Genomic DNA, 288,358 nt, shown 5'->3' on the forward strand with positions numbered 1-288,358 from the left:
ACAGAGGCATAATGATCTTGCTCCATGGGGTCTACAGAAGCGTCAGCATTATTCTGCTGTGGCCTGTGGAGTCCAGGGCAGAGAAACAGTTGATGTTGCGCAGCTGGGTGAGAGTATCACGTGGCGGCACCATCGAACAGGACCTACGAGTCACTGAAGGAGAAGACCATTTGCCTTTGTTTGACTTCTTCGAGCCTTCCCAGTGGGCAGAGGAAGACTCAGGTGTTGGTTGGTTGCAGGGATGTAGGAAATCTTCGCGGTAGTATTCCTTCTGTCCTTTCCGGCCTGTCAGTTGTGTAGCTGGTGACTGCATTCTGTGAGACAAGTTTGGTGGCATGTTGCGCAGCTGGATGGAGGAGACAGAGATGCTGTCATGACGCTGGGTGATTTCTCAAACGCGGTGCTAAATTTGAAGTCACATGTCTGCGTGGCCATGTCTTCCGTCGAGCAAGATGTTACAAGTACATTGTCCGCAGCTCGTGGTCGTGTGGTAGCATTCTTGCTTCCTGCGCCCGGGTTCCCGGGTTCGATTCCCAGCGGGGTCAGGGATTTTCTCTGCCTCATGATGACTGGGTGTTGTGTGATGTCCTTATGTTAGTTAGGTTTAAGTAGTTCTAAGTTCTAGGGGACTGATGACCATAGATGTTAAGTCCCATAGTGCTCAGAGCCATTTTACATTACTGTAGGTGCCAGATGGTAGACTGCAGGGTTTCCAACTTTCCAAAAACTTGCAAGCGACTAGGTAAGGCATTTTTTTTAACCCAGATCTCCTGGACAGCCTGCTCATGGAGATGCATGAGAAAATCGTGCAGCTGATGCAGCAGGAAGAAGGAGACAGACAATCACGCTCATGAGCATCCGTAAAACAGGTTACATAGCTGGTAGGGTGGCAACAGGACTCTCTAGTGTGGTTGTAATGATGTCACTGGTAGCAGTGCATCGGGTTCGGAATATATGGTCTGACTGTGGTAACTTCATAACTTACTTTGATCTTTGATGGAAGAACCAGTCTATCAAAAGTGAGACAGAGAGTGTGTGTGGACATTAAGGAGGCATCTACTTTTTTCATTACCAAATGGACGGCAATGACACCCTGATCAGAAAGGTACGTTTGGATTTCCGCCTCGGTCAGACCATCGAGTAGCCTAGTGTAAATAAGACCATGGGAAGAATTAAGTGTTTGATGGGCCTCAGCATGAACAGGATAGCCATGGAGGAGAGAAGCTGCAAGCAGCTGTTGTGCTTGAGAATCTGAAGTAGTCCCCCAAAGCAAAGTGCCATTGAATAAACGAGAGCAGGATATTAAATGTATTTAACGTATTGAAGGACTGACAATCTTCAGAACATGAAACCATGAGGAACCTTGGTGCAGCTGGGAGGGTCTTTGAATTGTCAGTCTCATTCCATTTACATTTTGTAGCTGTCGACCATGAAGATGATTGGCTCATTGTGAGAAAATCCCCCACGATTGCCCGTGTCTCCGATGATCCGATGATGCGCTCCTTCCAACTGGGGGTCCCCTTCAGAATGAGGCACATCCAGCTTAGGTGACTGTTCACACCTCATGTCACACCTCCCAAACACCTGACAGAGGGACCAAATGGCAATTTGGGAGGTAGCAGCTCATGCAATCACCCTCCCTGGGCCTGGCAGTCCCAGGGGGTACATGTCAACCCTACCTGTCGACCCAGGGCTGGGAATTACGTGTTGCCCAGTCACCTTTTATGCATCAGACGCATGGTCTGGTCTTCAGGAGTGCACAGGGAGGAAGAAAAAGAGCAACCTCAAATGCTGAAGCAGAGGAAGGATAGGAGAAGGTGAATCAAGAAATAAAAAAAGGAATAGTGGAGAGTATTCTGATATTGACTACTAAAAATGCAGAATACATTTCCAAAAACAGCCCAGACATGCTCCCCAAGGGAGGGGAAAAAGAACAGCAAGCGAATACACATGTAGCATGGAAGGAAAAAGAGGCTGCGAAGCTGTGGCCCCATGGTAAGAAGCACGAACCTGCCAAAGAGCGGCAAGCCCTGTGAGGGTGGGTCCACACTCGTGACTATCATCTCATTTTTAGCTCTATAGAATGAAAACTAAATCTAATCTAATCTAATTAGTATGTCCCTAGCACAAGCTTAGTCTGTCATCATCAATAACTCTAACATCATTGTGTTATACATAAAAACTATTGTCTCAATATTCTCTGTAGGTATCATCATCATAGTGTCACATCCATTTATATCATAGCAACATTGAATATCTCCATAAAGCGTCAGTCATCATCCTTATAACATACTAACAGCTAACTGAATAAACATGTAATTTAGTTATTCTACTCATGGCAACACCAGTCCTTTTTACTGGAGAAATACATTACCTTGCAGTTCTCAAATACCACATAATATTCCCTTGGATCTGACAATACTTCTATAAACCCCCCCCCCCCCCCCCCCCCCGCAACAACAAACACAGCTAGACTACTAACAAGGATCATAAAAGTCAACTTTATGTTTTTATTTCATACTATTATTTTTCTGTGCACTGAAAAAAATTATTGCTGACTGTTTCACATTGGCAATTAAGTTTATTTACAATTTGACTCCTATATTTAATTGTACTAGGTATTTTGATTGTAACATTTAGCATAATGAAAAACTTAGTGATCTTCACTTCAAATGTGGTTGTGAGTACATAGTCACTGGATAAAGCAGTTACTATATTCTTCCAGTATCATCAAGATGGCAAATTTCTCTGTGGTCAGTCAGATTACTACATATTACTTCTGACAAGATCCATGGGCTTTCTCAATTTGCTAATTTTTGTACCATAATAAAATTAATATCACCTAAGCAAGGTCAACATATTAGCCTATGACACTAATTCACTTACAGTACTACACAACTATTTACACAACATAGAACAGTAGAAGATATTTCATTATGAAAAGGAAAGTAGCTACTCATCATATAGGAGAGATGCTCACATATAGGCACAACAAAAAGACTGTCACAAATAAAGCTTCTGGCCATTAAGGCGTTCATCAACAATAGATGTACACACACACACACACACACACACACACACACACACACACAAATGCAACTGCAGTCTCAAGCAACTGAAATCACACTGCGGGCAGCAGCAACAGTGCATGATGAGTGGCAATTTAGGGGGCAGGGGGGGGGGGGGAGTGATAGTGTGGTGGGGATGGCAGACAGTGAAATGCTCTGCAGGTTATGGAGGGCAGGGGAGAGGTGGGGAGGGGGGGGGGAAGTATTGGAAAAGGAGAGAAGTAAAAAGACTGTGTGTGGTGGTGGAATGACAGCTGTGTAATGCTGGAACGGGAACAGGGAAGAAGCTGGATGAGTGAGGACAGTGACTAATGAAGGTCCTTAGCCCCACCCAGTCACCACTCCCACCATGCACTAGTGCTGCTGCTTACATTGTGATTTCAGTTGCCTGAGACTGCAGTTGTGTGTGTGAGTTGCATTTGCATGTGCACACTGTGTGTGTGTGTGTGTGTGTGTGTGTGTGTGTGTGTGTGTGTGTGTGTGTGAGCGCCTATTGTTGATGAAGGCCTTAATGGCTGAAAGCTTTATTTGTGACAATCTTTTTGTTGTGGCTATCTGCGACTCAGCATCTCTGTTATATGGCAAGTAGCAGCTTTCCTTTTCATAATATTGTTACATTCAGTCACAGGTTTTCCATTCATAGAAGATATTTTGGAACAGATAAATAGATGAATCAGAGAAAAACATGCAGTATAGGAACCAAAATGACTTTAGTAATACTGCAAGAGCATTGGGGTTCTGGGTTAGTCAATCCTAGGTATTGGGTTTGCCAATCCCATGTCACACAAAGTTTGTTACCCCTTGATGGAGCTATTGTTACATTTTCTAATGCAGATTCCTAGTTTTCACTTAGTTTAAGTTTTGTCACTGATTCATTAATTAGCCCTAGCTGTAACACATCACATTTCAGTACTTTTGTCATACAGTGCCTAAAATATCATCAAACTTTATTGTGTTTGTAATTTTTTTAACTTTGTACTAAAAAATATTACTAGCAACACTCTGCAAAATCCAACTTTTAAGTTTGTCAAAACATTCCTATAACCAAAATCTTCACAGTAACATGATACATGTATCATAGCGGCTTATCATAATATTTCAGATGTTAATAACCATACTGATATTTTTTATGTGTCATTCTGCCTTTAATTCAACTCTGCTTCTGATGATTTTCTTTCCTCTACTAAACTTGTAAACATACTTTGAGGATTTGTGGATAGTTCATATATGGTGAAATGTTTGCACAGGTTTCCTGTACAAGGTTGCTCCAGATGGACACAACTGTATTGTCTGAAATTTCACTAAGTTCTGTTACAGGTGAACTTGTTGAAGGTGAAGTTGTTTCATCTACAACAAATGTGCTGTTTTTTTTTTTTTTTTTAGTTGTATGTTCATCTTTGACAACAAGTTTGCTCTTGGAATAAGTTTCTTTAAAATATTACTTAATGCAGTTTTTGTTTCTTTCAGTTGGTTTCTAACTTCTTCATAACTGGAAGTGCTTGTTTTAGTGAGCTTTTCAGATCCAGCTTTAAAGAGTTGTAACTCAAATTAACTGTATTTCTCAAAGAGTTGTAAATGGAATTTATTTTATTTTATAACTTTGTCATACTAGTTTTCTTATGGTCATGATTGGTTTTGAATGCACTTCATAAAATGCCAGTATTAGTTTTAATTTCCCTTTGTAAAATGTCACTGCTGGTTTTCATTAATCATTGTATCTCTCCCATTTTAGCCAAAAGTATTCTGAGTATGTCCTCCTGTTCTGGTTTCTTGTCTGTTTTTGAATCGTCTAAATTTTCACTTGCATTGAATTTGATTGTGCCTGACAACCACCCCCTCCCCCCCTCTCTTCCCTCCCCCCCCCCCCCCCCCATACACACACACATGGTTTCTTTCCATTTCTTCTGTTATTGTCATTATTACTGATGATGTAATTATACAATAGTTGAAACCAAAAGATGTGAAGTTAAATCTTGTATTTATCATCATTGTTGCAGGGCCATACCCATTAAAAAGTCTTCTGCCCTTTTTATTTGTCCTTTTATTGGTTTAATAATTCTTTTTAGATATTATTATTAATGACTTTCACACTGAGCTCAAACAATTTCATTGTGTTTTTACTGCAGAATATGTGTACTACAGTTTTATTCCTGGAAATCATAAAGAAGATTAACACTTTGTCTGAGACGAAGGATACCAGACCAAGCCCACCAGTCTAAGGAAACCCTGTTCTGTCTGCAATCCACTTATTGTTAACTAATTGATGAACTGAAGTTCAGCTACAATTCTGTTGGAGACAGCTTTCCTGACATAGAATTGTTTCAATTTAGTTGTGGGACAAGGAGCCTAGAACAATTTTTGTTAACACTATTTGTTACCCAGTGTCCATAATTAAAATGAATATTAATTTTTTGTTCTACATTGCATGTTTTGTTGCACCAACAGCTGGTTCTTCTGTAAATTAATGAAGGTATGAGTTCGCCATCAGGCTCCCTGGGTGTTGTAAGTGTTTAGCAACAATAGTTAATCTTCTACACTAAACAAAATCATCAGTAATGCAGATCAGCTGTACTCTCAAAATAAATAGAAATAAAATGTAAATTTTACAAAATGAAACACCAGATTAAAATAATTTCCGTATGCATGCTTCACTTTTAAGCATTCCCAGAAACATTTTTCACATTCTGATACATTAACAATAAATCTATCTTAGGTGCAGAGGAGACAGGCTACATTTGACTACTCTCTTCCACAGCACAACACTGACTTTCCGCTACTGCTTGCAGCAGCATAAATGTAAACCAATGGTACATTTATATTGATAGTTCACAGACTATGGTTCAGTCAATAAATCCAGCCCTTTTCCTTCATTCCTCGTCCTTCCCCTTCAACCCTTCTGCTGAAGAAGGACCCATTGGCTCTGAAAGCTTGCCAGTTAAAACTGTCTTTTATGTGTGTGTTCTGCCACTGCTTGGTGAGTAGATTTTTTATCTGTTTAATTAAATAATTTTTCAGTAAATATATTGAGATATAATTACATTTTCTTAAGTTTGAATGATTAATTAGATTTTGAAAATTTTTCCAAATTCAAACTGCAACAGATATTTTAATGATTCAAATGGAAGGTGGTATTGTTACTCATTCTTGAAACAAAGTATATTTGATATTGCTTAATATAATTTGCACTAATTAGCAATTAAAAGTTTCCCTGTTTACACCACAGTTTGGGTCAATAGCAACAGTCATAAATATAAACACAGAACCCTATTGCAACAGACATTGGGGTCGATAGGGACACAAACATGTTTTTTTAAAAATACAAATTAACCTTTAGAATATAAAAATGTCATTTAAACAAGTGTCTGCCTCAGCTTACTAATGGTTCTTTCATGATTTGAATGAAATCTGAAATACAGATATATCTTCTACATTTGGGAAAACATGAATCGTATCATCTGTGGAGGTGTCTCTCAAAAATGATGCCACACATGTTTTTCCTTCACACACAACTTTGGGACCTCTCCCAATAAAATATTTTGGATCTCCCTTAAGGCTCTCAGATTTCCCTTTTACCCATTCCCCAATGTGTAACACATGATCAATAGACTGTTCTTCTCCATTCTGATTAGATGTGGAGTCTTCTCTTTCTTCAAACCTGAGATCATTGTCTTTGTTACCATCACTACCTTCATCTTCATCTACTGGTTCATCCACTGAATTCACCATGTTATGTGCATGGAAACACTTGCCAGGTGGTACATTCAGTTTCCTTTTTCTACCTGGCTTGGGTAAATCATCATCATGCACCTCAGATTCCTTAAGAAATTAACCAAGTTGTCGTTAACAGAGGTGGCTTCCACGTTTTGTTCAGATGGCAACATTTCACAAACTTGGTCCTCATTGAAAGATACATACCAGTCTTTTTGAAACCTGAACAAATGTTTTTCTCCATGGTTGCTGATAACATGTCAAGGGCTTGTTTAAAAAGTTGAGAAAGTACTTCTTATGATTTTGAGAACATTTTTTGTTAGTTCTGCTCTTTCAGTTCTCCAGGACCTTTGGCCAAACCTGTTTCAATGGCTAAACATTCCAACATCTAGAGGTTGTGTAACATGTATTGAGATTGGTGATAAGAAAACACACTCAACATCTTGGTTTTCTTTTTTTCTTTCTTTGTTTCTTTTTTTTCCCCACACACAAATCGATGACAACTGGAGGCAGATGACAGCTTGAGATGCCACCAATAATGATTTTTCTTACCTGAAAGCAACCACAATAAGGTATCACTTTAGAATTAAACCAGTCTATGTAATAGCTGTCATCCATCCAACCTGATTTACTTCTGCTAATGCCCCACCTTCAAGCCATAGATTGTATAGGTGTTTAGCTTTATATATTACACAAGGTGTCAATAGTGTACCATCACCAGTAGCAGCAAACATCATGTTTACATTTGATTTTGTTTGATTCATAACTCTGTCAGGGTACGTACAGACTCTTTTGCACAGAAGTTTTCTGCTTCCAGGATCATCTCAACGTAATTTAATATTTGCTCCTGGGAAACAACATCAAGAGTTATTTTCAATTCCTCAAAATAACAAACAATATGCTGTGAGTTAACTTTAACACTGTTATGGAATATATTTTGAGTTATTCATGGAGCATTATGTCTATTGGTGAAACATTGCGGCCAGTCTGGCCCTGGAAGAATTTTTTGGAATTGTTTTATTGTACTTCCATTCCTGTCAAAATGGTATCACAAGACACTGTAAGTCAAAGATGCTTAGTGGATACCCCATCTTGCACAAGTAACAACACTTTTTACAATCTTCACTTCAGTACATACACGTTTGCCCTCCTTTCTTTTTTCCCATTTTCAATTTCATCATTAGACATTTTGCTGTACCTTTCCAACGTATATTATGAAATTTTAAATTCTATTTCAAGCATTTTGGAGTGACATCCCTTTTTAATGGCTTGTATAGCCCTTTCCAGGTACTCTTGTGCATCATTTTTATGGTGACAACCTGTAGTATCAGACTGATAGTTCCTAACCATGCTATCCCTATTCACCCCTGAAAGTAAAACAAAATTACAGCATAAGATATCATATTTTATACTTTCTACAAAAAATACAAACACAATTGTAGCATAAATCTGGAAACTTTTGAAATGATTCCATAAAAGTATGTCATATGTACAGCAAAAGTTTTATGCCAAAACAAATATTACAAAAACAGTTGAGTTTGAACATGGCTGCCAACTTTTGATATGACTCAGAAGTGATAGTAAGCAACTATTCCAGAGAAACAAACTCATAAGGTGCTCCAGACACAAGATGTAACTACAGTCACATAATTTCACCTTTGGGTTAGCGAGAAATAAAACTTTTTTTGAACTGTCCCTATTCGCCCATGTCCCTGTATACCCCAGTTTCTGGGAAACAACATTACATATAAAATATAGGTTCCAGATATGGATTTTAGCCAATTATCTCACTTCAAAACAATATCATTACCAAAGTTACAAATGTAACAGAGATGATGTATCATAATATATAACAAATTTTTGCCTGTATTACCAACTACAGTACTCCAGGATTGCATAGGTGTAGTCTCATTACAGTATCTAGTGTTACTGAAGATCATATACATATGCAGACTGTGTAAAATGTATTTTTCTAGCTACACTAATAAGAAAAAAAGAGGGATATATACTGAAGAACCAAAGAAACTACTATAGACATCTGTACTCAAATAGAGAAATATGTAAACAGGCAGAATATGGTGCTGCAATTGGCAACACTTATATAAGACAACAAGTATCTCACGAATTTGTCTGAATGGTTACTGCTGCTACAATGACAAGTTATCAAAATTTAAGTGAGTTTGATTGTGGTGTTACAGTCAGTGCACAAGCGATGGGGTACAGCATCTCTGAGGTAGCGATGAAGTGGGGATTTTCCCATACGACCATTTCATGAGTGTACTGTGAACATCAGTAATCTGGTGAAACATCGAATCTCTGACATTGCTGTGACCAGAAAAAGATCCTGCATGTACGGGACTATGATGACTGAAGAGAATTGTTCAACATGACAGAAGTGCAACCCTTCCACAAATTGCTGCAGCTTTCAGTGCTTGGCAATCAACAAGTGTCAGCGTGTGAACCATTCAATGGAATATCATCGAAATGGGCCTTTGAAGCCAAACGCCCACTTGTGTACCTTTGATGACAGCATGATACAAAGCTTTATGCTTCACCTGGGCCTGTCAACACCGACGTTGGACTGTTGATGACTGGAAACTTGTTGCCTAGTTGGATGAGTCTCATTTAAAATTGTGTCAAGTGGATGGACGTGTACAGGTTCAGATACATCCTCATGAATCCATGGACCCTGAACGTCAGCAGGGGACTGTTCCATCTGGTGGAGGCTCTGTAATGGTGCAGGGTGTGTGTAGTTGTACAGGACCCCTGCTACTTCTAAATATGGCTCTGATGGACGACAAACTCGTAAGCATCCTGTCTGATCATCTGCATCTATTCATGTCCAATGTGCATTCCGACAGACCTGGGAAATTCCAGGAGGACAATGCAAAACACCACGTGTCCAGAATTGCTACAGAGTGGCTCCAGGAACACTCTTCTGAGTTAAACACATCTGCTGCCCACCAAACTCCTGAGACATGAACATTGTTGAGCATATCTTGGATGCCTTGCAATGTACTGTTCAGAAGAGAACTCCATCTGCTCATACTCATGGATTTACAGACAGCCCTGCAGGATCCATGCTGCCAGTTCCCTCCAGCACTAATTCAGGGATTATTTGAGTCCATGCCACATCATATTGTGGCACTTCTGTGTGCTTGCAGATGCCCTACATAACATCAGGCAGGAGTACCAGTTTCTTTGGCTCTTCAGTGTACTTTAGTTAATGAGAGCAGTCACCAAGGCTCCTATATACATTACGTGATGTAAATCTAAAAGTTCATCTTCAGTAGATGGGTATCAAAATACACCAACCTGGTAACAAAATCAATCTGAAGGGCTAAGAAGTGACTGGTTGTTACGTAACAACTTTCTCAGTAATATGTATTACAGCTATTTTGGTGTTCAACTGCATATGGAGAAAATCATGATACTTTGAATGCTTCAACATGAAACACATCTTGCTGTGCTGTGTTTTTGATTACTATCATAATGGCCTCTTCAACATGCTGAACATGTCCATGTAAGGGTGTACTGAAAAGAATCACGCAATTTTAAAAAATCATAATTATTATGTTATTTGAGATATGTGCACGAACAATGTACTGTTGGGAAGAGCAAACTCAAGTTTTACATGGTTCCTGCTAGGTAGCAGCAGTGTGTGCCCACTTCAGTTCTAGTAAAAATGGTGTCGGGACAACAGAAAGCATTTTGTGATCTACATTTTGCGCAATGTGGGCCAGTAATAACCATTCAGCATGACTTTTGTACTAGATGTTGTGTGGATCCTCCTACAGCACAGAGCATTAGGTGATGGCATGAACAATTCTGAAAAACAGGTTGTTTGTGTAAAGGCAAATCGCAGGGCCATCCCCGAATGCCACAGATGTCAAATGCACCCACCATTGTTTCACAAGAAGTCCACAGAAATACATTCACCATGCAGCTCAGCAGCTCAACATGTCCCCGATGTCCATCTGGCATGTGTTGCATCGACATTTGCACATGAAACCATACAAAATTTAGTTACTGCAAGCTCTTCATGAAGGTGATAAACAACAATGTGTGGAGTTCTGTAATTTCATTCATGGCGATATGCAGGATGAAAGTTTTCTTCCACGCTTAGTGTTTAGTGACGGGGCAACATTCCATTTAAATGGAAAGGTGAACCATCATAATGTGAGAATATGGCATATGAAACAACCACATGAAATTGTGCAACATGAGAGGGTCTTTCCAAAATTTAATGTGCAGTTTCATGGGAAAAGGTGTATGGTCCATTTTTCTTTGCCGAGAACACTGTTACAGGAAGCACATGCCTCAGTATGCTTGAGAACTTTCTTTTCCCACAGTTGGAGACTGATTCAAATGGCTTCATTTGCCAACAGGATGGGCATCTGGAAGTGCGAGAATTTTTAAATCAATGGATTACTGACCAATGGATCAGTCATACAGAACCAAATGATTCAGTCTTTCATTACTGGTCTCCAAGGTCACCAGACCTGACTTTTTGTGGTCATTTCTTGGGGGGGTTTATAAAAGATTCTGTTTATGTGCCTCCATTAGTGACAACAATGAATGAACTGAGACATCAAATAACAGCAGCTGTGGAAGCTTTAACTCAAGACATGCTCGCTGCCATGTGGAGACAATTTGAATACCACATTGACGTATGCCGTGCATCTCAAGGGGGCATGTAGACCACCTACAAAAAGGTACGAAGAAATAAATTTTTGAGTTTCTTGTTTATCAAAAAACAAAATTCACTGTATATGTTTATTAGTTTCAGAAATATAGACATGTCAAATCAGATTATTCTTCTTGATACACCCTGTATATACTGAATGCACGTGGTTCTTGCTCCAATCTGTTCCTGCCATTTTCCTAAGTGATGCTGTTATTCACTCTCTTTATGAATCACTGATTATTATTATTATTATTATTATTATTATTATTATTATTAGACATCAGCCCTTATGGTCTTATTATAACTAGATGCAATACATGCATGATGCTTTGCAGAAGAAGTGTCCGACACTGGCTTGGAGGGTTCACTGTGAGTTTCAAACAGGACTTCATACTTGATATGGTTTTCCATTGAGACATCACTTAGAGCATTTTGTCCTAGAACTGACACACCAGTGGTTGAGCAAGTTGTCTGGAAACAACATCTTTGATGGAGTGTGTTCTAGTTAAAATAAATCAATTTATATCCTGAATTTGTAATAAATAAGGAAAAAGTAGGACAGAAAAAAACAAAAGTCCACATAAACAGAAGATAAATGTGAATGTTAACTGCATCAGATATAGGAATATGACCTCAACAAAGATAGATATTTGTACTGAATTAGGTATGTGTAGTAAATTTGCTTCAGTTATGACATGTGAAATACAAGTCATGAATCTGATTTCTGAAAATTTAACACACTTCAGATTCATGCCTACAGGAAGAACGGTAAAGAGTTAAAATATGTCCTCAATTCTACAAATATATGTTCCAGCTTACAATAAATATGTATTTGGGAAAAAATACAACTATGAGAACACACAAATATTGCTTACAGCTCTCAGTTATAAACAGTGCTCTTAAAACTTCTCAAAACTAACCATTATATAACAGCACATACGAATTTGTATGCAGTGTATGAATGAAAAAAGAACACAAAGTGAAATTTCATGCTGTTTGCATGTTAAACATTAAAACATATACTTGCTAAATAATTTCCTGAGAACTACAGTTTCACATTACATGTGGAGAGACGAGTGAGAAACTGTAAATTCTGAGCAGAATGATATGAGAAATGACAACCGTTCATGATGTATAAAAATTATTGAATGTCAGATAGGACACACAAATGAGGCATTAAATGGTCATGTCACCTGTTGAAATTGAGTTCTAAATTAGAACATATATACAGCACAAACACAGTCATATTCTCAATGCTGAAGCCTGGATGGGCACAGGGACAGAGATGTGATGTGGGGCAGTTTACATGTCACATTCATGGACTGTTGTGTCTATTTTTGTCTTTTTAATTTTTTAATTAAAATATTTTGTGATATTTTAGTGTGGACCACAACAACCAAATTGCAGCACACCCAAAAATATATCCTCATTATATGTTGTTTGTTTTATGTGAAAAGAAACCTTAAAGTGTAAACTGAACAATGTTTTCTGACTACTGTCCTTATGATCTTGTATGTGAAGTCAAAAAACTCTTTCTCATTGTCTTATTGTGAACTAGGAAGAAAACCAAAAACCAGACAGTCACTTCATTATCCTAGCAGTAGAAACGAGAGATCACCAGCAGGTATCTGGAAAGTTCAGTCTTGCATTTGCAATTTTATTGGAACTGTTTTTAATTTGTTAAACTGTGCAGGAAAATTGCCTCAGTTGTATCAAAATGGCAATTGTTTTAATTTCACTTATATTTGCTTCCTGAACATGTAGATTGCACTCTACTGCAGATTGTGTTAAGGCAGAGAAATGTTAATTTAATTTGTTTGCTGCCTCAGTACAAAAACATTTCATCTCAGTTAAGGCTTCTTACAAATTCTGTCAGCTATTCATGTAATTCAGTATGTATATGTATGCAATTAAAACCTTTAAATTCTATATACCCTTCCCAACTTCTACATATTTACCTTACTGTGGCTCTGTTTATTTTTCTTCCCAGCTGATGGAAAATCCACTTGTGTCTGTCTTCAGTTTGGCCACAAATGCCAAGAGCAGTGGTTCAGTGCTTGATTTACTTGGTTTGTACTCAGTAAGTGTGGCATTCTAATCCCTGTGCAGCAATTCAGCCTTAGGTTTTTCATGATTTCCATAAAAAGCAAATGCAGGGATGAAACTTCCTGGAAGATTAAAACTGTGTGCCAGACCGAGACTCAAACTCAGGACCTTTGCCTATCACAGGCAAGGGCTCTACAATATAAGCTACCCAAGCATGATTCATGCCCCATTCTCACAACTTTACTTCTGCCAGTACCTCGTCTCTTATCTTCCAAACTTCACAGGAGCTCTCCTGTGAAACTTGCAGAGCCAGCACTCCTGGAAGGAAGGGTATTGTGGAGACATGGTTTTGGCACAGCCTGGAGGATGTTTCCAGAATGATATTTTCACTCTGCAGTGGAGTGTGTGCTGATATGAAACTTCCTGGCAGATTAAAACTGTGTTTTCTTTTCTTTTTTCTTTTTCACGATGTAAGCCTCAGAAAACATATACTTATCCATGTTGAGTGCATAGAAAATGGAACTGAAACTTAGATGAAAGACATAACTTTTATGGATTTGCCAGTTGCTTATGTTACTTGAAACCCAAAGTCAAGAGTATAGAATGTCATTTATAATTTATGTTGAATAAAATGCCAGTTTTTTTCTGTACAATCATATATCTGTGGACATCTGAGACAATAAAATTATTGAAAAATGCAAGGGATACTGTAAGCCTACCTCTAGCAATACACTGATCCAAAACTTTTTGGACCATGTAAGGCTTGAAAAATTCTTGAACCAGTGTATTATTTGAAGAAAGAACAGATAAAAAATCAGAAACACATGACATGTTTTTTACTTGATCAATATCATCATGAAACCATAAAAAAGCTACTGCATGGAAATTTCTCTTTATTGACAACATGTGTTTGCTAGTTGTCAATAAAGAGTGTGAAAATGAAAAATCATTTTAGAATATAAATAACAGGATGAATAATGATGACAACTCACTAAGTTGAGGAGGCACATAAACATGACTGTATATATCTAATGATATGGTTATAATAGAAGGAAACATTCCACGAAGGAAAAATATACCTAAAAACAAAGATGATGTGACTTACCAAATGAAAGTGCTGGCAGATCGACAGACATACAAACGAACACAAACATACACACAAAATTCAAGCTTTCGCAACAAACTGTTGCCTCATCAGGAAAGAGGGAAGGAGAGGGAAAGACGAAAGGATGTGGGTTTTAAGGGAGAGGGTAAGGAGTCATTCCAGTCCCGGGAGCGGAAAGACTTACCTTAGGAGGAAAAAAGGACGGGTATACACTCGCACACACACACATATCCATCCACACATACACAGACACAAGCAGACATATTTAAAGACCTTTAAATATGTCTGCTTGTGTCTGTGTATGTGTATGTGTGGATGGATATGTGTGTGTGTGTGCGAGTGTATACCCGTCCTTTTTTCCCCCTAAGGTAAGTCTTTCCGCTCCCGGGACTGGAATGACTCCTTACCCTCTCCCTTAAAACCCACATCCTTTCGTCTTTCCCTCTCCTTCCCTCTTTCCTGATGAGGCAACAGTTTGTTGCGAAAGCTTGAATTTTGTGTGTATGTTTGTGTTCGTTTGTGTGTCTGTCGACCTGCCAGCACTTTCATTTGGTAAGTCACATCATCTTTGTTTTTAGGTATATGACTGTATATATCAATACACACTCAGCTGCAAAGTGAAAATTCACTCTGGAAAAGTCTCTTAGGCTGAGGCTATGCAACATCTCCACAATATCTTTTCTTCTACAAGTACCAGTCTTGCAAATTTTGCAGAAGCACTTCTGTGAAGCTTGGGAGCTAGGAGATCAGTCACTGCCTCAAGTAAAGTTATAAAGGCAGGTCTTGAGTCAAGATTGGATAGCTTCATTGATAGAGCACTTGCCTGCAAAGGTCCCAGGTTTGACTCCCAGTCTAGCACACAGTTTTAACCTACCAGGAAGTTTTGAGACTGTAAATATTGCTAGTGCTGACATTCTTCAGGGCTAACTGCAGAAAAAAAACATTAGCACACCAGACATTGCCGTATACTGTGTAAGACTGGGCCTTGAAAATGGCCTCAGTTTGTCAAGGAATAGAACTGACAAATTTCTTCAGATATCTCATATCCATTTGAAATAGCACATTCATAATTAGCTTCCAAGGACCTACAAAGTTGCATGCACATTGATTACTATGTTTCACCTACAATGTCAAACAGTTCCAGACATTTTCTGTGGGATTAAGACTGAAGGACTTTGCAGGCCAGTAAAAGTTTGATAGGGTGTGTAGTGTCCCTTAGAGCAGGAACATATGTGTGCAGCAGCCCTGTGAATACAGCTGTCATCATCTCAGAAAATGTGAGTGTTCATAGCATACTAGGACAACACCTGGACACCAAAAATGTTGAAATAAACATTCTAGTACAAATTCACGTTTAGCTGACTGAGTGGACTAAACTCAGGGTATGAAAAAAAATCCTGATAGAATCTCAGAATCACTTCTGGCCCGAATTACTACATCAACACACCAGATCCAATGCCTTGTCGAGCGGTTGGTGCACGCGACACCGCACATCATTTGAAAATAGTCATAACTGTGACTGTTTGGACCACATTACAGGATTCCCATCAACTACTGTCAGATTTATATGTTGCTTTGCCCACTGAAGCCATTTGAGGAGCTACTTGGCTGAAAAGTAGTGGAACTGGTCACAAAAACGGACAATGGCCAGGAGAACAGTGTGCTGACTAAATGCCCCTCTGTATCTGCATCCGATGATGCTGAGGGGCTGAGGATGAAATTGTGGGCAGTCGGTACTGTTGGGCCTTCATGACCTATTTGGATGGTGTTTGTCTGCCCACTGAAGATGTGCACCTTTGTGTGTTGCTGTGAGCAATTGCCTTTTTTGATGTACACTATAGGGTCCATTGCCTTTAGTTACCTTTGCAATCTTCACTTGGAAACTGGTTGAGAAGGACCTGAATTCATTTTATTGTGGTGTTTGTTTGACCAGTTTTCTTGCACTGTGTTACATGGCTGTGAGTGGTTAATCTTTCTTCATAGACACATGGGACATTCTGCATTGATACACCAACATACTGGGCAGCTTCATTCGCAAAGTGGTCACAGACATCTCCAACCAAAATAGATCCTTTCTGCCATTCTGTCACACCTTCCTGTGGATCCATCTTACTGTGCTGATACCATACCAATAACTGTCACATGCACAACAGTTCACTTCCATAACCACCAGCTACCAGTTCTACACCAGCTACAATGCTCCAAAGACCAGAGGCCGTGTTGTAAAAAAATTCCCATGTATGAATTTCAGAAAGTCTGTTATGCAGGAGGAATGAGGCTCCAGACAACACAGGTTGCGAAGCAGCCAATGATATTGAGTGTGTTGTGCAGAGCTGTGTGTTCTGCCACTAGGTGGCCATGTCTGCTTTTGGCCCCAGTTTGGTGATGGCCATTCTTTTGGATGGGCAATTGATTTCTGGTCATATCCACATAAAGAGCTGTGCGGTACTTACAGGGGAGCTGGTTTATGGTATGAAAGCTTTTGCAGGATCTCCGTTTGAATACTCGCTTAAAGACTGAAGGAAATCCACAAAAGAATCAGCTTAAAAAAGCACACTGACTAACTTTGGAGTAATGCTCATCAGTTTAGGGGTTTCATCAAGTTTGATTAACAGAAAGGTCCAACAAAGAATGGTGTGTTTTGTCATGGAATAATTTAGTAAACTCAAGTGTGTTATGGAAATGCTCAAATATCTCCAGTGGGAGAAAGCAAGAGAGGCAGTGTGCATCATGGTGAAGTTCTAAAATTCTGAGAGCATGCATTTAAAAATATCACTTATTTCCACATTTGGACCATTAAATGACCATAATGAGAAAATCAGGGAAATTAGATCTCACGTGTACCCTTGATAACTGTTGTTCTTCAAACTCACCATATACAAATGGAATATGAAGACAGGAGGACGGGAGGTGATAATGCTACAAAGAGTGCACCCATGCAGACACCATAAGGCGTTTATGGAGCACTTGTACATGTAGAATGGGATACAGTGAAAAGTTGTATCAGACAGTGGTTCCACCCGTGTTTTCTACAAGCCTGTGACACTTGCAGCAAGAGTTTGGAATAGGTGTAGGATGAGGATGGACCATAATATTTTGTAGATTGAGTGTAATAGCAAATACCACATTTGAAGGGGTGGGAGGGATTGTGGGTGGCATGTTCTTCTTTGCCAAGCACAATGGTAAGTAGTTGATGGTGTGGAAAAGGATGTGACCATCAGAAATCTAATCTTAGAGCAACAAACTAAGTGGGACATGCTTCACTGAATCACCTCTGCCCCTTCAAAAGATACTGCCACCATGAAATCCCAATTATGTACACACTATCTGCCAGTGATACCTTGCCTTCTGACAACAGTCACACCACTGCAGAAACCATCTCCAAAAGTTTTCCAATTTACTGACATACTTCTCATAGCATCACTGTCCAAAAGAAATTCTCCTACACCCAGTGGAATCCTCCCTCCCTCCCCAATTCCCTCCCATCAACCCCCATAGAACCCTCTCCCTGCCTTGCTGAGCTTCTCCATCTTCCTCATCCAGTGAGGCATTTCACAAAACCAACAACTGAAACAAATCTAAAACATTGTTGTCAATAAATCTACCAAAACCCTCAGCCCCAGAGAAGTTTGTACAATCTTGATGCCATACCTTCAGCCCCATACCCAAATTCAATCAGTATGGACTTTTGAAAGATCTACTCTCCTCCTCCTCATCCCTACAGTGGGGACATCTTTTTGTCACCAACCAGAAGCCGAAGCTGATGTTCCATCCAAACATAACCCCTTGTCCACTCCCACCAAACCAATCCCTCATTAGTTCCAGGAATTCGTTACCTTCTACCTAGCCTCACACCTCTTTCCTATGCCCTTCTCAATAACATAAAGCTCTCAGTAGAGGAAGGGACAGCCACCCACAACCTTATGGCAGGCACTGATTAGATGACTCTTACTGCAGATGAAGGCTCTACCACTGTTATGATAAACTGCAATGATAGATAATCCATTTAGGTATCCACCAACTGCCAGATTTTTCTACCTAAAAGTCCTGCCACAGGGATCCCATCCTAGATAACCAACATAACCTTCAGTCCCTACTCAAACATTAGGCCCATATCAGAACCTTTCCACTAAACCCACCCCCTCCCCACCCCAACTGGTCCTCCACACACCTGTCTTCTATATACTTCCCAAAACCTAACTATCTAACCATCCTGGATGCCAAATTTTAGCTGGTTACTGTGATCTTACACAAAAGATCTCAGTTATTATTGACATTTACAATCAATCGCCCACACAGTCTAGTTTTCCATATCAAAGACACAAACCACATCCTTCATCACTTCTCTATCATTCCCAACCCATTATTACCTGAATTCCTACTCATTACTTCTGATGATAGTCCCATACACCACTACTACTCCCCAAAATCCCATGGATTGCCACTGTTGAACACTATCTCTGTCAACATGACTGACTCTTGCATATTTCAAGTTTATATCTTCATGATATGAAGCCAGGACCAAGACACTATTACTATTTCTGTGCAGCCTTCATGAAGTTGCGCCTGTCTCCTTTATCTGGTACTTGTCAACCCAGTGCCCCAACTTTGTGGATGCAGTAGTCCACCTCTCCTATAGCTCCATAAAAACCTACATTCATATCAAGCACACTATCAATAGCACCTCCTCACTAAAGTCTCTCCAATCCAACTTGACTACCCCGATGGCACATCTTCAGATGAGCAGTTTCTTGCATAGTGTGCTCAATGTCATACTAAGATCTTCACAGATAGGGGTCACCCTCCAAACCTAGTCTACAAACAGATCTCCCGTGCCACATGCAAACATGCCCCTAGTCCTCTGACTATTTCCGTGAAGGAGCCAGCTGCAAATGAGCACCTTGCTCACTACCTGGTATCACCTTGGTCTCTAACAGTTTAGCTACATTTGTACAGTGAAAACATCAGGATACAAGAAGAAAGACACATGTAAAATTATCCTAGCTTCCCATCAGCTATATGCCCAGTGTTTCTTTCATATGAGATCCCAGTGCCAGTGTTCAAAGAATTACCCTCATTGGAAATCTGGTGAGGATCGACATGATCCCAGTGATGAAAATTTTGTTTCTGAAGATAAGTCTGTTTGTAAGGGATTTGAACAGCATGAGCTGAATGATGTGAAATGAGATTTGATTCTATGTAAAAGCACTTCAGAAATATTACTATCATGAGTGCATCAGAAAAACTTACTTGTAAAAGAAGTTAAGTTATCCTACTTTTGATCAAGAGAAAATGCATTTCTGCAATACTTTTGAGGTGATGATGGATTTGTTCATTGCCACAACATACAAGCTTTAATGTAAGAGTTGGGAATTTCAGTCTATAACAAAATTGAACAGCAGTTGTTCACCGACAGCTCGAAAGGGTGGAAATTTATTTGGTGCAGTCCCAACATGCAACAGGCCATTCATTTTGTTTGCATGAATAATATGAAGACATAAAGAGTGTCACTGATTCATTGCAATATCACGTGCATAAATGGATCATGTGTATTGATGTTAATATGATCTGCTTCCTCATTGGCCAGTAACATGGATATTTCCAAACTGGGCCTCATGAAACAATTTGTTAAAGCTTTTTCAGTTACAGAAGATCATTTCAAGTGTCTCTTTACACCATTTCATAACTTATCATACGAATAGATAAAGACCAATGTGTTTGATGGTCCACAGATTCAGCAGATCATTAAAATATGAACATTTCATTAGAACAAAGACAGTACCTGAAAAGAAAGTTTGATTGTCGTTCAGAAACATTGTCAAATACTTTCTTGGAAATACACAATCACAGAATTACACTAAAACTGTCCTGCAACTCTTGGACAGATTCAAATGCTTGGTTGCAAAATGAGCATGAAATTGCGTTTTTACATATCCACTTTGCTGTCTTCCTGGAAGATCTTCGTGCAGTCAGTGATGACAAGGCTAAGTGATTCCAACATGATTCGGTCATGGAGGCACAATATCAAGGTAGATGAGATGTATATATGATGGCTGACTACTTCTGGAACATCAAGCGAGAATGTCCACATATTAAACACTCCAGAAGAAGCTATAAGCAAGAATTTTAACCTTGACAATGTTATGAAATGGATAGAGTGCTACTCACCATATAGCGGAGATGTTGAGTCACAGATAGGTGCAACACACAGACAAGTAAGCTTTCAACCAAAAGGGCTTTCTTCCTCTGGTAACTTCTCAGTATTCCAAATGTCAGTAAGATGTTTGTGTAAGTTCAAAGTGATTTGTACATTTGCATATTTCCAAAGTTCTGCCAACTAGTTGGTTCTCACCTGCTGCTTTATAACTCCGAAGTGAGTTAATCGCTGCTTGTACTTCACCTGGCTGTGGTGGTATAACTTTTTCTAAATGCGTTTTGTTTCTTGGATAAGGGTCAAATTCCAAATGATGTCCAGCTATTTAATAATTGTTTGAAATATTTAGCCAGTATCATTGAATTGTCATAATTGTTATGTGCTACCTTTCTGTTTGTATCTTTCATCATAAGAGTAGGTGGAGTGTATTTCGACTGGTACTGTTTGAATGTCTGATAGTAATCTATTGTCTTGTGGTGATTGAAGGCATCCTCGATAGATTTCAGTGAGTCCTTATGAAATTGCCTTTTGACCCTTGTAATTTCTTTAGCAGTTGATTAATTCCTCCCTGGAGCTTTCAGTTCTCTTTTGTTGGTCATTTAACCAGGCCTCATGTCTACGTTGAATTGCTACATCGCGTTCCTCATTCCACCAAGCATGTTTCTTGCATTTCCTTACTGCAGCTACTTCTTCAGCCAAGGCTGTTAATTGATTGACAGTGGCTTCTAGATTGTCACTTAAAGGTATTCTTGATCTCTCATAATATATCTGATTATTAATAATATAACTAGGGTCATATGTTCTCTTTCTATCTAACTTTTGAGGTTTGTTTTTTCTGTTAGGTGTCAGTTTGATTTTAATTTTTGAATTTTAGTGGTCTGAATCAACACCGGCACCATGAAGCACTTTAACATTATAGATTTCCTTATGGAATTTCTGATCCATGGCCATATGATCTATCTGGAACTCTCCTAGCTTGACGTTAGGACATTTCCATGTCATTAACTTATGTGGTCTTCTCTTAAACCTGGTTGTCTTCAAAAGCAATCCATTTGTAGTATAAAATTCAATTAACTGTTCCACATTCTTGTTTGTAAGTTTATGCACTGGCCATCACCCCACCACATCTCGAAATTAATTCTCTCATCCTATCTTCGCATTACAGTCTCCAAGCAGAATTTTAATGTTAGTTTCCGGTATGGTCCTTACTAGTTGATCAAGTTCATTCCAGAATTTTTCTGTTCTATCCTTGTCAGTTCTATTTTTAACATTAGTAGGAGCATGAATATATATCAGTGTGTATCTTTTGTTTTCCACCTTAATTGTTAACAATGTCATTCGTGAGGAATTGGATGAAAAATCCTCAATGGAATCCAATATTCTATTGTGTACCAACAAACCCACACTGAATTAGGGAAGCTTTTCTATTACCCTTTCTCCTGGTGGTCCCTTATAAAGTCAATATCCTCCTGATTTGATGGTGTCCTGCTCAGTATTGCGTAACTCTTGAAGGGCTGTGATAACTACATTCTGTTGATCTAAGACATCTGTTAAATGTTTCAATTTACCAATTTTCCTTAGAGAATTAATATTTACTGTTGAAAAATATGAATTCTTCCTGGTTTGTTAAATTTTAGCACCTTCTTATGTGGAATATGTTGCATGTTTGTTTGTTCATTCAATGCATCACTAGGTGCTCTGACTCGCCTTTGTCCTTAAATAATGAAACTTTTCAATTTGTATGAATGCAACTTAACATGGAGTATGAAAACAACTGTTCTTTGCAATCAGTATATCTGGTTAGTTTTCCCTTTATTTTTCTTTACATGCTCATTCTGTATGACTTTTGAGACAACTTAAACTGCAACTTAAAAAAGTTGCTGTGACAGGCAAAAACTGTGGTTATTTTTATATTCAGAGGTCAAAAGTTAGTCAAACAAGTGACAGATCTAAGGCAACCAAACTACTGTTCTTCAGCATAATTATACAATATAATCTAGAAGTAATCCCCATATTTGTAAGTAGAAGTAGGCTGGCACTAATCATACTTTTTAGTACATTTTACAGAAGTAGCCAGCAGTTGTTTCCGCCTGTTAATACCTCCACTCATTCTGCATCCCTAAATGCTCTCGTCTATGATGGGACCTATGGAGCACAACATAAGAGTGCATGAATGAGTGAATCAACAAATGTAAAATCACACACTATCATGACACATGCCTTCCCCTACATATTGCCAAAGCAGTATGATGGCTACAAAAGAAGGTGAGAACTTCTCAACCTGGCAGCGAAGGGCAGTTGTTTTCATGTGAATGCAGTCCCCTTTTAGGATATTTCACTTTGCCTAATATTTCTCAGTGGTGATATCCATCCCTTAAGAATAATTATGGAACATATGTCATCACAAATGTGTATTTTTTTTTTTTTTCACAGTGCCACTTTCAATGTACTTTTTTATCCACTGCAGTATGGCTGTTTTAGCCTTAGCAAGATATTCAACAAGAATAATTCATTTTGTATTCATCAAACACTGGCCATACCATTTTCAGAGCATCTAAGGAGCTTTCATCAGTTGATTTGGTTTCTGTTTCATTTCTGACAAAGTAGTGGGTCCATGTCCCCGCCACAATATGAAATCAACATAAAAATGTCAATCAGATTTATCCTTAACATAATTGAAACATTGCTGAGAAATTTATCCATGTATTTGCTTTTGGTACTGCCCATCTCCATAATTGAGTAATTGGCACTTCTGTGGAGGAGCTAGGTTCGGTCCCCATTACTGGCCGCAGTTTCACCTCAGTGGGAGAACAGTGCACACTCAGCTTTGTAAGGCCAACTAAGATGCTACTTTAATAAGAAGTAGCAGCTCCAAGTGGTGTGCTGAACCTCCCCTCCCCACACATACATGCACCTCTATACCACACTACTATTACATTGTTAGTTGCCCAAGCAGGTACCTTTTTAGTAGTGCTTCATGATTTTCACTATTCTGAGATTGATAAACTGCCAATGCAGAGTTCATTTTTGGTACAATAGTTTAGAAGGATGTTACAAATTTGGATAAGTAAAACATCTGTGCATTTCACACACTTATACACATATATGGACCAACTTTTAACGTTTCCTCAATGTGAGACTACATGTGCCAGGTAGGCACAACTTGAAATTCTAACTCTAGTATACTACTGTCAGTGTCAGTTTACAATAATTTCTCACTGGCTGTGTCAATGCTTGTGTGTCAAATAGACAGTTTCTAATTTCTGTTTTTATTGTCATCACACCAAGAAGTTATGTTTTTATTTCTCTTCAACAGAGTACAGGAAAGTGACCAGAATAAAATAGGAGAAAATTAAGCTGACTACGGCATATATTAAGAAAATTAGATTGCGCTATGTGGGAGCGAATAGGTAGGTGAACATATTAAAAACACAACACACATTTGAAAACGCACCACAAGGGAGTGGTGGTGGGGGTGGGATGGGGTGGGGGGGGGGGGGGGGCAGGGGTGAGGGAAGCAGAGATGAAGGGGAAAGACTGGACAGAGATTCGAGATGGCCAAAAATGGGAACAGATGAAGATTCTTCAGTTAACACTTCCAGGCTGCAAGGCCATGGTCAATACTTCATGACATTTCATTTCCAACTGTGGGACACATCTTCCAAGGTAAAATGGCTACATCTGAAAGCTGTTTTATACATCAACTATGGCCACTTACCTTGGAAGTTTTAACTGAAGAAGACAGTGGCTGTGAAAGTCTACATTGTATGATTAGATGGAGATTTCTTTTGAATACTCTAATCTTCCTCTAATCTTCATCATAAGCAGTAGGAATGGACTGATTTATTAGTTTCCTCATTCACACATACATACACACACACACACACACACACACACACACACACACACACACACACACACACACACACACACACACACAAAACTACTAACTGTACAAAGATAGTGCCTTTTGAAACTAATCATGCCTACTGTTGGGTGAGTTGTTATACTTTTACTGCTTCAGTTACTTACATTCCACCAGGACCTTTTTTTACCATAAGATACACAGAAGACAGGCTAGAGATAGAGACAATAAACTGATAAATGATGGCATTAAATACATCTGGAATAGGATGTTAGAGGACTGAAAGAACGAAATTAAGACAAAATTTAACTGGTTTCTAGGTGAGGCTATTATTGTTGAAAATTCTGTTACAAGGCAGTCTGTGAATGTGAAAATCATTATCCACTACAAATTTGCTAATGGAGGAAAGTGAGTGGAATTTGTTATAATAATAATACAAACAATCTAAAACATAACAATTTCACAGGCATTATTTACTCTCGAAGATAACTGAAGAAATGACTTTTAGTAATGTTTCTCTCAAATAAATAATAATTTTTATACTGATTCTATCTCTGACATACAGTCTGTGGAAACTACATCTGAAAGGTATTCATTACATATTTTTGCTTTTTTCACAATACTGTAAGTGCATTGCTTTGTACACACTCATCTACTGCATTTTAACAATGACAAAAATCAGATTTCACTTATGTTGTTTAGAAAGCAAATGCAGATTATTAACAGTAATTAGAGGGAAATCACAGAAATGTACACAAAATAAATATCTTTCCTGAGATGAGAATATGGCACAACACTAGAAACACTTCAGGACCATCATAAGGATAAAAACAATAAATATATTACAGAAAACTTTACAAATCATCTTATCACTGATACTGATGAGGGGGAAGACATATCAACTTCCACCTTAACACTACATTAACATTTTGGAAATGGGAAAACTTTTCACTTTCAGTCTACATGAGGACCATACCAACATGTCTACATTAAGCAAATAATGCTTTTTTTTTGTTTCGTGAGATGATTATCATGGCTGATACAGCCACTAATAAAAATATTTGATGGATTCAATTTTCTTCTTATTCAGAAGTGTCTGCTTCAGCTCAGTTTACTGGCACAAGTGCTCATAGCAATAAGAGAGGCAATGCAGTATTAAGACACAGAACAAAGGTCTCTGTGGGCACTATCAGACTAATGTCCATTGCCAATGACATCGCGTATCCACTCCACATAATTGGAGAGGCGTGTATAAATACCAAAACGTCGTTTCTTGCCACAACCTTCACCAAAACTTGTTATTCCAAATATTGTCCATCTCCCTCGAGAGCGACACAGAAGGGGACCTCCTGAATCTCCAGCACAGCTATCACGTCGGCCGTTGAGGTAACCAGCACAAAACATGTTGTCTGTAATCCGATATTCACGATATACTCGACGACATAACTCCAAGCGAGCTATAGGAACCTAGAGAGTGAGAGAGAACATTTTTTAATCTGATTTCATAGTTTTACATCATCACGTGTAGTCCCAACTACCCTCCCATTCAGCATGTGGAAATCAGGATTCTCTTAAGTAAAGTTTGCACTGTGCAAAGTTTTGTAAGTTGTATTTCATTTAATTCACTGTTTTTTCTCCTCTCAGCACAGCACATAATCAAAATTTGTTTGAGCAAAATTCCACTCAAGTATTCTCATACCTTATTTGTAAACCTTCCAAGTTTTATCACTTTTGGTTTTATAATTTCAGGTATGTGTGGTGAAGCTAACAAAAAAAATCTGCAAAAATATTTGGCTTTTAAGCTCTTTTTATCTCAAAACATTTTTGCAGAGTTTGAAATTTTGCCAAGAAACTGGATTTTGGTGAAGACAAATTAAAGACTTTTGCAAGAATAATTAAACAGTGGTTCTCTTTGTCTTCAACATTTCGTAGCCTTTTGTTAGAATTATAGGTCAGCATATGGCAAAGTGCACAATGTAAAGTTATTTCACTTGCTGTATCCATAAGATCCTCAAAGCATTAGCAAGACCAGCCACTAGCAAAAATAAAATTTAGTTATGTTTTTTAAACTATCAATAGCTTTTTCTTAACAATAAAGTTAAAAAAGTTCAAAAATTGTGGAATAACTGCCATGCTTCACTTCTTACTGTAGAGAGACTTAATATCTGCATCCATTTACAATTGCTTCCCAACAAATTGTGTGATCACTATAAGTTTGTCTTTATCACAATAGAAAGAAGCAATTACATAACTGGTTTCAGTTACTGAACAATTTTTAATTTGTTACACTTTGAGTTTTCTCCAGTGTGATCTTCCTGACATAACCATTTCCCTTCAGTTTTTGCACATCTGAAGATGGCTGTTCAACAACTTATACCAGCTTCTTTGTATCACAACAAAGATGAATAAAAATATAATGAACCATTAAAAGTTTTTTGTCTCTTTGACTGACAATTTGAAATCTTACAAAGTGTGCAATAATGGCATATTCTTCCCTGAAACAGTGATTTGAAAATATGTGTACATCTTCAGAGAGAAAAAATTAGCTTGGAACTTTGATATTTTATAGAGAAAAGAATGCTCTTTGTGGCTAATAAAAGTATGGATCAGGCAATCCTTAGAGATGCAAATGCTTAAAACTTTCACCTTCATAGCAAATTTTTTTATCCTCTCCAACCCATATGTATGAAAAACTATAAACCAAAAGTGGTAAAAGTTGCATGTTTGCTAAATCAACTATGTGAACAGATCAAGCTTTAAACGTGTGTGAATATTTTGTCGCAACACAATTTATTGATAGATTTGAGTTCCATTTGGAGCTAAAATTGTTAATTAAATGGAATAAATCTTTATAATGAGTACAATGTAAACTTTCAAACCATATGGCCTAGTTTTGCAGCTTTACCAAAATTATTCACTGAAATATAATGTTTCAAACTTGGCCAAAAGTTTTGAAATGTTGCTGTAACATTTTGTCACCCTTCACATACATGGCCCCAACTATCAAATTATTAAAACCTGAGAGCTAGAAATCTGTATAGTGTAGTGTTTTGAGAATTTCCATGTAAATTCTAGAACCACACGGCCTTCTACCATCTCAAACACATGATATTTTAAAAGTAAGTGAGAGAGAGCCTATTTACTGCACATCACCTGTCTGTCTATGCAGGTTTGAAGTTTATTGTGAGACGACTATAGACATGGCGGTCAAAGAGCACCGAAATGTGTTTGTGGTTGTGCTGTGGAAGCTGTAGTGAAAGAACAAGGAGTGTTTATGACTTATTTGCTGTTTTATGACTTTTACCATTGTAGTGTAAAAAAAAAGAAACAGAAGGATAGTGGAAGTATTGTTAATTAATGCTCGTTTTGGACTCTGAAAGGATAAAACATGTATTCAGATTCAGAATGAGAATGGACTTGAGTTTTTAAGCCAACCTTTTCTTATGTGTAAATGAACTCTGTTTTTAACCTTTGGACATGCGAAGAGACTTACTTGATAGTGTTTTTTATGTGGAGAAGGAGTTTTGTAAAAGTTTGATGTTCAAATGTATATTGTGAAGTGAAGCAAAAGAAACTGCATATGTCTTCTTATTTTTATAAATAGAAATAGTTTTGAGAAATTCCTGTTCTGAGCAGATATACTTTGGAGAAGAAGAGAAAAGGCAACAAGCTAACAATCAAGGAAAGTTGGCTGACCATCTCAAGTAAGTCATACCATTAAAGAAGTGAGATTTTACACACATACTTCACCACTTCAAGTCATCCATAGCATTAGAATGTGGCGACCTGTGTGAAAGGACAGAAGAAAACAGGACTTTTGAGATGAAAACTAGATAAGAAGATATTATGTGTTGCCACAGCAACCAAGGATAACAAGACAAAAGAACCAGTTCACAGAATTGGATTCTGCCTAAAAATTCAAATGGTGGAAATTGGTAAACGCAAAAAAGGAAAGACATAAGAAAGTAATGATGATAAAATAACAGAGAAAAGATCTCAACATATTAGGCTAAGAAGAGATACGCTGAGAACAACTGACTGAGAAGATCTGGTGTAGGGAGTATACACCTCTCCCACATAGTGGGTAAGCAGATGCAGAAACCAGCATCTGATGCCGCCGGCACCAGTTGCTATCCACCAATTCTGACCTGTTTCCACATCTGCTCACCAATGCCTATGTAGAAACCAACAACAAATGCCACTGGCACCAGCTGCTGTTCACCAGTGTGGTTACACATCTGCCCACCGATGCGTGAAACAGAACTTTATTGTTTTTGTACAAACTAGTAAGAACTGTTAAGTGAACAATATTACTGTAGTTATTATACTCAGTCGATTTTTTTAAAATGATTACTAGGTCTAAAGCTAATAAGAATATGGATAACTTAGGACAAATGGAAAACACTCAAGAACCAGCTATGGCTATGAGAGTCAGTAGAGAAATGCAAGACTGGTCTGATTTAGTAAACCTAATCAAAGCTCAAAATGCTAAATTAGATTCACAGTGTGCAGATTCAGTGGCTTTAAGAAAGGAACTAAATGATAAACTAGAAGCCCAGAGTTTACAATTAAATGAAACTTTAAATTCTAGATTAAATGCTCAGAATGAAACTCTAAGGAAAGAAATAGGTTTGGTACATTCTAGTTTAAATGCTCAAAGTGAAGTTCTAAATGACCAGAGTGAAACTAGAATAGTCAAGCAACAAATATAGGTTTACTAAAGACTGAATCTGACACACTAAACAGTAAAGTTGAAAATTTGAAATTAGATTTAAAGAAAGAATTAATGAGTTCTTTAAATATTCATGTAAATAAACTATTCACTGACTTTAGTCAGAAATAGAATGATCAAATCCAAGATTTGGCAAAATGGTTAGAATTTGATTTTGAGGAAAAATGTAATACGATAGAAACTGAAATCTATGAAAGATTAGGATCATTTGAAAATATATGTAATGTTAAGTTCGATGCTGTAACGCAGAGATTACACACTGTAAGAGAGAGCGTTGATAAGCAAGAGAAGTTGATGCCAATTATCCAATCACAAATTACAGGCATGAATACATGAGAAGATACTGTGGAAAGAAATTTCAGAGAGAAACAATAGAGAGAAACTCCGACATTATAAATGTAAATAGTTTGGCAGAACCATTTGAATAAATTATAGATTGAAAAGCTACCAAGAGTATTACCTCTGGAAGCATTTTGACTACTGCTTCTTCCAACCTTAATGATACTAGCAAGGTTATAGCTGACTTGTGGAAAGGATTCAAACTTATCCAGGATAGAGTAGAACATAGAATAACTTCACCTAATGTGGTGCTACCTAGTGGAGTGGTGATTGTTTTGTGTTTTGCAATGGAAGAAATGTCCAAAGAAATGCACTTGCTCCAGTGAAGTTAATATGAGATCCATGGGATCTAGGCAGTCATCTATCCCCAGGGACATTAACATTCTTAGTTAACAGGTGGAGTGACAACCGTCGGGTGCCGAGTTGTTTTCAGTGTTTCTTCAGTAATAATTTTCTTGCACTGAATTCCCCCAAACTCTTAAACTATTCTATCATCCCACACTTAGAGGTACTGGAAAAAACCATACCAATGAGAATTTGTGATTACATCATCCAAAATTTCTCCTGGTAAGAGATTTTCTTGTTCCAGTCAGTTAGATGTCCTGACTTTGCTCGGCTGCAGCATGAGGCATAAATTTGTACACATGTTGTCTCTGATCTCAGTCATTTGGCACAACCTTGGGACAGGGTCTATTAGGTGCCTGGTCAGTTCTTATCTCCCTTGGTCAAAGGAATACTATTCTCAGGCTGAGTGTAATACAGTCAAGCCAGCTTTTGCCTTTTTTATTCTACACGAGGTTTCCATCCTCGCTGAGCTCGCCTTAGGACAACTGCGTTATTCTTTGTCAGATGTACTGCCATAGTTGGGCCAGAGTTCAAATTTATATTTCCTAATGCATATTTGTCTTAACGAACGGAAGTGAATATTATGTTAGCAGAGTGTATAATATTGGATGACTAATTAAATAATGATGATACTGTAGCATATAATTTTCTACTTTGTACAAAATATTGTATACGTTTTATGAGATGTGATGTAGGTGGGAGGGTTTGTATCAGTTTGAAAGGGGTGGGTATTGTGGATAACAGCATTACGAGAACACATAAATCATGACTAACACAAAACACACAGCACACCTTTCAAATAACCCTCACGAACAAGTGTGATTGATTGTTCATCACTTGCCATTTCCATAGGGTTGCTAAGATTTCCTTTGGGGACCTCAAGGGTGAATGTGGGAATGTCCATTCTGTAAGAGACAATTGAACACCTAACCTCCTCTGGCTTTTCACTCAAGTACCTGTGAGGTAGGGATCCTGGGGAAAGGGGTGTGGGAAAGGTTTCCTGTCTTTGGGGCTATCTTCTTTCTCTTCTTTGATCTTGGCAACCATTTCTATTTATTTCTTTTCTTACTTCTCATTTGAGGACCTATCTATTTTTTTACCTCTTTCCATATTCACATATTTCTATCATAGACATCCTTCCTACTTCCCATGGTTTCTATTAACCTACATTTTATCTTTTGATAAGAAGGCCGAAGAATCAGACTACACGAACACACGTCTGCATACATACAAAAAGAGATGGATACACAAACAATGAGGTAACAGATTAGAAAGATGTGAGAAATGCCAAGTGTTGTAGGGTGATAGATATATAAGAACTATGATAGATATATAACTATGATAGATATATAACTATAGATATATAACTATGATAGATATATAGATATATAAGAACTATTATATATATATATATAAGAACTATGATAAGAACTATGATAAGAACTATGATAAGAACTATGATAATTTTATATCAAGCATACATAAGAAGGAGATATGAGTAATGATAGAGAACATAAGCCAAATAAGTGTATGATAGTGGAACTCATATATCCTAAGTAAACATGTTATCTACTGAATAGTATATAGACATGAAATCTATTTAGAGTACAGAAGCTGAAAAGCAGACAAGGACTGCAGGGATTAGATACTTTGCACAAAATCTGTCTTAGTGAAGGAAATTAAATGTACAATACAAAGTGTATACAGTAATTTATGGCAATGAATTTCATAAGTTCTTAAAAAATCACAAACGTGTAACAGCAAGTAAAAACTGGGTACAAGGTAATTAAGCTGTTTTGTGACATGATACGACTGCAAATTATACATTCAAAACAGGAGTATTTGTGAGATGATCCTCTCTGCTCATTCACAAAAAAAGCTAAAATTGATGAGCATGTTGAGTTAAACCAACGAACATCATGGCAGCTAAGTGGTTAACCCATAAGCATAAATTCAGACATCTGCTTAATGACAAATTTTGTCATCATTGCTGTTATTGTTTAATGCTTTTCTTACAAGCTACATTTCATATGCTCACCACCATTTAAGTGCTATTTTAGGCTTGATGAGAGAAATGGAGACGTGAAAAAATAAGTTTACTTCCCCAGTTGACATTACACTTTGCGTCAGCAGCCTTGTTTTTCCATTACCGCTGCAAACTAGCAGTAGTTGTATAATAATTGTGTGGTGAAGCTAAATGCTGCAATTTGTGTTGACAATGCCGATCATAAATTTCATCAGTGTTTCCTCTCTCACATCTCTCCTCACCATAATGACTAAAAATATTCCCTTAATTTCACCACCATTTCTTGTATGAAACATCTGTCGTTTACTCACTTATAACTTGTTCAGTCACATCAAATGTCAATAAGAAGAAATTGGGTTGAAGTCAAGTGAGATGTCAAGTAAAAACTTGGAATCAAGGTAAACCTTACCAGGAAGAAATGTAAAATCAGGGAATTCTCAGCATTGGTTTCAAGGGGTTTTCACAGGGGCAATGAATTTATGGTGTAGGATCATGAAAAAAGTAAAATTGGATAACTTAAAATCACTGTAGATCACTAACATGGAAAATATTTGGGCTCAAGCAAATGCTTTTATGCCACAATATTGTGAGGACTCATTCAAAGTTTCCTTATTGCACCGGTGATATTCATTTATCTGTAAACATCTGCAGTCATCCATTAGAGGCCGCAGATTATGTTGTGCTGAATTCAGCCATTGAGTGCTGCCAAGCCATTCGATACCAGTAGAGATGGTGCTGAGTTTGTGTGTGTGTGTGGGGTGGGGGGGTCAGCGATTGGTAATCAACGCTGCTAATGGATTGCAATTGTTGAGATAAATTATGACAAATTTTTCTTCGTGAAGATGGTATTAATGAAGAACATAAGACATTCACCAATTTTCTGGTATCTATTATAGTGTAAAAATATTATCACCACTTAGAAATGGATACTGTTGTAACACTAACACATAATTATGATGTTATTGTAGATAATGATAAACACCTCATTACAAGTCGAAGAAGCCTGCAGATACTGACAGGTTTCAGATAGATTATATAATGGTAAGACAGAGATTTAGAAACCAGGTTTAAATTGTAAGACATTTCCAGGGGCAGATGTGGACTCTGACCACAATCTATTGGTTATGAACTGTAGATTAAAACTGAAGAAACTGCAAAAAGGTGGGAATTTAAGGAGATGGGATCTGGATAAACTGACTAAACCAGAGGTTGTACAGAGTTTCAGTGAGAGCATAAGGGAACAATTGACAGGAATGGGGGAAAGAAATACAGTAGAAGAACAATGGTTAGCTTTGAGGGATGAAGCAGTGAAGGCAGCAGAGTATCGAGTAGGTAAAAAGACGAGGGCTAGTAGAAATCCTTGGGTAACAGAAGAAATATTGAACTTAATTGATGAAAGGAGAAAATATAAAAATGCAGTAAATGAAGCAGGCAAAAAGGAATACAAACGTCTCAAAAATGAGATTGACAGGAAGTGCAAAATGGCTAAGCAGGGATGGCTAGAGGACAAATGTAAGGATGTAGAGGCATATCTCACTAGGGGTAAGATAGATACTGCCTACAGGAAAATTAAAGAGACCTTTGAAGAAAAGAGAACCACTTATATGAATATCAAGAACTCAGGTGGAAACCCAGTTCTAAGCAAAGAAGAGAAAGCAGAAAGGTGGAAGGCGTATATAGAGGGTCTATACTAGGGCGATGTACTTGAGGACAATATTATGGAAATGGAAGAGGATGTAGATGAAAATGAAATGGGAGATATGACACTTCGTGAAGAGTTTGACAGAGCACTGAAAGACCTGAGTCGAAACAAGGCCCCGGGAGTAGACAACATTCCATTAGAACTACTGACAGCCTTGGGAGAGCCAGTACTGACAAAACTATACCATCCGGTGAGCAAGATGAATGAGACAGGCGAAATACCCTCAGACTTCAAGAAGAATATGATAATTCCAATCCCAAAGAAACCAGGTGTTGACAGATGTGAAAATTACCGAACTATCAGTTTAATAAGTCATGGCTGCAAAATACTAATGCGAATTCTTTACAGATGAATGTAAAAACTAGTAGAAGCCGACCTTGTGGAAGATCAGTTTGGATTCCGTAGAAATATTGGAACATGTGAGGCAATACTGACCCTACGACTTATCTTAGAAGCTAGATTAAGGAAAGGCAAACCTACATTTCTAGCATTTGTAGACTTAGAGAAAGCTTTTGACAATGTTGACTGAAATACTCTCTTTCAAATTCTAAAGGTGGCAGGGGTAAAATACAGGGAGCGAAAGGCTATTTACAATTTGTACAGAAACCAGATGGCAGTTATGAGAGTCGAGGGACATGAAAGGGAAGTAGTGGTTGGGAAGGGAGTGAGACACAGTTGTAGCCTCTCCCCAATGTTATTCAATCTGTATATTGAGCAAGCCGTGAAGGAAACAAAAGAAACATTCAGAGTAGGTATTAAAATCCATGGAGAAGAAATAAAAACTTTGAGATTTGCCAATGACATTGTAATTCTGTCAGAGACAGCAAAGGACTTGGAAGAGCAGTTGAACGGAATGGACAGTGTCTTGAAAGGAGGATATAAGATGAACATCAACAAAAGAAAATGAGGATAATGGAATGTAGTCAAATTAAGTCAGGTGATGCTGAGGGAATTAGATTAGGAAATGAGACACTTAAAGTAGTAAAGGAGTTTAGCTATTTCGGGAGCAAAATAACTGATGATGGTTGAAGTAGAGAGGATATAAAATGTAGACTGGCAATGGCAAGGAAAGCATTTCTGAAGAAGAGAAATTTGTTAACATCGAGTATAGTTTTAAGTGTCAGGAAGTCGTTTCTGAAAGTATTTGTATGGAGTGTAGCCATGTATGGAAGTGAAACGTGGACAATAACTAGTTTGGACAAGAAGAGAATAGAAGCTTTCGAAATGTGGTGCTACAAAAGAATGCTGAAGATTAGATGGGTAGATCACATAACTAATGAGGAGGTATTGAACAGGATTGGTGAGAAGAGAAGTTTGTGGCACAACTTGACTACAAGAAGGGAGCGGTTGGTAGGACATGTTCTGAAGCATCAAGGGATGACCAATTTAGTATTGGAGGGCAGCGTGGAGGGTAAAAATCATAGAGGGAGACCAAGAGATGAATACACTAAGCAGATTCAGAAGAATGTAGGTTGCAGGAGATACTGGGAGATGAAGAAGCTTGCTCAGGATAGAGTAGCATGGAGAGCTGCATCAAACCAGTCTCAGGACTGAAGACCACAACAACAACACAAGTGCTAGTAATACGCAAGTTTGAGAAGACAGCAGGTAGATGATGATGATCATGATCATGATCATGATCATCATGATCATGATCATGATGCTGGTGGTTGTGATGAAGAGATTACAACAATCAGATGTCAGTGTATACCAGTAAATCTGCTTGCTGTGATGGTATTACAATGAAAGTACTCAATAATTGTGCTCACTTGATAGTGTCTCCTCAAGGTACCTCTGTAATCAGTCACTGATTCTAACTGTATTTTTAAAAAAAAAAGACTGCAGTCAGTGATTCTCCTAAAAGTCTGTGAAGGTTTTTCAACCAATGTACTAAAATCTTGTGGTGATCTGATAGCATCCCCCTCAACTTACCTCTGTGATCAGTCAATGGTTCTAAGTGTACTTCCTAAAAGAATGAAATGTGCATCAGTAATACCAATTTATTAAAGTGGAGAATAATATAGCATCATGCTGGCCCATAGAGGACAGCACTCTGTTCATTTAGCATTCATGGAGGTCAGCCTCATTTAATTTACTGCTCTCATTAATATCTACAGTTTGTAAGCAAAAGATTCTATTACAGATGTTGCTGAACCCTTGTGTTCAATCAATCACTATTTGCAGTGCCCATCTGAAGGAGAATTGCAAAATGCTTTCTGGGCAGTGGGTGCAAACTGCCACGATGTATAATTTTTTTAGCAGCTATACTGATCAGCATAAGAGAACAATAAACTGTGCTATTACAAACCAAAATATTGGGTGACTGACAGTAACGAAAATTCCTTGGTGAAGTAAATAAGTGAAAAAAGAGAAAGCAACACTCACATATAGCTGATCGATGCATGGAGCACAGAAACATGTAGCAGAAAACTGTATTCACACTAGCTTTTCAGTAATAGCTCTTTTTCTAGCAAAATTACACAGATTCATACAAACAACTGCACAGACAGCCAAATGTATATTCCCATGGCCAAAGCAAGAATCATCAGTCTTTCTGTGGCCATGGAGTGTACATTTGGGTATATTTGTGGTTTTGTGTGTGAATGTGTGTACTGTTACTAGAAAAAAGCTATTGCTCAAAAGCTAGTGTGAATGCTGATTTCCATTACATGTTTCTGTGCTCAATGCATTGATCTGCTATAAGTGAGTGGTTTCCTTTCCCTTATTTTATATATTTGAATGAGTTATTTGAATAATGGTATGAGCTAAACACAAAAGTCAATCTTCCTGGCTTATCTTTCATGTTTTAACTGTCATATTGTGAGCATTGTTCTGTTGGAAGCCTGTTTATGGTTAGTACTTACTACAAGAAACCAACTTCTAATCATACATTCATTTCTTTCCTTCATGTGGTCTCAAAACTGCTTAAAGAGGTAACTCATAACCAAATATTGAACTGGTTTACCACCAATAGTCTCTTAAATATTGCTCAGTATGGCTTCCATAAAGGAGTCCCTCAAGTGGAAACAATATACAATGTCAAAAGCTCTATTCTCATGAGACTAAGCAGAAAAAATTATCCATTGTCATTTTCTATGATCTTGGCAAAGTTTTTAGTTGTGAAGATCATAATGTTTTACTAGAGAAACAAAAATGTTATGGTGCTAAAGATATTCCCCTTCCGTGGATGCAGCCATATCTCAATAACAGAAAGTAGGTCACATTAACAAATTATACCATGGGAGGGGGGGGGGGGGATGAAATTAAATGTGGAATGTGGAAACCAGCTTACAATGGGTTCACAGCAAAAAGTGTAACCTTTAATATCACTAAAAACTCAATATTCAATTCCAAACCAACAAATATGACTCACAGGTAGCAGAAGTAGAGATCAAAGAGAGCACAGTAAATGTAACTAAGTGTGTGACATTCTTAGCTACCAAGATGAATAACATACTGTGTTGCGATAATCGCAGGAGCAAACGATGTTTATTGCAACGAGGCCAGCACTTTCATTAAAAAGATACTCATATTGCTACAGTTATTACAGCATACAAACATAATACTAACAACTGTGCCCATGAGATATGACCTGGCAGACCAGTCTTGTGTGAACAGAGAAATTCGCCTAACGAATAGTAAACTGAAGCACTTTTGCACTAAGTTTACGAATGTGACACTACTGGATACAGACAGGTATGAGAGACACTGCTTCACAAAGCATGGACTACATCTAAATCAGTTTGGCAAAAATAAACTAGCAGCAGACATTGGAAAAGCTTTTCATGAAATAATAGGCCAAAACAATAATGATCATGAAAGCAGACCAGTCATAGCCCTAACTAACGAGGGAAACTAGTGAGCTGGGCCAACTCTAGCAGGATTTGGTCCAGTAACAAAAATCTGCAACAAGTAATTAATACACAAACGAAAGTTCACTCAAACAGCAATACAATTAAAGACAAACGAAAGTTAACAGTGTTTCATCAGAACATAAGAGGCCTATACTGCACGCTGAATCAGTTCACAGCAAATATAGAAGACACAAAAGGTATAAACAGTGCCCACATTCTGTGTCTAACAGAACACCACATCACTGCTGGTATTGAAGTGGTCCCTATTCCCAACTATGTTTTGGCAACGTCTTATTGCAGGAACTATATGGACAAAGGAGGAGTAGCTGTATATGTCTTGTTCAAGGCAATAGATGTACAAAGATTCTGCTTTGAGCTACATTTTGAAGTATGTGCTCTAGAGGTGCCAGATACTGTCTCCAGATTAACAGTTGTGGCAGTTTACAGGGCACCATCTGGTAATTTTAAAGTGTTTGTTAAACAATTAGATACTCTTTTGTTGTACTTAAGTAGAAAAAATAGGGGCATGGTAGTTGTTGGGGATTTTAACATAGATTTCTTGGTTAATTCTCCCTGCAAGGTGGAGTTTGAAAATCTCATGTGCACATACAACCTTGTTCCCGTGGTTAGCTCACCCACCCGAACCACAACCTCTTCCAGTACTCTCATTGATAACGTTTTTGTTGATCAGAGTAAAGTCAACCATATTAATATTGAAATGGTTATAAATGGTCTGTCTGACCATGACGGACAACAAGTTACTTTCAACAGCTTGGGAATTCCTCTGAGTGACACCTCACTTAGCTGGAAAACAGTAAGGAAAATAAGTGAGGAAGCTATTCAAACGTTCAGATCATGTCTTCAGCATACTGACGGGACACCTGTTTATCTAGCAGAAACTGCTAATTCAAAATACAATTTATTCACAAATGAGATAGCAGGTACCTTTGAAAGTGTATTTCCAAAAAAGTCATACAGAGTCCAACCTGCTAGGTCTGCAAAAAAAACCATGGCTCACTAAGGGCATCATAGCTTCCTGTCAGAGAAAAAGACAACTCTACATAACATCAAAGACTTCTAACAACCCTGCTCAGCTAAAACATTATAAACTCTACTGTAAAATTCTTGCCAAAGTAATTAAAAACTCTAAAAGTATGTGTATAGCATCTGAAATTACTAATTCTGAAAATAAAATTAAAACAATCTGGAATGTGATAAAGAGAGAAACAGGGACTGTAAACTACACCAAAGACAAAAATATTGTTTTAACTGTTGACAACTCAGAGATAACTAATAGTGAGGAAATTGCTGAAATCTTTAACCAACATTTTTTAACTGTCCCAACACAGATAGGTTGCCATGGTTCTGTAGATAAAGCTGCCTGTATAATGAAAAATAATTTTCCAGAACCTTTCAGTCAAATAAGTGTGCTTCCCATTACTGCCAATGAAATCAAAAAAATCATACAGTCTTTGAAAAATAAACATTCTGCTGGTATTGACGATATTTCAAGCAAGCTGTTGAAGGATTGCTGTAGTGAAGTGACCAAAGTTTTGTCTCACATCTGCAACATATCCATGCAACAAGGAGTGTTTCCAGACATAGTGAAATACTCTGTTGTCAGGCCCCTGTACAAAGCAGGGGATGCTACAAATGTGTCAAACTATCGCCCTATCTCTCTATTAACAACATTTTCAAAAGTCCTAGAAAAAGCTCTGTACAACAGGATTGTGGCACACCTTGGTGATCTGAACATCATTAACAGTCAGCAGTTTGGTTTTCAAAAGGGAGTTTCAATAGATAACGCAATTTTCTCATTCACAAATGATGTTCTAGAGTCTATAAACAGCAAGAGGCTGCCAATTGGTGTCTTATGCGACCTATCAAAGGTGTTCGACTGTGTAGATCACCAGATATTCTTCAAGAAGGCCTGTCATTATGGAATTATATGACCTGTAGGGAACTGGTTAAAATCGTACCTCGAAAATAGGAAGCAGAAGATTATTCTAGATGTTTCAGATAGTGTATCACAATATATAGTGGACTCTGAGTGGGGAATTGTGCAGCATGGAGTGCCACAGGGATCAGTGCTTGGGCCCTTGCTGTTCCTCATATATGTTAATGACCTGCCTTTATCCATCAATAAGCAGTGTAAATTTACAATGTTCGCTGATGATACGAGCATTGTGGTGGATAATGTGTAAACTACTGACTTGGAATCCGAGGTCAATGATATCCTTAAAGAAGTTCTGGGTTGGTTTAGTATTAACTCCTTTTCAATAAACCTGAAAAAAAAAAAAACAATTTTATCCAGTTCCAGACAACCCACAAAAACCCAAAAGAAATAGTTATCACACAGAATGATCAGATGATAAAGCAAGTGTACTTATCAAAATTCCTAGGCGTATACGTGGACAGTAGGCTGAACTGGGAACATCACGTTCTACAAACACTAAAACGGCTGACGTCGGCAACATTTGCTTTACGAATTTTGTCACGCTTCAATGACATTACCATCTCAAAGTCAGCTTACTTTGGCTATTTTCATTCAGTCATGTGTTATGGCATCATCTTCTGGGACAAAACACCTGCCGCAAAGAAAATCCTCACAGCACAAAAAAGAGCAATAAGAATCATTTGTGGTGTACCCCCATGAACCTCATGTTGAAATCTTTTTAAACGACTTGAAATACTGACAGCAACATCTCAGTACATATATTCACTGATGTGTTTCATAATAAATAACACCACTCTGTATGAAACAAATTGCCTACATCATGAACATAACACCAGAAGAAAAGATTTCCACTGTGAGTTAAAGAACTTGACACTTATTCAGAAAGGGGTAAAGTATGCTGGAAGGAAAATTTTCAATTCCCTACCCAACAGCATCAAAAGTATAAGGAGTAGTACATCAGTATTTAAACATAGCTTGAAAAATTATTTACTTGAGACCTCACTTTATTCACTAGAGGAATTCTTTCAGAGAAATAAGTAAAACCCAGATTGGAAAGATGTTTTTAAATTTTTTGACACTGTTTACTGTTAAACTACTGTAATAATGCCCTAATGTAAAAATTCCTGTTTTTCTCATTTCCATTTTTGGGTCACTTTTAAACCCAAAGTGGGAAGTTTTGATTACTGTTCAAGATTAAAATAGATGCAATAATGCCCTAAATATGAAACTGCTATCTTCACATTTATGTTGCCTAGTTTTTAAGCTAATAAGTATGACTTTTGTGCACTGTTATTAATACTATAACAATGTCTTTATTCTATGTATTTTATTATGTACATTGACACGTTCCACATCTGAGTGACTTGCTCACACATACAGATCTATGGAACAAGTATATAAATAAATAAAAATAAATAAATAAAAACTGAAGTGTCACTATCAGTTTGTAGATGAGTCAATCAAAAATATCAGTTCCACCTGCTTTGCACTTAAAAATCTCTCTCAAATCCTGAAGACACAATTATTTTCGATACCCTCATTCAACACTATCCTATAGCATAATCTTCTGGACGAATGAAGCAGGACAAAAAAAATTACCAAATTGCAAAATAAGAATACCATTTAAAGTTGGTAAGTGAAAACCTTGCAGAAGATTCTTCAGGGACCTCAGGATTCTTAGACTAACACACCAACAGATTTTGTCCCAAATGGTACTTTTGTGGTTAGTAATAACAGTGAATTTAGGATAAATGTTGAGATGTAAAATGTAACTTCCATATACAGGATAGTCAGAAACAGTCTGAAAAGCCTATAAGGGCATTGGAGGATAGGCTGAGCTAGGGAGTAGTTGTTAAGATAAAAATTCAATAGTTGCATGATTTCCTAGTTAATTAGCACTGAAGTTAGTCAAGCAGCCCGCCAGATATAATTAGTGTCACTTGTTCTCATAGCATAGATGATAGTGCACAAGACCACTCAGCCACTCAATCCTCAATACCATCCCATGTACAACTTTTGTGTCACTCTCTTGTTCAGTTTTAGGAAACCAAACAAAAATAATGTTTGGCAACAACATCTCTGGCAGTCCACTTTAATTTGTGCATGCAACAGACTGATTGGCTAACTTCAATGCTAATTAACTTGAAAACTGTGCAACATATTAAATTTTTTTCTCAACCATCATTTATCAGCACAACCAACCTGCAAAACTCTTACAAACTTTTCAGACTGTTTCTGACCACCATGCGTAGAGGCCAGGCATACTGTCTTAGGCAAACACAACTCAAAAAGTGAAAAGAGATGCTGAGAAATATTGGATTAGGTTGGAAATTACAGATGCTTACAGAGAAAAAGAACCAGTGAACAGTGTGCTATATCCATGCCAGCAAACAAACAGTAAACTTTTGCACGAATTGCCGATACCAGGAGAGTTTCCTAATTTTTATGATCCTGTGGTGAACTTAAATGATATTCAACTGTCAGTCAACAACTAGATTTTCTAAATGAAGTATTGCAGCATAACATTATGACTCATTTCAGTTTCAACAATGTTAAGAGTACTGTAGCTGAATTTACGGCAGCATTTAATTTAGTTAAGCTTACAAAATCTACAGAAATTGTAATAACAGTTGAAACTAAATGAATTTTAGACAAGGAAATGCATATACAGTACCATAATTCACAGGAGGAAAGAACTGTAAAATGCCTTAATGATAAAACTAAAGTGTAGCAATCTATAGTTGTAAAAGCAAAACTACCACTGTCAGTTGTGAACAACAATATGTGCAAAAGAAGACTGAGATTATTAATAACAATAATCATGAAGAACGTAAGAGAGATGATCTGCAAAGACAGTGACTTAGGAAACACACAAGATGTGTCATTCTTCTTGTTCAAGCCAGCAGAAAGCTGGATACTTAAAGTAATGCAGCCCTGAATACTGACAGAGCAAGCATAAATAAAGCTGCATAAAGAAAACAAACCAGTGCATCTTATTAGTAATAATGAAGAAGCACCAAAGTTTCATACATTACTCAAAAGTAAAAAAAAAGTATTTGTTTCCATAGAATCATACACTTTTAGAAACAGTACAGTTTTCACTCAGAAGATAAAGATGCCCTGTACCTTGGGTGCTTTAGCATTTCTCAATTTGGTCAATTTATTTACAAATTTTCCTACAGGTAGAACTCTCTGTATTATAAAAATAAGATAGTAGCACTAAATTTCCACAAACCCAGGGAAATAGTGAAAAGAACATTCAGATATCAAAAACAGAAACTGTTAAGTGTCACCAGTACAAAATTCCATGGTACCCATCTTATGACTCAGTACCACCCAGAACTGGAGCAACTGAATCACATTCTCTGCCAGCATTTGGACTACCTCTTGGCAGGAACTGAAATGAGCACTGTCTTTCCCAAGCCTCTCACAGTGGTATTCCACTGCCCACCAAACCTACACAACATCCTCATCATTCCCTACTCAACCCCTGCTCCCAATCTTCACCTCAGGGATCATATCCCCATAACAGACCTAGATGCAAGACCCATCCGATACATCCTCCCACCATCATCTACTCCAGTCTGGTCACAGGCACACAAGCATTACCTATTCAGGTCTACCTGCAAAACCAGTCATGTGATCTACAAGCTTAGATGCAACCACTGTGCTGCGTTATATGTGGTCATGACAACCAACTAGCTGTCTATGAATGACCACTGACAAACTGGGACCAAGAAACAGCTGGACCACCCAGTTGCTGAGTGTGCTGCTCAGCATGATGTTTTTCATTTCAATGACTGCTTCACAGCCTGTGTCATCTTGATCCTTCCTACCAACACTGGCTTTTCTGAATTGTACAGGAGGGAACTCTCCCTCCAATATATCTTATGCTCTCGTAACCCCCCTGGCCTCAATCTTCATTGGTCACCGACCTTCACCCACTTATTATCCCCTTCCATGTTCCCACTCCAGTACAACACAGCCTTCTATTCCACCAAAACACCCACAGTCTTTTTAATTCTCTTCTTTTATGTCCCCCCCCCCCTCCCCCCTCGCTCTCCATTTACCTTCCCAACTGCACCTAACTGTACTACTGTCTCCCTACCTTATCCCTGTATGCTCCCATTTCTTTCCAAGCACACACTTTACCACTACACCAATAGGACCAACAATCATTTATAGGTTTTGATCACTGAGTTTGTAAGTATGAAAATATGTGACGTATATGGCCCTATCTTTTGACTGTATTTACCTGGAACGTTTACACCACCAAGGGACTGCACTCCTTAGTACTCAACATAAATTTCAACTTGATACCTCTACCATTTGTTTTTGTTGCAGTCTTCTATGTGCAAGTTGTATCCTTCTCAACAGCATCTTTCTAAAGTATGTTACAAACAACTGAAGTATAACCTTGTTCAAAATGGTAGGGCCTTCTCTGTACCAGGCTTCAAAGCTTTCTTTTCTTTTCTTTTTAAAAAAAAAGCCACACACTATTCTTAAAAAACAGCAGAACTTAAATAAATAAATAAACGTCTACACAAACAGATATATATCAGTGTTTATAAACACTCCTTCAAGCATTACACTACAAGAGAATGTGCTCTGGGTATTTCTATAGATTTGTCAAATGTATTCACATAAAAACTAGCTCAAAAAGGTATTTGGAGGTCTTCTATGGGTCACTGTAATATTAAAGAATGATGACATCAAAGAAAGAATCAGTAGAATGCCCCTTGTAATTTATCATCATACAGCTGATATGACATCCCACAGTGAATTTCTGGAATTACTAAGCGTAACTTTGCGCACACTTTTCCGAAAATAAGAACTAAATTAGGAATGTAACTAAGAATATATTTAACATAAACAGCTCTTGCAGAATGTGATGACTGATACAATAAAATGTATTGTAAAAATCACAGTATCACAATTCGTGATATTTTCCAATTTCCAAATGTTATACGAAGTGTTCCATGAACAGATTCCTGAGAGTCTTAGTAGAATAACCATTTTGTAACAAATTACCATTACATATGAATGAATAAATGTTATTATTCTACTTTTGTACAACAATTCTTTAGTACACATCTTTCTCAAAATTATTTGGAAGTTTTTACCAATTCTGTAATCACCTGATTACAATCAGAGGGGCTCCTCAGTTTGTCTGGCAAACAAATTTTGGGCACTACCTGCACGTGATGAAGTCCCTGAGCTAGATGAAGTTACCTGCCCTGTTCCAGAGGAATCATCTTGGCCTGCAAGGTCTGGGTGTTCACAGTGGGTGGGATTACTGGTAGTTGGGAGCTCCAATGTTAGGCATGTAATGGGGCTCCTTAGGGATATGGCTGCAAAGAAGGGTAAGGAATTCAGTGTGCAATCTGTGTGCATACTGGGAGAAGTTATTTCAGAAGTGTAATAGGAGCTTCCAGATGCCATGAAGAGAACAAGATGCAGGTGGCTGTGGCTGGTGCCTCATGTCAGTGTGTTGCTTTGGATCAGAAGAGATTCTCTCCGGTTTCAGCTGCATAGCTGAAGTAATACCTACTGCCAGCCTTGCTTGCAAGATGAAGGCACAGCTCACTACCTGTAGCACTGTCGCACCTGTGTTGGAAAATAACCAGAGCTCCAAGTGCTAATAGAAAGCACTGAATCATTAAGGTATGGAAAGCTCACTACAGCTGAAAAAAATTCAGCCGAAATTTTTACAAGGACCTAACCCTGTTCTGAGAGGACAGATTAAATACAGTTGGTGGTGGGGTGTTTATTGCTGTCAGAAGTAGTTTACGTTGTAGTGTGTTAGTATGGGTAGGGATTATAACTGGAACAAATTAATAATTGGTTCCTTTTACTGTTGGTTGGTTGTGTGGGGAAGGAGACCAGACAGCGTGGTCATCGGTCTCATCGAATTAGGGAAGGATGGGGAAGGAAGTCAGCCGTGCCCTTTCAGAGGAACCATCCCGGCATTTGCCTGGATTGATTTAGGGAAATCACGGAAACCCTAAATCAGGATGGCCGGACGTGGGATTGAACCGTCGTCCTCCCGAATGCGAGTCCAGTGTCTAACCACTGCGCCACCTCGCTCGGTCTTTTACTGTTCCCCTGACTCAGATGATACAGTTGCTTAACAGTTCAAAGAAAATTTGAGTGTCATTTCAAATTGGTACCCCACACATACAATTACAATTGGTGTGACTTCAATCTACCCTCAATATATTGGCTAAAATACATGTTTAAAGTAGTGGTAGGCAACAAACGTCATTGAAAATCATACTAAATGCTTTCTCAGAAAATTACTTTGAACGAGTAGTTCAGGAGCCCACTTGAAGTATAAATGGTTGCAAAAATATACTTGGCATCTAAGCAACAAATAATCCTAACAAGGATTAGTGGTTGTAACTAGACTGGATACCATCTAACATCCAAACCCACCAAAAATAAACACAAATACATCTATTTAAAAGAGCAGATAAACATTCACTTGACACATTCCTAAGAGACAATCTCCATTTCTTACAATCTATGTGAGCATATGCTAGATGTGGATTAAATTTAAAGAAATAATGTCAGTGGTAATTGAGAGATATATACCAATAAATTTAAAAAAAGATATGGTACTGATTCCCCATGGTGCACAAAAGAGGAGAGAACATTGCTTACTAAAAAAAAAATGGGGGGGTATTGGAAAATCTCCTTAAAAAAAAAAAAAAAAAAGAGAGAGAGAGAGAGAGAGAGAGAATGGAAAATCTCTAGAAACTGGCAAAGTTTTATGAAAGCTCAAAATTTTGTGTGAACTACTATAAAGCAAAATGCTTTTACTATAACGCAAAATGCTTTTAATAGTTTCCATAACAAAACTGTCTCGAAATCTGGCAGACAACCTGAAGAGCTTCTGGTTGCATGTGAAGTACACCAGTGGCAAGACACTATCAATACTGTTGTGACTCACCGATTATTCAAAGTGCCGCCGTGCAATTACGCACGTCCTCTACATGCGGTGCTGTCTGCCAGCCATGCAGCAGCTGCGCCACCTAAGCGGCCGCTAGACTGAGACTCAGTGTTTAATCGAATGCCAACTTGTACACAGGTCAACTTACTCAGTGACTTATTTGTGTTGTTGTGTTGTCTGAAATATGTGTTAAATTTGAAGATTTAACAAATACCTTCACTGCACAATAATAATGGTGATGTTATTGATGACAGTGCCACTAAAGCAGAGTTACAAAACACGGTTTTCTGAAATTCCTTCACAAAAGAAGGTGAAGTAAACATTCCAGGACTCAAATTGAGAGCTACCAGTATGAGTAACTTAGAAGTAGATATCCTCAGTGTAGCAAAGCATCTCAAAACACTTAAGAAAGTCAAGGCCTCCAGTCCAGATTGTATGCCAGTCAGACTCCTTTCAGACCATGCTGAAACAATGGCTCCATTCTTAGCAAACCTACACAGCTGCTCGCTTGTAGAAAGACCCATTCATGAAGTCTGGGAATTTGCACAAGTCACACCGATACCTAAGAAAGGAAATAGGAGTAATCTGCTGAATTACAGACCCATATCACTAATATCAATTTGCAATAAGAATGTGCTTGAACATTACAAATCACTTCAAAGAAAATGATTTATTCACAAATAGCCAACATGGATTCAGAAAATATCTTTCTTGTAAAACACAACTAGCTCTTTATTCTCATGAATTAGTGAATGCTATCAAAAGGGGACATCAAACTGATTCCATAGCTTTAGATTTCCAGAAGGCTTTTAACACCATACCTCACAAGCAGCTTCTAAATAAATTGCGTCCCTATGGAGTGTCATCTCAATTGTGTGACTGGATTCCTAATTTCCTGTCAGAAAAGTCATAGTTCATAATAAATAACAGACAGTCATTGAGTAAAACAAAATAATATTTGGGTTAGATAGAGCAGCAATCAGTCATAGAATTAAGTTGCTTTAATATGAAATTTATAGTCAAAACGCAGATCAGATTTCGACCTGTGTCAGGTCATTATCAATGCAGTGCAGAATTGTAACAGTTGTTCGTGCTCAAGTGAATGCTTACACAGTTCAACCATTACTCAATAATATTTGATGTTCCCCAAGACAGTGTTATGTCATTTGCAATCTTGTAAAGTCATCAGATGATCAAAACAAACAGTAAATTGGTGCAAAAAGTGGCAGTCAACTTAAAGTAATGAAAAGTATGAAGTCGTCTTCATGAGCACTGAAAGAACCCTCAAAATTTCAGTTATCTGATAAATCACATAAATCTAAAAGCTGTAAATCAAGCAAATACTTAGGGATTGCAATTAAGAATAACTCAAATTGGAACAATCACACAAATAATGTTGTGGGGAAAGCAAACCAAAGGCTGTGATTTATTGGCAGAACACTTGGAAAATGTAACAGCTCCACTAAAGAGACTGCTTGCACTATGCTTGTCTGCCGTCATCTGGAGTATTGCTGAGTGGTGTATGATCCATATCAGACAGAACTGATGGAGGACATCAACAAAGTACAAAGAGGGGTAGCTCTTTTTGTATTATTGTGAAATAAGGGAGAGAGTGCCATGGATATGATACACAAATGAGGTGGCCATCAGTAAAACTCCGGTCTGGGGCACAATCCATTTGGCCACATTTTCAAATATATGCACTGCCACTTACACTGCCACATTCCCTACAGCTACCGCTGATTACACTACTACCAATGAGATGCAAGAATCCTTGCTCCGGAGCTCCAGTGGTGGGTGTACTTAAGTGTAGCCTTGGCTGCCAGAGGCTGTAGTCATGGTGTGTGAGTTGTGCTTGTGTGAGAGTGTGTGTGTATGTTGTCTAATTCTGATGAAAACCTGTTTGGCCCAGTCTTTTCATCACATCTATCTGCGACTCAGCATCTCCGCTATATGGTGAGCAGCAACGATCCTTTTCATAATGCAGTCATTAAGTTCGAACATCCATACACTGAGCCCTATTTTGCATGTTTTCCAGTTGAATAACATTTACAGACTTTCATAGTGGCCAGAGCTCAACATCTTCTGAACAGACATTGTATTGAAGAGTGACGTATTTATACATTCAAATCTACTGTTAGCAACTGACACTGCTTACACAGCAACAATGTTATGCATTATTTTTACTATTTTATTTAGATGTACAATAAATTAATATCTGAATTTACTCTTCATGAAAAGCATCTGTTCCTTGCCCATGTTTTCACCAAAGAACCACACAGCACGCAGGGGAGACAACAAAAACAAAGACTTCTTGCTGCAGCAGGACTTTTCATGAAATTTCATCAACTTTCTCCTCAGAGTGTGAAAATATTTTGTTGGTGCACATCCACATAGGGACAAATGAACATGGAAAGATCTGTGTGTTCATTTTTCTTGCACGCTGTTTGAGAGTGGAACTATAGAGAAGTAGCTTAAAGATACTTCGATGAACCCTCTGCCAGGCAATTTGTTGTGAATTGTGGAGTAAAGATGTAGATGTAGATGTAGATGTAGGTGCAGACCAATATTATTGAGAGCCTAGTAGTGGACTGTATTAATTTGTCTGAGAAATTATAAGATTGATGTACTATGCATATAAATAAGAATATTACAGCTTTTTAGTGTGATAGGAAATGCTATTAACCCAATAGGAGTTTTACTTATTTTGTGAGTGAATGTGAGATCAGTTCTAATTGCACTAAGTTTCTACATATTAATAATTCAGTGTTCTGTTTGTTTTCTTATATGAAGTACTTAAAACAATATCCTCATCTGCTTTTAACAGTAACCATTAAAAATGGCAGCAGAAAAATTGTGACACCGTAGGCCTATTTATTAACCACATCACTTGAAGTTCGATATCTTTTCATTATTAACAATGTTATAAAAAACACATGAAAATTCACTATTTTCAGAAGAAAAACTAAAAAATCTAACTGTTTAAAACAATAGAAAATCAAGGTAATGGCTCTTCCACTGTAATACTGCTCACCTGGACCTCATGCAGCAGATCTGTTCCAAATGGATCATGAGCCTGGGCTTTCCCCCAGCCAATCACTGTACACTTTGAGCCAACAGCAGGAAGGATTTGCCCCTGTTCAGGAAGACAGGCTAACCCTTGGTAGCGACTGGGCCTTATAGCAAAGGGCAATCGGAGCAGTGCGAGGTCACTGTCCACTGTTTCATCATCGTAGGATGGGTGTGAGATTGCTGCCTCCACCTGCAACACACGTTTAAATGAGGAAAATTAATACAACAAGTAGCTTAAGACAATGAAGGAAAAACAAGATTAACAATGGTGGAAGAAATTACTAATGAAAATTTAAAAGCTGATAATAAGAAATAAGGATCTGTCCAAGTACTAACTATATGGGAGCAACAAGGAAGTTTCTTTTAATATTATGAAAATGATAGTGGCTACTCACCATACTGTGGAGTTGCTGGGTCACAGACAGGCACAACAAAAAGACTGTCACAAAATGAGCTTTTGGCCAACAAGGCCTTTGTCAAAACTAGACACCACACACACACGCACACACACACACACACACACACACACACACACACACACAAAATCACAGTCCCCGGTAGCTGAAACCAGGTGGATTTTCCATTGTTTCAGAAAGTTTCTTAGTGTAGTACAACGTTAAAGGCTACACCCTTGGGGAAAATAAAAATCAAGTTTCCACAGACTGCATATTTGTGCCTCTTTTGTTTGTATTAATTTGTGCTGGTACTTTCGCATGAGATTGATAAATTCATATACAGCTAGGAATTTGTAGATGGGACAAATAAAGATCATTCATTACAGTTATAAAGGCCCTTCCTTTCATATTTTGTTTTTCTTTCAACTTCTAGGTGAGCTTCTTGGTAATAGATCCATGTTTTTTGTTAGATTCTCCATTTGGATGATGCTGATTCCACAACTGTTGTTCAATTAACGAAAGGCCGCTCCAGCAGATTAATTAAAATGTCCACACAACCAGTTTTGGCCTTTGTATTAGACCATTATCAAGTGTATCTGAAACTGACAAGTGTTAATACATACAAGATCCATGTTTTATATGTGTGCTAAGATTTCTGAAACCTGAGTTGCATATTTATTTCTTGATTTTATGCAAGAATAAAATTTATCTCAATAAAATATAATTTTTGTTGAGTTGGTGCTTGTTACACCGTAACATATACTGATAAGTCAAATCATTACAACCATTGCTCAGGCAAGACTGAATGAAACCTGGCGCAGATGCGGGCATGTGATGCAGTAAAATGGAGCAGAGGTGATTGGAGAAAAAATTTAGCGATGATAAAAACCACAAATGGAGAAATCCACTAATATAACCAACATTAATAATGATCAGGTTATAATAGAAGGAAACATTCCCTGAAGGAAAAATATACCTAAAAACAAAGATGATGTGACTTACCAAATGAAAGTGCTGGCAGGTCGACAGACACACAAACGAACACAAACATACACACAAAATTCAAGCTTTCGCAACAAACTGTTGCCTCATCAGGAAAGAGGGAAGGAGAGGGAAAGACGAAAGGATGTGGGTTTTAAGGGAGAGGGTAAGGAGTCATTCCAGTCCCGGGAGCGGAAAGACTTACCTTATGGGGGAAAAAAGGACGGGTATACACTCGCACACACACACATATCCATCCACACATATATGTGTGGATGGATATGTGTGTGTGTGCGAGTGTATACCCGTCCTTTTTTCCCCATAAGGTAAGTCTTTCCGCTCCCGGGACTGGAATGACTCCTTACCCTCTCCCTTAAAACCCACATCCTTTCGTCTTTCCCTCTCCTTCCCTCTTTCCTGATGAGGCAACAGTTTGTTGCGAAAGCTTGAATTTTGTGTGTATGTTTGTGTTCGTTTGTGTGTCTGTCGACCTGCCAGCACTTTCATTTGGTAAGTCACATCATCTTTGTTTTTAGGTATATTAATAATGATCAGATTGTTATGGCCCACCATCTAGAAATGAGGACCTTTGAAACAGCAAAGTTGGTCAGCTGTTGGTGTGCTACTGTCACAAGCATTTATGAAAAGTGACTGAAGGATGGTAAGGTATCAGTAGGTGCCACATTGTCAAACATCTACACCTCATCACACAACATTCAGTTGGAGGCTCACCTGTTCTGTAAAGCAGGATAAGGGGTGATCTCTGGCAAATATGATAACATAGTACAATGACAGCAGTACAAGTATTTTGGAGAACACCGTTTAGTGCACACTGTCAAATGTGAGGCTCTGCAGCAGACGACCCCTACCTGTTCCCATACAGACCCAACTATGTCCTCAATTACGATTGCAATGGGCTCGACATATTTTAGTATGGAACACAGATCAAGGAAATCGCATTGCCCAGTCAGATGAATCGCACTTCTCATTAAAGAAGGTCAACAGTCATGTCCGAGTAGGTCATCGTCCAGATCAGCGACTGCCCAAAGCATTCACCATACCACAGATGCAGGCCAGTGGGGGCAGTATTGTGTTGCATGACACGTTCACTCAGTTTTCCGTTGGCCGTATAATGGTCACTGAAGACACATTGACAGCTGTGGGCTACACAAATACTACGGATTATTTGGGTGCCTTCATACTCGATGGTTTCCCCAATGGTGATGGTTTTTTCCAGTGGGATAACTTCCTGTGTCACAAGGCCACAATTGTGCTACTGTGATTTGAGAAGCTTGATAGTGAACTCACATCAATGTCTGTGTTGTTGTTGTTGTGGTCTTCAGTCCTGAGACTGGTTTGATGCAGCTCTCCATGCTACTCTATCCTGTGCAAGTTTCTTCATCTCCCAGTACCTACTGCAGCCTATATCCCTCTGAATCTGCTTAGTGTATTCATCTCTTGGTCTACCTCTACGATTTTTACCCTCCACACTGCCCTCCAGTACCAAATTGGTGATCCCTTGATGCCTCAGAACATGTCCTACCAACCGATCCCTTCTTCTAGTCAAGTTGTGCCCACAAATTCCTCTTCTCCCCAATTCTGTTCAATACCTCCTCATTAGTTATGTGATCTACCCATCTAATCTTCTGCATTCTTCTGTAGCACCACATTTCGAAAGTTTCTATTCTCTTCTTGTCTAAACTATTTATCGTCCATGCTTCACTTCCATACATGGCTACACTCCATACAAATACTTTCAGAAAAGACTTCCTGACACTTAAATCAATACTCGATGTTAACAAATTTCTATTCTTCAGAAACACTTTCCTTGCCATTGCCAGTCTACATTTTATATCCTCTCTACTTCGACCATCATTAGTTATTTTGCTCCCCAAATAGCAAACCTCCTTTACTACATTAAGTGTCTCATTTCCTAATCTAATTCCCTCAGCATCACCCGACTTAATTTGACTACATTCCATTATCCCCATTTTGCTTTTGTTGATGTTCATCTTATACCCTCCTTTCAAGATACTGTCCATTCCGTTCAACTGCTCTTCCAAGTCCTTTGCTGTCTCTGACAGAATTACAATCTCATCGGCAAACCTCAAAGTTTTTATTTCTTCTCCATGGATTTTAATACCTACTCTGAACTTTTCTTTTGTTTCCTTTACTGCTTGCTCAATATACAGATTGAATAGCATCAGGGAGAGGCTACAACCCTGTCTCACTCCCTTCCCAACCATTGCTTTCCTTTCATGCCCCTCGACTCTTATAACTGCCATCTGGTTTCTGTACAAATTGAAAATATCCTTTCGCTCCCTGTATTTTACCCCTGCCACCTTCAGAATTTGAAAGAGAGTATTCCAGCAACATTATCAAATGCTTTCTCTAAGTCTACAAATGCTAGGAATGTAGGTTTGCCTTTCCTTAATCTACACTCCTGGAAATTGAAATAAGAACACCGTGAATTCATTGTCCCAGGAAGGGGAAACTTTATTGACACATTCCTGGGGTCAGATACATCACATGATCACACTGACAGAACCACAGGCACATAGACACAGCCAACAGAGCATGCACAATGGCGGCACTAGTACAGTGTATATCCACCTTTCGCAGCAATGCAGGCTGCTATTCTCCCATGGAGACGATCGTAGAGATGCTGGATGTAGTCCTGTGGAACGGCTTGCCATGCCATTTCCACCTGGCGCCTCAGTTGGACCAGCGTTCGTGCTGGACGTGCAGACCGCGTGAGACGACGCTTCATCCAGTCCCAAACATGCTCAATGTGGGACAGATCCGGAGATCTTGCTGGCCAGGGTAGTTGACTTACACCTTCTAGAGCACGTTGGGTGGCACGGGATACATGCGGACGTGCATTGTCCTTTTGGAACAGCAAGTTCCCTTGCCGGTCTAGGAATGGTAGAACGATGGGTTCGATGACGGTTTGGATGTACCGTGCACTATTCAGTGTCCCCTCGATGATCACCAGTGGTGTACGGCCAGTGTAGGAGATCGCTCCCCACACCATGATGCCGGGTGTTGGCCCTGTGTGCCTCGGTCGTATGCAGTCCTGATTGTGGTGCTCACCTGCATGGCACCAAACACAAATACGACCATCATTGGCACCAAGGCAGAAGCGACTCTCATCGCTGAAGACGACTCGTCTCCATTCGTCCCTCCATTCACGCCTGTCGCGACACCACTGGAGGCGGGCTGCACGATGTTGGGGCGTGAGCGGAAGACGGCCTAACGGTGTGCGGGACCTTAGCCCAGCTTCATGGAGACGGTTGCGAATGGTCCTCGCTGATACCCCAGGAGCAACAGTGTCCCTAATTTGCTGGGAAGTGGCGGTGTGGTCCCCTACGGCACTGCGTAGGATCCTACGGTCTTGGCGTGCATCCGTGCGTTGATGCAGTCCGGTCCCAGGTCGACGGGCACGTGCACCTTCCGCCGACCACTGGCGACAACATCGATGTACTGTGGAGACCTCAAGCCCCACGTGTTGAGCAATTCGGCGGTACGTCCACCCGGCCACCCGCATGCCCACTATACGCCCTTACTCAAAGTGCGTCAACTGCACATACGGTTCACGTCCATGCTGTCGCGGCATGCTACCAGTGTTAAAGACTACGATGGAGCTCCATATGCCACGGCAAACTGGCTGACACTGACGGCGGCGGTGCACAAATGCTGCGCAGCTAGCGCCATTTGACGGCCAACACCGCGGTTCCTGGTGTGTCCGCTGTGCCGTGCGTGTGATCATTGCTTGTACAGCCCTCTCGCAGTGTCCGGAGCAAGTATGGTGGGTCTGACACACCGGTGTCAATGTGTTCTTTTTTCCATTTCCAGGAGTGTATTTTCTAAGATAAGTCGTAGGGTCAGTATTGCCGCACGTGTTCCAACATTTCTACGGAATCCAAACTGATCTTCCTCGAGGCCAACTTCTACCAGTTTTTCCATTTGTCTGTAAAGAATTCGTGTTAGTATTTTGCAGCTGTGACTTATTAAACTGATAGTTCGGTAATTTTCACATCTGTCAACACCTTCTTTCTTTGGGATTGGAATTACTACATTCTTCTTGAAGTCTGAGGGAATTTCGCCTCTCTCATACATCTTACTCACCAGATGGTAGAGTTTTGTTAGGCCTGGCTCCCCCAAGGCTGTCAGTAGTTCTAATGGAATGTTGTCTACTCCCTGGGCCTTGTTTCGACGCAGTATCATATCTCCCATTTCATTTTCATCTACCTTCTCTTCCATTTCCATAATATTGTCTTCAAGAACATCGCCCCTGTATAGACCCTCTATATACTCCTTCCACCTTTCTGCTTTCCCTTCTTTGCTTAGAACTGGGTTTCCATCTGAGCTATTGATATTCATGCAAGTGGTCCTCTTTTCTCAAAAGGTCTCTTTAATTTTCCTGTAGGCAGTATCTGTCTTACCCCTAGTGAGATAAGCCTCTACATCCTTACATTTGTCCTCTAGCCATCCCTGCTTAACCATTTTGCACTTCCTGTCGATCTCATTTTTGAGACGTTTGTATTCCTTTTTGCCTGCTTCATTTACTGCATTTTTATATTTTCTCCTTTCATCAATTAAGTTCAATATTTCTTCTGTTACCTCGTCGTTTTACCTACTTGTTCCTCTGCTGCCTTCACTATTTCATTCCTCAAAGCTACCCATTCTTCTTCTACTGTATTTCTTTCCCCATTCCTGTCAATTGTTCCCTTATGCTCTCCCTGAAACTCTGTACAACCTCTGGTTTAGTCAGTTTATCCAGGTCCCATCTCCTTAAATTCCCACCTTTTTGCAGTTTCTTCAGTTATAATCTACAGGTCATAACCAATAGATTGTGGTCAGAGTTCACATCTTCCCCTGGAAATGTCTTACAATTTAAAATCTGGTTCCTAAATCAATGTCTAAGCCACCAAATTCACCTGATATGAACCTGATGGAACACGTTTGGGACATTATGGGATGCCAGCTTTGTGGAGATAAACGGCTGGTCCATAATATATCAGAATTTTGTGACCTGGGCACAGATTTCTAGTGATGCACATTTCTGGAAACTTACAAAAGACTTATCAAATCCCCAATGTGCAGAATCGCTGCTGTACGACATTCCAAAGATGGAGCAATGCATTGGTAAGCAGGTGCTCATGATGTTTTAACTCACCTGTGATTGCATGAGTCAACTGCCAACTTTATCTCTGGAACAGTTTTGTTCACATTGGTTTATAAAGTAGCCATGTGTGACCCATTCAAACAGATAAAATTAAATACTGTGCCTTTATGAATGTTTATTCTTAAAGAAAAATGATCCAACACTGCAGAAAGTTTGTAATGAATCAGTTACTTCATTTTCAACAGAAAAAAAAAAAAAAAAAAAAAAAAACGGTACTGCTGGTGCTGCTGCTGATGGTGGCCCATGTTACAAAACAGCAAGAACAAATAAAAGCAACAAGAATCTGTCAATATTTTATTCAGAAATCAGTGATTAAAGGTACATAGAGTACCCAACAGCTTGGCCATTTCAGAAGACAATGGTTTGTATATTTTGGATGGAGCACTATGAGAAAGCTTTCTGGCAGATAGGTGTCACATTTATTGAAGGATGACCAAAAAACTCACAAAATGGATTTGTTGGCAATATTTCCATATTTAAAAATCAATTTCTCTATTAATTTACAGCTATGGATGAGAGAGACATAACCACTTCACAGTAGAAACAAAGTGGCAGCAAAGCAGCTATAGATGAGACATGCTTGACCACTTCCTGGGAGAAACAAAATGGTATCAAAGCAGCAGAGAGTGTGTGTGAGTTGTCCTACATAAAAAATAGCAGTCAATTTCATCAAGTGGAATGGTTGTGGTTTGTGGCCATTGTTTTCAGAGATGCAAAAGCAATTTTTCGAAATGGGGACATTGCGAAGACAAAATAATAAGTGAGAGAAATCTGAGCCCAGTCATCAAAAGAAGGCATGACAACAAAAGTAGCAAAAATTCAGTATCATTGGGACACACCTGCCGAAGAGTTTCAGAATGTATTCTGAGCTCAAACGTAATAAAGTATCTCTACAGAATAACTTTTTCCAAGGGAACCAGCATAAATTCCAAAAAGTTCAGTCATGTAAAACCAAAAGTGTGCTTTTCTCACAAAATATTCTTATGGCCATACAACATACAAAACACACACACACACACACACACACACACACACACACTGTCACTGTTGTCTCTGGGCACCAAGACCGGAGTGGCTGCATCTGAGGGAATTTTCAGTCTTTGCTGGGGTAGCCAAGACAGTGGGCTATTTGGTGCAGTATCAGGATACCGTGCTTGAGAACCACAGCACTTCACACACCCTCTGTCCAATCAATATGCCTGCGTAGTCCTTCCCCTTCTCTACTTCTCCCCTCTCCCCCTGCCCCATAGTCTGAGTGCAGCTTCCTTACGCTACACCAAGTGGCCCACTATACTTTCACCACCAGGTTCCTGCATCCTCCCACACTCAACACTAGCATCTTCCATTACCCCTACCCTGCATATCTCCCCACCCTCCACTTCTTCTGTCCCCCACCCATTATCCACCCCAGCGGAGATCACTGCTCACCTCCAGCAAAGATCACTGTTCACCTCAGGTACAGTTCTGCAGTCGAGCCTTAATACACAGAGACACTTACAAACCTCAATGGTGCACACAACGTACTAGCGACAGAAAACTTGCTGAAATCAGATGCCAATAGCAATGAAATGCTAAATTCAAACTGGAATGCATATAGGAAAGATAGGTTTAACACTGGTAGTGGAAGCACGTTTACAGCAATAAAAAAAATATGATAATATCTAGTGAGATTAACACTGGTAGTGGAAGCACGTTTACAGCAATAAAAAAAATATGATAATATCTAGTGAGATTAATAAAGATTCAGAATGTGAAATAATCTGTGCAAAGATAAAAAGTGTTAAAACTAGTCGTCAGATGCATTTATATATTTCCTACCTCAGCAGCAGTAGGGGCAAAACTTGCAGAATATTTTGTGTAATTTCCTGATGATGTTACAGTTTCAGGTGCATTTATAGATTTCCTACCTCAGTAGCAGTAGTTGCGAAACTTGCAGAATATTTTGTATAATTTCCTGATGATGGTACAGTTTCAGGTGGAGATTTCAACTTAGCAGCTAAAGATTGGAAGACTCATGTGATTAGGATGGGTAGTAGGGACTGTGAATCCTGTGACAGTGTTCTAAATGCCTTATCCAAAACTTACTTCGAGCAGTTAACTTGAGAACCGTAACACCTTAGACCTGCAGGTGACGAACAGACCTGAACTTTTCAACTCACAAGGAAGACATATAGCAATCAGATATTTGTAATTTTTATGTTCATAGTATATGTAGTTCTGAACTCTAATATCAGATGACCATAGCAGTTCATTGATAACACTAAAAAATTTTTGAGAAAATTGTCTTTGAAGTTTTCCACTTTAATTCACTAAAGCTAGGACTATTCTTTTGGCAGACCATCTGACTCTGTGGTAAGTCTCCTGTGACCTGGGGTAAGGTTTACAAACTTGACTCCTTTTCCTAAGCCTCACCAGTCCTTTTCTTCATCCCTCTTCCTTCCCTTTCAGATTTTCTGCCAGAAGAAGGAGCCAATGGCTCCAAAACCTTGCAAACTGCAATACCTTTTACACATGTGTTCTTCTGCTGCTGCTTGGTGAATAGATTTTTTATTTATCCAATTGGGCAGTCCGATCTTTGCGGAGAAGTCTCGTGTGTGAGGAGTGACACTTGAATCTGAGGCTAGGATTCCATTTATTTTTTTATGCAAATTGTATATGAATGGAAGTGTCTGTGGCCAATCTGTCAGCAAGCAGGACACATAAGGGAACAGAAATAGGAGGAACAGAACTGCACTGACAACGTTTATCATGCCAGCAAATCCTCAAAGTGATGACCATTTCAGTTTAAGCACAACTGTGCCTCTCTTGTGCAGATCTTCTCATGGGTCAAAGCATTTATGTTATTACTGATCTGCAGATTTCTGAGATGAATTGCTTGAGGTGGTTGAGGTTTTCTGGCACTTGAGTGTAAACTATTTGTTTCGAATGACCCCACAGGAAGATATCTAATGGAGTTCCATATGGTATCTGGCAGGCCAAGCAACAGGTCCTCCTCTTCCTATTCATTTTCCCAGAAGTTGCCTATTCAGATAGTTACAAACAGGTAAAGTCAAATCAGTGGAGCTCCACCCTGTTGAAACTACATCGTTAAATAATCTTGCAATGGCGCATCCTCCAGCAGCAGTGACAGCCCCTGACACAGAAAGTGCAGGCAGTGTGTGCCCATCAAATGGCCCCAAAGAAATTTGGGCCAGTGAGGAGATCATCCAAGATTGCACACAAAATATTCACTCCCCATCATGTTCAGCCTGTTGCACCCCATGAGTACTCCAACAGCGCATGTTTTGGCAACTGATGGTTCCACTATTTTGGATTTGTGATTCATCTGAGAATGAGATGTGTGATGCATCGTTTTCCAGATTTTCTAACAGCCACTGACAGAAATTCATTTTAGCTCTGAAACCCTACCCCTGGAGCTATTGGTCCAGCTGTAGGTAGTATGGGCAATATTTATGTGAATACAGTATTTGCTATACGGATGACTGGTCGGTATTCGAATGTTGTGCAACTGCCCTTGTACTTGTGGGTGGACTAGCGTGAGCTGTATCTAGGATGGCCTCTTCATTTTCAGCTGATCTTATAGTCATCTCTCAGACAGGCAGTACTTTTTGAATCTCACCTGTTGTCCTTAAACATATTGCAAGACTGCGGAATGCCTTTGTAGACAGGTGTCACCTGTCTGGATACCATTCCTGAGCATGACAGTATACTCCTGTGAGAAGAATATCACAACAGGGAGCAAAGACTACATTCAGGCAGTATACCAGTGCAGTGTGCACAGGGCACAATATAAGTAACAGTGTCATTTTCCTGTCTGAATGTGGTAAAACATGGCATGTGCTTATGGATTAATGTATCATATTAGTGCAAAAATTTTTGAATGATGATGGATTTGAACCATCGATAACATGTTTTGCCAATTGATCAGCTAATGCCTAAACGTATGTCCCAAGCTACACTGTTGTATTACGGATAGGTCAGAATGCGTACTCCCATCAGTTTGGTGTTTAATGCATTATTTACTTCACTGTTCCCTCATTGTAAACATTAATTTCACTCTTTGTTACACCTGGTCACTAGGCACAACATGTTTGCATAGTTACATGTTAGATCGATAGATGATTTTAATGATACACGATGTGTTCAGAATTATTGGCAAGATGAACTTACTGCTTAGCAAAGCAAGAGTGGCAAGAAACAGATTTCAGATTATTTGATGGGTCAACGTGAAAATTTAATCTCCAGCACTGACACTGCTGAGTATCAATGGACAATGTTGTAGAGTATTGTGCAACAAGCTCCAGACAGGTATGTGCTGAGTAACATTGTCAGGGATGGAAAAAGACACTGTGGTTTGACAACTGTGTTAGCTGCTAAAATAGGAAAGAAAACTTTACTGCAAGTTTAACTTAGCCAAAGCCTCACTGACAAACAAAAAAAATAAATGAAGTCAAAATCAACACAGGAAGCATTGTGCATGAAGTGTTCAATGAATTCCAAAAAACAATTCTGTCTACCAACTTGACATAAATTCCTAAGATGTTTTAGACTTATGTTAAATCAGTAAATGGATAAAAGCCATCTGCTCAGACACTCTGTGACCATCATGGAACTGAAACAGAGAATGACACAGAAAAGGCCAACATACTAAATATCTTTTTCCTAAACTGTTTCACACAGGAAGATCACATTGTAGTACCTCTTTTAAATAATCACACAAATTACAAAATCACAGGTATTGAATTAAGTGGCCACAGGATAGAAAAACAACAGAAGTCTATCAGCAGAGGAAAGGCCACTGGATCTGGCAGGATACAGTTTGACTCTCTGTAGAGTATGCAAAATAACTTCTCCTTTTCTAGCTGCAATATATTGTAGCTCCCTGGAGGAGCAAAGAGTTTCTAATAATTGCAAGAAAGCACAGGTAATTCCTGTAGTCTACTAGGGTTCTCAAACAGATGCATAAAACTATAGGCCTATATCTTTGACATCAATTTGTTGTAGAATTTTGGAATATTTTTATGCTTGTGTATTATGACATTTCTGGAAGCCAAAAATCTCCTCTGTATGGACACACATGGGTTCCAAAAACAATGATCATGCAAATACAGCTCACTCTGTTCAACCTCAAGACCGAGAAAGCAGTAGATAAATGTGCCCAGGTAGATGCTGTGTTACTTAGCTTCACTAAAGTTCCACTCTCCTGCCTGATGAAGAAAATACAGTCTTCAGACATAAAAGAAACTTCAGACACAACTCACAGGGAGTGCTATAGGACTATTACTTTTCACAAAATTGTGGTAAGCTCTGGTGCAGTCACAGTTTGGCACGCTGTGGGTTGCCGATTCAAAATTGACTAGCATTCTGGAACATTTAGTGTTTGTATCAATAACTGTGATCCCCACCCAGGAGATCAGTTCTGTTCTGCCTATATGCTGGTGTTCTTAATAAACATGCTTTTCAGTGCTAAATGTTGTGTTTCACTGATGACCCAGCTTTCAGATTTGGACTTGAGTGGGGTTATACTGATATTGTTTAGTGGAGACACCAGGTGCTTCAAAATATCTGTATCACCATAGCTGCAATTACACAGTGTAAAAGCCCTCTCTTACATGGACAGGAACCAGAATACAAGAAGTTCATGTCTCCCACAGTCCATATATTCAGGAGACCAATGGATTACAAATAAGCATGACTTCAGCAGGCAACCATCAGTGTTCTCCAGACATGCCGGTCAAGGCCCTGATGAAATGGCCAAAAAAGATTCAACTGAGTTACCAAATACAACAGGTGGGTAACATTACATGTTTAGCAAATGTGTATTTCTACTTGGACAATGAAGGGGAGGAAGCTACTCTATTTGAACTATGAACAGGATCTGCATGACCGAGGAATGTCGGTGAGAAACAGCTGTTCTGCATCGGGTTTCAGATGCTTCCAAAACTGGGGTGAAGAAAAGAGGGACCAAGCAGTCCATGATAAAACATTCTATCAACATTGGGGACCATTCAATAACTAGCCAGCACTCACACCAAGAGTGTTGCCAGATGAACTATGGATAATAAGAGGTCTGTTCAAAAAATCAATCTCAGCAAATTTGGTTGTGTAATAGGGATGTAAGAAGCTGGATGTTCCTTCTGCAATCATGCAGAGAGACTCTGCAGAAATGTAGCCGCTGCACATGAGTGCTGTCAGCAGAGGTCACAAGAATGTAGAGTCATAAGGAGACTGGGCTCTGGACAGCCATTTGACACTACCAAGAGGTGAGATCATCTCATTTGGCATATCACTTTGGTGAATCGCACCGCATCTGCAGTATCAATCTGAGCAGCAATTGTCACCATAGTGACACAACAAACTGTTTCAAATCAGTTACTCCAGAAGCAACTCTCAGCCAGATGGCTGATTCCACTGACCCCAAACCTCTGCCATTTGCAATTTCACACATTTGCAAGAGCTCATTGGAGGGCAGGGTACAGGTCTGTTATGTTTTCTGATGAAAGCTGATTCTGTCACGGTGCCAGTGATGGTTGCGTGTTGGTAAGAAGGAGGGCAGTTGAGGGCCTGAAACCAATCTTTCTGCATGGTTGACACATTGGACCTACACCTGGAGTTATGGTCTAGGGTCCGATTTTGTATGACAGCACGGGCACTCGTGGTTGTCAGATTTGTACATCCATCTGGTGATTTGATCTTTCATGCTGCCATTTATGAAGAGCATTCCAGGAGGTGTTTTCCAACAAGCTAATACTTCCCCACATATCACTATTGTAATCCAACATATTCTACAGATTGTCAATACATTGGCTTGGCCTGCTCGATCGCCGGTTCTGTTTTCAGTCAAGCACATATCGGACACCTTCAGGCAGTAACTCAGGTGTAATTCACAAATGGCATGAACTATCCCTGTGTTGACCAACCAAGTGCAACAGGCATGGAACTCCAACCCACAGACTGACATTTGTCACCTGTATGACACAATGTTTGCATGCTTGCATTGAACATTCTGGCAGTTACATTGATTATTAATGTACCAGCATTTCACATTTGCAATGTCTTCTCTTGCACTTACATTAGCCAGTGATCTTGCAATGTTAATCACCTAAATACATTATCCAGACAAATGTAATCCCAGAATTTCATTAATCTATATTAATTTTTTGCTGTTGCAATTTTTGCCGGCCATTGTATAAATGACCTGGAAGATAACAGTGGAAGTCCCATGAGCCTTTTTGTGGATGATTCTGTTGTGTACAGAGAAGTTGCAAAGCTGGAAAATTGTAGCAACATGCTGAGTGTCAACACTTGCTGCATATAGTGGCTAATGACCCTCAACATAAACAAATATGAGTACATAGACAGAAAGACCCTTCATGGTATGGTTACACAATTGAAGAGACACTGAAAGGAGTTACTTCCATAAAATATCTATGAGCATGTATATGAAGCAATTTGAACTGGAACAACCACATAAAATTAATCGCAGGTAAGATGCCACACTGAAATTCACTGGATGAATCCCCAGGAAATGTAGTCCTTCAATGAAGGAAGTAGCTTACAAAACACTCATTTGACAAATACTTGAATACTGGTTTTCAATCTGGGATCTGTACCAGATAGTGTTGAGACAGGAAATAGAGAAGATTCAAGCACATTTTGTTTTAGGTTCATTTATTAACCAAGAAAGAGGCATGAAGATACCAAATCAAGTGGCAAATGCTGCAAGAGAGGCATTCTGCATCACAGTGTGGACTACTGTTTAAAGCTCCATGAGTTTCTGTGCCTACAACAGTCAACCATTATATTACTTCCTGCAGGAACAGGGAATGGGGGAAGTGACACCAATACACAATATATTTTCAACCACACAGAGAGAGGTGTAGATGTAAATGTAGATATTTGCCACATGTGTGTGAATTACACATGTGTGAATGTGTGTGTGTTTTGTATTGTCTGTGACTCATGAAGGACTTAGTATGATAGCTAATACTATCTGCCAGTATTTTTTCAGTTTGCCTATCTGCCATTCAGTACCTTCCGTACATGGTGAGTAGCATGTGTTTCATACCAGTGTTTATTAAGAAATGTATGATTAATTGGAGTTTCAAATGAACGTCCACTTCACAAAATGCAGTAAAGTAGTACCCTACGACTGCAACACTATGAATCACAATTAGATTCAGGCAAAACATACTAGTATGAGAGCATGACAATTTGTGTGGATATTAAATGCAATGATCACATAGGCTTAACAGCAGAAAAATCAGGTGACAGACTTCGCTTCATTGATAGGATGCTGGAAATATGCAGTCAGTCCATGAAGGAGACTGCTTACTAAGGACTAATGTGACCCAGCCCAGAATACTGCTCAAGTAAATGAGATGCATAACAGATAGGTTTAACAGGGAATACAGACATATGCAAAGAGCAGCGTGAACGGTCACAGCTTTGTTTGATATGTAGAAGAGCACCACGGAGCTACTGAAAAAACTACAATGGACCACATGAGACAGAGATGTTTAATTTTGCACATAAAATGCAATATTGCAGGTCTGACTCCCAGTCCAATAGCTCCCAGGGGCTCGGCATTCATTTGCCGGGTATGGGCTTGGAGACCCTGGGGTTCCTGAGCTGTGGACTAATAGAAGCACCACCAGTCCCTGTCACTGTAAGCTCTGGGCATGCTTCAGTGACCACCATGCGGTGTGGCGATGGAACGTTGTGTGTCTCAGGGAATGGGGATCTTGGCTTGACTGCCCGGATCATGAGGATGGAAAAAACCTCTATAAAAAAAACCCTCAATCTGAAGGTGTGCAGCATGCTGATGAGATGCATGGCCATTGAGTTGGAACAGTCATTAGCAGGCAACCTCTGTGGAACCTGCCGCACCTCAATTGTATAAGGTTTACCTAGGCACGCGGGGCTCTGTCTAGGTGGACTTCTAGTTCCCTAGCTGCTCGTGGGACTGAATTGGGTCCTTTGAAATCTTCTCTTCCTCCTCGCAGCGGAAAGAGTCGGCCACTGGTAGGTACCAACAACCAATCCAACAAGAGGGCACATGTAGCCAGTACTCCTGGCTCAGGAGTGAAATCTCAGGGTATCATGACTAGTAACAGAACACACACTAGCGGTCAGAATGTGTTTTCAATCATTAAAAAGAAAGAGGGCAGCTTCAAGAAAGTTTCACCTTTCTATATTCACCAAGGGCTCGAGGGCATTGCTGGTAGTTTGAAATCTGTTAATAGATTGTGTTATGGGATGCTGTTGGTGGAAACTGGTAGTTCCCAACAAGCTAAGAATCTACAGAATGTGCAATCCCTTGGGGTATATGCCATCAAAACTGAGCTGCACACCACCTTGAATTACAGAAAAGGTGTTGTGATGTGCAGGGATCTGGTGAACATTCCCAAAGAGGAACTGAAAGATGAGTGGGCTTCAGCAGGAGTAGCTGACATGCAAAATATCATGAAGAGGGTGGATGGGCTTCTTGTTAAGTCTGACTCCTTTACCCTGACTTTTAATAGCACAAAACTCCCTAAGCACATTAAGGCAGGTTTCCTTCGCTTAAGTGTGTGGCCTTATGTACTGAACCCAATGTAGTGTTTCAAATGCCAGCACTTTGGGCATACTACTCTTGGGTGCCTTGGAGGAGCTACTTGTGGCAAGTGTGGTGAGGCCTCCATTGAAGTGTGTAAATTGCTCTGGACCTCACCCCTCTGGAGTCGGGACTGCAGAATGTATCTGGAAGAACAGAAGATACAGGAGCTTAAAACTATGAAATGCATCCCCTATATGAGGCAAAAAAAGTGTAAATAGCTATGCTGCCCCCATGTTTTGCCACCTCCTTCACTTCAGTTGCTAAACAGCCCATGCGGAAAGCTGATACTGATACACAAATGGAGGCTGCTAGTTTCGGCATTAGTACCTGCATGTGTCCCTGCACTTGCGCTGCTGCAGTCATTTCTCAGCCTGTCCCTTCCCCAAGAACTTCAGAAAAAGGTGTGGTTGCTGACACTGTGGAGCTCCCCGCCCCTCCGAAGGTTCCATCTGGTACACTGTCCAATGTTGCTGTACCCTCAACCGCAGTTGTGCCTGCAAAGTCTACCCAGGGAAAAATAATCCAAAGCAAAACGTCCAACACTAGTGGAATTGTGCAGAAAACAGCCTGATGATGTCGACATCATCCTCTCTGATGTCCCTCTCTCGATTCTTCTTTAGAGGTTATGGAGCTTGATGTCGGACTGGGGCAACCATCTCACTCCAAAACTGAGCCTCTACCAATTGTAGGCTCCCCTCCCCATCAGAAAGTCAGGATGGAAGTACTAATACCCCCCTGATAGTGGAACATGAATGGATTCAGGATGCACGTGGAGGAACTGAAAGTCCTAGCACAGCAATGCCCTCTGCGCTTGTGTTTGCAGGGAACACATTTCAAGGCATCTGATGTCCCTGCACAACAGCGCTATACACTGTGTTGCAAGGATGACCTGACTGGGGAAAGAGCCAAAGGAGGCGGTTGCTGTGTTTGTCAATAATGGGCACCACTCCTCTGCTCTCCCCCTGGATACTGACCTGCAAGCAATTGCAGCTAAAATTCATTCACATTGGTGGCTTAGAGTTTTCTCCCTTTATTTACTTCCTCTGGATGCAGTAGCCTTTGAGGCTCTCACAGATCTTATGGAACAACTCCCCCGACCATTTCTCCTCCTGGGAGACTTTGATGCCCATCATGTCCTATGGGGCTCAACATCTACTTGCCCTCGAGGTTGAGTTTTGGAGAGCCTCCTGACATCTCAAGTGTTGTGCATCCTCAACACTGGTACTCCCATTCATTTCTGTGCTGCTACTGGTTCATTCTCAGCCATAAATCTCTCTGCTCTCCAGCCTTCACCGACTCTGTTCACTGGGAGATCATTGACAACCTTCATTCCAGTGATCACTTCCCCATCCGCATTCACCTCCTGGATGGTGTGTTGCTGGAACAGAAGCTGCCAATATGGATGATTGGCAGGGCTAACTGGCCACTGTTCAGTCGGTTGGCTGTCTTTGAATGCTGTAACAGCATCCAGGAATGGGTGGATCACATCACACGTGTGATCCATCATGCTGCTGACCTGTCTATACCAAAGTCTCTCAGCCCCCTTAAGTGGCAACCTGTACCTTGGTGGACGAAAGAGTCTATCTGGGGCAGGCGTGCAGCTCTTCAGCAGTTTAAATGCCGCCCAACAGTGGACAATCTCACCGCCTTTTGAATCGCTAGAGCCAAGGCTCGTCGTGTCATTAAAGAGAGCAAAAAACTGTCATGGCAGGAGTTCCTGGATTCCATCAACTGTCCCACTTGTTCCACAAAAGTATGGGAAGCCATACAGAGGATTTTCAGTGCATGCAGCCATTTACGTATAGCAACAGTACTGAAACAGGGGTGCCTCCAAACAACAACCAGAGACATTGCTCAGATGCTGGCCGAGCATTTTGCACAAACTACTCCCAATGCAAGCCAGAATCCAGTGTTTTGTCACTATCATACAACTGCGGAGAGGGAAAAGTTGGACTTCAGGTCCAATGGTTCTGAGGCCTACAATTCTCCTTTCTCCATGTGGGAGCTCGAATCAGCACTGGCTGAGACTCATGACACTGCACCCGGTCATGCATGCTTCAACATTTGCCAGCGGCGTCCCAAGAAATCCTCCTCAAATGTTTTAATCTAATATGGCAGACAGGCAACTAACTCAACTCATGGAGGGAGGGAATTCTGATCCCTCTCCTCAAACCAGAAAAGGACCGCACATGTCTGAGTAGTTATCGGAACATTGCCCTAACGAGCTCTATAGGAAAGACCATGGAGTGAATGGTTAACCAGCATCTATTCTGGTTGTTAGAGACCAGACAACTCCTTAGCCATCCTCAATGTGGATTCCACTGATATCAGTCCGCTGTAGGCAACCTGACCCTCCTATAGGCAGCTATTCAGCAGGCTTTCCTCCATCAGCATCACTGTATTGGCATTTTCTTCAATATAAGTAAGGCATATGATAATACCTGGAGACACTATATACTTGCGCAACTGCTTCAGTGGGGCTTTGTGGGCACCTCCCCATTTTCATTTGGTCTTTCCTGTCTCAGCGGTTTTTTTGGACCCGAGTTGGTGCCACACTCTCTGACCGATTTGAGCAGGAGACTGGTGTCCCTCAGGGCAATGTTTAAGTGTTACCTTCTTTGCCATAGCCATCAGCAGTATTACATCTGTGGTAAGGAGTCCTGTACCATGCTCCATATTTGTGGCTGATTTTGCTGTTTTCTGTTCCTCCTCCAGTGTTGCAACGGCAAGCTGTCAGTTGCAACTTACAGTGCAGTGGTTAGAAGAGTGGGCTGCCAAGACAGGTTTTCGGTTTTCTGCTGATGTGTGTATATGTGTTCATTTCAATCATTCTCATCATCTTTTTAATTTGCCTGTATTGAAGGTGGGGGACACCATCCTACATTTCAGAGACACAGTGTGGTTTCTGGGCCTTATTTTTGACTCCAGATTGTCATGGTTGCCACACCTACAAGATCTGAAAGCCAGATTTCTGAAGGTGCTGAACGTCCTCAAGTGCCTTAGCCACAGGTCTTGGGGAGCAGACAGGACCCATCTCCTCCAGTTTTATTGGGCTTTTGTGCATTCACGGCTGGACTACAAGTGCACGGTGTATGGTGTATGGGTCAGCGAGGTCCTCTTATTTGCAGATCATTGACACTGGCCACCATGAGAGGATTCGGCTGGCCACAGGTACTTATCGGACCATTCCCATACCCAGCCTCTGTTCTGAGGTGGGAGAACTGCCACTTACCATCCAGTGCCAGCTCCTCCTGGTGAGCCAAGCATTTAAGTTCCTCACAGCTCCTACTTCACGTGCACACTGCACTGTTTTTCATCCACATCTGGAGCACCTTTTTTCCAACCGTCCAAAAGCCATGATGCCATTTGGGATCTGCATGAAGTGTGTGCTGGAGTCACTTGGTATGGTGCCAGTCCAATGCCAAATTCAGGGTTTTAACCATCTGCCACCATGGTTACTGGAGCAGCCCAGAGTGATTTTAGATTTGGTGTGGTACAGGAGAGATAGCACTCCCACTTCCATTCTTACTGCGATATTTTCTGCCATTTTATCTGAGCATCACAACCATGTAGCTGTTTTTAAGGATGGGTCTAAACAGGGTGATTCCGTTGGTTGCTCTGTCATTTTCCCGGATTGTGTCCTCAAGGTCAAACTGCCTCCAGAATTTACGATCTTTGATGCAGAATTATATGTGATCTTGCAGGCACTGGAGCAGATGAGACATTCTCCCAGTGTTAGATTGTCTGAGTGTCCTTTACTCTATCCAACATTTGTACCCAGCAGATAAAATAACCCAGACAGTTCAGGACACCCTCATCCAACTACAGTCTGGGGAAGGAGGTGTCTTTCTGCTGGGTACCAGGGCAGGTGTGAATTCTGGGGAATGGAAGGGCAGATCGAGCAGCCAAAGAGGCATGTTGTGAGCATCAGGTCTTTCGGTGTGCTATCCCCCTGCATGCTCTCACCTTGTTGTTTAGGTATAAGGTTGCGTGTCGATGGGAAGATGAGTGGCTAGAAGTGACTGACAACAAGCTCCGTGTCATCAAGCCCACAACTCATCTGTGGCATACTTCCTCCCAGCCATGTCAACAGGATGAGGTCCTTCTTACTCATCTTCACATTGGCCACACCCCTACGACACATGGATTTCCACTCTGGCAAGAGGACCCTCTGATGTGTGGTGCTTGTAGTGGGCAGATCACAGTGCACCACATTTTATTGGACTGCATTTTGTTTGCTGACCAGTGGACTGCAGTGGATTTGCCAGCAGATCTGCAGTCTATTTTATGTAATAATCAAACAAATGTGGTTCACGTTTTAAAGTTTCGTGAATTGTCCCGCATTTTTAAACAACATTTTGAGGAGATGTGCTCACCCAAGTTTTTTGTAAGTGGTCAGCCAGTCACATTTCCCTGTGTTGTTCTTTTAGATCTTCTGTGTTTTGTTGTCCCTCTGTTTTACTTTCTTGATTAGCTGTCTTGCCTCCTCATTGGTTTTAGTGCGTGTGAGAGTGCCTGTGTGGTCATTTCGAGTGCATGTGTGTATGACAATTTTAGTTCTTATCTAAATTCATTTGTTTTGTTCTGGAAATGCAATGCCAATATACAAAGTTTTCCCACTGTTAATTCTTTGCGTGAAATGCACGAAACAGGTGATTCCACCCCAAGTGATCACATATTTCAAAAGTTTCCCACTCTTCCATTTTTGACTTGACCCAGTATGTTGGAAATTGTGGTCCTATATTTGAGAAGTTCTCAAATGTGAGCAAACCCCAATGTTTAAATTTTTCTTAATACAAGGTGACAACAACTATCAACTTCTTGTTTTCAGATCCTATTCAGCTTTGGCCCTAAACCAGAAAAACACAATCTGGCACTGTGTGAAACACTTTGTGAGCCATTATAATGCATTAAAGTACCCCAAAAAATCTACAGAGAAAAACATTCAAATTTTTTGGCCTTCTTTGGACTCTGCTATCTCTAGAAGAAAAAGCACAAAAGAATTACAACTTAGCACATATCTGGGGCCAGGACTCTCATCAGTATGTCTTTCTGCCTAAGCACTTATTGTGGATCATACTTGATCAGAAACATGGTGCCAAATTTAAAACCACAGAAAATGAGCCCAGTTCAGATGGAAATATTGAAAAAGGGTCAGTTCAGAAGTTCTTCTTTCCAGCATCACACTTTTCTCCACTAGAAACATCTTGTTGCATTTTAAAGTCAATTCAGCAAAGGAACAAAAAGTAAGGTTGAACTTCAACAAAAATTGTGTACAACATGTTACCATTGCAAGATGGTACAGCTTACTAAATGCACATACCAGGTCAAGCAACAGTGATGATTGCCAAATTGATGCTCGGAGATAAAAGAAGAAAGAAAGCTACCAGAAGAATAATTTGTAAGTGGCCATACTTTAGGTAGAACCCCTGAAAATTACCAATTTTTGCAAATGGATTTGAACCACATACAAGTAGCCACATTTCAAGTAATACAACTTCTTTTATAGCCTCAGTTATCTGACACCATTGTGGCTTTAATGTCAGTTTTAAGCCTTATTCCTGGCTAATACATCATCTGCATCTACAACAATTGCTGGTGAATTGGTAACATACATGAAGTTGATATTGTAGAACATCATGCCCCCAAAAAAATCCGTGCACCCTTTTGGTCCAGCTTGCTCATTCAGTGGGCCTGAAAGAGAAGACAAATGCTGTATTCTTGAAAAACACACCATCATGAATGTTACAGCATCTTCAGTAAGTCAGTAAGTAGAACAGGATGCCAGGACAATTTTCCAGAAGCCGTATTGAGCAGTATTGAAAAAATTTAATTCTATGAAGCACTGGCTTGGGAAGCAACATGAAGAGACCCACATATCAGCTTGGGAACCATTGCAAGAAACCCAACTAAGGCTTTGGAACCTCCATGAAAAAACTAAACAACACAGCTTAGGAACCACAACAAGAAACCCACCTGAGGTTTTGGAACCTCAATGAAGAAACCAGCAGACACAGATGTCTACATGTAACAGGGTATGCAGTGTTTGGATAACATCATCATTCCCATCTTGCCTTTACAACCATACATGGTCACTACCAGGATAGGTACAGAAACTGACCCAACTAATGGTTCTGAATTGGTTGAGTCATTAAATTTCCATGGTTTTCATGGGTAATTAGAAATGAGCATTAATATACCAGTTATGATTCTTGTTTGTCTTGAAGTTATGGATTCAGCAGCCTGTACCGTGTTGTGATTGTAACATATTACATATGACATTTATTGAAGTTCAACCTCTTATTTGAACGCTTTGCTGAACTAAGATCAACTAGGATGTTGATAGTGCAGAAAATTGTGCTCTTTCCAATGGTTCTGGAAAAAAGAATTTCTAAAATGACACTTTTGCAATATTTACATTTGAACTTGGCTCACTTACGGTAAATTTGAAGGTGATGCTGTGTTTAAGATTAAATATAATCGAAAATAATTGGCTAAGCAGGAAGATGTACTAAAAGAATCATGTCCCAGGCATTGTCAACAAATGTGGCAAGTCACAGTTCTTTTGAATTTGTTATTCCTGAGATATGTGACCCCAAAGAAGGTCAAAATATCTGTGCATTTTTCTCTGCAGATTTTTTGAGTCACTTCAAATGCATTAAGCTGGCTCACAAAATACTTTACATTCTGTCACACTGTATTTTCTGATTCACAACCAAAAGTTATCCAAACCTGGACAAGAACTTCCTACTTACTTTTATCCCATAATAAAAGAGCTTCAAACATTGGGTTTTGTTTGTTTTCATGAACACTCATCAAAAATCCATGCAAATATAATGTCTTTGTTTCTCATATAGTTAAGCTCATCATTCAAAATTTTGCACAGATTCATTTCTAGGATAGGTCTGCACCCACAGCAAGTTTCAAGAAAATTGAAGCTAAAGGCGCATGAGGCCCATGATGACACAAGATGGAATGATGCAACACTTTCTTCCCATATGCTATGGAACTAGCTAATTTACATGCCTTTACTTCCTAACTTTGCAATATGACAGTGTGCACTTTCTTAATGTTTTCACATGTGGTTGCATTTCTGAGATGTCCTTAACATGGATTGTCTACATTTTAATTTAGCTTAATGGCTAGAAGTGAATGAACTTACTCCTTACAATCCTTCACCGCCTGTGGTTGAATTTTTGTTACAAGCACATCACAACCCACTCAAAAAAACATTTTTATAGAAGAAGTTCACAACTGACTTGTTTTACTGTAAGATGTGTATTCACTTATGCTGTTCTTATGGTCTTCTCTACAAAGTCTGAGTTGATGCAACTCTACATATTAGTTTTTTCTGTGCAAGCCTCTCCACCTCAGAATAACCATTGCAGCCTACATTCATTTAAACCTGCTTACTGAATTCAAGTCTTTGTCTCACTCATCAATTTTTATCTTCCACACTTCCTTCCATTACTAAACTGACAGCAACTTGACTAAATTGATGATGATCTCTGTTGTGCCTCCCTCTTGTGTGCCTCAGCGATACAGATGCAACGGAGGGGTATATGTTGAGAGGCCAGACAAATGTGTGGTTCCTGAAGAGAGGCAGCAGCCTTTTCAGTAGTTGCAGGGGCAACAGTCTGGATGATTGACTGATCTGGCCTTGCAACACTAACCTAAACGGCCTTGCTGTGCTGGTACTGCGAACGGCTGAAAGCAAGGGGAAACTACAGCCATAATTTTTCCCGAGGGCATGCAGCTTTACTGTATGGTTAAATGATGATGGCGTCCTCTTGGGTAAAATATTCCGGAGGTAAAATAGTCCCCCATTCGGATCTCCAGGCAGGGACTACTCAGGAGGGCATTGTTATCAGGAGAAAGAAAACTGGCGTTCTACGGATCGGAGCGTGGAATGTCAGATCCCTTAATCGGGCAGGTAGGTTAGAAAATTTAAAAAGGGAAATGGATTGGTTGAAGTTAGATATAGTGGGAATTAGTGAAGTTCTGTGGCAGGAAGAACAAGACTTTTGGTCAGGTGAAAACAGGGCTATAAATACAAAATCAAATAGGGGTAATGCAGGAGTAGGTTTAATAATGAATAAAAAAATAGGAGTGCGGGTAAGCTACTACCAACAGCATAGTGAATGCATTATTGTGTCCAAGATAGACATAAAGCCCATGCCTACTACAGTAGTACAAGTTTATATGCCAACTAGCTCTGCAGATGATGAAGAAATTGATGAAATCTATGATGAGATAAAAGAAATTATTCAGGTAGTGAAGGGAGACGAAAATTTAATAGTCATGGGTGACTGGAATTCGAGAGTAGGAAAAGGGAGAGAAGGAAACATAGTGAATATGGATTGGGGGAGAGAAAAGAAGGGGGAAGCCGTCTGGTAGAATTTTGCACAGAGCATAACTTAATCATAGCTAACACTTGGTTCAAGAATTATAAAAGAAGGTTGTATACATGGAAGAATCCTGGAGATACTAGAAGGTATCAGATAGATTATATAATGGTAAGACAGAGATTTAGGAACCAGGGTTTAAATTGTAAGACATTTCCAGGGGCAGATGTGGACTCTGACCACGATCTATTGGTTATGAACTGTAGATTAAAACTGAAGATACTGCAAAAAGATGGGAATTTAAGGAGATTTGACCTGGATAAACTGACTAAACCAGAGGTTGTACAGAGTTTCAGGGAAAGCATAAGGGAAAAATTGACAGGAATGGGGGAAAGAAATACAGTAGAAGAAGAATGGGTAGCTCTGAAGGATGAAGTAGTGAAGGCAGCAGAGGATCGAGTAGGTAAAAAGATGAGGGCTAGTAGAAATCCTTGGGTAACAGAAGAAATATTGAACTTAATTGATGAAAGGAGAAAATATAAAAATGCAGTAAATGAAGCAGGCAAAAGGGATTACAGACGTCTCAAAAATGAGATCAACAGGAAGTGCAAAATGGCTAAGCAGGGATGGCTAGAGGACAAATGTAAGGATGTAGAGGCTTGTCTCACTAAGGGTAAGATAGAGGCTTATCTCACTAAGGGTAAGATAGATACTGCCTACTGGAAAATTAAAGAGATCTTTGGAGAAAAGAGAGCCACTTCTATGAATATCAAGAGCTCAGATGGAAACCCAGTTCTAAGCAAAGAAGGGAAAGCAGGAAGGTGGAAGGAGTATATAGAGGGTCCATACAAGGGTGATGTACTTGAGGACAATATTATGGAATTGGAAGAGGATGTAGATGAAGATGAAATGGGAGATACGATACTGCATGAAGAGTTTGTCAGAGCACTGAAAGACCTGAGTCAAAACAACGCCCCGGGAGTAGACAACATTCCATTGGAACTACTGACGGCCTTGGGAGAGCCAGTCCTGACAAAACTCTACCATCTGGTGAGCAAGATGTATGAGACAGGTGAAATTCCCTCAGACTTCAAGAAGAATATAATAAATCCAATCCCAAAGAAGGCAGGTGTTGACAGGTGTGAAAATTATCGAACTATCAGTTTAATAAGTCACTGCTGCAAAATACTAACGCAAATTCTTTACAGGCGAATGGAAAAACTGGTAGAAGCCGACCTCAGCGAAGATCAGTTTGGATTCCGCAGAAATGTTGGAACACGTGAGGCAATACTGACCTTACGACTTATCTTAGAAGAAAGATTAAGGAAAGGCAAACCTACGTTTCTAGCATTTGTAGACTTAGAGAAAGCTTTTTACAATGTTGACTGGAATACTCTCTTTCAAATTCTAAAGGTGGCAGGGGTAAGATACAGGGAGCCAAAGGCTGTTTTCTGTTTGTACAGAAACCAAATGGCAGTTATAAGAGTCGAGGGGCATGAAAGGGAAGCAGCGGTTGGGAAGGGAGTGAGACAGGGTTGTAGCATGTCCCTGATGTCATTCAATCTGTATCTTGAGCAAGCAGTAAAGGAAACAAAAGAAAAGTTCGGAGCAGGTATTAAAGTCCATGGAGAAGAAATAAAAACATTGAGGTTCACCGATGACATTGTAATTCTGTCAGAGACAGCAAAGGACTTGGAAGAGGAGTTGAATGGAATGGACAGTGTCTTGAAAGGAGGATATAAGATGAACATCAACAAAAGCAAAACAAGGATAATGGAATGTGGTCGAATTAAGTCGGGTGATGCTGAGGGAATTAGATTAGGAAATGAGACACTGAAAGTAGTAAAAGAGTTTTGCTATTTGGGGAGCAAAATAACTGATGATGGTCGAAGTAGAGAGGATATAAAATGTAGACTGGCAATGGCAAGGAAAGCGTTTCTGAAGAAGAGAAATTTATTAACATCGAGTATAGATTTAAGTGTCAGGAAGTCATTTCTGAAAGTATTTGTATGGAGTGTAGCCATGTATGGAAGTGAAACATGGACGATAAATTGTTTGGATAAGAAGAGAATAGAAGCTTTCAAAATGTGGTGCTACAGAAGAATGCTGAAGATTAGATGGGTAGATCACATAACTAATGAGGAGGTATTGAATAGAATTGGGGAGAAGAGGAGTTTGTGGCACAACTTGACTAGAAGAAGGGATCGGTTGGTAGGAAATGTTCTGAGGCATCAAAGGATCACCAATTTAGTACTGGAGGGCAGCGTGGATGGTAAAAATCGTAGAGGGAGACCAAGAGATGAATATACTAAGCGGATTCAGAAGGACGTAGGTTGCAGTAAGTACTGGGAGATGAAGAAGCCTGCACAGGATAGAGTAGCATGGAGAGCTGCATCAAACCAGTCTCAGGACTGAAGACAACAACTCTGTTTAGTTTGATTCTGTAACTCCACTTTAGCTATTTGATCTACCTATCTAATTTCAACAGTCTTCTGTAGCACCACATCTCAAAAGCTTCTGGTATTTTCTTGTCTGAAGTGTTATTATGGATGTTTCACTTTCATAGTAACATAAGAAGACCTACATGTAATTTTTGCCATAATATTTAACATGTTTTGCTAATTCATTGTTGAACTAGAGAGCCCTATGAATCAATGAATGAATTCATATAACAGAACACTTTGCACTGAATGCAATGAAACAATACCAAAGTAATTCTAAAAAAAGTGATACATAATGCTGTTAAATGATAAATTATTTTATAAGTTGTGAAACATTCCTGCTTTCTTTTCTCTACAAGTAACTGATACCTGAAAAATTAATAACAACATATTAATTACAGTAAAAGTCAAGTTTTCAATGTAATGGTAATGATTAATTACAAAAATTTCCTCCCTCCTACAATGAGTAAGTGATGCATATGTTCTAACATGAAAACAACAATGTATCTCACGCCACATCTCTTCTGTATACTGCTTCTTCAATTAATATAATTCTGAAGTCATATAATCATAGCTCCCTGGCCAATTTACATACTTGAGTGTGGTGTTGTTTTATTATCCAGAGAATAAATGATGAATGTTTAATACCTACTTTCATAGTGATTTTATGTATTCTTAAGGTACAAACAGAACATTAAGTAGGAGAAATCAAATAAAAAAAGAAAACACAAAACCTTCAATTCAATTTCTGTGCCTTCATGCTGCGATATGTCGTGTTCACCCAGACGCACGTACATGCGGCGCCTCAGGCAGTGAGCCGCTGTGAGCACCCAGCGGGGAGCGACCAATGTTCCTCCACAGAACACTTCCTGCAACACGAAAGGACAGTGCTGGGTACAAGAGAAACACTCTTGGACAACTTTGCATTATGTTCCCAGTTTCATTCATTCTATAATACTTGAGCAAAGAAGAAATACATTACTTGGCTGGTTAAGCTTTTACAGCATCAATACCAGAATGATAAGACAATTTACATTGTAACATACAATGCATATATGAGGTGTGATCAGAAAGTAACAGGAATTTTTGTTCTTCTTAAAGAATCTTTATTCATCAACATCAGCTTTGTCCCTTTCAAAGCAATCACCTTGAGATATAACACACTTGTGGCAGCGCTTTTTCCAAACTTGAAAACGCTTCTGGAACTCACTTTTCATTATTGTGTTCAGTTTGTCCAGAAATTCAGTTTTTATCTCATCAATGGTGGCAAGCTGACATCCTTTCATGATTCTCTTCAGCCTTGATAACAAAAAGCAGGTGTAGGGGGCCATATCTGATGAATAAAGTGGCTGAGGCAATATAATAGTTTTGTATCTTGCCAAAAAATCACAAACAAGCATTGAAATGCGAGCTGGAGCATTATCGTGATGCTATTTCCACGAGTGGTTTTGCAACAATTCTGATTGTTTTCTTCGGACTGCTTCACCTAAATTGCACATAACTTCCAGGTACTATTCCTTATTGACCGTATGAGCATAAGGCAGAAACTCATGATGCACTATCCCACTGTAGTCAAAGAAACCAGTGAGAAGAAACTTCACATGTGATCTAACTTGCCAATTTCTTTTAGCTTAGCACTTCACTTCAGGCAGTTTCCATTCAGACAATTGGACCTTGGTTTCTATGTCATACCCATGTTTTCTAACCTTTTGTAACCTTCTTTACAAGTTCTGGATCATTGTTGACTTTATTCAGCAATTTCTGAGTGATGACCACGCAATGTAGTTTTTGGTCAAAATTCAACAATTTTGGAATAAATTTTGCTGCTACACATTTCATGCCCAAAAAATCTGAAAAAATTGCTTGGCAAAGCCAAGGGACATTCTGGAATCATCAGAAACATCTCTGATGATGATTCAATGATTTTCCAGAACCATTTTCTTCACTTCTTCCACATTGCTGTCAGTAATTTATATGCTATGGCATCCAGGACGGTCTTCAATGTCTTCTCGGCCCTCATCGAAGTGTTTATTCTACTTGTCTTATTCATAGCACATTTTCCAGAAGCCACAGTCAACAGTTCAAATGCAGTGATACACTTTATTCCATTTTTCAAGCAAAATTTAATGCAAATTCTTTGATCCACCATTTTCAAAAATTAAAATTCTCTGAGCACTCGAAAACATGTATAACCTTTTCAACTGTCAACAATAAACCAAATATTCGAAACAGCTGAAAATGCAAACATACATCAGTAACATGTGTCCCAACAAAATAAAAAAAAGTTAAATTGTATGTATGAAACCCGTGAAATTAAAAAATTCTTAACGTTGTGATCACACCACATACAAGGGCTACCCAGAAAGTAAATTCTATTAATTTTTTTTTTGTGCCAGTACATTAAGATTTTTTTGATTATGTACACCTCGAAGGTACAACAGTCAGCTAATTTCCTTCATAATTGCCTCTTAAATCAAGGCAATCCTCATACCAAACAACAAATTTTTCAATGACCTTACTGTAGTACTCCAACGCCTGTGAGCTAAGCTATGCTTTGACACACTACTATAATTCATCATTGTCCAAGTTACAGTTTGGGTTTCTTAATAGTTCCAATCTAGAGAAAGCTATTTACACTTACAGTTGGAATGTATTTAATTCATTAGACAATAAATTAGAGGTTACTGGCATTTTCTGTGACCTGTCAAAAGCCTTTGACTGTGTGAACCACAGCATTCTTTTAGGTAAATTAGTATATTATGGTGTCACTGGCAATGCTGCTAAATAGTTTGAGTCTTATCTATCAACAGGAAACAAAGGGTGTAATTGCAAAATATCTGTGCAGCAAGCAGTCAGTCTTCATCTGATTGGGAATCAGTTACATGTGGTGTTCCTCAAGGTTACATATTGGGTCAGTAGTTTTTCCTTGTGTACATTAATGACCTCTCATGTGTTACATTGCCAGATGCTAAGTTTGTTTTGTTTGCAGATAATATAAACATTACAATAAGTAGCAAGTTAAGTACAGACTTAGAAATAGCTGCTAATCAAATTTTCGCTGACGCTAATAAATGGTTTAAAGCTAATTCACTGTCATTAAACTTTGAAAATACCCACTATATGTAGTTCAGAAACTGTAAGATATTTCCTTCCAGCATATGTATAGCATATGAAGACATGCAGATTGAACAGGTTGACAGCGTTCTATTTCTGGGATTACTACTCGATAATAAATTCAGTTGGGAAGGACGTACCACATGTGATAGTGTTTGTCTGCTTTGTTTCTTCATTTTTTGTCCTCAGTGTTGACATACTGCATTGCTACAATGGCTGAAAAATTGGTTGTGGAAGTACAACACTGACTACTTTAAATAATGTAGCCGACAGGTGCACATTTGCATTTCACAGTACTTTACTTTCACTGTTCACAGCCCCCCGATAATACACAATTATATGGCCAGTGCACTATTGTTTAACTTTCGATAAGCTTCATTAATAAGTTGCAGGCAAACATCCACATACTGCTACAATAGTCTCCTATTGAACATCTACTACCACATAGTTCACATTTCTTTAAGAATAAAAAGGTATGTATGGAGCAGACACTGTCATTGTCTTAACACACGGCATAATTATGTAACACTTATTTCAAATTTAAGGTGAAGCATTGTTGTTTTTCTAACCAACACAGGTTTCTCATCAAACTCAGCTGTGTACTGACTGTCTCATGACCAAAAATCGGCCCCTTATATATCCTCACAATAATGGGTGCCGAAACTACACATTGTTCAAAGTTAAATTTGCAGAAATTACAATTAAAACTTAACACATTAAATTAACTAAATACATCAAAATATTCTGTCTTTTTAACAGTTTCTTCTACTACAAGGTTTAAGTCAAATTATTTGTTTAAATGATGAAATTAACAGATATAATTATGCAAACAATACTTTTGACAAAACTGTTAATTACTTTGGAATTAATTAATGGCTGACTTTGCTAACATGTTTTCGAATAGAGCCAAATAGATCCTTTAAGAACACAATTAGTTGTACCTCCAAATGTTCATAATTAGTACAGAATTTATATTGGTTTATACATCAACAATAGAACTTAAGTTATGAAACAATTGCTGATTTCACCCTATAACAAAAGATACTAACTAGGAATAGTCTAAATAAATTAGAAAATCAATTACATGCATAAAACTAAGCACAAAATTAGATCTGGTGTTAAATTCTTTAAAACTGTGGGCCAACCTTTCTCTTTTATGGAAATGCAGATTATATTCATGTATGTTAATGGTAATAAGTTAAAACTGAAAAAAACAAATTTAAGTAGGCAGATGGCAAAACAAGAGGGGAACTAATAATATCCCAGCTTGCTTTGTCACACACAGAATTGCTTAAGCACCTTAATGAGTCTGTATCTGCAGTGAGAATGATGTCAGGTGTATGAGATATAAATATAACGAAACTAGCAAACTTTGCTTAATTTCATTCTATTCTGTCATACAGGATCATATTCTGGGAAAACTCATCAAACTGAGAAAAAGTTTTTAGAATGTAAAAAGGTGTTATAAGAATTGTTTCTGGTGTAAATTCAAAAACATCATGTAGAAGTCTGTTCAGGGTAGAAGTCTGTTCAGGGAACTATGTATTCTAACCACTGCTTCTCAGTATATTTATTTCTTAATGAAATTTGTTGCAAGTAATATATCTTTATTTCCTGCCAATAGCTCATAAATAGTTTCAATACTAGGAATAATAACAGTCTACATAAAGACCTAAAATCACTTACATTGGTCCAAAAAGGAGTCCAATATTCAGAAACATACAATTTCAATAAATTGCAAGCAATCATTAAAAATTTGGTTTCAGATAAAGCATGGTTTATGCAGAGTCGGAAAGACTTTTGATAGGCAACCGATTCTACTCTGTAGATGAATATATTCACAGGGACTGTTAGACCATCTTAAGTAAAAATGTTTGTTAGATTTCAGTTTTGACAGCACTTGCTCACAACACTCAAGATTAGGTATTTTTTGTATGACAATTTCATTAAAAGTGCATAACAATGTTTCATTCTGACAGCATATTAATTCTGTAAATATTAGCAGTTCCAGTTTACTGTAATGAAATCACCTATTTTGACAGTCTCCTGACAAATGACCAGGGTAGTAAGTATTAATTCCAATATTTTATGTTATACTTTTTGACATGTTCCACACCCACGAGAATCATCTCAATTTTTGGTCTATGGAAGTAAAACTGGATCTAATCTAATCTAATCTTCCAACCAATGTGACCCCTAGCCATTTTTTCATCTTCAGAAACAGTGAAAATCAATGGGTGACAAATCCCAGTTGTAAGGAGGATGATCGAACAAGTCCTAAACACATATCCAGTAGACTTATTATCTAGAAAAACAATGACAGCATCCCATGTCTTTTGTTCTGTATAGCTCTTCTGAGCTTGTTTGGAGGTTTACTGTAGTACAGTACCTCTTTCCTTAAAATCAGTATGAAATACATCCTTTCTGACCCAAAAAGTAATAAGTTTTCATGTAGAAAATGTGTGGTGGCACTTTAAAGGTTCAAGTGGTGAGTTAATGTGTCCCAAATCACTGAATGGTTTCTGTCTCCAAGTTGACATATGCGACCCATGTTAACACTAGGACCGTCGAGTGGTCAATTTGACCACTTTTTATATTTTAACATGTTATTATTCGGTTAGTTTCTAATCTATGCTGTTGCGAGTTAATGACTTTTCCTAAATGTTTATGTAGGTCATATAAATAGTCCAATATTTATTTTATCTTCATTAGTTTTCTTTGAATGACCACTTATACTTAAAACCGCCGAGTGGTCACTTTGACCACATTACACGTATATTTGAAAACAGGTTATTTAAAGATTGTTGTGCGTCACTCCCCGGGTTTATTCTTAGCACTCGTCAACAATGTACTAAATATGTTGGTTACTGAAGTTATTTGCATTGTTTGAATTTAAAAGCTCAACAATGCAATATGTCATTTATTGTTTGCTATTGGGTTTCGCATAAACAAGACTGATTATTTGAATACTGGTCTCAGAGTAGTAGGCATGGCTGAGATGTCACAGAGATACAAGCCATGGCCACAGCCACTTTCAGATGAAGAAATTGTCACACTAATGTATGAATCAGATGCTGAAAATGACCCTGAAGTTGAGGACCTTGTGGAAGATTCTACAGATGAAGATTACCAACCTGTCAGTAATGTTGGGAGTGACAGCTCCGAGACTGAAGATGAAGGTAATGTACATTCACTTATATTATTATTGTTATTATTATTGTTGTTACTATATGAATAATGATCACTATTATAATAGAGCTGATACTTCTACTCCTACTTCTGTTACTGCTATTTTATTGTGTGGTATGTTATCTTTATAATGAGTTGTAGCTTTCTAATTGTCTCTTTCCTCACACAGTTGCTGAACCAGGACCAAGCAGTAATATAAACAATGCTAGAGAAGGACCTACCATGGGTAAAAAAAGAACTGCACCTCCTGTAAGTGGACCAATACAGAATCGACGTAGAAGAGGAGAATGAAGTGAGGGTTCACTTCCAGAACCTGGCTCAAAACTCCTGGGGAAGGACGGGATCACAGAGTGGGCTGTAGCAGACTTCGGTGTTACTACTCCAGGTAGGATAGGTCAACAGAATATATTGAAAGAAACACGGGGACCTACTCCACACGCAAAGTGGCACGTCTCAAATGATAATGTTTCGAGTGCCTGGCGCCTTTTAGTTGATCAATCAATGTTGAAACACATAAAGAAATGCACAGAAGCAGAGGCACAATGGCTTCTTGGAAATGATTCCTGGCGTTTGCATTTAGAAGAATTAGATGCATTTGAAAAAGTGGGGAGCCCTATTTTTCACTGACATAATGAGCAGAAACAGGTTTCGAGAAATTTTGAAATATCTGCATTTTGATGAAAAAAATACACGGTTGGAACATCTGAAAAGTGACAAATTTGCACTTATATCAACTACTTTGAACCATTTTATAGAAAACTGTCAGTTGAATTACATACCTGGATCAAATGTCACTGTGGACGAACAACTTTTCCCCAGCAGAACCAGGCGTCCGTAATTGCAATATATGCCGAATAAGCCTGATAAATTCAGAATCAAATTCTGGCTTATAACGGATGTAGAAACAAAATATCTTTGTTATGGGTTCCCTTATGTAGTAAAGAATGAACAGAGAGCACCTAATGGGAAACTTCCAGAACAAGTAGTAATGAAGTTGGTAGCTCCATATCGCAATAAGGGGCGAAATGTGACTACTGATAATTTTTTCACTACAGTCACACTTGGGGAGAGACTGGAAAAAGAGAAAACTAGTTTTGTCGGCACTATCAACCATGCAAGAAAAGAAATTCCGAACACTATATAAAAAAAATGAAAACTCCTCTTTATACATCTGTTCTCTTGGAAAGGGAAGGTGGTACTCTGACTGTTTACCAAGGGAAAAAGAACAAAAATGTTCTTCTGTATAGCACCATGCACACAGATGTTGAAATACAAAATAATTCGAAACACCTTCCCAAAACAGTGAGCTTCTACAATAGCACAAAATTTGCTGTAGATGCCTTGGACCAGATGACGAGGAAATATTCTGTCTGCTCTGGTACTCGCCAATGGCCTGTACATGTATTTCACATTATCCTTGATTTAACAGCCATCAACGCATGGATGATTTTCAAGCTAGTGACAGGGATCAAAATAAGTAGGAGGAATTTCATTCTAAATCTAGCAGAAGAATTACGTAGAGCCTATATGGAAACCAGAAATCAAGAAAGGATGCAAGGGATGGAAAAGAAAAGCAAGAAAAGGACAATGGTTATGAAGAAAGAGAAGAAGCAGAAATTCCTGTGAAAGTAAGAAAACTATGCCAAACAAGGAAATGCAGAAACAAGACAAATGAAGCGTCCAGTAAATGCAAGAGATATGATTGTGGGCCATGTACATATAAAGACAGTAGTTTGTAATGCTCGTAAGTAGGATTAGGTACTATACATGGACATATTTTATGATTGGTCTTTCTCTTAACATATTCATGGGTACTTAGTTTCTCCAGTAAGATTAATTTCTATTAATTTTAAAACTACTGCAATACAATTAGTATGGTTGCAGATAAATGTCGTGAACTATGTTGTTTAATATTAGTAATATTATGTTCCCATTGTTGTTGTAAAATACAATGTTACTGTTAATAAATGTAATTAAAGTGATACATTGTTATCAAGGTCATTAATATTTACATTAAACAGCACAGCAAGTACTTACAAAGAAAGTGGTCACTTTGACCACATCGGCGGTTCTAAGTATAGTACTAGTTCTGGCGATTCTAGTGTTAAACTGTAATTGAGGAATTTGTTTCCTTGAGCATTAAACCACCTCAGAAATGTTAATGTGGCTCCCTGCCTCTTGATTTTCTATACATCAGTCACAAGCTCTGGGACCCACGGTGCACAAAACTTGCAGATTTTACAATCAGGCTACTATGCAATAAGTAAATGCTTGAAACCAGGTATGTGAGGAGATCAAAAAACTTAAACAAGGGATAATGACCAAAGCAGAGAAATTCTGACCTGACACAATTGATAGACAACCCTGAGTGCTGCTTGGAGTTAAGATATTGAGTCAAATGACCTAAAGCTTACAAAATGGGCACAATGCAAACTGTTCAGTCATTTTGTATAGTGAAGCAGCCATTGAAATTAAGCCTGTTATGTTCTACTGCATGTTGTGCCACTGGGTATTCTACTCTGTTCTTGGCCACAGTTTGATGGTGGCATTTCATCCTGGTGGACAGCTGGCTGGTAGTCATACCAATATAAAAAGTTGTGAACTGATTCCTGCAGAGCTGGTATATGACATGGCTGCTTTCACAAATGAAGTGGCCTCTGATGGGATAGGATAAGTCTGTGACAGGACTGGAACAGTAAGTGCTGGGTGGATGGATTGGGCAGGTCTTGCACCTCGGTCTTCCACAGGTATATGATCCTTGTGGTAAGGGGTTGGTATTGGGAGTCGCATGGGGATGGATTAGGATGTTGTGGAGGTTGGTTGGACAATGGAGCACCACTTTAGGATGGGTGAGAAGTATCTCAGGTACAATGTCTCTCATTTCAGGACACAGTGATAGGTAATAAAAACCCTGGTGGTTCAGTTGTTCCAGTCCAGGGTGGTACTGGGTGATGAGGGAGACACTCATGTTCTTAGGGGTGGTGGGAGGATTGGGTGTGTGAGGGAAAAAGGCACTGGAAATCTTTAGAGCTGCTTTTGGACTAGGTCTGGGGTATAACGCCTGCCTGTGTGAAGGTCTTCATGAGACCTTCAGCATATTGGGCAAGTACTGGTAGTTCTTGTCACTGCAGATCTGCTGTCCATGGGTGGGCAGGCTGTATGGTTTTCTTTTTCTTTTTTCTTTTATGTAATGGGTGACAACTGTCAAAGTGAAGGTACTTTTGGTGATTGGTAGGTTTAATGTGGGCAGAGGTACAGATGGAGCCACCAGAGAGGAAGATATCAACATCTAGGAAGGTGGTATGCTGGTCTGAGGATCACGTGAAGCAGATGGGACAGAAGGTGTTGAGGTTGTGAAGAAATGAAGATGGGGGTCTTGACCCTGAGTCCAGATCAAGAAGGTATTATCAGTGAACCTTAACTAGAGTTTGGCGTTTTGGGAGGCTAAGAAGGTCTCCTCTAGATGGCCCATAAACAGGTTGGCATAGAAGGGTGCCATGCAGGTATCCATTGCTGAGATGCAGATTTGTTTGTATACACTCCCTTCAAAGGAGAAGTAGCTGTGAATTAGGATAAAGTTAGTAAGGTGTGTGAGGAATGAGGCTGTGGGTTTGGAGTCGAAGGGTGTTGGGAAAGATAGCGTTCAATAGCTGTAAGACCACAGGCAAGAGGGATGTTGGTGTATAGGGAGGTGGTGTCAAAAGTGACAAGTAGGGATCCTGGAGGTTACAAGGTTGGGATTATGGAGAATGGTGAAAGAATAAGTTGGTATCTTTGATGTGTGAGGTTAGATTATGGACAACTGGTTGGTCGTGTTTGTCAATGAGGGCCAAAATTCTTTCAGTGGGACCATAATAACCAGCCACAATGTGGTGTCTACAATTGTTGGGTTTGTGGATTTTGAGGAGTATGCAGAAGGTGGGTGTGCAGGGTGTCATAGGGGTGACGAAGGAAATGGATTCAGGGGAGAGATTCTGGGAATGACCTGATGCTCTAAGCCAGGATTGGAGGTTGTGTTCAGGTTCTAGGATGGGATCTCTCTGACAGAGTTTATAGGTGGAGGAGTCAGATACCTAGCACAGGCCTTCTGCCAGGTAGTTGCTGTGATTCATAACAAAAGTGGTGGAGTCTTTGTCTGCAGGTAGGATGATTAGGTCATAACTTGTTTTGAGGTTATCTGTGGCTATTATTTCTTTTGCTGAAAGGTTGGTGTTCAGGGAAAGGAACATGGGGACAGATGGTGAAACCAAGTTGGAGGTAAGGAATTCCTGGAAGATGACCAGTGGGTGGTTAGGTGTGGTGGTGGTGGGCATCATGGTTGGATGGTGATATGAATTGGGAAAGACAAAAGTTCAATGTTTAAATTAGGTTGGCTTTGGTTGGAGTGATTGATGGCAAAGAAGTGCTTCCATTGGAGGTGCAGGTGGCGATAGGAGTGAAATAAATGTTATTTAGATCTTCAGAATACGTCCTGCACTTTTTTTAATGTAGTCAAACAGTGTATATTTAATTCAAATGGGAAAATTAAATAGAATGTCATCTTAATATAGTCCAGGTGAGAAACAAAAATTCATCCAGTGTTGGTTAACAACATTTAAGAAATGAGTGGCTGTATTCTATTACAGCTGTAATTCCTTTAAACATTATACACATTAAGGACATACCAAAACATTCATGACAGAGGCACTGGCCTGGAGCAATTGTAAAAACAAACATGTCAGAAATCTCTCAATGTGATACTCATGTTTAAATAAAGATTATCACAAAGTGTTTTCTATTTTGTACGAACATCAGCTATGTGTTACTCAATACACTCTACAGAGTGATCACATCAGGTTACCATTATTTTTAGAATAATTCATAGTTTTTGAGCAGTCAAACACCATTTTAGGAAGGGAAGATATTTATTGTGAAAAAAAGAGATAAATACTTCTCATCTGAGCAGCTCCTCAAGTGGCATCAGGAGGATAAGTGGACCCCACCCCAGTCATGTTACCAAGGAAAAATCCCTTTCAGTACTAGGAACTGAACCCATGTCCTCCACAAGGCAATCAAGATGAGCTGACCACTCAGCCACGAGAGGACTTATTTCCCTCTAAAGCCGTGCTAAAACTTTGTTGACAGTTCTCAAATTTACAAGTCTACCAGTCCAAATGAAGTAAAAGTTGATTTTAGTGCCTCAAAATTGTGTTTTCTTACATTTGCATATTTGATTAGTTGAGTCCTATTGACTAAATTTCACACACTATGACCTGTTGGCAGTTGATACTATTTTACTATGTTGATTTGTAGCTACATTAATTTTTTGTTATTCCTAAAATAAATCTGTTTGCTTTAATGATTTAATGAAAACCTGAAACATTTTAAGCACATTTAGAACTTTGGGTACGTAAGTTAAGAAAAGAAAATCCATTTATTATTGCCGATTCTACCTGAATCAATACCGCACAGATTCTGGATGAGACTTTTAATATTAACATTCCTGGTATAGACACTGAAAATGTAGATACTGCAAATGATGTTAAAAGACCACAGTTGACTATGTGTAAAGAAGAAACTGAAGATGTTGCAGACAATGAAAGTTCCAGAATGCCAAAATTACCTCCAGAACCACTTACTTTGCTAAATCATCTAGTGTGCAATGGCACTATAAAACTCAGTACAAAGAAGATACTTGAAAGTTCTTGGTGGAACACACACACACACACACACACACACACACACACACACACACAGAACTGTCCTGCTACATTGTACTAGCACTGCAGCTCGACAAGGCTGAGGGTTCTTGTTCTTATTGAGTGCAATGGATAAGATGAAAAAGATGGTGGAGAGGGGGAGGAAGGGAGGGTTGGAGTGAAGGGTGGCTGGCAGCTGGGAGGGAGATACAGCTGGCACACAGGATAAGAACATGTGGCACAGGTGAGTTCACTCTGATGCAGATCAGTTAAGTTTTGCACAGAACACAGTAATGTGTGGGAGTGAAATGGCAGGGGAAGATAGAGCAGGCTGTTGTTGAAGAATTAGTAAAGTGGGGGACCAGCTTACAGTCGTGGAGTTGGGTGCAAGAAAGAGGTTACTAGAGAATGAAGCTAGGAAGACTGTGGGATGTGCTGTGAAGACAATTCTTATCTTCAGGGTGGGCACAAAGTCCAGTCACCCCTGCCTGAAACACAGACATATATATGGCATGACAAACCCATAATGTGTTGACCTCTGACTGTTGTCTGTTGTATATTATGTACAAAGTGGAGGTTAGGAACTGGTCACTCATTGGAACAAATGTGTATTAACTTCCAGATGTGGTATGGATATGAGCCACTTCTGAACAGAATATGTCTGAAAAAAGGGAGAGGGGGAACAAAAACGCCTTACCAGTGGTATTGTATAGGATAAACTGAGAGGTGGTAGGCCACAATCATGCATTACACTGCTTTTACATGACAAACTTCACTGATGATGATTATATAAAAATAGGAATGGGCAAATCAGCTTAGATGAATGTTTATTACCCTATCAAGAAATAAGCAATTCATGTGGTGGATGTATATATGTATTCTTTCTTTTATTTATATAATAGAGGGAAACATTCCACGTGGGAAAACTATATCTAAAAAGAAAGATGATGAGACTTACCAAACAAAAGCGCTGGCAGGTCAATAGACACACAAACAAACACAAACATACACACAAAATTCAAGCTTTCGCAACAAACGGTTGCTTCATCAGGAAAGAGGGAAGGAGAGGGAAAGACGAAAGGATGTGGGTTTTAAGGGAGAGGGTAAGGAGTCATTCCAATCCCGGGAACGGAAAGACTTACCTTAGGGGGAAAAAAGGGCAGGTATACACTCGCACACACACACATATCCATCCGCATATACACAGACACAAGCAGACATTTGTAAAGGCAAAGAGTTTGGGCAGAGATGTCAGTCGAGGCGGAAGTACAGAGGCAAAGATGTTGCTGAAAGACAGGTGAGGTATGAGCGGCGGCAAATTGAAATTAGCGGAGATTGAGGCCTGGCGGATAGCGAGAAGAGAGGATATGCTGATGGGCAAGTTCCCATCTCTGGAGTTCTGACAGGTTGGTGTTAGTGGGAAGTATCCGGATAACCCGGATGGTGTAACACTGTGCCAAGATGTGCTGGCCGTGCACCAAGGCATGTTTAGCCACAGGGTGATCCTCATTACCAACAAACACTGTCTGCCTGTGTCCATTCATGTGAATGGACAGTTTGTTGCTGGTCATTCCCACATAGAAGGCTTCACAGTGTAGGCAGGTCAGTTGGTAAATCACGTGGGTGCTTTCACACGTGGCTCTGCCTTTGATCGTGTACACCTTCCGGGTTACAGGACTGGAGTAGGTGGTGGTGGGAGGGTGCATGGGACAGGTTTTACACTGGGGGCAGTTACAAGGGTAGGAGCCAGAGGGTAGGGAAGGTGGTTTGGGGATTTCATGGGAATGAACTAAGAGGTTACGAAGGTTAGGTGGATGGCGGAAAGACACTCTAGATGGAGTGGGGAGGATTTCATGAAGGATGGATCTCATTTCAGGGCAGGATTTGAGGAAGTCGTATCCCTGCTGGAGAGCCACATTCAGAATCTGATCCAGTCCCGGAAAGTATCCTGTCACAAGTGGGGCACTTTTGAGGTTCTTCTATGGGAGGTTCCGGGTTTGAGGAGATGAGGAAGTGGCTCTGGTTATTTGCTTCTGTACCAGGTCGGGAGGGTAGTTACAGGATGCAAAAGCTGTTTTCAGGTTGTTGGTGTAATGGTTCAAGGATTCTGGACTGGAGCAGATTCGTTTGCCACAAAGACCTAGGCTGTAGGGAAGGGACGGTTTGATGTGGAATGGGTGGCAGCTTTCATAATGGAGGTACTGTTGCTTGTTGGTGGGTTTGATGTGGACGGATGTGTGAAGCTGGCAATTGGACAGGTGGAGGTCAACGTCAAGGAAAGTGGCATGGGATTTAGAGTAGGACCAGGTGAATCTGATGGAACCAAAGGAGTTGAGGTTGGAGAGGAAATTCTGGAGTTCTTCTTTACTGGTGAAGTAAGTTATTTCCAGCAAACCTACACAAGTTCACCACAGGATCAACATAGCCCAGCTCTAACCAACCCTTTTTCGCCTTTTTTCACACCAGATTTCCATTTGCTTTCTAGTTCACCTTTATCTCTCCCCATATACTTTTATATTTATTTTCATTTTCATTTCAGCCTCATTTTACACTTTCCACCTTCTAGTACCATGTCACCCTCACAACACCTCCACAACGACCCCATTAAGTTTTATTTACATTCCCTCCGCAAACATGCCTTCGCCCTAGCCAGATTACACTCTCATATTTTATTTTCTCAGGCTTGTCTGACATTTGGCATCACCCCCAAAGGCCTCACACCTAAAGTTCCCATCTCTGGCTGCAACCCTTCTTTCCATCAGTCCCTATACAAGTTCCAAACTGAACAATCCATTGCCCTCACCCACCTAATCCTTCACCTACACATCCACTCAGCCAATCAACACACCCGTCAACTCCTATCCTTAATAAAAGTCCTCAATCTTTCCTCTCCCACATCCACACTGGCTGTTCAGAGCACCCTCCTACAGGCCAACCGCAAATTAGAACAGCATGCCACCATCCACCTTAAAAAACTATCCAATCTCCTGGTTTCCCACCTCCGGAAAGGCAACTCACTCACCCTTCACAACCTTTGCAGCAAACCTCAACCTCCTCTCATTGCACACAAACCCAGTCTCTCCCATCTACTCAATCTCCCACTTCCATCTCCACTACCTCCAAAACCTCAAAATTCCAATCAACACAATCTGGAACCACGACACCCCAATTCAGTAGTTAACCTTTCCTCCAATTCTCTCTCCCAATCTGAAACCTCTGTCCTATCCAAAGGCCTCACCTTCAGCCCCACTCCCATATTTAACCAAGCAGCCCTTGTCAAAGATTTACTGTCCTACACCCATACTCTCTGCTGGAAATATCACTTTGCCATGAAGAAAAATGATCCTAATCCTACTCCTAATGATCCAACTCCCCAAGACACTATCCAAATTGAACCCTGCCTGGAACAGTTCCATCCTCCGTCACAGCGGGACCCACCTCCTCTTCCTCAAAATCACCCTCTCCTAACCTTCCAGGAATTTCTGACTTCCAGCCTTGCCTCTCAGTCCTTCTTAAAAAACCTTAATCCTACTCCCAACATCACCACTGCTGAAGCCCAGGCTATCCGTGATCTGAAGGCTGACCAATCCATCGTCATTCTTCCGGCGGACAAGGGTTCCACGACTGTGGTACTTGATCGTCGGGAGTATGTGGCTGAGGGACTGCGTCAGCTTTCGGACAACACTACTTACAAAGTTTTCCAAGGTAATCCCATTCCTGATGTCCAGGCGGAGCTTCAAGGAATCCTCAGAACCTTAGGCCCCCTACAAAACCTTTCACCTGACTCCATCAACCTCCTGACCCCACCAACACCCCGCACCCCTACCTTCTACCTTCTTCCTAAAATTCACAAACCCAATCATCCCGGCCGTCCCATTGTAGCTGGTTACCAAGCCCCCACAGAATGCATCTCTGCTTACGTAGATCAACACCTTCAACCCATTACATGCAGTCTCCCATCCTTCATCAAAGACACCAACCACTTTCTCAAACGCCTGGAATCCCTACCCAGTCTGTTACCCCCAGAAACCATCCTTGTAACCATTGATGCCACTACCTTATACACAAATATTCCACATGTCCAGGGCCTCACTGCGATGGAGCACTTCCTTTCACGCCGATCACCTGCCACCCTACATAAAACCTCTTTCCTCATTACCTTAGCCAGCTTCATCCTGACCCACAACTTCTTCACTTTCGAAGGCCAGACATACCAACAATTAAAGGGAACAGCCATGGGTACCAGGATGGCCCCCTCGTACACCAACCTATTCATGGGTCGCTTAGAGGAAGCCTTCTTGGTTACCCAGGCCTGCCAACCCAAAGTTTGGTACAGATTTATTGATGACATCTTCATGATCTGGACTCACAGTGAAGAAGAACTCCAGAATTTCCTCTCCAATGTCAACTCCTTTGGTTCCATCAGATTCACCTGGTCCTTCTAAATCCCATGCCACTTTCCTTGACGTTGACCTCCACCTGTCCAATGGCCAGCTTCACACGTCCGTCCACATCAAACCCACCAACAAGCAACAGTACCTCCATTATGAAAGCTGCCACCCATTCCACATCAAACGGTCCTTCCCTACAGCCTAGGTCTTCGTGGCAACTGAATTTGCTCCAGTCTGGAATCCTTGAACCATTACACCAACAACCTGAAAACAGCTTTCGCATCCCGTAACTACCCTCCCGACCTGGTACAGAAGCAAATAACCAGAGCCACTTCCTCATCTCCTCAAACCCGGAACCTCCCACAGAAGAACCCCAAAAGTGCCCCACTTGTGACAGGATACTTTCCCAGAATGGATCAGATTCTGAATGTGGCTCTCCAGCAGGGATACGAATTCCTCAAATCCTGCCCTGAAATGAGATCCATCCTTCATGAAATCCTCCCCACTCCACCTAGAGTGTCTTTCCGCCGTCCACCTAACCTTCGTAACCTCTTAGTTCATCCCCATGAAATCCCCAAACCACCTTCCCTACCCTCTGGCTCCTACCCTTGTAACCACCCCCGGTGTAAAACCTGTCCCATGCACCCTCCCACCACCACCTACTCCAGTCCTGTAACCCGGAAGGTGTACACGATCAAAGGCAGAGCCACGTGTGAAAGCACCCACGTGATTTACCAACTGACCTGCCTACACTGTGAAGCCATCTATGTGGGAATGACCAGCAACAAACTGTCCATTCACATGAATGGACACAGGCAGACAGTGTTTGTTGGTAATGAGGATCTCTCCTTTTCTCTTTCCTGACGAAGCAACCGTTTGTTGTGAAAGCTTCAATTTTGTGTGTATGTTTGTGTTTGTTTGTGTGTCTATCGACCTGCCAGCGCTTTTGTTTGGTAAGTCTCATCATCTTTCTTTCTTTTATTTATTCATACAACATCAGAATACAAGGAATATGGACAAACATTTGTTGAATTGTGGGTTCTTTTAAGGAGAAAGAGTGGGGGAGGGGGTGGGGGAGAAGAAGAAGAAGAAGATGAGGAAATTCAAGCACAACAATGTTTGCCAAATCACTGCTAATATCAGTAAGACACAGAAGAAAACAATGCACCAAAAACAAATGTCCTGGCAGAGTACTGATTGTGATGCCGTTAGTAACACACTTCATTGTTCCAGAACACACTGCAATAATGCAAGCTGTGTGCAAGAACAGGCTGTAGATCTTTTACAACTTTTTTATGAAATAATAACTTACCAAAATATTTGTGCCTCTCTTACTCAAAATTTGCAACAACATTTTAATGAACAGACAGACAAGGGCCAAATATTTTACATAACAGCTTTCTCAAATTTATTTTTCTTAGTTTTATAAAGCTACAGTTTTCAAAATATATCCTAAAATAAAGAATTTCAGCTGACCCAGTGAGGGTATTTGAGCTTAGACTCAAATGTGTTTATTGGATCTAACAGTAAAATTTTGGAAGGCTACTTCCAGTGAATACCATTTAAATGTTCCCATCGCCTGACCCTCGGATGGTAGCAATCACAGACTGGTGCTGACCTTGTACCTGTTGAGTATAGCGACTTGCCACGGCCACCTGCCTTTGCTCGCAGGCCTTCCTCCGACAATCCTCGTGAGTGACCAGGCTGGGCTGCCTTTGTTCCCTGCAGGCACTCCACACTGCCAGATGTCATCAGATTCTGCTTCCAGGGAGTTTCCATCATCAAGAGCATTTTCTTCGGACTCTGCTTGACATAAAAGTTACTGGCTTAGAGCAATGATTCTACAAAATAAATAAAATAAATAGAGTAGAGAAGTTATTATTCATTGTCCAAGTGTTAAAATGAAGTGGAAACTATTTGCTAGTGGAAATTATGTAATGTGACTTGTAAATCATTTCACAGTTACTGAAAATGTGTGTTGAAACAACTGATCCTTCTTCTGAGCAAGGGGGAAAAACTAAGACATGAACAGAGTCAACCAAAATAGTTCTTCAACTGGTACTGCATGCAGTGAATGACAGTGAGATTTAAGAAAACAATATGTAAATACCATTCACAAATTGAGACTAACAATGAATCTGCCTCTGACTACTATTGAATGATCAATTTTATTTCAACACAGCATCTAAGCCAGTGCATACATAATACAATCACATTACTTATTGATTTCGTGTTAACAGCTTCCTTGACCTCTTCCAGTGTTGTTCCCTCATAATCGATAAGTAAATAAATTGTATCGTGTATGCACTGGCTCATTGTATTTCTTTAATATGAACAGGTAGACCAGAAGATGGCGCTAGAAGCCCAAAACTGATCATGTTAAATCTAAAGCTCACTTGACTGTAGTCAGAAGAAGAGGCATTCTTACTCTCAGTTTATCAGGCATTCCCACAGTTGCATCAACAATGGAAAGTGCACAGTTTTTGTAGTACAAAATAAGGCTACATATTATCAGAAAAAGGTATGGTATGGATAGCATAAAGAATTTAGTATTCATTTACCTATCATTGCATCACTTTAAAAGGACTGACATATTTAAAGTATGATTAAATTTAGGTGATAATCTGCCAACTATATTCAGCTTTCTTCTTTCATATATTTGCAACACTTCATAACATTTCTATTCTTTTAAAAGTCCTACTCATTACTCCATAATTTTTAGGCATACCTGCAGCAAGTTGCAAGAAGCAAATATAAACAAATTAAGATCTGCTTGAGAAGCCACAAATTCGCAATGACTATTAGTCAGACAGATAATCATTCCAATTGATGGCAGGTGCCAGAATACCAGGCAGCAAAGACTCAAAACAGAAGTCCCTGTGACACTGAAGGTGCAAATCAAGAAGATTCCATGAATTTCTTTGTGGAGGCTCTTGTCCCAGTTGATCAGGTTGTTTGCCAATCATATTTACACTTGGCCTTTGGTGACACAGAGATGGGTAAGGTAGTTGTCAGTATCTGAATGTTGCCGTAATCTATGGTATACCCACTGTAAATAAAATGTTCAACTGCCACAGATTATTTGTTTGGCTGTAGAAAGCAGGTGTACCATTGGTGCATCATTCCTATATGGTACAAGTTGTTTCTCCTATGAAAGTTTAGTTTGTAGAGGTCCCTAATAGATTAAAATATGACATGGTTAGGTCTCTATAAAATATGTGACTCAACAGATATCACTGACTACTGGCCATTTTCACACCTTTCCCAAATTTGCTCATATCTTTTCTCAAATTTCTGAAAAGGTTGTGTACTCAAGGGTTGTCAGCCACCTGTATAGTAATGGGATACCCAATGATTCATAGTTTGGATTTAAAAAGGGCTGCTCTAGTGAGATAGTTATTTGATTTAAAAAGGGCTGCTCTAGTGAGATAGTTATTTATATTTTCATTGACCATCTAATCATATTTTAAAAGGTAAAATACTGGGATCATCTGCTTCACTTCATTACATAAGTCATAATATTTTACTGAGAAATTGAGTTTTTACAGGATAACTAGCATGGTTCAGTACATGCCCAGTTTAGTTTCTGTTTATGAAACAGGATGTAGCAAGTTACACTACAATTTTTGAGTAATATGGAAAGGGACATCACATCATCTGCATAGGAAAAACCCACAATGGGCTTTCTGTAGGGTTCAGTCATGGGATCATCACTGCTTTTGCTCTATGTTAGTGACTTAGAATTTTATTTGTATCAGGTAACAACCTCACAGACTTAGTAATTTCTTAAGATGATACAACATAACTGTAAAGCTGAGGAAAAAAGCATAAACAGGAATTTTTGTTCAATTTGTTTTGTGCAAAAGAACTAGCTTTAAAGTTTGGAAAAAAAAAACCAGCTCATGCACTTTTGTACAGTCAACACTGCCTTCTATTAATACTGTATTTCAACAAAACAGGGCAGAAAATTCTACATTCTTGGATGTGCATACTGATGAAAATTTGAACTGAAAGAACTGCATGGAAGACTTGCTAAACATTTAGATTCAACCATTAATTCTCGAGGAATAATTTCCAACTTTGGGAACATAGAAATCAGTAACATAACACATTATGCACATTCTACTCATTCATTTCATTTACAGGATTTTATACTCAGATAATGCATCACTTATGTAGAATTTGTGCAAAATACACAGAAATTCATCCTCATCTTGACTGATATACAAGTCCATTCCTTTGCTCTTAAGGTGTGGCCACATCAATTGCCTGTTGGCTACTGAGCTGTTCGTTTTGTCTGTTAGTTGGCTGTCAACACTCTGTCACCTGCTGAACTGTTTACTTCATGCTTTCTCACTATCTCTTCTGCACAGCATGGCATCACAGTCTCCATGACCCATAAGTGGAGAGAAAGTTCTTTGTAGTAAGGCTTGGATGCAATTAAGAAGTACAGGGCATTGTTCCTTCAGACATGCATGCAAATCCAAGGTAGCAGGCACTGTAACAACTACAGCCATCAAGAAATACAAGAAATGTTTTATCAATTGCAAATATGAACCACCGTCGGTAATGAAAATTTGTGCCACACTGGGACTCAAGCACAGATTTCCCACTCTTCACGAGTGGTTGCCATAACTACTTTGGCTATCAGTGCACAGATCACAGCCCAATCCAAACTTACATATTTTGTTGTCCACGTGTCACAAACTGCACTTGTGTTTTACATATATTCCTGTCCAGGAATAACATAGTTATTGAGATTCAAGGGCCCTATACTTCTTAGTACAGGAACTGTTATTTAGTATTTAGTTGTCAATACCATATCCTTAACTCTCAATAATATGTCTCTGCTGGATGAAAATATACATAACGTATGAGTGCAGTTTGTGATGCATGGATGATTACATATGGAAGTTTGTGTCTGGCTATTTTTTGTGAACAGGTAGCTGAAATGGATAAGGCGACCACTTGCATAAAGTGGGAAATCTAGGTTTGAGCCCCACTCAGGCAAAAATTTTCACTGTCATTATTCAAATACACAGCCAATTGTTGTTCATGTTCACAGTTTCGAATACATTTCCTGTATAAAATTTATGTTAAAAGAGGAAGATGAGGGAGTAAAGATCCCAGTAAAAAGCTTGATAGAGAGAATGGCAGCAGCCATTGGCATTTCCCTTCACACATGAAACGGAATAAAGAAAGAGGGGACAACATAACTATAGGTACATCGCAAGGTTTCTCTACTCCAGGAAGAACATGTAAGAAGAAGAAGAAGAAGAAGAAGAAGAAGAAGAAGAAGAAAATTTTACATTTACATAAATGATGTAAGAAAAGGCAGGGCTTCCTTTACCAGGACACAGATTAGCTGACTGTTTTTTAAGGAGTTCCTTGCAGAGTGGGGGAGTGGCCATGTACGTAAAAAACATTTGAGTCCATAGACATATCATGGCACTGTACTGAACAGATATTTGAATATTATGCAGGGGTCATTGAATTTAGTGAAACTAAACTTCTAATTTTTGTTGTTTATAGGTCCCCTAACTCTGACTTCAGAGCATTACTGCTCAGGCTAGAGAGAGTTCTTAATTCACTTTATAGGAAGTACCAGAAATTAGTTATATGTGGACTTCAATATTAATTTTTTATATGAAGGCAAAGAGTACGTGGTATGCAAATAGAGTAGTTAATTCTCAGGATAAAAATAAAACAGTATGGTCAGTTGTGAAGCAAGTGTCTGGTCAGCAGCACAAGGTCAACAATATAAAGTCAGTTCATAGTAAAAACATTTCTGTTACTGATAGATCAGATATATGTATAGTATTTAACAATCATTTTCTGAGATCTGCTGGTGAATTAAATAAAAATTAATTTTGACAGGGAATCATATAATTTTCTTGGCAAATGATGTTCTGATGTCTGAAATACTTCTCTGTGATACAGACAAGGGGGAGATTGAGTCAATAATTAAATTACTGAAGACTAAGGACTCTCATGTATATACCAGAGTGCCTAGCAGAATATTAACGTACTGTGCTGCACAGGTTAGCTATGTGCTTAACCATATTTGTAATTTTTCCTTTAGGAATGGTCAGTTTCCTGAATGATTAAAGTACTTAGTAGTAAAATGGCCAGTTTCCTGAACAATTAAAGTACTTAGTACTAAAACTGCTTTATAAAAAGGGAGAAAGGGATAATGTAGATAATTTTAGACTTATTTCTATGTAATCAGATCACAAAATATTGCTCCAGAAGTTGGACCATTACGGAAAACGGGGAGTAGCTCACAGTTGGTTCACCTCTTACTTTAACAACAGACAGGAAAAGGTCATTATTCACAGTGCTGAGAATGGCTGTGATGTGGGGTCCGAGTAGGGTACAGTCAAATGGGGGATGCTCCATGGATCAGTGTTGGGGCCACTCCTGTTCCTTATTTATATAAATGATATGCACTCTAGTATTATGGGTAACACTAAAATATTTCTGTTTGCTGATGACACTAGCTTGGTAGTAAAGGAAGTTGTGTGCAACACTGCCTTGGTTTCAAATAGTGCAGTTCATGACATATGTTCATGGCTTGTAGAAAATAAACTAATGCTAAATCACAGTAAGACTCAGTTTTTACAGTTTCTGACACACAATTGAACAAAACTGACTTTTTAATTTCACAGACTGGGCATATGATTAGTGAAACAGAATAGTTCAAATTTCTAGATAGTAAACTGTTGTGGAAAGCCCACATCCAAGATCTTGCTCAAAGACTTAATGTTGCCATTTTTACTATTCGAACGGTATCTGAAGTAAGTAATCGTTCGACAAGACAATTAGTCTACTTTGCTCATTTTCATTCATTTATGGCATATGTTATTATATTTTGGGGTAACTCTTCCCATTCTAAAAGGATATTTTTGGCTCAGAAATGGATAGTTCGGGCAATAAGTGGTGTAAGTTCGTGAACCTCTTGTTGACCCCTGTTCACTAGTCTGGGTATTTTGACATTGGCCTCTCAATACATATATTCTTTACTGTCATTTCTTGTTAACAATATCAGCTTATTCCCAAGAATAAGCAATTTTCACTCAGTTAGTACTCGACAGTAATCCATCCTACCTTTAGATGGGACTTCCTTAACTCTTGTGCAGAAAGGTGTGCAGTATACGGATGCATCCATTTTCAATAAGCTACCACAAGAATTCAAAAATCTTATCAGTAATCCATGTGTTTTCAAATAAAAACTGAAGAGTTTCCTCATGGGTCATTCCTTCTATTCTGTTGAGAAGTTCCTTGAAAAATTAAGCTATTCTTATGTTTACTTAAACTTACAGCTTGACTTTTTTTGGTTCATAAACATTTTATTTTTATCTATTATTACTTTTATGTTGTAATTTCATCCACTGGAGATTTGCCCCTCAATTTGATCCTATTGAACTTGATGTGTAAATAAATAAATAACAGGTAGCTATTTACCATAAAGAAGATGCATTAAGTTCCAGACAGGCACAATTAAAAGACACTTACATAAAGCTTTCTTCCACAGCCTTCATCAGCAAAAGAGAAACACATGCCATTCGTCCACAAAAGCCAACACACCTCATGCATGTCCAAACTCCAGCATGTCAGGACGGAATGCTGGAGTTGGCAGTCATGTGTACATCAAGTGTGCTTGCTTTTGTGGATGAATGGTGTGTGTTTCTCTTTCACTGATGAAGGCTGTGGCAGAAAGCTTTATGTAAGTGTCTTTTAATTGTGCCTGTCTGCAACTTAACATCTCTCTTTATGGTAAGTAGCACCCTGTCTTTTCCTACATTGTTGATATTCCTACATGGAGTTTACATTGTTTGATTTCACATTTATATAATTTTGATGAAGACACCTGAAGGTGATGAGTAGGAAACTCATCTAAATGTTTCAACAAGACAACATATACTCATAGTTCTCACTCTAGAACCAACAACTGATCACGTGGATCAACTGAAGGAATAAAAACACTTCTTTCAAAATAAAGATGTCTTATTGTAGTACATAGAGGTAACAAACATATATCATGTCAATTTACAGTTGTGCAGAAAGTAATAAATTCATTCATGTCTTGTAAATAATATATGCATGGTGTCTTTCAGACGTGTCCAAAAGAACAGAAGCATTTTAGATCCCACAGCCATTATGAGTCAAGACACAAAGAAAAGAATGACATTAGCTGCCACTGGCTATTAACATAAATCAATGGGGAAAGTTGGAAATTTATGCCAGACCATGATTCAAACCTGGGCCTCCAGCCTACTAGGCAGATGTGCTGACCATTGCACCATCCAGACACAGTGCTCAGTGTAGTTATATGCCTTAATTAAAAGCAACAAGCCTGAAAATGTGTTTACTGTACTCACATTTCAGGCACATTTCAGCGACTCTGTTCCCCAGTTGCCACCTTATCACTCAGAACTAAACACAATAGTTGTGACATGGGCACAAGTAAGGAACTAGGTGTTTACCAAGCAGTTACTTTTAAGCTTGAGGACATCTGGAAGCCAGGTGAAGGAAAAACTTCCTCTCTCACTGAGCTAGAAAAGACAGCAGTTTACAGATACGTAGATCATATTGAAAAGGAATGTAGTGAGCATTAAAAATTAAGGGACAAAAATAGAGGAAGTTGTTATTGCTCATCATGCTAGCAATTCCAGTAACACTCATAATGGCAATAGGTTTCAATCTTTACATTCTGACAGCAAATAAATGGAAGGTCAGTGATTAATACTCTACATATTCTTTATCATAAATCATGCATGTGATTTTTCTCCCTTTTTTTATTTTATGAGATTTTTGGTATACTGGCCACAAATGCCTTCCAAAATGTGAACCACCTTCTGCTAAACAAGGACATCAGCTTTCTCACTAAGAAAAGATTTATGAAGTCCTTTGTATGGAGTGTTCTTACATATGGCTATGAAATCTGGACATTAGCAAAGCAGGAGAAAGCATGCCTTGAAGATGTGGAAATGTGGCTCTGGAAGAGTATTACAAGAACTAGCTGGATTTACAGGAAAACAAATGAGTTGGTTGTAAATGAAACAGGAGAGAAGAAAGTGCTACTGAAAGTTCTAGTCCAATGCAAAGCAAAAATCATTGGACACTTCATTAGACACAATATTCTTCTACAAAACATTTTCAAAGACAATATCCTAGGGAAGAAAATGGGGAGATGGCTAAGAACATTCTGCTTAAAAAAAAATACGATCACTGAGATGGGCTGTCCCTCATACACAGAAATGAAGACTGCCGTTGAAGAGAGGAAACTGTGGCTGCACAGACAAGGCTTAGCCTTTTGAAAGAAGAAGAGATTTTTTCTTGGTGTGAGTCTGGACCCTGCTCCCGCCTTTTTTTGTCTGATCCTTTGGTTATATTATGATTTTTTTTATTTTCATACACTAGTCAAATATTATTTATTTTGAACGTTTGTGTTTTTCAAATTATTGGCCATGCAGACATAACAGCTAAGAACATATGTGAGATATGTGTTTATTCAAAGGGCTAAGCTACAGAAGTACACCACCCCTACACCGAGCGAGGTGGCGCAGTGGTTAGACACTGGACTCGCATTCGGGAGGACGACGGTTCAATCCCGCGTCCGGCCATCCTGATTTAGGTTTTCCGTGATTTCCCTAAATTGCTCCAGGCAAATGCCGGGATGGTTCCTTTCAAAGGGCACGGCCGACTTCCTTCCCCGTCCTTCCCTAGTCCGATGAGACTGATGACCTCGCTGTCTGGTCTCCTTCCCCAAAACCAACCAACCAACCAACCAACACCACCCCTACAGCAAAGTGGCATCTGTGAGGGAACCTCTGCTGCTACGCACTCTAAAAAGTGTTCCTTGCACAAAAGGAAGTAATTAGAATTAGATTTATGTTTCAAACATGTAGAGTTTACAGTCACTTTTTTAATCAGTTGGGACTGATAACAACATCCTTATACTACATTTATTCACTGAAGCCCCCCCACCCCAATACAACCTGGCTTAGAATAGAGGCCAGAAACAATGCTGAAAATGTATTTGGTAAGTTTCCCTCATGTCTCCCCTCTATCCCTTGTGGACATTTATGATAGTGGACTCTGTAGAAGTAGCCTACAATTGCAGCTTCTCCCTGTTAAGATATGACTGGACTTGTTCTAAAGCCATGAAGACTTTTTGTCATAGTGGAATTTATGAAACATGATGCGTGAATGAAAGATTGAAAAGTCAAAAATACTTAATTGTGTCTTCTGAAATTGTTTCACTAATGAGCTTCCTTCTACAGTTCCCCTCCTCAGATGCTGCACATGTGCTGAGTTGATACAGTGTGGCTGGTGTTTGTAGTGTGTTGTGGAGGTATGGCCACTCCTTGGGATCCTGTTATTGCATCTCATGAGTGAAAGGTCTGGCGTTTTACTTCAGACATGAAATTAGGACAGCTACCCACGAAATGTAAACACAGATGGTGGTGCACCATCTGTGATGATGCTACATATGGAATTCCCTTAATAATGGGTTAGGTGACCTCCAGGTTTTCTTTTGTATAGACAGATGACTCAGCACAAATGATGTATGGAAGCTTATTAGATGCAGTCCATTCCAATATGTCCACTGATTTACTGGATGAAATCCTGCTGTTGATCTGTATTTCTTCTCCATACCAACCTGCACTTTAAAAGAACCTAATAAGCTTTTCACACAGTTTCTTGGAATCTTGCTTGTCATTTCCTCTACTGTTTCTCAAAAGTCTCCTACTTTTTTTTAGGATTATCTGGTTATTACCATTAGTGGGAGCATGAGCATTTATTAAGGTATTTGCTTCATTGCATGGTTTGACTGTAAGAACTGTTATTCTTTTACTTTGAGCTGTAAAGTTGATAACTGAATCTGAAATAGTTTTCCTTACTGAAAAGGCAGTCCCAAATATTGATACATTGCGTTTGGTTTTTAATGTTGGTTTACCTTTAAATATCCCAAAGTTTTATGGGGTAAAGTGGTCTTCATCTCGGAAACATGTTTTCTGGATTCCTAGGATTTGAATGGCAAATTCGTCTAGAGCAGGCTTGTCAAAACATGGCTCAGGAGCAATTCCCCTCCAGTGAGTGTGTCCTCCTCCAACTCAATTTGTACAGTGAAGCTACCATTCTGAGCATTTGCACTAAAGTGAGTAACACTTCACATATGGAAAAGTTGTCCATTATTACATGAAAAATTAGGCATTGACTATGTTCTGTTAAATCAGAAGTAATCCGTCGCTGAAGCATTCCAGAGCTTTTGGAACTTCATGACACATGATGCAGTTAAATTCTTTTCTTTAAGTCTTGATGATTCAGGTAATTCTTCTACCTTTTCTTTTAAATTATCGACAAAAGGGTGTCGTTCTTCATGAGGATAACACTTACATGTTGCTTCAGGGAGTGAAGAGATATGTTAAGCAGGATTCCTACAGGTTTTTGACTAATGCATTTTTTTACATATTAAACAATAGGAATTTTTTAATGGAATTGTGCAGAAAAAAGTACTTGATCTCCCACTCCTCACGAAAAATGCATTTTTAATATTTATTTTATTTTTGATACTCTTAAAGGCTGTGAGGTGCTATCCAAAATTTTCAGGACTGGTGCTGCCATCTGTTGAAAACCTTACCTTTGGACTAATGGTCACCATCAAAGAAGTTCCCATCTGTGCATAAACCCCGATCCCAGCACTTCTGCCACTGGTCAAATGTTTTCTGGAAGTCCTGTTCTTTGAGGATGTTTTCACTGCCAGCGATGCTTCTTGAATCCTCTCTAGAGTGTTGAACTGACTGCCTTTCAACTTGAATTTCAGTTCTGGGAATAGTGTGGAGTCGCAAGGTGCCAAATGTGGTGAGTACAATGTTGTTTTCTGCCAAAGTTCGGGCCGTCTTTGATGCACATTTTCACAGAGATGTCACAAAACTTCACAGTAATATGTGGAATTCACTGTTTGGTTGGGTGGAATGAATTCTTTGAGCACAATTCCCTTGGTATCAAAGAAAATGATGATCATGCTCTTCAATTTGCTCTTCACCTGCCTCACTTTTTTGGGTCTTGGAGAGACCAGGCTCTTCCACTGGGACGATTGTTACTTTGTCTCTGGGTCATAAGCATAAATCCAGCTCTCATCACCAGTGATAACCAGTGACAAGAAGATTGGATCATCAGATGCAGTCTGATGAAGGTCTGTGCACACTTCAACACACTGTGCCTTATAATCGGCAGTCAAGATCCTTGGCACAAACTTTGTGGCGACACAATGCATGCCCAATTCATCAGTCAACATTCATTGACATGTCCCATACCAATACCCACTTCATCCACAAGGTCTTGAATGGTTCGACATCGATCTACACGAACCAATTGTTGAAGTTTGGCAACAATGTCTGGCATTGTGCGGCTAACGGGCCTTCCAGTGTGAGAGCATAATCTTCGATGTCTGAACAGAGCATGCCACTTAAACACATGTGTACAGCTCATACTCTGTTCCCCAAACACTTGTTGAATCATTGCGCCGGCCAGGATGGCTGAGCAGTTCTAGGCGCTACAGTCTGGAACCGCATGGCCGCTACGGTCACAGGTCCGAATCCTGCCTTGGGCATGGATGTGTGTGATGTCCTTAGGTTAGTTAGGTTTAAGTAGTTCTAAGTTCTAGGGGACTGACGACCTCAGAAGTTAAGTCCCCTAGTGCTCAGAGCCATTTCAACCATTTGAATCATTGCAAGGGTCTCCGTAGCACTTTTCTTGAGATTCGTACAGAATTTGATACACACACCCAGTTCTGTTTGCGGATCCATTGTAAAATCGCCACACACCAAACACAGAGTATTGTGGAAATCACTGTAGACACGCAACACGTCCTCCCAGCTGAATGCCACTCCGCACGCTGACTCATCAGATATGCAGCTCTTGCCATCTAGTGGTGCAGAGATCTACTAATCCTACTTTCCAGATGGCAGACCAGTCTCAAAAATTTTGGATTCCACCTCGTATAGCAAAAAAATATCCACAATTATATCCAGAATCAAAACCAGAATTATAGCCACAGTAATAAAAAAAAAATCACAACCTGAATGATAGCACAATATTAAGGAGAATAAACTGTACAAAATGTCAAGAAAAAGTGAACTAAAGAAACGGGGAGAGCTTCGAGGTGGAAGAGAGAGTGACCAACTCGACTGCAGATAAACAAATGAACCAAAGGCTCCAGCCAGGCCATGATGACACCGCCCGAGCTGATTTGGAGGTGGAGGCACTCACTGGAGGGGAAGAGGCACTCACTGGAGGGAAATGACTTGCAAGCCACACTTTGCAAGACCTCATCTAGTGTGTTAGACAGCTAGTTAAGTTTCTCTAGTTTTCAGCAGGTTGTTGATATTAATATGTCTAAAAAGTTCTTTTCCTTGGGGCAAAGAGTGTTTACGGAGCTTCAGTTCTTCTCTGCACAATGTTCCCAATCCTTCAGAATCTGATGATCAGGAAAAACTGAACAAGTTTCCAGGGCCTGGAGTAGTTGCATTTATGGCGTTTGTTCCATGAGCCAAATTTACAAGTTGAAGGTATGAGTCAGGGCAGTTGCTGGGATAACATCACAAAATTACGAACCAATTGTTGATACTGAGAAGTGTCTCCAGATGTTCTCTGGCTGAGTTGTGTTATTTCACTCAAGTCCACCAGCAAGCCAGTGAGGACCACCCTATCCACTACTTTGGGAAGTGCCACGTGGGACTGTCACTTCTCCCACTGCTGCGACAGCTTAGTAGGTTCACAGTAAATTATTATTATTATTATTATTATTATTATTATTATTATTGACATGGTGGCAGTTTTTGCTCATCCTACAATGAAGATGGATGCAAACTTATGCAGAACAGTGGGAATATAGCGTTCTCAGACTGTTCTGTTTCACTTTCTCGTACACCAACTTGTCAAGCTGAAGAAATGGAATTGTCCAGCAGCCCAGTAAATGAATCACCACAGTAGTATACCTTTTATCCATTCAGAGCCTACACCAATGCCATCTTGGTGAGAGTTTTATGTATCAGAGTGGTTATAAGAGCCTACAAAGAACACAACCGTGGTACAGTAGATGTGTTGTGAGACGAAATGTATCACCATCTTTCAACCAGAAAAAAATGTAAAACTTTTGTTATATTTGGAAAAGTGTCATGTCATCCTCAATTTTGATGATCTTACAACATTGTTCTTAGTGCAGAAGCAGAATAACAAATTCTGCAGTTCAACGACATCACTATACATAGACATGCCAAACTGGTGATACAAGGAGCATCTTGGATTAATTCCATGGCTGTCAGAGGATGAGTTTACCAGACAAGTGGAGTGTGGCTTCAGGAGGTTTACCAATGGGGTCTGAGCTGTATTTCACACCCACAACCCAAATAAAATACTTTTCAGCTCATATTTGTTCTACTTCAATCATGTTAGTCAATATTAAAAAATAATATTCATATCGAGTCTCCTGCCAGGGCATAACATCACCTTGACACAATATTTCAGTACTCCACCTGGTTGCCATCTTTAGGTGAGCAAGCCATCACACTAACTTGCCATAACTGACATCAAACCAAAGCCGCAGCTCCTTTATACACCGCCAGTATGTCTATCACGCGTGCACGAACGTAACTTCTCTTTAGCGCAAAGCACGACAGTGCACTGGTGGTGAAAACTCATGGAAATAATAAATCAGTATCAAACACTATTGACACCTTTTTATGATTGAAACAAAGACTGTTGTTTTTTATGTCAAACAAAATAGGGTTCCACCTCCTACTTAAAGGAGACCCCTTACCTCTGTTTATAATGTTGTGAGACAGCCAGGTTTAAAAAGCTTCTTTCGCTACATGGTCCCAATAACGCAACACAGGGGCAACCACTTGTGTCTTATCATACAGAATTTTATGTCCTTCAGTAAGACAACTTTCTGCAACTGTAGATTTTTTCTGGCTGAAATAAATATGTGTCACCTGAAGATAGCGGCCAGGTGAACTGCCAAAATATTGCGTCAAGATAACGTTTTGTCCCAGCTGTCTACCTGGTCAATATCTCAGTTCAAATATAAAAAATTTCTTTAAGATGAGATCCCCACCAGGTCAGATTGAAGGAAGATATTAAAGCAATCAGAGGCAGGCTCCTAGATTTGTTACTGGTACTGTCAAACAACACACAAGTATTACAGAAGTGATTCAGGAACTCAAATGGGAATCCTTGAAGGAGAGGCAACACTCTTTTCAAGGAACACTATTGAGAAAACTTAGAGAATCAGCATTTGCAGTTGACAGCAGATGATTCTACTGCTGCCGATGTACATTTTTTGTCAGGACCACGCGAATAAGATAAGAGAAATTACGGCTCATATGGGGGCGTATAGACAGCTGCTTTTCCCCACAGTCTATTTGCAAGTGGAATAGGAAAGGAAATGACTATTAGTAGTACAAGGTACACTCTGCCATGCTCCATATGGTAGCTTGTGGAGTATATACATAGATGCAGACATAGAAGGTAAAAATTAGAGAGTATTGATCTCATACAAACTCTTGGCAATCATCCTCACTGCAAAAAATTTGCAACTGGAACAGAAAAAGAGGCAAAAAGCAATAGTACACAAAGTACCTCCACCACATACCAGTCAAGGAAACCAGTTAATATTGCATTGTCAACCAGTTCTGAGATATGTTGAAAGTTTTAAGCCCCTATCTCACTGGGAAGCTAGCTTGAAGTCAGCTGCAAAATTTGTACTGCACAGACAAACAAGATGAGAAAGTGACCTAATGTGAATTATTAACAAGGACACTTTTTAAGATTCTTAAGTCAGAATTTGATAGCAATTATCCTTATATTCTATGCTTGCCATAATACACATATGCACTTATTGGATCATCGACTGTCTCTCACTCACTCAAACACCCCTGAAGAGAGTATCAAATGGTCTTTCAGACTTCTATGACTCATAGAGGAAGCAACTACTGAATAACTGTTTAGGTGGCCCCCAAGATATTTCTATGACACACAAATTAAGCATCTACTTATAATGATTTAGGTGGTCCTGCAGATAACACTACAAAAAGTGATTCTTGGAAAAATTCAACTGAAACATGCTGTAGTCCCATGAATTGTAAACAATTTGCTTTTATTATTTTTAGCCCTTGTCCTGTAGTAGACATGGAAAAGTGGTCAAAAATGTATTTGTAGATAGCACATGCAAGATGTGCTATGAGATGGTTTGGATCTAGCAGTCAGTCAGCTAAAATTCCAGTCTACACATTAATCTTAAACTAGTACTCATCTCTGCACTGAATTGTACCATGAACATTTATATCTGCTCATGAAAATTTATTGTGAAAATCTGCTATTGCATCTCATCTAAATGTTGCCTCATCTGTGAACAATATGAAGACAGAAACAGCAGATTGACCGTTGAGCAACAAATCACTGGCTGAAGTTCTCCTGTGTTGGTGATTGGCAGGCAAAAGATCCTGCGCAAATTGAAGGTTATATGAATACTTTGATTGTCTATGATCACCATCCATATGATACTATGAGATGTACCATGTGCTACAGTGATGTGTCATGTTCTTCTGTCTGGCTCTTCTTCAACAGCATGCATTCTTTCTAGTAAGGCGTATGAGCAAAGCTTGGTTTACCTAGATCCACTGTGATACTATGGATCATTTATCACTATTTACCTTTTACTTATTGTGCATGGTCTGCTTCAAAATACTCTTCTCCACAATAGATATGCCACTCCCAATGCCATTTTCACTTCTAGAAGCAGTCCTGGTACAGATAATTTTCCACTAAATGTTTGTTACAGATAGGTTATCATCAGATCCCAAATGTATCCAAAGATATACCTTTTATAGTATTAATACAGCCATTTATGTCACTCTTGTGACTCAACTATCGGAAATCATGTTCTTATATCATTAAATGCCACATTTGCACAACAAACTGATCCACAAGTTGGGAAATAAAGTTGCAAAAGCCACAATGAATACTTTTATTTATGTAACAACATGTAACTAATTGAAATAGAAATACATCATAATGGGAGAGAAACTCTGATGATCTTCAATTAAAATAACAAGTTGTAAAAATCCAACGAGTAGTAGCTACTACTAAAAAGTGGATAAGCAGGAAATAAACTTAAAAAATTCTTATTGAATTTTAATGTCATCTGGAAGGTGTTTCAGAAAATGTTTGCTAACTTTGAGGTGAATATTCCTCCCCCTAAAATAAAGAAAAAGGCTATTTAAGTATATGCCAAACAAAGATTCTCATTTTAGCTGTGAGGAAAGCTCAACATTAATGCATTCCAATTTAAATATAACAACTGAAGTTTGTAATTAATACTTAAAATTCAATTTTGTGTCTAATCTAGGGCTCATACCCATGGTCTTGGGACAGCGTCTTTCATTCATAATCAAAACGTCTTTGGTCCCAGGTTTGAATCCTGCTGCTGCTTAAATTTTGATTAATAATCAGCATTGGTGGCTGAAGACTTCCGGCATAAGAAGTCTCCCTCATTCTGCCTACGGCATTGTCAAAGAGAGCGAAGGAGCAGACAGAGGTTCAGGGCACTCTCTTGTCATAGGGGTGGGAAACAACCCCTGAAGGCCCAAGAATTAACAAAGATTAATGCCATGAGGATGCAGAAGGCAATGGAAACCACTGCATTAATGACACATAACGTGTATCCACAGGACATGTGGCCTGTAATTGAAGAAGTGTCATGATGATCCCTACATTGGCTAAGGATTCCAGAATAGTCCCCCATTCGGATCTCTGGGAGGGGACTGCCAAAGGGGAGATTACCATGAGAAAAAAGACTGATTAATCAATGAAATAATAACATTCTATGAATTGGGGTGTGGAATGTCACAAGTGTGAACATGGTAGGGAAACTAGAAAATTGAAAAGGGAAATGCAAAGTCTCAATCTAGATATAGTAGGGGTCAGTGAAGAGAAGTGGAAAGAAGACAAGGATTTCTGGTCAGATGAGGATAGGGTAATATCAACAGCAGCAGAAAATGGTATAACTGGAGTAGGATTCATTATGAATAGGAAGGTAGGAGAGTGTGTTACTGTGAACAGTTCAGTGATAGGGTTGTTCTTATCAGAATCGACAGCAAAGTAACACTGACAACAATAGTTCTGGTATACATGAAGATGTTGCAAGCTGAAGATGAAGAGATAGAGAAAGTGTATGAGAATATTGAAAGGGTAATACAGTATGTAAAGGGAGATGAAAATCTAATAGTCATGAGGGACTGGAATGCAGCTGTAGGCAAAGGAGTAGAAAGAAAAGTTACAGGAGAATATGGGCTTCGGACAAGGAATGAGAGAGGAGAAAGATTAATTGAGTTCTGTAATAAACTGCACCTAGTAATAGTGACTACTCTGCTCAGGAAACACAAGGGGAGGAGGTATACTTTGAAAAGGCCGGGTGATATGGGATTGTAAGATGTACCCAGGAGCAGATATAGACTCAGATCGCAAAATAGTAGTGATGAAGAGTAGGCTGAAGTTTAAGACATTAGTCAGGAGGAACCAATATGCAAAAAAGTGGAATATGGAAGTACTAAGGAATGATGAGATACACTGGAAGTTCTCTAATGCTATATATACAGCAATAAGGAATAGCTCAGTAGGCAGTACAGTTGAAGAGGAATGGACATCCCTAAAAACGGCAATAACAGAAACTGGGAAGAAAAACATAGGTACAAAGAAGGTAACTGTGGAGCAACCTTAGGTAACAGTAGAAATACTTCAATTGATCGATAAAAGGAGGAAGTACAAAAATGTTCTGGGAGACTCAGGAATATAGAAATACAAGTTGCTGAGGAATGAAATAAACAGGAAGTGTAGGGAAGCTAAGACGAAATGGCTGCAGGGAAAATGTGAAGAAATTGAAAAAGAAATAATTGTCAGTAGGACTGAATCAGCATACAGGTAAGTCAAAACAACCTTTGGTGACATTAAAAGCAAGGGTGATAACATTAAGAGTGCAATGGGAATTCCACTGTTAAATGCAGATGAGAGAGTGCATAGGTGGAAAGAATATACTGAAAGCCTCTATAAGGGGGAAGATTTGTCTGATTTGATAGAAAAAGAAGAGATAGGAGACCCGGTACTAGAATCAGAATTTAAAAGAGCTTTGGAGGACTTAAGCTCAAATAAGGCAGAAGGGATATATAACATTCCATCAGAATTTCAAAAATCATTGGAGGAAGTGGGAACAAAATGACTATTCACATTGGTGTGTAGAATGTATGAGTCTGGTGACATACCATCTGACTTTCGGAAAAATATCATCTTCACGGCAAGAGCTGACAAGTGCAAGAATTATCACACAATCTGCTTAACAGCTCATGCATCCATGTTGCTGACAAGAATGATATACAGAAGAATGGAAAAGAAAATTGAGGATGCACTAGATGACAGTTTGGCTTTAGGAAAGGTACAAGCATGAGAGAGGCAATTCTGACATTGCAGTTAATAATGGAAGCAGGACTAAAGAAAAATCAAGACACGTTCACAGGATTTGTCGAGCTGGAAAAAGCATTCAACAATGTAAAATAGTGCAAGGTAGGGGTAAACTATAGGGACAGAAGGGTCATATACAATATTTTCTTGGTCATCCACTCTTACTATTCCCTCTTCACTGTTGTACAAGGTGCTCATATTAAAAATGGTGTAAGATAAGGATGTAGTCTTTTGCCCCTGCTGTTTAATCTGTACATTGAGGAAGCAATGATGGGAATAAAAGAAAGGTTCAGGAGTGGAATTAAAATTCAATGTGAAAGGATATCAATGATACAATTCGCTGATGACATTGCTATCCTGAGTGAAAGTGAAGAAGAATTACAAGATCTGCTGAATGGAATGAACAGTCTCATGAGTACAGAGTATGGATTGAGAGTAAATCAAAGAAAGACAAAGGTAATGAGAAGTAGTAGAAATGAGAACAAAAGAAACTTAATATCAGGATCAATGGTTACAAAGTAGATGAAGTTAAGGAATTCTGCTACCTAGGCAGTAAAATAACGAGTGACAGATGGAGCAAGGAGGACATCAAAAGCAGACTAGCAGTGGTAAAAAGGGCATTCCTGGCCAATAGAAGTCTACTAATATCACATATTGGCCTTAATTTGAGGGAGAAATTTCTGTGAATGTACGTCTGGAGTACAGCTTTGTATGGCAGTGAAACATGAACTGTGGGAAAACGGGAACAGAAGAGAATCGAAGCATTTGAGATGTGGTCTACAGATGAATGTTGAAAATTAGGTGGAGGTTCTGTGACGAATTGGAGGAAAGGAATATGTGGAAAACACTGATAAGGAGAATGGACAGGATGATCGGACATCTGTTACAACATGAGGGAATGACTTCCATGGTACCAGAGGAAGCTGTAGAAGGCAAAAACTGTAGAGGAACACAGAGATTGGAATATATCCAGCAAATAATAGAGGAAATAGGTTGCAAGTACTACTCTGAGATGAAGAGTTTAGCACAGGAGAGGAATTCGTGGCAAGCCGCATCAAACAAGCCAGATGGCTGGGGGGGGGGGGGGGGGGGTGAAACTGCAGCAATGGATTACCCGATAAGTGTTCCAATTAAACATTGCAGAATACTTGTTTCATGAGCAAGTGGATGGGGTTTTTTAGGTCACATAAAAGCTGCATAGCTGTATAAAAATGCGTGTCCAAGATCCGTTCAAAAAATTCTGGAAGATTCATAATTTTATACTAGTGGTGTGTTGAAGCAAAATGTGTTTGTCATCTTCACACATGCCTTGTTTAATGTGTGACTGCCAGAAGTTCCATTGTTGTATGTCTGTTAGTTATTGTTCATTGCTGTATTTAGTAGAACTTTGTATCACATAGTTTGCTAATTTTGAGAGTTAGAGGAGCAACGCGTCTGCCTTGAATTTTGCGTGAAACTCAAGAAAACTTCTACAGACACACACCAAATGAGGCAGGAAGGTTACGGTGATGAGTGCTTAAGCTGGTCATACTCAGTGTTATCAGTGGTTCACATGGTTTAAAAATGGCCATACAGAAATTAAAGATGACCCTCGTTCAGGATGCCCTTCAACATCTACTGATGATACTCGTGTTAGGAATGTCAACGAGATTGTGCATGCTATTCAAAGACTCACTGTCCAAGAGATTGCAAAAGAATGTAACATTTCAGTTGGATCACATCATAAAATCCTGACACAGCATCTTGGAATGCATCCTGTTGCTGCCAAGTTCATCCCACAGCTCATGAGTCAACACCAGAAGGACCTTCGACACGCAGTCTTTGAAGAACTTTGAATCATCCAAATGAGAACAAGATGTTCCTTAAGAGAATCATTACTGGTGATGAGATGTGGGTCTACAGTTATGATGTTGAGACCAAGGTTCAATGTTCACAATGGTTTGGGAAAGGTTCAAAGACCAAAAAAGCCTCATCAGTTTAGGTCAAATATCGAAGCTATGCTGATAGTTTTCTTAGACTTTGGAGGATTAGTTCGTCATGAATTCATGCCACAGGGACAAACTGTTAATTGATGGTATTATTTCAACATGTTGTGATGCCTATGAGAGAAATGTGGCTTTTGCATCACAATTAATGCACCCATGCATTTGTCCCTGTTGACAATGGGGTCATGAGAGACAGAGCACAAGCTTGGATTGTGTCAAGGATGGTCCGTTTCAAAGGAATCATTGAAGCATTTCCCTGGAGCAATTTAGAGATTTTTTAGTGTGAAGGTGCTGACGATACTGGTTTTGATATGAATGTACATTTTTATGGAGCCATAAGAGAATTGGAATACGATGTCCACAAAGGCGGCACACTGGGTTGAGGAGGACCAAATGAAGCAGATAGGCCACACAAGAATGAAAATAGGGTGTCACAGTCCTGGGTCCAGATCATTAACATAAGAGCCTCATTCACACAAGTGTCAGTCAGGTGTTGGGGGAGATAATGCTCAACAACAGCCAGCCATACACCCAGGGTATAGAAATGTATGGGCCTTGCATCAGGAATGATGAGCTGGGATCCAAGTGATAATGAGTTGAGGATGGTGGAGAGATAATAAAGAAAGTGGTTTGTGTCTTTGATATGGGAAGCTAGGCTGTGGACAATGGATTGTAAATGTTTGTCAATAACAGCAAAGATCTTTTCTGAAAGCACACAGAAACGAGCACATGCAGACATCCAAGATGGTTAGGTACACGGATTTTGGGAAGGATACAGAAGACAGATGTGTGGAGGAATAATTGGGGTGAGGAAGGAGATGGATTCATGGGACAGGTTCTGGGATAGGCACACAGATTTGAGTAGGGATTGAAAGTTATATTGAACTTATGGGACAGCATTGCTGTGATAGGACTTGTAGGTGGAAAAAACCATGGCAGTAGGTGGATGCCTTTTGTCAGGCTATCATTGCAGTTTGTCATAACAGCAGTGGAGCCTTTGTCTTCAGGGAGGATGATCTAATCAGCATCTTTCTTAAGGTTGTGAGTAGTTTTTCTTTCATTGGCTGTGAGCTTAATATTATCAGTAAGGAGCCTATGATAGAAGGGTGAGGACAGGTTGGAGGTAAGGAATTCCAGGAAGTAATGAGGGACTGGTTAGTTGGGAGTGAAGCAGGGTTGTCACTGGATGGAAGTATGACCTCGGAGAGCCCAATTCAGTGTTGGCTTTCAATCATATTTAGCTAGAGTGGTGGGGACAAAAAGAAGTTAGATCTTTCATGAGCATGTATGATTGGACTTAGGAATGGAATTGAAGGTGTGGCCTGTGGATAGGACAGACACCTATGGGACTGAGGGTTTGGCAGATAGATTCACAACAGCGTTTTACATTTGTTTCAATTGTTGATTTTGTGATATGTTTTGGAGGATGTGGAAGATGGAGAAGGTCAACAAGGCAGGATGTGGATGCTATGAGGGGTTGGTAGGAGGGAAGGGGGATTTCACTGGGTGTAGGATAGGCACTTTTGGACAGTGGTGCTATGAGAAGTGTGTCGGTAAATTGGAAAACTTTTGGAGGTGATGTCTGGAGGGTTTTTCCTGTTTTTGGAAGGCAACGATTTCAGTGTGGCAGATGGTGTGTACATAATTGCAATTTCACAGTCACAGTATCTGATGGAGGGTCCACAGGTAATTCAGCAATTCATGTGACATGGAAATTTGTTGTTCTGTTATTAGATTTCTGATGCATAGATTCTGACAGAATCACATCCTTTGTCAGTGCTTCGACAAATTGTTATTGTGCTCAGAAATGAAGAACGTCCCACCCCTCCAAAAGTGGTATTCAGAGGTGCACCCAATCTACAAAATATCCTAGCCCATCCTTACTCCACACCTACTCCTAACCACTTGCCTCAAGAGTCACACCTTTGGAGGTGGAAGAGCACCTACTCAGCATTCCCTGTTCTACATATACGTCAATGCTACACAGACCACCCACGGTCTTTGCATGTGGGTCCTTCTTGTAACACTACCATTCTCCCTCCCTTTTCCCTGCTCCATTTGTAAATGGTGAGTTTGAAGAACAACATCAGGAAAGCCCACATGAGCACTTATTTTCCTGATTTTCTCATTGCAGTCATTTCACAAGATTTTTGTGGGGCCAAGTAATACGTTAAAATGTATGCTCTTACAATTTTAGTAGTGTACCTCTATTATGATGCACACTGTCTCTCTTGTAGCATCTGCCAATGGAGATTTTTAAGTATCTTCTATTAATCAAGCTTAATGGGCCCCAATCTCATAAGCAATACTCAAGTACCCAAAAAAGTGTTTTGTTTTTATTTTTGTTTTATTTTATTTATTTATTCATTTATTTTTATTTTGTGGCTTTCCATGAATTTGTCTCAGTGAATTTCAGTCCAACATCTGTTTTTTCTACAAATAATGCCATGTGATTACTCCCCTTTGGGTTGCTATGACTGGTTGGTTGGTTGGTTGGTTTGGGGTTACAGGGACCAAACCACAGGGTCATCAGTTCCTTTTTCCGGAAGCAAGCAAGGCTCCATATATAGAAACACCTAAAAAGAAAATGAATGGAATGAACAAAAAATGGGGGAAATATACACCACAAGGAAAAGTAGAAGAAGGCATTAAAACCATAGAGCACATGGTCTTGGCTGGCTGATCACAGAATAAAAGAGGATGAGCTAGCCACTCTGCAACACATTAAAATGTCCACCCCAAAAAGACAAGGTGAGATGAACACATGCAGAGAAAAGACAACCATCAAGACAAACAAATGCAAAGAATGTGTGACAGAGTTACACAATAAAAAACCCCTCAAGAATAAAATGTAAAACCAAATCTGCTGTTGAGGCATTGTCACCCAACAACAAAGACAGGGTGCTGGTAAGGTTAAAAGTTTGCCACAGAGTTGCTAAAAGTGGGCAGTCAAGCAAGATGTGGACAACAGTCATATGTGAGCCACAGTGACACTAAGGTGAGTCCTCGCGACAGAGGAGGTAGCCATGTGTTAGCCCCGTATGGCCAATGCAGAGCCATCAGAGAACCACAGATTCCCTGCAAGAGGTACACATGGAGGTCTTCCACACATTCGTAGTCTCCTTAAGGGCATGCAGTTTGATGTGCATACTGAAATTATGCCATTCCATCTGCCAAAACTGAAAAACCTTGCGTAATAATGATCACAGGTCAGTTACAGGGATGCTGATTTCCAGAAGCAATTTCCATGTAGCCTGTTTGGCCAGCCTGTCAGCAAGTTCATTTCCTGCGATTCCAACGAAGCCAGGGATCCACGCAAACACCACGGAATGGGAATGACTGGACCATTCCAGAGCATAATTGACTCCTACATGGTTGCTACCAAAGGACGGCGGGGGGGAGGGGGGGGGGTAGAACTGGTCAATAGCTTGTGGGCTGCTCAAGGAGTCAGTACAGAGAAGAAACAATTTGCCAGGGCATGAGCGGATGTGCTCAAGAGCACGAGAAATGGCTGCCAGCTGTGCAATGAAAATTCTCCGGCCATCTGGAAAGGAGTGATGTTCAATGTCCGCCATAAACATACGTAAAGCCAACGTGACCCCATAAGCCATTGAGCCATTGAGCCATCAGTGCAAACCACTTCATGGTCCCAGTACATGTCAAGAATTGAGAGGAAGTGCCAGCAGAGAGCTGCACAGTTAACTGAGTGAACCATGTGAAAGGTCCAGGCGAAGCTTCAGCCTAGGTGTACACTATGGAGGTGTATGTGAATGGACCTCGAGTATAGGTGGTAAAGGTAAGGACTCCACTTGAGACAGATCAGACACAAACCACAGTCTTAAGCCCTGACAGGCCTCTGATGCGGGAGATGAAGTGCTATGGATGGGAAAAGGAGATAGTAATTTGGATGCTCAGGAGAACTATAAATGTGTGCAACATTTGGCCAGCAGTTGTGCACGTCTAGCCTTCAATGGAGGGACTCCAACCTCCACCAGGATGCTGGTCACCACACTCATCCTGAAAGCTCCTGTTGCCAGTCAAATGCCACAGTGGTGCACTGGGTCAAGTAAACGCAATGCTGAAGGCGCTACCGTACCATAAACCAGACTCCCATAGTCAAGGTGGGATTGAACAAGGGCTCTGTAGAGCTGCAGCAGCATAGAGCGATCTACACCCCAATTGGTGTTGCTCAGGCAGTGGAGGGCATTGAGGTGCTGCCAGCACTTCCACTTCAGCTGACGAAGATAAGGAAGCCACGTCAATTGAGCGTTGAAAACCAGTCTTAAGAATCGATGTGTCTTCACTACAGTGAATGGGTCATCATTAAGGTAAAGTTCTGGTTCCAGATGAACAGTGAAATGCTGATGGAAGTGCATGACACATGACTTTGCAGCTGAAAAATGGAAGCTGTGGGCTAAAGCCCATGACTGCGCCTTGTGGATGGCTCACTGTAGGTGCCGCTCGGCAACTCCAGTACTGGAGGAGCAGTACAAAATGCAGAAGTCGTCTGCATACAGAGAAGGTGAGACTAACGGCCCAACAGCTGCTGCTAGACCGTTAATGGCCACTAAAAATAGAGATACAATCAGAGCCCTGTGGGACCCCATTCTCCTGGATATGGGGAGAACTATGGGAGGCACCAACTTGTACACGGAAAGTATGACGCGATAGAAAATTTTGGATAAAAATCGGGAGCAAGCCCCATAGATCCCACTCATACAATGGCAGATGCGAGGGAAACTAGTCTAGTAATGGTAGAGTGACTCTGGCAGAAACCACCCTGGATTGGAGCCAGTAGGCCTCGTGACTCTCAGGACCCAACACGACCGCCGACATACCATACGTTCTAATAGCTTCCAAAGAACGTTGATGAGGCTGATGGGCTGATAGTTATCCACATCAAGAGGGTTTTTACCAGGTTTGAGCACTGAAATGATGGTGCTCTCCTGCCACAGCGATGGAAATATGCCATCGCACCAGATCCGATTGAAGATGATGAGATTTCACTTGTAGTCGAATGAGAGATGTTTGATCATCTGACTGTGGATCCGATCTGGCCCAGGAGCTGTGTCAGGCAATGTGCAAGGCCACTGAGGAGCTCCCACTCTGTAAATGGAGCATTATAGGGTTCACTGTGACGTTCAGTGAACGAGAGGGCTTTCCTTTCCATCCGCCGTTTGAGGGTGCGAAATGCTGGGGGATAATTCTCTGGTGCAGAGGCTCGAGCAAAGTGCTTGGCAATTGCATTTGCGTCGGTAGACAACATGCCTTGATGTTAATGCCAGTAACATCTGTCAGAGTCTGGCACCCACAAAAACGTCTGATCTTCATCCAGACTTGGGAAGGTGACGTATGGTTCCCAATGTACCTCTCCCAACATGCCTGTTTCTGTCTTTTTATAAGCTGGCAAACGTAGGCATGGAGCCATTTAAAAGCTATTAGGTGCTCTAGGGAAGGGTGCCACTTATGTTGCTGTAGAGCTTGTCGACACTCTTTAATGTCCTCAGTGATTTCCGGTGACCATGAAGGTACTGACTTTCGCTGGGGGCACCCTAAAGAACAAGGGATCGTGTTTTCTGTACCAGAAATGATCGTTCTAGTGACCTGCTCAACTACCACATCAATGGTACCATGTGGGGGTGATTCAATGGCCAGTAAGCACAGTGCTGCCACCCAACAAGGGATTATGGGCATTAAAATCTCCCAAAAGTAGGGAAGGTTTTGGGAGAAAGATATTCATTGCAGACAGCTATTTCCTGTGTCGTCCTTATCCTGACAGCGACAGCTTCAAGAGGAGTTTGATGGGGCACAGGTTCACTACATACTGAGTTCAGGACATAGACACAAACTCCACTTGACACTCTTTTATAGTCGCTACGGTTCTTGTAATATCCCCTATAGCCCTAAAGGGCAGTGGTGCACATTGCCAGGAACCAGGTTTCGTGGAGGGCAATGCAGAAAGCAGGTGTAAAGCTTAACAGTTGCCATAGCTCAGCCAGGTGGTGGAAAAAACCGCAGCATTTCCACTAGAGGATGACGTTATCATGAGGGTGGGAAGGCATGAAGCATGCAAGGAGATAGGTTATGCCTCAGAGACACCTGCTGCCACTGCTTGAGTATTTGTATTCATTCATATTGTGGATCAGTCATCAGTGAGATCCAGGTCATCAGGGGATGCTGAGATCTCCACCTCATTCACAGGTGCTGAATTGGTAGCGAGTGGTGGTGTTGGGGCTACCTGAGGGTCCTTTTTCTTAGCATACTTCTTTGTTTGCTTGCCCTCTCCCTTCTCTTTAAGGGCTTGCTGGTAGGACTCCTCTGAAGTAGCTACAGGCACTGAGGAAGACTGAATCTCTTCGTCTAGCAGCTTTTGGCTCCTTTAGCCACTGGCGAGTGTCCACTTTGGTATTACTGGAGACCTTGGGAGAGAGGGTCCCAATGGAATCCTTCCACATGAGAGGAGCCACAGGAAGCTGTTGCTTCTCCAGCTGGGGGGAGGTGGCTGATGTCCCCTGCGTTTGGGTTTGGGGGGCCTTGCTCCCCAAGTAGGCACTTTGGGAGCAACGGAAGGATATTTTCCCCCTTCCACCAAGGGGGCAGCTGTATTCTGGAAGCCCAGAGGGCCCACTGTTCGTGGCACAGAGCTTGATATGACTGGTACTTGTGATGGCGATGATAATGTAGCTGCAGCGTATGCAGACATCAACCGAATGTGGTGTAATCATTCAAATTTACATTTAGCCTGTTGGTAAGTCATCAGGTCCAGTTGTCTTTATGATTTTCTGCTCCTTTTAGAGTACTGTGTAGTCTGGCGAGCAGGGGGACTGCTGCTCTCTGCAGTTGATGCAAGTGGGAGGAGGTGCACAGGGAGTGTCTGGATGCAGTGGATGTCTGGAGTCTCGACATGTGCAGCAGGAAGACATGTGCATGAATTTCCAGCACTTAAAGCACTGCACAGGGGGAGGGACGTATGGTTTAACGCCACAATGGTAAACCATCACCTTCATCTTTTCAGGCAAGGAATCACCCTCAGAAGCCAAGATGAAGGCACCGATAGCAACCCTGTTGTGTTTGGGTCCCCTACAAATGTGCCAGATGAAATGAACACCCCGCCATTCTAGATTGGCACAGAGCTCGTCATCAGACTGCAAGAGGAGGTTGCAATGGAAAATAATCCCCTGGACCATGCTGAGGCTTTTATGGGGAGTGACGGAAACAGGAAAGTCACCCAGCCGGTCACAAGGGAGTAACACCCGGGACTTAAGTGTCTGGCAGAGAATTCTTCGAACCACCTTCAGACTATTTATCTGGTATACCACTCTCTAACAGCAGGTGGGAAAAGTGAAAACTTAAATATTTCTGTTCAAGCTCTGATTTCTCTGGAACCTCCTACCAACAACAAAATGGTTCAAATGGCTCTGAGCACTATGGGACTTAACATCTATGGTCGTCAGTCCCCTAGAACTTAGAACTACTTAAACCTAACTAACCTAAGGACAGCACACAACACCCAGCCATCACGAGGCAGAGAAAATCCCTGACCCCGCCGGGAATCGAACCCGGGAACCCGAGCGTGGGAAGCGAGAACGCTACCGCACGACCACGAGATGCGGGCTACCAACAACAGATTTTCTGAACTGCACAGGTGGGTACACACCCTGAAACACATCATTTTTCTCGTAACCCTGTGGCTTCTCCCTTGGCTACTTCCTGTCTGCCACCTGCCTCTATCCCCCTTCCCTGCTTCCACTACAGCTTCACACACATTTTCTATCTCCCCCTCCTCATTGCAAACTCCTTTATGTTTCTCTGCCTCCCTTCCTCCCCTCCCCTCCCCCCATTGTCCAGCACAGTGTCCTCTCACGTCTCAATGCTGTCCCGCTACAACATTGCACCCACCCACAGGTAGCTCTATATCATCTTGTAACACCCCATCCTGCTACTCCTCCCCCTTCTTGCACCCTACCTTTCCAGTATACACATCACCCAACCCAGACAACACTCTTGCTCATGCCAGTAGAGCCTCAGTGCCGAAAGACAACTCTGTGTGTGTGTGTGTGTGTGTGTGTGTGTGTGTGTAGGGAGATGTGTATACAAAAGAAGGAGAGGGAGAGGGAGAGGGTGTGAAAGTGAGAGAGTGATGGAGAAAGTGAGAGGGAGGACGAGGGAAATCGTGAGGGAGAGGTGGATGGGATGGTGGAGGGAGAGATGGATGAGGAGGGGTGGGGGATGGGAGGGTGGTGCAGGGGAGAGGGAGGGGGAGAGACTTGTGTAAATAGTTAGTGTATTCCAATGTTTTTCACTCAGGAAGTATATTAATTTGTATAGTAAATGACATATTTCTGTGAACACAGTAAGAGTGTATTACACAGGCAGAAAATTTATTGCTTATTAGATTCATTCACATTGTACAGGGTCAAAGATTTTTATGGCAACTAACAGTCAAGCATTTTAATCTTAGGGGAAAGAGCACATAAATAAACACTGCAGAAATAAACCATATGTCAAAAATTGTAAAGACTATTTTTCATGTAACAACTGTCATCGAGTGAGATTTTTTTGTCCAAATATAGTATTAATGACAATATTATGGAAAGGATAGATTGCTATTCAGCATATAGAGGAGACATAGGCCCACCAAAAAAACTGCTAAACATTTGAGCTTTTGACCACAAAGCCTTCTTCTGAGGTAGAAAGCACACATACATTCACACACACACAACATCGCATACATGGCCACTGTCTCTGGCCATTGTGACCTCTCAGTGATGTACAGAATTAGGAAATAAGTTAGCTGACCTTGTGAAGATTCTGCATCGGGCACCTGCCTCCAGATATGCCTCTGGATCCAGCGCTGGCAGCTACTGTTCTCCATGTAGCAGTAGGCCTCCTCCCGGACAATATCGGCACCACACATAGGAGGCCTTTTGCACCACCTTTACAGGGTAAGGCACTTGTATAAGTGTTAAGTTTAAGTGAAAGGCACTAAAAAATCAAAATTATTTGATTTATAAAATGAAAAAAACTGTATTCTTAACAAAATATCAAGTAGCATTATGTGCAACTGCATTCATTTTATTTAAAAATTCCTTTTGATATGAAAGTATATTTGACAATCAAATGTTGTAATACATGCTTGCCAAATTTCAGATTGACAGGAAGATTTTATACGTATTATTTAAATTTTCTTCATTTGTTCATTCTGTTTTGCAGAGACCATGAAAGAGAAACTTCAGGGATGTGGAGTACATCAGTGTATGCATTGAAAGAGAAAACCAGCAAATATAAACTGCATTAATAATTATCTAATAGTCACTAAACAGCTGCAAATTATTTTTGCTAGCTCAATCTCATTTTAACATTATTAGAAACTATCAGGGAAGCTGCCAACCTGAAAGAAGTTGTTGCTTACTCTGTTAATAGTTCCTATTTCTCTCCTGCTGGTACCTTAATATAAATACAATAACACTGGGACTTATTAAAAAAAGTACTGTAAGAATAGTGGCACAAGTACAGTGAACATCACTAATTGTCACATGACTAACAACAGTCGTCAATTGTTGAATCTGAATTATCAAATAATTTTATGAGAAATATTTTTACTTCTATTTGAATTTGCTGAGTTTCTATTTTCTGATTTTTCTTTTTTTTTCCTAATGTGACAATGCAGTACTGCTTTGCATCAGAATACAGAAATAAACTCTGAACACTAGACAAGGAAGCAAAGTGCAAATGAAAATTACTTTTGTTTAATGTATTGTGGGTGCCTAAACCACAGTTCAGCATGACATAATTTTCATCATTAGCAATAAATATACTCTAAGAAAAAAAGGAGAGAAATTATCTGAATGGGACAAAAACTGGCAGATATGATGTGCATGTACAAACAAACAAATGATTAAAACTTCTCTTAATTACTTTCTTGTGATATGGGTACACAGGTTCTATAAATATTTATATTTCCTTCCACCTGTTAGAACATTATTTTACAACTGCAATATTGGCATTAAGCCATATTCAAGCATAAGATTTTGACATACAGGTTTAAATTAGGCAGATATAACAACGTAATATTGCAATTTTGAAATTAAGCCATTTTATAAAGCATAGATTTTGGCATTGTACATTGTTATCTCTACCTAACATAAACCTATAAGTCAAAATCTTGTGCCGAAACTGGCTTAATGCGAAAATTCTGATTGCAAAACAAGATTCTGTCAAATGAAAACAAGACAGTGACATTTAAAAAATTTCAGAAAAATTGGATGATATCTTCAAGAGAAAGAGTTTCACAAATTGAGCAAGTCAGTGACACATTGGTCCACTTGTAGGCTGTATGGAAACATTTATTTGACTTGGCATTGATAGATAGACTTGTTGGATGTCCTCCTGAGAGATATCGTCTCAAATTCCGTCCATCTGGTGCAATAGATCCCAAGCTGGTTGCCCATAATGCTGCAAATATTCTCAGTTGGGGAGAGATTCAGTGAACTTGCTGGCCAAGAATGAAGACAAGCAGTAGAAACTCTCATCGTGTGCAGGCAAGGCATTATCTTGCTGAAATGAAAGCTGGGGCAAATGGCAACAAAATGGAGCACAGAATATGTTTGATGTCCCACTGTGCTGAAAGAGTGCCATGGATGACAACCAAATGGATCCATGCTACAAAAAGAAATGGCACCCCAGACCATTGCTCCTAGATGTCGGGCCATAAGCCAGGCGACAGTAAGGCTGGTATCCCACTGCTGTCCAGGAATATCCAGACAGGTCTTCGGCCTAGAATCTCACTGACTGGAATAGAACTGCCTTCAGTGATGAGTCCCACTTAAAACTGAACTCCAGTGACCATTGAAGATGTGTCTGGAGATACCCCAGACAGTGGTGGGATACCAACTGGACTGTCACCCACTATATGGCTGGAGTCCCATTTCTTTCAATAGGTGGACCACTTGGCTTGTCATCTGTGGCACCCTTACAGCACAGCAGTACATTGACTATATTCTATGCCCTTCGTGGGAAGCTACCCTATACTTATATTTCAGCAATACAATGTCTTGCCCACACAGGGCAGGAGTTTTCACTGCTTGTCTTCAGACTTACCTAACACCAACTTGGCCAGCAAGTTCACCAAATCTTCTCCCAATTGAAAATGTTTGGAGTACTATGGACAACAGGCTCAGGAGTTTGATGATCTAATGCACCAACTGGACACAATTTGGGATGATATCCCTCAGGATCAATGCCAAGTCAAATAATTTCTTGCAGCCCAGAGGTGAACCAATGTGTTATTGACTTATTCAATCTGTGAAGCTCTTCCTTTCAAATAAATCATCCAATTTTTCTGAAACTTAATCACTTGTTTGTATGTACAAATACATCACATCTACCGATTTCCATCCCACATGGATCATTCCTTCATGTGGTCTCTCTCTCTCTCTCTCTCTCTCTCTCTCTCTCTCTCTCTCTCTCTCTCTCTCTATCCCCTCCCCCTTCCCCCCTCCGAGTATATGACTAAGGAGCAAACATACAGAGAAATGAGTGTAAGAAATATAGGAACTACAATGCCAACTCTGCAAGACAGGTTGTTATCCAGTTTACACAATATTCTTCATGCTTGCTTTTGCTGAAAAAATGTTTTATGTACTTTAGCTGCACTGCGCCAGAAGATAATTGTGTAAGACAAAAGGCATTTAAACATATCTGTCCTCAAGGTAACAAAATAATAAACAATTATGAGTGCAGAGCATAGTGAACTGAAGTTCTATATTATTTTAGCTATAACTGATGTGTTGAGTCCATTTTAGCTTGACATCCAGCAGGACACCATACACTATCACACACACAGTGTTTCGTTTAGCAGAACATAATTAATGTTTGTGTCTGCTACCAGCATGTCAGTTTTTTAATTAATAATATAATATGTATTTGAGCCAGCTGACTCTCTCATCATCATCATCATCATCATCATCTAAGACTGATTATGCCTTTCAGCATTCAGTCTGGAGCATAGCTCCCCTTATACAGTTCCTCCATGATCCCCTATTCAGTGCTAACATTGGTGCCTCTTCTGATGTTAAACCTATTACTTCAAAATCATTCTTAACCGAATCCAGGTACCTTCTCCTCGGTCTGCCCCGACTCCTCCTACCCTCTACTGCTGAATCCATGAGTCTCTTGGGTAACCTTGCTTCTCCCATGCGTGTAACATGACCCCACCATCTAAGCCTGTTTGCCCTGACTGCTACATCTATAGAGTTCATTCCCAGTTTTTCTTTGATTTCCTCATTGTGGACACCCTCCTGCCATTGTTCCCATCTACTAGTACCTGCAATCATCCTAGCTACTTTCATATCCGTAACCTCAACCTTGTTGATAAGGTAACCTGAATCCACCCAGCTTTCGCTCCCATACAACAAAGTTGGTCAAAAGATTGAACGGTGCACAGATAACTTAGTCTTGGTACTGACTTCCTTCTTGCAGAAGAGAGTAGATCGTAGCTGAGCACTCACTGCATTAGCTTTGCTACACCTCGCTTCCAGTTCTTTCACTATGTTGCCATCCTGTGAGAATATGCATCCTAAGTACTTGAAACCGTCCACCTGTTCTAACTTTGTTCCTCCTATTTGGCACTCTCTGAAAAGGAAAATTTCATTCATAATTTCACTAATTTCACAGACACAGATGTGTTGTGCAGTACTTACCTCCAAAAGACAGAACTCCTAGTACAGCCAATACACATATGTAAAAATAAATAGTGTTCTACCAGTTTCCAGCAAAATGGAGTTCCTTCTACTGAACAGAAAACGAAGAATAGTCAGAGGAGGTCGGTGAGGTGCAGGTAGGCAATGAAGAACCCAAATCTGGAGACACCTTCCTTGACCATCAAGCAATGAGGGCAAAAAGTGAAAGCAGCAACAGATGACAGGGCAAAGAGTGTTCATCTGTATGTACTGTAACAGTTTCATTTCAGAGTGGATAAACAGGAGTATATTGGTAAATGCAAATGAATGTGGGGAAAAAAGAAAATCAGGAGTGGAGAGTTTAAAACAAATAAAGCATCATAATCAAAGAAAACTGAGGCCCAGTAATGATGGAGAAACATAAATAAAAATGACTGGATGAAGGAAGAAGACTGATTAACTGGACTGTAATATAGGTCGAGTTCAGGAGGGTGGTGGTTCAGGGGATATAAAGGTGAAATGTTACCACCCCAGCAGTTCACATAAAGTGGTGCTGTGTGACAGGACTGAAATGGAATATGTGGCCCTGCAAGTCATGCTGTGGTGCATGTTTCACTACTGGGTGCAGGGTGTCTCAAGGCAGGCAGTATGTCCTTGTCTGATCATATATTCTGCCAGTATGGTAGTAGTCTTTTCTATGTAAAAAGATATTTGATGAAAACCTGTCAGGCAGTAAATGACATGAGCCATTTCTCATGTGGCCTTGTGTTTAATGTTTTTTTGCCATTGTTGAGACCACTGTAGAGGCAGCAGATTGTTTCAAAGGGCAGATTTTACATTGAGAAGAGTTACACAGGACGGAACACTGTGGTAGGAGTTGTTTTGGGGATGTCATAGTGCACGGGAAAAAGGTAGAAAATGTTATAAGGGCATGGGAATGCCACCCTGCTTGGCATAGGGAAATATCACGATAGGAAAGGATGATCTCATTTCAGGGCTTGACATGATAAAATGAAAGTTGTGGTGGAGGAATCTACTCCGGCACTCATGGCATAAAGTCAGTGCCAGCACGTCAGATGGGAACAACAGGGAAGAGAAGGCTATGAGAAGAAGTCAGCCAATCGCACGCTGACTGACCTCCCTCCAGGACGACTGTGTGACAAGCAACATAAGCGCCGCACCCAACAGGTGGCACCCACTTTGATAGCAGCTTCAATGTTAGCCACTCCGTTAGCTATCTCTATGTAGCTCAGACTTGTATTTGTTTATATTGAAGAAGACTGATTATTCTGTATGTTACCCTGTGCTTGCAACACATCTATCAAAGCTAAGTATTGTATCTTGTCTATTTTGAATAAAACTCATTAATATGGATTGTTTGATTGTTTTTCTAGTGAACCAAGTATGCAGGATTCCTAGACAACAACAACAACATTGGTGATGAGGTGAATGAATCACATAGTGACAATCTGTTTATGTTCGAACCCTGAGCTGTCAGATACCACTGACTGTCTCTGTTTTCATTGTGGGATTTTGTGTTTTGCTGGTGCCTTCATTCTACCTTGTATTTTCTTTGCAGAGGTGTGTTTACCTGTTTTAACTGTGTCTCTTATTGTGTTTTTTCTGTTCAGTGTTTTCAGGTGGGCATTGCAGAAATTTCCTTTGCTTGTGTGCTTATTTTTACTGTCTGCATTGTCTGTTTACTGCATTTGCCTAAAGCGGTAGATGTTACACAGCTACCACAGATGTTTTAGTTTCAGATGGAGCAGATTGAAACTCTTCTAAACATGGTACAGCAGTTACTAGAAAACCAAGCAGCAAATGCCGAGCAACATGCAGCAATCATAGTTCTGAGTGCCACACCACCTTTTTGCCAGTTTAATAAAAAAGAAGAGGAATGGCTTGAGTGGTTGCAACAGTATGATGGCCACATCACAGAATGTCAGGTACTGTGCAACTACATTACTTTTTGTCATCGGTAGGAAGTGCAGTCGTTTGCCTCATTCAGAAACTGTTCCCTAAAACCACTCCAAGTGAACTTTCCTATGATCAGGTTGTAGATTCTCTAACTAAATATTATGATCAACAACTGAATGTAGTGCCAGCTTGGTACCAATTCTTTACTGTTCCTGATGTTTCGTCCAGGACTGTGCTGGACATCTTCAGAGGTGCTCCTCTGCTGAGTCTTGCTGACCGGTTGGTTGGCCAGAGTGGCCGAGCAGTTCTAGGCACTACAGTCTGGAACTGCGAGACCGCTGCGGTCGCAGGTTCGAATCCTGCCGCGGGCATGGATGTGTGTGATGTCCCTAGGTTAGTTAGGTTTAAGTAGTTCTAAGTTCCAGGGGACTGATGACCTCAGAAGTTGAGTCCCATAGCGCTCAGAGTCATTTGAACTGACCGGCTGGACGTCTGAGAGCAACATATATTCTACAGTTTATCTGACTGTTTCAAAATCTGTTCTCTAAGTTTGACATCAGTTACATTGTACATGTTTGCATCATCCAAGATAACGTCTGAATATAAAGCACCACAAGCACTTTTGAATTTGTATTTGCTCATCATACCCTGAAAATCTGCTACCCACTCGCGATAAGTTTGTTCTCACTGTTTCTTGCAGTGAAAGAATTCGTCATAGAATGAAGGCTTTCATGACCGCATGACATAGCTGCTGTTAAACCTTTTGGGTTGTGAGGTCATGGTCCAAGAAACTCTTCTGTTCCTGACGTTTCATCCAGGACTGCACTGGACTTCCTCAGAGGCACTGCTCCGCTGAGTCTTGCCAACTGACCTGTTGGATGTCCGGGAGCGACATATATACTGCAGAAAATGTCACTCTCGGGCATCCGACTGGTCAGTTGGCAAGACTCGGCAGAGGAGCGCCTCTGAGGATGTCCAGTGCAGTCCTGGATGAAACGTCAGGAACAGAAGTGTTTCTTGGACCACGACCTCACATCCCAAAAGGTTTAGCAGCAGCTATGTCATGTAGTCATGAAAGCCTTCATTCTATGACCAATTCTTTCTTTGCAAAAAACAGTCAGAACAAACTTATTGTGAGTGGGTAACAGATTTTCAGGGTATGATGAGGAAATGCAATTTCAAATGTGCTTGTGGTGCTTTATATTCAGATGTTATGTGGTGTGATGCGATCATGTACAATGTAACTGATGTCAAACTTACAGAACAGATTTTGAAACAGTCAGATCGATCATTTCATCACGTAGTGCTCTAGACCATTATGATTCAGATGCCGTAGTGGCCAATAAATTTGAGCAGCCACCAATTTTTCGGGTTGAGTCGTCACATGCTCACGACTGGCCCAGTGGGAAGCAACAGCACAAGCAGTCCCAGCCGCTTAAGCATTTCTCTAAACAGGTGGCTACATCAGTGAACAGAATTAAGTCATCCCCTGAGTGCTATTCATGGCAAAAACGCCAAGACTGCCCATCCAGACAAGCACTTGCGATGGACTGAGAATTGCTTCATCAGTCTGTAAGAAAAGGTTGTTCAGAACAAGCAGTAACAATTCTCACATCAGTTCGTTGTTTAATAAAACTACTGCAAAAACTGAATATCATTTATCTTTCGACATTTTAAAAACGAAAATGTTGAAAGTGGGGGGAGGAGGTGGGAGTACTAGTTATTGTTTAACAGCACTCATGGGTAGCTGTCACAGAGAACTGGGAACCACTGGTCTAGAAAGGACACACGTCGTTGGTACGAGTGGTTATTCCAGATTCTCAAAAGTGAACTAAAGTCTGAAATAGCCTCTGGAAACGCACGATCCCGTACTGCCATTAAAAATGTGTGCACATAGTTTCGTAGGTTTCCATGGTGTTCGGTAAGTCATGATTAGAATCAGCTTTCTTTGACACAAACATTACTATTAGACTCGTTCTCAAATATATTATTATTATAAAGATTCATTTTTTCTGATTTTGAGATTGACAACAATAAAAAAATGAAGTGGCTGCCGTTTATTTTGAGATCTTCATTGTAGTAGTGTTGAGATGCTCCCACTAATCATTCCAATATTCACTGATCATTGAATCCATCTTAGGATCTGTGTCCGGCGGTGAAGAAATCCAAAAGGGACACGAGGTAAGCAAACTTCTTAGAGTTGAGCTAGGGAAGAAACTGGGGAAAATAACACGATCTCTTCATTCGAATTGGTGAACGTAGCCCTCCACATGCAGCAATTCGCAAACGACTTGTGCTGCTACCAAGTCCGTCAGAGAAATGTCTCATGGCAGGAAATTCCGAGTCTCGTCCGAATTAGTTAATCGGTTATTTAGGAAGTCGTAGGACACACGGGGTTGGAAGACTAGCTAGGTACCCTGGAGGTGTTGTTCAAGTTTATTAGAAGACAGAAAACCCTGCTCTTTTTCCAAAGGAAAATTGCAGTGAGATATTTCAAAGTGTGTAATCCTGCCTTTTGACTTTAGACTGCTACCACGTTTCACTGACTCTGTGGGGGATGCTACACGGCATAGCGACAAGTACACTGGTGGTAGCTGTTGGTGTTTGTGAGTCACGACGGTGCGGGCCGTCTGGTTGGCTGGTTGATTTGTTTGGGGGAGGGAACCAAACGGCGAGGTCATCGGTCCCATTGGACTGGGGAAGGATGGGGAAGGAAACCGACCGTGCCCTTTCAAAGCAACCATCCAGATATTTGCCAGAAGAGATTTAGGGAAAACGCGGAAAACCTAAATCAGGACGGCAGGCCGCAGGTTTGAATCGTCATCCTTCCGAATGCGAGTCCAGTGTCCTAACCACTGTGCCACCTCCCTCGGTACCACCGATGTTAATGTAGTGTAGTGTAGTGTAGTGTAGTGCAGTGTAGAGTGGAGTAGAGTGGAGTTACCTGGTGCGGTGCGTGGTGCACGAGTCTGAGCAGTCGGACCAGCGGCTCCAGCGGCCGAACAGGCGGCTGTTGTAGCCGCGCAGGCCGCGCGTCACGCGCACCACGAACACCGTCGACGCCGCCCCCGCCGCCCCCGGCCTCGGCCGCCGACGCCCCCCGCGCCCCGCCTGCGGCCGCGTCGAAACCTGCGGACACCGACCACAGGCTCAGCATTCACACTCTCCGCCACTCACCACGTCTGCACAATATTAGAAGAGTCCTGAACAACATTCAGGAGCACCTGCGGGTTTTCGTGCCCGTAGGGGGCGATATATTTACATGTGACATGAAAACATTGTTATCTGCTGATCATATATACGAGGGTAAATTATCCGCATAGCAGTTATAAAATTTTATTGTAATCAAATACGAAACTTACAAGAACATCATTTTTCGACACAGTCTCCTTGTGTTGCAATGCACTTGGTCCATCGTTGTAATAGCTTCCTGATGCCCTCGTAAAAGAAGGTTCTCGGTTGAGCCAGGAATGCACCGCTTCTTTCATTGCTTCGTCGGAGGCAAATCGACGGCCCCTTAATGCCTCTTTGCTTCGAATTGCAGGCTTTAGCCTGGCAGTAAGCATCTCACTGTAACGTACACTGTTTATTGTTATGCCCCTTTCCCCATAATGTTCCAGTACTGGACCTTGTGGGTCCCAAAACACCGTAAGCCTCTGTTTTCCTGCGGACGGTTGTGTCTTGAACTTTTTCTTGCACAGCGAATTTGCATGTTTCCATTCCATAGTCTGCCATTTACTCTCCAGCTCGTAATGATGGATCTATGTTTCGTCATCAGTACTGATCCTGTCTAAAAAGTTGCCCCCTTCGTTACCATAGCGATCCAAGTGTTTTTTGCAGATGTCCATGCACGTTTGTTTATGCAACTGTGTGAGTTGTTTTGGGACCCATCTTGCACAAACTTTGTGAAACCCAAGTCTGTTGTGGATGGTTTCGTAGGCAGAACCGTGACTAATTTGCAGACGATGTGCCACTTCGTCAATAGTTAATCATCTGTGTAAGAGAATCACTTCACGTGAACGCTCAATGGTTTCTTCATTTGTGGCGGTAAACGGTTGTCCGGCTCCTTCACCGTGCGTAACACTTGTACGACCATTTCGGAATTTTTCAATCCATTCGTAGACACTCCGTTGTGGCAGAACACTGTTACTGTACTGTACTGAAAGTCTTCGATGAATTTCGGCCCCTGATACGCCTTCCGACCACAAAAAACGGATCACTGAACGTTTCTCTACTTTGGTGGAAATAGACAGCGGAGCAGCCATGATTAACAGCACGACAGCCATAACGAAACTGGCCGGCCGCGGTGGTCTAGCGGTTCTGGCGCTGCAGTCCGGAACCGCGGGACTGCTACGGTCGCAGGTTCGAATCCTGCCTCGGGCATGGGTGTGTGTGATGTCCTTAGGTTAGTTAGGTTTAAGTAGTTCTAAGTTCTAGGGGACTTATGACCTAAGATGTTGAGTCCCATAGTGCTCAGAGCCATTTGAACCATTTGAACCACTCATGAGGTTGTCTCTATACCCGTACCATCCATCCACTCAACACAATTTCAAACGAAACTAGTCCGACCAGGCAACATGTTTACGGTCATCAACAGCCCAATGTCGGTGTTGACGGGCCCAGGCGAGGTATAAAGCTTGATGTCATGAAGTCATTGAGGGTACACAAGTGGGCCTTCCGCTCCGAAAGTCCATATCGATCATGTTTTGTTGAATGGTTCGTACGCTGATTCTTGTTGATGGCCCAGCATTCAAATCTGCAACAATTTGCGGAATGTTTGCTCTTCTGTCACGTTGAACGATTCTCTTCAGTCGTAGTTGGTCCCGTTGTTGCAGGAGCTTTTTCCGGCCGCGGCGATATCGGAGATTTGATGTTTTACCGGATTCCTGATATTCACGGTACACTCGTGAAATGGTCGTACAGGAAAATCCCCACTTCATCGCCACCGCGGAGATGCTGTGTCCCATCGCTCGTGCGCCGACTATAACACCACCAAACTCACTTAAATCTTGATACCCTGCCATTGTAGCAGCAGTAACCGATCTGCCAACTGCGCCAGACACTTGTCTTACATAGGGGTTGCCGACCACAGCGTCGTATTGTGACTGTTTATATATCACTATATTCGAATACGCATGCCTATACCAGTTTCTTTGGCGCTTCAGCGTATATGTTCATTCCACTTAAGGTCGCTCCGGATATTTTACTGTGGTTTCCAGCATTTTTTCATCAGTATTGTAGCTGTAAAGTAGTGGATTTCTTTTCCTATGTACGCGCAATGTGTTACATTTATTTACGTTCAGGATCCGCTGCCTGTTCGTGTACCATCCAGAAATCCTCTGCAGGTCCTTCTGCAAATAGTTACTGTGTTCTGGTGTTGATACTTTGTTGTAGACAACCGCATCATCTGCGAACTACCTACTAGCTCCTTTATATGCATTGTAAACCGTAGCTGCACCATCATACTTTCTCGGGGTACTCCACAAATTACCTTTACATCTATGGATTTTGTTCCGTTAAGAGCGACGTGTTGAGTTCTATCTGTAGGGAAGTCTTGAATCCAGTCGCATATGTGCTCCGATACTCTTAACCTCGTATTATTTTATTACATGGTACTGCGGGACGGTGACAAATGCCTTCCTGAAGTCAAGGAACACGGCATCAACCTGAGGGCCGATTTCTGCAACGCTGTGGACCTCATGGAAGAACACAGCGAGCTGAGTTCGCAAGATCTCTGTTCGCGGAATCCACGTTCATTTTTATAGAGAAGATGTTCCTTCTCTAAAAACATCGTAAGTATGAGCATAAAACATGTTCCATAATTTTGCCACAGACTGGCGTCAACGATATAGGTCTATAATTACGTGCATGTGTCCTACGACGCTTCTTGAAAACGGAAATGACCTGCGCTTCTTCCCAGTCGCTAGGTACCCTTCTTTGCTCCAGCGACTTACGATAAACTGCTGCTGGAAGGGGAGCAAGTTCTTTCGCATAATCTCTATGGAATCTCGCAGCTATCTCATCTGGTCCTGATGCCTTTCCACTTCAAACTGATTGTAGTTGTTTCTCTGTTCCACGATCAGTTACGTCAACATTTGACATTTCGAAGTTCTTACGATGATTGAAACCAGGGACCGTATCACGATCTTCCGCGGTGAAACAGTTTCTGAAGAACGAATTCAGTATTTCGGAATTCCCTTTGTCATTTTCCGTTTCGGTACCAATATGGTCATTGACTGACAGAACAGATCGTTTCGAATCGCTTTCCGATTTTGTATAATACCAAAACCACTCACGGTTTTTAGTCAGATCTATTGACAAAATTTTACTTTCAGTCACTTAACGCTTCTCTCATTGCTCTCCTCACGACCATTTTCGCTTCGTTTATCATTTGCTTGTCAGTTAGGTTTTGAATCCTCTTAAATCTGTCATGGAGGTCTCTTTGTTTACGTAGCAGTTTTGTGACACGGCTCTTAAGCCACGGTGGGTGTTCGCCATCCTTCACGGCCTCGCTCGGAACGTACTTGCCTAACGCATACTGGGAGATGCATTTGAATTTTTTCCATTTGTGCTCCACATCTTCGTACCTTGCACTAAATATTTGTTGTTAACTGCTCAGATACCCTGGAATTTGTATCCTGCCACTATTCCTTAGAAAAATACACTCCTGGAAATGGAAAAAAGAACACATTGACACCGGTGTGTCAGACCCACCATACTTGCTCCGGACACTGCGAGAGGGCTGTACAAGCAATGATCACACGCACGGCACAGCGGACACACCAGGAACCGCGGTGTTGGCCGTCGAATGGCGCTAGCTGCGCAGCATTTGTGCACCGCCGCCGTCAGTGTCAGCCAGTTTGCCGTGGCATACGGAGCTCCATCGCAGTCTTTAACACTGGTAGCATGCCGCGACAGCGTGGACGTGAACCGTATGTGCAGTTGACGGACTTTGAGCGAGGGCGTATAGTGGGCATGCGGGAGGCCGGGTGGACGTACCGCCGAATTGCTCAACACGTGGGGCGTGGGGTCTCCACAGTACATCGATGTTGTCGCCAGTGGTCGGCGGAAGGTGCACGTGCCCGTCGACCTGGGACCGGACCGCAGCGACGCACGGATGCACGCCAAGACCGTAGGATCCTACGCAGTGCCGTAGGGGACCGCACCGCCACTTCCCAGCAAATTAGAGACACTGTTGCTCCTGGGGTATCGGCGAGGACCATTCGCAACCGTCTCCATGAAGCTGGGCTACGGTCCCGCACACCGTTAGGCCGTCTTCCGCTCACGCCCCAACATCGTGCAGCCCACCTCCAGTGGTGTCGCGACAGGAGTGAATGGAGGGACGAATGGAGACGTGTCGTCTTCAGCGATGAGAGTCGCTTCTGCCTTGGTGCCAATGATGGTCGTATGCGTGTTTGGCGCCGTGCAGGTGAGCGCCACAATCAGGACTGCATACGACCGAGGCACACAGGGCCAACACTCGGCATCATGGTGTGGGGAGCGATCTCCTACACTGGCCGTACACCACTGGTGATCGTCGAGGGGACACTGAATAGTGCACGGTACATCCAAACCGTCATCGAACCCATCGTTCTACCATTCCTAGACCGGCAAGGGAACTTGCTGTTCCAACAGGACAATGCACGTCCGCATGTATCCCGTGCCACCCAACGTGCTCTAGAAGGTGTAAGTCAACTACCCTGGCCAGCAAGATCTCCGGATCTGTCCCCCATTGAGCATGTTTGGGACTGGATGAAGCGTCGTCTCACGCGGTCTGCACGTCCAGCACGAACGCTGGTCCAACTGAGGCGCCAGGTGGAAATGGCATGGCAAGCCGTTCCACAGGACTACATCCAGGATCTCTACGATCGTCTCCATGGGAGAATAGCAGCCTGCATTGCTGCGAAAGGTGGATATACACTGTACTAGTGCCGACATTGTGCATGCTCTGTTGCCTGTGTCTATGTGCCTGTGGTTCTGTCAGTGTGATCATGTGATGTATCTGACCCCAGGAATGTGTCAATAAAGTTTCCCCTTCCTGGGACAATGAATTCACGGTGTTCTTATTTCAATTTCCAGGAGTGTATTTTCCTTTCTTAACACTCCTCGTAATACGCGTAGTCGTAGATGCTACCACAGCCTCTTGATCACTGACGCCCTCCTCTACTTTGCCCTCCTCTCTGGCACAAGTTTTGATCGCGTGACTCTCCAGATCTACAGCCCGCAAGCTGAAGTAACCCCCTATTGCAACGCCATGGTCAGGAAAGTTATTCACGAAATTCTGCAAGTTCTTTGTGAAGCGCAGTACCACTAAAGTTCCGCGCACTCCCCGCCATTACCAAACTGACGACTACTTGATGCCTCGGGATGTGTCCTACGAACCGATCCCTTCTTTTAATCAAGTTATGCCATATATTTATTTCGCCAAATTCGATTCAGAATCTCATCATCAGTTACCCGGCCTAACCATCTACCTAACGTTCATAATTTTTCTGTAGTACCAAATTTCAAAAGCTTCTGTCTTCTTCTTGTCTATCATTTCCATACAAAGCGACGTTCCGCACACATAAAGATATTCCTTACACTGGAATCTATTTTAGACGTTAACAAATTCCTTTTTTTTCAGAAATGTTTTACTTGCTATAGCCAGTCTGGATTTAATATCCTCTTTACATCGGCCATAATCAGTTTATTTGCTGTTCAAATAGCAGAACTCACCTACTGAGTTCAGTGTCTCCTTTGCTAATCTAATTTTCTCAGTATCTTCTTCTTTAATTTGACTACATTCGATTACCTTTGTTTTACTTTTGTTGTTGATGTTCATCTAATAATCTCTTGACAAGACACTATCCATACCATTTACTGCTCTTCCAAGTCACTTGCTATCTCTGAAAGAATTACCGTCGGTAAATCTCAAAGTTTTTATTTCCTCTCCCTGAAATTTAATTCCCTCTCCAAATTTCTGCTTGTTTTCCATTACTGCTTGCCCAATGTACGGATGAAATAACATCAGTTGTAGACTACAAATCTGTCCCGTTACCTTCTCAAATACTGCTTCCCTTAATGTCCTTCGATTGTTATATACTGCTGTCTGGTTTTTGTACAAGCTGTAAATAAACTTCAGTTCCCTGTATTTAATCCCTGCTACCTTCAGAATTTAAAAGAATGTGTTCCAGTCAACGTTTATCAAATGCCTTCTCTATAGCTACGAATGTAATAAACATGGGTTTGACTTTCTTTAATCTGTCTTCTAAGTTAAGTCATAGGATCTGCATTGCCTCACGTGTCCCTAATTTTTCTTAGTATCTAAACTGATCTTCCCCGAGGTCGCCTACTTCTTTTTTCCATTCTTCTGCAAATATATCGTGTCAGTATTTTTCAGCCATAACTTTATGAACTGACGAACCAGTAATAATCACATCCAAATGCCTTTAAAAAATGGTTCAAATGGCTCTGAGCACTATGGGACTTAACATCAGTGGTCATCAGTCCCCTAGAACTTAGAACTAATTAAACCTAACTAACCTAAGGACATTACACACATCCAAGCCCGAGGCAGGACTTGAACCTGCTAGTGTAGCGGTCACGCGGCTCCAGACTTAAGCGCCCAGATCCGCACGGCCTCACCGGCCGGCTCAAATGACTTTTTTTGGAATTTGAGTTACAACACTCTTCTTGAGTTCTGAGAGTATTTCTCCTGCCTCCTGCACGTTGTACACCAAGTGGAATAGTTTTGTCATAGCTGGCTCTCCCAAAGATGCCAATAATACTGAGCGAATGTCATCTACTCCAGGGACCTTGTTCCGAGTTCGGTCTTTCGCTGCTCGGTCAAATTCTTCTTGCACAACCATATCTCCCATCTCATCTTTATTTACTTCCTCTTTCCTTTCAAAAATATTGCCCCCAAATCCACTTCCGTTTTATATTTTCGTTCCAACTTTCAGCTTTCACTTCTTTCCTTAGCACTGACCTGCCATTTGATCTCTTGATGTTCAAACTGCTGCATCTATTTTCTCCAAAGGTCTCTCTAATTTTTTTAATCATGCGTCCTTGTACAGCTTTGCATTTGTCCTCTAGCTATTCCTACTCAGCCATCTGTCAGTCTCATTTGTGGAGTTACAGTTTGTTTTCTAATATTAACGAAACAGATAATTATGTAAATGGGCTGCCATATTTTTCGTGAGAAGGTGTATCACACTCTATAGTACTAAACGGCTAACCCAGTTCGTGGTCCGTGGTGGATGACAGGCTCCCTATCTAACGGCTTCCAGGGGCAACAAAAATTTTTGATTTGCAGTATTATTACTGACCGAATTCAAAAATTTAAATGCTGTCACAATCTACTCATTAAGAGGTGTAACCTTACGTTAGACGTTTAGCACAGTGTGTACGTCTCGAAGCAGTGTAACTCAATGTGTGCATATACTGAGATAATATGTGTGTCCAGACGAGAAGACGACCGACCTTTTCAAGCACGTTCTGACCTCCACGTATTTTCATTTTAATGGAGAATACTATGAACAAACAGGAGTCGCAATGGGGAGCCCACTCTCGCCTGTGGTCGCGAATTTCTACATGGAGTACTTCGAGGAGAAGGCTTTGGCTTCATCCAAATGGAAAACTACTTGTTTCCTACGTTATGTGGATGACACGTTCGTGATCTGGCCCCATGGAAGGGACAAGCTCCTAGACTTCCTTACACACCTGAAATCCATACATCCGAACATCAAATTCACTATGGAGACCGAAGCAGAAGGAATATTATCATTCCTGGACGTCATAGTAAAAGAAGAACGGATGGCACCCTGGGCCACGGAAGAAAACGCACACAGACCAGTATTTGCAAGCGAATAACTGCCACCATCCTGTGCAGAGGAATGGGGTGCTGAAAACACTGTTGCACAGGGCGCGCACCATCTCTGACGCAGAGATTCTGCCCCAAGAGCTGGGACACCTCAAAACTGTATTCCGGAAAAACGGGTACTCGGAATGGCAGATCAGACGCGCTGTCCACTCCATCTCTACATTACAGCGTGTGGAGACGGAAGAAGTCACGAAGAAAGAGATAGCCACTTCCTATGTACCGTATACCGGCGCACTGTCGGGGAAAATAGGACGCATATTGAGGAAACACCGAGTAGGAACTGTCTTTTGCCCACCAAATAAAACACGAGCATTATTGCGAAGTGTCAACGACGATCTCGGTTTGCGGAAGGCCGTAATATACCAGATTCCGTGTCAATGTGGGAAGACTTATATTGGACAGACAGTGCGCACCATCGAAGATCGTTGCCGAGAACATCAGAGGCACACTCAACTTGGGTACCCCAACAAGTCGGCGGTCGCAGAGCACTGTTTGTCCGAAAATCACAAAATTGACTACCGACATACCAGGGTCTTGGCATAGACATGTAAATACTGGGACAGCGTCGTTAGAGAGGCTATCGAAATTCGTACCAGGGACGGACTCACCGACCGAGATTGCGGCTACGTCAGCAGGGCATGGGAACCAGCATTGAGTCTAATTAAAAAGACGCTCAGCAAACGAAAGGAACGGGTGACTAGGGCGGACGAGGCAATTACACCGACGCCACCACAGACGCCGATGCCAGCGCCTCAGCGACCGCTGCTGCAGGGGCGCGGACCGCGGAGAGAAAGCCCCGCGAAGGGAGGGGATTTAATACGGCCGCCCGCCCTCAGGGGCTCACTAGTGCAATGCTGCTCGAGATGTCGATGAGAGAGCTGCCTTACCATGCGAAGGGTGTCGTCCGTCGGGGCCAGCTCAGCCGACTGAGCTGATCTCAGTGGCGGCCCCTTCCGGCCCCCACCTATGACGAACCAGCTACCGACTCCCGACTACGACAAGGATGACTCTTTTACTTCTGACTTGGACTCTCGTGACCGAGCGTTCATTCTTATGAACGAGCTCGCTCGCGGGGCTCCTACCTTGGCGGAGAAGACGATGAAGCGGTCATACTCGCCTTCTGTAATATTCGGAAGGCTGCTGCACTACCGAACACGAGGCGGCAAGAGTCGGGTGTGCCACCGAGAGCCTCGCCGGTCGCATTGCGAGAGTTTGCTGGCCCGGCGGCCTCGGCGGGTGTTGCGCCGCGGGACTCGACCATTCGAGAGGTCGATGTGCCCCCGGTTGCCCCTCTGGCCGCAGAGACACAGGGAGAGCCCGTGCCTGCGCCAGTTGATGCCCCGTCCTGCGCTGGGGGAAACCCCGCGGTATGGACGGGGGCACAGTCATCTACAGAGGCCACTGCAATGGAAGCCATCGAACTGCGGACGCAAATCTTGCTGACAAGGGAACCTCCCCATCGCACCCCCCTCAGATTTAGTTATAAGCTGGCACACAGATCAATCGAGAAAACTGGAAGAAGTTGTATGGAACTATGAAAAGAAATAAGCAAAATATACAAACTGAGTAGTCCATGCGCAAGATAGACAACATCAAGGATAGTGTAAGCTCAGGAACTCCGTGGTCCTGTGGTTAGCGTCAGCAGCTGCGGAACGAGAGGTCCTTCGTTCAATTCTTCCCTCGAGCGAAAAGTTTAATTTTTTATTTTCAGACAATTATTATCTGCACGTCCGTTTGTGCGATGCGATCACATCCACAAGACAACCTAAATCGGGCAAGGTAGAAGAATCTTTTTACCCATTCGCCAAGTGCACAAGTTAGGTGGGTCGACAACATATTCCTGTCATGTGACGCACATGCCGTCACCAGTGTCGTATAGAATATATCAGACGTGTTTTCCTGTGGAGGAATCGGTTGACCTATGACCTTGGGATCAAATGTTCTCGGTTCCCATTGGAGAGGCACGTCCTTTCGTCTACTAATCGCACGGTTTTGCGGTGCGATCGCAAAACACAGACACTAAACTTATTACAGTGAACAGAGACGTGAATGAACGAACGGACAGATAATAATTGTCTGAAAATAAAAAAATAAACTTTTCACTCGAGGGAAGACTTGAACGAAGGACCTCTCGTTCCTCAGCTGCTCACGCTAACCACGGGAGCACGGCGCTCCTGAGCTCGCACTATCCTTGATGTTGTCTATCTTGCGCATGGACTAGTCAGTTTGTATATTTTGCTTATTTTTTCATACTTCCATACAACTTCTTCCTGTTTTCTCGATTGATCTGTGTTCAGTTTTTCAAGGCCTATCCACTGTGCCAACTTATGATTAAACCTGAGGGGGGTGCGGTGGGGAGGTTCCCTTGTGAGGCGATTGCCGAGGCAGAGCGTCGCGACGTCGACCCTGACTATGCCCGCGCGCCCAGAAAGCACCGGGCTGTGACGCACGACGATTCCGACAACTCCTCCGGCGAGGCCGCGGAAGAAGGCATCTGGGCCTCCCGCGCCTCCACCACAGAGGCTGTGACGACGGTCGCGGGCTCCTCCCGGAGCATCGCCAAGCCGAAACCGACAACGAAGAGGCAGCGACCCCACCGTTCGCCTGCTGCCTCCCGGTAGCCTGATGCGGACGGCTGTGTTGCCCCACCCAGGCGGCACACCGCCAGGGCTGCTGCGCTGCAGGAAACGCAACCGCCGCCGACCGCCGACACGTTTGCGGGCGCCAGCGTAGACGCGACGGAGGACGGCAAAGAAGAAGCCGCCGCCCCCACCGCCTATCGTCGTCCAATGGGACGGCGTCTTCAAGGATTTCCAGCCGATACTTGACAGGTTGGCCACGTCCACTACTGTCAAGGTCGCCGGCCGTGACCTCTACAAGTTCACAGTGACGACCAATGCAGAGTACCGCGCGGTGATGGACACCATCTGCACGGATGGTCTCCCTTTTACACGCACCTTTCCGAGCCGCTCAAACTTCTGAAGGTGCTATTCCGCCACCTTCCCCTCACGTTTGGTGCGGACTACCTCCGAGAGAGCTCGAGGACGTGGGCTTTCGCATGCGGTCCACCGGCCTCATGAAGCCCCCTCGAACTCACCGAGACATGTCGCTGTATCAGGTTGTCCCCGTTGACAACCTGGAAAACTGGAAGATTTCCTAGGTGCAGCGGCTCGGCCGTGTGAAGGTCGAGGTGGAACCGCTTCGGACCAAACGCAAGAGGGCCCAGTGCTTCTCATGCCAGAGGCTGCACCATACAGCGCCGCTGCGTAAAGTGCCCGGGACAGCACGAGAACAAATCCTGCGGGCTCACCCGAGAAGAAAAACCGACGTGCTGCAACTGCACCGGGCCGCAAGTTGCCAGTTAGAGAGGCTGTTCGGCCTTCAAACGGGGCCGAAACCAGCAACGGGGCGTGGCTGCTCCTTCTCGTAAAGTGCACCAGTCCACCAGCTTCGCAGCCTCCACCGAGGGCGGACCGTCTGCCTCCTCCACCCAGCGATCGGAGACGGCCGCTGGCGAGAGGCAGCAGCCGACTGCGCCGTCCGCGGCTTCGCCTGGGCGGGTGGCAACCGCCGGCGCCAGGCCTGACGCGCGGGATGCCGCCACACGCAGGCGTCGCAGGCGCGCGGGCCGGGTTACCCCTGCTGCAGGGCAACGGACTGCCGCCGACACACAGCCGCGGCGGCAGCCGGCAACTCGTGCTGCGCCGCCACTGCAACTAAACTACTGGCCATTAATATAATTGCGTAGGCTTCCGCGGCCAGAGTCAGTCGACATAAAAGTTTTCTGGGTTTGGTACCGCGTCATAATGTAAAAAACTACTGCTGCTATAGAAAAGCCAGACCCAGAAGAAGGCCGCTGCAATCGTGGCCGAAACGTTGGCTTTTCTATAGCAGCAGTAGTTTTTTACATTATGACGCGGTACCAAACCCAGAAAACTTTTATGTCTACTGGCCATTAAAATTGCAACACCACGAAGATGACGTGCTACAGAGGCGAAATTTAACCGACAGGAAGACGATGCTGTGATATCCAAATGATTAGCTTTTCAGAGCATTCACACAAGGTTGGCGACACCTACAACTCACTGACATGAGGAATCTTTCCAATCACTTTCTCATACACAAACAGCAGCTGACCGGCGTTGCCCGGTGAAACGTTGTTGTGATGCCTCGTGTAAGGAGGAGAAATGTGTACCATCTCGTTTCCGACTTTGATAAAGGTCGTATTGTAGCCTATCGCGATTGCGGTTTATCGTATCGCGATATTGCTGCTCGCGTTGGTCGAGATCCAATGACTGTAGCAGAATATGGAATCGGTGGGTTCAGGAGGGTAATACGGAACGCCGTGCTGGATCTCAACGGCCTCTTACCACTAGCAGTCGAGATGACAGGCATCTTATCCGCGTGGCCGCAACGGATCTTGCAGCCACGTCTCGATCCCTGAGTCAACACATGGGGACGTTTGCAAGACAACAACCATCTGCACGAATAGTTCGACGACGTTTGCAGCAGCATGGACTCTCAGCTCGGAGACCATGGCTGCGGTTACACTTGACGCATCATCACAGAGCGCCTGCGATGGTGTACTCAACGACGAACCTGGGTGCACGAATGGCAAAACGTCATTTTTTCGGATGAATCCAGGTTCTGTTTACAGCATCATGATTGTCGCATTCTTATTTGGCGACATCGCGGTGAACGTACATTGGAAGCGTGTATTCGTCAGCGCCATACTGGCGTATCACCCGGCGTGATGGTATGGGGTGCCATCGGTTACACGTCTCGGTCACCTCTGCTTCGCATTGACGGCACTTTGAACAGTGGACCCTACATTTCAGATGTGTTACGACCAGTGGCTCTACCCTTCATTCGATCTCTGCGAAACCCTACATTTCAGCAGGAAAATGCGCGACCGCATGCTGCAGGTCCTGTACGGGCATTTCTGGATACAGAAAATGTTCGACTGCTGCCCTGGCCAGCACATTCTCCAGATCTCTCACCAATTGAAAACGTCTGGTCAATGGGGGCCGAGCAACTGGCTCGTCACAATACGGCAGTCACTACTCTTGATGAACTGTGGTATCATGGTGAAGCTGCATGGGCAGCTGTACCTCTCTTTGACTCAATGTCCAGGCGTATACTGGCCGTTATTACGGCTAGTTGTGGTTGTTCTGGGTACTGATTTCTCAGGATCTATGCACCCCAATTGCGTGAAAATGTAATCACATGTCAGTTCCAGTATAATATATTTGTCCAATGAATACCCGTTTATCATCTGGATTTCTTAATGGCTAGTAGCATAGCTGCCGATGTTCCACGGCAGTCGTCTTCTGCGGAGCGGTTGCAACTCTATAGCCAGGGACGCTCACTGAGGACAGCTCGTCAAGGTAGGTCCCACTCCCAACACCCTAGGTCAGCGCAAGAACAGCAGCTCCGTTGCCTCTACACCTGGCATATGTCGCCAGTGTTTTGCAGCGAGCGTGCGTCTTGGACACTGGACCGGCAGTACACCCGTGGATTGTCCGAGCAATATGTGTCCAGTTTTCAAGAATGAGAGCACTTGGCGACTTCCTACAAATTTTGCACGTAGTTTCAAACCATTGTGAAACTATTTCTTGCTGACACCCCTACAAAATGAGGAAAGTACAAAACGCGTTTTACCCACGATGCGACCATCGACCAGTAGGTGACTAATGCACTGATAGAGGCTGCAGACTGCACGGATCTATTCTCTTCCACAAGACACGTGATCGAAAGTAGGCCTGGCTGTAGCCCATCATCGAGTGGTATTTAGGGCAACACTCGGTTCAGACCACACTAGTTCGCTCTGAGTGAGTTTTTCTGGGCCAGACACTTATTTTGCAAGGAATCCATAGTCAGAATTCTCACTCGAGAGGCATTCCGTGTCGTGGCTGCTTTTCGCGTCTGACTTAGCGACCACAGGAGCTACCAGCAGAGGACTTAAAAAGTGTTCGTGGCCTTCTCGTCGAAGACAGGGGTTCCATTGTCGTGGTTAACTTGTGTCCTTTTAAATTTATTCCTGTTGAACTTCCAACTGGCTACTTGCTGAGCTTAGACACTTACTCTCTGCCAGACTTATCCTTTGTTCGTTCAATCTGCACTTTAACTGACTTTGACTTTTATAAAGAGTGCGATTAATGAACATAGACTCAGTGACAACCTAACCAACCTTCAGCTCCCAGAAATATTATTGTTCCATTTCACGAAGCGACTTTTCTTATGTTTTGTTTCAATCCACGTCAGATTAGACGTACTATTAATCGTTGATAAATAAACTTGTCCACTTATTCCTACCTGGACTTTTTTTTGTGCGGTCATTGGTGGACACATCAAAACGTTAACTGTTTACCACATTTTTCCTGTTCTTGTACTAAAACTTTTGTGTTAGACATGATGTTTTAATATATTACTTCTTTGGCCCGCCCGGTTGGCCGTGCAGTCTAACGCACGGCTTTCCGGGCGGGAAGGAGCGCCTGGTCCCCGGCACGAATCCGCCCGGCGGATTTGTGTCGAGGTCCGGTGAACCGGCTAGGCTGTTTTCCATCTGCCTCGGCGAATGCGCGCTGGTTCCCCTTATTCCGCCTCAGTTACACTATGTCGGCGATTGCTGCGCTAACAAGTTCTCCATGTACGCGTACACCACAATTACTCTACCACACAAACATAGGGGCTACACTCGTCTGGTGTGAGACGTTCCCTGGGGGGCCCCCCGGGGGCCAAACCACACAATAACCCTGGGTTCGGTGTGGGTCGGCGGAGGGGTGAAGTGGACTGCGGTAATCGTCGTGGGGTTGTGGACCACTGCGGCTGCAGCGAGGACGGAGCCTCTCCGTCGTTTCTAGGTCCGCGGTTAACATACAATACAATACAATACAATACAACATTACTTCTTTGCTACTGACTCTATTCGCAACACATTTTGCAGACAGTGTGCAAAGGCACCTAAAAAATTATGGCACTGTGCGACACACAGTTTAGGAGATACGACATGATGAACAATTTTGCTTAAAATAGAGTGCAAAATACTGGGACTACACTATCCAGTGTTTGGTAATGACATCACTTCTTAGCGATTTCCAACAAACGTTTAACATAATTTCAAACCTTTTGTGAACTTCTTCTCACTTACACAATTTGACATCAAATATTTAACACTTTAACTCATTGTAAAGCAATTAGAACCTTGAATCTATTTTATGCACCAGAATTCGATGCTTTAAGGAATTGGGTGTTTACTTGTTGTATACTGACTCATTCCACGTGACAGTGAGAAACTGCCACTAACGCAGGTTGTGAGCGAGTAGTGGGACTGCGGGGCTTCCGACTCACCCACCTTGTCCTTGCGCCTGTGGTTGTGGCCGCCGCCGCCAGGTGGCCGGCGGTGCCTGCGGTCGGGCCGCCGCCTCCCCGTCACACCCCGCGCGCGCCACCCTTCTGGCGCCCACAGCTCCCTGCAACACGGCGTCACAGCCCTTCACACACACCGAGCTCGTACCTGCTGTATACCTGGACATAGAACTCTGGTCTCACAGCACACCTGCACATTCCTGTCACCTGTTTTGTTCAAGATCGTTGTTCTCTACAACATTAAGAATTATTTACTTATTTCTGTCTGAAACAACATTACCACAGTATTAGACAATTTCATTAGAAGATGCACACATAAGCAGAATGATTCTTTCCTTTATATAATCTAAGAATGTTATGCCATGTCTAGTGTTGCCAGATCCAATTTGCAGAAAATTGGGACTTAGCGAATTGTGTTTTAAAAAATCTCCAGGAAGAAGACATAACTTAAAAGACAGGACAAAAATAAACGAGAAGAAAAAAATTGTGAGTCATTATACAATTTAGCTAAACCTCCAGTTGCTGGTCCTGTCACAGCATTCATTACTGAATGGCTGCCATGTCATCCTCTCACAGTGGCGTCATTAAGATGCAGTGTGATGGTGTGTTTTGTCGTCACAGCACTCTTGCAGCTGCTGTCAACTTCCCAGTCCTCAGAGCCCCTGCTTCTCACTAGAGTAGCTCTTCAATTGGCGTCATGAGGCTGATTCCAGTCCTCCCACCTGGTAGTACCGGGAATTGGACTCAGGTCAGTCACACTCATCACTTAGCAATGTAGGTGGACTCATTAGGAAAGTATTTCTTTATAATACAGAAATGGCGAAGTTGGTACACTTGTACAACAGTAGCCATAAATATAGTTCTGTCCATCAAAAGTACCAACTATATTTTTGCTATAACAGTTGGTAACACGCTTCAACACAGATCAGTAAAGTACTAATTGGTATGAAAAGAGAAGTTGCAGGCAGCCAGTGACTGAGAGAGGCGAGAGGGGAGAGACGGGAGGGGGGGGGGGGCGACAGAAGCTGGAACACGGTTCAGAAATCAGCAGCATGGTGGTAATAATACAACAATGGAACCCATGCAGCTGAATATTTTCGAAATGTATGGTTCAGACATGTACTGAGGTGTCCTTGCAGTCCATCAGCTGATTGTAACCTCCAAGTGCATCATATTCTACCTTTCTTGGTTGTCACCGTTGATATGCTGAGAGACTCATTTTGGAACTTTCATGTACTTGACTATATTAGAAATGAGTATGAATGACATTTTTATTTCTTGACAGTGCCCAAAATGGAGGTCATTTAGCATTTTCTATAACATTTACGGGATACAAGTCATGATACCCCCAAAAATCTGGACACTCCGCCAAAATTCGGACATCTGGCAACACTGGTCATGTCTCTATCCCTGATATAGTGTGTAAGGAACACCAGAGTCCTGACCTGTCCAACACAGAATAGTGTAGAAAAAAGCTTCAGCAAGGAGTTGGAGAGATAAACAAGGAGGAGCAAGAAGAGGAAGAAGAAGGCGAATAAAGGAAGTATGTTAGTTAATTAAGTTAATTGCACAAGTCTATAATTGCTTATAGTGATAAAAAAAATGAGAAACAAGCCAGGTAGGCCATGCCATCTACAGCAGTGTTTCTCAACCTGATTCAACTCGTCGCCCAGTGCAGTCTTGGAATGGTGAACAACCCCTTCCTCAAATATCCCTCATCCAGTTAAACGTTTTCATTACACAAACTCCATCCCATCCCACTCCCTTCCATTAACTGTTCAAGGTGTGGAAACTCCCACTGGAGGGTGGAAATGGCCATGTTGCATACAGCTGGTCAACACCACTGTGGGCCTTTTGGGCAAGGCTAAGTCTATCAAGCACAAAAGAAACTGAAATAATTTTACAGCACATTATTTTTACAGGCAGACGTTACTCAAATTGAATCTACATCTAAAATTGAAATATAAATTTAATTAACGCTTCAGTGGAACACGCTATGTAATATAGGACAATGATGGTAAAGATATACACTGCTTATCATTAAAATTCCTACACCAAGAAGAAACGCAGATGATAAACGGGTATTCATTGGACAAATACACTCCTGGAAATGGAAAAAAGAACACATTGACACCGGTGTGTCAGACCCACCATACTTGCTCCGGACACTGCGAGAGGGCTGTACAAGCAATGATCACACGCACGGCACAGCGTACACACCAGGAACCGCGGTGTTGACCGTCGAATGGCGCTAGCTGCGCAGCATTTGTGCACCGCCGCCGTCAGTGTCAGTCAGTTTGCCGTGGCATACGGAGCTCAATCGCAGTCTTTAACACTGGTAGCATGCCGCGACAGCGTGGACGTGAACAGAATGTGCAGTTGACGGACTTTGAGCGAGGGTGTATAGTGGGCATGCGGGAGGCCGGGTGGACGTACCGCCGAATTTCTCAACACGTGGGGCGTGAGGTCTCCACATTACATCGATGTTGTCGCCAGTGGTCGGCGGAAGGTGCACGTGCCCGTCGACCTGGGACCGGACCGCAGCGACGCACGGATGCGCGCCAACACCGTAGGATCCTACGCAGTGCCGTAGGGGACCGCACCGCCACTTCCCAGCAAATTAGGGACACTGTTGCTCCTGGGGTATCGGCGAGGACCATTCGCAACCATCTCCATGAAGCTGGGCTACGGTCCCCCACACCGTTAGGCCGTCTTCCGCTCACGCCCCAACATCGTGCAGCCCGCCTCCAGTGGTGTCGCGACAGGCGTGAATGGAGGGACGAATGGAGACGTGTCGTCTTCAGCGATGAGAGTCGCTTCTGCCTTGGTGCCAATGATGGTCGTATGCGTGTTTGGCGCCGTGCAGGTGAGCGCCACAATCAGGACTGCATACGACCGAGGCACACAGGGCCAACACCCGGCATCATGGTGTGGGGAGCGATCTCCTACACTGGCCGTACACCACTGGTGATCGTCGAGGGGACACTGAATAGTGCACGGTACATCCAAACCATCATCGAACCCATCGTTCTACCATTCCTAGACCGGCAAGGGAACTTGCTGTTCCAACAGGACAATGCACGTCCGCACGTATCCCGTGCCACCCAACGTGCTCTAGAAGGTGTAAGTCAACTACCCTGGCCAGCAAGATCTCCGGATCTGTCCCCCATTGAGCATGTTTGGGACTGGATGAAGCGTCGTCTCACGCGGTCTGCACGTCCAGCACGAACGCTGGTCCAACTGAGGCGCCAGGTGGAAATGGCATAGCAAGCCGTTCCACAGGACTACATCCAGCATCTCTACGATCGTCTCCATGAGAGAATAGCAGCCTGCATTGCTGCGAAAGGTGGATATACACTGTACTAGTGCCAACATTGTGCATGCTCTGTTGCCTGTGCCTATGTGCCTGTGGTTCTGTCAGTGTGATCATGTGATGTATCTGACCCCAGGAATGTGTCAATTAAGTTTCCCCTTCCTGGGACAATGAATTCACGGTGTTCTTATTTCAATTTCCAGGAGTGTATATTATAGTAGAACTGACTTGTGATTACATTTTCACGCAATTTGGGTGCATAGAATCTGAGAAATCAGTACCCAGAAAGAACAGCTGCCCATGCAGCTTCAACACGATACCACAGTTCATCAAGAGTAGTGACTGGCGTATTGTGACGACCCAGTTGCTCGGCCACCATTGACCAGACGTTTCCAATTGGTGAGAGGTCTGGAGAATGTGCTGGCCAGGGCAGCAGTCAAACATTTTCTGTATTCAGAAAGGCCGTATAGGACCTGCAACATGCGGTCGTGTATTATCCTGCTGAAATGTAGGGTTTCGCAGGGATCGAATGAAGGGTAGAACCAAGGGTCGTAACACATCTGAAATGCAACGTCCACTGTTCAAAGTGCCGTCAATGCGAACAAGAGGTGACCGAGACGTGTAACCAATGGCACCCCATACCATCACGCCGGGTGATACGCCAGTATGGCGATGACGAATACACGTTTCCAATGTGCGTTCACCGCGATGTCGCCAAACACGGATGCGACCATCATGATGCTGTAAACAGAACCTGGATTCATCCGATAAAATGACGTTTTGCCATTCGTACACCCAGGTTCGTCGTTGATTACAACATCGGAGGCGCTCCTCTCTGTGATGCAGCGTCAAGGGTAACAGCAGCCACGGTCTCTGAGCTGATAGTCCATGCTGCTGCAAACGTCATCGAACTGTTCGCGCTGATGGTTGTTGTCTTTCAAACGTCCCCATGTGTGTGCCGGCCGCGGTGGTCTAGCGGTTCTAGGCGCTCAGTCCGGAACCGCGGGACAGCTACGGTTGCAGGTTCGAATCCTGCCTCGGGCATGGATGTGTGTGATGTCCTTAGGTTAGTTAGGTTTAATTAGTTCTAAATTCTAGGCGACTGATGACCTCAGAAGTTACGTCGCATAGTGCTTAGAGCCATTTGAACCATTTCGTCCCCATTTGTTGACTCAGGGATCGAGACGTGGCTGCACGATCCGTTACAGCCATGCGGATAAGATGCCCGTCATCTCGACCTCTAGTGATACGAGGCCGTTGGGATTCAGCACAGTGTTCCGTATTACCCTCCTGAACCCACCCATTCCATATTCTGCTAACAGTTATTGGATCTCGACCAACGCGAGCAGCAATGTCGCGATACGATAAACCACAATCGAGATAGGCTACAATCCGACCTTTATCAAAGTCGGAAACGTGATGGTACGCACTTCTCCTCCTTACACGTCGCATCACAACAACGCTTCACCAGGCAACGCCGGTCAGCTGCTGTTTGCGTATGAGAAATCGGTTGGAAACTTTCCTCATGTCAGCACGTTGTAGATGTCGCCACCGGCGCCAACCTTGTGTGAATGCTCTGAAAAGCTAATCATTTGCATAGCGCAGCATCTTCTTGCTGTCGGTTAAATTACGCGTCTGTAGCACTTCCTCGTGGTGTAGCAATTTTAATGGGCAGTAGTGTACTTTGGTGACTTCATCGTTGTTGTGTTTGTCATGCTTGTTATGTTGATAATATATACCAGCTTCATGTTCTGGCACTGACAGAACGTTGAGTACCAACTAGCTGCCGTGATCTCCCATGCCAAGAACGTCATCTTTTTGGGAATGGCGCCTCAGGGTGAGAGGATTTCGTGTCAGAATGCTGGTGTGATGGCGCAGCAAGTTTCGGCTATGCAGGGACCAGCGTACACCTCGCAGAAAGTGACTGGCCACCGGGGCGGGAACGCATTCTCGTGCTGAGCACTGGGCGAGTCCAACCACTCGGCTGCCCGACGCAGGCTGACCTGCGCGTTCTGAGTGTTCTCGTTGCTGCCTGTTTGCGAAGTAGCACGGCACCACAGGGGAATGGAAAGTTCTGCACAATCAGCTACTTGTGATTATATACAGTGCCATTATATTTATTTTCAGAAGAAGCAAACGAGGCATTGAAAATCTCATTAATAACTGTGCTCCAGGGTCACTTAATGGTTCACGTGCGCGAAAAATCGATGTGTTCAGCTAAGTGCACCAATGAAGATAATCACAGGTTGCAACAGATCTACTCCTCTTCAGAGGCTGCCACCTCCAAGCCACATTTCGCCACCAGATCTTCGAAGGCAGACTCCTTTCTGAAGGAGTATGAAAAATTAATTACAATTCCTCAGCTCGCAATGCACTCTGATGTGCCTGCACTTAGAACGAGCCAATTAAAATCCAGTCGCCTATCTCACTGGCAAAATCACTGCATGCTGTGGATTCCAACTTGAGGCAAAAGTGGTCAGAAATGTGGAGTAATATTGCCTGTGAGAAACATCAGACCCTTATAAGATCTGACACAAGACCAGCTACGATGTAATTACTGTGACATGTTTGGAAAACAATTATTAGGAAGATATTAAAAAAATCAGCCAACTAGTTGCAAAACAAAGGTTTATTAGCCATTGACCTAGGTTTCGATATTTCTAAAAATATCTTCTTCAGAAGGAGTGGGCCTTGACACATCACATTACGGTACATTACACAAGCTGAAGCCGAGCGGAATTTGTCATATGGTGGGCATTTACAAGTGGGCATTCATTCTGAAGTACGCTACATGGAATCTAGCTGCTATCTAAAGCTGCTTGGCATAACTCTTGTTTTGTCAGTTTTATATATGAGAAGAGCCACTCAGCTTCAGCTAATCAAATGTACCATCATGTAAGAAGGTCCATTCCTTCTGAAGAAGACATTTTTAGAAATATCGCAACTTAGGTTAAGGGGCTTTAATCCTTTGTTTTGCAACTAGTTGGCTGATTTTTTCAACCTCTTCAGATTTACACAGTTGTTGACTCGCAGCCATGTTTAAGATTTTACAATTAGTAGGATTTATATAGTTGCAGAAACCCTCCACTCAAAGTGACTGTGGAAATGGACGTCAGACAGTTTAACACATTGTAACAAGCTGTAGCAGACGAGATTAATCTTGAAATCTGGAAGATTTCTTTGAAGTGAAAGACGCTATTCTAGAATGGACTAATAATTTAGATAATTTATATATTAACCCTCCACCGACGGGGAAAGACTTCACCTTCTCAAAGTGACTGTGGAAATGGACGTCAGACCGTCTAACACATTGTAAAAAGCTGCAGCAGACGAGATTAACCTTGAAATCTGGAAGATTTCTTTGAAGTGATAGAGGAAATTCTAGACTGGATAAAAAATTTAGATAATTTAGATATTAATTTGACGATTTAGATATTAAGTTGTAGCTTTAGCTGATTAATTCTATCTATTTTGTAAAATTATGCAATCCTTGAACCATTACAGGAGGAGATAGAGAAATCAAGGCTGAGATGGTATGGGCATGTTACGCAAATGGATGAGAAGATACCCAGGAGGATACACGAGATGAAACTGGAAGGAAAGAGACCAACAACAAGATCGAGAGACAGATGGGTGAAAGAGTGAAGGGATACGTCCAGAAGAAAGGAGAAGACTGGATCAAGGTGGAGACGGAGAGATGGTGGCAAGACAGAAGACGATGGAGAGGCTTATGTTCCAAACAGACCCGGCCAGAGGCTGGAAACTGTCCAAGATGATGATGACGATAATGCAGTCCTTGAAAGTCCATCCTGCACTGCCGTGCGCCGCTCTACCTGAAGACGACGGCGCCCTCACTGGAGTTGTCGCGGCGCCTGCCGACCGCCCTCTGCGGCCGAAGCGACGGCGGCGGGGGCGGCGGGGGCGGCCGCGTGGCGTTGAGCGGCTGCGCGGGGGCGGAGCCGAGCAGCCAGCCGGGCCGGTCGGGGGCGGCGGGGGCGGCGTCCGCCAGCAGGTGGCGCAGCCGGCGCTGCCAGTGCCGTGAGCGCAGCCCGTCCTGCAACAGCCAGTCGTCAGCCACTCGTCAGCTCGGCTCACCATGTCACCAGACAGCCTGCCCTACACCAGACACGCAACAGACACTGCGGTGGACCTACAACCACGATCCAGCGAGAAAAGCTGAGTGAGGAATCTTTCTAGCGTCGACACAGGCGGTCCACCGATATAAGCGACTTTTTCTTTCGTCGGGACAGGGCGAACGAAATCCCGAATACCAAAAATTATGCGCCCGAGGGACGCGGAATTTTGTTTCTTTTTATTTATTTATTTATGAACTTAACATCGTTACAACAATACATTAAAAGAAAAAATGTAATTGTGAATCGCTGATCAATATTTCACATAATCGAAATCCTTTAAAAACATAAATAAATAAAAACAACTGAAATGTGTGACAAGTTATTCAGAGAGCTTTTTGGTAACAATTCTAAGAAAATCAGTGTGAGTTGTGAAATGTACACAAAAATTGAAATATGATTACGAAGTCTTTCGCGACGGTAGTCCTTGCATAAAAAGTTCTCGGTTTACTTGCCGCGTCATATTTGGTTAACATACGAAGCTTTCGATGACTACCTCCGTCATCTTCGTCCCCTTGAGACCTATTGTTAGTGCTGTTGCGTCTCCTACATATCGGTTGGCAAAATACTTAACCAAATTATTAGCGCCTATAGTCGGCCACTGTAGCCATCATATTAATAACTCAGAAATGTTTGTTGACATCATAAAGCAGATGACGATAGGTCCGAATGACATCATGATCAGCCTAGATGAGGTCTCTTTGTTTACAAAGGTACCGGTGGAAGATACGTTAAAACTGTTGGCTGCTCATTTCTCTCCTGAAATGGCTCTGAGCACTATGGGGCTTAACATCTATGGTCATCAGTCCCCTAGAACTTAGAACTACTTAAACCTAACTAACAACACCCAGTCATCACGAGGCAGAGAAAATCCCTGACCCCGCCGGGAATCGAACCCGGGAACCCGGGCGCGTCTCTCCTGAAATACTGAAGGTATTTCGACACACTTTGACGACCATCTATTTTTTCTATGGTGGAAAATATGAAACGACTGACGGAACTGCCATGGGTTCGGCACTGTCACCAGCCACAGCTAACTTCTTCATGGAGGATTTCGAAGAACAAGCGTTGGACAGTGCTCCCTTACGTCCATCCTGCTTCTTCAGGTACGTTGAAGATACATTTTTAATCTGGCCACATGGCAATGAGGCACTGCAGCAGTTTGTTGATCATTTGAATGGTATACATCAGAACATACGATTTACAGTGGTGGTGGAAAAGGATGGGAAGTTACCCTTCTTAGATGTGCTGGTGGAGCGAAAATCAGATGGACGTCTCGGACATTCTGTGTACAGAAAACCGACGCATACAGATTTATATCTAAACACGCGCAGTTTTCACCACCCGGCTCAGAGGAGAGCTATGTTGAATACCTTGGTACACAGAGCAAGTACTATTTCGGACAAGGATCATCTCGGCTTCGAGATTAACCATTTGACGACGGTATTCAGAAAAAATGGATATTCCGATCGTGATATCAGATCTACTCTGGCGAAGAAACCTAGGAAGGACGCTGTTCGAACAAATGAAGAGGACCAACACATCGCGCGGCTACCATTCTGCGGTGCAACGACCAGCAAGATCGGCAGAGTCCTGAGTCGGCAGGGAATCAGACCAGTTTTCCGGCCACCCAGGAAGATTAAGGAGATGTTGCGACCTGTGAAAGATAATCTTGGTCTGAGAGTGCCGGGAATTTACAGCATTCCTTGCGAGTGTGGCAAAAATTATGTGGGCCAGTCTATAAGAACTGTTGCCGATCGCTGTGTGGAACATCAGCGTCACCTGAAAAACAGGTATCTAGAAAAATCAGCGGTGGCTGAGCACAGTTTGTTAAATAAACATAAGATTTTATTCGATGAAACAATACTACTTGCTCACGCTTCAAACTATTGGGACTCTGTCATCAGGGAAGCAGTTGAAATTAGACTCTGTGAAAATAATTTCAACAGAGACTCCGGTTATGCACTCAGCAATGCATGGAAGCGCGTAATTGATAAAGAGCGCAGAGGGAGACTTCTTACATTCCTCGCAGTTCTCCGCCTGTTGCGATGGACGGCGCTGCAAGCAACGCTGGATAAAGCGCGCAAACAGAATCCATGGATACAGTGGCCGCCACCTCGGTACGCACCGTTTTCACCATGACGTCATCCAGCCAATGAGAAGCCGTCCACTGCTTATAAAAGCGGAATCCTCACCGGTCCACGACAGTCAGTTTTACCCCTGACGAAGATGACGGAGGTAGTCATCGAAAGCTTGGGACGTTATCCAAACTTGACGCGGCAAGTAAAGCGAGTACTTTTTATGAAAAAATTGAAATAAGTCTACCAGGTAAGAAACAAAGAGAAAGTGGGAAACTCAAATGAGAAATGAGAAACAAAAGGGATAGTTCTAGCGATAGTATTCACTGTACGTGAAGAGCCCTCCGATATCCGTACAATAACGCAACCGATAAAATGTTGGCAAAATGTTCGCAGTACTGCGATGAACGTTGCAATCGTTTATGACATTCCCACAGGTAGGCCACGTAATGCACGGCGTCACTTGAGTTGTAACTAAAAAATGGCGTAGGCAGTGTGTCCCAGTAGCCAGGCCACGGCGCTGCATTTCGTTTTTGGGTGCAGTTTGAAGTCAGGAAGGACAATCCACATTGGTATCACACTAGAAGTTGCAGTCTGGTTGATGAGCCCCACCATCAATCGGCATATCTACCATACTCTCCACACGTAGCGGCACGCTATGACAGAGGCCAGATTCTAATGCCGCAGCGCCTCGGAATGAGCATCACGGAAACCTGGTAGGCTTTTTGTCTGCAGCTGTTGTGATCATCTATGGAAAGTGGTTGAACGACAGCGAAACCGAGAGTAGACGAAGAGGTATCGGATGTCCATGCGTCATGGCAAAATGTGCAGGCCTACTTTGTAAACCAGGATGGCCGGCAATCTGGCGGACATGACGACAAAGCACAATGCTAACCCAAGCTCAAGTGTGTTGCAACACACAATTCAGTGCACATTCGTCAACTAAAAATCCTGACTGCTGAGGGATTAGGGTGCGGGTGGAGGTGGAGGTGCGTTTGAAGGTCATTTTTGTACTTCTTTCGTGAATGACTGGAAAACTACCTACTCTAGCGAGAACATATCCCCGTAAAAAATATTCCATCTTCAGGCCACGAGTGGCCTACCGGTACCATCCGACCGCCGTGTCATCCTCAGAGGAAGATGCGGATAGGAGGGGCGTGGGTCAGCACTAGAGATGGGGGATCCGATCTTGAACTAATGCATAGAGTTGCATCTTTCAAAGGAGTGAACAATCAGTGATTCAGAAAAAAAGAACGGTAGCTCCAAACGTTTCCCACGGCAGAGAGAGAGAGAGAGAGAGAGAGAGAGAGAGAGAGAGATGGAGCATATCAGCAGCGCCTCTGCTGGTCAGAGCACAGTGCACGCCACACAACACAGCCAGCGCCGGCCTCTGCCCTGCTTCTACCTTTGCTGCCTGCATTGTGCAGTGCCCCATTGGATTTTGTGTTTCACATATGCCGTGCCGTCTCTGTGCGTCGTCTGCCGCCTGCAGTGTCTGGCGCAGCGTAACTTTGCATCGCACTCTGTCGGCGATCGTTTCAGTCGCACGTCCTGCCCTCTGGGCAGTTGATGCGAGCAACAGGACAGAGAGCCACCTAGCGGATAACATAGGAACTACTTGCAACAACCTGCTCGCAAGGGAACGGACGATTTGTCTCGGAGCGGGTGAGTTCACCGCTCCCCCCCCACCCTCGGAACTCGCCCGCTCAACGCTCGCCCCACCGTCTCGACTCTAGCCAGAGCGTTGAGAAAAGCGACTCAGGTGTCACTCTGGTCTCTGCGGTCTGAGCTCACGCAGTAATACAGCTCGCGGCTCGACCTGCTCGACTCAGCGCCTCTGCATCGGAGTTCGTCTCTACTGGATATTGTTCTTCGTAGTAATACCGCTATGTATATTACATTATTATGTTATGTATACATAAATTGTTTTTATTTTATTTTTCTTTGTTTAAACTGATTAGATTAGGTTCCTGACGACTCCTCTTACTATAGGATTTTTATTATGGACACTCGAATTTACGCTTTAATTACGAGCGAACCGATAAACGTATCGCAAAATGTGATACACCAATATTTTCCTTGTTTTATTCTGCGTAAGGCTATATGCAGCACTTTCGTTTTACAGTCAAATTTATATTTTTTTTTCTTATTCTGGTACGGATTTTGCGATTTTAGGCGTCTTCGGAAGGAAACGTTCACTTTAAAGATATATGGCTTGCAATGTATTTGTATGAGGTTAATGAAATTTTAATACATTATAGCCAAATATATTGTTAATGTAAATCTCAAGTTACAACATTTTCCGATCACCCAAAAAACCACGACAGTGCAAAATAAATCAATAATCCAAAACTTTGTCATATCGTGGAAATTTCAATAAACAATACAAAATTCTTACTCATTATCTGTGTTACTTCAAAATAGGTTCAAATAAGATCAAAATACAGGTATAGTACTGGAATAAACCAAGTTTAAAGGGCAATGTGCCTTCCATTTATTTTATATTGTAAATGAGTGGTGAGTCATGAAAAAGAGCTAATTCATTTCAGGGAGTGAACAGTTCTGATCCAATCTCTGGAAAGAACAGTTTTGCCCATCTCTAGTCAGCACACCGCTCTCCTGGTCATTATGATGGTATTCTTGACCGAAGCCGCTACTATTTGGTCGAGTAGCTCCTCAATTGGCATCACGAGACTGAATGCACCCCGAAAAATGGCAACAGTGCATGGCGCCTGGATGGTCACCCATCCAAGTGCCGGCCACGCCCAACAGCGCTTAACTTCGGTGATCTCACGGGAACCGGTGCATCCACTTCGACAAGGCCAGTAAAAAAATACAACTACATTACCTACTAAAAGGTCGTGTTCATTTTCTCTGTAGGACTAAAAGTTTGCATGCAGCTAGCGAGAGAATATGCACAAAACGATATCGGTAAGGGCAGCTGAATTGCCCTGTGTGTATATACAGGGTAGTCAGAAAATGTCTGAAACGCTGGTAGGGATGTTGCAGGGCAGGTTGTAATGACAAATAAATATTAACGAAAAAATTTGATTAGTTGCGCTGTTTCCGAGTTATTTACCACTGAAGTTACTTAATCAGATCGTCGCGCGCGCAAACTCAAGTTTAAGCCAACCAACCAAAGCATCCGTTGGGCAACAGCTCCACAGCGACGCCCCGACTGGCTGATTTCAATGCTAAATACACTGAAGCGCCAAAGAAACTGGTATAGGCATGCGTATTCAAAGGCAGAGATATGTAAACAGGCAGAACATGGTGCTGCGCTCGGGAACGCCTATGAAAGACAACAAGTGTCTGGCGCATTTGTTAGGTCGGTAACTGTTGCTACAGTTGCAGGTTATCCCGATTTTAAGTGAGTCTCAACGTGGTGTTGGAGTCGGCGCACGAGCGACGGGACACAGCATCTCCGAGACAGCGATGACGTGGGGGTTTTTCCAGTATGACATTTCACGAATGTACTGTGAATATAAGGAATACGGTAAAACATCAAATCTCTGACGTCGCTGCAGGCAGAAAAGATCCGGCAAGAAAGGGGCCAACAACGACTGAAGAGAATCGTTCAAACTGACAGAAGTGCAACCCTTCTACAAATTGCTGCAGATTTCAATGCTGGGCCATCAAGAAAGCGTGCGAAACATTCAATGAAACATCATCAATATGAGCTTTCGGAGCCAGGCCCACTCGTGTACCCTTAATGACTACATGAAACAAAGCTTTACGCCTCTCCTGGGCCCGTCAACACTGCCGCTGGACTGTTGATGACTGGAAACATGTTGCCTGGTCGGATGAGTCTCATTTCAAACTGAATCAAACGGATGGACGTGTACGGGTATGGAGACAACGTCATGAACCCATCGATCGTGCATGTCAGCAGGGGAATGTTCAAGCTGGTGGAGGCTCTGTAATGATGTGGGGCGTGGGCAGCTGGAGTTATATGGGACCCCTCATATGTCTAGATACGACTCTAACATGTGACACGTACATAAGCATCGTCTCTGATCACGTGCATCTATTCATATCCATTGTGCATTGTGACAGATTTGGACAATTCCAGCGGGACACTGCGACGCCCCACACGTTTAGAATTGCTACAGAGTGGCTACCAAACTCTCCAGACATGAACATTGTTGAGCATATCTGGGATACCTTTCAATGTGCTCTTCAGAAGAGATCCCCCCCCCCTCCTACCCCCCTCTTACGGATTTATGGGACAGCCCTGCGATTCATGGTGTCAGTTACCTCAAGCAGTACTTCAGACATTACTCAAGCCCATGCGACGACATGTTGCGGAACTTCTGTGAGTTCGCGGGGACCCTACACAATATTAGGCAGGTGCACCAGTTTCTTTGGCTCTTCAGTGTAACTAGGTGCAACATATCGAATTTTTTTCTTAACATTTATGCCTCAGTACAGCGTGCCCTGCAACATCTGAGAGGATGTTGGTCACGGTCGCAGGAAGATCGAGCTCCAGACGGCCATGTGACACTTGCGAGACTGAATACCATTGTGTACGATGTAAGGCTCTGACGCATCGTACTGCATCTTCTGCGGAAATTTGAGCAGCAATTGCCACCGTAGTGACAACGAACAGTTACAAACCAGTAACTTCAGGAATAGCTCCGAACCATACGTTCTGTAGGGTGCATCCACTGACGTCAAACCACTGCCGTTTGCGACTTCAGTGGTGTCAACTGAAAGCTTACTGGAGAGTAGGGTAGATGTCTGTTGTTTTTGCTGATGAAAGCTGGTTCTGCCTCAGTGCCAGTGACAGCCGCATTTTGGTTAGAAGGAGGGCAGTTTGTTCCGCTATCATATAATTATACAATAAAGGATCCTTCTTTCTATGTATTCGCAATACATTACATTTGTCTATGTTAAGGGTCAGTTGTCACTCTCTGCATCAAGTGCCTATCCACTGCAGATCTTCCTGCATTTCGCTGCAGTTTTCTAATGCTGCAACTTCTCTGTATACTACAGCATCATCCACGAAAAGCCGCATGGAACTTCCGGCACTATCTACTAGGTCATTTATATATATTGTGAAAAGCAATGGACCCATAACACTCCACTGTGGTACGCCAGAGGTCTCTCCATTGCGAACAAGATGCTGTGTTCTGTTTGCTAAAAGCTCTTCAATCCAGCCACACAGCTGGTCTGATATTCCGTAGGCTCTTACCTTGTTTATCAGGCGACAGTGCGGAACTGTATCGAACGCCTTCCGGAAGTCAAGGAAAATGGCATCTACCTGGGAGCCTGTATCTAATATTTTCTGGGTCTCACGAACAAATAAAGCGAGTTGGGTCTCACACGATCGCTGTTTCCGGAATCCATGTACATTTCCTACAAAGTAGATTCTGGGTTTCCAGAAATGACATGATACGCGAGCAAAAAGCATGTACTAAAATTCTACAACAGATCGATGTCAGAGATATGGGCCTATAGTTTTGCGCATCTGCTCGACGACCCTTTTTGAAAACTGGGACTACCTGTACTTTTTTCCAATCATTTGGAACCTTCCGTTCCTCTAGAGACTTGCGGTACACGGCTGTTGGAAGGGGAGCAAGTTCTTTCGCGTACTCTGTGTAGAATCGAATTGGTATCCCATCAGGTCCAGTGGACTTTCCTCTGTTGAGTGATTTCAGTTGCTTTTCTATTCCTCGGACACTTATTTCGATGTCAGCCATTTTTTCGTTTGTGCGCTGATTTAGAGAAGGAACTGCACTGCGGTCTTCCTCTGTGAAACAGCATTGGAAAAAGGTGTTTAGTATTTCAGCTTTACGCTTGTCATCCTCTGTTTCAATGACATCATCATCCCAGAGTGTCTGGATATGCTGTTTCGATCCACTTACTGATTTAACGAAGACCAGAACTTCCTAGGATTTTCTGTCAAGTCGGCACATAGAATTTTACTTTCCAATTCACTGAACGCTTCACGCATAGCCCTTGGCCTGCTCGATCACCATATCTCTCTACAATCGAGGACTATGACACATCATCGGATGACAACACCAGCGGCATCCACAAACAGCATTAATCGTCCTTGTATTGACCGAGTAAGCGCAACAGGCCTGGTGGAACTCCATCCCACAAACTGACGCTGTAACAACAACGCTGCACTATTGTACAAATAAATAAATTTGTTTTTCCATCTGATATTTCGATAAACTAGTGTAATTGACGTTCTGATTTCATTTCTTTTTTCTTTCATGCCATTATGTTAAGGAAACTGTAAATAAGTTTCAATGTGAATATTAATGTTTATGTCAATTGTCAAGCAATATTGTAATAGAACTGAAAAGTAACAAATGTTGAAACTGTTGCAACATGTTTAAAATTGTAACTGTGCGTCTGGTCCATACGTAGGGAATGTGTTAGGATATGTAGAATGCAAAACCTCTGGTGAATACCCTGTCTGTAAGGGAGCGGTGAAAGGTGGATGGCAGGCGAGCGCGGGAAAATGCGCACGGGCGCTGCACGGCATAACGGGCTCAGCAGTTGTAGTTGGAGTTTAGCATTGGTCTGAGCAACACGTTGTGGAGCGAGGAGGCTCTGCTGGAAGACGTAGTTTCATTGAGCCTCGGGTATGCCGTTCCAACGCCTATACAGCATGGCAAAATTCCATAGGCACTAAATGGAAAAGTATTGCGACGCTATGAAGAAATAAAGTGCCGATGCATCAAGAGCCATAGCTGTGGTTGTATGTGTGCTCTGTGCCTCGCCATCTCGCCGCCCGCCAACCGCCGCATCGATACAAACAGGTTGAAACATTTATTACTGTATTCGTATGGACCAGTGTTACTTTTGTTCCATACTGTTCAATAACAACCTAAAATATTACCAGAACTGTCCTATCATTTAATTATCCTCACAACTAACCTAGATAGGGTCCTTTCCAAATGTTGTGCAATCCGAGTGTCCCGAAATGAAAAATTAAATTTTGTGTTAATAATAATTACTTGCAGACCTAATCATGTAAGAATGGTGTTTAAAGAACTGTTATGTTAATGAACCACTAAATGAATAACGAAGGTCTGACAAAGTTGGAGGATAACTTTGATATTGATATAGTAATGAAGTTCAATTATTTCGAGACAGATATAAAGGTATTTAAATAAGCTGTAAATAAGATAAAAAGAGTAGTAACTCGTATACTGGAAATCTTGAACGCATGATAATTTCAGTAATCAATTTTTTAATATAGTGATCATAACAGTTTCAGGCCCCCCCCCCCTTTTTATTCATTTGAATTCTGAAGTGTTCTAAACTGATTTGACCAGCACAGTTAAAATCAATATAAAAGCCAAAATTTATCAGTGTTTTATCTTTATTAAAATTGACATTTTGTTTGTGGCTCGAAATTACTATTTCTAGGGTGACCTATGCCCGATTTTAATCAGATCAATAGACAGTACGAAGTTTGGTAGTATACATTATAGAATGGTGTTGTGTGTTTATGGTTTTTCCATATTAGTACAGAAAGTGAAACTATCAGTTCAATAGATTTTCTGGTTTTAAAATTTACTATATTATGCAGTATTACTACGTATTGGTTTGCAGGAATATACACCAACTTGTACAGGAAAGAAACTCAGTTAATGGCTAATTAGGCTGGCGACCGTATTATTAACAAATTGGTAGCATATTCTGTGTTGTTTCTTGTCCGTCCTGACGTGTAGTTGCATTTCGGACTTGCTTGACGTATCATTGTTATTACAGAGTGGGTGTAAGTCTGATTTGCCTCCTTTCAGGTACACGCGGTCAATATCTATAGAAATATCCTTTCTCATAAGGTGAAGCCCGATAACTTACCATAGTACAGGCTTTAAAGAGTATCGTGTGCCCCACGCCCACGTTTGCGACGTCCAGCACCTGTAAAACACAATGCATGCCGGTTTGCATGCTTACATTCGACATTCTGGTAGTTACACCAATTATTAACGTACCAGCATTTCACATTTGCAATGGCTTATTTCGCGCTTAGCTTAACCTGTCATTCTGCAACGTTAAGCCTTTAAAAACGTTACCGAGACAAATGTATTCCCGAAATTTCATTACTCTACATTAATTCATCTTTGGTGTTGCGATTTTTCGGTCAGTGTATATTAATATATAGAGTTACAAGTGTTGTAACTTGACGACCACCTATACTGGACGATTAGTTATATGAAGTATCTGTTCCGGAAGAAAGTCTATCGGGTTCGAGTCGTAAAATTAGGCCTATGCAGAAACGAAAATGCGAAAATGTTCAACGATCACGTGAAGACTTACCTAGTGTCCTTTTTCTTTTCTGCGGCGCTGTATCTGTAAGAACAGGTAGTGTCCTTGGAAAATGAGGCACGACCCAAATATTCCGACCACCTGAGAAAGATGCTGCGTCCGCCCCATTAAGGGCAGTCTCGATCTCAGGGGCCCGCGAGTGCTGAGGTTCCTTGTGAGTGCGCAAGCAATTAGACTCGTCAGTCTACCAGTACCATCGCCGACCACAGCACAGCGCACCAAACGAACATTAAGAAACGAGAACCCCATCAGTTGCTGAATACAGTCTCACAAATAAACACAGAATAATGAGTGATGCATTTAAAATCTTGAACGACGCTGAGTTTCTCATATTGAGGAAGCAGCAGAAATTACAATGTTCGAGAACCGAGACATCGTCTATAACGTCAGTGGTGAGTGGCAGAGAGCAGAGAAATGCGCCAAGCTGTTTTCGTTCCTTTGACAGCGGTGATGATACCACCAGTGCACGTGTGTGAGGCACCGTCTCTGGCTGCACGCCATACTGACAATGTACGCCGAGCCACCACAAGCCGTCTATGGGCTATAAATGGCAACAAGAACAGCAACCACGACAGTAATGTCTCCATTTCTTCATGCTGGAGACTGTCGAGGGTTTCGTCGCAAGCTCGAAATTGTACCGCAGCCTTATTCCAGCGATCATGGACAGCGACGAAACGTATTAAAGTCTTTCGCGCAAGAAAACACCTATCGTGCTATGCGAAACGCTATCGGTTTTCTCGCTGGTTAAAATTGGGATAAAAATACGTGCTTTCGTCGATAAATTTACCGACTTGGCCAGTGACAGATGACTGTCGAAATGCTGCGCGTCAGAGTCTGTGCTGCTACTGACAAAGATGGTCAAAGACTGGGGAGGTAACTCGAATGGAGCTGACAGTGTCTTCAAGTGATGTTACAAGGCGAACAACAACAGAAGTGAAATGAAGGCAATGGTACTGGGTCGAATGAAAAGTAATGCTCGAACATTCTTCATTACTCAGCAGGTGGCAGCACTGGTGTCTACAAGTACTGCGTTATTCAGTACTCTACAGCTCAAGCTGTCGGGAAACTGTAGCAATTACCGTTTATGTTGTTATAGTGTAAAGAATGAAGCCATGCGCTGACCGTCGGTCAATATGATTTAACCAATGTGTTGCCATCGAACTCTTGTCAGCAGAAGATACCATCGAAAAAGAAATTTATCAGAGTATAACCTGTGTATGGTAATTGTTTTGATGTTAGCGCTAAGCGTACTTGATTCAGTAAGTTTAAAACCGGTGTGGCGAGAACGTCTGACTTGCGTCACAACCTGAAGGATTTGGACGTCCTGTGACAGCAGCTAGTAAGCTGAACAAGCAAAACGCTAATCGACTGATTCAGGACGATCGTCATATCATTCTCAAGCGGACAGATTTCGCCCCAAATTTCTGGTATAGGCAGGTCTTGTCAAGAAATTAAAGAGACAGAAGTAGGAACTCCAGATAGCGAAGCACTTAAAAAAATGAAATTTTTGGCGAAGCGTGAGCCGTCTAAGCATCGTTTGTAGGCACTGGCTGGAGCAGTGAAAAAAGTACAGAACGGTAATACGAGTGTTGTAGGGTCGAGTCACCATGCGGAAATGCCTTTTTTTATTTTCAGTTTTTACGTTACTTACATTGCAAATACACTGCAGTAATGCTCAATATATTGTTTTCATTAATACTTTCATAAAAGGCATACATTGAAAAGGCAAAGCAAAATTCAGAACCACAAATAAATTTCTAGAAAGGAATTGTTAGACAAGAATACAGGGGAGAATGCCCGATTATTACATACTTTTCTTTATGATTATATTTATGTACTTTATTTCACGCTATGTTAAAATAAAATACACTTCCACACGCCACAAGCATCACAGTAAAATATATCTTACTAAGGTTATCATTATTGGTATTATTTTAGTCACATTCTCTGATTTATGAGCATTTCGATGTTTTTAAATTCGGGTTTCATTTATCGCATAGTACACAGGATTAAGTACAATTCGAAATAAGAAGAAATAAACTCTACCTTTTAAGTACTTTTAACAGATAACTTACACAACAGATAACAGATAACTTACACAACATAAAGACGTTATTCATTTGTTTACCATGCATCACTTACTTAATTTGTTACAATGATCACATACAAATGTTTGTGTGTTGTGTATGGTGGTAGATACACGATTATTACACCATGTTTCCGAGATAGTTCAATCAAGTCGATATTCCTCGTGTGGGAAAAATGCCCGCCCAATATCAATATAACTGGGCTGCTGATAGATGGTTTTGTAAATTGTAATAAGTGCTTGAACCATTCAGTAAAAATATGGAGCTGAATCCATGAGCTGAATCCATCCTGAGGTGTGACAGAATGCAATTGTTCCTGGAGGACAACCGTTCAACAATTCCACTTCCGCACTCATGCAAGTTACCAATGTCATCTGGGATCCTCTTTCTTGTGATAACAAACGTCCTACGTGCTTTTTGCCCTTTAAACTAATAACTTTTGTACGTCGATTTTCGACAACGGTTACTCCCGTTTCATCTACGTTAAACACTTTGGCAGGATTGAAACCGATCTTTTCTAGCTCAGGTTCCAGAAGGTCGAAAACGGAATCAACGCTTTTCTTTGTAAAACCTGCAGCTCTAGCCAAAGGAATGGACTCTGGTCTTCTTAAACTAAGGCAGGGATGACACTTTATAAAATTTCTGAGTCATTTTTGTCCCACTGCTCCTTCTGAAAGTGCGAACAGATGTTCGATGTTATTTCTCACTGCTAATTGGAAAGCAAGTTGCCTCACATTACATGACCATAATCCAAAATACATACTTTCCATTACTTTATAAGAATGTACCAATTCTTATTCCAAGTCATTTCTTAGCACACAAGATTTTCCTGGTTTTTTTGTAAACCAAACTTTCAACATTTTCAGTTTTGTTCTTTACATAGTCTTCTATGGTTGATTTGGAAACATGATAGATTTTTGCTGCTTTCAAATACCCACATTTCTTCTCTCTAAAGGCATTTACTGCTTCTAACATTGTTTGCGGGTCCCACTGTTTCCTTCTCTTGATTGGCTTCGACAATGATATCTACAAAAGAAATATACTGTAAGTAAAAACAAGCGAAGCCAACTATCGGATATCTGATAATTAGAACCGTCCCACTATCCGATAAAAGGTACCAACGCTTGAAAGGAAAGACCAGCATATAACAAAGACAGTCTTTAACAAACACATTATTTCGAACTATTGTTCAGAAGTTGAAACTATAAGCTTTCCCACTATATATAACATAAAACCTTATACACTTACATTTAGTCAATGTCTGCGCGCATGGAGAACTCTGCAGAATATTTCCAAACTCCGAATTCACTCAGGCAACAACTTCACCAGAAAGCACGCTTCGTACTGAGGCAAAACTCAAAATGGCTTCTCGGCGGACCAATACTTAACAGTTCCTGCCACCTCCGACAGAGTTCAGTCGTTACTTGATTATAAACCTTATCATCCGATAAATTGGAACTATCCGACAATCGGGCACACTCCCCTAGTATATAAAATTAGAAACTTTTATTATTTTACAGATTTACACGTGCTTGGGAGATATTCGACAAAAAAAAAACAAGGGAATCAGTAATTTTCTCGGCATTTCGCGCACGTTACAAACGCCGGATTTTAACAAATACATGGTTTGCTTTAATCTATACATAAAACAAACTTTGTTTAAATTCGTAAAAGGTTCTCCCACACCGAACAGTTTTCGGCAAAATACGCGTAACGAATCATTTCGCCAAATGTTGGCGAGGATAGCTGGTGATGCACAATGGAATGCATTTTGATGCAATCTTCTAGGAACGTCATCACTTTATCTCCCACGATGAGAAAGGAGAACTTTTGAAGCTTTCTCATAAAATATTTTACCTGATAATAAAAACAGATCTCGCAGGTTGCACTAGCCCCGGTAGCTGAGTGGTCAGCGTGACGGATTGCCGTCCTAATGGGTCCGGGTTTGATTCCCGGCTGGGTCGGAGAATTTCTCCGCTCAGGGACTGGGTGTTGTGTTGTCTTCATCATCATTTCATCCGGCGCGCAGGTCGCCCAATGTTGCGTCGGATGTAACAAGACCTCCACCAAGGCGGCCGGACCTGCCCTGAAAAAGGGCCTCCCGGCCAATGACGCCAAACGCTCACTTCCATTTCCACTAGCTGAGTGTATATGGGGGGGGGGGGGGATCACATTAATACTACTCGATGGCAGTCCACCTCTAGCTCGAAAAGTCTCGCCGAATAACTGTGAACTTGTTTGCCTTCCCCGTGAGTCAGTGAATAGAAGAAATCTGGTCTCCCGCACGTAGGGATCCATCATCACATCAGTCAAAAAAAATTCTTTATAAGGCTGTTGCAAATTTCTCACGGTTTGATGAAGTAATGGCGACATTCATGTAGCTTGCAGCTTACTTATGCGCCGTTTCTTGAATCCTCGGTCCAAAAGAGCCAGTACTCTCTCGCAGATATACCAGCCAGCTTCGTTGACCACAACGGTCGATGGGTCGATTTTACCTGCACCAGGAGTCCTCTGTTCGCCTGCTGCTGGCAAGAGCTACTCAGTGGTCAAAAGGAAACCAAGGGAATGCGAAGTCTTGCATGTTGTAATTACAATAATTTATTGGGAATTTATTTGCAAATCTAAATTTTCTTTTAGCATTTTCTTTTCATCTCGTTTATGTAAATTAATAAATACGATACACTGAACATCATTTCGGCTTATTTGCAATGTGGCTATCGTAAAACTGAAAAAACAGGAAAAGAAATTGCAGAGAGGCTCGACCTCACGACCTGCGGATTACGGTTCTGCACTGTGTCCTCTGCGCCAGACGCTGCCTGGAAACTACGCCAATACAAATGGCTTAACATCTGAGGTCATCAGTCCCCTAGAACTTAGAACTACTTAAACCTAACTAACCTAAGGACATCACACACATCCACGCCCGAGGCAGGATTCGAACCTGCGACCGTAACGGTCGCGCGGTTCCAGACTGAAGCGCCTAGAACCGCTCGGCCACTCCGCAGGCGGTCCGTGAAGAAAAGGGAAATGTTTGGCAATGGCGGACCACACACACTCCGCACGACACTATACGAGAACCTCTAATACCGGTCAATGTCCTACATACGTACCAGACTTGCTGACCCCTGAGCTCCATCTGCTCCCGCAGTCTGCGAAAGAAGACCAGCGGGGACATGCTGCCGAAGACCAAGCTGAGAGAACTGCGGTTGTGGGAATAGACGGCCGACATCTCCCAAGACGGCTTAAGAAAACTTGTATATCGCAGGTGGATGTGCACCTGATTGTCAAGTGATTATGTGGAAAAGTCGGCAGCTTATTAAATAGGCTGCTCTGAAGATTATTTCTGCGTTTTATTTACTCAAATGTTCTCATCGAAACCCAGGTTACAAAGATGGAGGCATTACTTTTCATGTAACCATCGTAGGTTCTAAAAGACTGCGGGCGTGCAATTCTAACGATGCTCAGTCTCTCGGTTATTTTTTAACTCTCCATGCGTGTGTGGCGTGTGTTGTCAAATTTACGGCAATGGCAAAACGCTACGCCTAACCAATAAATCCACGCTTCCACTAAAATTCATCGAACAGGGTGCGGATTATAAAAAAAAAAAAAAAAAAAAAACAAGATTTAGGGTAGCTTATTGAGATAAAAGAAGTTTGCGATCCCTATTATCAGTAACGTTTATTCCGATTTTCTGCTACGAAGTATGTAATTTACGTTTATCGTATAATTACGGAATGGAACTGGAAATAAGCGTTTGCGTTACTGACCGGGAGGCCCCTTACGGTACAGGTCTGGCCGCCTTGGTGCAGGTCTTACTACATTCGACGCCACATTGGGTGACCTGCGCGCCGGATGGGGATGAAATGATAATGAAGACAACACAACCGAGTCCGTGAGCGGAGAAAATCCCCGACCCAGCCGGGAATCGAACCCGGGCCCTTCAGGGCGGCAATCCGTCACGCTGACGTCAGCTATCGGGGCGGATATAATTACGGAATGCACTGATACAATAAAGAAGTTTTGTGTCTATGGAAATTTGTCCATTGCATAATAATACTTTTACAAATTTCTGTATGGTAATGTTGTGCCACGAAAATTACACTCCTGGAAATGGAAAAAAGAACACATTGACACCGGGGTGTCAGACCCACCATACTTGCTCCGGACACTGCGAGAGGGCTGTACAAGCAATGATCACACGCACGGCACAGCGGATACACCAGGAACCGCGGTGTTGGCCGTCGAATGGCGCTAGCTGCGCAGCATTTGTGCACCGCCGCCGTCAGTGTCAGCCAGTTTGCCGTGGCATACGGAGCTCCATCGCAGTCTTTAACACTGGTAGCATGCCGCGACAGCGTGGACGTGAACCGTATGTGCAGTTGACGGACTTTGAGCGAGGGCGTATAGTGGGCATGCGGGAGGCCGGCTGGACGTACCGCCGAATTGCTCAACACGTGGGGCGTGAGGTCTCCGCAGTACATCGATGTTGTCGCCAGTGGTCGGCGGAAGGTGCACGTGCCCGTCGACCTGGGACCGGACCGCAGCGACGCACGGATGCACGCCAAGACCGTAGGATCCTATGCAGTGCCGTAGGGGACCGCACCGCCACTTCCCAGCAAATTAGGGACACTGTTGCTCCTGGGGTATCGGCGAGGACCATTCGCAACCGTCTCCATGAAGCTGGGCTACGGTCCCGCACACCGTTAGGCCGTCTTCCGCTCACGCCCCAACATCGTGCAGCCCGCCTCCGGTGGTGTCGCGACAGGCGTGAATGGAGGGACGAATGGAGACGTGTCGTCTTCAGCGATGAGAGTCGCTTCTGCCTTGGTGCCAATGATGGTCGTATGCGTGTTTGGCGCCGTGCAGGTGAGCGCCACAATCAGGACTGCATGCGACCGAGGCACACAGGGCCAACACCCGGCATCATGGTGTGGGGAGCGATCTCCTACACTGGCCGTACACCACTGGTGATCGTCGAGGGGACACTGAATAGTGCACGGTACATCCAAACCGTCATCGAACCCATCGTTCTACCATTCCTAGACCGGCAAGGGAACTTGCTGTTCCAACAGGACAATGCACGTCCGCATGTATCCCGTGCCACCCAACGTGCTCTAGAAGGTGTAAGTCAACTACCCTGGCCAGCAAGATCTCCGGATCTGTCCCCCATTGAGCATGTTTGGGACTGGATGAAGCGTCGTCTCACGCGGTCTGCACGTCGAGCACGAACGCTGGTCCAACTGAGGCGCCAGGTGGAAATGGCATGGCAAGCCGTTCCACAGGACTACATCCAGCATCTCTACGATCGTCTCCATGGGAGCATAGCAGCCTGCATTGCTGCGAAAGGTGGATATACACTGTACTAGTGCCGACATTGTGCATGCTCTGTTGCCTGTGTCTATGTGCCTGTGGTTCTGTCAGTGTGATCATGTGATGTATCTGACCCCAGGAATGTGTCAATAAAGTTTCCCCTTCCTGGGACAATGAATTCACGGTGTTCTTATTTCAATTTCCAGGAGTGTAGTTATCCTACTAATTCCGCTTTAGATTCACCTAAATTCGCAATATAAAATGTACCTACGCAACAAGTAATCTGGTTGTTATTTATTTTTTTCTTGATATCGTTCATAACAAATGCACGAATAAAATCTTAGTACCATATTACAGGGGGAGGTTACAAGATAATGACGTAAGGCAGTAAAGGCAAACACGGTTTATGATAAAATAGTTCGTGTATTATTCTATAAAATGCATCGGCTTTTACTCGGAACCCACCATAGAGATCTAAATCCTAAGATCCCGTCAATTGAAAACTGAAAAATTGTAAAAGTTCATATGTTTCTTGGTCTTAAAACGACCACAACTGTTCGCAACGTGTTTGTGTCTGCCACGGTTTTTTTCCTTTTTTAAGTACAGAACGAAATCCATAGAACAATGTTCAGAATGGCATGCGTCTAATCAAGATTATTTAATTTCCTGACATAATGTAACAGTTCAAAACCCACATTCCAGGATATACGTGAAACATGAAGTTGACCAGCATAGTTCGCACAACAGAATTACTCTTAACTCTCCACTCGATGTGAAGCTATCGCCTGATGAAGCTTTCAATACCTTCCCGCTACCCAACTTGGGGCATCTACCACATTTCCTGTAATTTTCCCTTTAAAAAGATTACTCGCTTTCCCTTCAGTGCAAAGTGTATGTTCTTATTCGCGAAAGTGTGCATGCTTGAGTTTCCCTTTGACGTAATACTATTTTACGACTTACAGAAGATCCTCCAAAAATTCCTGCTTCCGGCAGTATCTTTCTACACGACCTCAAAATTCGCACAGCTGCCTCATCTGAGCTGCCTTACACAATGCCATTAATTATTCTGAAGCCCGAGCAAAACTGACACTAGATAATCCGCAATGATGCAATCAAAAACCGAAACAAACACGGATAACTCAGAAACTATTACTCCAATCACAATACGGCACTAAACTTGTGAATAAAATGACTACGTAGACCCTCACATTTGTTTTTTCGCAACGTCGAGAAAATGCTAGTAAGTCGCGAACTGTAGCTCGCAGCGGCACGAGACTGCTACTCTCGGGATGTTTAGAGATGCTGAACGCTGCAAAATGACACGTAGTCTTACGACGGAATTTAATCAGAGGGAAATTCGCTGCCCGAGAAAGCAACTGAAGCACCTAGAGCCGGCCGAGGTGGCCGAGCGGTTCTAGACGCTACAGTCCGGAACCGCACGACCGCTACGGTCGCAGGTTCGAATCCTGCCTCGGACATGGATGTGTGTGATGTCCTTAGGTTAGTTAGCTTTACGTAGTTCTAGAGGACTGATGACCTCAGAAGTTAAGTCCCATAGTGCTCAGAGCCATTTGAACCATTTTTTTAAGCACCTAGAAGATAAGTAGGAAATGAAATGAAACTTCACAGGTTTCGAGGGTGCGTAACGTCGTTTCAGTTATTACAAAATAAGAGTCAAATATTACAAAATAAGAGTCAAATATTACAAAATAAGAGTCAAATAGACAAAGAACTTGGAGGCGCGAGCTGGCTTATCAGTAAGACATTGCAACCGCTCTCGCCCGGATGTACACACTGATTCGGTTGGGAAGGCTTTGTACCCTGTCCTGGGGCATGCTGGCTCACAGCTGTTGCAACTGGCGCCTGATAGTCTGGGTGCTGGCGCTAGGACCGAGTAAAACTCAGAGATAGAGCCACAGAAGTTCTACCAGGGGCCGATCTGGGGACCTAGCTGGCCACGAGGTACCTCAGACAGTTCATAGAGACACGTGCCATGTGCGGGCGAGCATTGTCGTGTTGAAAAATGGCAGCGCGACACTCCTGCGCGAGAGGTGACACACCGGGGAGCAGGATGTCCGCGACACAGCGTTGTGCCGTCGGTTTCCTCAGTCACTACCGGCGTGACCTGAAATCATACCCGACGCCTGGAGGGTAACGCAGCTGCGCCTCTCCAGAACATTTGGAGAACGGAACCTTTCCGCAGGTCGTCGCTACACTCCAGGGCAGAGCAGAGCGCTGTAACATTACGACGCCATCCATCATCCGTAGATGTTGCCAGGTCACGGCGCAACTCCAAAAGCAACTGTTCGTGGGACGGTAATGCTGTAAGTTAGGCTCCTGCTAGTCTACCACCAATGGAGTAGAATGACAAAGAATGTTTCCAGGAATCTAATTACTTGTTCCTGCGTGGCGTGCGCAGAAGTGTAGGGGCTGCGATGTACTTGTAGCACAACACGGCTACGTGGTGGTCAGACGTGATCCACCGGAACCTTCCCCCACGCTCCTATGCAGTCCCACATAGGGTCAGTCACATCCGAATGCCTCACAAATCTGGATACTGCACTATTCGACCAGCCGTCCCATATGACCCATAATGAGATACCTTTCAAACTCGGCAATTCGCTGATAACGCTGTGTCACAGGAGTAAGCGGTACCTCGGTATCCTTCACTGTGGTCACTCAACATCTGGCTCCGTTCACGCCTTTTGTATACACTACCAGCCTTGGTGACAACAGTAAACACGAATAACACTAATGCTCTACGGTGGCCGCTCTAGTTGTCCCAGAGAATTACAACTCTAATCAGTTCCATACCCGAAGATAGTGTGTGTGTGTGTGTGTGTGTGTGTGTGTGTGTGTGTACGTGTAAGAAATTATACTGTCATCCGACCACGTCTTGTGGCTGCTTCACATTTGTTGTCAGCAAGTGTATTTCAACAACAACTGTAAGCGTACTGTCATATCGCTGGTTTAGTTGTGCAGTATCTTTGCGGGCAGCCGCGTCTAGAGAGTCGAGCGCGGGACACGGAACTTCAAAATGTTCAAATGTGTGTGAAATCTTATGGGACTTAACTGCTAAGGTCATCAGTCCCTAAGCTTACACACTACTTAACCTAAATTATCCTAAGGACAAACACACACACCCATGCCCGAGGGAGGACTCGAACCTCCGTCGGTACCAGTCGCACAGTCCCTGACTGCAGCGCCTGAGACCGCTCGGCTAATCCCGCGCGGCGACACGGAACTGTTATGTTGTGTAGTGTGTAGCTCTGCATGTGAGAGGCATTGTTAGTATGGAAATTGAAGTGTCGCTACAAGTGTTATTACAGTAAAGTGACAAAAATAAGTAAATGATTCAGAGGAAAGTGCGTCAAGAAGAAATTTAAAAATGAGCAGTGCTGCTGATAACGGATTCGTATATCCTCTCGTTGCGTGTGGTACCGTACGGTATCAGTCATCTGCGCCGTGTTCGGTCTCCCAGAATGAACTAATGCGAATCAGTAATGCTATTTTTTACAAAAGAGAGCATTTAAGTGCCAGTGTCTTCTAGCGAGCGTGAGAACGTGCGTTCGATCATCGCGTTCCGCATCATCAACAATCAGCCGCGCCGTGACGGTTACGCGCACGCTCGTACAACTGAAGAACTGTCAACTGTAAATTTAACCTTGTGAACAGTGATAAAATTTATTACTAGTGTCAAGGAGGACTGGCACCAAATATCTGTGTATACGTGACGAGCGTAAGAACTTCCGTGCGATTATTCGGCTTCCGCATCATCAACAATCATCCGCGCCGTGTTCGGTATGCGTACGCTCTTCCAAATGGACAGGTAATCATCGAGACTGTCAGTTGAGATAAGCATTTACGACTTATAGTGTAAAAAATGTAACCTGTGATTTCCATATCGTCTCAGAATATAGATGTTCAAAAAAATGGTTCAAATGGCTCTGAGCATTATGGGAGTTAACTTCTGAGGTCAATAGACCCCTAGAACTTGGAACTACTTAAACCTAACTAACCTAAGGACAACACAGACATCCATGCCCGAGGCAGGATTCGAACCTGCGACCGTAGCGGTCGCTCGGTTCCGGACTGTAGCGACTAGAACCGCACGGCCACTCCAGCCGGCTATAGATGTTCATACCAGACGTAGGACAGTGTTGTGCTTAACGTTGAGTGGCTCCCCTTATTCGCATATTTCGATAAATAATTTCTGGCAAGCCAGCAGTAGTGTGGAGCAGAACAGTACGACCGCCGCGGGATTGTCAGGTACGTGCTGTGGACAGGGCGCACGGTCAAGAAAGCAGAAACGAGAAGTCAGTTTATGGTACCCCACCCACTCGTACGCCCGGGCGTGTTACACAACGGCCCCGAGACGAACGTCTGCAGCGGCCTGACAGTCCGTGGGAACGTCCAGATAGATCTCGTATCGTGACAAGATGCAGGATATCCACCTTGGCTCCTCCAGAGACCCACACTGATTTTAGATTTGGCAAATTTTAAGAAAGACAGTACATCAGATTTTACTTTCAAATCTTTGTTTTTTAACATTTTAGACAGACATCATGATTTTACAGTAGTCTACAGTGATGGATCCCAACAGGGGGATTTTCTTGGCTGCTCAGTCGTGTTCCCCGACCGTGTCACCAGGATTCGCCTTCCCCAGGAATACACTGTTTTTTCCGCAGAACTTCGTGCGATCCTGAAGGCATTGGAGCAGACACGGTTTACTCAGGGCAAACACTTCCTAATTTGCTCTGTCTCACTGAGCGCATTACAGTCACTGCAGAACCTGTACCCAGCGGAGAAGTTGGAACAGCTGATTTACGACCAACTGTACATCCTCCAATGACGGGGCAAGTGTCCTTTTGCTGGGTGCCAGGGCATGTGGGCATACGGGGAAATGAACAAGCTGACAGAGCTGCCAAGGACGCCTGCCGGTTACCGGAGGTGACACAATGTTCTATTCCTTTGCAAGGTGTCGTTTCTGCGCTGCGGCGGAAGTATATGCAATTGTGGGAGGAGGAATGGCTGGCGGTGAGGGAAAATAAGCTGCGGTTGGTGAAACCCACCATCCAGCCGTGGTGGTCCTCCTGCCGGTCACCTAGGCGTGACGAAGTGACCCTTACACGTCTTCGCATAGGGCACTGTCCTCTTACGCATGCCTTCTTACTACGGCGAGAGGAACCCCCTCTGTGTGATGCCTGTGGCGTACGAATCACTGTACGCCACATTTTAGTTGAGTGTGATTTATATCGTTTTGTCAGGGCGGAAGTTAATATTAGTGGGGATCTGCCCTCGATTATAGCCGATGACGAGGCGAGTGTCAAGAAAGTTTTAAGGTACTGTGATGTTTCTGGGTTTCAGCCAAAAATTTTAGGTTGGAATTTTTAGTGTGTTGCCGAGTGGCTTACCACTCCTTTTTATTCTTGTAATAGGCCAGTTCCAAACGTGTGCTATGTGTTTCATTTTAACCCCTTCCCCTCCGTTCTCTTGCAGTTCTCCTCATTATGTGCTGCTTTCCTTTTGCTACTGTTGACGAGCCAACTGCCTCTGTAGACTTTCACCTATAATTTTACTCCTATTTTTGCACTTGCTGCATTTTAGTGACACTCGTCCGTTGTTGTTTCCGTTCGGGCGCTAAAGACTACACTGTTGAGCGCCCATAACACCATATCCATCCATCCAAGATGCAGGCTGCAGTAGTTGCGGAGATACAAAAACTCTTGCACAGGATAGACTAGCACGGAGGGCTGCATGAAACGACTCTTCGGACTGAAGACCAGCACAACAAAAAGATGTTACGGAATGAGGACATCACGAGGGACAGGAGGCTGTTAGTTGCTACGACTTCCTCTCATCGTCGGGTCTCGAGAACGGCGCCAGGAAGGCGTAACGCGCCGCCCGAATAATGCGCCGAGACAAACGCAGGCGTGGCGGAGCGGCTCCCGAGTCCCGAGCGCTGATGAGAGCTGCGGCCGCGCCCCTCTGTACACTGTACAGTCTGTGCGTCTGGCGGCGAGCGAGGCCTGCCTGCAGGGAGACACCGCTATCTGTCTGTCCACACCTCTAGCTGCCGCCCAACACATCGTACGTGCCGCGTTTCTGTGACCAGCCCTTCGGGGGAGAGAAATGCTTTCTTCTACACGTTTTGCGCCGATCAGCTGATGCTAAGAGAAAAGCAGGTTCGTCGTTAAGCACGAACCGACAGACGCCTGCGCCGTCTCCGTACTCTGCTAACGGTACTGTGCTTTTGACCGTAGGTACACATACAGAGCCCTCGTGCTAGTACACCTCCAATGGCTCTGAGCACTATGGGACTCAACTGCTGTGGTCATCAGTCCCCTAGAACTTAGAACTACTTAAACCTAACTAACCTAAGGACATCACACACATCCATGCCCGAGGCAGGATTCGAACCTGCGACCGTAGCGGTCACGTGGTTCCAAACTGAAGCGCTTAGAACCGCACGGCCACACTGGCCGGCCAGTACACCTCCAATGTTAAGGTTTGAAATCAATATGTAAGTCATGTCACAGGGGGCAAGAAGCCGAGATGTCCGTCATTAGGCACTATCCGAAGCGAAACCGACATCTACAGTTTTTCTCATTTCTACCAGAAATCAAGTATTGATTCGAACAGTTGAAAGGCTTTTCGTTTTAGTATTACATGTGGAGTACTACAGTTAACCAAATTTCTCGAAATTTTCGGTACTAATGCGACGATTATCGTTTATGCGTATCACCAAGTGAAAGGGTAACAACAGAGTAAAGCGTTGCATTTCTTTTTACAAGCGAAAGAATGATCGCTCTTTAGTGAATTCTTGATTTTTGCATGTTATTTAGCAGACCGCTTCTACAGAAGACGACGTATCAATTTGGCATGAAGCATTTACTTTTGAGACGAGTCTTCTACAATACGTATGACACGTCATACTATCCTTATATAAGGAACGACATCCATTTCTGTCTATTACGTCCTATCTTTGACAAAATAACCGTTTATAATTCATGACTTGTACATAATCCAGTTAAGACACCGAATCAATATCGAGGCAAGAACCGCAACAGATCAGAAAGCGTTGGCTAAAGGGAAAACAACTGAAGCAAATTAAATATTAAAGATTCTGCGGTCGCAAAATTCCATCATTAATCGAGTTTTGTATTTGAAAATCAACGTACGTTCTAAACTCCAAAAACTCTCTACGCACAGTGTTTTGTAGTCTTACAACATTTAAAACAGCTTTACTTGCTTCTACGTATCTCTCGGTGCAACCAAAAGCGGCTCAAGATTTCATCACTGTATTACAACTAATCAAACATTCACTGACAATATACAATTCCATGAAGATAAATTCCACAGTAATCCAGAACTCGCCTAAAAATGGATGCTGCGACCGGTCAGGTGATCGTCATGTTGGTTTGAATATAATGACGTCATCCACAGTCTGTCTAAGGTATTGTGGCTCTTCGTAGCAGTAATATTTCAAATGGGATTCGTAGGAATTTTCCAATGAGGTTCGCAAGTTTTCAAACACGTGCGTCTCATGAAATGGATCAACAAAATCAGTGGCTACAACGATAGCATTGTTCATCGAAATTTCCGTGATGCATTTGATTTGAAGCGTCACGTTCCTCCCGAGCACGAGAAGGACAACTCTTGTGAGCGAATTGAATCGTGTCCAGTTTTGGAATGCACCACCACAACATTGTGAGTAACATCGGATTACTATCGAGACAGAAAATTTGAGATTAGACATTGCAATCTTTTAAAAATTGAAGACCGAAATTTAAAAGGAACCTAATTCCAGGTTTGTAAAGGAGGATGCCCCAAAAATTATTAAATATAATGCCTAGAACAGATACTACTTTCAAAACATTCGTGCGTCTCATCTTCGAATACTTCTCAACCACATGGTATCCACAGCAAATACGACTAACAGACGATGCTAACCTAACCATGCAACTGGCTTATTCTGTTTCATGTGAACCCCGTACCACTGTGCAACTTCGTACTCTTGACGTTAACGAATTGTTGCCTGAGGCGAAAAAACCGATAAATGAAAAAAGAACAAAAACATAGCAGCAAAGCGGCATTGAACGCCATATCTTTAAGTTTTATAGTACTGAATTAAATGACAGAAACGGCAAACGGTGTTAAACATGAGGGTAGAGTCGTTTAACAGTGACGGACTTACTACTTTTATAAAATTCATGTGAGTCACTAGAATGAAATTCGCAGGTTCTCGGCTACGAAGTAGCAAAAGACAGCAATACCTTCGAAACTTAGAATGAGCGCCATATGAAGATTCAATTTACTTGTTCTGCCAGAAAGGAAAAAAATGGGAAAACTGCGTGCTCTGATTTCTCTTATTTTATGACGATGGTCAATTCTCCTGATGTAAATGGGAGTCAATAAAATAGTTTCGTATCCGGGGGAGAAAGTTGGTAATTTAAGTTCGGTGAATAGTTCTTGCAGCAACGAGAAACTCTTGTTTTAATGATTTATCATATTCGTGACACAAAACGGGCGTCCTCCGTCAATTATGTCTGGTAAGGACCCCGTAAGTCACAGCAGTACTCCAGAAGAGGACGGAGAACCGCCCTGCCGTAAGTCAATTTTGTGGCATGTTTTAAGTCTTCTGCCAATAAAACAGCCGTTGGTTCGCCTTCCTCACAACATTTACTGTGCGATATTTTCAGTTTAAGTTATTCATAGTTATAACCTCTAGGTACTTAGTTGAATCGAAATTTTTAATTTCATTGCTTTATCGGGTAACCGAAATTTAATGGACATTTTCTTAGACTCACGAGGAGAACGTCATAGTTTTTATTGTTCAGGATCAATTGTCACTTTTCGTACGAGGCAGATGTTACCTGTAGATCATATTGTAATTCACATTGATTTCCTCACGGCTTTAGTAGACGGTAAACGACTTCATCAACTGCTAACAATCTCAGAGGGGTACTCACTTCATATCCTAAATCGTTGATTTGAAGTAGCAAATCAGTGGGCCCATAACACTTCTTTGCAGAGCCATAGGCCGTAGTAATTAATTAATAACGTATTCGCTAAACAAAATACTCAATTTCAGATCAAGTGTCCATGTAATTTTGGCACGCATATATTATAACCTGCAGGCCACAGTCGGAATAAGTTCGCCAGCATTACAGTATAACGCAGCCGGCAGCACAGTAGTGTCATAGGGGAGGCCTAACCGGCAGGCGCCGGCTATGGCGTCCGACGGGAGATGGTTCCCCAACGGCGCCCACAGTCCACAGGTAAGATCCCAACTACACTCCTCTGTGGCCAGAACAGGAAGCTCCCTCCACGTCTACATCTAGATTTATATGGCATCTGGCAGACGGGATTTCTGATACCGCAATATTTTCTCCCCTTTACAGTTCCATTCACGAATGGCGTTTGGGATAAGTGATTGTCGCTAAGTCCCCGTATGGCATCGAGTTTCTCTAATTTGCTAGTCCTGATTACTTCAGAAGACGTTCAAGACGTTATGTGGGAGGAAGTAATATGTTGCCCGACTAATCGATCCTCTGCCGATCTTCCTCAAGTTCGCTACAGTCGTCTGGTTTTGCATCCTTATTACAGACAACCGCATCACTTGCGAACAGCATCATGAAGCTGCCGGTATTACACACTACATGGTTTACATGTGTTGTAAATAGCAAAGGGAGTATTATACTTATTTGCGGTGTTCCTGAAATTGGCTTTACGTGTGTTGATTTTTTTCCGTTAATACTGACGTGTATAGCTGTTTCTGCACGGAAGACCTGGATCCGGACACAAATCTGCTGCAGTATTCGGGAAGTTCGTATTTCGTTCACTACACGACGGTGCGGAACTGTACGGAATGACTTTCTGAAAGCAGAAAACACGGCGCCGAGCCGAGCGCCTTGTCCTTGTCCTTGCCCTCCGTCCCATCGTGAAGACTGCCGAGAAACTTTACGACTCTGTCAGAGGTAACCCACTACAGCTTGTTGACTTACGCAGTACTGGGGAAACATGGTACGGAGAACAGTCTCGGCGCGCTTCTTACCACCAGAAGCCGGCAAAATGCAGTAAAAGGTTGCAAACATAACGACACCAATCAGTAGAAAGCCGAAAACTGGCTGGCGTACACCTCACGTGGACGATCACCAGCGATACGTGAAGTGAACTGGACACTCTGGAGCAAAGAGTTTTGAGTCGAATTGTCGCAAATGTTTGGAGAAGTAAGGAGCTAGTACTTAGCCAGATTAACTGGACCGCGCCGAACCATTTCGATACAACAACGACCAGGGCTGCGCAGTTTGAAACATTCCCTGCCTGCAATTCATCAACCGCCACACGTATAGTTGCCGTTGCCCTACATCAGCCACCTACGACACACCAAGGATTTAAAATTTTAAACTTATTGTTCCGGCGTAAAGTCAAGCGCCGGCACGCCAGTCGGGAACGTCAGAGCAGAGAGGGCTGTGAAGAAGACGTCAGCGAATTGCACGCTGACCTCTCTGTCTCCAGGACGACAACGTGTACACGAAGAGAAGATAAGCACTGCGTCCGACTGGCCGCAGCGCAATTGAAGACTAGCCGAGTTCTACAGTAACGAGTTCAAGAATAGCATGAAGGCTAGTCATTTCGCTTCTACTATATAGCATTGTCTACACTGACGAGATCTCTTATTTTGTCTGTCGTCCTTTGCTTGCGGCACATCTGTTTAACATTAAGTATTTTAATCATTTCCTTTTGTAATAAAATTCATTAATACGATTTGCTTGAATACGAGAAAGCCAGTTGGTCGGCCTTCATCCACAGTTCATTCAATGTATTACATGCATTGAGAGAAAATAATAGTGCATTGGGAAATCTAGATTTGCACAGTAAAATTTTAAAAAAGTACGACTGATATCTGCCATCTATAATTTACAAGACAATATAATCTTGTAATTAACAGGTCCAATGTTGGAAACAGCTAAAGTGTTACAAGCGAAAATGAACAGGTTAGTGAAACAACTAATTATACAAAGTAGTTTTTTTTAACAGGACAAGTGAAACCATAGCAACTAGAATTAAGGAACTGGAGCATGTGAGTAGCAGGTGTGACGTAACTGTGTCGGATCATTCAGTGCTAAGCTTGGGGAAATGGACATATGTTTATTAATTTTCATTATTTCAGTGTAGTTCACCTTCCTCCCTTTGCGGATATTATGTAAGATTTGATGATACACCGTGTAACTGTGGCCTTCTTTGATCAGGTTGTCTGTAAAACTAGACTCTCCTTTCCTAAGTCACCAGTTATTTTGTGGTCCCTCAAACTGGTGGATATTATCTTGCCAGACTGACCTATGAAGCATTTCCCACAGTTACAAGTGATTTTTATCTATACCACTCATGTCGAAAGCTGAAGTACTGTCTTTGCCATTGGGCAAAAAATGACCGATAGTACTGCGCACATAAACTGCTGTTTTAAAATTCCTGAATTTAAGATTTCTGGCAACATTCAGAAAGACTATTCCTAAACGTGGAATCATACACCATCTATTAAGGGCTTAAGGATATGGACCATGCACAGGGGAAAGAAGAGAGAAGATCTTTGCTTTTCCGTCATGGAGTCCACCAAGGCAGGAGTGTATCCATTGCTTGAAGCTTTTGTTCGATTGTATTTAATTCAGTCTGGAAGGTGTCATCATTCACGGGGATAGATATTAGGCGATGTATCATTAAATGAAAGGCACCGTGTTGGTGGGTTACTGGATGTCGACACTTCGCAGGTATTACAATGTCAGTGGTGGGCAGGCTACAACCATGTCTCTCTCCCTTCTCAACTGCTGCTTGCCCTTCAGGTCCAGATTACAGTCTGGTTTTTGCACAAGTTGTTAATAACCTTTAATTCCCTATACTTTATCCGTAATACTTTCTGAATTTAAAAACATGTATTGCAGTCTACTATGTGTGATGACGATGATGATGATTTGTATGTTAGAGCGTTAAACACCGAGGTCATCAGCGCCCTTGCTATAATTAGATAAGAGCCTGGTGAAAATGTAGTAAAAAGTAACAATAAGTTAGAAAATGAAGATGTAAGTTCACACAAAAATTGAAAACACAACCCTGAGAAGACGCGATTCTTAAAAGACCAACAAAGGTCGGACAAAACACCCCAGAATAACTTCATAAAATCAGGGATAAAGTATCAGTACAGGCACACTTAAATCAGCGACTGGTGACTGTCTGTCTGGGTGATTACTTAGAAATAATGGCTGACCGAGCACTATGTGTCACATTAAAATCTCACACCCAGTATTTTGGGAAGAAGTCTTGACTTACAGAACATTTTAAAACCCAAACCACTCTTGTCTCATTACCAGTCAGAATAGAGAACAGGTACTGTGGGAGATCCAGGTCTGAGCTCAAACCATCATATAAAACACACTCAATTAAAATATACCGTATATAAAACACTCTCAAAATATACCGTATCAATCGCTGTGTTCCACACCTGTGATACACTAGGGGCTATATGGGCTATTTCTTCAGCTCGTCGTGGTCGGAAAAAAGATAGACTACGGTCGCACTGATGGTTTGGTTGAACGCAGCTTATTCTTCCTTACTTCCAGCCACTGAGCTTCCCACTGGGCTTTCTCTAAACCGACGAATGCTGTAGACGCAGGTTTCATTTTCTTCTAAGATAAGTTGTTGGGTTAGTACTGCCTCGAGTGGATCTACATTTCTCCGGAACCCAACCTAATCCTTCCCGAGGTCGAGTTCTACCAGTTTTTACATTCTTCTGTAAATAATTGGTATCTTTATTTTGCAAGCATGTCTTATTAAACTGATGGTTCGATAGGACTCACAGTTGTCAGCCCCAAAATTCTTTGAACAGTGGACGTTACATTTCAGTTGTTTTACGACCCGTGGCTCTACCCTTCATTCGATCCCTGCGAAACCCTACATTTCAGCAGGATAATGCACGACCGCATGTTGCAGGTCCCGTACGGGCCTTTCTGGGTACAGAAAATGTTCGACTGCTGCCCTGGCCAGCACATTCTCCAGATCTCTCACCAACTGAAAACGTCTGGTCACTGGTGGCCGAGCAACTGGCTCGTCACAATGGGAATTACTGCTTTCTCCCAGAAGTCTGAGAGTTTTTCGTGGCATCCTACCGAAGATAAATCCGCAACAGAACCCATGGAGCACACCAATGTCCCATCCACAATCGATCCCATGAGCCACACGATTCTGCACTCAGTACTAAGCGCCGCTTGAGGTGGTGTAATGGGCAACATCACTGGACGGGACATGTCTGGAAATGAGTCATTAAGAGTGACGATCACGCTGAACCCTGTGGGAGTCCGACAGAAGGGCTTGGGTTTGGCAAATGCGTCGAGAACGTTACGTGCTATCATGTGTAGTGCAAACAGTGGAGTGCGAAGGAGGAGGTTTTACTGTATGGGGGTGTTTTTCGTGGTTGAGGTACGATCACGTTATTCCCCTTAAGAAAACGCGAAATGAGGATGGGTATGAAGGCATTTTCCAGCACTATGCACTGCGTGTAGCAGGGGAACAGTTCCAAGACGATGACTGACTGTGTGACCTGCCACAGAGCAGCATCTGTGACAGAGACATTTCTAGGATGGACTGACCTGCACACAGTCCCGCGGCGAACCCAGTGGAATACCTCCAGCTTTTGTAGTCCTACTGTCCTCAGTTGCGTGTAATATTGCGGTATGTCGATAATTTTTACTTTTGGACCGTTTATTTGCAACTGAATGAAATGAAATGATCTTATGGCATTGTTGGCCGCGAGGGCCCATTCAGGGGAGTTCGGCCACCGTATTGCAAGTCCTTTTTACTTGATGCCACTTCGGCGACTTGCGAGTCAGTGATGATGAAAATCATGATGGACAACACAACACCCAGTCCCCTGCCGGGAATCGAACCCGGGCCCCCTGCGTGGTAGGCGGTAACGCTACCACTAGGCTACGGAGGCGGACACTTGTTGTTGTGGTCTTCAGTCCTAAGACTGGTTTGATACAGCTCTCCATGCTACTCTATCCTGTGCAAGCTTCTTCATTTCCCACTACCTACTGCAACCAACATTCTTCGGAATCTGCTTAGTGTATTCATCTCTTGGTCTCCCCCTACGATTTTTACCCTCCACGCTGCCCTCCAATACTAAACTGGTGATCCCTTGATGCCTCAGAACATGTCCTACCAACCGATCCCTTCTTCTGGTCAAGTTGTGCCACAAACTTCTCTTCTCCCCAATCCTATTCAATACTTCCTCATTAGTTATGTGATATACCCATCTAATCTTCAGCATTCTTCTGTAGCACCACATTTCGAAAGCTTCTATTCTCTTCTTATCCAAACTATTTACCGTCCATGTTTCACTTCCATACAATGCTACACTCCATACAAATACTTTCAGAAATGACTTCCTGACACTTAAATCTATACTCGATGTTAACAAATTTCTCTTCTTCAGAAACGCTTTCCTTGCCATTGCCAGTCTACATTTTATATCCTCTCTACTTCGACCATCATCAGTTATTTTGCTCCCCAAATAGCAAAACTCCTTTACTACTTTAAGTGTCTCATTTCCTAATCTAATACCCTCAACATCACCCGACTTAATTCGACTACATTCCATTATCCTCGTTTTGCTTTTGTTGATGTTCATCTTATATCCTCCCTTCAAGACACCATCCATTCCATTCAACTGCTCTTCCAAGTCCTTTGCTGTCTGTGACAGAATTACAATGTCATCGGCGAACCTCAAAGTTTTTATTTCTTCTCCATGGATTTTAATACCTACTCCGAATTTTTTTTTTGTTTCCTTTACTGCTTGCTCAATATACAGATTGAATAACATCGGGGAGAGGCTACAACCCTGTCTTACTCCCTTCTCAACCACAACTGAATGAAAAAGAATTTTCGCGTCATCCGCGTTTCGCCTTCATTCTTTGCAAGACATATTCACTACACATTGACAGGGAATGTTGATATAATTGCAGTAACGTAGACAAACCGGGTATGGCACGAACATTGTGATTCATTCAGTTATAATTAGACGGCACAACCGTAAAAATTATTAACATACCGATGGAATAGCTCCGTTGGTTTCGGCTCTTGAGCAAGTATGGGCTGTCATACTTCGACACAGACAGTGTCCTCAGCAGAATTGAAGCCGAAATAAAGGCGAAAGGCGGACACAGCCCACACTAATGTCCACAAACAGGTTCAAAATTTTGGAAATCTGTGATAAATTTCTATGGGAACAATTGCTGTGGTCATCGGTCCCTAGGCCTACACATTACTCAAACTAACTTACGCTAAGGACAACATGCGCAAGGGAGGACTCGAATCTCCGACGGGACGAGCTGCGCGAACAGTGGCAAGGCGCCATCAGACCGCGCGGCTGCTTAATACACTGCTGGCCATTAAAATTGCTACACCAAGAAAAAACACAGATCATAAACGGTTATTCATTGGACAAATATATTATACTAGAACTGACATGTGATTACATTTTCACGCAATTTGGGTGCATAGATTCTGGGAAATCAGTACCCAGAACAACCATCTCTGGCCATAATAACGGCCTTGATACGCCTGGGCATTGAGTCAAACAGAGATTGGATGGCGTGTACAGGTACAGCTGCCCATGCAGCTTCAACACGATACCACAGTTCATCAAAAGTAGTGATTGGCGTATTGTGACGAGCCAATTGCTCGGGCACCAATGACCAGACGTTTTCAATTGGTGAGAGATCTGGAGAATGTGCTGGCCAGGGCAGCAGTCGAACATTTTCTGTACCCACAAAGGCCCGTACAGGACCTGCAACATGCGGTCGTGCATTATCCTGCTGAAATGTAGGGTTTAGCAGGGATCGAATGAAGGGTAGAGCCACGGATCGTAACACAACTGAAATGTAACGTCCACTGTTCAAAGTGCAGTCAATGCGAACAAGAGGTGACCGAGACGTGTAACCGATGGCATCCCATACCATCACGCTGGGTGATACGCCAGTATGGCGATGACGAATACACGCTTCCAATGTGCGTTCACCGCCATGTCGCCAAACACGGATGAGACCATCATGATGCTATAAACAGAACCTGCATTCATCCGAAAAAATGACGTTTTGCCATTCGTGCACCCAGGTTCGTCGTTGAGTACACCATCGCGGGCGCTCCTGTCTGTGATACATCGTCAAGGGTAACCGCAGCCGTGGTCTCCGAGCTGATAGTCCATGTTGCTGCAAACGTCGTCGAACTGTTCGTGCAGATGGTTGTCGTCTTGCAAAGGTCCTCATCTGTTGACTCAGGGATCGAGACGTGGCTGCTCGATCCGTTACAGTCATGCGAATAAGATGCCTGTCATCTCGACTGCTAGTGATACGAGGCCGTTGGGATCCAGCACAGCGTTCCGTATTACCCTCCTGAAACTACGGATTCCATATTCTGCTAACAGTCATTGGATCTCGACCAACGCGAGCAGCAATGTCGCGATACGAAAAACTGGAATCGCGACAGGCTACAATCCGACCTTTATCAAAGTCGGAAACATGATGGCACGCATTTCTCCTCCTTACACGAGGCATCATAACAACGTTTCACCAGGCAACGCCGGTCAACTGCTGTTTGTGTATGAGAAATCTGTTGGAAACTTTCCTCATGTCAGTACGTTGTAAGTGTCGCCAGCGGCGCCAACCTTGTGTGAATGCTCTGAAAAGCTATTCATTTGCATGTCACAGCATCTTTTTGCTGTCAGTTAAATTTCGCGTCTGTAGCACGTCATCTTCGTGGTGTAGAATTTTAGTGGCCAGTAGTGTAGCAGGTGGCTGGGGACTTTTGATCAGGTAGTGAACGTGCTGCTGGCTTTTTAGTTTGTATGACAACGCGTATTATGCATATTACATGTAAATATTGTATGAGACATATTTTATTTTATGCTTATTTTAAATTATGGGTTATCACGTGAAGAATTACGATTTTTGATTTTGGTGTTTGTAATTTGTTTTTATTTTTTCCATTTCAGTTTCTGAAGATCCATTCATATGAAAAAAAAATTTAACTGCAAGAGATAGAAAATAAAACTTGATCACATCCAGTTGTCAAGATTTTGACATTACAGTTCCGGTTAGAGCAACTCAAATCCTTTACATTTGTGTACCACATGAGAACCGTAGGCTCTCCCACCTGCCGAGCAAGTTGCCGAGTTCTGGAAGGGGGCTAGTGGACCTTTCCTTGCCTCGTCGCAGTTTTCAGCACACCACTACTCTAGGCTTTGTCGACTAATACGCTGTTGTCTTTCCCTGTTGCAAATTAACACCAGGGGTACACACGGCGATTATGACACGAAGAGCGGAGACTCTCGGCGGTGGGGGAACAACCCCAGCAGAGGCGGGAGAACCGCCACCACAAGCACACACATCGTCCTGCGCGACGAGCAATTGCGCAGCGACGCATAAGCTCTCCGTAAGCGGCAAAAGAATCTCTATCCGGATGCCAACAGCGCTTCGAGACACGGTTTACCGCAGGAATGTGGTAGAAACAAGTGGCCGCAGGGACTCTCCCAGAGCTCTTACTTGCTACGAAACGTAGCCACCAGCATGCGTACAGCAAACAGTGTCCTTCCGCGAAACCTGCGATTGAAACTTACGTGCTGCTCTGAAAGGACACTCACTGTTGACAATGCACAGCTGTATGAAATAATTCGAAATTAATGAATCCGGAGTTCTTGGCAACAACTGTACTAGGTATAGACACAGTATAGTTTGGCATTGTTTCGGTCCGTCCGGGGAGCGTGCACGCATAGCCGAATGGTTAAGGCGGCTGCTCGCGATAAGCTGGGTTCGAGCCCTGGTCCGGCACAAATTTTCACGTGTCACTGCTGGATAGTAGATATATATCTAATACAGCTGATATCAAGCAGCGCGTATTAAGCGAACTAATTTCGCATTATTGCGATACAAGTCCTTGGATGAGCAAAGAAGGACAGCCGTACTCCACAGCTGCGCAAGACTTCTTACGGCGTGTGGCAGAGGGTACTTCTGGCACCACACCTTCCACCCGTTCCGTTCACGAATGGCGTTTGAGAAAAATCTCGGTATGACATCTGATTTCTCGAAATTCCTCGTCGTGGTTATTGCGCGAGACGTATTTCTCCGTGACGCACAAAGCCTCTCTTGTTGCGCCTGCCACCGTAGTTTGTTGGGCATCTCCGAACGCTCTTCCGATAAGTCGACGACCGGGTGGAGAAACGCGCCGTTCTTTGAACTTCTGTGTCTTTTCTATCAATTCAGCCTGATACAAATCTCAGACTGATAAACGGGGCTAAGAAATCGGTCGAGCGAGTGTTTTGTAGGAAACTTCATTTCTGGATGAGTTACATTTCATTAAGCTTCTCCTAATGAATCTGAATCTGGCATCAGCTTTTCCTGCTATTTGTTTTATATAATCATTCGACTTCAGGCGGCTGGTTACTTCTAGGTCTGGAAGTGGTGAAGCTCTTCGGATATTTACGCGCAGTATTTTGCCCTCACTTACGTTCAGATGGCCAGCTGTCAGTTCCTGCCCAACTGTCGTTTCTGTGCGGGTGTTCCGGCAGTTCGCTGCAGCCAATCATCCTAGTGCAAAAGCAGCATTACAAGTTAATGTCTTTCGTTCCACATCGGCGCCTACATGAGGGAAGAACACCAGCCGTCCGTTACATTAGGCAACTGGGACAGCTTTGTGCAGCTCGAACTCTGGGGCATACTGCATCGGGAGTCGATGCGCACACACACATAGCCGACTCATGTACGACCGGCGAGCCAAAACGCGTCGTCCGGTAGGCCGACCGACCGACGATCCAGCAAGACCGTAGTCCGGCTCAAGTGATGCCTGGCGGCAATGGTCGGGCGAGCCATGTCGACGCAGACCTCGCTGCAGCTCCAACCCGACTGCACTAGTGCCTCATTGCAACTCCCCCACTGGCAGGTCCGGACTGCGCTCCAGACGCGTTCCAACTCACTGGCAGCCTGAACTCACAACCTGAACTCGCTTAGGACAGAAAACGACTGGGAAGTAATAGCAATCGAGCAAAGATACTACGAGCGGGGATATATTGATACGCGCTGCTAGCGCCGCTCATGGTCAGGTAAAGCAGCAACTCAGTAACACCAGTAATTTAAATTAACGTCGTAAGGTGGAAGTACGAAAAAAAAAACAGGATGTAATAAAACATGATGGCAGCAACGTGAGCCACGCACGGCTCAGGCTGCTTATTTGGGAAAAAAAGAAAAAAAGTTATGCTTAAGGCATAATGTCTCCAGTACATCGTGCTCTCATCTACTTCTGATTTAAGTGAGAATACATGGGCACGTGGGAACAGCCCTGGAAAACGTTATAATTTTCAGTAATGACTATGTGAGAAAGTAACTGAAGGGAAGTATAACTTCATATTATTATCGAATGAACAAGTGAGAAATTGCAGTAGAAAGGTTACATTCGTCCTCTAACAGACCACGTGGGACGCAGTACCACAAAGCATTGGAATCAGGGCGAAAAGGAACGTTTCATAATCGAACATTTCCGTGGTAGTATTAAATATGTGGGAAAGTAGCGCCCACGGATGAATAAAATGAAATACCGGTAATGATCCCTGAACATGCGACAACGCCTACCGCTTTGAACAACGGATTTAAGTCGGTACGTGTAAAAGGTGAGAACTCTGCGATTGATATACAGGGTGGGGCAAATAAAAGTATCCTGGAGAACAGAGTTTGAAGGTACAAAGGAACACAGCAGGGGAAAGGAAATACAGTGCTCACCACAGTGTAACAATCGTTGAAAGTGACCGCCATTCATCTCTTGGCACTCTTGATGAAGGCGGATCGAACCTGGACTGCTGGAATTGCTGCAGTCTCCTCCGAAATATTTTGTTGTTAAAGACGGTGAGGATTGTTGCGATACACGTTACTCCTGAAAGGTCCCACACAAGGTAATAGCACACTGACGGAGAAAGTGGCCTGGGAAGAGGGGGTGGGGGGGGGGCAGCTAGGCCCGCGACTAGTCTGACCTCTGGTGACAACTCTGTCAGGCCTGAAGATCGCGTAAATGTGTTCCAAGGTACGGCAGGCCATGTGGGCAGTCGCGTTCCATCCTGTTGGTAGTGACTGTATGTGTTTTCCTGCCCCGTTAACGCTGCCACAGATTGTTTAAAAAGCTGCCAATGTAACGCACCGAAGTCCGGGCCACTTTTATTCGCCCCAATCTGTACTACGCCAATACGCGTTAGCAAGCTACGATATCGTCGTAGATTCCTGTATGTTTGTATGTTGTAAGCACCCCGCAGTGCTGACACCGCGCTGATCGGACAGCTGTGGCTCCAAAGTGCAGCGTACAGACGTACCTTCTCCAAGCAGCCAAACACTGTGACATTCGTAACAGACGAAACCTGTGCACAATGGGCCTTTGTCTCTCGCCACCGATTAACATCTCGGATGGAGATACAGAATCTGAAAGACTTCCGCAGCTCGTGGTCTACTGCTGCCTCTAGACCAGGGTTCGATTCCCGGCCGGGGCGGAGGTTTTATCTCCTAAGGGACTGGGTGTTGTGTACTGTAATGCGCCTCTTCACTGCTCAGCATTCAACGATCTGTCTTCGAACCATATGTCGATCATTATGTCGGAGTAAGCTGCATCGAACCGCGCATCCACATCTAAACTTCTAACTTATTACTTGGTGATTATCTGGTTGTTGGTCTCGTTGGGGTTCTGTGGGGCAGGATGCTGGTCACTGATCCTATTCGCATACGAAGAAACATTAACTGAGGAAAGGATTGTGGTGTTGTATGTTGTACGTTAACCGGGGTCCTAGAAACGACGGAGAGGCTACGTCCCCGCCGCAGCCGCAGTGGTCCACAACCCCACGACGACTACCGCAGCACTTCACCCCTCCGCCGCCCCACTCCGAACCCAGGGTTATTGTGCGGTTCGGCCCCCGGTGCCTCCCCCCCCCCCCCCCCAAGGCCCAAGGGAACGTCTTACACCAGACGAGTGTAACCCCTATGTTTGCGTGGTAGAGTAATGGTGTTGTACGCATACGTGGAGAACTTCTTTGCACAGCGATCGTCGACATAGTGTAGCTGAGGCGGAATAAGGGGAACCAGCCCGCATTCGCCGAGGGAGATGGAAAACAGCCTAGCCGGGCGGATTCGTACCGGGGACCAGGCGCTCCTTCCCGCTCCGAAAAGCCGTGCGTTAGACCACTTGGCTAACCAGGCGGGCAAGGATTGTGATGGATTCTAAAGATTACTGAATGAAATAAAGTTTCTGAAGTTTGAAATAGTTATACTTAGCAGTATTTCACTCTCTAAAGTAGTGACACGAAATATGTGTGTCTTCAGACGTTCTACAAAAGCTCCATTTACGACGACTCTACCACAAAGACTGTGCACAATGAAGAAGAGTTTACATGTCCGACAATAACAATCTTTTAAAATAATAAAATGAATTTATAGCATTTTAAGAAAAATGCTTCAACAGTAATTCAGATATGTGGAATGTGAGTATTTAAGTGTGTTTTTATGAACATGTATTTATAAGGGGTCCGCTTTATGTAATCGAAGATATCGATAGCCTCTGGTATCGTAGTGTTCTTATTGTATCATTGGCTCCATTGCCTTACGACTGACCGCATGCCGTCGCTCACAGAGCATATTACTCATTCAATTACGCGGGAAAGACTTTTCTCTCATTGGTTGTTCAAAACGATCATTCAATCAGATTAACCTTTCATGATCAATTTCGCGTGCAACTCGCTTTACTCCACTCAACATTCGCAGATCCATCTACGTCATTTCATACTGCAAAAATTCCTAAATGTTCCACAAAACCAAATGAACTGAAAATTAAAAGAAAACTATGCTTGAAATATACTTTAGAACTAAGTATACTCTTACTATCTTTCTCGCTGCCTTATTACAAAAGCAAACGCTCCTAGACATAAGTCATCCACCAGTTAGGAGGATTCACCGTTTTCAGGACATCCTGGTTACGTAACACTTGCTGGTTACGCATGGTGTAACACATTATAAAATTGAAATTTGACGTATGTCCCACCATACACACGCATTCACTCTCATCTACTCCCACCCCAACATAAAATATAAATACTATCATTTAAACTATTATTTCCATTACGAAAGCAAAATTACTACAATTTTAGAATCAAAACGCCTTAAAAATAATTTTTGCGCACTGATAGTGCTGTTATTGTTTTCAAATAACAAAGAAACTTAAACTGTCATAATTACTATCTGAATTTACTCTACTAAGTGTCGGTTAAGTACTTTTTTAATAGGTTTTCTATATTGTCAAAACTATTAAAATTATCTGCACGAACAGAACACGCTGTTGTTCTAAATTATAAAAGTTCCTATACCTAATTTGAAAACAAACAGCTCATATTTATGATAATTATTTACTTTCTTAGCTTCATATTCATCTCATCATCATCGATGAGCAGGTTCAAATGGCTCTGAGCACTATGGGACTCAACATCTTAGGTCATAAGTCCCCTAGAACTTAGAACTACTTAAACCTAACTAACCTAAGGACAGCACACACACCCATGCCCAAGGCAGGATTCGAACCTGCGACCGTAGCAGTCCCGCGGTTCCGGACTGCAGCGCCAGAACCGCTAGACCACCGCGGCCGGCGATGAGCCAGTCGTCGAAGTATAGTCAAGTAAAAAGACTTACACTAGGAGGCCGAACAACCCCAGATGAGTTCTTCCGGGAAATAATACCACACGATCGTCTCATTTCAGCTGAAAGACGTTTTCTGAAATGGACGACTCTAAAATGTCCAGTACTGTTGACCACATACGCTGACCTCCCGGCGCCGGGCTGGGAAATTATAGAGCGTTCCTCGTAAAGGGAGCAGAGGCGCCGAGTCGGACGTGGCTATCTGCAGAACACGTGTGGGCGGCGGCGCAGAAAAAGCGCGTAATGCGCCGAAACGACTGCAGCAGCCGGAGCACACAGGGGCGTCTGTGCGCGGCCGCCGTTTTTACGGACAGACGCATAAATACGGGGCGCCCGTGACGCGCTGTGACGCGCCGTGATGCATCGCCGGCGATTGCCGGAACGGAGCCGGGCTCCCCCCACACACACACGCATACTGTACGCATCCATCTGCCCCACTGAGACAGCAGAACTAGCGACGCAGCTGACACACAATCTGGGCCGCGCATCAGCCGCACCATTTACCGAGGGCGTGGCCTGTGCTCTCAAAAGACGCAACTGGCCCAACCAAAAACAGGCTGATCAATACCACTAGGGCCTGGCGCAATTCCTGTCAGATATTCCAGTGAACGAGCTGCCGAACTAGCCTGTATACTAGCTGATATTTATTGGGAATCTCCCGTGTAGTGGGCAGTCCCTTGGAAAAGAGCACCCCTTACTGCTGTTTGCAAATGGTACAACACACCGCATGCACAAAACTGCAGGCCCATATCGCCGACCGCCGCCCCCCCCCCTCCCTTCAAACCCCTGTCTGTTGCAGAATTGCAGAACAGGCTCTAACCTCAAACATCACATCTACATCTACATCTACATTTATACTCTGCAAGCCACCCAACGATGTGTGGCGGAGGGCACTTTACGTACCACTGTCATTACCTCTCTTTTCTGTTCCAGTCGCGTATGGTTCGCGGGAAGAACGACTGTCTGAAAGCCTCCGTGCGCTCTCGAATCTCTCTAATTTTACATTCGTGATCTCCTCGGGAGGTATAAGTAGGGGGAAGCAATATACACTCCTGGAAATTGAAATAAGAACACCGTGAATTCATTGTCCCAGGAAAGGGAAACTTTATTGACACATTCCTGGAGTCAGATACATCACATGATCACACTGACAGAACCACAGGCACATAGACACAGGCAACAGAGCATGCACAATGTCGGCACTAGTACAGTGTATATCCACCTTTCGCAGCAATGCAGGCTGCTATTCTCCCATGGAGACGATCGTAGAGATGCTGGGTGTAGTCCTGTGGAACGGCTTGCCATGCCATTTCCACCTGGCGCCTCAGTTGGACCAGCGTTCGTGCTGGACGTGCAGACCGCGTGAGACGATGCTTCATCCAGTCCCAAACATGCTCAATGGGGGACAGATCCGGAGATTTTGCTGGCCAGGGTAGTTGACTTATACCTTCTAGAGCACGTTGGGTGGCACGTGATACATGCGGACGTGCATTGTCCTGTTGGAACAGCAATTTCCCTTGCCGGTCTAGGAATGGTAGAACGATGGGTTCGATGACGGTTTGGATGTACCGTGCACTATTCAGTGTCCCCTCGACGATCACCAGTGGTGTACGGCCAGTGTAGGAGATCGCTCCCCACACCATGATGCCGGGTGTTGGCCCTGTGTGCCTCGGTCGTATGCAGTCCTGATTGTGGCGCTCACCTGCACGGCGCCAAACACGCATACGACCATTATTGGCACCAAGGCAGAAGCGACTCTCATCGCTGAAGACGACACGTCTCCATTCGTCCCTCCATTCGCGCCTGTCGCGACACCACTGGAGGCGGGCTGCACGATGTTGGGGCGTGAGCGGAAGACGGCCTAACGGTGTCCCTAATTTGCTGGGAAGTGGCGGTGCGGTCCCCTACGGCACTGCGTAGGATCCTACGGTCTTGGCGTGCATCCGTGCGTCGCTGCGGTCCGGTCCCAGGTCGACGGGCACGTGCACCTTCCGCCCACCACTGGCGACAACATCGATGTACTGTGGAGACCTCACGCCCAACGTGTTGAGCAATTCGGCGGTACGTCCACCCGGCCTCCCGCATGCCCACTATACGCCCTCGCTCAAAGTCCGTCAACTGCACATACGGTTCACGTCCACGCTGTCGCGGCATGCTACCAGTGTTAAAGACTGCGATGGAGCTCCGTATGCCACGGCAAACTGGCTGACACTGACGGCGGCGGTGCACAAATGCTGCGCAGCTAGCGCCATTCGACGGCCAACACCGCGGTTCCTGGTGTGTCCGCTGTGCCGTGCGTGTGATCATTGCTTGTACAGCCCTCTCGCAGTGTCCGGAGCAAGTATGGTGGGTCTGACACTCCGGTGTCAATGTGTTCTTTTTTCCATTTCCAGGAGTGTATTCTATACCTCATCCAGAAACGCACACTCTTGAAACCTGACGAGCTAGCTACATCGCGATGCACAGCGCCTCTCTTGCAGAGTCTGCCACTTGAGTTTGCTAATCATCTCCGTAACGCTATCACGGTTACCAAATAACCCTGTGACGAAACGCGCCGCTCTTCTTTGCATCTTCTCTATCTCCTCCGTCAACCCGATCTGGTACGGATCCCACACTGATGAGCATTACTAAAGTATAGGTCGAAGGAGTGTTTTGTAAGCCACCTCCTTTGTTGATGCACTACATTCTCTAAGGACTCTCCCAGTGAATCTCAACCTGGAACCCGCCTTACCAACAATTAATTTTATATTATCATTCCACTTCAAATCGTTCCGCACGCATACTCCCAGATATTTTACACAAGTAACTGCTACCAGTGTTTGTTCCGCTATCATATAATCATACAATAAAGGAACCTTCTTTCTATGTATTCGCAATACATTACATTTGTCTATGTTAAGGGTCAGTTGCCACTCCCTGCACCAAGTGCCTATCCGCTACCAGATCTTCCTCCATTTCGCTACAATTTTCTAATGCTGCAACTTCTCTGTATACTACAGCATCATCCGCGAAAATCCGCATGGAACTTCCGACACTATCTACTGATGTTGGTATAGCGTAATGAATAGCGTCACTGTCCTCCAATGAGTTTTATGCCGGCACGGTAACTCAGAGGGTTAGTTGCCCTCTGTAATGAAAAAGCTGAGATAATGGATCAACTACGAACTGAAACGGGTGTCTTGCGACGTCCGCACCGAACAGATACAACGAACGAAAACGAACAAAATGAGACTACAAAAAAAAAAAAGGGTAGCGTCTTTGATTCATAATCAAAACGTCTTCGGTCCCGGGTTCGATCCCCGCCCTGCCTAAATTTTGATAAATAATCAGCATTGGCGGCCGAAGACTTCCGGCATAATAAGTCAGCCTCATTCTGCCAACGGCCTTGTCAAAGAGGGCGGAGGAGCGGATAGCGGTTCAGGGCACTCTCTTGTCCTATGGGTGGGAAATTGCCCCTAAAGGTGGAAGAATCAGCAATGATCAACGACATGAGGATGCAGAAGGCAATGGAAATCACTGCATTAAAGACACGTAACGTGTATCCACAGGACATGTGGCCTGTAATTGAAGAAGTGTCATGATGATTGGCAAAAGATTCCGCAATAGTCCCCCATTCGGATCTCCGGGAGGGGACTGCCAAGGGGGAGGTTACCATGAGAAAAAGATTGAATAATCTACGAAAGGATAACGTTCTACGAGTCGGGGCGTGGAATGTCAGAAGGGAAACTAGAAAATCTGAAAAGGGAAATGCAAAGGCTCAATCTAGATATAGTAGGGGTCAGTGAAGTGAAGTGGAAGGAAGACAAGGATTTCTGGTCAGATGAGTATCGGGTAATATCAACAGCAGCAGAAAATGGAATAACAGGTGTAGGATTCGTTATGAATAGGAAGGTAGGGCAGAAGGTGTGTTACTGTGAACAGTTCAGTGACCGGGTTGTTCTAATCAGAATCGACAGCAGACCAACACCGACAACGATAGTTCAGGTATAGATGCCGACGTCGCAAGCTGAAGATGAACAAATAGAGAAAGTGTATGAGGATATTGAAAGGGTAATGCAGTATGTAAAGGGGGACGAAAATCTAATAGTCATGGGCGACTGGAATGCAGTTGTAGGGGAAGGAGTAGAAGAAAAGGTTACAGGAGAATATGGGCTTGGGACAAGGAATGAAAGAGGAGAAAGACTAGTTGAGTTCTGTAACAAGTTTCAGCTAGTAATAGCAAATACCCTGTTCAAGAATCACAAGAGGAGGAGGTATACTTGGAAAAGGCCGGGAGATACGGGAAGGTTTCAATTAGATTACATCATGGTCAGACAGAGATTCAGAAATCAGATACTGGATTGTAAGGCGTACCCAGGAGCAGATATAGACTCAGATCACAATATAGTAGTGATGAAGAGTAGGCTGAAGTTCAAGACATTAGTCAGGAAGAATCAATACGGGAAGAAGTGGGGTACGGAAGGAATGACGAGATACGTTTGAAGTTCTCTAACGCTATAGATACAGCAATAAGGAATAGCGCAGTAGGCAATACAGTTGAAGAGGAATGGACATCTCTAAAAAGGGCCATCACAGAAGTTGGGAAGGAAAACATAGGTACAAGGAAGGTATCTGCGAAGAAACCATGGATAACAGAAGAAATACTTCAGTTGATTGATGAAAGGAGGAAGTACAAACATGTTCCGGGAAAACCAGGAATACAGAAATACAAGTCGCTGAGGAATGAAATAAATAGGAAGTGCAGGGAAGCTAAGACGAAATGGGTGCAGGAAAAATGTGAAGACATCGAAAAAGATATGATTGTCGGAAGGACAGACTTAGCATACAGGAAAGTCAAAACAACCTTTGGTGACATTAAAAGCAACGATGGTAAAATTAAGAGTGCAACGAGAATTCCACTGTTAAATGCAGAGGAGAGAGCAGATAGGTGGAAAGAATACATGAGGGTGAAGATTTGTCTGATGTGATAGAAGAAGAAACAGGAGTCGATTTAGAAGAGATACGGGATCCAGTATTAGAATCGGAATTTAAAAGAGCTTTGGACGACTTACGGTCAAATAAGGCAGAAGGGATAGATAACATTCCATCAGAATTTCTAAAATCATTGGGGGAGGTGGCAACAAAACGACTATTCACGTTGGTGTGTAGAATATATGAGTCTGGCGATATACCATCTGACTTTCGGAAAAGCATCATCCACACAATTCCGAAGACGGCAAGAGCTGACAAGTGTGAGAATTATCGCACAATCAGCTTAACAGCTCATGCATCGAAGCTGCTTACAAGAATAATATACAGAAGAATGGAAAAGAAAATTGAGAATGCGCTAGGTGACGATCAGTTTGGCTTTAGGAAAACTAAAGGGACGAGAGAGGCAATTCTGACGTTACGGCTAATAATGGAAGCAAGGCTAAAGAAAAATCAGGACACTTTCATAGGATTTGTCGACCTGGAAAAAGCGTTCGACAATATAAAATGGTGCAAGCTGCTCGAGATTCTGAAAAAAGTAGGGGTAAGCTATAGGGAGAGACGGGTCATATACAATATGTACAACAACCAAGAGGGAATGATAAGAGTGGACGATCAAGAACGAAGTGCTCGTATTAAGAAGGGTGTAAGAGAAAGGCTGTAGCCTTTCGCCCCTACTCTTCAATCTGTACATCGAGGAAGCAATGATGGAAATAAAGAAAGGTTCAGGAGAGGAATTAAAATACAAGGTGAAAGGATATCAATGATACGATTCGCTGATGACATTGCTATCCTGCGTGAAAGTGAAGAAGAATTAAATGATCTGCTGAACGGAATGAACAGTCTAATGAGTACACAGTATGGTTTGAGAGTAAATCGGAGAAAAGACGAAGGTAATGAGAAGTAGTAGAAATGAGAACAGCGAGAAACTTAACATCAGGATTGATGGTCACGAAGTCAATGAAGGTAAGGAATTCTGCTACCTAGGCAGTAAAATAACCAATGACGGACTGAGCAAGGAGGACATCAAAAACAGACTCGCTATGGTAAAAAAGGCATTTCTGGCCAAGAGAAGTCTACTAATATCAAATACCGGCTTTAATTTGAGGAAGAAATTTCTGAGGATGTACGTCTGGAGTACAGCATTGTATGGTAGTGAAACATGGACTGTGGGAAAACCGGAACGGAAGAGAATCGAAGCATTTGAGATGTGGTGCTACAGACGAACGTTGAAAATTAGGTGGACTGATAAGGTAAGGAATGAGGAGGTTCTACACAGAATCGGAGAGGAAAGGAATATGTGGAAAACACTGATAAGGAGAAGGGACAGGATGATAGGACATCTGCTAAGACATGAGGGAATGACTTCCATGGTACTAGAGGGAGCTGTAGAGGGCAAAAACTGTAGAGGAAGACAGAGATTGGAATACGTCAAGCAAATAATTGAGGACGTAGGTTGCAAGTGCTACTCTGAGATGAAGAGGTTAGCGCAGGAAAGGAATTCGTGGCGGGCCGCATCAAACCAGTCAATAGACTGATGACCAAAAAAAAAGAAAAAAACAAAAAAAAAAACATCGTTCACCGAGGAGTCAAGCAGTATATTGCTCCCTCCTACATATATCTCGCAAAGAGACCATGAGGATAAAATCAGAGAGATTAGAGCCCATACAGAGGCATACCGACAATCCTTCTTTCCACGAACAATACGAGACTGGAATAGAAGGGAGAACCGATAGAGGTACTCAAAGTACCCTCCGCCACACTCGCGGAGTAGGGATGTAGATGTAGATGTAGATGTAGATGTAGAATGCGAATTCATATAGTCATAAAACGAGTGGTAAGACGGAGCTGATCTCGCCAGTCAGCTCAGCACACAATTTACACTGTGTGACAAAAAAAATTAATGTACCCAGAACGCCAGTGTAATGCAACCAAGTCAGTAACGCAGTAAGGAATGTGCAGTACCAGTGAGTATCGATATCTGCAGTTGGATATAAATAGCTTCCTATACACACACATTCATAAAGAATTTGCTCTCTCATTTAAATATTCATTTCATACGTATTTCAATTAATGTTTAACCATTTCAGCTAAAGTTCTGCAAATTCAATAAAAGACTTCTACAATTAATAAATAAATGGTGGACGAACTGCGAGATCCCAGGCCTTTCGCGTACAGCACAAGTAATCTCTCTCTTCAAAAAAGAGAAATGCAGTGACTGTAAAAACTATCGTGGCGTCAATCTTCTGAACACTGGCTACAGCCTAGACACAGAGATAGTCAATAACCGCGTGAAGAATATCACAAAAGCTAATACTTCCGAAGAACAAAATGGGTGTAGATCAGGTCGTCCATGCACAGACAAAGTGTTTGTAATTAAAAATATCATGGAAAAGCACTGAGTTTTAATGTAGAAACCCATATGGCCTTTATCGACTTTGAGAAGGCCTTTGACCGTGAGATCCATGGCACCATATGGAAGATTATGTCTGAACGTGGATATTCCTATAGAGGTAGAGTCGTAAAAAAATTATACCACTGTAATAAACACAGGTAGGAATCGATTAGGATAAATAATTATACAACAACGTGTTACAAAAGGGTGTGGACTATCACCTACCCTTTTTAATATTTACATTGATTTCATTATTCGCAAATGGAAATGTAAAGTACACAAAGGAATTAAGATAACGAATGATGAATATCTGAATGTACTTTTGTTTACTGACAATATCGTTATTATTGAAAAGAATGAAGATGACCTCCAAAGATCATTACAGCATTTGAACGAAACTTGTATAATTTTCAAATTTCTAACAACAAAACAGAAATAATGGCATTCCGAGGAAAATATCCAGTCAGATCTAAAACTGTTTCGGATAATTCAATTTTTTTTGTCTCAAATCTCTTATTTAGGCTGTGCTATAAGCTTTGATTTTGACTCAGCTATTGAAAATAAACTACACAAATCCCAAGCTGTCTGTGCCATCATTAGCAGAACATTGGGCTATGAAGTGCAAAAAGAAACCATCATGAAATTCTTTACAGTAATGGCTGTTCCTGTGTTATCCTATGGAAGCGAAATCTGGGTTCGCCCCCCCCCCCCCCCCGCCAAAAAAAATTCAAATAACAGAGATGAAGTTCCTAAAGAAGACGAAGGGCTGCATAAGATAAGACATGATTAGAAGCGAACATATGAGAACAGAATTAATTATTTTCAGCGTGAATGAAAAAGGTCAAAGATATACACTCCTGGAAATTGAAATAAGAACACCGTGAATTCATTGTCCCAGGAAGGGGAAACTTTATTGACACATTCCTGGGGTCAGATACATCACATGATCACACTGACAGAACCACAGGCACATAGACACAGCCAACAGAGCATGCACAATGTCGGCACTAGTACAGTGTATATCCACCTTTCGCAGCAATGCAGGCTGCTATTCTCCCATGGAGACGATCGTAGAGATGCTGGATGTAGTCCTGTGGAACGGCTTGCCATGCCATTTCCACCTGGCGCCTCAGTTGGACCAGCGTTCGTGCTGGACGTGCAGACCGCGTGAGACGACGCTTCATCCAGTCCCAAACATGCTCAATGGGGGACAGATACGGAGATCTTGCTGGCCAGGGTAGTTGACTTACACATTCTAGAGCACGTTGGGTGGCACGGGATACATGCGGACGTGCATTGTCCTGTTGGAACAGCAAGTTCCCTTGCCGGTCTAGGAATGGTAGAACGATGGGTTCGATGACGGTTTGGATGTACCGTGCACTATTCAGTGTCCCCTCGACGATCACCAGTGGTGTACGGCCAGTGTAGGAGATCGCTCCCCACACCATGATGCCGGGTGTTGGCCCTGTGTGCCTCGGTCGTATGCAGTCCTGATTGTGGCGCTCACCTGCACGGCGCCAAACACGCATACGACCATCATTGGGACCAAGGCAGAAGCGACTCTCATCGCTGAACACGACGCGTCTCCATTCGTCCCTCCATTCACGCCTGTCACGACACCACTGGAGGCGGGCTGCACGATGTTGGGGCGTGAGCGGAAGACGACCTAACGGTGTGCGGGACCGTAGCCCAGCTTCATGGAGACGGTTGCGTATGGTTCTCGCCGATACCCCAGGAGGAACAGTGTCCCTAATTTGCTGGGAAGTGGCGGTGCGGTCCCCTACGGCTCTGCGTAGGATCCTACGGTCTTGGCGTGCATCCGTGCGTCGCTGCGGTCCGGTCCCAGGTCGACGGGCACGTGCACCTTCCGCCGACCACTGGCGACAACAACGATGTACTGTGGAGACCTCTCGCCCCACGTGTTGAGCAATTCGGCGGTACGTCCACCCGGCCTCCCGCATGCCCACTATACGCCCTCGCTCAAAGTCCGTCAACTGCACATACGGTTCACGTCCACGCTGACGCGGCATGCTACCAGTGTTAAAGACTGCGATGGAGCTCCGTATGCCACGGCAAACTGGCTGACACTGACGGTGGCGGTGCACAAATGCTGCGCAGCTAGCGCTATTCGACGGCCAACACCGCGGTTCCTGGTGTGTCCGCTGTGCCGTGCGTGTGATCATTGCTTGTACAGCCCTCTCGCAGTGTCCGGAGCAAGTATGGTGGGTCTGACACACCGGTGTCAATGTGTTCTTTTTTCAATTTCCGGGAGTGTAGTTAAGATTGGAGACAATGTCTCATGAGAACGCCAGGTCACATCCCACAGTTTCCCAGAAGATCCTGAACTACAAACCAAATGGGAAAAGAGGTATTGGAAGATCTCGAAAAAGACGGGAATGATTTTGTTTGTGAGTGCGAAAAAGGCAACAGTCTAATTTTTGAAAGAATGATGATAATCTTTCAAAGATGTACCAGTGATTATTATTGATAAAACTGAAAACGCTATAATCCTATGTTATACCTCTGTTTACCGTTGTGTCCAGTCTTGGCAGGAATGTGGTGTGAAATCGAGAGTCTTGACGGAACTAATGTGCTTTTGTAATACTGCTGAAGGCAGAAGTACCTTTTGTTAATACTTCAGTGTGTGCAAACGCTGCTGAATATAATTGTTTTACTGAATAATTGGTGAAAGCCATCTGAATTACACAACCCTTTCACCAGTTGCTCTTCGTATCAGAAACATGTTCTGATTCGTTTGGGAGCCGTTGTATCCTCCGCTGAGGCACACTGACCCACAGCTGTTGTGACGGGCAATTGAACGGAGTTAACGTCCGAGCTCGTGGCCCATGTGTCCTACCGAGAACAGATATGGGTACGTAGTCATGGGAGTAGCTCAACGTCACTCACTTCGTAGAGACACGTGCCACGTCTCGACGAGCGTTGTCCTCTTGAAAAGTGTCATTACGGTTCTCAAGTTGCATGACAGGTAACACATGCGGACACACGATGTCTGTGACGCACCGTGGTGCAGCCAGAGTTCCTCTAATCGCTACCAGCCGTGACCTGAAGTCATACCCGAGGGCTCCCCACATCACTGAACACTCCCGTGCGTCTCCAAAACATTGGAGGAAGGACCTCTCCTCCGGTCGCCGCCATACCCGCCGACGATGGTCATCTACGCACAGGGCGACAACTGCCTGATTAGGCTGCTGTTAGTCTCTGGCCAGTGGCGCGGGATGAGACAGACAATGTTGCAGGGAATCCTGATATACTATACTTATGCACTTGTCCTGTGATTATGAACGTCCTATTCGTTCGAGTTGTTCTGCTTTTTTCTGAGCACGAGTGTAGCTGGCTCAACACTGGAAGGCGTAGGTGTCGTCTGCTGCAGAGCCCCACGGTCGACAGTGCTGAACGGTGTCTTCCGAGCCACTCTTGCGTGCTCCAGCACTGAAGGCCGCTTCCACGTCTGGCGCAGTTCGCCGCCTATCCTGCTTTGCAGAGCGGACAAGCCTGCCACATCCACTTTCTGTGGCGACTCGTAAACGTCCAGCCTCTGCCGTCTATTCCTCGTGCTTGCACCTTCCTCGACCGTTTTCCGTAGATGTTGACGACAGTTGGGCTCGAACAGCCGACAAGGCGCGCTCCCAGGCGCCGAGCCGTAACAAACTGCGCCTTGTCAGAGTCGCCTATGTCAGTGGATTCCCTCATGTGCTGCCCGTATCACATCTAGGAGGATTTCCAAGCCGTCTCTGCTCCGCCTGTACGACGGTGGTTTGACGAGTCCGGTAAAAAAGCTAGAAAAAATGTTTGCTTCGTGAAAAGCTCACCTTACTTTCCAATATATGCACTTGGCCCAGCGATTTTCCAGCTTTTTCACCCGATCGGAAAAATAGGTTCTGCCACTTCCTCGTTTGATGAAACTTTCTTCCCTGCAAGCCCAAGTCTCAAGCCAGGGAACATGAAGAAGTCACCTGAGGCTAAATCTGGTGAATATGGTGGATGAGTGACCAGCCAAAGTCCAGATCATGCACTTTCGCCGTCGTTTTCGCTGATGTCTGGGATCGTGGATTATCCAGGTAAAAGAGCGCTTTTTTGCGTGCCAATTTTGTTATTTTTTCAGCCAACGCAGGTGTCAAACGATTCCACATTGAAGCATAATAGGGTACAATTATGTTTCTGTCTTTTTCCACGTAGCCTATGAGGACTCCTAAAAAAAACAGTGGTTATCACCTTAACGACTGACAAAATGGTCTTTCTCTTCTGTACTGCACTACCACCAGACTTTTACCATTGCTTTGACTCTGCTTTCTAATGAATGATCCAGGTTTCCTCAAAAGTCACAGATCGGCGGAAAAAGAGTCATGTCGACATGCCAGACATTATGACATGCCAGACATTATGTTCAAATCCAGAATGAGATTTTCACTCTGCAGCGGAGTGTGCGCTAGTATGAAACTTCCTGGCAGATTAAAACTGTGTGCCGGACAGAGACTCGAACTCGGGGCCTTTGCCTTTCTTCTGTAAGGTTTGGAAAGTAGGAGACTGAGAGAAGTACAGCTGCGAGGACGGGGCGTGAGTCGTGCTTGGGTAGCTCAGCCGGTAGAGCACTTGCCCACGAAAGGAAAAGGTCCCGAGTTCGAGTCTCGGTCCGGCACACAGTTTTAATCTGCCAGGAAGTTTCATTATGTTGAAACGTTGCTCCAGATGCGCTTTTGGTGGACTGTGAGCAACTGCGGCACCGATCTCGCGCAAAGCTTCTACATAGTCATTGCGAATATAGAGAACTATCAGCTGCAGAATGGAATGACGACACTGAAAATTTGTTCCGTACAGACACCCGAGCCCGGATTTCCCGCTAATGGCGAGCGGTCGCCTTACCATTTGGCTATCCGAACACAACTCATGGCCAGATCCAGACTTGCATATGTCGTCAACCACGTGTCTACAGGATGTACTCGTACTTCCATTATGTATATTTCCGTACAAGGGGGACATATTACATTGAAAGTCGATTACGATTTTCGATGAAAGGTTCCCTCGGACATGCACACATGCATGTCGTAATAACACAGGCACTGCAATGTCGTAACGTATCTTCATAGTCAGTTCGCCAAGCAGCATATTATGCACTCGCCGTTTTGACATGCCTACATTCTCAGCAATCTCAATCTCACGAATGTTTGTTCGGCGCTCTTGCATTAACATAACACAGATTTTGTCAATAGTTTCCTTTAGGGCGATCTCAACTGGATGGCCAGAGCGCGCTTCGCCTTCGCTTCTTGTCCGACTGCATTTACATTAATTAATCCAAGAGTAAATGGTCTTCAATGACGGTGCACAGTCGCGTGAACTTCATCCAATTCTATTTGCTCTGTGTCGCAGTTCAGCCCTTCACATGAAAATGTTTAACACCAGCACGAAACTCGCTTTGCTGCGTTTTCAGTCACACTGATCACTTCAGACGACTGTCAACAATGAACTGTACGGTGTACATTGTTGACACTCTTTACACGACCTTGGAATAACCAGGATTACCAACCAATCATGAAGATGCAACAAAAATTTTCCATTCTTTCAGGGAAAATAGCCGGCCGCGGTGGTCTAGCGGTTCTGGCGCTGCAGTCCGGAACCGCGGGACTGCTACGGTCGCAGGTTCGAATCCTGCCTCGGGCATGGGTGTGTGTGATGTCCTTAGGTTAGTTAGGTTTAAGTAGTTCTAAGTTCTAGGGGACTTATGACCTAAGATGTTGAGTCCCATAGTGCTCAGAGCCATTTGAACCATTTTGATCAGGGAAAATTATCAGACTTATCAAACCAATCTCTTATACTTTCCTTACCGCATCACATGCCCGCAGCGCCTCCGTGGTCATGTTATGGCATATCCGTGCGTATTCCGCTCAAGAGCCAAACACACTGGTACAACACTGGTACACCTGCCTAATTCGTGTAGGGTCCCCGCGAGCACGCAGAAGTGCCGCAACACGACGTGGCATGGACTCGACTAATGTCTGCAATAGTACTCCATGAACCCTCCAGGCCTATCCATAAATCCTTGAAAGTACGAGGGGGTCGAGATCTCTTCCGAACAGCACGTTGCAAGGCGTCCCAGATATGCTCAAAAATGTTCATGTCTGGGGAATTTGGTGGCCAGCGGAAGTGTTTAAACTCAGAAGAGTGTTCCTGGAGCCACTCTCTAGCAGTTCTGAATGTGTGGGGTGTCGCATTGTCCTTCTGGAATTGTTCACGTCTGTCGGAATGCACAATGGACATGAATAGGTGATCAGACAGGATGCTTACGTACGTGTCACATGTCAGCGTCGTATCCAGACGTATCATGGGTCCCAAACCACTGCAGCTGCACACGCCGCACACCATTCCTGAGTCCTCACGAGTTTGAACAGTCCCCTGTTGGCATGCTGGGTCCATCGATTCATGAGGTTGTCTCCATACCGATACACGTCCATCCTCTCAATGCAATTTGTAACGAGACTCGTCTGACCAGGCAACATGTTTCCACTCATCAACTGTCCAGTGTCGGTGTTGACGGGCCCAGGCGAGACGTACAGTCATCAAGGGTACACGAGTGGACCTTCGGCTCCGAAAGCCCATGTCATGTTCGCACACCGACACTTGTTGATGGCCCAGCATTGAAGTCTGTAGCAATTTGCGGAAGAACTGCACTTCTGTCACGTTGAACCATTCTCTTCAGTCGTCGTTGGTCCCGATCTTGCAGGATCTTTTTCCTGTCGCATCGATTTCGGAGATTTGATGTTTTACCGGTTTCCTGATATTCACAGTGAAATAGTCGTACAGGAAAATCCCACTTCATCGCTACTTCGGAGATGCTGTGTCCCACTGCTCGTGTGCCGACTATAACGCCACGTTCAAACTCACATCTTGATAACTTCCCATTATAGCTGCAGTAACCGATCTAACATGTGCGCCAGACACTTGTCTTATATAGGCGTTGCCGACCGTAGCGTCGCATTCTGCCTGTTTACATATCTCTGTATTTGAATACGCATGCCTGACTTTGTTACGCCACTCTCTTGGGGTACTCGTGAAACTTGCGTCGATTTCGTCCCGTTAAGAACAACGTGTTGATTTCTGACTCTTAGGAAATCCAGTGAGAAATACGGTCTGCACTCGGCAAGATCGTATTTTGCTCGCTAAATGGCAGTGGGCACAGAACAATAGCCTTCCGTAAGCACGCTGATAGCCGTTGTCCACGGCGTCCTGGCTCGCTACCAGGTGGTACTATTCACGGCGGAGCGCGTTCTGAATGGCGGCGGCTCACGTCTGTTCCGAAAAGTACGGCTCGGAATAGCGATCGACCGCGACGCGTGCAAGGACACGACGCGGGAACGAGCCAACTATTCAAATGGCAGCCTCGGCGGCGTTCCTGATCTACGTACCTGTGCTAGTCGGCAGGTACCGCGATTATTGTCCAGCATCGAGAGGAACACATTACCCAAGATTTTGGTTCTTGTAGCGCAGAGATTGTCACATAACGATGGTAACAACCATGTCAGTGTTCGATTTTTGGTGCATCTTGTTGTCCGATCCCTGCTTTTAGTCAATTTATGTCATAACTTTATTTTTGCACCATTTCAATTCAGGATATCTTCATAAGTTATCCGATAAACCAATTTAGTCTGCAATCTTCTGCAACAGTACACTTCAAAAACGAATGTTTTTTCTTGTCTGCATTTAATCGTCCACATATGATTTACGTACAAGGCTATGTTTTTGTTGTTGTTATTGTTGTTGACCGGCCGGAGTGGGCGAGCGGTTCTAGGTCCTTCAGTCTGGAACCGCTCGACCGCTACAGTCGCAGGTTCGAATCCTGCCTCGGCCATGGATGTGTGTGATGTCCTTAGGTTAGTTAGGTTTAAGTAGTTCTAAGTTCTAGGGGACTGATGACCTCAGATGTTTAGTCCCATAGTGCTCAGACCCATTTGAACCATTTTTTCCTTGTTGTTGTGGTCTTTAGTCCGAAGACGTTTTATGAAGCTCTCCATGCTACTCTATCCTGTGCAAACCTCTTCATCTCAGAGTAACTACTGCAATCTACATCCTTCTGAATCTGCATACTGTATTCACCTCTTGGTCGCCCTCTAAGATTTACCTTCCACGCTTCCCTCCAGCACTAAACTAGTGATCCCTTGATGCCTCAGAATATGCCCTACCAACCGATCCCTTCTTCTAGTCAAGTCGTGCCACAAATTCCTCTTCTCCCCAATTCTATTCAGTACCTCCTCACTAGTTACGTGATTTGCCCATCTAATCTTCAGCATTCTTCCGTAGCACTACATTTCAAAAGCTGCTATTCTCTTCTTGTCTAAACTAGTTATCATCCTTCTTTCACTTCCATACATCGCTACACTCCATAGAAATACTTTCAAAGAGGATTCTCAGAAAATGAAGTCTGTACTCGATATTAACAAATTTCTTTTCTTCAGAAATGCCTCTTTCGCCATTGCCAGTCTAAATTTTATATCCTTCCATCCGTTATTTTGCTTCCAAAATATCAAAACTCATTTACTAATTCCCTCAGCATCAACTGATTTAATTCGACTACATTCCATTATCCTCGTTTTGCTTTTGTTCATAGTCATCTTTTCTCCTGCTTTCAAGATTCCGTACATTCCGTTCAACTGATCTTCGAAGTCCTTTGCTGTCTCTGACAGAATTACAATGTCATCGGCAAATCTGGAAGTTTTTATTTCTTCTCCCTCGACTTTAATTCCTAATCCAAATTTTTCTTTTCTTTACTTTCCTGCTTGCTCAATATACAGATTGAACAACGTCGGGGATACTCTACAACCTTCTCTCAGTCCTTTGTCAACCATTGCTTCCCTTTCGTCCCCCTCGACTCTTGTAATCGCCATCTGGATTCTGCACAAGTTGTAAATAGCATATTGCTCCCCGTATTTTACCCCTGCCACCTTTATAACTTAAAAGAGAATATTCCAGTCAACATTGTCAAAAGCTTTCTTAAGTCTACAAATGCTATAAATGTAAGTTTGCCTTTCCTTAATCTCAGATAATTCGTAGAGTCAGTATTGCCTCGCGTGTTCCTACATTTCTCCAGAATCCAAAGTGATCTTCCTCGAGTCCGCTTCTACGAGTTTTTCCATTCTTCTGTAAAGGATTCGTGTTAGTATTTTGCAACCGTGACTTAAACTCAGAGTTCAGTAATTTTCACAACTATCAGCAACTGCTTTCTTTGGAATTTAAATTATTATATTCTTCTTGAAATCCGAGGGTATCTCGCCTGGCTCATACATCTTCCTCACCAGATGAGTTTTGTCAGGGGTGGCTCTCCGAGGGCTGTCAGGAGCTGTAACTGTCGTCTACTCCGTGGGCCTTCTTTCTACATTCGTCTTTCAGTGCTTTATCAAATTCTTCACGCAGTATCATATCTCCCTTCTCATCTTCCTCTACGTCCTCTTCCATTTCCATAATATTGTCCTCAAGTACATAGCCCTTACACAGACCCTCTACATTCTCCTTCCACCTTTCTGCTTTTCCTTCATTGCTTGGGAATGGTTTCCCATCTGAGCTCTTCGTATTCATACAGGTGGTTCTCTTGTCTCCTAAGATCTCTCTAATTTTCTTTTAGGCAGTATCTCTCTTACCCCTATTTATATCTGCTTCTACATCTTACATTTGTCCTCTAGCCATTCCTGTTTATTCATTTTGCACTTCCTGTCAATCTCGTTTTTGAGACGTTTGTATCCCCTTTCGTCTGCTTCATTTACTGCATTTTTATATTTTCTCCTTTCATAGACTAAATTTTTTTATTTAATAAAATTGCAGCCAAATAGCCATATACAGTTACTTTGCTTAACATTTTACATTTACATTTTACATATTTGCATATTGATTTATCGATTTCACTCTTTTACTGCACAGTTCTATGTGATGTCGTTCACAGGCTTCGTTGCACAGTTCACATACACATGTTGTGGTTGGGTCGTGACAAGTTTTGTTTTTGCAGATTAGATGATGAAAGCCGTGAATAGAAAGTCTAGTTACGACATGTCGCTGTTCGAAGTTTGGTGCTGCCCATGAGCGGTTCGTCATTGCTTCGGTGCCATAGAACTCCGGCCATATTTTTTCTCGTTTGTCCTCCAGGATCTTCAGTTGCTTTCTGGATGCCCTGGTGTGTGGCATCATATATCGAAGTCTGATGTCTTCAGTTAGGAATGTCTCTCTCGCTAACAGGTACACAAGTCTAGATCTTGTTGCCTTTGAGAGACCTAGTGCTCTTTTTAGATAGGTCGATTTTACCTTTTCTGGTGTTTCTAGATTTTTTTCTGTCAGGTGGTCCCATATAACCTCCATCCCAAAGGCCAGGATTGGCAAGTTTTTTGTATTGAATAATTTCATGGCTGTTTCTAGTCTGAGTAGGCGGATGTTTTTGATGTCCTGTATTGCTATTATTGGTTAGGCTGCACGTTCTGTTGTTATGTTTTGTGAAGCATTTGGCTGTTGGTTGCAATGTCACTCCTAGATATTTAAAGTCGGATGAGATTTTTATTTTTTGTCCTCTGATGCTGATTTCCGCATTCTTGGGTGTTTTGCCTCCTTTTCTGAAAATTACCATTTCTGTCTTTGTTAAGTTTATGTGTAGTTTTTGCTCACTGCACCATCTGTCTATTTTCCCAGTGATTCTCTGCAGCTTCTGTAGATCTGTTGAACCTACGGCTATGTCGTCAGCCTATGCATATACATACACATCTTCTTCATTTTCTCCAATTCGGAGTACTTCTTCAGTGGCAAGAATGTAGAGCAAAGGGCTCATTGGGCCACCCTGTGGTAAGACTCCGTTCGATTGCAGAATGGGGTTCGAAAAAGAGAGGTTGTCTGATATTGCGATTAAGTTGTATTCGAGGATTGACTTGATTATTCTTGCCCATACGCTATCTTCTCTCATTGTGTTTTCCAGTTTTTGGACTATGAGATCTCTTTCCAATAGGTCAAAGGCTTCGGTAAAGTCTATGAACACTGTGTAGAACATTTGTTTTTTTTTTTGTAGCGCTTCGTCGATGTTGTTTAGAAGAAGCCTGACTGCCGTAAGTGTTGATCTTCCAGATCTGAAACCCATTTGTCGTTCTGTGAGATGACTGTCCACAGAGGCTTGGATTTTTTGTGTTATTATCTTTGAAAACATCTTGAATTGAGTATTTTACAGGGCTATGCCTCTGTACTTTTTTGGGTCCGTTGGGTCTCCTCTACCTTCGTAGAGAACTTTTATTGTCGAGTGTCTCCATTGTGTCGGAATTCTTCCAAGTTCCAGGCATTTGTTAAATAGTTTGGTTCATATGTGTTAGAGGGCCTCTTTTGCATCTTTTATATGTTCATTATATATATTATCGGGTCCTGCTGCTTTCTCGTTCTTCAGTGCTCCTATTACTTCTTTCACGTCTTCCTCATTTAGAGGTTCCCATATATTGCCTTTTTCCTTACTTTGATGTTGTTTCTCTTTCTTTGGGGGTGTTTTGATTCCTCGTTTGTTCAGTACCTTACAGAAGTGGTCTTCCCATTCCTTCAGGTCTATATTTGGTGTATGAGCCATTTTTCTTGGTCTTGCTGCTATGTATGGGTCTTTCTCTGCTTCATCCGCTTCTCTTTTTGCCTCTCTTTCTATGTATTCTTTTTTCCTCTCTTGTATTAGTTTTTTGTAGATTCTCCTCTCTTCAGTTGGTATGATTCCTCGTCATGCTGGTTTCTTGGTCTCTGGAGCATTCTTAGAACAGTGTTCCTTTTGCTGTAGCATTCAGCATCGAACCATCTTTTAGCCGCCCTTGTTTTGGGGATTGTTTGTATCACTGATTTTTTTAGGAGGTCTTCTATTTGGTCTGTTGCTTTTTCAAGGTCTCCTTCCTCTATGAAAGTTTCTATTTGTGTTAATTGTTCTTGCTGGTTTGTTAATTTTTGTATAACAATTTTTCTTTGTGTGGTTTGGTGGGTCTTTGTTGCTGGCGGTGATGTCACGATATTTATTTTTATCTTCATTGGAATGTGCTTTCGTATAGGAGTAATGGAATCATGCCATATTGGTTGAATACTTCCTTCTATTTCTTCTCTTGTTAACGCGATATCAATGGTGCTTTTCCCATTGTGGCATATGTATGTAGGTATCTGTCTATCGTTAAGTAGGGTGAAACCATCTTCTTCTAGGGTTTCAACGACTAGTTTTGTTTTATACTTTTCTGTGTCTATCCTGCAGTTGAGATCGCCTGCAATAATGGTGGATTTGCTGTCGCATTGTTTGATGAGTGTGACTATTTCGTCAATTACACTCCTGGAAATGGAAAAAAGAACACATTGACACCGGTGTGTCAGACCCACCATACTTGCTCCGGACACTGCGAGAGGGCTGTACAAGCAATGATCACACGCACGGCACAGCGGACACACCAGGAACCGCGGTGTTGGCCGTCGAATGGCGCTAGCTGCGCAGCATTTGTGCACCGCCGCCGTCCGTGTCAGCCAGTTTGCCGTGGCATACGGAGCTCCATCGCAGTCTTTAACACTGGTAGCATGCCGCGACAGCGTGGACGTGAACCGTATGTGCAGTTGACGGACTTTGAGCGAGGGCGTATAGTGGGCATGCGGGAGGCCGGGTGGACGTACCGCCGAATTGCTCAACACGTGGGGCGTGAGGTCTCCACAGTACATCGATGTAGTCGCCAGTGGTCGGCGGAAGGTGCACGTGCCCGTCGACGTGGGACCGGACAGCAGCGAAGCACGGATGCACGCCAAGACCGTAGGATCCTACGCAGTGCCATAGGGGACCGCACCGCCACTTCCCAGCAAATTAGGGACACTGTTGCTCCTGGGGTATCGGCGAGGACCATTCGCAACCGTCTCCATGAAGCTGGGCTAGGGTCCCACACACCGTTAGGCCGTCTTCCGCTCACGCCCCAACATCGTGCAGCCCGCCTCCAGTGGTGTCGCGACAGGCGTGAATGGAGGGACGAATGGAGACGTGTCGTCTTCAGCGATGAGAGTCGCTTCTGCCTTGGAGCCAATGATGGTCGTATGCGTGTTTGGCGCCGTGCAGGTGAGCGCCACAATCAGGACTGCATACGACTGAGGCACACAGGGCCAACACCCGGCATCATGGTGTGGGGAGCGATCTCCTACACTGGCCGTACACCACTGGTGATCGTCGAGGGGACACTGAACAGTGCACGGTACATCCAAACCGTCATCGAACCCATCGTTCTACCATTTCTAGACCGGCAAGGGAACTTGCTGTTCCAACAGGACAATGCACGTCCGCATGTATCCCGTGCCACCCAACGTGCTCTAGAAGGTGTAAGTCAACTACCCTGGCCAGCAAGATCTCCGGATCTGTCCCCCATTGAGCATGTTTGGGACTGGATGAAGCGTCGTCTCACGCGGTCTGCACGTCCAGCACGAACGCTGGTCCAACTGAGGCGCCAGGTGGAAATGGCATGGCAAGCCGTTCCACAGGACTACATCCAGCATCTCTACGATCGTCTCCATGGGAGAATAGCAGCCTGCATTGCTGCGAAAGGTGGATATACACTGTACTAGTGCCGACATTGTGCAAGCTCTGTTGCCTGCGTCCATGTGCCTGTGGTTCTGTCAGTGTGATCATGTGATGTATCTGACCCCAGGAATGTGTCAATAAAGTTTCCCCTTCCTGGGACAATGAATTCACGGTGTTCTTATTTCAATTTCCAGGAGTGTATTTCTACAGCATTTGTGTGCGGTTTAAAATAGGCTGCAATTATATTTATGTTTGCTGCTTCTACTAGCATACTATTTTCTTGTTTTATGATTTTTTTTGGTGGGCGTCATCCAGGGTTTCAGTAGGATATATATTCCTCCCATGGGTCGTCCTCTTTCTCCCTTCTTTGCCATTAATTATAGACATCTTTATGTTGCCAGCTGTCTATCAGGAAGGTTTCTGTTAGAATTGCAAGATCCGAGTTTTGCAGAATGACTGTTGGTGTTAAGTTCAGATTTCTTTTTACTCCCTCTGTATTCCACAAGACTGCTTTTATTTCTTGCTCTTCTAGTTTTCTTCTTAGTTTAATTGAGCTCTGCTCCCTCTTCCATTGATCGTCTCGGGAAACGAAATCGACGTGCTTTTATGTTTTCTGGCCAGAATTCTGGTTCTTGTGTGATTTGTAGCTTTTCAAACGGAATGCCTACTTTGAAAGCTTTTTTGTCGCCCAGTGTGCGCAGTTCTTCACATTCTAGTTGTCTCAGTACTCCGTTCTTGTTAAGGTATTTCACTACTGTAGCAGTTGTGGTGGTTCTCTTTAAGTTACCGATGTATAGCCACGCTGTTGTTTCTGCTGCTTGCATTTCTTCGTCTTTTTTTCCATTATGGTTTTATTATTACTCTGGTTTCTTCTGTACCAGCTCCTCCCTGCCACAGTACTCCAAGTCGGTTCCTCTAGTTCATTAACCTGATTTCGGGTTTTACTATGTTGCTCATGTGCATTGATTTGGACTTGTAGCTGATTTTGTTGCCGGAGCAGAGGATTTCTGTATATTGTCGTTCCCTCCGGTTTAACTTTGTTGTTGTATTTAGTTTGTATGTTGTTTCCATCAGTTTTGGTTTTCTCTGTGTCTAGGTGGCTTTCCTTTTCTAGATTAAATTCAATACCTCTTGTGTAACCCAAGGATTTCTACTAGCCCTCGTCTTTTCACTACTTGATCATCTGCTGCCTTCACTATTTCATCTCTCAAAGCTACTCATTCTTCTTCTACTATATTCCTATCCCCTGTTCTCGTCATCATTCCCTAAGGCTTCCTCTGAAACCCTCTACAACCTCTGGTTCTTTCAGTCTATCCAAGTCTCATCTCCTTAAATTCCGCCATTTTGCAGTTTTTTCAGGTTTCATCTGCAGCTCATGACAATGAATTGTGGTCAGAGTTCACATCTGTCTCTGCAAATATCTTACAACTTAAAATCTGATTCATAAATCTCTGTCTAATCATTATATAATCAATCTGAAATCTTCCGGTGTCTCCAGGTCTCTTCCACGCATACAACCTTCTCTCATGATTCGTAAACCAAGTGTTAGCTATGATTAAATTTTGCTCTGTGCAAATTCCTTTCCTCCAGTCCATATTAACCTACTACTTTTCCTTCTCTTCCTTTTCCTACTATCGAATCCAAGTCATCCATGAATATTAAATTTTCGGCTCCCTTAACTATCTGAATGATTTCTTTTAGCTCGTGATACATTTCCTCAATCTCCTCCTCATCTGAAAAGCTAGTTGTCACATAAAGTTGTACTACTGTTGTGGGTGTTGGCTTTGTGTGTAGCTCTGCTATAATAATGCGTTCACTATGTTGTTCATAGTAACTTATCTGCTTTCCTATTTTTTTACTTATTATTAAACCTACTCCTGCATTACCCCTATTTGATTTTGTATTTATAAAACTGTATTCACCTGACCAAAAGTCCTGTTCGTCCTGCCACAGCATTTCACTACTTCCCCCTATAACATTAACCTATCCGTTCCCCTTTTTAAATTTCCTAACCTACCTCCCCGATTAAGGGATCTGACATTCCACACTCCGATACATAGGACGCCAGTTTTGTTTCTCCTGATAATGACGACCTCCCGAGTAGTCCCCGCCCGGAGATCCGAATGGGGAGGTGTTTTACCTACGGAATATTTTATCTAAGAGGACGCCATCATCATTTAACTATACAAAGAGGTGCATGCCCTCGGGAAAAACTACAGCTGTAGTTTCCCCTCGCTTTCAGCTGTTTGCAGTACACCTACATCTACATCTACGAGGTGACTCTGCTGTTCACAATAAAGTGCCTGGCAGAGGGTTCAATGAATCACATTCAAGCTGTCTCTCTATCGTTCCACTCTCGAACAGCGCGCGGGAAAAACGAGAACTTAAATTTTTCTGTGTGAGCCCTGATTTCTCTTATTTTATCGTGATGATCATTTCTCCCTATGTAGGTGGGTGCCAACAGAATGTTCTCGCAATCGGATTGAAATTTCATGAGATCCCGTTGCAGCGAAAAACGCCTTTGTTTTAATGATTGCTACTCCAATTCACGTATCATGTTTGTGGCACTATCTCCCCTATTTCGCGATGGTACAAAACGAGCCGCCCTTCTTTGTACATTTTCGATGTCATCCGTCAGTCCCACCTGATACGGATCCGACACCGCACAGCAATAATCCAGGCGGACAAGCGTGGTGTAAGCAGTCTCCTTAGTAGACCTGTCGCACCTTCTAAGTATTCTGCCAATGAATCGCAGTCTTTGGTTTGCTCTACCTACAACATTATCTATGTGATCGTTCCAGTTTAGGTTATTTGTAATTGTAATCCCTAAGTATTTAGTTGAATTTACAGCCTTCAGATTTGTGTGACTTATCAGGTAATCGAAATTTAGCTGATTTCTTTTAGTACTCATGTGAATAACTTCACAGTTTTCTTTATTCAGGGTCAATTGACACTTAACGCACCATACAGATATTATATCTAAATCATTTTGTAATTCGTTTTGGTCATTTGATGACTTTACAAGACAGTAAATGACAGCATCATCTGCAAACAGTCCGCCCCGGTAGCTGAGTGGTCAGCGTGACAGACTGTCAATCCTAAGGGCCCGGGTTCGACTCCCGGCTGGGTCGGAGATTTTCTCCGCTCAGGGACTGGGTGTTGTGTTGTCCTAATCATCATCATTTCATCCCCATCGACGCGCAGGTCGCCGAAGTGGCGTCAAATCAAAAGACCTGCACCAGGCGAACGGTCTACCCGACGGGAGGCCCTAGCCACACGACAAACATCTGCAAACAATCTAAGACGGCTACTAAGATTGTCTCCTATATCGTTAAAATAGATCAGGAACAATAGGAGGCCTATAACACTTCCTTGGGGAACGCCGGATATTACTTCTGTTTTACTTGATGACTTTCCGTCTATTACTACGAACTGTGACCTTTTTGACAGAAATTCACGAATCCAGTCGCACAACTGAGGCGATATTCTATAGGACCGCAGTTTGCTTATAAGATGCTTGTGAGCAACGGTGTCGAAAGCCTTCTAGAAATCTAAAAATATGGAATAAATTTGACGTCCCCTGTCGATAGCACTCATGAGTATAAAGAGATGTAGTGTTTCGCAAGAACGACAATTTCTGAATCCGTGCTGACTATGTGTACATAAATCGTTTTCTTCGAGGTACTTCATAATGTTCGAATACAGTATATGTTCGAAAAACCTAGCGCAAATCGACGTTAGTGATACGGGCCTGTAATTGAACGGATAACTCTTCTTCCTTTCATGGGTATTGGTGTGAAATGAGCAATTTTCCATTCTTTAGGTACGGATCTTTCTGTGAGCGAGCGTTTGTATATAATTGCAGAGCAAGGCCGTTTTGGTTGATGTTGGAAATGGAAATGAGCGTTTGGCGTCATTGGCCGGGAGGCCCCTCGCGGGGCAGGTCCGGCCGCCTTGGCGCAGGTCTTATTACATTCGGCGCCACATTGGGCGACCTGCACGCCGGATGGGGATGAAATGATGATGAACACGACACAACACCCAGTCCCTGAGCGGAGAAAATCTCCGACCCAGCCGGGAATCGAACCCGGGCCCGGAGGACGGCAATCCGTCACGCTGACCACTCAGCTACTGGGGCGGACTTGGTTGATGTTACAAGGCTAGATCAATCATCCAGACTGTTGCCCCTGCAACTACTGAAACGGCTGCTGCCCCTCTTCAGGAACCACACGTTTGTCTGGCCTCTCAACAAATACCCCTCCGTTGTGGCTGCACCTACGGTACGGCTATCTGTATCGCTGAGGCACGCAAGCCTCCCCACCTACGGCAAGGTCCGTGGTTCAAGGGGTAGTCAAATATACTCGGAAAAAGACTTTCTTATACTTAAGTTTGTATAATTTGTTAAAAATTTCTGTGTTTCAGAAAATCTTTCCCTGGTATAGCAACTCAACTATGTTTCCCCTCTCCTTCTGCCATTGCCAGCTTTTGGGCTACGAAAATAGTGAAACACGTCTACTCCTTCCATTGTCTCATTTCATAATGTCCGAGCTTAATGGTGACCGGCACGGTAGCTCAGCGTGTTCGGTCAGAGGGTTAGCTACCATCTGTACCAAAAAAAAACTGAGCGAATGGATCAACAAAGAAACTGAACGGGTGTCACGCCCCGAACAAATTGAACGAGCAATATAGAACAAGAAAAAAAAAATGGTCAGCGTCAAGGACTGCCGTCCTAAGGGGCCCGGATTCGATTCCCAGCTGGGTCGGGGATTTTCTCCGCTCAGGGACTGGGTGTTGTGTTCTGTTGTCTTCATCTTCATTTCAACCCCATCCGGCGCGCAGGTCGCCCAATGTGGCGTTGAATGTAATGAGACCCTGCACCAAGGCGGCCGGACCTGCCCCATATGGGGCCCCCCTGCCAATGACGCCAAACGCTCATTTCCATTTTCCATTTCCTAAGTTAATTTCCTCCGTATCACACGATTCCAAGTATATTCCCACATCCTGCTTTTATTTTATTTATTTATTTTATTTATTTATTTATTTATTGTTCCGTGGGACCACATTAAGGAGAAGTCTCCATGGTCATGGTACGAGTCAATAATTAAATCACTAAAGACCAAGAACTCTCATGGATATGACGGGGTATCTAGCAGAATATTGAAGTATTGTTGTATGTATGTTAGCCCAGTACTTAGCCATATCTGTGATACGGGCCTGCAATTGAACGGATAACTCTTCTTCCTTTCATGGGTATTGGTGTGAAATGAGCAATTTTCCATTCTTTAGGTACGGATTGAAAATGGATGCAGCAGAATACTGCACTCCTTTCTGCAAAAGAGTCAAGGAAGTGCATTTCACATGCAGATTTGATTTCTGCCTAGTATTATCTGAGTGAAAGCTGCTAACTCTTGGGAATAAGCTAATATTGCTAACAGCAAACGACATTAAAGAAAATATATACTGTGAGGGCAATGTCAGAATTCCCAGACTATTGAATAGGGGTCGACAAGAGGTTCTAGAACTTACACCACACATAGCTCGAACAGCCCGTTTTTGAGCCAAAAATACCCATTCTGAATCAGAAGAATTACCCCAAAAAATAATACCATATGACATAAGCGTATGAAAATATGCGAAGTAGACTACTTTTCGTGTTGAAATGTAACTTATTTCAGATACTGTTCTAATGGTAAATAAAGCGGCATTTAGTTTCTGAATGAGATCCTGAACATGGGCTTTCCACAACAGCTTACCATCTATTCGTACGCCTAGGAACTTGAACTGTTCCGTCTCGCTTATAACATGCCCATTCTGTCTGATTACAATATCGGTTCTCGTTGAATTGTGAGTTAGAAACTGTAAAAACAGAGTCTTACTGTGATTTAGCCTCAAATTATTTTCCACAAGCCACGAACTTATTTCATGAACTACATTATTTGATAATGTTTCAATATTACACACAAGATCCTTCACTACCAAGCTGGTGTCATCAGCAAACAGAAATATTTTTGAATCACCTGTAATACTAGAAGGCATATCATTTATATAAATAAGAAACAGCAGTGGCCCCAGCACCGATCCTTGGGGAACGCCCCACTTAACAGTGCCCCATTGGGACTGAACATCATTACCATTCTCAATAATGCGGAGAATTACCTTCTGCTTTCTGTTCTTAAAGTAAGAGGCGAACCAATTGTAAGCTACTTCGCTTACTCCATAATGTTCCAACTTCTGCAGTAGTATTTTGTGGTCGACACAGTCAAAAGCCTTCGTTAAATAAAAGAAAACACCTAACGTTCGCAACCTTTTATTTAATCCGTCCAAAACCTCACAGAGAAAAAAGACTACAACATTTTCAGTTGTTAAGCCATTTCTAAAACCAAACTGTACATTTGACAGCAAATTATGTGAATTTAAATGCTGCAGTAACCTTGTATATACAACCCTCTCGATAACTTTAGCAAACACCGATGGCATAGAAATAGGTCTATAATTATCAACATTATCCCTGTCTCCCTTTTTATAAAGTGGCTTCACTACCGAGTACTTCAATCGGTCAGGCAACCGACCACTCCTAAAGGAAAAGTTACAGATATGGCTAAGTACTGGGCTAACATACATACAACAATACTTCAATATTCTGCTAGATACCCCGTCATATCCATGAGAGTTCTTGGTCTTTAGTGATTTAATTATTAACTCAATCTCCCTCTTGTCAGTATCATGGAGGAGCATTTCAGGTAACAGTCTCGGAACACTTTTTTCTACGAGCGCTATATGATTCCCTGTTGGGACTAGGTTTCTATTTAGTTCACCTGCTATATTCAGAAAGTGATTATTAAATACTGTACATATATGCGACTTATCAGTAACACGGACATTCCCACTACGCACTGATTCTATATCCTCGACCTGTCTCTGCAGACCAGCCACTTCCTTTACGACTGACCATATGGTTTTAATTTTATCCCGAGACTTAGCTATTCTATCTGCATACCACATACTTTTTGCCTTCCTAATAACATTTTTAAGCACCTTACAATACTGTTTGTAATGGGCTACTGCATTTAGATTGTGACTGTTTCTAACGTTTTGATATAATTGCCACTTTGTTCTACAAGATATTCTTATACCTTTAGTCAGCCATCCAGGCTGCCTGTTTGTGCTAGTACCCTGTTTTGAACGTTCTAACGGAAAGCAACTTTCAAAGAGCACGAGAAAAGTCTTGAGGAAAGCATTATATTTATCGTCTACTGTATCAGCACTATAAACATCTTGCCACTCTTGTTCCTTGATAAGGTTTACAAAAGTCTCTACAGCAACTGGATCAGCTTTCCTAAAACGTTGGTAACTACACTCCTGGAAATGGAAAAAAGAACACATTGACACCGGTGTGTCAGACCCACCATACTTGCTCCGGACACTGCGAGAGGGCTGTACAAGCAATGATCACACGCACGGCACAGCGGACACACCAGGAACCGCGGTGTTGGCCGTCGAATGGCGCTAGCTGCGCAGCATTTGTGCACCGCCGCCGTCAGTGTCAGCCAGTTTGCCGTGGCATACGGAGCTCCATCGCAGTCTTTAACACTGGTAGCATGCCGCGACAGCGTGGACGTGAACCGTATGTGCAGTTGACGGACTTTGAGCGAGGGCGTATAGTGGGCATGCGGGAGGCCGGGTGGACGTACCGCCGAATTGCTCAACACGTGGGGCGTGAGGTCTCCACAGTACATCGATGTTGTCGCCAGTGGTCGGCGGAAGGTGCACGTGCCCGTCGACCTGGGACCGGATCGCAGCGACGCACGGATGCACGCCAAGAACGTAGGATCCTACGCAGTGCCGTTGGGGACCGCACCGCCACTTCCCAGCAAATTAGGGACACTGTTGCTCCTGGGGTATCGGCGAGGACCATTCGCAACCGTCTCCATGAAGCTGGGCTACGGTCCCGCACACCGTTAGGCCGTCTTCCGCTCACGCCCCAACATCGTGCAACCCGCCTCCAGTGGGGTCGCGACAGGCGTGAATGGAGGGACGAATGGAGACGTGTCGTCTTCAGCGATGAGAGTCGCTTCTGCCTTGGTGCCAATGATGGTCGTATGCGTGTTTGGCGCCGTGCAGGTGAGCGCCACAATCAGGACTGCATACGACCGAAGCACACAGGGCCAACACCCGGCATCATGGTGTGGGGAGCGATCTCCTACACTGGCCGTACACCACTGGTGATCGTCGAGGGGACACTGAATAGCGCACGGTACATCCAAACCGTCATCGAACCCATCGTTCTACCATTCCTAGACCGGCAAGGGAACTTGCTGTTCCAACAGGACAATGCACGTCCGCATGTATCCCGTGCCACCCAACATGCTCTAGAAGGTGTAAGTCAACTACCCTGGCCAGCAAGATCTCCGGATCTGTCCCACATTGAGCATGTTTGGGACTGGATGAAGCGTCGTCTCACGCGGTCTGCACGTCCAGCACGAACGCTGGTCCAGCTGAGGCGCCAGGTGGAAATGGCATGGCAAGCCGTTCCACAGGACTACATCCAGCATCTCTACGATCGTCTCCATGGGAGAATAGCAGCCTGCATTGCTGCGAAAGGTGGATATACACTGTACTAGTGCCGACATTGTGCATGCTCTGTTGCCTGTGTCTATTTTCCTGTGGTTCTGTCAGTGTGATCATGTGATGTATCTGACCCCAGGAATGTGTCAATAAAGTTTCCCCTTCCTGGGACAATGAATTCACGGTGTTCTTATTTCAATTTCCAGGAGTGTATATTTAACCTGCGTTGCAGCACAAAAATCTTTTAGACTTAAAATTTGTGCATCATGATCTGAAAGGCCATTCACCATTCTGCCAACAGAATGCCCTTCTAGTAATGACGAATGAACAAAAATATTGTCTATGGTTGTTCTACTGCTCCCTTGCACTCTCGTTGGAAAGAATACGGTTTGCCTAAGATTATATGAATTAATTTATTTTTGATGATGCTCATTGCTCATATAAGGGCAGTTCAAAAACTCCGCGGAATTACCTCCAGATGTCGCGCAACGAGGTTGCTGCGTAATGATAGGCCATCCTGTGTAAGTGAACACGTTCCCGCGTTCTGTGCTCTGGGTAAATATCTGTGGTGCGGACGTATCTCTGTTGTTGTTCACGTGTTGTGATTTGTGAAGATGGGAAATTAAATCGAAACTGAAAAGTGATTAAGTATCTCTTAAAGAAAGGTATGAAAGCAGAATACACTGGAGGATTCCGCTACTTCATAGTCAACGGTTGCCAAGTGGACAAACGAGTTTAATTTTGGTCGGCGCAGCTTCGACGATGGTCCACGAAGTCGTCGGTCAAGATGAGCCACTGCCCCGGAAATCATTGCAAAAGAGCATAAAATGGTCGTGGAGAATCGCCGACCGACGCAGCCGTACCCGCCATCCGAGCTCAGTTCAAAAATGGCTCTGAGCAGTATGGGACTTAACTACTGAGGTCATCAGTGCCCTAGAACTTAGAACTGCTTAAACCTAACTAACCTATCACACACATCCATGCCCAAGGCAGGATTCGAACCTGCGACCGTAGCGGTCCCGCGGTTCCAGACTGTAGCGCCTAGAACCGCTCGACCACTCCGGCCGACAAGAGCTCATTTCGACTCGATGCTCAGCCTGTTGATCCTGGCACAGTTGGCAGCTCCTTGTAGCAAATTTCGCATCCTGCATACTCCAAATCAATCAGAAATGCGATTAACTACTATCTCTACTAAACTACATACGCACAATAAGAAAAATTTCGTCATTTGTTACATTTACTGGTGTCACAATCTTATTGGCCACCAGTGAACGTGTCTATCACACACACACACACACACACACACACACACACACACACGCACACGCACTTACAAACGTACAGGCCCTCTACCAACAACCGGTCTCGCACGCGGTGTGGTGTGCAATCCGCCGATAATTTCAGCCTAATGACGAGATGCCGAGTCTAATGGGGTGACCTGCAGACCTGTGAGAAAGTCGACGCTTGCTAATGAAGGATGTGAGTCTCGTCCGTCAGTGAATTACGGGCAGAGGACGCTCCGCCAGTCACAGGAGCGCAGGCGCAGCCAGACAGCCCCAGCGGCAGCATCAACACGTATCCGGGTCACAACGTTTCGTAACAGGCCGAGTAGGCCCAGGAAAGAGAGGGAGAGGGGGAGGGAGAAGAGGAGAGGAGAGAGAGGGCGTTATTTTCCCCGCATTTGGCTGCAAACGACTCCATCTTTTGTCGGATGCAGACCACAGTAAGGGGAGAAATGTGTTACTAGGGAAGCTATGGGCGAGATGATTCGCTCTAATGGAATAAAGGACTATCCAAACACGAATGGAAACTTGTGAAATATTACGACATGGGAGGGGGGGGGGGGGCAGTGTGTTTTGATGGACAATAATAGGAACCAGTTACTATGAGGGCATTGAAAGAGCAGCTTCAGCGAAACGTGATAGGTCATTAAAAGTAGTATATAAATAAATCTACGTCAGTGCAAATATTACATTATTTGTTGACGTTGCTGCAGTCTAATGGAAAGTAAAGTCGTTACACGATGACTATGATAAGCAGAAAGATGTGCCTAAATGTCCAATGTTTTGGGAATTTCTGGTAAGTTGCTATGGGACCAAACTGTTGAGGTCATCGGTCCCTAGGCTTACACACTACTTAATGTAACTTAAACTAACTTACGCTAACGACAGCACACACACACACACACACACACACACACACACACACACACACACACACACACATGCCCGAGGGAGGACTCGAACCCTCCGATGGGGGGAGCCGCAAGAACTGTGGCAAGGCGCCTTACATTGCACGGCTACCCCGCGTGGCAATGTCCAATTAATGTCATGAATGCTATCTCTCTTAAATTGGAGGTAAATGCACGACAATGCCCATAAGAAGGAGAATAACTCGAGAGTATCAATTATTAAATAAATTAATAATGAGAATAAAATTATTACGAGGGTCATTCCATAAGTCACAGCATCGCCGTAATCACAGGAAAGACGTTAGAAAGCCCGCAGCAAACATTGCCGAAATATATTCCCCCGGTAGCTGAATGGTGCCGGCACGGTAGCTCAACGTGTTCGGTCAGAGGGTTAGCTGCCCTCTGTAATAAAAAAAAAACTGAGTTAATCGATCAACAACGAACTATGTTGTGTTTTCCTGATCGTCATCATTTCATCCCCATCGACGCGCAAGTCGCGGAACTGGCGTCTATTCGAAAGAATTGCACCCGGCGAACGGTCTACCCGACGCGAGGCTCTAGTCACACGACATTTACATTTATTTTATTACCGAAATCAACTGACAGATTGCGGCCGCGTGCGAGAATGGCTCGGTGCCAGCTCCTGAAACGTTCAGCGTGGGTTTGGCCGAGCTACAAGACGGGTCCTCTCCCACCAGCCCTATTCACCAGACCTCAGTCTGTTTCGTCCAGCCTCTTCGTCAGTCTTTTTGTGTCTAGGAATCTTGATTACTTCGTTTGCTAGCCAAGCAATCAAACAAATCGTATTAATGAGTTTTATTACAATAAGAAAATTACAATACTTAACTTTGGCAATAACACAGATGTGTCGCAAACAAAGGACGACATCCGAAATAATCAGCCCTTGCAGTGACTATTGATCTCTGACTGACAAAAGTCTTTCCTGGACTGGTCTCGAAGTTCCTAACGTTGACAGTGCTATCCAAGTGGCTAATCTTGAAGCTGCTATTGAAATGGGCATCGCCAGTCGGTCGCGAGATTATGTCCTCTTCACATAGGAGCCTCTGTTGTCGCGCTGTCATCCTGGAAGGGAAGTGGATCAACGTGCAATTGGCCGACTTCTTCTCACTGCCTTCTCTTCCCTCTGCCTTCTCTTCCCTGTCGTTCCCGACTGGCGTGCCGGCGCTTCACTTTACGACGCAACGCAGCCCATGCGACCTTCTCACTCCACAACTCAGGAAACCATGCACGGAAGCCGCTTTGCAAACAGGCCGAATGTCTTCACGGCATTTCGGCAACAGCTAGCACGCACTGATGGCAACGCCAGTGACACTCAGCGCCCTCCCCATCGTTGGCAACGCTGTGTGTATCCACTGGGGGACTATTTTCAAGCGCAGTGGTCGACTTTGATTCATTTTTGTTCCGTTTGTACTCGTGCACAATAGATTTCCAGTGCGTGTGTTTCATTTGAACCATTACCGTGACCTCTTGCACTGGAATCGTATTTTATGTTGGCATTCGGATACACTCTATATCGTGAAATTCCCATGTTGTAGCATTAGCACAAGACATACCTCAGTTTCCATGACTTGTGGAAGGACCCTCGTAATAATAGCTAATAATTAATAATTATTATGGTTTTAATTCAAATTTCACTTTTCTGGAAATATTCTTCACTGCCGTCTACTTTTACCATGAGAGAATTTGAAATACCTTCAAAATTGTCAAATTAGTTACGATGTGGACAGAGGAAACATTCTGTCGAAAGAAGATTCCAGTAGCAGAAATTGAAAATTTGGAGACTTGCGCTGGACTAAGACAAGGGGCCCCAATCTCACCTGTATTCGTTAACCTCATCTGAGAAAAGACTTCTAGACGCTTAACTATAGCTAACCCTAAAGGAATCCAATCACAAGGCTCACTTAGGCAGATGATATAATATTAAAATGGCTCAAATGGCTCTGAGCACTATGGGACTTAACATCTGTGCTCATCAGCCCCCTAGAACTTAAAACTACTTAAACCTAACTAACCTAATGACATCACACACATCCATGCCCGAGGCAGGATTCGAACCTGCGACCGTAGCGGTCACGCGGTTCCAGACTGAAGCGCCTAGAACCGCACGGCCACACCGGCCGGCCGATATAATATTAATAAGCAGTTACAGGTTAGAATAAATAGAATTATGACGAACTGGTTATGAAATTTCTGAAATTAGTGTTACGTGTTTATGAGAAGAAGATAGAGTAGCTACTGACAAGTAAGGGAAACGTAATTGATGAACCCTTCGCTATACACGGATTAATCTTGAAGGAGTCGACCGTTTGAAATACTAAGACTTCTTCAGCGAGGACGACAGAAAATGTACAAAAACAGAGCCTTGTATGGTAACTAATAAGAAAACATTTTACAATTCCATTAAAATCGCAGGAAAAGAACACTGCTTCCAACATCAAATTTTGTTTACATCAGTGTAGTACAATACCGGTATTATTCTGTGGACACCGTCGTCGTCGTCGTTGTTGTTCTTGTTGTGATCTTCCGTACGAAGATTGCTCTGATGCAGCTCTCTAAACATAATTTCCGTGTCTTCATCCGCAGGGGTGTTAGGTATCTAAACTTATACTGCTATGGTGGATGTTCGGTTCGTATCTAACTTGGGTACGATAATTCATTGCTTATGCTGTTCATAGTAGCTTACTCTCATTCCCGTTCTCTTACATTCTACATTACCTCTATTTGAATTTCTATTTATAACCCTGTAGCCACTTGACCGGAAGTCCTCTTCTTCCTGTCGCACTAATTCACATGGTATCTAGCTTCAATGTATCTATTTCGCATTTTACATTCCCTAACCTTCCTTGCGAATTAAGGGCTCTAACACTCCACGATCACACCTGTGCAGTGTCAGTTTTGTTTCTCCTGGTGATATCCTCCTGAGTAGTCGACTCCCGGAAATCCGAATGGGGAACTATTTTACCCCCGGAACGTTTTACCCAAGAGCATGCCGTCATCGTTAAACCATACAGTACTAATGTATATCATCATCATCATTATCATTTAAAACTGATTATGCCTTTCAGCGTTCAGTCTGGAGCATAGCCCCCCTTATACAGTTCCTCATTGATCCCCTATTCAGTGCTAACTTTGGTGTCTCTTCTGATGTTAAACCTATTACTTCAAAATCATTCTTAACCGAATCCAGGTACCTTCTCCTCGGTCTGCCCCGACTCCTCCTACCCTCTACTGCTGAATCCATGAGTCTCTTGGGTAACCTTGCTCCTCCCATGCGTGTAACATGACCCCACCATCTAAACCTGTTCGCCCTGACTGCTACATCTATAGAGTTCATTCCCAGTTTTTCTTTGATTTCCTCATTGTGGACACCCTCCTGCCATTGTTCCCATCTACTAGTACCTGCAATCATCCTAGCTACTTTCATATCCGTAACCTCAACCTTGTTCATAAGATAGCCTGAATCCACCCAGCTTTCGCTCCCATACAACAAAGTAGGTCGAAAGATTGAACGGTGCACAGACAACTTAGTCTTGGTACTGACTTCTTTCTTGCAGAAGAGAGTAGATCGTAGCTGAGCGCTCACTGCATTAGCTTTGCTACACCTCGCTTCCAGTTCTTTCCCTATGTTGCCATCCTGTGAGAATATGCATCCTAAGTACTTGAAACCGTCCACCTGTTCTAACTTTGTTCCTCCTATTTGGCACTCAATTCGTTTATATTTCTTTCCCATTGACATTACTTTCGTTTTGGAGATGCTAATCTTCATACCATAGTCCTTACATTTCTGATCTAGCTCTGAAATATTACTTTGAAAACGTTCAATCGAATCTGCCATCACAACTAAGTCATCCGCATATGCAAGACTGCTTATTTTGTGTTCACATATCTTAATCTCACTCAGCCAGTCTATTGTTTTCAACATATGATCCATAAATAATATGAACAACAGTGGAGACAGGTTGCAGCCTTGTCTTACCCCTGAAACTACTCTGAACCATGAACTCAATTTACCGTCAACTCTAACTGCTGCCTGACTATCCATGTAAAGACCTTTAATTGCTTGCAAAAGTTTGCCTCCTATTCCATAATCTTGTAGAACAGACAATAACTTCCTCCTAGGGACCCGGTCATATGCCTTTTCTAGATCTACACTCCTGGAAATTGAAATAAGAACACCGTGAATTCATTGTACCAGGAAGGGGAAACTTTATTGACACATTCCTGGGGTCAGATACATCACATGATCACACTGACAGAACCACAGGCACATAGACACAGGCAACAGAGCATGCACAATGTCGGCACTAGTACAGTGTACATCCACCTTTCGCAGCAATGCAGGCTGCTATTCTCCCATGGAGACGATCGTAGAGATGCTGGATGTAGTCCTGTGGAACGGCTTGCCATGCCATTTCCACCTGGCGCCTCAGTTGGATCAGCGTTCGTGCTGGACGTGCAGACCGCGTGAGACGACGCTTCATCCAGTCCCAAACATGCTCAATGGGGGACAGATCCGGAGATCTTGCTGGCCAGGGTAGTTGACTTACACCTTCTAGAGCACGTTGGGTGGCACGGGATACATGCGGACGTGCATTGTCCTGTTGGAACAGCAAGTTCCCTTGCCGGTCTAGGAATGGTAGAACGATGGGTTCGATGACGGTTTGGATGTACCGTGCACTATTCAGTGTCCCCTCGACGATCACCAGTGGTGTACGGCCAGTGTAGGAGGTCGCTCCCCACACCATGATGCCGGGTGTTGGCCCTGTGTGCCTCGGTCGTATGCAGTCCTGATTGTGGCGCTCACCTGCACAGCACCAAACACGCATACGACCATCATTGGCACCAAGGCAGAAGCGACTCTCATCGCTGAAGACGACACGTCTCCATTCGTCCCTCCATTCACGCCTGTCGCGACACCACTGGAGGCGGGCTGCACGATGTTGGGGCGTGAGCGGAAGACGGCCTAACGGTGTGCGGGACCGTAGCCCAGCTTCATGGAGACGGTTGCGAATGGTCCTCGCCGATACCCCAGGAGCAACAGTGTCCCTAATTTGCTGGGAAGTGGCGGTGCGGTCCCCTACGGCACTGCGTAGGATCCTACGGTCTTGGCGTGCATCTGTGCGTCGCTGCAGTCCGGTCCCAGGTCGACGGGCACGTGCACCTTCCGCCGACCACTGGCGACAACATCGATGTACTGTGGAGACCTCACGCCCCACGTGTTGAGCAATTCGGCGGTACGTCCACCCGGCCTCCAGCATGCCCACTATACGCCCTCGCTCAAAGTCCGTCAACTGCACATACGGTTCACGTCCACGCTGTCGCGGCTTGCTACCAGTGTTAAAGACTGCGATGGAGCTCCGTATGCCACGGCAAACTGGCTGACACTGACGGCGGCGGTGCACAAATGCTGCGCAGCTAGCGCCATTCGACGGCCAACACCGCGGTTCCTGGTGTGTCCGCTGTGCCGTGCGTGTGATCATTGCTTGTACAGCCCTCTCGCAGTGTCCGGAGCAAGTATGGTGGGTCTGACACACCGGTGTCAATGTGTTCTTTTTTCCATTTCCAGGAGTGTATAAAGCATAGATACAATTCCCTGTTCCACTCATAACACTTCTCCATTATTTGCCGTAAGCTAAAGATCTGGTCCTGACAACCTCTAAGAGGCATAAACCTACACTGACTTTCATCCAATTGGTCCTAAACTAATACTCGCACTTTCCTTTCAACAATACCTGAGAAGATTTTACCCACAACACTGATTAAAGAGATACCCCTGTAGCTGTTACAATCTTTTCTGTTTCCATGTTTAAAGATTGGTGTGATTACTGCTTTTGTCCAGTCTGATGGAACCTGTCCCGACTCCCAGGCCATTTCAATTATCCTGTGTAGCCATTTAAGACCTGACATTCCATTGTATTTGATGAGTTCCGACTTAATTTCATCCACCCCAGCCGCTTTATTGCACTGCAATCTGTTGTCCATTTTTTCCACTTCCTCAAATGTGATCCTATTTCCATCATCATTCCTATCCCATTCTACCTCGAAATCTGAAACATTACTGATCGCATTTTCACCTACATTGAGCACCTCTTCAAAATATTCCCTCCATCTGCCCAAGGCATCCACAGGATTCACCAGCAGTTTTCCTGACCTGTCCAAAATACTTGTCATTTCCTTCTTACCTACCTTTCGAAGACTGCTAATTACACTCCAGAATGGTTTTCCAGCAGCTTGACCCATAGTCTCCAACCTGTTTCCAAAGTCTTCCCACGATTTCTTCTTGGATGCTGCAATTATTTGTTTGGCTTTGTTTCTTTCTTCAACATAACTTTCTCTGTCTACCTGGGTTCTGGTATGTAGCCATTTTTGATACGCCTTCTTTTTCCTTTTACAGGCTGCCTTGACTGTATCATTCCACCAAGCTGTTTGCTTCATCCTACTTTTACACACTACTGTTCCAAGACATTCTTTAGCCACTTCTAGTACTGTGTCCCTGTACCTTGTCCATTCCTTTTCCAATGACTGTAATTGACTACATTCAACTAACTGGTACCTTTCTGAGATCGCTGTTATGTACTTGTGCCTGATTTCCTTATCCTGAAGTTTCTCCACTCTTATCCTCCTACATATGGACCTGACCTCCTGCACTTTCGGCCTCACAATCCCAATTTCACTGCAGATTAAATAATGATCAGTGTCATCAAAGAATCCCCTGAATACACGTGTGTCCCTCACAGCCTTCCTGAATTCCTGATCTGTTGTTATATAGTCAATGACAGATCTGGTTCCCCTGCCTTCCCAAGTATACCGGTGAATGTTCTTATGTTTAAAAAAGGAGTTTGTGATTACTAAGCCCATACTGGCACAGAAATCCAAGAGTTGTTTCCCGTTCCTGTTGGCCTCCATATCCTCTCCAAATTTACCCATAACCTTTTCATACCCTTCTGTTCGATTTCCAATCCTGGCGTTAAAATCACCCATGAGCAGAACACTGTCCTTGTCCTTTACTCTAACAACTACATCACTGAGTGCCTCATAAAAACTATCCATCTTATCTTGATCTGTCCCTTCACAATGCGAATATACTGACACAATCCTAATTTTCTTGCTAGCCACTGTCAAATCTATCCACATCAGTCGTTCGTTTACATACCTTATTGCAACTACGCTGGGTTCCATTTCTTTCCTGATGTAAAGCCCTACACCCCATTGTGCTATTCCTGCTTTGACTCCTGACAGGTAGACCTTGTATTCTCCCACTTCCTCTTCTTTCTCACCCCTTACCCGAATGTCACTAACAGCTAAAACGTCCAGCCCCATCTTACTTGCAGCCTCTGCCAGCTCTACCTTCTTCCCAGAGTAGCCCCCATTGATATTAATAGCTCCCCATCTCATTACCATTTGTTTGCCAAGTCGTATCTTAGGAGTCCCTGGTTTGTCAGTTAGAGGTGGGACTCCGTCACCTCCAAAGGTCCGAGGCATTTTGCTCTGATTGTTGCCAGCATCATATTTAAAGTACCAGGGAAGCAGGTTGCTAGCCTTACTTGCCCCGAGTCCCATTGGGTTTTACCCCTAACGGCTGAGGGACTAACCGGTGGATTTGGTAGTCTTTGCCGTATGAGCACAAAGGTGACCACGACTCAGAATATGTACAAGGTGCCCAGCCTTATTCCGAAGTACTAATGTATATCTTCAGAAAATATAATGGCTACAATTTCCTCTTCCTTTTGGTCTTTTGCAGTATCAACCAGGATTTCCAGGTGAATTGTATTATTTCTATAAGTTTTGTGATACTAAAGTACTGTTGCGGTCATCAGTCCAAAGACGGGTTTGATGTAGCTCTTCATACTACTCTATCTTGTGCAAGCCTCATCTCCGAGTAATTACTGAAACCTACATCATTTTGAATCTGCTTACTGTATTGTTGAAATGTTCAAATGTGTGTGAAATCTTATGGGACTTCACTGCTAAGGTCATCAGTCCCTAAGCTTACACACTACTTAACCTAAATTATCCTAAGGACAAACACACACACCCATGCACGAGGGAGGACTCGAACCTCCGCCTGGATCAGCCGCACAGTCCTTACTGTATTCATCTCTTGGTCTGCCTATACGAGTTTTTCCCTCAAACATCGCTCCAATACTAAACTGGTGATTCCTTGATATCTCAGAATGTGTCCTATCAACCAGTCTCATCTTTTAGTCAAATTGTGCCATAAATTTCTTGTCATCCCAATTCTATTCAGTACCTCCTCATTACTTATCTACCCATGTAATCTTGATCATTCTTCTGTAGCACCGCATTTCAAAAGTTTCTGTTCTTTTCTTGTCTAAAGTTATCATCGTCCATGTTTCACTTCCGTAGGTGGATATACTCCAGACAAATACCTTCAGAAAAGCCTTCGTAACACTTAAGTGTATATTTGATGTTAACAAATTTCCCTTCTTCAGAAATGCTTTTCTTGCAATTGCCCGTCTACATTTTATATAATTTCTACTTCGACCATCATCAGTCATCTTGCTGCCCAAATAGCAAAACTCATCTACAGCTTTAAGTGGTTCGTTTCCTAATCAAATTCCCTCAGCATCACCTGATTTAATTCTTCTAATTTCGTTATCCTTGTTTTGCTCTTGTTGATGATCATTTTATATCTTCCTTGCAAGACATTGTCCATTCCGTTGAACTGTTCTTCCAAGTACTTTGCTGTTTATAACAGAATTACAATGTCATCGGCAAACCACGAAGTTCATTGAACCTTCTGCCACTCACTTTATTGTGAATAGCAGGGTAATAACGTAGATGTAGAACTTTTTATTTCTTCTCGTGCTCCAAATTTTTCATTGGACTCCTTTAGGACTTGCATCATGTAGGGGACAGGCTACTACCGTAACTCGAAAAATTATTTTGATATACCCTATAACGGCGTAAAGTCAGGCGCCGGCACGTCAGTCGGGAACGATACAGAAGAGATGGCTGTGAGAAGAAGAGAGCCAGTCGTACGCTAACCTACCCCTGTCCAGGACGACAACGCGACGGCAGCTACCGGCCCCTACGTGAGGAGGACATAAGCGCCGCGACTGACTGCCGACGACGCAGTTGAATAGCAGCTTCACGATCAGGCACTTGTGTAGCAGCGAGAACGCCAGTTACTTCGCTTGTACTGTCTATGTAGCACAGACTTGGGATTGTTTATACTGAAAAAGACTGCTTATTTTGTATGTCGCCCTTTGCTTGCGACAGTTCTGTTCCAAATGGCTCTGAGCACTATGGGACTTAACATCTGAGGTCATCAGTCACCTAGAACTTTGAACTACTGAAACCTAACTAACCTAAGGAGATCATACACATCCATGCTCGAGGCAGGATTCGAATCTGCGACCGTAGCGGTCGCGCGGTTCCGGACTGAAGCGCCTGGAACCGCTCTTCCACCGCGGCCGGCGAGACTTCTGTGTAATTGTCAAAGTTAAGTATGGGTATTCACTTATTTTAAATAAAACTCATTAATATGATTTGTTTTATTTGATTTTCTAGCGAACCGAGTACGAAGGCTGACAAGGCTGGACGTAATATACCCTACGTTCATGTAGTCACGTAGTCAATGCAGAATCGCTTGACAGGCATGTAGAATTGTCTGTCTCAAAGGATGGGCTGAGATATCTATGGTGTATTTCAGTTCATCAGAGGTACACTCACTAGCAATGTATAGAAGTGTAGCAGTCAGTCTGCTGTAGCAGGTGATGGTTGGTCTCATGTGATTACTGAAGTGATCATTTCGAATTTTTTTTTTCTTTATTGAATTTCAATTCCCCCCGAAGGGGGCGGGCTGGCAGCAGCTTAGTATGCCGCTCTTCAGCCTACAGATTTTGTGAGAAAGTTCTAGAGAATAAATAATTAAAAACAGGCGATAAAATCGGAGACTTAGAGAGTAACATGGCGAAAAGAAATCGTGGAACTTAAAACAAACAACAGAGGGATGATGATGCTAATAAAAGACATACGAATCAGACAGGGAAAACAATAGACAATTAAAAAACACGGCGACAGTCTGGATTCTGTTCGCAAAAGACATAAAATTCACACCTAGCGACAGCATGGGTTCTGTTCGCAACACGAGAAAGACAAACAACACTGAATAGTCACTGGAACACTGCACTAAAAAAAAAGTTGGCAAATGTGACATACCACAGTCGTGAGCAGGTGGGGGGAAACTGGACCGAAGATGGGAAAACAAAAAACGGGGAAAGGAGAGTAAAAGCGAAGGGTGAAACCGGAAAAGGAGCTGATGGAGGATGATGACCCAGAAGAGGGGTGGGGGGCAGACGCGACAGGGAGTGGGGTAGGCAGAGGAGTGGAATACAAAAGGACTTGGGGGGGGGGGAGAAGGGAGGTAGGGAGAGGTTGAGTGGGGAGAAAACAGGACGGAAGGGGGGGAAGAGGGAGCCCAGGGAAAGGACAGAGGAAAGGAGGGGGAGTGAGGATCAGAGTTGATAGGAAGGATAAATGGAGGGAGAGAGGGCATCGTCCGGGAGGGGGAGTTGACGGAAGCCACCTTGGGAAAGGAGATGGAGGGTGTAGAGATGGAGGGTAGGGGGGACACAACGGTGAAGACGTGGCAGGGGGCGGGGATGGGAGAGGAGTGGAGCAACCAGGGGGTGAGGGGGTTCAAGACAGCGGGAGGTGTAGAGGATGCGGATATGTGATTTCGAACAATGTAGTGTCAGTAAATAAAGTCATCACTTAGCAGTTTCTAGCGAGAGTTCTTGAGGCAACTTTAAACAGCTCAATCACTTAGCTCAAAGTCGTATTTTCTAGCGTTTCCTGCTCGGTTTTTGTTTCTGTATATAGGGTGAACATTAATAAAACTGAGAAACTGCAGTGGCGGATTCCTGACTGGAAATAGAGGAAAAAAGGTAATGCAAACGTGTGTGTCCGGAAAGGCATCGTACCCACGGTAGATGGTGCTGACGGACGACAGTTCCTCTAACTACGCGCCGTGTGTTCCTTGTGTGTTACAGGCTGTGTCGTTGACGCAGCGAACTGTAAGCAGCAGAATGGTGCGGTATTCGTGTCAGGAACTAGCCGAGGTAGTGTTTGCGTACGGCCAAGCAGATTGAAACGGTCGAGAAGCAGTACGGCTGTACCAAAACATGCACCCTCACAGACACAAACCACATCATTCATCATTTCAAGCCCTTTTCGGGTGTTTGCGTGTTCACGTGTCCTTTCACACAGACGGACGTGCAGGGAGACGGCGGAATGTGCCTACACCAGATTTGGAGGGCCTGGTTCTACACCACACTGAGACGAACACTGGCAAAAGGCTCGCCAACATGATGTAAGAATACGATTATGTCTATCCTGCACGACAACCGCTACTGTCCCCATCTCCTGCTATCCCACAGAGGCCACTTTGCACATGTGTTGTGATGCAGCTCTGTACTGTGCTCCTGCACGATTTGTTGTCGTAGCCATCAACACCGTCCATTTCCGGACACATATCCACAGGATCTTTTTCCCTCCATTTTTCAGTCAGGTATCGATGCCTGCAGTTTGTAGGTTAACTAACGTTCACGCTGTTCAAAATGGTTCAAATGGCTCTGAGCACTATGGGACTCAACTGCTGTGGTCATAAGTCCCCTATAACTTAGAACTACTTAAGCCTAACTAATCTAAGGACAGCACACAACACCCAGCCATCACGAGGCAGAGAAAATCCCTGACCCCGCCGGGAATCGAACCCGGGAACCCGGGCGTGGGAAGCGAGAACGCTACCGCACGACCACGAGATGCGTGCTGTTCACGCTGTATAAACGCAAAGAGCAGTAGCAGGTGATCTACCGAATTCCCCGCGGTTCATTGCCGCGGTGGTTTACGGAGTCCGCTTTACAGTAATGCAGGGTTGCACACGGGCAGCACTGCCAGCTGGGACTGGCTGCCCCGCCCCCTGCGTGCCTGCGGAGGCGCTGGGCGGACTCGCAACGGGGCCGCGCCTGCCCTCGCCACCAGCCACGTCCAGATCTGAGCCGTGACCGGGGCTCGGCCACATTCTGCCCCACCGCCCTGTCCACCTACCCTCAAATACCTTGGCCTCACCCTCGACCGCCACCTCCCCTGAACTCCCCATCTCCTTACTATCCAACACAAAGCTCACAACAGACTCCGCCTCCTGAAACTCATGTCCGGCCGGACGTGGGGTCTGCATCCTTCCACCATCCTTCACTCCTACAAATCCTTGATCCGCCCCATCCTCTGTTATGCCACCGTAGCTTGGATTTCCGCCCCTCCCAGGTACTACACTACTGGCCATTCAAATTGCTACACCAAGAAGAAATGCAGATGATAAACTGGTTTTCATTGGACAAATATATTATACTAGAACTGACATGTCAATACATTTTCACGCAATTTGGGTACATACGTCCTGAGAAATCAGTACCCAGAACGACCACCTCTGCTGTAATAACGGCCTTGATACTCCTGGACATTGAGTCAAACACAGCTTGGATGGCGGGTACAGCTCCCCATGCAGCTCCGGTACCACAATTCATCAAGAAGAGTGACTGCGGTATTGTCACGAGCCAGTTGCTCAGCCACCAAGGACCAGACGTTTTCAATTGGTGAGAGATCTGGAGAATGTGCTGGCCAGGGCAGCAGTCGAACATTTTCTGTATCCAGAAAGGCCCGTACACGACCTGCAACATGTGGTCGTGCATTATCCTGCTGAAATGTAGGGTTTCGCAGGGATCGAATGAAGGGTAGAGCCACGGCTCGTAACACATCTGAAATGTAACGTCCACTGTTCAAAGTGCCATCAATGCGAACAAGAGGTGAAAGAGACGTGTAACCAATGGCACCCCATACCATCACGCCGGGTGATACGCCAGTATGGCGATGACGAATACACGCTTCCAATGTGCGTTCACCGCGAAATCACCAAATACGGATGCGACCATCATGATGCTGTAAACAGAACGTGGATTCATCCGAAAAAATGACGTTTTGCCATTCGTGCACCCAGTTTCGTCGTTGAGTACACCATCGCAGGCGCTCATGTCGGTGATGCATCGTCAAGGGTAACCGCAGCCACGGTCTCCGAGCTGATAGTCCATGCTGCTGCAAACGTCTAACTGTTCGTGCAGATGGTTGTTGTCTTGCAAACGTCCCCATCTGTGGACTCAGGGATCGAGACGTGGCTGCACGATCCGTTACAGCCATGCGGATAAGATGCCTGTCATCTCGACTGCTACTGATACGAGGCTGTTACAATCCAGGACGGCGTTCCGTATTACCCTCCTGAACCCACCGATTCCATATTCTGCTAACAGTCATAGGATCTCGACCAACGCGAGCAACAATGTCGAGATACGATAAACCGCAATCGCGATAAGCTATAATCCGACCTTTATTAAAGTCGGAAACGTGATGGTACGCATTTCTCCTTCTTACATGAGGCATCAGCAGGCAATGCCGGTCAACTGCTGTTTGTACATGAGAAATCCGTTGGAAAGTTTCCTCGTGTCAGCACGTTGTAGGTGTCGCCACCAGCGCCAACCTTGTGTGAATGCTCTGCAAAGCTAATCATTTGCATATCACAACTTCTTCTTCCTGTCGGTTAAATTTCGCGTCTGTAGCACGTCATCTTCGTGGTGTAGCAAATTTAATGGCCAGTAGTGTACTTGTTGAATGTATTCTTATCTCTGTCTTCCGCTGCAGTTTTTACTTTTTACAGCTCTCTCTAGCATCACGGTAGCTATACGTCATGTCTTCACACATGTTCTTGTAAGCGTTTTTCATATATTCCTTTCCTCGCCGATTCTGTACGGAACCTCCTCATTGTTTATCTTACAGGTCCACGTAATTTTCAACACCTCTCTATAGATTTTATTTTTCTCCAGTTTTCCCCACAGTCCATGATTCACTACCAGACAACGCTGTGCTCTCAAAACGTAATTCTCAGAAACTTGTTCCTCAACTTGTGGCCCATGTTGGATACAAGTAGATTCCATTTCGCCGGTAATGCCCTCGTTGCGTATACTACTCTGCTTTTCATGTCCTCCTTGCTTCATACACCTACATGGATACTCTGCAAATCACATTTAAGTGCCTGGTACAGAGTTCATCGAACCTTCACAATTCTCTATTATTCCAATCTCGTATAGCGCGCGGAAAGAATGAACACCTATGTCTTTCCGTATGAGCTCTGATTTCCCTTATTTTATCGTGGTGATCGTTCCACCCTATGTAGGTCGGTGTCAACAAAATATTTTCGCATTCGGAGGAGAAAGTTGGTGATTGGAATTTCGTGAGAAGATTCTGTCGCAACAAAAAACACCTGTCTTTTAATGATTTCCAGCCCAAATCCTGTATCATTTCTGTGACACTCTCTCCCGTATTGCGCGATAATACAAAACGTGCTGCCTTTCTTTGAACTTTTTCGATATACTCCGTCAGTCCTATCTGGTAAGGATCCCACACCGCGCAGCAGTATTCTAAAAGAGGACGGACAAGCGTAGTCTAGGCAGTCTCCTTAGTAGGTCTGTTACATTTTGTAAGTGTCCTGCCAATAAAACGCAGCCTTTGGTTAGCCCTCCCCACAACATTTTCTATGTGTTCCTTCCAATTTAAGTTGTTGGTAATTGTAATACCTAGGTATTTAGTTGAATTTATGACTTTCAGATTTGACTGGTTTATCGTGTAAACGAAGTTTAACGAGCTCCTTTTAGTACTCATGTGGATGACCTCATCTAGGTATTTAGTTGAATTTACGACTTTTAGATTTGACTGGTTTATCGTGTAACCGAAGTTTAACGAGTTCCTTTTAGTACTCATGTGGAGGACCTCACACTTTTTGTTATTTAGGGTCAACTGCTACTCTTCGCACCATTCAGATATTTTGTTCAGATTTCTGCTTCGTCGATTTCGTGGCCGCCGATTTTGATTTTAAGTTTACCTCTAGTCTCATTTATTCTACAGCTCATTACTCTGACTTTCTTCCGTTTGCTCTCAATTTATCTTCTGTGCCCAAGGCTGCTCATTCCGTTCAACAAGTTGTCTTCTCCTTCCTTACTTTCACTGAGGATGGCCACGAGGACGACTTAAGAACCGGGTGGAGGAAAGAGCAAGAGAGTCGCGGGAGCTGCAGTGAGATAAAGAGCGTCCACGAGCGGCCACCATAAAAGTAACCAGCAGGATGGGCTTGCCTTGCGGGTCACGCGGTGAGGATCGCCGGCTAGCCTTGGAGAGGCAGAGGGTCCGAATGCGCTCGCCGTTCGTCTGGCATACTGATGCACGCCGACCTTGCGCTCTCTGAGGCTTACGAGCAGAAGTGTCTCCTTTGTCGGCAGGAATGAGAAACAGGGCGCGCGCAATGTGTGTGTGCTCAGGCTTGATAGGCTGGTCCTGTACGTCTCTGGCGGCAGAGAAGACGAGCGATGCGAAGCGCAGGAGTGCGCCATTTAAGCACAAAAAGCTAGCCGATGGAAACGCCTAGTATCCAAAGGAAGCACTGAAACAGCACGTTTGCACACACAAAACTCTTCCGTCGGTCTGTTCTCGTATAGCGCACCAGCTGAGCGTCCGTTAGCAACCAGCTTACGAGTTTGCTTTAAAGACGCCGACTTTATGCCGTCCGTACTTAACCTGTTACCCAGTGGGAACTTTTTAAATCATGACTTATCGACAAAGCGCGCAACCAGTAACTGTCCCACCCCCCCATACCCCCCTCCCCACCCCGTAACCCCCGCACACACACACACACACACACACACACACACACACACACACACACACACACACACACACACGCAAGAAAGTTGTGATATTTGCAGACGGTCATGCTCCGCCTTGTGGACACACGTATGAACTCAGTATCAGTTTGTAGAAAGCCAGACCACATAATGGATACAGTATCAGTATTTGGTGATTTCGCGGTTAACGCACATTGGAAGCGTGTATTCGTCATCGCCATACTGGCGTATCACCCAGCGTGATGGTATGGGGTGCCATTGGTTACACGTCCCGGTCACCTCTTGTTAGCACTGACGAAACTTTGAACAGTGGACGTTACATTTCAGATGTGTTACGAGCCGTGGCTCTACCCTTCATTCGATCCCTGCGAAACCCTACATTTCAGCAGGATAATATACGACCACATGTTGCAGGTCCTGTACGGGCCTTTCTGGATACAGAAAATGTTCGACTGCTGCCCTGGCCAGCACATTCTCCAGATCTCTCACCAATTGAAAACGTCTGGTCATTGGTGGCCGAGCAACTGGCTCATCACAATACGCCAGTCACTAGTCTTGATGAATTGTGGTATCGTGTTGGAGCTTGAGCCACTTGTCGTGGAAGCTCAACGCCGCTTCGCCGCTATCCGCCTTGCTGCTGACGGCTCTTTCTACAAGCGTCCAGCGCATCAGTTCTTGACACACTTCAAGTCGGTATTGTCGCTTGTCTCTTGACAACACTTTTGGAATTAATTTTGCTGACACTCGACGCATGTTCAGATCTTCAGTTAAAACTGACTGAACTGCAGAGAAACTTCAATTAAGTTCATCAGCCATCTTCCTAATAGTAAGTCTACGATCAGCGCGCACTAAGTCGCGAACTTTCACAACCTTTTCATTTGCTGTTGAGGTGGAACGACGGCTGGACCATGGTTCATTTTCAAATCATTCGCGGCCGTTTTTAAATCTGTTGAACCAGAGAAAAACATCTGACTGGCTCATAGAATTATCTTCAAAAGCTGTTTGTAATAGTTCGGAAGTCTCAGAAGCTGATTTACCGGTTTTAAAACAAAATTTCACACGAACTCGTTGCTCCGTTTTTACGTCCATTTTCACACAGTCAGAATCCGGCAACAGTATCTAACAGACCTGCTCTCAACCAGCTGCCACAACGAACTGAATAAAGGAAACGCAGTTTCCTGTCAGAGGGCGTTCAAGAACAAGACAATGACTCTCTGCCCACCTTCCGTGTCCCTGCTCGCCAAACCAGTAAGCAGTAGCGGATCCATTCTTAGAACTTTCCAATCACACCTCGCACGGCGTTGCCAGTGGACGGTGAGGTGAGGCGCTGTAGCTAGACATGAGAACGCCCGTTACGTCAGCAGCGGGGTACGTAGGTATAAGACGGCTATTCTGGCATGAAGCAAGTACTCTTAATAAATATTTACTAATACTGGTCGCTTTTTCCACTACAGATATTACGAGAAGCATACAGATGATAAGTACTTTTCTTACAAGGATATCACAACGCCAGAAATCGATCAACTTAATAAATAAATGAATAACGTTGGAGCTAACGAAAATGTACGAACGGCTTCGAAATGCACTCCTGGAAATGGAAAAAAGAACACATTGACACCGGTGTGTCAGACCCACCATACTTGCTCCGGACACTGCGAGAGGGCTGTACAAGCAATGATCACACGCACGGCACAGCGGACACACCAGGAACCGCGGTGTTGGCCGTCGAATGGCGCTAGCTGCGCAGCATTTGTGCACCGTCGCCGTCAGTGTCAGCCAGTTTGCCGTGGCATACGGAGCTCCATCGCAGTCTTTAACACTGGTAGCATGCCGCGACAGCGTGGACGTGAACCGTACGTGCAGTTGACGGACTTTGAGCGAGGGCGTATAGTGGGCATGCGGGAGGCCGGGTGGACGTACCGCCGAATTGCTCAACACGTGGGGCGTGAGGTCTCCACAGTACATCGATGTTGTCGCCAGTGGTCGGCGGAAGGTGCACGTGCCCGTCGACCTGGGACCGGACCGCAGCGACGCACGGATGCACGCCAAGACCGTAGGATCCTACGCAGTGCCGTAGGGGACCGCACCGCCACTTCCCAGCAAATTAGGGAGACTGTTGCTCCTGGGGTATCGGCGAGGACCATTCGCAACCGTCTCCATGAAGCTGGGCTACGGTCCCGCACACCGTTAGGCCGTCTTCCGCTCACGCCCCAACATCGTGCAGCCCGCCTCCAGTGGTGTCGCGACAGGCGTGAATGGAGGGACGAATGGAGACGTGTCGTCTTCAGCGATGAGAGTCGCTTCTGCCTTGGTGCCAATGATGGTCGTATGCGTGTTTGGCGCCGTGCAGGTGAGCGCCACAATCAGGACTGCATACGACCGAGGCACACAGGGCCAACACCCGGCATCATGGTGTGGGGAGCGATCTCCTGCACTGGCCGTACACCACTGGTGATCGTCGAGGGGACACTGAATAGTGCACGGTACATCCAAACCGTCATCGAACCCATCGTTCTACCATTCCTAGACCGGCAAGGGAACTTGCTGTTCCAACAGGACAATGCACGTCCGCATGTATCCCGTGCCACCCAACGTGCTCTAGAAGGTGTAAGTCAACTACCCTGGCCAGCAAGATCTCCGGATCTGTCCCCCATTGAGCATGTTTGGGACTGGATGAAGCGTCGTCTCACGCGGTCTGCACGTCCAGCACGAACGCCGGTCCAACTGAGGCGCCAGGTGGAAATGGCATGGCAAGCCGTTCCACAGGACTACATCCAGCATCTCTACGATCGTCTCCATGGGAGAATAGCAGCCTTGATTGCTGCGAAAGGTGGATATACACTGTACTAGTGCCGACATTGTGCATGCTCTGTTGCCTGTGTCTATGTGCCTGTGGTTCTGTCAGTGTGATCATGTGATGTATCTGACCCCAGGAATGTGTCAATAAAGTTTCCCCTTCCTGGGACAATGAATTCACGGTGTTCTTATTTCAATTTCCAGGAGTGTATTACGAGTGTAAGTAAGCTGTCACTCACCGGTGGGATGCCTTCCGACCTAGCTCCGTCCCACGACCATGCTGTCAGAAAATTGTTAGTTTTCAGTTAATCAGTATTAATTGTGTCGACATTATCAATTTGTAGTGTTTGGTAAATAAATATATTGTAGTGGCATCCCTTTTGAATGTTATCCGAATAATATGCTTCCCGCCTGATCACTTAGAACTGCGCGTTACAGAGAGCCCGACGGCGCTGATACTGCTTCTGCGAGGTACACAAATTTCGAAAGCTTCGTGTCAAAACAAGCGTAAAGAATCCTACAAGACGACTCACTAATGTAGTCCAACTACGGACTGTCCTGCTCTCCGCAACATCTAGAAGTCATACTGTACGCCCCTTACGCCATCCCCCAAGACTCACTGAGACATTTCTGGAGGTTTAGGACTAACGGGGGGTCTTGCAATGTACAGACGGAGCAATATCGGAAGGCTACAGCCCCGTACCTTCTCAACCACTGCTTCCCTTTCAGGTCCTGACACTTATAATTGTAGTCTGGTTTCTGAACAAGTTGTAAATAGTATAGTGTGATATATGCAGTGATTGCGAGTGAGAAATGAATTAACAGTGTAGCATTAGCCTCTTGCACTAGTAAACAACTTATTCGTAAAACAGTATTGTACTCTAGGATTAAATCGAATGAGGTAACACTGTTTTAAACAGAGCGGTCTTGTACTTCGGAGGGCGTACCCTCCATTCTTCATCCAGCCATCTTGATTTAGTTTTTCTATGTTTGCCTAAATTATTTCAAGCAAATGCCCAGGCTGTTCCTACCATCAGGCCACAGCCTATTTCCTCTACCATCTTGTCATACTAGACCTGTAAGTACGTAAATGTCTTTATACGTAAATTCTTCTATTTTTGTTGTTCTTAATTAGTGTTCTTTCATATCCTTGTAAAAGTTATCAACGCTTAAAAACCTACTACCACCAACTTCTTCTCCCTGTATTTTACTTCTGCTACCTTCAGAATTACGAAGAGTAGTTTCCAGTCAACAGTGAAAAAAGCCTTCTCTAAAATTACAAATGCCATAAATGTATGTTTCCGTTTCCGTAGCATGTTTCCAAAGATAAACCGCCGGTACAGTATTGCATCGCTTGTTCCTACAATTCTCCGGAACCCAAACTGATCTTCCCTGCGGTGGACTTCTACCCGACTTAACGTTCTTCTCTCAATAATCGGAGTCAGTATTTTGCAACCACATTCTTATTACACTGACAGCCCGGTGTGCCTTCTTAGGATTGGAATTATTACATTCTTCTTCACGCCTGAGGGTACTTCGCTTTCCCCACACACAATTATATCTGACACACCAGGTGAAATAATTTTGTCATGGCTACATCTCCCAGTGATCTCAATAGTTCTGAAGAAAGGCCTTTTGCTTCTGTGGCCTTGTTTCGGCTTAGTTCTTTATCAAATCCTTCCCGCTCTGTCATATCTCCCATTTCATCTTAACATACTGCCTTTTCTGTAACACTGCCATCAAGTTAATTTTTCTGGTGTAGCCCTCCTGTTTATTAGTTCCACCTTTCAGCTATCAGCTTTCACTTCCTCGCTAGTACTGCCTTGCCAAAAACTGGCTCTGAGCACTATGGGACTTAACTTCTGAGGTCATCAGTCCCCTAGAACTTAGAACTACTTAAACCTAACCAACCTAAGGACATCACACACATCCATGTCCGAGGCAGGATTCGAACCTGCGACCGTAGCAGTCGCGCTGTTCCAGACTGTAGCGCCTAGAACCGCTCGGCCACAACGGCCGGCTACTGCCTTGCCATCTGAACCGCCTTATTTCATATAGCTACTTTTGTCCAAAGGTTACTTTAATTTCCAATAGTTTGTATCTATCTTCCCTACAGCCTTACAATTGTTCCCTGGCCGTATCTGATTATCTAATTTACACTGCTTAGTCTAATTTACATTTGCTGCGAATTTCATTTTTTTAGGCTTCCGTATTCACTTCGGCTTTCATCAATTGCTGTACTTTTATTTTTTGTCATCTCGTCAATTAACTTCACTATCTTCTTTCATATACAAAGATTTCTACTATGGTTTGTCTCCTTACCTATTTCCTACTCTGTCACGTTCCGTATTTCATCTCTCAAAGATACCTTTTGCTATATGTTTCTTTCCCCTGTTACAGTCAATCGTCCCCTAATGCTCCCTCTGAAATAGTTGACAACCTCTGTTTCTTTCGATTTATGTAGGTACCATGTTCTCAATTCCCAATCTTTTTGCCAATCCTTCAGTTTTAATCTACAGTTCATAACCAATAAAATGCGGTCAGAGTCCACATCTGCCTCTTGAAATAACTTACACCTGAAAAATCTGGTTCAATCAATCTGAAACCTTCCAGTGTCTCCACCTCTCTTCCGCGTATACAACCTTGCGTCATCATTCTTTAAACAGATTTTAGCGTTGGTTAAATTATACTATCTGCAAAATTCTAGCAGATAGTTTCCTCTGTCATTCCTTTCCTCCGGCCACATTCATTTACTACTTTTCCCTCTCTTCTCCCTACTGCCGAATTCCATCACAATTAAATTTTCCTGTCTAAAAGACAGGATCCTTTCCCTGATCACAGATTTCTTCATCATCTGTGGGGTTTGTTGGTATATCAATTTGTACTACTGTGGCGGGAGGGGCTTTGCATCTGTCTCGACTGTGATCATGCGTTTACAATGCTGTTCACGGTAGCTTTCCAGCATATCTGTATCTTATTCATTATTATCGCTGCTCCTCTATTTCCCCAATTTAATTTTAGTCCTATTCTTCACTACTTCCCACTATGTCTACCTTCATCATATCCATTTCCCTTTATAAATTCGCTAACCTACCTATCGGGTCAACAGATCTAGCATCCCACTCTCTGACCTGCGGAATTGTTTCTCCTCATGACGAAATCCTCCTGAGTAGGCCCCACCTGGAAACTGAAATACGGGACCAGTTTACCTACGATATGTTTTACCCAAGCGGACGCAGTCATCATTAAACCACGCAGTAGAGTTGTATGTCCTCGTTAAATATTACGGTTTTAGTCTTCCTTTTCTTTCAGCTGTTCACAGTAGCTACACAGCAAGGCCTTGTTCGCTAACGTCACAAAGCCAGATGAGTCTATCAATCAGATTGCTGCCCCTCGAACTATTGAAAAAGTCAGCTGCCCTCTTCAGGAATAACATGTTTATTTGAGCTCTTCACAAATACCTCTCCACTGTGGTTGCACCTACGGTATAGCTGTATAGCTACTTGCCTCACTGAGACACTTAATCCACCCCATCCCGGCAAACATTCATAGTATATAGTTCCCAAAATCTTCCTATCATTCCTAAGTTCGTTTGGTGGAGGCTTTGTTAACTTTCTCGCTGTCATGAAATTATTGCGTAGTTGGAGGGGGGGGGGGCGCTATTCTACAAGGTGGATTGTGCGTCCGACCTGTTCAAACCGACTGCCTTTCATAAAACGTTAGAGGCCTTCTTCTATCGCTCAACTTGTGCTATCAGTTGCTACCACTTTGCGTAATTTGTACAGCGGGTGTAACTTGTAGGCCCTGTAGGAAAACATATAAAATCGCCATCTGCATTTTAAATTTTCAGTGATCGTTAACCCTGTCCGTCACTTCTGCTCTTGTAGATGTAGATGCACAGAGCACTATTGTCTGCGACAAACTGTCTTTAACTTTTTGGATGGCTGTAAGTGATAAAACTTTTAGAAAATATATTAGTCCTTAATGATGGTCAATAATTATAAGAATTACTGCAAATTAAGTTTTTCTTGCCCCCAGAAGATGGTAATTGCAACTGAGACTGGACGACCGTTTTACGGTACTCGTGTAGTAATGTAGAAGTGTGGTGTAGCTCTTACATTATACACCACAGTGGGAATATGGTCAGGCCGGCCGTGGTGGCCGTGCGGTTCTAGGCGCTTCGGAACCACGCGACTGCTACGATCGCAGGTTCGAATCCTGCCTCGGGCATGGATGTGTGTGACGTCCTTAGGTTAGTTAGGTTTAAGTAGTTCTAAGTCCAGGGGGCTGATGACCACAGATGTTAAGTCCCACAGTGCTTAGAGCCATTTGAATGTGGTCACACCAACTGCCGGCGTACTCCGCATAGTCAGCTTGACAGACAACAGTTGAAGAGGAACGTTTCTCGTTGCCTTCTTTTGTTGTACGGTGCAACAGTGAGTTTAAAGAAGGGTACGGGAAGATTACTCACAGCGGAATGAAATGTGCGAACCATCATCGAGTGCTTTGTATAGAATTTCCTCATTAGTTTGTCACAAAGAAGTAGATGTTCTTTCTACCACAAATTCTAACTTCTGTTGATTAAACTCGCAATTCTTAAAATCACACTTTGGAAAAAGTCTACATTTTAAACAAAAATGTAGATTTTCGTTTGTTAAAAATCTTAAATCTCCGGACGTACCTCACCGATTACTTTGAAATTTTGACACCAGGTTGGATTCTAATACGCGTGTGTTTTTACATGTAGGCCTGGAGCGTCAACTTTTGAACGTGAATGTAAATATATGTACTGTATAATACATTATTAGCAAAAATTTTCGAAATCTCTTAACTAATTTGCTTCATATATGTACGCGATAATCTAATAAACAATCAGACACAAAAGCTATATATTTGTAAACAACAATGTACAGGTTTTCTGTTAAAAGCACCTGGCTGTGCTGTGCTGTGGTTTCGTTTTCTCACAATCAGTTTTAACTATGATAGCAGGGTATTTAAACCATTACACAAATTTTTTCTGTCATATATATTAGTTATCTTTATATATAATTTTAAACAAAAATTGTTTACACAGCAATGTGCTTTTTTTCTTCATCGCAGTCCAGGAAGTTGTACGAGGGTTGTCCAGAAAGTAAGTTACGGGCGGTCGCGAAATGGAAACCACAGCGAAAACCAGAAACGTTTTATTTGCAACAGTTAGGTACACCTTCAACCTACTTCTCTACATAGTCGCCGCTCCAACATCGAGTGTTGTCGTAGTGTTGTATCGTTTTGCCAATATCGTCGTCATAGAAAGCAGCAGCCAGTGCTTTCGGCCAGTTATCTGCACTGGTCTGCAGCTCGTTGTATGTGGAAAAATTTTGTCTTCATAGCCAGCGGTTATTGTGAGCAGAGATGAGACTCAGGGGGAGCCAATTACGGACTGTATTGTGGGTGATCAAACACTTCTCTTCGGAAGCGCTGCAGGAGCATTTTCATTGCCCCTGCCGTGTGCGGCAGAGAATTGGAGCGAAGAAGGAACTGCTCGACAGAGGTGTTATGTGGGCTGCATGACACAGGCGAAATCTCTAACCAGGCCCTCATACTTGGCGGGAGACGATGTTCCCTACGCTTCTTTAGGTGTTCACTGTTCACTGAAAACAGAAACGAACGACACGACACGATCGATGAGCACACTAGAGACTCTACGCAACACACCTGTGCAGAACGTTACCGGATTTGCCCAGTGGTTTCGATTTCGCTACCGATCGGAACTTACTTTCTGGACAACCCTCGTATTTATAGATTATTGGCATTAGAACAGAGTACTACTACCGACTGTGAATCGTCCGAAAGTTTGTAGCCCTACGCGTTTGCAGATGAAAACTGTGCGAAGTACTGTTATTTGAAGCCACTACTCCCACAGATCCAGCAGCCGAAGAGGTCCCTGTCGTGCCCCGTAACCAAATATCAGAACCGATTTACCCATACGTTCTAAACGACCTGAATTCCCAGCCAGGGTTTCGTTTGCAGCAGCAATAAGCAAGGGTCAATGTGAGAGAGGGAGATGGGGAGATGGACAGAGAAGGTGTGGGGAGGAAACGGAAACAGACAGGGGGAAGAAGGAGAGGAGGAGGAGGAGGAGGAGGAGGAGGTGATTGACAGTAGGTCGTGACAGAGAGAGGGGAAAGAGGACAAGATGGACACAGAGAGAGGAGAGGAGGATATGGACAGAGCAGAAGGAAGAACGATACAATTGCCTCACACATTTAGGAACAGCGAAGCACTGCCGGTTTGGCTAGCCTCTGAGAGGTGAGTGGTGTGCGTGGCCCTCGGTAGAATCCAAGTCTGGACGGTAGACATAGATTCTCTGGCGTACTACACGTTTTCCGGAACTCCCGTAGCCTTTAGCCACATCAGTAGCAGCTACATAAGAGGGCAGTCCTAGAGCCATGTCTCCATCCTTCTTCCTCTGGGCTACACTTCTGCTGGTGTCCATGGATACGGCACGATGGGACAGGAAGCCACACACAGAATAGTCGGGTAGAGTTGACGGTTATGAAGTACGAGAGCGGAAGCAACGGTAATGCCGGGGGACGCGGCAGACGGCTGGCTAATGGAATGACGCGGCGCTTCGCTTCTCTTGCCGGCTGCGGCGCGTGAAATCGCCTCCGGCAGGGCTGACACAAAGGGCGGCGGCGGAAACACTCACAGGCGTCTCGGAGACAAAGCTTTCTTTGTTGTCGCTGTTTGGTCAGCCGGCGACGGCGCGGCGGCTCCGATTTAGATGGTTCAAATGGCTCTGAGCACTATGGGACTTAACATCTGAGGTCATCAGTCCCCTATAACTTAGAACTACTTAAACATAACTAACCTAAGGACATCACACACATCCATGCCCGAGGCAGGATTCGAACCTGCGACCGTAGTGGTCGTGCGGTTCCAGACTGAAGCGCCAAGAACCGCTCGGCCACTGCGATTTAGAGTCGCGCCTTACATTGTAGGTATGATCGGCCGCACTGTGACTTTTTCGACGTGATCCGTCGTACTGTCGACTGAGTTCCGAGCCACGTGTGCTCGTCATCAGATGGAGGTGTGACAAACAGAGTCGTGGTGCTGGCGTAGATTGAGGCATAAGTTAATCAAATGTCTACCAAACGAAAAGATTGTTATGTTCTGTGATATGTACTTTGCATTCCTTCGATTTTATGAATACTCGTGTGGTGTGTGTACTGTAAGACCTTCGGTACACACACCATCAGATTATTTGACTTGTCGCTCTAACGAAGTAGGCGAGTGTCAGCTATATATCTCGTAGTCTTATCGTGGAGTGTTTATCTTCTGCCGTTAGGTCAGACGATAGAAATGACACTTGCACGCTTAGAGTAGACGGTGACCAACTTTAAACAGAACCTGATTAATTTTCACACACATTTATTAAAATAATAACAAGCATAAACATTACGTAACTTGATTATGGATGCTATTTACAATTGACAATCTGAAGTTCCTTTGGTCTTGGTACGTTAATCTTATTCTCACATATCTCTGATACTTGACAGTGTCTATACATTTATCTTCATGGCTATGTACAGGAATATGGTAATCTTATTAGGCGCAGACTGAAACTTGACTATATACTAGTACAGACTAATGCAGACTGGTACTGACTGGTGCAGACAAATGCAGACTGACTAATCAGAGGTCTGTACACTCGTTATAATACCTCGCGCGTTCAGGTATCACTGAGTGAGTGTGATCCATGAGGAGAAAAGGTTCTACATTAGCAGCAATCTCATTGGCTGTGTTACATATTAATACGCAGATCGGCGGAAGCAGAATTTGGTCCGTCCCTAAGGCAGCGCCATCTCATAGTGCGGAGACGGACGAGTGCTGCGCCTGTCAATTGTGCTTAGTGGGGCGCGCTCTAGTGGGAAAGTTGTGTACTCGCTGACTACGTGGAACTATGTACACATCTCGTATGTGCTAACAAAGTGTCTGCATTCTTGAAGAATGGAACACAGCCCACATATATGAAGTTTATGAAAAAGGAAACAGACGTGAATGTCACGACTACAGAAGTATTACTCTTCTGTCTACATATACATCACTACTTTGTCGTTCACACCTAAATGCTTGGCAGATGGTTCATCCTACCACTTTCACTCAAATTCTCTCCCGTTCCACTCTCGAAAAGTGCGCAGGAAAAACACATCTGCCGGTGCGAGTTCAGATTTCTCTTACTTCATTACAATAATAATTTTTCCCTAGGTAGTTGGATGTCAAAAAAATATTTTCGCATTCGGAGGAGAACGTTGAAGACTGAAATATCGTGAAGAGATCAAGTCGCAACAAAAAGCGCCTTTGCTTTAAAGATTGTCACCGAACTCGGGTATCACGCCTATGGCACTTTCTCCCCTATTTCGAGACAATACAAAACGAGCTGCCCTCCTTCGAACTTTCTTGATGTCGTCCGCCAATCCTATCTGATAAGTATCCCATATCACACAGTAGTACTCTATCAGAGCACAGAAAAATATAGTGTAGTCTCTGTAGTAGACCTGATACATCTTCTAAGAGTTCTGCCAGTAAAACGCTGTCTTTGTTTTGGCATCCCCACAACATCATCTATGTGAAGGTTCCAATTTAAGCTTGTAATTGTGATTTCTGGGTATTTAGTTTAACTGCTGTCTATAGATTTGTGACGTTTATCGTGTAATCGAAATAACTAAATTCATATAACAAATTGTATTCTAAAATTTTAACAAAAGTACTAGCGCCAATTTCTGAAACTATATTATCAGATGCCAAACATAGTTTTCACAAATCATGCTCGGATTGTATCTTCACTATGACACAGCTAATAGGAGAACACTGTCAATTCGAGTTACCAAGATTTATACTTTTATTGACTACGAAAAGGCATTTGATAAAGTAAAACGAAACAAACTGTGGGAACATAAAAAAACATAACCAGCGGGGTTTACATAAAAAAAACATAACCATCGGGGTTTCATCTCACTTATAAAAGCTGTACAGTGTTTATAAACGAATAACAAAATACGAAGAGAAATAGTGGGCATAAGACATAAAACAAGTTGCAAAACTATGTCAACAAATTCGAGGTACATTTATCTTGTGAACATTGCAGTTCTTATTTCTGTACTTGCTAAGAAAACTGGAGAGGAAGTCCGCCTAATACAAGACACCTTCATAGTTTTGTTTTCACCCAGACATATTTCAGCACTTTTTCACCTGTTTTCAGTGGGTTTGTTCATTTTCCTTCTCACATGGAGCTACAGTATATTTATGCTAATAGCTTTATTTCTACTGTGCAATCTACAGCTTGTCTTCTTTTATAAAATAATGTAGCTCCATGAGACAAAGAAAATAAACGAACCAACCTAAGAGAGCACAAAAAGTGCTGAAATAAGTCTGGGTAAAAAGAAAGGTGTCTTGCATAAGGTGGAATTCCTCTCCAAACTTTGAAGTGGTCTGGTGGGTGTCATGAGGAACAACATCGCTGTTATAGGCGCCAGCGCCTGCCGTTAGGACACCCCTTCGACAGAAAACGTGACACTGTATGCTGGCAGCCTGCAGATGGACCGTCTCTCAATAGAGGTGTCAACGTTCTGGACGTTAGGTGGAGCTGAACGCATCCATGCCTGTCAAAATCACGACAGCACTGTAGAGACCACCACCAGCAGTGGTGGCAGAGGGAAAAAAGAATGTACATGGTAGAAACAAAGTGCACCTTCGTAGTTTGTGTGCTGTCACCGCCAGACACCACACTTTCTAGGTGGTAGCTTTAAATCGGCCGCGGTCCATTAGTACATGTCGAACCCGCGTGTCACCACTGTCAGTAATTGCAGACCGAGCGCCACCACATGGCAGGTCTAGAGAGACGTACTAGCACTCGCCCCAGTTGTACGACGACTTGGCTAGCGACTACACTGACGAAGCCTTTCTCTCATTTGCCGAGAGATAGTTAGAATAGCCTTCAGCTAAGTCCATGGCCACGACCTAGCAAGGCGCCATTAACCATTTCTAGAGAGAGTCTCACTTGTATCATCAAGAATGCTGTATACAAATGATGGATTAAAGTTAAGTATTCCAGCAGCTACGTACTTTTCTTTATAGCATTCATTACGTATCCTGTTTCAGACCAAACGCCAGACGGTGTGTGTAAACGCGTGCCTTTCGGTTACCCGTCACTGTGGACAGGCTGTCTTGTCAGTCCACTACAGTTTGCCTCATACGGTTGTGCTGCATCATGCAGAACTTCACTTGGTTGAGCAGCGCAATATGCATTTGGTTTATGATGAAGTGACAGGAATTGGGCACGCAACTTTGCACATCTACGGGCAAAGATATCTAAACAGGCGTCAGCCACACCATTCTACGTTTATGTCTATTCATCAGAATCTGTGTAAATTGGTGGTTTCAAGGGAAGTAAAACGGCAGAGGTTGCGCGTGAAGCACGCATGGAGAGGATGCAGCCCTATTCACAAGCACTCGTGCCGTGGCATACGCTTTGCAAAGTAACCACATAGCGGTTTTGAGACTGATGTATGAGGAGGCAAGCCACCCATCACACTTTCAGAACGTACAGGCGCTGACAGCCCACGATTTTGCTCCACGTGTGATCGGCCAGTGGTTTTGTAACGTTGTGCCACGTAGCCTACTGCGCTGCACATGATTCGTTCAGGAATGAGGCGTTCGTCAACTGTGATGTCATGTTTTGACAAAAGAGAAGCTCCACGCCACCCACGTACGAGGTCACCTAGAGAAGTTTACCATAAATTTATGGGCTTGCATCTTCGACCATAGATACTAGTAGACTGGCCTTGCTGTGCAGAAGCTATAGGGCTGGTGTGGCTCCAACATAAACCACGTGACTGTTGGCAAAACGTGGCGGGGTTTCAAATCAGCGGTCTGCCATCCTATCTTTGTATCGTATTTTACCCACATTTCTCAGTTGACTTCCAAACGCTTCCAACAAAAATTACTTTTTTATTTGTGAAAAATTATGTCAGAACTAAATTTGACCTGGATTTGTTCACAGTACCATTTATAAAATCTAACAAATACATCGAACGCCCCTCTGGTGGCCAGCGGGACGAAATTACTATAAACTATCAATTAAAGTAAAATGTCGTTAAAATTCTTTTAAACGGTAAGAGTGGGCTCGTGTCAAAACTTCTAACATTGGATTCACCGCGTTTTGAGCTCTAGTCACTTATAAAAGAAAATGGGATATGGGAATTACGTCAACTATAGGTGCCAAAATTGTCGACTTTAGGAGCAGGTCCATTTTAGAGTATCAATTTTAGATGCACTTCAAAGGTTCAGTTCCTACTATTTTTACAAAAGTTTGAACTATCAGTTTAAAAAAAAAAGATATTTTAGATGAAAAGTGAGACTTTGAAGTTTCAGAAAATAGTTTTGGAGCCTACATTTATTTAATAGTATTAAAAGGCAGAAAAAAAATTCTCTTCATGTGTCGACTATAGGTGCTCTTACCTTATTATAATCTCACTCGTATATACAAAAAGGCGCGTATGTGCAGATGGTTTAAAGATTTTCCGTTTCAGGGCCTGTATCCAAAGCTGCCGTCGGTTTTTATCCTTAGGGAACCTATGAGTAGGAACGAGAAACAGTTATACTTACTTCTGTAACCGAATTATCACAATACTTTCGAAAATGGGATATGAGACTGACTTTACAGGTATCACTTTCAACACTTTAATTTACGTGATACTCTATTTCAAGTGTAAAAAACATAAAAGTCACTTCAGCAGATTTCCATAAACGCATCTGCACCATCATAGGAACACTTACACGTGAAATGTAATGCCATTTCCCCCGACAAAACGCTGAGTACAGCCGTAAGCGCAACACGAAACAACCATGCTTTGCCAACATTCACGTGACTTTAGCCCTGAGATGTTGGAGCCACGAAAATGACGTCAGGGCCAGTCTATTATATTTATGGTCGAAGGCTTGCATCGTACACGATACTACTGCATTGCCCTCTATATGCTTCCTCCTCGACTCAAAGCTAATAGCAATGCAACATTCTTCCGAGGAACGCTGCCAGAATCACTGAAGGAGGTGCCACTTGCAATCTATCGACGTATGTGGTGCCAGCACAATGACACACACACACACACACACACACACACACACGCACACACTTCAGTTCAGCTGCCAGAACGCAGATCGGACAGATGTTTGGAGATCGCTGGTTTGGTGGAGATGAAGTGTAACTTAGTCACCTCAGTCGTCTGACCTCAACCCGCTGTACTTTTTCTTGTGGGATCAGCTGAATAATGTGGTGCACGAAACCCCAATGGAGTCAGTGTGTAAGGTTCTCATTTGTCTCCTGCAGTTGTAAGTAATCACATTCACTGTAGTGGGACAAAGGTGAATGAGAGCACGGCACGAGTAGTGAATAAGATGCTTGACTGTGCGTTTAGTCTTATCCGTGGCTGACTTGCTAGGCAGTCTGTTGCGCAGCGCTGTGGCACTCTTATTTAACGCATAGTAGCGAGCACCAGAATTTTTCAGAGAATGAGATCTGTTTTCTGTGACTGGGGGAGAAGCTATGTGGAATACTTCATTGCGGACATGTAAACTCGTTTATAATACTTCTCCGTTCTTTATACTGATGGAGACGAGGCCGGCCGCTGTGGTCGAGAGTTTCTATGGCAGGCGCTTCCTTCCGGAACCGCACTGCTGCTATGGTCGCAGGTTCGAATCCTGCCTCGGGCATGGATGTCTGTGATGTCCTTAGATTACTTAGGTTTAAGTAGTTTTAAGTCTAGGGGACTGATGACCTCTGTTCAGTCACATAGTGCTTAGAACCATTCGAACCTTTTTTAAACGATGCGGGAGACACGCACCGCCGTTCTAGGTAAGGTCCTAATGGAGGTGGTTTGCCGTTGCCTTCCTCCGACCGTAATGGGGATCAATGACGACGAAGACGACACAACAACACCCAGTCATCTCGGGACTGGTGAAAATCCCTGACCCGCCGGGAATCGAACCCGGGACCCCGTGCTCGGGAAGCGAGAACGCTACCGCGAGACCACGAGCGGCGGACTTCAACATATACGAGGGCAGTTCAATAAGTAATGCAACACATTTTTTTTCTGAAACAGGGGTTGTTTTATTCAGCATTGAAATACACCAGGTTATTCCCCAATCTTTTAGCTACACAACACTATTTTTCAACGTAATCTCCATTCAATGCTACAGCCTTACGCCACTTTGAAATGGGGCCTGTATGCCTGCACGGTACCATTCCACTAGTCGATGTCGGACCCAACGTCGTACTGCATCAATAACTTCTTCATCATCCGCGTAGTGCCTCCCACGGATTGCGTCCTTCATTGGGCAAAACATATGGAAATCCGACGGTGCGAGATCGGGGCTGTAGGGTGCATGAGGAAGAACAGTCCACTGAAGTTTTGTGAGCTCCTCTCGGGTGCGAAGACTTGTGTGAGGGCTTGCGTTGTCATGAAGAAGGAGAAGTTCGGGAACAAACCTTTGAATATCCCAACTGGTGAACAATTGTGACAGCACTACCAACAGAGAGGTCAAGTTGAGCACTGAGTTGTTTGATGGTGATCCGTCGATCATCTCGAACGAGTGTGTTCGCACGCTCCACCATTGCAGGAGTCACAGCTGTGCACGGCCGGCCCGCACGCGGCAGATCGGACAGTCTTGCTTGACCTTGTGGCGATGATGACACACACTTTGCCCAACGACTCACCGTGCTTTTGTCCACTGCCAGATCACCGTAGACATTCTGCAAGCGCCTATGAATATCTGAGATGCCCCGGTTTTCCGCCAAAAGAAACTCGATCACTGCCCGTTGTTTGCAACGCACATCCGTTACAGACGCCATTTTAACAGCTCCGTACAGCGCTGCCACCTGTCGGAAGTCAATGAAACTATACGAGACGAAGCGGGAATGTTTGAAAATATTCCACAAGAAATTTCCGGTTTTTTCAACCAAAATTGGCCGAGAAAAAAAATGTGTTGCATTACTTATTGAACTGCCCTCGTATAATTGTCTAATTATTGGCCGTACTGACGTAAACCGTTAATACGACTGCAGACTCACTAGCTTCAGCTTACAATTAATGCGAGATACGAGTTCGTGTGTGAGTTTCAGCTGTACCTGGCCTACTGCGCCGTGCCTGCTGTGGTGTCTCTTATGATAAGCAGCAGAGTGTACTGTTGACAGGGAGAGAAGAGAGAGAGAGAGAGAGAGAGAGAGAGAGAGAGGGAGAGAGAGAGAGTTACAGCAGTCCTAGAAGCGGGCAGGTCTAGCGTAAGAGGCAGAGAACGTTGCGGCCGCACCGACACGCCCGGGACTACCGCCTTTTGTCTTCGCGTTTCCTGACCCTCAGCCGACCATAACAAAGCGGCGTGGGCACCAACCAACTATCGCTGCGGAGCAATCGCCGCGCGCCACCGCACCAAATGACGGAACAATTTACCGCGCTCTGCACGTGGGAGAAGATGTGAGAGTAGGCCGCGGCGCTGACGCTTGTACAGGGTGTTTCAAAAATGACCGGTATATTTGAAACGGCAATAAAAACTAAACGAGCAGCGATAGAAATACACCGTTTGTTGCAATATGCTTGAGACAACAGTACATTTTCAGGCGGACAAACTTTCGAAATTACAGTAGTTACAATTTTCAACAACAGATGGCGCTGCAAGTGATGTGAAAGAGATAGAAGACAACGCAGTCTGTGGGTGCGCCATTCTGTACGTCGTCTTTCTGCTGTAAGCGTGTGCTGTTCACAACGTGCAAGTGTGCTGTAGACAACATGCTTTACTCCTTAGAACATAGGATTTTTCTGGTGTTGGAATTCCACCGCCTAGAACACAGTGTTGTTGCAACAAGACGAAGTTTTCAACAGAGGTTTAATGTAACCAAAGGACCGAAAAGCGATACAATAAAGGATCTGTTTGAAAAATTTCAACAGACTGGGAACGTGACAGAGGAACGTGCTGGAAAGGTAGGGCGACCGCGTACGGCAACCACAGAGGGCAACGCGCAGCTAGTGCAGTAGGTGATCCAACAGCGGCCTTGGGTTTCCGTTCGCCGTGTTGCAGCTGCGGTCCAAATGACGCCAACGTCCACGTATCGTCTCATGCGCCAGAGTTTACACCTCTATCCATACAAAATTCAAACGCGGCAACCCCTCAGCGCCGCTACCATTGCTGCACGAGAGACATTCGCTAACGATATAGTGCACACGATTGATGACGGCGATATGCATGTGGTCAGCATTTGGTTTACTGACGAAGCTTATTTTTACCTGGACGGCTTCGTCAATAAACAGAACTGGCGCATATGGGGAACTGAAAAGCCCCGTGTTGCAGTCCCATCGTCACTGCATCCTCAAAGTGTACTGGTCTGGGCCGCCATTTCTTCCAAAGGAATCATTGGCCCATTTTTCAGATCCGAAACGATTACTGCATCACGCTATCTGGACATTCTTCGTGAATTTGTGGCGGTACAAACTGCCTTAGACGACACTGCGAATACCTCGTGGTTTATGCAAGATGGTGCCCGGCCACATCGCACGGCCGTCGTCTTTAATTTCCTGAATGAATATTTCGATGATCGTGTGATTGCTTTGGGCTATCCGAAACATACAGGAGACGGCGTGGATTGGCCTCCCTATTCGCCAGACATGAACCCCTGTGACTTCTCTCTGTGGGGACACTTGAAAGACCAGGTGTACCGCCAGAATCCAGAAACAATTGAACAGCTGAAGCAGTACATCTCATCTGCATGTGAAGCCATTCCGCCAGACACGTTGTCAAAGGTTTCGGGTAATTTCATTCAGAGACTACGCCATATTATTGCTACGCATGGTGGATATGTGGAAAATATCGTACGATAGAGTTTCCCAGACCGCAGCGCCATCTGTTGTTGAAAATTGTAACTACTGTAATTTCGAAAGTTTGTCTGCCTCAAAATGTACTGTTGTCCCAAGCATATTGCAACAAACGGTGTATTTCTATCGCTGCTCGTTTAGTTTTTATTGTCGTTTCAAATATACGGGTCATGTTTGAAACACCCTGTAACTACAGTGCGGGACGTCAGTGTAAACACACGTGGCGTCCTGCAGCCAACAACGTGTTTGTTTGCTCCTGATTTTGTGGCGCCAAACTGCAGAGATCGGTCCCTAAGCCTACACACTACTTAACCTAACTTAGACTAACTTACGCTATGGACAGTACACACACCCAAGCCCGAGGGAGGACTCGAACCTCCGACGAGGGAACGGCACGGAGCGTGACAAGTCGCCTCATACGCAGTGAACCGTGCACGTTGTTTATCAAATCCGAATCAATTTGGCCCGTAAGGCAATTACGTCACGCCAGTTGCGTGTGCGCAGAAGTTCCTTAAAACGTGCACAACTGAAGGTGGGCTTGCTAGCCTCATGCAAAGTTTCACCGAGTCTAGAGGAGCAATACGTAGCACAGCGCGATAGATTTAGTGCCGTGTATTTCAGATTGTCGCATCTACATTACGTTTTACACCATTCGAAGTAGCTGGCCGGTGCGGCCGAGCGGTTCTAGGCGCTTCAGTCTAGTACCGCGCGACTGCTACGGTCGCAGGTTCGAATCCTGCCTCGGGCATGGATGTGTGTGATGTCCTTAGGTTAGTTAGGTTTAAGTAGTTCTAATTTCTAGGGGACTGATGACCTCAGATGCTGACTCCCATGTGCTCAGAGCCATTTGAACAATTCGAAGAAAAATAACCAATAAATCCGCAAGGCGTCAAAAGTTACGGTGTTCCTGAGCTCGTGTGTTCTTACACAGAAGCCTCACTGTTCGGACTGTAGTCCATTATCAAGCCACCCGCACAACACCCATAATCACATCTTGGGTTGTCGGGTGTTCTGCCGGATATCAGCGTCGTACTTGCACGATATTTCGCTCACGTAGCTCGTGACCTTCATCAAGTGCGACCTGAGACAGGTCGCACCTGAGACTCAGGTCGCACCTGATGAAGGTCACGAGCTACGTGACCGAAATATCGTGCAAGTACGACGCTGATATCCGCCAGAACACCCGACAACCCAAGATGTCATTAGATCGCCGGGAAAGCCTGAAGAGTTACATCAACACCCATAATGTTTGTAGGCTGGCCACATTGCTCGTCTGAGTGGCTAAATGCAAGATGTGAGGAGCATCTGGACACAGCCGGTGGTGACTGCTCTGATGGCACAACATTACGTCACGGACGTCCTCGTGTGTTACTGGTGGTGCCGTTATCCAAAAGGACAATGCCCGTCCGCACACAACGCGTGTCTCTATGACTGTCTGCGATCTTTTGCGGTAATACTGTGGCCAGCGAGATTCATAGACCACTCCCTGATATAATATGTGGGACCAGCTCTGAAAACAACTGCATTCCAGTATCCGGAATTACCCAGCACTAGGTACAACAGTTGGTGGACCAGTTTGCCTCAGGAGAGAACAGAACGGCCTCACGACACGGCCTTCCCAACAGAATCAGTGGGTGCATCCAGGTCAGAGGCGGTGCCACGTAGCATTGGTAAGTGGGCTCATTCTGCCGAGTTCTTGGCGAATGTGTGTCGATTTTGCAATCACTGAAGTAACATCATTTTTTTTTTATCATCAGTCTACTGACTGGTTTGATGCTGCCCGCCACGAAATCCTTTCCGGTGCCAAACTCTTCATCTCAGAGTATCACTTGCAACCTACGTCCTCAATTATTTGCTTGACGTTTTCCAATCTCTGTCTTCCTCTACAGTTTTTGCCCTCTACAGCTCCCTCTAGTACCATGGAAGTCATTCCCTCATGTCTTAGCAGATGTTCTATCATCCTGTCCCTTCTCCTTATCAGTGTTTTCCACATGTTCCTTTCCTCTCCGATTCTGCGTAGAACCTCCTCATTCCTTATCTTATCAGTCCACCTAATTTTCAACATTCGTCTATAGCACCACATCTCAAATGCTTCGATTCTCTTCTGTTCGGGTTTTCCCATGGTCCATGTTTCACTACCATACAATGCTGTACTCCAGACGTACATCCTCAGAAATTTCTTCCTCAAATTAAGGCCGGTATTTAATATTAGTAGACTTCTCTTGGCCAGAAATGCCTTTTTTGCCATAGCGAGTCTGCTTTTGATGTCCTCCTTGCTCCGTCCGTCATTGGTTATTTTACTGCCTAGGTAGCAGAATGCCTTAACTTCATTGACTTCGTGACCATCAATCCTGATGTTAAGTTTCTCGCTGTTCTCATTTCTACTACTTCTCATTACCTTCGTCTTTCTCCGATTTACTCTCAAACCACACTGTGTACTCATTAGACTGTTCATTCCGTTCAGCAGATCATTTAATTCTTCTTCACTTTCACTCAGGATAGCAATGTCATCAGCGAATCGTATCATTGATATCCTTTCACCTTGTATTTTAATTCCACTCCTGAACCTTTCTTTTATTTCCATCATTGCTTCCTCGATGTACAGATTAGGGGCGAAAGGCTACAGCCTTGTCTTATACCCTTATACCCCTCGTTCTTGATCGTCCACTCTTATTATTCCCTCTTGGTTGTTGTACATATTGTATATGACCCGTCTCTCCCTATAGCTTACCCCTACTTTTTTCAGAATCTCGAACAGCTTGCATCATTTTATATTGTCGAAATCTTTTTCCAGGTTGACAAACCCTATGAACGTGTCTTGATTTTTCTTTAGCCTTGCTTCCATTATGAGCCGTAACGTCAGAATTGCCTCTCTCGTCCCTTTACTTTTCCTATAGCCAAACTGATCGTCACCTAGCGCATTCTCAATTTTCTTTTCCATTCTTCTGTATATTATTCTTGTAAGCAGCTTCGATGCATGAGCTGTTAAGCTGATTGTGCGATAATTCTCGCACTTGTCAGCTCTTGCCGTCTTCGGAATTGTGTGGATGATGCTTTTCCGAAAGTCAGATGGTATGTCGCCTGACTCATATATTCTACACACCAACGTGAATAGTCGTTCTGTTGCCACTTCCCGCAATGATTTTAGAAATTCTGATGGAATGTTATCTATCCCTTCTGCCTTATTTCACCATAAGTCCTCCAAAGCTCTTTTAAATTCCGATTCTAGTAGTGGATCCCCTATCTCTTCTAAATCGACTCCTGTTTCTTCTTCTATCACATCAGACAAATCTTCACCCTCATAGAGGCTTTCAATGTATTCTTTCCACCTATCTGCTCTCTCCTCTGCATTTAACAGTGGAATTCCCGTTGCATCTTAATGTTACCACCGTTGCTTTTAATGTCACCAAAGGTTGTTTTGACTTTCCTGTATGCTGAGTCTGTCCTGCCGACAATCATATCTTTTTCGATGTCTTGACATTTGTCCTGCAGCCATTTCGTCTTAGCTTCCCTGCACTTCCTATTTATTTCATTCCTCAGCGACTTGTATTTCTGTATTCCTGATTTTCCCGGAACGTTTGTACTTCCTCCTTTCATCAATCAACTGAAGTATTTCTTCTGTTACCCATGGTTTCTTCGCAGCTACCTTCTTTGTACCTATGTTTTCCTTCCCAACTTTTTAGAGATGTCCATTCCTCTTCAACTGTACTGCATACTGCGCTATTCCTTATTGCTGTATCTATAGCGTTAGAGAACTACAAACGTATCTCGTCATTGCTTAGTACTTCCGTATCCCACTTCTTTGCGTATTGATTCTTCCTGATTAATGTCTTGAACTTCAGCCTACTCTTCATCACTACTATATTGTGATCTGAGTCTATATCTGCTCCTGGGTACGCCTTACAATCCAGTATCTGATTTCGGAACCTCTGTCTGACCATGATGTAATATAATTGAAATCTTCCCCTATCTCCCGGCCTTTTCCAAGTATACCTCCTCCTCTTGTGATTCTTGAACAGGGTATTCGCTATTACTAGCTGAAACCTGTTACAGAACTCAATTAGTCTTTCTCCTCTTTCATTCCTTGTCCCAAGCCCATATTCTCCTGTAACCTTTTCTTCTACTCCTTCCCCTATTCCAGTCGCCCATGACTATTAGATTTTCGTCCCCCTTTACATACTGCATCACCCTTTCAATATCCTCTTACACTTTCTCTATCTGTTCATCTTCAGCTTGCGACGTCGGCATGTATACCTGAACTATCGTTGTCGGTGTTGGTCTGTTGTCGATTCTGATTAGAACAACCCGGTCACTGAACTGTTCACAGTAACACGCTCTCTGTCCTACCTTCCTATTCATAACGAATCCTACACCTGTTATACCATTTTCTGCTGCTGTTGATATTACCCGACACTCATCTGACCAGAAATCCTTGTCTTCCTTCCACTTCACTTCACTGACCCCTGCTATATCTAGATTGAGCCTTTGCATTTCCCTTTTCAGATTTTCTAGTTTCCTTACCACGTTCAAGCTTCTGACATTCCACGAGCCGACTCGTAGAACGTTATCCTTTCGTTGATAATTCAATCTTTTTCTCATGGTAACCTCCCCCTTGGCAGTCCCCTCCCGGAGATCCGAATGGGGGACTATTCCGGAATCTTTTGCCAATGGAGAGATCATCATGACACTTCTTCAATTACAGGCCACATAACCTCTCAACCCGTCAAGTTTCATTTCGTTTCGTACGCCTCTTCTGGGTGCTTGACTACTTTTGTCATACAGTGAATATCATTAAACTTGTACATATTGTACTTTAATATGCCCATGAGACGAAAAAATCAATAAGTACTGAATAAACAGTAATTTCCATATAATATTTCTTGCTCTGAAACGTGTTGATCGACCCAAAGCGCGAACCCCCCCCCCCCGGACGGAATTAGTGTACTTCAACTGTCTGCGACTAGTGTAATCCATGGAATAATGCGAAAGTGTTCAGACGTTTGCGAGCCGTGGAACTGTGGCGGGACATGGGGACCAGCCCGGTATTCACCTAGGGGGATGTGGAAAACCGCCTAAAAACCACATCCACGCTGGCTGGTCGTAAATCCGCCAGTCCACGAAGCAGCGCATTAGCGCTCTCGGCTAACGTGGCGGGTCATTTACACATCACATGTATTTTTAAAAAATTGGTATTTAGCAACGCGCGCGATTTCGAGCGCAACATTTTTTCAAACTTTCGAAGCAATCAGTGAAGAACTTTCGGAGGTATCCGATTTGAACAAACGGACATTAAAATTTTTATTTATGTAAGATGACAAAAACACAACAGCAAGTGTAAAATCGGAAAGACAAATATATTCATCATTCTACAAAATCGTTGTGTCTTCCCGTAAGCGTTGCTCAATTAACCGGTTCCTTAAACGTCCTACTGATATAAAAAAATTGTGGCAGCAGAGTACAAGAATTTCGCAATAACAATGAGTTGTGAGTGCTGTATTCAAACTCACTAACTTCGTACTGTCTTCCCATTAGTATTTCTAAAGGCCCTCTATCGTTCAGCATGCAGAAGACTGAAGCTAAATCAAGGCTAAGGACTGAATTCGTCATCACTGCTTTGCCAAAACACATTTTATCGGAGAAAAGGAGAAAATTCACGTGTACCGTCTTCAAGGATTGGATTGGATTGTTTGAGGGAAGAGACCAAACAGCGAGGTCATGTGTCTCATCGGATTAGGGGAGGACGGGGAAGGATGTCGGCCGTGCCCTTTCAAAGGAACCATCCCGGCATTTGCCTAGAGCGATTCAGGAAAATCACGGAAACCTAAATCAGGATGGCCTTCCGAATGCTAGTCCAGTGTGCTAACCACTGCGCCTTCAATGGAAAGATCTGCTACGTCGCACCGACATGGAACAGGTTATATCGTCAAAGCGTTGACCTTTCGTGTGAACTGGACTTGTCTTTCGTGGTGATTTTTTTCCAGAAAGGAACTGTCGGCGTTATCCATTTCAATCAAGTTGCAGTACGCGTCCAAGTGTCGTTCTTTTTGTTCGGGAGTCAAGGTGTGCGGGACGAACTGTGCACACGCTTTTCTCTTCTTCAAAACATTCTGCGAAAACGACTTGAACACTAAATTTAGAGATGTTGCTCGACTGTGATTTGTGGCACAATAACGATGACACAGTTAGCTCGCAGGTCCACTGCTTAACACTGGCTGCTCACAACTGACTGATCGAATGTACGCGTGTTGTTTATAGTTTTAGTTCCAGCTGCCACCGCAGTTACTGCGCCCACGTCGCTTATACGGCGGGAATAAAATCAGTTTCGCAATATTCGAACGAACGGTGTACATGTGAAGAAAACACTATAAAGGTAAAAGTAGAGAGAGTCGCCTCACAGTGAAGCTGACCAACAAGCTTTCTTCCCACGAACCATTCGCTACTGGAGCAGGAAAGAGGAGAAGCACACAGAAAGATGGCCTGCGGAGTATGATTTTCGTTGTTGATGTAGAAGACGCTGGGAAAAGACACTAATAACTCGGAAGAACCTGAATAGAACGCTTTAAGAGCTGTCTTTCAGGGCAAAAGCTATAATATTCTTTCTTCGCCTATCTGTCTATCCCGTCGAGATGTGGATACTGTAACAACAGGTCGCACAGGGGTGTGCAAACAGACAATGTTCCCACGCTCCATATTTCAAAGAACGGCAAGAAATCTTAATCTGTGGTAGAATAAAAAGTTCCGCTGCGCCACACACTTTACTTCGCGACGCTGCGTCGATTACAGATGCAGATGTATGCAGCCACACGAGCCGTATCAGCGGCGCGTCAGCAGCGAAGAATACACGCCGTTTCGCCGTGTTCCTCCCACCGCTGTTTTCGCGGTGCGGTTAGCGCCATCTGCATACGAGATTAATCTGCTGGCGAGCAGACCTGCCGCCGCCGACACGTCAGCAGCGGGGTTATCTGACGCTGCGGTTCACACACACACACACACACACACACACACACACACACACACACACACGCACAAATTACCTTCGGATAGTTGCAGCTGCACACAAGCCACGCCGTTGTCACAGCTCAGCTGTGCTCCTCGGCGCGCAAGTTGGACGCCATGTTTCCTGAGCTCCGCCCGACCTTCCGATACACAGTGAGCGGTCAAAAGTTACGGGAGGCTAGTGGCTGTGTAGCTAATAACGAATCGCTCTTTCGTGAACCCTCAGCGTTACAGCAACACGTCGGGTAATGGGTGCTACGAGGTGCTGGAATCGTTTTGGAGAGATATTGACGACGCACCTTGCAGCGCTACACAAACGTGTTCTGCGCCTTCATCTACATGTCCATTTACATCACTACTCCAAATTCAATCTTAAGTGCTCGTCAGAGGATTCATCCAACCACTTTCAAGCTATTCCTCGACCGACGCACTCTACAGTAGCACGTGTCAAAAATGAAACCTAGATCTTTACGTTCGAGATCTGATTTCTGTTATTTTATTAAAATAATCATTTCGCCCTAAGCAGATGGGAGTAAACGCAAGATTTTCGCACTCAGAGGTGAAAGTCTGTGACTGAAGTATCTTGCAAACATTTAGTAGCAACGGAAAAAGCCTTTGTTTTAATGAGTGCCATCCCAGCTCGTTTCTGAAGAAGACAAATTTGTTAACATCGAGTATAGATTTAAATCTCAGGAAGTCGTTTCTGAAAGTATTTGTATGGAGTGTAGCCATGTATGGAAGTGAAACATGGACGATAAATAGTTTGGACAAGAAGAGAATAGAAGCTTTCGAAATGTGGTGCTACAGAATAATGCTGAAGATTAGATGGGTAGATCACATAACTAATGAGGAGGTACTGAATAGAATTGGGGAGAAGAGGAGCTTGTGGCACAGCTTGACCAGAAGAAGGGACCGGTTGGTAGGACATATTCTGAGGCATCAAGGGATCACCAATTTAGTATTGGGAGGCAGCGTGGTGGGTAAAACTCGTAGAGGGAGACCAAGAGATGAATACACTAAGCAGATTCAGAAGGATGTAGGTTGCAGTAGGTACTGGGAGATGAAGAGGCTTGCACAGGATAGAGTAGCATGGAGAGCTGCATCAAACCAGTCTCAGGACTGAAGACCACAACAACAACAAACATCTCAGTTCGTGTATCATACCAGTCACATTCTCCCCCCCACCCCCCACCCCTCTCTTTCGTGATAATACAAGACGAGCTGCTGTTCGTTTAATTTTTACAGTGTGCCCCGTCAAACCTATCTGGTAATGATCCTATAGCGCGCAGCAACATGAGAGAAGACAACGGAAAAGCAAGCATATTATACGGAGTCTCTTTCATAGACCAGATGCATCTTGTAAGTATTCTGCGAATGAAACGAGGTCTTTGGTTCACCTTCCTCAAACATTATCTATATTGTCGTTCCAAGTTAGACTTTGGATTTGTATGGTTTATATCGTAACCGAAATTTAACGAATTTTTGTTTTGTTTTGTGTTGTGTTATTTTATTTATTAATTTATTGTACTCTTGTGGGGAACATCTCATTTTTAATTGTTTATGGTCAGTTTTCATTTCCGCATCATACAGATGCAGATCGTTGTTTGGTTGATATGAAGGAAAGGACCAAACAGGGTTATCGGTCCCATCGGATTAGGGAAGGATGGAGAACGAAGTCGGCCGTGCCCTTTCAAAGAAACCACCCGGCATCTGGCTGCGGCGATTTGGGGGAATCACGGAAAACCTAAACCACTATGGCGGGGCGCGGGTTTGAACCGTCGTCCTCCCGAGTGATAACCACTGCGCCACCTAGCTCGGTTAGATACCTTGTCTAAATCATTTTGAAATCGATGACTTGTAAAGTCGGCGGTAAACGACAGCGTCATCTGCAAACAATCTAAGGCGGTTGCTCAGATTGTCTCCTAAATGGTTTATATTGATTGGAGCAGCGGAGGGCCTATAATACTTTCTTGAGGAATCGCAGGAATCATTTCTGCCACATCCGTTTACTTCTCCTCATTTATTACGAACTGAGTTTCTGACGGTAAATTACGAATCCAGTCACTTAATTGAAACGATAGTCCATACGCAAGGAATTTGATTAGAAGCCGCGTGAGAGGAACAGAAACAAAAGTCTTCTGGAAATCTAGACATGTAAAATCAGCTTGTAATCTCCTGTGATTAGTACTAATTACTTCGTGTGTGTAAAGAGCCAGTTTCAAAAGAACAATATTTTCTGAATCCATTCTGATTATGTGCCAATATATCATTTTCTTCGGCGCACTGCATAACGTTCCAAAATTCTGCTACAAATTGATGTCAGTGGTTTTTTTCTTGTCCCACGCATCTTACGCCTTTTGTTGCATTTCGGCAGTGGTTCTTGCACGCCGTGGAGTAAGAGCAAGTTAGCGCTTCATCATGTCACATAGATGTTCGACTGGTTCTCATTGTGCTGGCCAGGATAGTTGGACACCCCAGGAGCATTTTGCGTTGCAGCAGCCGCGCATCGTCCTGCTGGAAAATCACGTCGCCTTTGTAACACCTCCGATTTATTCTTGCCGACCTGACCTGATCGATCAAATAGCAGCCCAAATAATTATTAGTTAATGTGACCGTATACCTAATGGGGCTGGCAATCGGAATGGACTGCTACGGAGTTGTTACTTTCCAATTTGTCCTTCTCAAATGCTGCAACAATGTAATGTCTGGTAACAAGAAGAACACCAACACAATTTCACTAATCGAGAACCTATATTCGTCGCAAAAGCACAAAAACAAGGAGACAGCCACTGCCTTCGTCATACACTTGTAATTACGGCTAATCTCAGCACAGGCTTCTTCGTTATTCATTATCGTCACACGCTAATCCAATCACTGCAATCCAACACTGCAATCCAAAATGATGCCGGCGCGGTAGACGAGAAACCAAAATATCGGCACAGAAACATCACTGATCACTCTCGTAATTGTACTTCTTCACTTTCCCCGTATTATTCTAGCACAAAGGGGTTAAACCGCGGCGATGGCCACTCCCTTTGTCGGTAAAACCTTGCATTTTAGCAACAACTGCTGGCTTCTGCACAGCTCGGCCCGCCACACCGGACTGACTCAACTCTACACTCGCTCTCGCAACACGACACAATCGATTATTTGCCCTATCGACCTGTGCCGACTGCAAACTTATAGTAAGGGCCTACGGATCCCTTACACCTTCCTGCCCAAAAATGGCAGTAGCACGGTGATAACAGTCCGCGCAATGAAGCGGGCACTGGCCACTTTACCCTGCAGAAACACCAAATGCGAGCACATGTTGCAGCTGATGGCCTCCTAGACTATGAAACTTCCGGTGGGACCTGTGTGTCGTGGGCGAATGCAGTCTGTAATGGGGAGCTCACCGGGTCTGCGTCGTCACTCGCATACAGACAGGAACTATTCTCATGACTGGAGACAACAGACCACCATTCCACTTTCCAGTCAAGCTCGGCGGCGTCGTGGTGTCAATGGCGAACTGGTCAGAGGCACACGTGATCCCTCTAGAAGCAGACTGTATCCAATACTCCGCGATGACACAGCAGGTACAACGTGTGTCCGGATTTCTCCGCTGGATGATGTTTGGTCGACCACCACAATGCGTCGAGCTCGACGCGGGTGTGCAGTACACGAACATCCGCAACTTGGTCTACAGGTATGGCAGTATTCCACGGACCACTGCTGCAAGCGTCGACACACCATCGATGTATAGTGTCTGCCGATGCGTCCATCCAGCCACTCACAGGCCCACAATGCGGCACCGTTCAAATGGCTGAAGTCGTTCAACAGGAGTACGTATTCGTCGGCGGGGCGCGGTTGTGCCCTGGAATGAACGTTGCAAACATTGTTCACCTGTAAGTTCAGCACGGTTACTGCCGTCAGAGTCAAAACAGGGAGTGTACAGACGGGCCTCCTGAGCGTCATCCGATCGCCAATGACGGCGACAAATGAATCACTAACACTACAATCCCTTAGTATCCCGGAGCCACTGAAAACAGTCTGCGCCATTTCTCTGGCGCGTTGCGTATCCGGCACTGTCGATAGCGACTTGTATTTCCGTTTTCGTCTGGTTCGGCCTGCGCAGGCGCCGACGCGGCTGCTGCCCTCTGGAGCGGTTTTCACTGGGGGCCGCGAGCGCTCGGCTCGGCAGTTGGATTCGCACCGAACTGGCGGTATTTTGCCTTCCGCCCCGGCACGGAGGTGTGGTCTCGTTGTCGGCGGGCCTCGTCGATTTGGGCATTGGGCAGTGTGCCGTGTTGATGATGTGGTGTAGTGGACAACCGACAGATTCCCGCACGAGATCGCCTCTGAAAAGGTTGCCACGATATCGCTCGGGTTTCCGCACTCAGGAGTTGTAAGGACGACTGCAGGCCAGGTTTTCTGTGTGTTTGCTCTGTCCGGTCTGCGTGGCGGGGTTCGTCTCACCTTACTTCAGCTGTTGTTTCTATTTTCTGCGTGATTCCATTTTAGCCGCAGTCTGGGTGTCGAGTTTTCTGCTGGTGTGCACCCGGTCGTCGCGCCTGTTTTCCCGCCCGGGGTGCAGCCGTATCTGTTGGTGGGAATTATTTAGCAGTGTGTGTTTTGCGTGGACCCGGTGTGCTCACGCGCCCTGATTCTGAGTTGAAATTACTGTGGTGAGGCTGGCTCGGTTGCTGGAGTGTGTGTTATTGGTTTTCTCGCTTGCTGGGGACTGCGCGCGCGCCTGTTCCGTTTGGTGATGTGGCAGCAGTCTGATATTTTTATGTGTGCTTGTTAGGTTGCTAGCAATTGCTTTTAGCCTTGTGCTTACTTATTTTATTTAAATTGCTGGGCATTGTCATTTGTCTGTCCTTTTACCTTAATTTATTTGTAGTGTCAATTAAGCCTAAGACGATGTCCGAGGTGCTAGGAATTGATTTTAACCTCATGTGTACTTAATCCAATTTAAATTCTTGAGCATTGGCATTTGCTTGTTCTTTTACTCTTATTTATTTGTTGTGCCAGTTAGCCCTAAGATGATGTCAGATCTTGGTATCTGTCAACCTTAATTTGGCTACTAGCGCTCAGGTCCAATATTGCCGGGCCTATCCCGGATTTGTCATTAATTGAGAGCTTTTTATACTGCATTTTTAGTGGTAGGTTTGGCAAGTGCACTTGCGTATGGTATTTATTGTCTTTGCCCCTCCCCCCCCCCTTCTTCCTCCTTCGTGTAAACTGATTTTGGTTGGTTGGTTCAAATGGCTCTGAGCACTATGGGACTCAACATCTTAGGTCATAAGTCCCCTAGAACTTAGAACTACTTAAACCTAACTAACCTAAGGACATCACACACACACCCATGCCCGAGGCAGGATTCGAACCTGCGACCGTAGCAGTCCCGCGGTTCCGGACTGCAGCGCCAGAACCGTACGGCCACCGCGGCCGGCACAGATTTTGGCAAGATTGCTAGGTGACCTGTCTTATTACCTATGTGAGTTTGCCCTCTGCTGTAGTCGTAACATGTTTTGACCGGCAAGCGGCCCATGTTGGCGAGAGTTTGAATGTGTTTTGCGCTGTTGATGTTGGGCTTTGCCGTACATATATTTAGTCATGTACGTGTTGTTGTGTTAAGCATTTTAGGGCATTTTTAACTGAGATACCTGTTGAAAATTTTATGACTCTTTTAAAGAAGGTATAGGAAGGACTAACTTCAACTAAAAATTTAATCGTAAATTATACATTTGTGCTTCACATTAAAAAATTTAACTGTATCAGGTGAAAGTATGTAATTTAATGCACTCCGATTATTTGTTAATGTATCAAATTGTAAACAGTTTTGAAGTTTCTCTGTTTGCCTGTGGTATATAACATGTTCATTACCTCATATTGTAAGCAGCTTGATTTGTTTGTGTCACTGTAATTTGTAAGCCACAGTGTAACTTATTACAATTAATTAATTATTTTGGGGAAATAAACCTTGAATTGTATGTCCCTTTTCATTATCCGAATCCCATCCAAATTGTCCGCTCACAGTCCATGGGAGTGTTGCATTTTTTTCCCACGCCAGGTCGATAACACGATTCATCACCCCATGCTACACGCGGTCAGTTGCCCGTGGTCCCGTAACTATGTTTGCGGGCCCGTTCCAATGGTTGAAGCGTCAGCAGTGCGGTCCACTTGTCTCCGTGCAGTCCTGATGGAAAAATTAGCTTCCTGATGCCTGACGCCCAAATCGACGGCGATGTGAACGACTGCAGACTGCGGATCGCCCGCCGGATGCGACGTGACGTCCTCGTCCTGTGCGGCGGTTCACTGTGTGTGGAAAAGCTGTCTGGACGGCACTGAAGATGCACCGACACGCTCTTGGCCCCGGAATCCCACCCTCTTTTGTAATCTCCGATGTAATTTGACCTACGCGTCTTCAACGGACTGCTATTATATGTTCAGTCGGCTCTGAGCACTATGGGACTTAACATCTATGGTCATCAGTCCCCTAGAACTTAGAACTACTTAAACCTAACTAACCTAAGGACAGCACACAACACCCAGTCATCACGAGGCAGAGAAAATCCCTGACCCCGCCGGGAATCGAACCCGGGAACCCGGGCGCAGGAAGCGAGAACGCTACCGCACGACCACGAGCTGCGGACTCAAAGTCGGTTAACCTGCGACGTGACGTGCTGTTTCGTTCGCTACACATGTGCCTGTAACTAACTGATCAGATATCGTGACTACACTAGCGCCATACGCTGCATTTAACAGCAACATTAGGACATTATGCATGCAACATCTTACAAAGGGATGACCTCTACTGTAACTTTTGGTAACTCAGTTCAATTGCAGGTACGACTGCAGACCGAATCACTGACGTGAGAACAGCAAGCAAGCAATTTTTAACGCCGTCAAGAGCGATCGCAGCACATAGGATTTGCGAGGTGTTGGGGTACAACCTTCTTCGTAGTAAATGTTGATCATATTTTGCAACATGACGTGCGTCCATGGTATCAGCATCATTACGGTGATTAATTCACGAGTCATACAGTAGCAATCACTCCAAGTATATTTACGTTACTAGTGATAAGCATGCATCATAAATTTCAGATACAAGGGTTCCCCCAGAATTACTAATCTATGTTGGAAGTATAAAGTAACGTTAGAACGTAATGTGATAATAATACTAATGGAAGAAAGATTCTTCAACAAAGTTTTCTCAAAAAAAGAATTCCAGAAGTTTGACGCCGTTATCTTAAAATACACTTCTCTGAAACTTAAACTACTAGTTACTCAATGGAAATAGCGCTCCGTCTTCAGGCCCCAAATGGCCCACCGGGACCATCCGACCGCCGTGTCATCCTCAGATGAGGATGCGGATAGGAGGGGTGTGTGGTCAGCAGACCGCTCTCCCGGTAGTTAAGATGGTTTTCTTGACCAGAGCCGCTGCTATTCGGTCGAGTAGCTCCTCAATTGGCATCGCGAGGCTGAGTGCACCCCGAAAAATAGCAACAGCGCATGGCGGCCCGGATGGTTACCCATCCAAGTGCCGGCCACGCCCGACAGCGCTTAACTTTGGTGATCTCACGGGAACCGGTGTATCCACTGCGGCAACGTCGTTGCCCAATGAAAATACGCGGAATCTAAATTTATCTTGCAGATTTATTTTGAAAAAAAAGAAAAGAAAGAGGAAGCTCATTCAACATATTTCTTATTTTTATAAAAGGTTTGTGATAGGCTTCTGGAGTCCTGGAGTCAGGAATTAGGCTTCCTTATCATAGATGCACTCTAAAAAAATTAAAAAATAATAAAAAGACTGTCCAGCTCCAACAGAATTTCCAGCGACAGCTCAAAATCTAGAGGAAGATTTCCCGCCAACAGAGCTAGATATTCATTAAGCCATCAAAACACTCAAAAACAATAAAGCAAGTGGTGAAGACTCCGTTACAGCAGAATTATTGAAGTGGTCAGAACCAAAAATCATAAAGGATCTACAGCTGCTTTTTTAGGACATTTGGAAAACTGAAAAGATTCCAGTTGAATGGGAAACAGCATTAATCCACCCGCTACATAAAAAGAGAGACAAACAAAATCTCAGTAATTACAGAGGAGTGTCACTTCTGCCAGTGGCATACAAAATATTATCAAAAATTCTCCTCAACAGAGTGGTAGATACGTTAGTCAAACAACTAGGAGAATATCAGGGTAGTTTTCGTAAGGGAAGATCCTGTGCAGAACAAATTTTTAACTTAAAGTCAATAATTCGCCATAAAATGTTAACTAGCAAACCAATACTAGTGTCATCTATAGATTTCAAGAAAGCATTTGATTGTATTGACAGAGAAACGATAGATAAGGTCATTAGAGAATTTGGTGTTAAATCAAAACTAGCAAACATAATTCGTGAAACACTAACAGGTACAGTATCTAAAGTCAAATTTATGGGAGAAGTATCTCAGCCTTTTGAAATAAAAATTGGTGTTAGACAAGGTGATGGTTTATCATCACCTTTACTGTTTAACTGTGTTCTAGAAAAAATTGTAAGGATATGGAATTCGGGGCTAAAAAATTACAAAGTTGAACCAATAACTCTGGGAAGGAAAACAAATGGAATTAAGGTAAACTGCTTGGCTTTTGCGGATGATTTCGCAATACTTTCAGAAAACCTGACAGAAGCAGTTACTCAAATAAACATTCTGGAAAAATTAGCAAACAAAGCTGGTCTCAAAATTTCAGCCGAAAAAACAAAATTCATGACAAATATAAAAATGCACCAAAATACATAGAAACACAAATAGGTAAAATAGAGCGAGTAAATAAACTTAAATATCTTGGAGAAACTATACAACAGAATTGACTAGAAAAATCTGTAATAGAGGAAAAATTAACAAAATGGAAAGCGTATATGGTTTGACCAAAAATATTTACAACAAGAAACGTATGTCTAGAGAAACAAAACTAAAACACTATGCCACAGTGGTACGACCAGAATGTTTATATGGATCTGAATGCCTAACGATGAACTATAAGATGGACAAACTAGAGGTACTGGAAAGAATGATTATTAGAAAAATAATGGGTGCAATGAAAACTGCAGATGGTTGGAAAATAAGAAGTAATGAGGAGATCTACACAAATTTAGAGAAAATATCTGAAGTAATGGCCCAACGAAGATTAACCTTTTTTGGACATCTCTACCGAATGGATGGAAATAGACTAACAAAACAAATCCTCCTATATTTATGGAAGAAGAAATCGACAATAGCATGGATTACAGAAGTAAGAAAAGATCTTGAAAGAAACAACATCAAAGAATCAGAAATAGCAGAAAGAAACCTTTTTAAAAACAAAATACTAAATTTGGAAGGCTTTCAAAGCAGAAGAAATAAAAAATGGGGAACAGCATGGACAGAAGAAAGGAAGAGACTTCATGGGGAGAAAATGAGGGAATACTGGAAAAATAGGAAACACCAACAAAGGAAGAAGAGGAACTGAAGTTGTTAACGTGATCCTAGTTGGTCAGTACGACTGAAAAAAAAAAATGAGTCACCACAAAGGAATTATCCAATCAGACGGAAATCGATAGATGTGACTATGTACAAGTACAGACAAACAAATGATTCCAAAGTGGACGATTAATTGAAGAGGAGCAACTTCACAAATTCAGCAAGTCAATAATGCATCGGTCCACCCCTGGCCCTTATGCAAGCGACTATGCAGCTTGCATTTGATTGACAGATTTGTTGGATGGCCTCCTGAAGCATATCGTGCCGAATTCTGACCAAATGGCGCGATGGATCGTCAAATCCCCAACTGGTTGTAGGGCCCTGCCCATAATGCTCCAGACGTTCTCGTTTGGGGAGACCTCACTGGCCAGGGCAGGGTTTCGAGAGCACGAAGACAAGCAGCAGAGCCTTGAGCGGGCGGGCATTATCTTGCTGAAACTAATCCCAGGATTGCTTGCCATGAAAAAGAAAACGGGGCGTAGAAAAACGTCGTCGTACCTCTGTCCTGTAAAGACAGCGGTGTTGCCAACAAAATGTGTTTTGCTATGAAAAGAAGTGGCACCCTAGACCCCCACTCCTGGTTATGGGGACGTATGGCGGGCGACTGGTTGATATCCCACTGCTGTCTGTGGCGTCTCCAGAAACGTCGTCGCTGGTCATCGGAGCTCACTTCGAAACAGGATTGGTCACTGGAGACAGTGAGATTTCAAGCCGAAGATGTGTCTGGAGACGCCTCGGTCGGCAGTGGAGCAGCAACCTGGCTGTCGCGCGCCGTACGGTCCGGGGTGCCATGTCGTTTCATAAGAGGACCCCTCGGGTTGTCATCAGCGGTAGCCTTACAGCACAATGATACGTCGAAGGTATTTCACGCTCCGTTTTGCTGAACTTAATCACAAACCATCCTGGGGTTACATTCCAGAAAGACAATGCCCACCGATACGCTACTAGAGTTTCTACTGCTTGTCTTCATGCTTCATAAACCCCATTTTGGTCAGCAAGATAGCCGGATATCTCCCCAATCGAGAAAGTTTGGAGCATTATCGGCAAGGCCCACCAGTCAGCTCGGGATGCTGACGATCTGACTCGCCAATTGGACAAAATTCGGCACGGTATCCCTCAGGAGGACACCTAAAAACTCCATAAATCAGTGCCAAACCAAATAATTGGTTGCATAAGGGCTAGAAGTGGACCAACGCTTTATTGACTTTCTCAGTTTCTGAAACTCTATCTCTCGCATAAATCATCCAATTTTCTTGAAATTGTAATTATTTGTTTGTCTGTACATGTACACCATCACATCTATCGATTTCCGTCCGATTCGGATAAGTCCTTCGTGGTGCATCAGTTTTTTGTCTTGGAATATATTTACGAAACTGAACTGAGAAAATTGTGTAGGAGTCTCAGAATAGAATTCAGCGTTTGTTAAAACACTAACAATATGTTGCTTAGCTATGTGCCAATCTTTATGTCGGGGTGAGCATCGTGTGCTCTGCTTGAGACGCCGTGTTAATTTCAGCGAGCGACCAACTACTTGGGCGGCTGGACTGTTGCCTATGATACGTCGGCAGTAAAGGGCGCTATGCCACGTTCCGCTCTGCCAGCCAGGTGCAGCTGTACAGGCGAGACGCACGCACACGTGGTTTCCAACTTCGACAAAAAAACACTTAGCACCCGTGCTTGTTACTTGTCTTTTATCACCAATTGCTTAAGCGGCTTCTCGCTTTCCTCCATGGCGCTAGTCGATGCTCTTTAATTTCGATAAACAATGTTGGTATTTATAACCTTCAATGAAATCCTCATTCGGGCTTTTTCTTTTACAGTTTGGCAAACGATGATATTACTTGACAAATAAAGTACATCACTAAGCGCACTACTAACGAGCAGACAGTAAGTGTCAGCAAAACCCATATTTGAACTTCTGAGTTGCTGACACGTAGACACAGGTCAGACAGGGAGCTCTACAGACGTGAAACATGAACAGGTAACTCGCACACCAAGTCCCGTTTCGAAACATTGACAGATAGGAAGGTGTGGGTTTCGATTCTTCTCCAGTCGACAGCAGAGTCTTGTTCGATTGTAAAATGTTGCAGGCATATACGATCCAATGCTTATGCAAAGCTATAATAATATATGATGTTGTGTGTGTGTGTGTGAGAGAGAGAGAGAGAGAGAGAGAGAGAGAGAGAGGAATCCGGATTTACGGAAGCGATAAACAAGTTGTGGTCTTCATTCCAAAGACTAGTTTGATGCGGCTCTCCATGCTACTCTACCCTGTGCAAGCTTCTTCATCTCCGAGTAAGTACTGCAACCTACATCCTTCTGAATCTGCTTAGTGTATTCATATCTTGGTCTCCCTCTATCATTTTTACCCCACACGCTTCCCTCCACTACTAAATTGGTGATCCCTTCACGCCTCAGAATGTATCATACCAACCGATGCCTTTTTCTAGTCAAGTTGTGCCACAAACTTCTCTTCTCTCCAATTCTATTCAATACCTCCTCATTAGTTATGTGATCTACCCATATAAGCCAGCCGGAGTGGCCGTGCGGTTCTAGGCGCTACAGTCTGGAACCGAGCGACCGCTACGGTCGCAGGTTCCAATCCTGCCTCGGGCATCGATGTGTGTGATGTCCTTAGGTTAGTTAGGTTTAATTAGTTCTAAGTTCTAGGCGATTGATGACCTCTTAAGTCGCATAGTGCTCAGAACCATTTTACCCATATAATCTTCAGCATTCTTCTGTAGCACCGCATTTCAAAAGATTCTATTCTCTTCTTGTCTAAAATGTTTATCGTCCACGTTTCACTTCCATACATGGCTACACTCCATACAAATACTTAAATCTATACTCGATGTTAACAAATTTTCTTCTTCAGAAATAATTTCCTTGCCATCGCCTGTCTACATTTTATATCCTCTCTACTTCGATCATCATCCATTATTTTGCTGCTCACTGCCAAAGCAGCAAAACTCATCTACCACATTAAGTGTCTCATTTCTTAATCTAATTCCCTCGGCATCACCCGATTTAACTCGACTGCATTCCATAATCCTCGTTTTCCTTTTGTTGATGTTCATCTTACATCCTCCTTTCAAGATACTGCCCATTTCGTTCAACTGCTCTTCCAACTTCTTTGCTGTCTCTGACAGAATTACAAAGTCATCGGCAACCCTGCACTTTCATTCCTACTCCAATTTTTTTTTTGTTTCCTTTACTGCTTACTCAATATACAGATTGAATGACATCGGGGATAGGCTACAACCATGTCTCACTGCCTTGTCAACCACTGCTTCCCTTTCCTGCCCTTCGATTCTTACAACTGCCATCTGGTTTCTGTACAAATTATAAATAGCCATTCGTGCCCTGTATTTTACCCCCGTCACCTTCAGAATTTGAAAGGGAGTATTCCAGCCAACATTGTCAAACGCTTTCTGTAAGTCAACTAATGTTATAAATGTAAGTTTGTCTTTCCTCACTCTCTCTTCTAAGATAAGTCGTAGGGTCAGTAACGCCTCGCATGTTCCTACATTTCTCCTGAATCCAAACTGATCTTTCCCAATCCGATCTCTGACATAACGCTACTGAATTCTTCACTCTTTTCGTAAATCGCAGCTCGAGTCTGATCCTTCGCTCATGTCAACCTAAAGTATCGCATACTAAATGTAACATAACAGACGGCTGCGGTTACTACATAAAACTGCTCTAAATTATCATTTCGTTCCCATATCCACCTTTTTACTTATATTTACTTTAACGGGTTTCTTGGTGTGATTCAGATTTACGTATATGGTTTCTCTTTGATATTTGTCATTACTAACATGTATTGGAAGTCAAACTGCAATTCCCACTGTGTGAGTCACTCATTAGAACGGTATACCTTTCGTCCGGCCACAAAGAACACATGTGCTGGTTTGGTGAGACTACAGTGAGATTATCAGACCACAGCGATTGTTACAGGCTCTTAATAAAATGGCCATGTAGCACTGTAAATGTCCATGTATGGTTCAACTAGGCATCCACACATATCAATCGGAAAGAAAAATAACATTTTCTGCACTAGAAGGGAGCGTGAAAGAGAGTGGATTTCAATGGTCGGAAAGATATCCTCACAAGATGTCGGCACCTGCTCGATCTCTACGGGATGCAATGCAGCGCAATGAGCAGGTGCAGAGTTGCAAACTCTGCTATCCATTTGGCACGCCTGTACAGTAACGTGTCCAACTGGGAAGACCAGGACGTGTCGGTTCGTCCTTTACTAGGCCTAGGTTACACTTTGCATAAACAAAAAATGTACGCACCTCTAAAATCACGGTGGTTCAAATTTAACGACGTCAGTCAAAATAAAATAAAATAAAATAAAAGACTTCAGAACATTACATGATCAGATGTGAAGCTCTGTAAACAGATCGCTACAAATAGCAGCGCAATAGAATAACCGATATTTACAGCTTATTTCCTGTTTCTCCACTAACAAGAGAAGTTGCCGAAAGAGCGGATAGATTGTTTGAAATCACCTATACAGTAATGTAAGTTAGCGACCCACGTATCGTACCCTGTAGCCATTCACCTTGGTAGGTCCTCTATGCGACTAATCGACAAAAAAGACCTCCTTGTGAGCAACTAAATGACTACTGCCGTAACGATAACGCTATCTATCATAATGCAGCAGTAGCGATATAACTATAAAAAGGATATCGTGGGTGCTTAAGTTAACAGAATATTTTGGGTTCTATTCCCGTTAATTACAAGTATTTTTTCTCTACGTTTTCATCGAAATGATTGTGATAATTTTTTAAATTAATTGGTTCAAAATGTATTCTCTTTATTTCTAGTCATTTTTAATTAACATATTAACTTTTATATTTGTTCTCATTTTCCTTTGTCATTCCTTTTTCATTTAGACTCTATGTCGATGCGATGTCAATTATTTTTATGCATTCGATTTAATTCCATCCTTTTCGTCATTTTTTTTTACCTTCGCCTATGTTATCACAATCGTTACTCCTATTTCTCGATTTGTTGGTACATTTAAAACCTCCTTTTGTTTAAATCTTCGTCTGCCTTATTTTGTACATAGGGCGAGAAGAATACATGTTTTAAATTTCTGTATGACGATTAACATCCAAAGAAGTACATCTTGCAAGGAAAAATACATTTCTGGCATCACAGGACAGGTATTATGCACTTCCTGACAAAGAAATTAGGCATCCGGAGCGAGAGGACAAACGAAATATAATTTCACTGGTTGAGACGGAGTCTCACGTTATTTCGGTGGGTAGAACATCAAGTCAAAGGTAAAAGAACTTCACGGGTCCCTGATTCGATTCCCGGTCGGGTTGGGGATTTTCTCTGCCCGCGGACTGGGCGTTTGTGTTGTCCCATCATTTCATCGTCATCGTCGTCATTTGTGAAGCTGGGTAAAACTGGACTGTGTAAAGGTTCAAATGGCTCTGAGCACTATGGGACTTAACATCTATGGTCATCAGTCCCCTAGAACTTAGAACTACTTAAACCTAACTAACCTAAGGACAGCACACAACACCCAGCCATCACGAGGCAGAGAAAATCCCTGACCCCGCCGGGAATCGAACCCGGGAGGACTGTGAAAAGATTGGGACACTGATGACCGGGCAGTTGAGAGCCCTACAAACCAAAGATCATCATCATCATCATCATCAACGTAAAAGAACTTGGCCGTGTGACTCTGCTTGTCAGTATGATGTCGCACTGCCCTCTTGCCTGGGTGCCCGCACTTACTCGCTTGGGAAGGGAGTCCTACAGCCGCGCTATCCTGTCCCGAGGGAGATGGCCGCAACGGTTGCAACAGGTCTTCGATACCCCGCACACTGGCACTGGGACGTCCGTGGTGGTCCCAACAACTTTCTACGCGAAAAGGGTCTGAAGCAACGGGAGCAGCTCGACATCGAGCAGACAGCTCACAGGGACACGAGTCGTGTGTGGAGGAGCGTTGCCTTGTCAGAAAATGGCACCACGATATTTTCGCACGAGACGTACCATATGAGGACGCAGGGTGTCCGCCACGAAACGCTGTGCCGTTACGATTCCCTCACTTGCTACCAGCCGGCTCGTGAAATCACACATGGTGGGTGCCCACCCCGTGACGCCAGCTGTGCCTCTCCAGAACACTGGAAGAACGGGACGTCTACCCAGGTTTCGGACGGTGGTCACGCAGGGCGGTGCAGAACCGAGACCCACCGGCGAGCGCAGTGCGACGCCAGGCCCTTCTTGCAGACGCGGCCGTTTGTGTCGTCGGGTTAACGGCGCCTATGTATCTGGCGCTAATTCGGTAACCGGTCTGCTGCTAATGGTGCGAGATTTTTTTTTTTGTGTGTGTGTGGTTTTAGGGCGCAAAACTTCTATGGTCATTAGCGCCCAGCCCGTGACTTAAGACAGTAAAAAACCGAAATTGAAAACCAGCAGCAATGGGAACAAAGTCATAAAATTGGAGAAACTAAAAGTAGAAGGAATGCTTAAAAATCCACTACAGAAAGGGGGTGGTTGTCCCCAAAAAAAGCTTCAAATGACTGACGTCATTTCACTGTCACTAATAAACTGGAGAACGCGGTCGGCTGAGCGCGTGTCATCTGCTAAAATCGACGATAGATCAGGCGATAGCTGTAGACGGGAGCGTAACGGATTAAAATAGGGGCATTCAATTAAAAGGTGTCTTACCGTCCACAGCTGAGAGCAGTGGGGACAGAGTGGGGGAGGATCACCGCTTAAAAGATGTCGATGGCTAAAAAGACAGTGCCCTATCCGGAGTCTAGCTAAAATTACCTCCTCCCGACGACGCGTTCGGGAGGAAGAGGTCCAAGCGCAAGGAAGGGCTTTCACTTCCCGCAATTTATTACGGGGTAGTGTTGACCAATGCGCATGCCATAAATGAGCAACTTTGCGACATAAACCGCTCTGTAGATCGGTGAAGGGAAGCGACTGAATAGCTGGCCGAGGAAGAGAGACTGCAGCCTTGGCCGCTATATCGGCCGCCTCATTCCCACAGATACCAGCGTGTCCCGGGAGCCAGAGGAACGCCACCGAGACGCCCCCCAGGTGGAGCAAGCGCAGACAGTCCTGAATCCGGTGGACCAGAGGGTGCACAGGGTAAAGAGCTTGGAGACTGAGGAGAGAGCTGAGAGAATCGGAGCAGATAACGTACTGTATCCGCTGATGGCGGCGGATGTAGTGGACAGCCCGGAGAACAGCGTAAAGCTCCGCAGTATAAACCGAACACTGGTCGGGAAGCCGAAAACGATTTGGGGTGTCGCCAACAATATAGGCACTCCCTACACCTAACGATGTTTTCGTGCCGTCGGTGTAAATAAATGTGGCGTCCGTCATTTCTGCACATAGAGCAGCAAATGCCCGACGATAAACAAGTGAAGGGGTACCATCCTTGGGAAATTGACAAAGGTTACGGAGCAGGCAGATCCGGGGACGGAGCCAAGGCGGTGCTGTACCCCAAGTTGTCAAGAAGGTTTTAGGAAAGCGGCAGGAAAGAAATGGTGCGAGATGTCACAGAATGCTGCATACAGTACATTAATCGTTCTCGAATGGTAGGCGCAGATGTGGAACGAGACACGGTGTTTTGGCGCATAAAACAGGGGCTTCTCCTTTGTGGTGGTCAGACTTGCTCGACCGGAAACTTGACGCCAGTATGGCTGCCCTCACGTTCTTATGCCGCCCACCAGCGGGCCACTGTCACGCCTGAATCCCCCACAAAGCTGGATATTGCACTATTCGATCAGCTGAGAAAATTGAGACCCACAATGAGGCAGGTTTCAAATTATAAGAGGCACCGATAACGCTGTCTCACACGAGTACGTGGCATCTCTGTATCCTTCACATTCATCAGTCGGCATACAGCATGTCGCTGTTAACGTCAATTATCTAACCTGCCAGGACTAGTAACAACAATTAACACGAACAATAGTAACGCACTATTATTGCCGTTCTAACAGTCAAAGAGAATTGTAACTCGAATCATTTGCATACCCGCCAATGGTGCATACATTGACAAAGTTACAGTCACATTCGACCACGTCTTCTGGGGGCTTCTACACTCCTGGAAATGGAAAAAAGAACACATTGACACTGGTGTGTCAGACCCACCATACTTGCTCCGGACACTGCGAGAGGGCTGTACAAGCAATGATCACACGCACGGCACAGCGGACACACCAGGAACCGCGGTGTTGGCCGTCGAATGGCGCTAGCTGCGCAGCATTTGTGCACCGCCGCCGTCAGTGTCAGCCAGTTTGCCGTGGCATAAGGAAGCTCCATCGCAGTCTTTAACACTGGTAGCATGCCGCGACAGCGTGGACGTGAACCGTATGTGCAGCTGACGGACTTTGAGCGAGGGCGTATAGTGGGCATGCGGGAGGCCGGGTGGACGTACCGCCGAATTGCGCAACACGTGGGGCGTGAGGTCTCCACAGTACATCGATGTTGTCGCCAGTGGTCGGCGGAAGGTGCACGTGCCCGTCGACCTGGGACCGGACCGCAGCGACGCACGGATGCACGCCAAGACCGTAGGATCCTACGCAGTGCCGTAGGGGACCGCACCGCCACTTCCCAGCAAACTAGGGACACTGTTGCTCCTGGGGTATCGGCGAGGACCATTCGCAACCGTCTCCATGAAGCTGGGCTACGGTCCCGCACACCGTTAGGCCGTCTTCCGCTCACGCCCCAACATCGTGCAGCCCGCCTCCAGTGGTGTCGCGACAGGCGTGAATGGAGGGACGAATGGAGACGTGTCGTCTTCAGCGATGAGAGTCGCTTCTGCCTTGGTGCCAATGATGTTCGTATGCGTGTTTGGCGCCGTGCAGGTGAGCGCCACAATCAGGACTGCATACGACCGAGGCACACAGGGCCAACACCCGGCATCATGGTGTGGGGAGCGATCTCCTACACTGGCCGTACACCACTGGTGATCGTCGAGGGGACACTGAATAGTGCACGGTACATCCAAACCGTCATCGAACCCATCGTTCTACCATTCCTAGACCGGCAAGGGAACTTGCTGTTCCAACAGGACAATGCACGTCCGCATGTACCCCGTGCCACCCAACGTGCTCTAGAAGGTGTAAGTCAACTAACCTGGCCAGCAAGATCTCCGGATCTGTCCCCCATTGAGCATGTTTGGGACTGGATGAAGCGTCGTCTCACGCGGTCTGCACGTCCAGCACGAACGCTGGTCCAACTGAGGCGCCAGGTGGTTATGGCATGGCAAGCCGTTCCACAGGACTTCATCCAGCATCTCTACGATCGTCTCCATGGGAGAATAGCAGCCTGCATTGCTGCGAAAGGTGGATATACACTGTACTAGTGCCGACATTGTGCATGCTCTGTTGCCTGTGTCTATGTGCCTGTGGTTCTGTCAGTGTGATCATGTGATGTATCTGACCCCAGGAATGTGTCAATAAAGTTTCCCCTTCCTGGGACAATGAATTCACGGTGTTCTTATTTCAATTTCCAGGAGTGTATTTTTATTCACGCCGTGAAAATACATTATTTCGCCTTTTGTCTTTGAACCGTTAGAACAGTCTGTTTTAACGTTTAAAATTACAGTAGATAAATAAAAACAACAAAAATTATGTACAGAAATTTACCAAATGGAAAATTAAAGAAGGAAGAAAAAATATAGAGTAAATAAAAAGATAATACGAGTTCAGATTGTTAAATATGGCCTCGAAACGGCAACTGTGTATTTATGAAGACATTGAAAAATCAGCCAACCAGTGCAAATCAAGGCTTATTATCCCTTGACCGTAGTTGCGATATTTCTAAGAATATCTTCTTCCGAAGAAGGCACTTTTACAAATATCGAAACTATGGTCAAGGGATAATAAGCCTTTATTTGCATCTGGTTGGCTATTTTTCAATCTCTTCAGACAATACGACGATTAAAGTGACGCAGTAAGTATTTAGAAATTTAAAAACATATATGTTCAAAGTAAAAAATCGAACATAATAGTGATCAGAGCTATTTTAATAAAGATAATAAAAAATGGAATCCTCTAGGTCTCGAACTAAGAGGTGTCAGCATACCATCTTATCCCCGAGGCTGCAGTGTCATTTCGAACATCTTGGCCCTTTTCAAGGCTCTAGTGCGCTTCAAGAAATTCTTTTATGTCACATTGTTGCCTTAAGAGAAGCGACCATCACCGTGAATGATAGCAGGTGTGTCACCTGGGACAACTTGGTAGGTGCATGGGTGGTTCCAACCTCTAGAGACATATCTTTGTTAAACGAGTACGTACAATATTGGCAGTTTTTCTGTTATTTTATTTTATTTTTTATTTTTTTCTCCTAACTTGATTATTTTAGTCGTTCAGGCTTTACTTCACTTTCATATTTTTGTCAGTGCTAACGTAACATTATCAAAAAAATGGTTCAAATGGCTCTGAGCAATATGGGACTCAACTGCTGTGGTCATTAGTCCCCTAGAACTTAGAACTACTTAAACCTAACTAACCTAAGGACATCACAC

General features: G+C 43.3%; 1 protein-coding gene across 1 annotated transcript; it reads right to left on the reverse strand.

Moving 5' to 3' along the window:
• Positions 1–24,943: 24,943 nt before the first annotated feature.
• LOC126100994 (vitamin K-dependent protein C-like) lies at positions 24,944–132,100 on the reverse strand. The gene is made up of 6 exons (XM_049911661.1): positions 131,980–132,100; positions 123,238–123,374; positions 94,551–94,735; positions 77,295–77,429; positions 49,575–49,802; positions 24,944–26,100 (listed from the first exon to the last, which is right to left on the reverse strand). Exons 2-6 carry the CDS (start codon positions 123,353–123,355, stop codon positions 25,828–25,830), a joined length of 939 nt encoding a protein of 312 aa, XP_049767618.1. The 5' UTR covers positions 123,356–123,374; positions 131,980–132,100; the 3' UTR covers positions 24,944–25,827.
• Between the last annotated feature and the right edge of the window lie 156,258 nt (positions 132,101–288,358).

Source organism: Schistocerca cancellata, chromosome 9 (genome assembly GCF_023864275.1).
Source record: "Schistocerca cancellata isolate TAMUIC-IGC-003103 chromosome 9, iqSchCanc2.1, whole genome shotgun sequence".
Lineage (NCBI taxonomy): Eukaryota > Metazoa > Arthropoda > Insecta > Orthoptera > Acrididae > Schistocerca > Schistocerca cancellata.

Bases quoted from the DNA above. Each gene is read 5' to 3' on its own strand.
- LOC126100994 (XM_049911661.1), bottom strand. From the start codon at position 123,355: ATGTGTGGTGCCGATATTGTCCGGGAGGAGGCCTACTGCTACATGGAG. The intron at 49,803-77,294 runs GTTTTGTGTTTT...CGTGTGTTGCAG, and splicing joins GCACAGAAATTGAATTGAAG to GTGGAGGCAGCAATCTCACA. The intron at 26,101-49,574 runs GTGAGCAGTATT...CTCACTCTCTAG, and splicing joins ATCTGCTGCATGAGGTCCAG to GTTCCTATAGCTCGCTTGGA.